General features: G+C 64.5%; 23 protein-coding genes across 49 annotated transcripts in view; 13 read left to right on the forward strand and 10 right to left on the reverse strand.

Annotated features, from left to right (window-relative positions):
* Positions 1 to 1243: 1243 nt before the first annotated feature.
* Positions 1244 to 24630, reverse strand: LOC135317812 (electroneutral sodium bicarbonate exchanger 1-like). Of its 5 annotated transcripts, XM_064474274.1 has the most exons (25): positions 24508 to 24630; positions 18886 to 18967; positions 18323 to 18457; positions 17855 to 17990; positions 17479 to 17639; positions 16359 to 16547; positions 16162 to 16250; positions 15872 to 16029; positions 15410 to 15497; positions 14672 to 14818; positions 14397 to 14488; positions 13779 to 13953; positions 13496 to 13629; positions 12655 to 12900; positions 12445 to 12550; positions 11357 to 11518; positions 11021 to 11134; positions 10495 to 10656; positions 9644 to 9895; positions 8787 to 8855; positions 8076 to 8249; positions 7837 to 7974; positions 7288 to 7385; positions 6676 to 6780; positions 5621 to 6416 (listed from the first exon to the last, which is right to left on the reverse strand). In XM_064474274.1, exons 1-24 carry the CDS (start codon positions 24550 to 24552, stop codon positions 6693 to 6695), a joined length of 3240 nt encoding a protein of 1079 aa, XP_064330344.1. In that variant the 5' UTR covers positions 24553 to 24630; the 3' UTR covers positions 5621 to 6416; positions 6676 to 6692. The 5 variants fall into 5 exon arrangements, with proteins under 5 accessions (XP_064330342.1, XP_064330343.1, XP_064330341.1 ...); XM_064474272.1 differs by lacking the exon at positions 5621 to 6416 and adding an exon at positions 1244 to 1464 and having other exon boundaries at positions 15872 to 16250; XM_064474273.1 differs by lacking the exon at positions 5621 to 6416 and adding an exon at positions 1755 to 1978 and having other exon boundaries at positions 15872 to 16250.
* Positions 24631 to 28915: 4285 nt separating this feature from the next.
* On the reverse strand, positions 28916 to 35276 carry LOC135317837 (uncharacterized). Its single transcript, XM_064474323.1, has 5 exons — positions 34732 to 35276; positions 34241 to 34463; positions 32475 to 32597; positions 30936 to 31468; positions 28916 to 29844 (listed from the first exon to the last, which is right to left on the reverse strand). Exons 2-5 carry the CDS (start codon positions 34287 to 34289, stop codon positions 29680 to 29682), a joined length of 870 nt encoding a protein of 289 aa, XP_064330393.1. The 5' UTR covers positions 34290 to 34463; positions 34732 to 35276; the 3' UTR covers positions 28916 to 29679.
* Positions 33466 to 49541, forward strand: GALNT6 (polypeptide N-acetylgalactosaminyltransferase 6). 2 transcript variants are annotated; one of them, XM_064474322.1, is made up of 11 exons: positions 33466 to 33590; positions 41768 to 42360; positions 43218 to 43390; positions 44369 to 44518; positions 44617 to 44851; positions 46183 to 46300; positions 46408 to 46608; positions 47102 to 47233; positions 47979 to 48080; positions 48201 to 48353; positions 48503 to 49541. In XM_064474322.1, exons 2-11 carry the CDS (start codon positions 41873 to 41875, stop codon positions 48614 to 48616), a joined length of 1866 nt encoding a protein of 621 aa, XP_064330392.1. In that variant the 5' UTR covers positions 33466 to 33590; positions 41768 to 41872; the 3' UTR covers positions 48617 to 49541. The 2 variants fall into 2 exon arrangements, with proteins under 2 accessions (XP_064330392.1, XP_064330390.1); XM_064474320.1 differs by lacking the exon at positions 33466 to 33590 and adding an exon at positions 38678 to 38742.
* A 1043-nt stretch (positions 49542 to 50584) lies between these two features.
* On the forward strand, positions 50585 to 52444 carry CELA1 (chymotrypsin like elastase 1). The gene is made up of 7 exons (XM_064474202.1): positions 50585 to 50624; positions 50717 to 50799; positions 50901 to 51001; positions 51248 to 51373; positions 51465 to 51601; positions 51890 to 52035; positions 52118 to 52444. The coding sequence occupies exons 1-7, from the start codon at positions 50585 to 50587 to the stop codon at positions 52397 to 52399; spliced, it is 915 nt and encodes a 304-aa protein (XP_064330272.1). The 3' UTR covers positions 52400 to 52444.
* A 566-nt stretch (positions 52445 to 53010) lies between these two features.
* Positions 53011 to 58701, forward strand: BIN2 (bridging integrator 2). The gene is made up of 12 exons (XM_064474201.1): positions 53011 to 53206; positions 54344 to 54424; positions 54588 to 54642; positions 54862 to 54956; positions 55134 to 55229; positions 55298 to 55405; positions 55496 to 55581; positions 56612 to 56687; positions 56927 to 57009; positions 57329 to 58091; positions 58247 to 58327; positions 58459 to 58701. Exons 1-12 carry the CDS (start codon positions 53042 to 53044, stop codon positions 58558 to 58560), a joined length of 1791 nt encoding a protein of 596 aa, XP_064330271.1. The 5' UTR covers positions 53011 to 53041; the 3' UTR covers positions 58561 to 58701.
* Positions 58702 to 61646: 2945 nt separating this feature from the next.
* SMAGP (small cell adhesion glycoprotein) lies at positions 61647 to 63601 on the forward strand. The gene is made up of 3 exons (XM_064474204.1): positions 61647 to 61721; positions 61890 to 61964; positions 62061 to 63601. Exons 1-3 carry the CDS (start codon positions 61691 to 61693, stop codon positions 62231 to 62233), a joined length of 279 nt encoding a protein of 92 aa, XP_064330274.1. The 5' UTR covers positions 61647 to 61690; the 3' UTR covers positions 62234 to 63601.
* A 469-nt stretch (positions 63602 to 64070) lies between these two features.
* On the reverse strand, positions 64071 to 68111 carry DAZAP2 (DAZ associated protein 2). Its single transcript, XM_064474203.1, has 4 exons — positions 67972 to 68111; positions 66283 to 66404; positions 65156 to 65398; positions 64071 to 64448 (listed from the first exon to the last, which is right to left on the reverse strand). The coding sequence occupies exons 1-4, from the start codon at positions 67982 to 67984 to the stop codon at positions 64320 to 64322; spliced, it is 507 nt and encodes a 168-aa protein (XP_064330273.1). The 5' UTR covers positions 67985 to 68111; the 3' UTR covers positions 64071 to 64319.
* Positions 68112 to 68612: 501 nt separating this feature from the next.
* On the forward strand, positions 68613 to 97024 carry POU6F1 (POU class 6 homeobox 1). 3 transcript variants are annotated; one of them, XM_064474298.1, is made up of 13 exons: positions 68613 to 69107; positions 69834 to 69902; positions 82368 to 82474; positions 85186 to 85282; positions 86062 to 86260; positions 88084 to 88205; positions 88651 to 88876; positions 89629 to 89864; positions 90256 to 90384; positions 90562 to 90780; positions 93145 to 93283; positions 93608 to 93782; positions 95553 to 97024. In XM_064474298.1, the coding sequence occupies exons 4-13, from the start codon at positions 85229 to 85231 to the stop codon at positions 95896 to 95898; spliced, it is 1845 nt and encodes a 614-aa protein (XP_064330368.1). In that variant the 5' UTR covers positions 68613 to 69107; positions 69834 to 69902; positions 82368 to 82474; positions 85186 to 85228; the 3' UTR covers positions 95899 to 97024. The 3 variants fall into 3 exon arrangements, with proteins under 3 accessions (XP_064330368.1, XP_064330367.1, XP_064330369.1); XM_064474297.1 differs by having other exon boundaries at positions 82368 to 82470; XM_064474299.1 differs by lacking the exons at positions 68613 to 69107; positions 69834 to 69902 and adding an exon at positions 76730 to 76857 and having other exon boundaries at positions 82368 to 82470.
* A 660-nt stretch (positions 97025 to 97684) lies between these two features.
* Positions 97685 to 118486, forward strand: TFCP2 (transcription factor CP2). Of its 2 annotated transcripts, none has more exons than XM_064474206.1 (15): positions 97685 to 98124; positions 104158 to 104309; positions 104910 to 104986; positions 106033 to 106138; positions 106350 to 106456; positions 107143 to 107295; positions 109629 to 109739; positions 110493 to 110581; positions 111088 to 111166; positions 111640 to 111733; positions 112388 to 112478; positions 114710 to 114816; positions 116091 to 116233; positions 116898 to 116949; positions 117083 to 118486. In XM_064474206.1, exons 1-15 carry the CDS (start codon positions 98003 to 98005, stop codon positions 117118 to 117120), a joined length of 1521 nt encoding a protein of 506 aa, XP_064330276.1. In that variant the 5' UTR covers positions 97685 to 98002; the 3' UTR covers positions 117121 to 118486. The 2 variants fall into 2 exon arrangements, with proteins under 2 accessions (XP_064330276.1, XP_064330277.1); XM_064474207.1 differs by having other exon boundaries at positions 111088 to 111136.
* A 1714-nt stretch (positions 118487 to 120200) lies between these two features.
* On the forward strand, positions 120201 to 135484 carry CSRNP2 (cysteine and serine rich nuclear protein 2). Of its 2 annotated transcripts, XM_064474665.1 has the most exons (6): positions 120213 to 120314; positions 127498 to 127579; positions 128489 to 128746; positions 130135 to 130394; positions 131726 to 132022; positions 132262 to 135484. In XM_064474665.1, the coding sequence occupies exons 3-6, from the start codon at positions 128596 to 128598 to the stop codon at positions 133132 to 133134; spliced, it is 1581 nt and encodes a 526-aa protein (XP_064330735.1). In that variant the 5' UTR covers positions 120213 to 120314; positions 127498 to 127579; positions 128489 to 128595; the 3' UTR covers positions 133135 to 135484. The 2 variants fall into 2 exon arrangements, with proteins under 2 accessions (XP_064330734.1, XP_064330735.1); XM_064474664.1 differs by lacking the exon at positions 127498 to 127579 and having other exon boundaries at positions 120201 to 120314.
* A 321-nt stretch (positions 135485 to 135805) lies between these two features.
* LETMD1 (LETM1 domain containing 1) lies at positions 135806 to 143013 on the reverse strand. Its single transcript, XM_064474666.1, has 9 exons — positions 142856 to 143013; positions 141655 to 141806; positions 141384 to 141499; positions 141035 to 141117; positions 139178 to 139364; positions 138963 to 139064; positions 137685 to 137837; positions 137278 to 137374; positions 135806 to 136823 (listed from the first exon to the last, which is right to left on the reverse strand). Exons 1-9 carry the CDS (start codon positions 142972 to 142974, stop codon positions 136753 to 136755), a joined length of 1080 nt encoding a protein of 359 aa, XP_064330736.1. The 5' UTR covers positions 142975 to 143013; the 3' UTR covers positions 135806 to 136752.
* A 137-nt stretch (positions 143014 to 143150) lies between these two features.
* On the forward strand, positions 143151 to 173621 carry SLC11A2 (solute carrier family 11 member 2). Of its 5 annotated transcripts, none has more exons than XM_064474642.1 (17): positions 143151 to 143393; positions 154319 to 154405; positions 155646 to 155785; positions 156512 to 156637; positions 157016 to 157135; positions 158948 to 159054; positions 160738 to 160808; positions 160894 to 160961; positions 161338 to 161493; positions 161894 to 162052; positions 162378 to 162464; positions 164032 to 164151; positions 164375 to 164524; positions 164827 to 164900; positions 165043 to 165196; positions 168848 to 168901; positions 172594 to 173621. In XM_064474642.1, exons 2-17 carry the CDS (start codon positions 154369 to 154371, stop codon positions 172669 to 172671), a joined length of 1701 nt encoding a protein of 566 aa, XP_064330712.1. In that variant the 5' UTR covers positions 143151 to 143393; positions 154319 to 154368; the 3' UTR covers positions 172672 to 173621. The 5 variants fall into 5 exon arrangements, with proteins under 5 accessions (XP_064330712.1, XP_064330707.1, XP_064330709.1 ...); XM_064474637.1 differs by lacking the exon at positions 143151 to 143393 and adding an exon at positions 145591 to 145653; XM_064474639.1 differs by lacking the exon at positions 143151 to 143393 and adding an exon at positions 147346 to 147476.
* A 3929-nt stretch (positions 173622 to 177550) lies between these two features.
* Positions 177551 to 179971, reverse strand: TSFM (Ts translation elongation factor, mitochondrial). 3 transcript variants are annotated; one of them, XM_064474277.1, is made up of 6 exons: positions 179868 to 179971; positions 179628 to 179771; positions 178909 to 179037; positions 178714 to 178836; positions 178551 to 178635; positions 177553 to 178377 (listed from the first exon to the last, which is right to left on the reverse strand). In XM_064474277.1, the coding sequence occupies exons 1-6, from the start codon at positions 179907 to 179909 to the stop codon at positions 177905 to 177907; spliced, it is 996 nt and encodes a 331-aa protein (XP_064330347.1). In that variant the 5' UTR covers positions 179910 to 179971; the 3' UTR covers positions 177553 to 177904. The 3 variants fall into 3 exon arrangements, with proteins under 3 accessions (XP_064330350.1, XP_064330347.1, XP_064330349.1); XM_064474279.1 differs by having other exon boundaries at positions 177555 to 178344; positions 179868 to 179970; XM_064474280.1 differs by lacking the exon at positions 178714 to 178836 and having other exon boundaries at positions 177551 to 178377.
* Positions 179972 to 181126: 1155 nt separating this feature from the next.
* Positions 181127 to 183633, reverse strand: EEF1AKMT3 (EEF1A lysine methyltransferase 3). Its single transcript, XM_064474183.1, is given in 4 exon segments — positions 181127 to 181528; positions 181530 to 181612; positions 182512 to 182623; positions 183346 to 183633. Coding segments are annotated over 4 exon segments (861 nt in total). The 3' UTR covers positions 181127 to 181150.
* Positions 183634 to 187405: 3772 nt separating this feature from the next.
* METTL1 (methyltransferase 1, tRNA methylguanosine) lies at positions 187406 to 190270 on the forward strand. 3 transcript variants are annotated; one of them, XM_064474316.1, is made up of 6 exons: positions 187406 to 187558; positions 188009 to 188139; positions 188634 to 188818; positions 189459 to 189572; positions 189812 to 189913; positions 190026 to 190270. In XM_064474316.1, the coding sequence occupies exons 1-6, from the start codon at positions 187464 to 187466 to the stop codon at positions 190155 to 190157; spliced, it is 759 nt and encodes a 252-aa protein (XP_064330386.1). In that variant the 5' UTR covers positions 187406 to 187463; the 3' UTR covers positions 190158 to 190270. The 3 variants fall into 3 exon arrangements, with proteins under 3 accessions (XP_064330386.1, XP_064330387.1, XP_064330388.1); XM_064474317.1 differs by having other exon boundaries at positions 189501 to 189572; XM_064474318.1 differs by having other exon boundaries at positions 187430 to 187558; positions 188025 to 188139.
* Positions 190271 to 192088: 1818 nt separating this feature from the next.
* On the forward strand, positions 192089 to 199747 carry LOC135317847 (25-hydroxyvitamin D-1 alpha hydroxylase, mitochondrial). Its single transcript, XM_064474344.1, has 9 exons — positions 192089 to 192289; positions 193427 to 193617; positions 196065 to 196261; positions 197141 to 197341; positions 197433 to 197587; positions 198197 to 198363; positions 198990 to 199071; positions 199191 to 199388; positions 199493 to 199747. Exons 1-9 carry the CDS (start codon positions 192212 to 192214, stop codon positions 199604 to 199606), a joined length of 1383 nt encoding a protein of 460 aa, XP_064330414.1. The 5' UTR covers positions 192089 to 192211; the 3' UTR covers positions 199607 to 199747.
* A 1025-nt stretch (positions 199748 to 200772) lies between these two features.
* Positions 200773 to 209153, forward strand: CDK4 (cyclin dependent kinase 4). 2 transcript variants are annotated; one of them, XM_064474199.1, is made up of 8 exons: positions 200773 to 200888; positions 202647 to 202865; positions 203267 to 203402; positions 203476 to 203643; positions 204263 to 204330; positions 206910 to 206960; positions 208282 to 208417; positions 208565 to 209153. In XM_064474199.1, exons 2-8 carry the CDS (start codon positions 202648 to 202650, stop codon positions 208655 to 208657), a joined length of 870 nt encoding a protein of 289 aa, XP_064330269.1. In that variant the 5' UTR covers positions 200773 to 200888; position 202647; the 3' UTR covers positions 208658 to 209153. The 2 variants fall into 2 exon arrangements, with proteins under 2 accessions (XP_064330269.1, XP_064330268.1); XM_064474198.1 differs by having other exon boundaries at positions 200778 to 200888; positions 204221 to 204330.
* Positions 209154 to 209202: 49 nt separating this feature from the next.
* Positions 209203 to 212136, reverse strand: TSPAN31 (tetraspanin 31). 4 transcript variants are annotated; one of them, XM_064474196.1, is made up of 6 exons: positions 211954 to 212136; positions 210838 to 210990; positions 210465 to 210509; positions 210057 to 210206; positions 209837 to 209965; positions 209203 to 209736 (listed from the first exon to the last, which is right to left on the reverse strand). In XM_064474196.1, exons 1-6 carry the CDS (start codon positions 212014 to 212016, stop codon positions 209224 to 209226), a joined length of 1053 nt encoding a protein of 350 aa, XP_064330266.1. In that variant the 5' UTR covers positions 212017 to 212136; the 3' UTR covers positions 209203 to 209223. The 4 variants fall into 4 exon arrangements, with proteins under 4 accessions (XP_064330266.1, XP_064330265.1, XP_064330264.1 ...); XM_064474195.1 differs by having other exon boundaries at positions 209837 to 209962; positions 210465 to 210545; positions 210823 to 210990; positions 211954 to 212135; XM_064474194.1 differs by having other exon boundaries at positions 210465 to 210545; positions 210823 to 210990; positions 211954 to 212134.
* A 2088-nt stretch (positions 212137 to 214224) lies between these two features.
* Positions 214225 to 233567, forward strand: AGAP2 (ArfGAP with GTPase domain, ankyrin repeat and PH domain 2). 3 transcript variants are annotated; one of them, XM_064474187.1, is made up of 19 exons: positions 218844 to 220143; positions 221808 to 221866; positions 221947 to 222034; positions 224326 to 224411; positions 224487 to 224628; positions 224702 to 224836; positions 225285 to 225406; positions 225499 to 225651; positions 226358 to 226444; positions 226527 to 226631; positions 226709 to 226871; positions 226953 to 227072; positions 228031 to 228177; positions 228524 to 228583; positions 228848 to 228999; positions 229077 to 229167; positions 231058 to 231280; positions 231364 to 231619; positions 232938 to 233567. In XM_064474187.1, exons 1-19 carry the CDS (start codon positions 218853 to 218855, stop codon positions 233142 to 233144), a joined length of 3687 nt encoding a protein of 1228 aa, XP_064330257.1. In that variant the 5' UTR covers positions 218844 to 218852; the 3' UTR covers positions 233145 to 233567. The 3 variants fall into 3 exon arrangements, with proteins under 3 accessions (XP_064330259.1, XP_064330257.1, XP_064330258.1); XM_064474189.1 differs by lacking the exons at positions 218844 to 220143; positions 228524 to 228583 and adding an exon at positions 214225 to 215250 and having other exon boundaries at positions 232938 to 233561; XM_064474188.1 differs by lacking the exon at positions 228524 to 228583.
* Positions 233568 to 234136: 569 nt separating this feature from the next.
* Positions 234137 to 239482, reverse strand: LOC135317775 (basic proline-rich protein-like). 3 transcript variants are annotated; one of them, XM_064474193.1, is made up of 4 exons: positions 239125 to 239261; positions 237394 to 237541; positions 236584 to 237245; positions 234137 to 235602 (listed from the first exon to the last, which is right to left on the reverse strand). In XM_064474193.1, the coding sequence occupies exons 3-4, from the start codon at positions 237187 to 237189 to the stop codon at positions 234451 to 234453; spliced, it is 1758 nt and encodes a 585-aa protein (XP_064330263.1). In that variant the 5' UTR covers positions 237190 to 237245; positions 237394 to 237541; positions 239125 to 239261; the 3' UTR covers positions 234137 to 234450. The 3 variants fall into 3 exon arrangements, with proteins under 3 accessions (XP_064330263.1, XP_064330261.1, XP_064330262.1); XM_064474191.1 differs by lacking the exon at positions 237394 to 237541 and having other exon boundaries at positions 239125 to 239482; XM_064474192.1 differs by having other exon boundaries at positions 236584 to 237541.
* A 242-nt stretch (positions 239483 to 239724) lies between these two features.
* LOC135317846 (glycoprotein-N-acetylgalactosamine 3-beta-galactosyltransferase 1-A-like) lies at positions 239725 to 243719 on the reverse strand. 2 transcript variants are annotated; one of them, XM_064474341.1, is made up of 4 exons: positions 243474 to 243719; positions 242759 to 242991; positions 241880 to 242583; positions 239725 to 240767 (listed from the first exon to the last, which is right to left on the reverse strand). In XM_064474341.1, exons 2-4 carry the CDS (start codon positions 242976 to 242978, stop codon positions 240555 to 240557), a joined length of 1137 nt encoding a protein of 378 aa, XP_064330411.1. In that variant the 5' UTR covers positions 242979 to 242991; positions 243474 to 243719; the 3' UTR covers positions 239725 to 240554. The 2 variants fall into 2 exon arrangements, with proteins under 2 accessions (XP_064330411.1, XP_064330413.1); XM_064474343.1 differs by having other exon boundaries at positions 239726 to 240767; positions 241880 to 242544; positions 243474 to 243718.
* A 1760-nt stretch (positions 243720 to 245479) lies between these two features.
* On the reverse strand, positions 245480 to 250831 carry OS9 (OS9 endoplasmic reticulum lectin). The gene is made up of 14 exons (XM_064474276.1): positions 250625 to 250831; positions 249307 to 249483; positions 249151 to 249214; positions 248940 to 249016; positions 248738 to 248836; positions 248462 to 248663; positions 248241 to 248369; positions 247534 to 247622; positions 247375 to 247417; positions 247172 to 247260; positions 246778 to 247041; positions 246358 to 246697; positions 246166 to 246275; positions 245480 to 246046 (listed from the first exon to the last, which is right to left on the reverse strand). The coding sequence occupies exons 1-14, from the start codon at positions 250790 to 250792 to the stop codon at positions 245918 to 245920; spliced, it is 1980 nt and encodes a 659-aa protein (XP_064330346.1). The 5' UTR covers positions 250793 to 250831; the 3' UTR covers positions 245480 to 245917.
* A 1225-nt stretch (positions 250832 to 252056) lies between these two features.
* B4GALNT1 (beta-1,4-N-acetyl-galactosaminyltransferase 1) overlaps positions 252057 to 260306 on the forward strand; it is a 10272-nt gene continuing 2022 nt past the window's right edge. The window contains exons 1-11 of the mRNA XM_064474210.1: positions 252057 to 252217; positions 252760 to 252840; positions 253412 to 253659; positions 254342 to 254515; positions 255213 to 255319; positions 255593 to 255630; positions 255975 to 256155; positions 256970 to 257080; positions 257679 to 257866; positions 258452 to 258592; positions 260029 to 260266. Of these exons, the coding sequence (XP_064330280.1) occupies positions 253454 to 253659; positions 254342 to 254515; positions 255213 to 255319; positions 255593 to 255630; positions 255975 to 256155; positions 256970 to 257080; positions 257679 to 257866; positions 258452 to 258592; positions 260029 to 260266 (1384 nt within the window). The 5' untranslated portion in view covers positions 252057 to 252217; positions 252760 to 252840; positions 253412 to 253453. The remainder of the gene's footprint in view (positions 252218 to 252759; positions 252841 to 253411; positions 253660 to 254341; positions 254516 to 255212; positions 255320 to 255592; positions 255631 to 255974; positions 256156 to 256969; positions 257081 to 257678; positions 257867 to 258451; positions 258593 to 260028; positions 260267 to 260306) is intronic.

Here is a 260306-nt window from a genome sequence, read left to right on the forward strand (position 1 = left end):
AGGTTTTGGCTCCGGGTCCCAGCCTTAGCTGAGCTGCACTAGACTGTATCAGTAACTCCCAACCATTTATACCCTGAATCACCGCTGCCTAAACGTGAGGCTGTAACGTAGCCCTTAAAACAGAGGTTTGGCCCCTAAGCTCTAGGGGTGAGGCTTTGGGGATCTGAAACTTAGGCTTTGAGTCTGAAAGGAGCGGGGTTCTGACAGAAACACATTATCTATTGCATTAATGATTAAAGAATACACTGGTTGTCCCCAGACTTAACGTTCAGTTGCGGGACACAGCAGCATCCACGGCTGGTTCACTTCATCACCCTGGTTACACGCGGGGCTGGCGGGACCCAGCGCTCCGCCTGCCGGCCCCCTTTCTACCCCAGACACCCACGGACGGCTCCTGGTTTTGCCAGGGTTTCCTGCTTCCTTCTGCAGAGGAGAATTACACGGGGCAGGGGGAAAAACCCTCTCAAAGGTGCCTGGAGTTGCTTTAGGAGTAGAAGGAAGAATATCTCTGAAGTGCCCTGGGACACCTTAGTTGGCAGCAGATCCCCTTCCCCCCCGTGCAGGGAGGGGCTGGGTGTTTTTCTCCTCTCTGGTGCCTTAAAGGAGCCCCCGAATCCCCCGTGGGGCCCCTGGAAACGTTTCCCAAAAGGAAGCACATGGCAATCCCTAAGGGGGGGGGGGAGGTGGTGTAAAAAGGTAATAAATAAGGTGCTGGCACATGGTTTTTTCCCATTATTTTATTTTTTCCTCCGTGCTCTGCGCTACTTGTAATTAACAGAGGCATTATTTTTGTGCCGGAGACGCTGAAATACCTGTCCTTTACTGTAGGAGGCTGCGCCGCCTGCGGCCGAGCAAGAGTTAACTCCCGCCCCGCAGCGCCCAGGGCCGTGAGGGGCCGCTCCCGCTTCCCGGGCCCCGCGCGCGGGCGAGAGGCCGGCAGGGGCGGGGCCACAGCCAGGCCAGCTGAGCCCGCCTGGCCAATGGGCTGCTCGTCCCGTACCACGTGCGGCCGGGAGCGGGCCGTGAGGCGGGGCCGCTGGCGCGCGCGGGGCGGTTGCGGCTCGGGGCCTGGCGGCGTCGGGTCGGCGGGCGGTGAGCGGCTGCGTCACGGGCGGGTTGTTCGGGGCCTTCGGTCCCCTCCTTCCCCCCCCTCCTTCCCCCCGCTCCTTCCCCCCCCCCCGCCCGGGTTTCGCGCCCCTCTCAGTGTTTTCCTTTCCGTCGCGTCGTTGTCGCTGCTTCTGTTCCATTGTAGTTATTGACCTGTTCCTCCCTCCGGGCCCGAGCTTTGCCCTTCTGGGTCTCTCCCCGCCCCGCCGGTGGGGGCCGAGCGAGCGGCTGTGTGGGGCCGAGCTGCGCCCGAGCCGCCGCGGAGACGCTCTCGTTTGGCATCGCCGCGTGCTGTCAATAAAGCCGAGGCGGGGAATCCGTGTTATTTATCGCTTCGGATCTTGGTGGGGTTGGTCCCTTTGGGCGAAAAAGAAAAGACCCGGGGTTGATTTCGGGCCCGTTCTGTGCCGCTCCGACCCCATGGATCCGCGCCGTCGCCGCGTGGGCCCCGGCCGGGAAGCGCTGCTGTTGCCTGACGGGCTCTCGCTGGGACTTTTCTCCTCTTGTCGCCCCTTGAATGGGGAAAAGGAGACAGTAAAAGCCTGGCAGGTCTCGCTGTGGCGCTGCCGTGTGTTGTGACGGGTGGGGGGAGCTGGAGGAGTCTCTGGGGCTTTTTTACGGGGGGGTTTTGGGGAAATCCACCTCCCTGGGCAGGAGCAGCTGCCGGGGGAAAGAGGTGAAACGAGGGGCTTGGTTTGGGGTTTTTTATTTATTTATTTTCCTATTTTCTTTCCGTATTTTTTTTTTGTCCGTTCTCCCTGTTTCTATGGAGGAGCTGCTTTTTCGGGCGGCCCCGGGTGTGGGCTGCTTGTCCAGGGGCGGCTCTGCCCACTCACTCCCCCGCTGCACCCATGGGACCCGGCTGGAGGAGCTGCAAATGAGAGGAGGGGAAGTAATGAATCTGCCCTGTAATTACAGCAATATAGCACCATTTTGCAGTTAATGTTATTTTGCAAAAGAGAAGGGAAATGGCATGACATGGCTTACGTGGATTTACCCTTTCCATTGCGGAATCCTCCAGAGTGGCAGAACCAGTGTGGGATATATCCCCAAAGTTCTGTGGCAGCGGGTTTGAAAGGGGGAAACTGTGGTGAGAACTCGAAAAAGTGTTGCTGTACTTGTGACACTGGATACTTTGCTTGATGGAACTGAAAAGGCAAGGGTACGGAATCCAGCCAGAAGGCAGGTGCAGGGAGCACACGCCAATGGGGATTTACAGGGGAGAGTGGATCCGAATTCTCCATCTACAAATCCCGAGTGGGACCCTAATCGTCCGGGAGCCAGGGGAATGCTGACTAGATATCAGGGGTGGATTTTATTTGGTGTCGGACAGGCAATGGCAAAAGCAAGAAATTGGTCAAAATTTTTGAAGTGAGACAAGAATTAAATGAGTCCCCTTCAGCCTTTATGGAAAGACTGAAGGTGGCTGCCAGAAAATGTACCAAGATTTGGGGTGCCAATGGGAATGTCCTCTGACAGAGGGCCACAGTTTGTGGCAGATGTAGTCCAATGGCTTAGTATAATTTTGGATATAAAATGGGACCTATATAACCCCTAGAGACCACAACCAAGCGGGAAAATTGAGAGGATGAATCAAACACTAAAGAGGCAAATAAGTAATATCTGTCCAGAAGTATCTTTAAACTGGCTGCAGGCCTTACCATTGGCTCTCTTGAGAATTAGAATTCAACCAAGAGCCAAAGATGCTGTAAGTCCATATGAGACTTTGGATGGCAAACTTTACCCAATTCCTCTCATCCCAGGGGATATGAAGGCAGCAGGGGAAACATTTAAAAGTGAGTTTGGCTTCTCTAGGAAAAGCTCTTCGAGCTCTCTGGAGATATATTGCGTTGACTGGATCGCTTGCCTTGGATACACCTATACATCAGTACCAGCCGGGTGATCCCGTGTACATCAAGACCTGGAACTCTGAAGCACTGCAGGGGAAGTGGAAAGGACCTTTACAGGTCCTGTTAACAACTGACACCGCAACCAAAGTAGGAGGAGTGGAACCATGGATACCCTACACTCAAGTGAAGAAAGCACCATCATGGAAATTGTCAGTAGGATAAATGTTAATGATTGGGACTGTGGAAACTTCAACAGCAGAGCAAAAGATTAAGATTCCGCAAAAGACAGCAGAAGAGAATCTGATGATAGGACTGATAAAAGAGTTTGCTAATCAGCAGAACATAACTCAAATTACTGCATGTCTCCCAATTCCAAGAGCTGCAGGTGAATCAATTCCATGGGGAATCCTGACAACAGATTTAAGTGGTGTGACTGATAATAGTATCATTGCTGCATATGCATCCCAAATGCAACTCAGGATGTCGAATGTGGTTTAAGTCTGTTAGGAGAGGTAAAGAAAGATGCTCACAACATTCAACTAGATATGCAGGAAGATTGGCTTAGTGAGATATTTAATGATCTGGAATGGAATCTCAGCTCGTGGGTAAGATCTATCATAAGCAGGGTGTTGCTCTTGCTGATCGTAGTTGTGATAATCCTCCTTGTCTATTCTTGCTTAAAGAGGGTTCTAACAGAGGAGCTGGCGATGAATTGAAAGGTCAGTCTTGCACTGGCAAATGGAAAATATGGTCCAAAGAATTTTAATAGGGAACTCCATATTGCACAGAGGTTAACAAGCATTATTGCTCTAGGGTAACTATAGGTGGGATATTGAGTACTAGTTTGTAGTGAAAGTATTGAGAAAATTAATCTCAAAATTTTCAAAGGGGGAGAAATGTAACCAGGGTGATGAAGTGAACCAGCCGTGGATGCTGCTGTGTCCCGCAACTGAACGTTAAGTCTGGGGACAACCAGTGTATTCTTTAATCATTAATGCAATAGATAATGTGTTTCTGTCAGAACCCCGCTCCTTTCAGACTCAAAGCCTAAGTTTCAGATCCCCAAAGCCTCACCCCTAGAGCTTAGGGGCCAAACCTCTGTTTTAAGGGCTACATTACAGCCTCACGTTTAGGCAGCGGTGATTTAGGGTATAAATGGTTGGGAGTTACTGATACAGTCTAGTGCAGCTCAGCTAAGGCTGGGACCCGGAGCCAAAACCTGGCCGGGGTAAGGAGGCAGCCGAAACAAGAACAGCCTGCACGAGGACTAAAGCTTGTTGCTTTAGGGAGTCAGAGAGGCCTCGAGATTCGAAGGACCTAAACAAAGTCACGATGACATTTGGCCTTAAGAAAAGCAGCCGTACAGAGCCACAAAGGTGAGGAACTGCAGAGCAGAGACTCAGCCAGAACAGAGCAGCCCTCACGGGCAGCACGGGCGTCATCTCAGAAGCGAGTTGGCGGGAACACAAGGGTTAAGTAGCGGACACCGGGAGGAAGAGTATGTCCTTCATCCAGAGCCCCCTGAGGAGCAGCCGGAGACACCAGCAGGCGTGGGCAAGTAACCTCTGCCTATCTAGCTGTTATCAGAAAGCTAATGAATGTGCCTGGGAAGCACGTACTTAACGGGCACAAAGAGACCTGCGGGGTGCCCGGTAGGAGGAGGATCCCCCGTGCAGCCGCCCCCCCCCCCCCGCAAATACAGAATGCTGCCTTTTAACTCTGCGCTGGTGTCACCAGGCTCAGTCCTGATTTCAGTGACAATGGGACGGGCTCTGTTCAATAGTGCCCAACAACAGGCCAAGGCAGACGTCCAAGGCAACAGGCACAATTTGGAATATGCGAAGTTCCAACTGAATATGAGCAAAAAACCCTTCCCTGTGCGGGTGCCAGAGCAGGGGCACAGGCTGCCCAGAGGGGCTGTGGAGTCCCTTCCCTGGAGACATTCACACCCCGCCTGGACGCGGTCCTGTGCCTCCTGCTCTGGCTGTGCCTGCTGAAGCAGCAGGTGGGACGGGGTGAGCTCCCAAGAGCCCTGCCAGCCCCCCCCAGCCTGTGATTCTGTGATTCCAGAAGAAGTCCTCTGCTTTTGTCCCTGCTTGTGACATGCTGTTTTCATCCTCACAGAAACATTTTATGTTTATATCAACTATATTTTCTATAACCTCATTCATATTGATTTTCTCTCCCCTTTGCAAGGAGTGACAACCTGCCGTTGGCATCTCAAGTTGGGTCGATGCACGAAAAGGCTCCCGCAGCGGATGGGAGAAGTCGATGGCAGGAGGGGGTGCGGCCCCGTCGCAGCTGGGCACGGGGCACCGCCTGCAGATGCCAAGAGCCTGGAGCCCGTGCTGAGCCCACAGCGAGGCGCAGGGATGCAAGGGCACCTTTTCTTCCAGGTCCTCCTCTCCTCCCAGGCTCCAGAGCCACCCGACCCGACCGCGCGTGCCGGGGGTGACACCACGGCCCAGCAACCCCCCAGACTGCGAAGGGAGCACAACAACCAGCTCTGCTTGACGGCTTCTTCCTGCAAAGCGGCAGGAAGGGAAAGGCAGGAGGGAAAAAGCACCTGCCCGCTTCCCTCCTGGCTCGTCCCTCCCTGTGAGAGAAAAGGCTTTGCAAGGACAGGGGTGCAGAAGAAACCACCCAGAGTCCCCGGGAGGTAAAAGGCAGGGAAGCGGCGGAACAAGGCAGGGGACAGCCCCGGGGCGCAGAGCCCCACGCCTCACCTGCCCGCTCCCACGACCACACGCTGCACTCAAGGCGCTCCATGTTCAGTGCTCCCTTCCATTCAGGTGACAGCCAGGGGACAAGAAGGGGGCATTTCTGCACTTTGCACCTTCCCGGCCGACGGCAGAGCCAAAGCAAAGGCGAGAAATCAAAACAAGAACCAAAGGGGGCGGAACTGGAGCGCAGGCAGCAAATGCTCGTCCTTCGCCTGGGCCCAACTGCTCGGAGGGTCCTTCCGCTGCCCCGCCACGGAGGGCGTCCCTCTCGGCCCAGGGAGAGACGCGGGAGTGAACTCAAGGGAGGAGCCCGAGCCAGAGCACGAACCTTTTCGGGACGAAGAGGCAAGCGCAGAACGCGTCACACCTCACAGAAGGTGTTTGTGTACATTCAGAGTTTATATTTGGAGAAAAGAGAAAGGCGAGGAGGAATTGGAGACTGAAAAAATAGCCCTGAATGAGGGAGCGGTAGCAGCCCCTCGACCACTACAAAACTGCACCAACACACGCACATACACACGGAGGCGTAACAACACCCAGCTCCCACGGACTGTGATGCGCCCCTCAGTTTGCTGCTCTGGGGATACTGAACGCCTGAAGCACACCCAGGGTAACCGACAACATCTGCATGGCTTTAATGGGAATCCTCTGGCTGAAAGGAAGCGGTTTCTCCCTGTGCCTGCATCGGCACATCCCTGAGTCACGTTCTCACTCCTCTCCTTCAGAGTCAACATTCCTAGTCGTGAAAACCGGGCTGGGGGGAAAGAGAAGAAGAGGGAGAGCGTCGTCAGCGCCAGAGCGGCCGGCTGCTGCCGATTCAGCCCCGTGTGTGGCACCAGCCCGGCAGGGAGGAGCTGGTTTGCATGCCACGGCCCCTGCTGCCTGTGCCCAGGGCCGGGCCGCTTGCTCGGCAGTGCTGGCCAGAGCACGGCACAGCCGTAGGCACGCGCCGTCGCCGCAGAGGAGCACGGTCGCCCTCACGGGCCAGCCTTTACCTCTTTCCTCCCCAGAGTCAGAGCGTTTCCCTCTTCATCGTCAGCGCCTTCCACACGGTCGTTTTGGACATCTCGTCTGAGATATTAATCTCCGAAGGATCAGCCCTGCAATAAATATTGCCCAGGGCAACGCGTGATTCTGGGAACTGACGGCACCAAGTGCGTTAGCGTCGGCGAGAGGAACAGGGGGGCTCGGAGGAGCAAAGCTCAGCACAGGCACAGGGGCCTTTGCCGCGGGAGGAGGTTTGGGAGGCGAGCCCGAGAGCTGCAGAGCAACGGCTCCGTGCAACGGCTCTCGCTGCTGTGCAGCCCTGGAGCGGGCTCCTAAGCCACTGCTGCTACAGATCATGCCTGCAGCTCCTCAGCTGGAAGTACGAGGCTCTCCAGCTGCGTAAAGTCACTGACGATGAGGGTGCCCGGGCTCAAACGTGAGCTGTGCAGCCACTCTGCTTGGAGGCAGAGCCCTGCCATCGCCTCCTGCAGCCCTGATTTTCCCCCCAAGCTGACTGCTGGTGCCTAAGGGATGCTCAGGAAAGAGGCAAGTGGAGAAGATTGGGCCAAACCCCTGCAAATCCATCCTGCCAGGGGCCCTGGGCCTCCACGGGGCTTTACCTGTCACTGGGTTGCTGTGGGATATCCAAGCCGCTGGTCCTCCCCAGTTCCAGCTGAATGGAATTTGCAGCAGCAGCTTCCATCATCTTCTGGGACTCCTGGCGTAAAAAGGGACAAATCAATTTCTCCGTCTGTGACCAAAGTGGAGAGAAACACACCAGGCGGTAAAAGCGCTGCATGTGCCCTCTCCTTGGGACCCATGGCAGCTTCAGCTCTTAGTGCAGCAGGGTATCGACCTCCGCTCCAAACATTTTGCAAGGCTTAAAAACACTATTAGCAGCAAATCTTCCCACCGTGAGTATCACCATCATCATCATCTTCCTCACCTTTTTTCCTCAAAGACTACTTTTTAAAATTCTCCCTCACTCAAGTGTTAAGCTCACTGCTAATTCAGGGAAAGACACGCTGAAGCTGTGGGATCCGGGCTATTGGGATCTATTTCTATTGCGTTCTGCTCCTCCCCCAACATTTCAAGACCAGCTGGGACAGAAAGAGGCCATCTCACAGCCCAAGGGAGACGTCCGGCCCCGAGCCCCCAGCAAGCGTTACCTCTTCTTCTTTGGCTTTGATTTTGGCATCGTCCAACTTCTTCTTCTTGCTTTCTGGCATCAGGTCATCCAGAAAGCTGAGCTCTCGCTTGGAGAAGCAGAAATCCATCACTTTGCGCACAAAAACGAGAGCCAACACCTTTGTGAGGAAGAGGGAAGATGCGGTGAGGCCAGAGGCGACGCTACATCTCCCTCCAACGCTGCAAACCTCCCGCTGCCGACACCGGCAGCGGCTCTTACCATCATGGGAAAGATGATGGCGGCACGGGACGCCTTGATGCCCCAGAGCAGGACGAGGCAGATCAGCTGGATGGCGGTGAAGAAATGCACCTTTCGCAAGGGCACGTGCCGCAGGTAGATGAAATCCGGCTGGTGTTTCGCCGGCATCCAGAACAGCTTCAAGCGATCGAAGAACTGCAAAAAGCCAAGGGGGAAAAGTTGCCACCGTGGGACTGCGGAAGGTTTCTGGCCCTGTGGAGACGCGGACGCAGTTCTCAGGGTCTCGCTTGCAAGGAGAGGTCGCGGAGCCCGCTCGCTTCCTCCTGGGAGCAGCCCCCACTTTCCCTTCGCTCCACCCAGCTTGCCCGCCAGAGCTGCCCACCAAATTGCAAGGAGTCCACGTTCTTCTCTCAGCACCATTTCTTGGCCCACCCAATCCCCCGGCAAGGATTTCCACCGGTGGCAGAAACTGCCTTCCCTTGGCACTGAATTCCCCCGCTTCCACCTCACCAAAGCCCGACCTGCCCTAAGCCGTGACACAGAGAGCCCTGACCGTGCCCGCTCCCCCAGCCCTACGCCCCTCCTGGGCCTCCCCCGAGCTGCTGCTCACACAAAACACTTTCAGCGCTTGCTCCCGGAGAGGTGTTTTCCCACGCCACTGCTTTCTGCCCGCTCCTACGGCCGGGAAATACCAGGGAGCAGGCGTGCAGCGCGCTGTAACAGAGCCCCTACCTGAATTCCTCTGAGGGACGACACACCCATGTAGAGGAAGACGCCGTAAAGCACAGGCATTGGGATGAACTGAAAACAAGAATGGAATCCTTCGTTTTGTTCTCCATCACATTTTCACTCTTACCACTCTCTTCTACGGGCACTGCCTGAAGTTGCCCAAAGCTCTGCAGCTCCCAAGGGCTTGGAGGTGGGTCAGATTTTAACCGGGAGAGATTTTGTGTGTGCGAGGGAGCCAACGCTCTGCTTCAGGCTGAACAGACTCTGAGTTCCCTTTTGTCACAATAAGCCTCTTTTCCAGAGAGGTGGGAGGAAAAGAGGTCACTTCACCCGTGCCACCGCGTACCGCGCTCTGTGACGGTAGAAAACCATTTCTACGTGTTCTTGTGGCAACGCGCAAAGGCGCTGGGCCTCCTTTTAGCCTAGAGATGGCATTATTTTGTGGGAGGAACACGCAAGGAAGCCCTCGGGGACCATTTCGGCATGTTTGGCTACTTGGAATGGCTGTTCTGAGGCGCTTGCGGGAGCCAATCGCTACCGAGAAGGTGCTGCCTGTTTGAAAGGGAGCAGAGGTACTGCTCTGAACGCGCCTAATTGTAACCCACAAACACGGGTGGGCCTGAAAGACGCCTGAACATCAAAGCAGTCGTCGTGCTCGCTTGCCTCGAGCACAGCAAACTGGGGCCTGAAGGGCTGGAAAGCGTGACCGAGGCTGGTTCCCACCGCGGGTCAAGCCCCAAGGGCTGGGATTCACCTCCTCCTCTGCTCCACAACTACTCAGGCCTGGGAAGGGGGGACTCTTGTTTTTCAGAACCCCCCAAAACCGCGTGGTTGTTGGGTGTTTTCCATTTTCCTCTTACCTTTAACACAGAAGTGAAGAAGACGGAGCAGCCCATGAGCACAAAGATCATCAAGCCAGTGACTCTCTGCTCTCGTATGCCCAAAAACTTGGGTTGTTCCCCGGGAGCTGAGCAGTCAGACTCTACTTTGAGGCTGTTCACATGGGTGATGGACAGGACGGTGGCAGCCACAAACCAGGGCAGCCCCATCACGGAGCACACCCCGAGCATCACGGCCACCACAAAAAGGTCCAGGTGGTACCCGCATCCTTTCTGCAGGGAGCAAAGCAAGAGGCAGAGTGTCCCACAGCAGAAGAGCAACGACAACGCCGCAAGTCACGCTCCCACCCTACTGAGCTGAAGTCAGCTTCTTGAAAATTTAAAGCAAGGACTGGAAACAAATCAGGATGTAGCCAGTCTCTGCGCAAGCCCCTCGCATGGAAATCTGACAGGGGCTCAGACAAAGCGGATTGCGAGAGGCTGCGTGATATCGACTTCTCACAAAAGAGACATAAAACGACTTTCTCTCTTCATTCACAGAGAAATTGCCACCACTTGCAAAGAAGATGCGACTCTGAGCTATCCCTGGCAGCTTTTCAGAACGATTTCTTCCCCCAGCTGCCGCTGGCATTTTCAAACAAAAGCCCTCCTCTCTCTTGCTCCCGGATTGATTTGCTGCTCCGAAAGATTGCCCACCTCCCCTCCCCTGCCCTTTGCTCCCCGGGTCATCAGTAACCCAGGAGAGCATCCTGCCACGCAGCCCGACCTCGTCCCACACCAACGCCTTCCCAAAGCTTTTGGAATAGGAGCTTCTCCCCACTCCTACAGCCCACAGTGGGCTGGGGACGGGCTCATCTCTTGCAGCCCCTTACCTTCAGCCTGTGCTCCTTCCTGTTGACAATAACAGCCGTGATCTGCTGGTCCATGAAGATCAGGATGGTGCAGAGCAGAGCTGGGATGAGCGCAGCCGGCACCGTCCACCACGGGTTGGGGCCGATGGGGCTGATGAACCACCCGCGGTCATCTCTGGTCGGCTGCGACAAAGCACACGCATGTCACGATCCTCTCCCAGCCCAGCCACCTCACTGCCTTTCAGTTTCCCCTCCAGCCCTGGGGCAGAGCAGCTCCCAGCCCTGGCTTCAAGTCACCCTCTCCCAGGGGGTTCAGCACTGCCAGCGGCCTCTTTGCCAGCACCTACAGCTGCTTCTCCTGCGCGTCTCCAGAGCGGCGGGGCCGTCTTCTCGTTCCCACAAGGAAAGGATGCGCTCGGAGGTGGAAGAGGAGATGCTCACACCACCCGCATCTCCTCCAGACTCAGCCCCGTCCTGCCCTGCCTTGCCACCACCTTGTGGCATCCCCAGGGGCCGCAAACAGCTCCGCGCCAAAACACCCCCTTACCTTGAACACATGGGGCACGTGGAGCTTCGGGGACGGGATCCCAGTCACCAAGTCAATGAGCACCATGATGACGATGGTGAGGAAAACGGCAAAGTCGCTCACTGTGGCCCGTACCTGGGGCAAGAAACCAGAGCTGAAAGGGGCAGGTCGGAAATGCTACAGTGGCTTTGCACTCATGGAGCTGCGTGAGGGACAGCCCAGCTGATGGAGGGCTTGGCCTTCAAGGGCAACGTTTCCCAGCTCGACCAAGCGGTGGCAAATACTGCTGCGTGCTCCACGAGAGCCGTTTGGGGAAAAGAGCGTGGAGACTGCTGCTGGCCACCAGCTTCTACCTACTCTGGTTGGGAAGTAACGGCTGGTTTTGAACTTCTTCAGCAAGCTCGACAGGACAAAGGTGGAGAAGAAGAGGATGCAGCACCAGAAGAGGACATTAGGTGCGTAGGGGCCATCGCGCCCACAGGCAGGTCCTTGAAACTCGCCGTGCAAATACCGACATTCCTGCAGAAACAGAGCGTCAGCACACAAAGGCAGTGCCCGTGCGGCAAGGAAACCTCGGGGAACCGGGGGGTCACTGTGAGGCTCTTGGGCCAAGAGCCACGACCCTGTAACTGCTGCTGCCCACGGAGATTTCTAGGTAACCAGCAGCAGCAGCAGCACCCGAACAAGCGACACATTCAACTGCACAGAGGAGAGCGGAGAGAGGAGCTGTGACGGGACACCACGCCACAGAGCCACGCCACATCCTCCGCTTGAATGGCAGGTAACCACGGCTGGAGGTGACACCGGAGGGGAAGGACGTGCTGGCAGCTCTTGGGGACAGGGCAAGGGAACAGGGCAGGAGGGCTGAGACAGACGCGACAGGAAGGGAGAAGAGGCAAAGCGTCCCTTCCCAGGGCAGGGCTCCCAGGACACGGCCCAGAGGGGACGAAGACGCCCATACGAGCCCCCCACCCTGTGCCTGAGCTCTGCTTCCAGCAACAACAGCCCGAGAGACCGCTCAGACATGCAAATTCATGCCTGCGCCGACAGACACGCTGGGTGAGCAAGCCAGGCCTGCAGGTATTAGGCACCACTTCAGGAAGCCAATGACTCCCTTCCAGCATGAACTCAAGTCCTCCAACTGCTACAAGAATCAAACCACCCACTTAACCTCGCTCCCGGGCAGAAACACTGTCCTGCAACAGGCTTGAGGAGGACAGTTATTTCCCACAGCACTGGGGACCAGGTGGACAGGACAAGGCAGACTCTCCTTCGCAGGACCAAGCAGGTTAAACCCCCCCATCAGACTGAAGCCGTGACTCTTCAGAGCAGCACCAGCACAGCTGGAAGCCCATCAGCACTGGAAGGCCTCTGACTTTTGCACCGTGCAAATGCCCCTGAGCCCGTGGCCGCGGCGCGAGGAAGCAGTGGCTCGGGCCACTTACAGTCACCGTGAGGTTTTCCCAGGCGATGCCGGACACGTTGATCTTGTTGCTCTCCCAGAAGCGCAGGGTTTCGTTGCTGGGACGGGTCGGTGCCTCACACTTACAGCTGGGAGGAGAGAAGCCAAGGCAGGGGTAAGGGAAAGACGACGGAGGCGCAACCCTGAGCTCCTGCCAAGGGGCAGCGGCGTTTCAGGAGGACAAAAAACCCACTAGTAGAGGGTGAGGAGGTCGAGCTGGCTGTGCATGTGCACAGGGTAGGTCTCTCGCAGGTGACTCAGCTTCTCCAGAGCCTCGTAGATGAAGATGATGCAGATGAGGGAGGCAAAGGCTTCTTCGGTGAAGCGGGTGATGTAGCACACCAAAGAGCTGGCGTCGGTGGCCACCAGCACAATGCAGAAGGCGGCAGTCCACAGCCCGATGCACGCCCGCAGACAGAGATAGGAGAGCTTGTACTCCCTGGGAAACCAACAGAACAAGAAGGGTGCAGAGGCCAGCAAGAGGCTCCGAGCCGTGCCTGCCTGCCTTCCTTCGGGGAAAATCGGCAGCGATTCAGGAGCGTGTCAAGGCTGGGGATGGTAAATGCACTTGCCCTGTTCTACTACGGGCGGCCCCAGGGCTGCGGTGCAGGGGGGGGACCCGCAGGAGGAGGCCAATTCTTCCCTTATCACCATTTAGCAATTATCTTGGGTTAACGCCCTGGAAGCTAATGGAGGTCAGGGCCCTGTGGTGGAAGGTGGTGTTCTGCCACATCACCCCAACGCCCCAACACCAACCCCGGCTGGGTTTGCACCCAGTCACCTGCTGCCAGCGAGTTGGGGCTCAATCGAAATGCAATTGCACTAACAGGGCAATAAGGATCCAAGTCATCCCAACCAAAGGGTTGTCCTGGACAATCCCCATTTCACATGAAAAGGTCCTGCTTTTCAATACAATCATCAAAACACAGAAAACAACTTCAATCTAACAACTGCCACCGACAAAACCATCTTTTCTCCATGGCTGCCTTCTTGCGAAGGCTCTCGCAGCAGCCAGCCGCGGCAGCCAGCCTTACTTGCAGAACTTGTAAAGGATCTTCTCGAACACAAGGACGGGTCCGGTGCTCCCGAGGATGGTGAGAGGCTGCCCAGCAAAGAGGGAATACACCACGCCGGTCATGGATGCGCCCAGCAGCGACTCCATGGCACTCTGGCCGGGGAAGAGAGGCAGCCGTGAATACGTAAATCATTAGCGGGGAGGGGGGAAACACCCCCAAACCCAAAGCAAATTCCCCGCAGCAAGGACTTTTGCGAGAGTTTCATCCTCCCCCATGCCACCCAACAGAGAGAGGTGCTCACTATGTGGCCATTGGTCGCCTCCCCCAGCAGCCCCCCAAAGGTGATGACAGGGGACATGCAGGCACAGTAGAGGAAGAGGAAGGACGCCAGACACTGCAGCCTCAGACCATCCCGGAAGTCGCTCCAGAACCACGGGGCCTTTCGCTTCACATCCAGGATCAAACCTCCAAAGAGCCTGGAGGAAGGGAAAAAAAGAGACTCGTTTCCTGGAAGAGCCCATGGAGTTGTCCCTGCTGCAAAAGGACACTCGCAGGCACAGAAGAGCTCTCATGGCTAAGAAGCAGCAGTCGCCTTTACCCATTTTAGACCCAGCAAAAACTGACGCTCACCAAACAATCCCTCCAACAACAAGAGAAAGGAAATAACCCGGGAGCCTACCCTCTCTTCTTGCAACAGGCCCTTGCTTTCCGAAGCAGCAGAGCTCTGCCTGGAGCTATTTACACATCTGCTTCCACCCCAAAGCAAGAAACCTTGTGTGCAGTGATGCTGTGGCTCAGCTCAGCTGCCCACATCTCCCACCTGGCCCCTTCACTAACCCCTAAATCCTGCTGGGCAGGAGCTGCATGCTCAGATTTCAGAGGCAAACAGGAGAAAAACCCAAACTATCACAGCTCCCACCTTCCCGTCCGCTCCAGTTCAGGACCACTGTGTTTCTCCGGCTCGCTGTGAGAAGCACTGTCATCGAGAGCTCCTGGCACCTTCCTTTTTTCCTGTTCAAATGCAAATAAGATAATGAAGAGACGTATTTGTCACCACGGGCTTGTTTCGCTTCTGGTCCAGGTGTGTGACTGGGTCAAACTGGGACCTCGTGACTCGAGGCCCCTCAGCACCATCCCCAGCCGTGCCGCCGTCCTGCCCGGCCCCCTCGCATCCCCCACTGCCACAGCACCCACCTGCGAAGGGACGTTTTTGGGGGGCTCGATTCGGATCGATGGATCCCACTCTCCTGGCGGCAAGACCGTGACCTGATCCAGAAACTCGTCGACGCCGGCCACGAGGTCAGCCCGGTTCTTGGCTTTGTAGGCAACGTCGTGGAAAACCTGCCGAGGGGAGACAACCTGCTGAGAGGAGAACCCATCTCGCACGCCCTAACCAGCGCAATAAGCCCTTGGCTAAATGCACAACAACTTCCCTAGAACCGCAGACCAGTGCGGGTTGGAAGGGACCTTTCGAGGCCATCGAGTCCAACCCCCTGCCGTGAGCAGGGACGTCTCCAACTCCATCACGTTTCCTGCTGGAAACGGCAGGAAATATTCCCCCAAGAGGAAAAACCCGTCCATCGTGGTACTTGGACTCATCTCTTCCACAAGGCCCCGGCCCCCAAGGCACACCATACCCTTTGGCTTAAAGGGGAGACGTTTGGCTGGCCCTGGCAATGCCACCGCTGGGGAGAGCGTGCTGGGGACCCCGGGGAGAAGGACGAGCCACAGGATGCACCCAGTGGGATTTCAGCCTCCAGGGGGTGGTGGCGGGTGCAAATCCACAGGTTTGCTTTGGGGCGCCAGCAAAGGGTGGCTCTCTGGAAAGCTGTGGGCAGCTGGGACAGCAAAGCCTCTTCCTCACTGCCTCGGACACAGCGAAAAGGGAAGGAAGCCCAAAACAACCCGGAGGCATCTCTTATCTCCTCGCACCTCATCCGTCATGAGAGTAGCCATGGACCTGCCGATCTCATGGTACTGATGGGCTTTTCCTTGCGGTCCAAGCAAAACAAACAGGAACCTGGGCAAGAGGAACAAAGTGAGGGAGAAGAACGTGTCCTTGCTCAAAGGGCACCCCAGGGAATGCCCGGGAGCTCCCAGCCCAGAGCACGGCTCGAGACGGGACACAGAGGCTCACCGCCTCCGCCACGCATTTGAAATTCATCACAACCGATGGTGGCAAATTTCAGTTTTGGGCCAACTCTCATTAGAATTGGCCAAGGGCTTTCAAAGATCCAGCAGGGAAGGGAGAAATGAGGGTGAGGAGATGGGAGTGGGAGAAATGTGCTTGCTCCCACTGCCCGCGTTCCCTCGGGACACCAAACTGATGCACGCAACTGGGTGTTGTGTTGTTGGGGGTTTGGAAAAGAAAAGCTTTGTGCTCCTCACGCAGACCTTGTGGGGATGGGAACTTCCGTCATGCCCGAGAGGAGGACAGCCGGGGTCAGGCGGACGAATGCCACGATGGGCTGGCGAAGGAAATCCAGCTCTCCTACAAGCACGTTGGACGCTTCAGCACCGGTGGGAATCTTCTTCATGAAGTGCAGCTCCGCCTGGGCACGACAAGCCATGTTCAGGCCCTTCCCCCAAACCCAAAGCCCACAGCACTCTACAGCACACTCTGCGGCCCCGTTTGCAAGAGCAAATCCGCGCCTAAAGGCGTCAGAAAGCCACAAGCGTCTCACCTTGCTTAAATCCATCGCGCTGCTCTCGTGGCTCACCCCATTTTTAGCTTCCACAGCGGTGGCAGAAGGGTGAGGGGTGAGTGTTTGGGCTGGCAGGAAAAGGAAAGACACTCAGAAAGACGGACAAGGAGCAAGTGCGATGCTTCTCCTTTTGCAGGACAAGTCTCACGGGGCCAAAGCCCGGCAGAAACCCTCACCTGGCTTGTCAAGGAGGTGCGGGTCCGACTGCTTCTTGCTCACATCAGCAAACGAGCGGACGATGGGGAGAAGGTTGTTTCTTTTCTTCTCGTTCTGGTGGTGATGCTTCTTCAGAAGCACTTCTCGAACTTTTGCCCGCACGCCCTCGTCAAACTCGGCGGACTCTTCTTGCTGGCCCAGGATCATATCTGGGGAAGGCAAAGGGAAATCAAGCCGGCAGAGAAGAAACCCCCGCCAAGTCCCGACCCCCGCAGCCCCTGGAGAAGGCTGCGCCACGCAGGATACCCTAAGGAGGGCTCAGCCTTGCTTAGCAAGACATTTTCATACAGTTCAGCCTTTGCAACGAAAGCAAGACTTTTCCTGCGCTAAAAGACACCATCAAAGCGCTTATTCATCCCTCTGCAAAGATAAGTATTTCCCGTTCTAAGCAATGCCACTTTCTGGCCAGACCTGGCCTTTCTGTCTGACTCTGCGCACTTAACCCAATTCTAGGCAATCTAGAGCACGGGCTTTCCCAGAGCTTCCTTGGCCGATCGACTGCAATTTGCCAAGCCCAGGGAGAAACGTGCTAAGAACGGCTCCGGCTCCTGCAGCTCCTGAAAGGGCTGAATGGAGACCTCCCAGTCACAGATCAGTTCTCCAGAGCCGCTTTCTCAGTCAACTTCAGTTACCTTCCCCACAAACAGACACTGCTTGGGCATCTGCCAGGTAAGCCCTGCCTTTAAACCCCTTCAATCCCGGCATGTTAAGAAGGCAAAGGGGAAAAAAAAGAATGTGAGGAAACGGCTTGTAAGAAAGAGTTGATTTAAGGAGGTTCGGCTCCTACGCCGACGCCGTATTTTTAAGAGCAGCCTGTTACGCCCTCACACACACTCCTGTTTGGCTGCAGAATATTCTCTTATCACTTCTGCAACCCCACAAATTGCTCTCAAAAGGATCCCGTATGGGAAGAAAAAGCTGGTGCGACTCTTGCACGCCCAGGCTACATCCAAACCCAACCCATGACTTAAAAACCCAGTGGGGCTTCTGGAAAAGGACCCGCTGCTGGGGCAGGGCTCGATTTGGGAGCGACTGTGGCCGAGCTCGGCCCTTCCCGGAGGGACGTGGCGCCCGCGGTACCTGCAATCTCTTCGATGCTGTTGGCACAAACGTCCAGCAGCACCGTGCCCTTGGTGATGCAGCTCCTCAGCTCAAAGAGGCTGTGCAAGGACAGCGTGGCCACGTAGGGCTTGCTCCAGCGATCGCCGCCGTCTTCCACGTCCTCCTCAAACTTCAGCCACCTGCGGACAGCGGGTGCCATCAGCCCCATTGCAAGAAAACAGCCCCGGCTCTGCAAGGCCTTTCCTAGAGCTACGGGGCAGCAAGAGGAGGCGACTCCTCCCATCGGCACCTGCAGCTGCCAAAGCTCCTTCCGTCCCACAGAGAGGAAAGCGGAGCCCAGGGGTGCCGCCAGCGTGGGGACCCCTCTCCCACCGCGCCCGCAGCAGGCATTTACCTTGCCGTTTCCTTCCACTCAGCACCTTCCCCCTCTTTCACGCAGATCTCATCCAGCTCGGTGAACAAGTCATGGGGTATGTGCTGCTCATCCTCCTCGGTCCCGAGGATGAACTGCACCCGCTGGGATGGGGTGTCTGGGGGCAGAAGACAAAGCCCCGTCCCGTTACCATGCCTCAATACGGCCCGTCACGCTCACATCCAAAGGGCCCATCGGCCTGGCACCAGCTCAGCCAGAAATACTGGGCTGGCCCCTCTCCCCTGCCTCTGCCTGGCCCTGCACACAGCCACGGAGAAGCATCTGCTCCACCTCTGCACAACGACGGGCAGCTCTCCTGCCCCACATTCCCACTTTTAAACCCGGGATCCCTCTAAGGAAGGCGAGCCTAAACCCATTAGGCATTTAACTGCCTTACAAACTTGAGAAAAGTTGGGGAAAAAGAGGGTCTTGCTAAATAACGCCACTTACAGCGGTAGCCCGGCTCCGTCAGGGCAGAGTCCTTCTCCCGTTCCCGTTTCCGATGCTTCTGGCTGTGGGGTCGGTGACGCCGGTGGCTCTGCCTCCCCAGCGGCATCCGCACGCCCACGTACAGGGTCCGGTGGCCTGCGAAAAAGCACCATTGGCAGCACTTTCGGCATCGCAGCAACGGTCGATGCGGCCGGTGCCTCTCGAAGCCACGCTTAAATCCCAGGAGAAGCACCGACTTCTCTGAATTTGATTGTCGCGGGACCTCCTTTTTCCAAGCCTATTTTCCTCAAACTTGGCAGAAACAGAGCAACAAGTGACAGCTCCGGCTCATCAAAGTGCCCTGAAAGTACCAAACCCCTTCTCCACCTCCAGCCTCGGCCGGACAACACGCACACTTGCTCATGAAGCAGCGACAGAAGGTCGCTCTGCTGTTTTAGTGAGAAGCCCGGCACGTCCTGCTGCACGTGACGCGACACCGAGCAAGGCACCTTGTAGGGATTTTGTGCAAGGGGAAAACGCGCTGGGCTGGCGGCCCCTCTAGCAGGGGCTCAGCAGAGCCTCACCTTCCAGCTCCTCCTTCTCATAGTGAATATTGACGACGTTGCTCGTTCTTCCCTGGTCAATGACCGCCTCTTCGTCATGCCTCTGCTCAGCAACGAGAAGGGGAAAGTTGGGGCTGGCTGTGGAGAGCTCCCGTACGGGCCCCCGGCCACCATCCACCCCTGCGCCTGGGCGACTCCACGGGCATCACGCCTCTGCCTGCCTCCTCCTCCTCCAGGCACGGCCCCCGCTTCAAGAAGGGCCGGGAGCTGCTCGAGCAAGGCCAGCGCAGAGCTGCCACGTCAATATGAGGACAAACCCCTTCCCTGTGCGGGTGCCAGAGCAGGGGCACAGGCTGCCCAGAGGGGCTGTGGGGTCCCTTCCCTGGAGACATTCACCCCCCGCCTGGACGCGGCCCTGTGCCCCTGCTCTGGGGGTGCCTGCTCCAGCAGGGGGTGGGACGGGGTGAGCTCCCGAGGGCCCTGCCAGCCCCCACCTGTCAGGGGTTGGAGGATTCTGTAAAAACACAGACTTGTCGCAGGTTTTTCTTATCATACGCAAATAAAACAGCCCATAACCTCACCTATATTGTATACAATGTGAGACTGGAACTATTTACAATAAGGGGAGAGGGCTTAGTGTTTCAGACCAAAAAATCCCAAATCCCCACTGCTTTGTCCTTGTGGGTGCTTTCTTAAAAAAAAAAAAAAAGAAAAAAGGGTGGGGATTTCCAAACTGGCAAAAAAATACCCCAGACTGCACTTTTGCTCACAGCAGTTTCATTCTCCCAGCGTGATACCTGCAGGACTCACTAGATGGCACTTGGCCACAGGACTTGGCTACCAACAACCTCCAAAGGGCCTCAAGAACCTGCAAGGGCAAAAAGCTTCATCTTCAGCTCAACGAGGCTGGGGCTGCCCTTGGGGCAAGCTTGCTTTCCACAGAAAACATCACTTTTCTCCTTGCAAGAACCAAGGACTGAGAGTTAATGCCCTCCTCAGCTGAAATACCAGTGCCGGCACTGCATAAACAGCATTTGTGCCCTAAAAGCCAAAGGAGACCCCCAGGGGCAAACAGAACAAAGTCTTTTTACTTCTCTTTTCCCCTCGCTAGGGAAGGGGATTGCCAGGCTGCCTTCAAAGAAATAAAAACCCAGCCACATCTCACACACTCAAGTCACAGCTGTGGCTTTGAAAGGGCCTCCTGGAAACACTTCATATCTTTTTTCCCCTCTTTAGGCTGCACTTTGGCTTTTAATTGCTACGCGTTTCCTAAATACTAAGGAAGCAGCTCACTGTCCCTGGGTTTCCCCTTCCTTATGTGCATGGGCAGGAACTAATCCAAGAAAGCCAAAATCTGTTTGGCCATGTAAAGAAAACCTCTGCAATGCCTGAACCCCTTTTAGTTTTCATCAGTTCTCAAATTATTCCTTTATTAAAGGCACAAAGGGGAAGTTTTGGGGCTATTGAATTGCTGAGGTTCCTATTTGCAAGCCCATTGTCATCATCACAACCACCAAAAACTGTTCAAACAAACAAATAAAAAATACACTGAGTTTCACACCCAGTTGCTCAATTTCTGAAACTGAACTTTGAAGAAGAGCAAAATACCAAGAAAACCGGGGGAACCAGCAGGGCTGTTGGACAAAATTTAAAAAGCAAGAGCCACACCATGCACTAGGAAACAGCCCCAAAACAACCAAAGCTGTCATTTTCAAGTAAAACTTCAAATGCCGTGCTGGCACACGCTGCCTTTTCTACTAATCATGAGGTTTTAACAATGAAGACTTCTTAAAAACATAGAGAATAAATAGCTTATTATGATTTAAGCTGCAAACGCTGATGTGAAATCTGCTTTTTACCCCCCAAATCAGTGCTTCGACTCCAGAGCATCGCTTGCCGCCGCGCAGCAGCGACGCTCGGCAAAGCGCACACCTCCTGGTCGCCGGTTGATTTGACGAGCAAGAGGGACAAACGCTCCAGTCTGGAAACGAGTTTGCTGCTCCCTGAGTACTCATTTCAGAGCTGACTTGTTGCTGCCTCCCCGCCAGCACCCGGGACTCGCCCACGTTACCCAGCAGCCCAATTATCACGCACCTGTGGCTTTCCCATCCTCCCTCCGATGACAGCCTCTGCCACCCTCCGTCCCTTCGTAGCAACGCATCCTGCTCCCCTCCGGATTTGCCAAAAAACCCCCAGCCTCAACCTCAGAAAAGGCACGGGACAAAAGGGCTTCTTAAAATCACTTTAAATCGCGATCAAAATGAAATCGCCATTTAAATGAAAGCGCAATGGAAATAAATCCGCAGGCTCGAGTGCGTTCTGCGGGTGTCGCAGTGGGATTTGGGAGTCGCAGCTTGCAAACGCCCCAAAGCGGGCGACACAGGGAAAGTCCCCTTCTCTCTCAGAAACCACTTTGCCTCCGTGCCCCGCACAGCGACGCTAAATCTGCCCCCCGCAGCCCTCCCCGGTGCAAAGCATCTCCCCCCGCCCGTCCTGCCGCGCTCCGGGGAAACGCCAAATGGGATTTTGGGGGGAGTTTCCCAACTGTTTGGGGGTGCTTGGCCCCTCGGCAGAGCCCCGGCTGGGCTACCTGTAACTCTTCCAGAAGGGTCATTTTGGAACCCCCAGTTGGGTCCATCCTCACGTTGGTCACCAGGTTGGGGGGAGAACTGAACCTCCTGATCAATCCGGAGGCCAGAGTCCCTCAGGGCAGTGGGGCGAGCCCTTATCAAGAGGAGTTCAGCGGCACCCAGCGCGCACCAACTCCAGAGGCCCAACAAGTGACCACTGATGGCATCAGCCTCTCGGGTAATGATGCAGGCAATTATTTCATCCCCAAGATTCTGCCCGCTTGCAACACTCGGGGCACGGGGAGACACCACTTCTGCTTGGAGCAAAAGCTACCCCAAATAGAGAAATGGGGTGGAAATGCTGCATCCTGCTGGGCCAAGGGCCAAAAGGCATAAGCAGTGTTTGGGTGTATTTAAGAGCACATCCTGCCAAAATACAGGTGAAGTGCGAACCATTGGGAAAATACACATTATGGGACAGCACCGATTTTCATCAAAATTTCCTCCAAAACACCAGGGCATTTCTGGGCGGTCTTGCTTTGGCGTGGCCTCCGTCCCTTTGGTGCTTCCATACGTCCTCGTTAGCCAGACCGAGTCCTAGCATGGTACGGAAATGTCCAGATAAACGACATTTTTTACTCTCCTCGCTTCCTCCTGCTATCTCCAGCTCTACTTTATTTTCCAGGCTGAGCTAATCCATCATTTCCATGCTGCAGATTCATTTGCTCTAATGAACTTCCTCGCCGGCGCCTCTCGGCGCAAAGGTTAACTGCCTGGCTTGCCCTGAAAGGCGACACGGGGTGTAAAATAACACGGCGAAGGAAGGTGACACCGAGGTCTAATCAGTTAAAATCCCATCGTGATCCAAGCTCGGATCCCCGCTGCTTTTTTATTATTTAGTGTTAAAGCTTCTGGAGCAAACATAGGAGGACACGGGACAAGTGGGCAGCCCCGGGTCTGCGGCAAGATGCTCTGAGCATCCCATCGCCCTTCCCCAGCCATCGCAGCAACAGAAATCATGGCACCTTTGCTTGGAGATGTCACCGAAGGAAACGGCCCCACTCAAAACTCACTCGGTCCCAGTTAGGCCACTCGGGGTGGTTATTTGAGGAAATTGCTGGAGGAGTTAAGGATTTAATAGAGCTACAGGGTTGTGGATGCATGGGCTTGGGCTGGGATGGAGCAGGAAGGATTGATGCCTCCAGAAAGCAAATTATCCCATCCCAGAATGGGTACCAGCGCTTGCAGATGCTTCGCCTCCCCTCTCTGTCCACCTCTGCTGCTACCAGGCGCCTGGAACACATCAAGTCGTCGAAACTGGGCTGGGAAAGGGGATGCCAAGCTTTGCATCGCTCGCTTTTGAGTTATGGAGCAGCCAGAGATGTTCCACTTCACTACTTTCTAAGCGAAAAGCTCTGGCTGGCTGCTTCAAAGCTGGTTCTGTTGGGAGGCTGAAAGTAATTATTGCTTGTAAAAATGAAATCAGGAATGACTGGAGAAAAGGAGGAAGGTCTGTTTTGACATGGCTGGAGTGAACCCCTTCGTGTCAGGAGCTCAGTGCATCCTCTCCCCGCATCCACCCCAAGAAAACTTATCCAAATCATTATTTTACTGCAGTTTTTTTGTCCCAGCGAGAGAGAAGGATTGAGTGTCCTGCCTCAGTTTACCTGTCTCTACGTGCAACTCCTGGTTAAGAAAAATCTTTCCCTGGGGAAGCTTTGGTGTAACTGAGGACAAGGAAAAACACAAAGGTTCAGGTCCAGCTTTGAGGCCCCCTGGTGCTGGGGGAGGCCGAAAGCATCATGAGAGCAGGTAAACCTCACATCCCGGCCCCCTCGTCCCATCATACACGAGCAAGACCAGCTACCAGCAGTGGGAGGTAGGATTCATCTCATTCACCCCACCCAAAGTGTAATGAATAACACTGATGCCAGCCATATTATGGGATGAGGGTAACAGTGTCCACGGGGACAAACCAGGGGCTGCTCCGCCGGTAGAGCAGGAGACGCCCTCGTCACCCCCCTCCATCTCTATCCCGCCCGGATGAAGCCACCATCCCCGCGGCCCCCTCCACTGCTCCCGTGGAGGTCAGCACCGTCCCCCCGCAGGGACCCCTCCGGCTCCTGGGCCAGGACTTGAGCTGTGACAGGGACTGGACCCGGCTGCTCCCAACAGGAGGGGACGAGGCTCTGGAGCCCCAAAGTGGGGCTGCGAGGGGGGGATGCAGGGCAGGGCCGAGCGTCACCAGGACGTGACCGTCATCCCTCACTGGGGGAGATGGAAATTCCTTTCACTCTCTCCCTGAGCTGTAATTACAGGGCAGATTAATTACTCCCCCTCCTCTCATTTGCAGCTCCTCCAGCCGGGTCCCATGGGTGCAGCTGGGGGTCAGGCAGACCCTCCCCCGGACAAGGAGGTGCTGAAAGAGGGCAGACCACCCAGCTGCCTCCTGCCTGCACCCCAGCACCAGTCACATCCCTGCAAGCACCTGGTGGGAAAAATAGCTGAGCCCCCCCGGGTGGTGTGGTGCTCTGCAGGGAAAGTGGCCTTTGTCCCCAATCCAGATCACCAGGGGGTCACATCTAGATACGAAAGAGGGGACAAGGGGGGCCCCGCAAGGAGCCCCCCAACAGTATCTCGCAGGTGCCTTCCTCCCCTCCTTGCATCCCTCCTGCACCCACCTTGAGCATGCCTCACCGCCCCCCTTTGCGCCCCCACCCCTACACCTTGCAGATTCCTTGCTGATGCCTTGAACCCCCCCCTTCGGAGGCCTGGCACCCCTTTGCACATCCCCGGCACCCCGTTTTACAGACACCTACCACCCCCCCTTAAACCCCCCACCTTGCAGATGCCCTTCACCCCGCTTTGCACGCCCCTTACAGACCCCCCAGGCACCCTCCCCCTTGCAGATGCCTTGCCTCCCCCGTGCACCCCCACCCAGCTCCCCCTGTGTCCCCCCCCCGCCATCGGAAATGCCGCAGTGAGCAGCCACGGAGCATCCTCCGGCCGCACCGGCGGCGCGGCCCGCCCGGGGGTACCGGGCATCCCCCTCCCCGGGGCCACTGCCCCCCACCTGGTAGCTGAGGATCCCATCGGGCTCGTTGCTGCCGGCGGGCATGGCTGGGCCGGGGGGGGGGCCGGGGTCCCCCCCGGGGCTGGGGCCAGGGGGGCCGCAGCCGGCTGCAGCCCCGGTGCCGCTCACACCGGCTCCACCATCTCCCGGCGCCGGGGCCAAACCCCGCCCAGGGCTGGGAGGCGGCGGCGGGCGGAGGGAGGAGGAGGCAGGGCCGAGGGGGTCGGGGGGGGCAGGGGGCAGCGCCCGGCCAGGCTACTGCGGCCCCGCTTCGGCAGCCCCCCCGGCCCCCGCCAGCATCCTCCCCCTCCGGCCCCCGCCAGCATCCTCCCCCCCGGCCTCCTCCAGCATCATCCTCCCCCCCGGCCTCCTCCAGCATCATCCTCCCCCCCGGCCCCCGCCAGCATCCTCCCCCCCGGCCCCCTCCAGCATCATCCTCCCCCCCGGCCCCCGCCAACATCCTCCCCCCCGGCCCCCTCCAGCATCCTCCCCCTGGCCCCCTCCAGCATCATCCTCTGGCCCCCTCCAGCATCCTCCCCCTGGCCCCCTCCAGCATCCTCCCCCTGACCCCCTCCAGCATTGTCCTCCCCCCCGGCCCCCGCCACCATCCTGCCCCTGGCCCCCTCCAGCATCCTCCTTCCCGGCCCCCGCCAGCATCCTCCCTCCCGGCCCCCTCCAGCATCCTCCCCCTGACCCCCTCCAGCATCATCCTTCCGGCCCCCACCAGCATCCTGCCCCTGGCCCCCTCCAGCATCCTCCCTCCCGGCCCCCTCCAGCATCCTCCCCCCGGCCCCCTCCAGCATCCTCCCCCCGGCCCCCTCCAGCATCCTCCCCCCGGCCCCCTCCAGCATCATCCTCTGGCCCCCTCCAGCATCCTCCCCCTGGCCCCCTCCAGCATCCTCCCCCCGGCCCCCTCCAGCATCATCCTCTGGCCCCCTCCAGCATCCTCCCCCTGGCCCCCTCCAGCATCCTCCCCCCGGCCCCCTCCAGCATCATCCTCTGGCCCCCTCCAGCATCCTCCCCCCGGCCCCCTCCAGCATCCTCCCCCCGGCCCCCTCCAGCATCATCCTCTGGCCCCCTCCAGCATCCTCCCCCTGGCCCCCTCCAGCATCATCCTCCCGGCCCCCTCCAGCATCCTCCCCCTGACCCCCTCCAGCATCATCCTCCCGGCCCCCGCCAGCATCCTCCCCCCGGCCCCCTCCAGCATCCTCCCCCAACCTCCTCTAGCACCCCCCCAGCATCAGCCCTGATCACCCTCCAGCATCAACCCCCAGCAGCACCCTGATCCACCTCTAACATCACTCCCAGCTCCCGCCCCCAGCATCACCCCCTGATCCCCTCCAGCAGCAACCCCCAGCACCACCCTGATCCCCCTGCAGCAGCACCCCCTGATCCCCCCCAGCACCCCTCCTGGCCTCCAGCATCCTCCCACCTCCCTGCCCCCCCCAGGCTGCAGCACCCCCACACTCCAGCTCAGGGCAAACCCAGCCCTCTGCTCCGCCAAAGACCCCATCGCCCCAGCAGGAAACGGTCAGAAATGGGGGGCAGAATGGATGGTTCCCCCTCAGACAGGCATTTTACAGAAGTCCTGGCAAACACCTGAAATGCTGCTGTGCCCCGACTGGTTGAGGGCTCTGGAGAGGCTCAGACACCCCAATTTTGTGTCCTCTACAACCCCAAAACCCTTTAATATTTTCAGGAGAACCCAAGCTCAAAATCCCCCTTCAACCACTCACTCAGGGGACCAGCAGCAAGGCCCGCCCCGCCGCTGCGATCGCCCCCAGGTGCCTGTTTATCCCCGAGAAAGGCCTTTGGCAAAAATCTTAAATGAAAAGTAAATTCCCTTCCCAAAACCACTGGCCCGAGATATCACTGTCAGCTAAAACTCTTCTAAAAACAGTTCTTGAAAATTATTGAATTGCATGAAAACGTACATCCTTTGCTCCAGTTTCAGCCTCCTTGAGCTCATGTCCAAACGCAATGGGATCAAGAAACATTTCCTTTCCATTAATGGGAGACGAAAACAGGGGGTCAGTTATTAATTAACAGAGCTGCTAACGATTTCCCATCCTTGCTGGTGGCACAGATGGGTTCCTGCTGCAGGTGGGGGGGGGCATGATCCCCTTCGCCCTTATTTCCGATGATAATTCCTGAAACAATCAAGAGACTGGGGACAACCGCAGCAGTCAGAGCTTTGCCTTTGAGAAGTATTGTTCTCGCTGCAGAAAATTTACATTTTTCATCACTCTCCCATTAAACCTCCTCCTCCTGCCCCATGGGATCCCCGTTTCTCTCGACTCCTCTGAAAACATGGCCCCAAAAGAGTCCGATATTGGAGTCTGGGGACGTTCGCCCACGGTTGGGTGCGCAGAGCTCGTGCGTGTGTGCACGTGCGCGCGCGCATTGCGGGGACACCCACGCTCCCCCCAGCGCCGGGGCAGCCCCTCCTCCCTCGCCATATCCCAGGCTCCTTAATCAGAAAACTCAACAACTGAACGTTTTCCACCCAAATCTGGTTTTCAGCTGCATTTTCGCTGGCTTGGTTTTCGTCAGGAGCATTATTGCCGGCTCCAGCTTTTTCAAGCCTCGGTTTGAAAACAAGAGCCGAGGGAGGAGGCACGTATTCCTGTGTTTGCCCGCCGCATACGCCCGGCAGTGAGAATTAAAGCAGGTTTAATCCAGTCTTGATTTTCCAATTTCTCCTTACGGGAAACTGCCCTCACCCGGCTCCTGCCTTTTCCGAAACGACACCCACCGGTGAGTCGAACCTGGGCAAAAAACAATAACGTGCCACCCACGCTCTGCAGTTAAGACAGGCACCCTATACTTAAGGTTATTTAGGAAGCAGAGGCACATTCACGCCAATGGAAAGTGCTGGATTAAAAAAGAAGCTCCTGTGTCATTGTGGACCATCTGGCTGGGAAAGGGGTGACTAATTGCACGGTACAAGGCGACATCTAAAAATATAATGAAGCACGTTGAGAAAGGCCAAGCAGTGAAGTTGGTTTGTTGAACTTCTCAACCATTCCGAGTCACCAGGGATGGAGCACGAGGCCAAAATTTCATCCCCAAACACGCCCAGTGTGGTTTTTCCACAGCGTTTTGGGCAATACGGCGCCTCATACAGCGCAGCTGCCTCGGCACAGCCACTCGTGGCAAACAGCGCTGCGCCACGGTTGCTTTGACTCTTGAGAAAAGCCATCTGTGCTTGCGATTTTTAAATTAAATTTACCGGATGTGCTCTCGTAGCAAGAAGAACCGGGCTGGTTTTCTTCCTTCCGGCAAATTCTGGATGGCTGTTACAATTTTATACCACATAAATTTATGGGTTTTCTTGCTCCCGCTCGCTTTCTGATCTGGCGTTTCCAGTAACTCAGCGTGCTGGGGAACAGTATTTTCTTCCAGGCCCTATAGAAGAGCACAAAAGACTATAAAATCATCCCACCACCAAATTAATTTGAGGAGCCACAGGAGGAAACTTGGGGCAGGAGATGCCAGTGCAAAAGCTGCACCGTGACGCTGAGAAAACCCACTCTGACCTTCAGTGAAATAAAGGTCCCGATTCTGCCCAGGGCAGAAAGCAGCTCCAATAGCCACGCGAATGGAGAAACCAAGCTCAAAAGAGCTCTAAAGAAAGAAATTATAGGATTTGCCTTGGAAAACCATTCTCGGAGAAACGGCTTCGCCCCCCGCGAAGCCCGGGATAGCCAGGGACCACAGCGCTGTCAGCCCGGCGCCCTGCCCCGTGCACGTCTCCTCCGAAAGGACAAGATCCTCGGGACACACAGATGGTTGTCATCAGCTCTGCCACAGCCACTGCGAATTCATAAATACGGCTCCATTTCTGGGAAGAGACTTGACTCGTGGCTATTTTCTGTGCTGCTAAAGACGAGGCGTTGGAGCTGGAGGTCACAATTAGTCCCAATCGGTGGAAGTAGCGGAGCATCTGGCTATCGATTTCAAAGCAAGTTGCCTCAAACATGGGACACTAAATCCATTTCAGAAGCAACTTGTAAAACACCAAGGCCTAAGATGAAGATTTAAAAAAAAACAAACAAACAAAGGTCTGTTTGGGGATTTGGAGCTAATCTGTGCTTTGTGCCTCAGTTTCCCCACCTCTGCAGGTGAATTCCTGTGCAAAACACAGGATAACCACTGATGGCGAGAGCTCGGTAACACTCAAACTACAGGTGCTGTTAACGCACGAATAATGCTGGTCGCAGGGGTGACACCCCCCATGCAGTTACTTGCTCCTACCGTTCAGGGCAAGATCAAAACCTTGCCTGAGGGCAAACCACGGCCCAGCGAGGTTCACCCAGGCTCTGGCAAAGAACCAGCCGCAGGACCAGAAGCTGCATCCCCCAGTCACACCCACCCACCCACCACCTCCCAGAGCTTGTTTGTTCAAAAGATATTTTCCCCAAGAGACTAACTAGAAAGACGGGACAATAACACACGTGTCGGGCGCATCCCTGCGCTGGAGGTGCCCCTTTCTGCTCCGCCCCACACTAAACACCACGGGACCCAAGCCGGGAGAGGCGACCCCATGCCGATGGGTGCTGATAAATCTCTTCCCACCTGTGGAGGGATCAATTAAACTCCCATAAACTCACTGAGCTGGAGCTCAGGGGATTATAAGAGGAGGGAGAAGAGCCCTCCATTATGCCCCTCCCGGGAATGCATTTGGAAGGCGCGATCCAGTCCCCATCATCGCGCCACTGAGCCTCTCTCTAAAGGCCAGTTCTGGTTTAGTGACCATGAAACCCTTGCGATTCTCCCCCGCAACCTTCCATGTTCTTGGAAAAAGCCAATGTGACTTTTCAACTATTCATGGAAAATACATTTCTACCCATTTAAAGGTGAATCCTGAAATATTTCCATTTCCCGTTGAGTTACAGCTCCCCTGCTCAGCCCCACACAAGTCCATACCCCAGGACAGAAGCTGCTTCGATATCCACGAAGCTCAACAAGCCAAAACACACCCAGAGCCCTCAACCAGCCCATCAAGCAGTGCTTCAGGGACCGAGTGTGGGAGCACGCTGGATTCCACGGAAGAGGACTGCCACCTGAGCTGGCCCCGGTCAAAGCCAGCGGCAGGATCTCCTGAAGGTCCAGAGCCCGTCACGTTGGCCAAGGTGCAAACATGTGGATTTGTGATTGTGAAGGCAAGTCCTACTTCATATGGGCTAAGATGTGCTTTAAATAGTCCGCTTGGCCCGCCGCGTCCGATGGGAAAATCTCCTGGCAAATGTCGCAAGCCTGAGCGTCCTCGGCGGCAAGGACGGCGCCTTGCCCGAGCGTACCATCCTCCAGCATCCAGCCCGGCGTCCAGGATGTCTGCGAGGAGCGAAGGGGAAAAGCGGTCAGTGGGAACGGCAGAGGCAGCCTCTCTTCTAGCCCCCAGCTGCGTCGCGCCTCCAGCCTGGGGTCTGCCATGCAGAAGCACGGCCTCCGAAAGCAGACACCACGTTTTTGTGCCTGCAGAAAGGCTGGGCTAAGGGCTGCTTCCCTGTGCTGGAGTGTGGGGGAGTTTGAGTCCCCCCTCGCTTCATCCTCACCAAAATCCACTGGAGAATCCTGTCTCCGTATGGCATCCCCCATCACCTAGCACTTATCCTTCAGCAGCTGCAATCACTATCCAAGCCAGAACACGAGAAAAGCGCTTTTGTGAGAAGCAAACTGGAGCGCATTTGTAATTTCCTTTCTGTGCCATTATCATTTAAGTGCTGATAAGGCACATTAGGGCTTTACCAGACAGACACCGCTTCCACATCTTTCTTCTCCTCCTTCTTAAAAGGAAACTAGCTTCTAAATATAGCCCAGGCCGAAAATCAATCACTTTCCCCGTGAATAAGTAGCCATGGCGGTCATGAAAAAAAATTTAAGGGCCTCATTTGGAAGAAGGAATGAAAGGAAATGGGCTTGGCATTATCAGGACCCTCGCCGGTACGGCCAGGGTTTGCGTCGCACCCGTAACACACATGGTGAAGGCTTACCAGGAGGACTGAGGGGCCAGAGTTTAGGATGTCTTTAGAAATCATTCTTTTGCGGGCGTATAAATCAGAGAGAATAAAGGAAATATTTAAAAGCTCATTTAATTTGCAGATTCAAAGGGGGTCCCCCCCGCTGAGACTGAATCGACTGCTTCAAGGGTTCCTCAGTGCCTCAGGAAGGATCACAAGAGGGACTTCTCCCAAAGTGCATCAGGTGCAGCTTGGCAGATCCCAGGGGCTTTTGTCTACCTAATTCCCCTGGGAACCAGAGAATTGGCTGCCTAGAGACATAACCCTAAACCTCCACTCTGCCACAGCTTCCCACATGTTACAGCAGGGCTGATGGAGAGGATGCTGAAGATTCACAGATGCCATTATGCTGGCAGGAGCATGCAAAAGTCACAGACAAAAATCCCCATCAGCCTCACAATTTACCTTCACAGGTCCTCGGATCTCTACTGGCACTTCAGCCTCCGCAGGCAGAGCACCTTCACTGGGAGCATCTTCCCTCCAAAGGGTTTCTGGGGCTTCATAGAGGTCCAGAAGAGTCAGGAAGGAGTCCATGACAATTGGGTGCGGTGCAGCCAGCTCCTGCGGGCTGCAGCAAGCTTTCACTTCTTCCTTGGGGATTTTCACGGTAGGAAGCATCCTACAGGTTTTCAGCCACGTCCCTACATCCACCTTCTCGCTCCTCTCTGCCTTGTTACTGCCAAAAGCTACAGCAAGAGCTGCTCCTCCGGTCCCACCGCCGCAGACGCTGCCGCTGGCGGTGCTTGGCGGGTACTCGCCATCGAAGCCGGGCGCTGTGTCGGCAGCGTGCGGCTGCGCCAGGGGATGAGCAGAGCCCTCCGGGTTGGAGGCAGCGCACGCCGGGGCCTCTGAGCATTTCTGGCGGCTGGCTGGTGGCCCTTCCCCTTCCTCTGTGACCATGTCCTCCGTGCACTGGATCGGCAGCGACACAGGGATATCTTTGAAAGAAAGCAAGCCAGAGCATTCATTCCTGGGACTTTAATGGCATTTCTGTTTTGCCGTCCCATTGCCTCATTCTCCTTTAGTGCTTGCAAAACAATTGGGCGCTACCTCCTTGCTGGCAAAGCTCGCCCGTCCCTATTGCTTGACCACATACAAGGCTGGACCAGCACAGAAAGGGCATCCGAGGACAGCAAGAGAGGGTTGAGAGTCAGAGGAGCATTAGCTACTGTAGGAGACATTGCGACATCGCTGTGTCCCCAAAAGCCGGGCTGATCCCAGTAATGGCTTTGGTTTAGGTCCTGCCTGGAGACGTTTATTTGCAAGCTAGCCGCAGGAAGGACACACAGACGGCGGAGCTGCGGGTAAAGGAGGCGAGCGCAGGGGTGGGGAGCAACATGAGGCTGCTGGTTTCCCAGCACATGGCAGCCATTTGCCCGGGCCAATCCCTCCTGACCACAAAAAACACCCTTTAAGGTCTGGAACAACGTGCAAAACCCTGTGGGAGTGATGTGAGCGCTTGTGGAAGGACAGACAAGTGTATGGACCACGGCGTGGGGACCGGGAGGGAGATTTCTTGGAAGACCAGGCAGGTCGCTGGGGAGGGTGGAAGCACTTCCCCAGGCGGGATCCCGGCTGTGGAGGCTCCGCTGCCACCCCTGCTTCCCAAAACCGCTCTAGGCAATGGGTACCATCTGCCCCACGCTCCCTCCCCTTCTCCCCAGGGGCAAGAGGTGTGAATAAGCAGCAGCACGCCTGCAGCGGCTTAACATGACTCTAAGCAGACACACACACATGTCACTCCACGTTTGATGGAGAAGGCGAAGCCAAAAAAGCCACAACAGCCAGCACGGGTTGCAGAGCACGTTTCTGCCTTAAACCAGCTACACGTTACCCCCCGCTTTCCTCAGCAAACTTCTTGCCGGCATCAGGACAAAGGTTCAAATTCCACTTGCCCGCCTGGATCCGCGGTTTCAGTGCACCCTCCCCGGCCCCGCCGCTTACCGAGGACGGGTCCCTTCCTGGCGGTCAGCTTCTGGAGGAGCTTGCCCTGCTTGACGCACAGGTCCTGCAGCCTGGCGACCTCCTCACAGAGCTGGAGGAATATTTCTTCCATCTCCATCGCACCTAATCAGAAGAAAAGCAAGAGGAGATGACCAGCTGTGTGTTATCCAAAGGCAGCGAGGAGCCGCTGAGGTTACCCTGAGCTGGTGGGATGGGGAGGACTGGGCTCGGTCATGCTGCGGGATCCCTGGAGATCCCACGTGTTCATGTGCGCGGGACTGCAAAGAAAGAAGCACTCCCAGTTCTCTTAAAATTTACACAGAAAAAAACTGAAAAGGGAAGTGATTCTGTCCGGGTCAGGGGATAACTGAACAGCCAAGCTGGGCTTTTCCACCCTCAGCCCACAGCTGCCGCGAGCTCAGCTCCAAACAACCAAAAAGTCCCATTTATTGAAAAATCTACCTGGAAAAATGTTGCATTTCCCATTCACTTAGTACCAAGGGATCTAATTTTTTATGCAGTGGGGTGAGAGCAAACAAACTCCAGACAACAAACCCGAATGGGGAACAACTCCCCTTTCCTGGGATGCTCAGCCCCAGGCTGCCCCCTCTGCTCTCAGAAATACCCCCCAAATGAAAATCCAGCTCATTCCCTCATGGTATGCGTTAACCAAATATTGTTACTACAAAGAAAAACCTCTCTGCATTGTGTTCAACACATTCCTCCTTGCTTTAACAGCTGTATTGTGGATTAGACTTTCCAGTTTCACCATATTGCACCAATTATTACCAGTCTGAAAGATAATAAATAAAACCAAAGCTCGATATAAATCTGCAAGCCATCTGCAAAGTACGTTTTAATGTGAAAGATTCGTGTAATCTCAATTAGCATAAATATGCAAATCGGCTTTGCTTCCTGTCATATTTTCCAGGTTCGCTGCTGCTCAGCGCTGCAAATTTAAGCTCCAGCTCTGTAATCAGGGGCTCGGCTGATCGGTTTGACGGAGCCTCCTCTGACGCGCGGGGCAATGAGGATTCCCCGGTAGGAGCAAAGGGCAGAAATCCCAGCCGGCCAGAAGGAAACGCACCCGGAGCAAGGAAAACTGCAGACAAAATGGTAAGGTTTGCTTCCAGTGCAGGTATTTCTGCACTTCTCACACCACAAACAAGCCATGATGGTAACGGCATCACATTTTCGGCTGTTTGGGTCCCACTGATTCTTAAAAACCAAGGATAAACATTTTGCACCCTCCAAAGCAGCTAACTCCATAGCTAACATATCAAATTAAAAATTAAGAGGATATATTTTGTCTGAGAGTTATATATAACTATGCCAATTAATTATTAAGAAGCGTGTGATTTGAAGCTGTCATTCCCAAGCAAGCCTGTATTGATTTTGTACAATCCCTGCTGGTTTTTTCGGTAGGTAACTGCTTCTTCATTTCCTCCAAATTACTTTTGTGACACTAGGAGGATGGTGCACCAGGAGATTTTAATCTCCTGCGTAACCTCAAAAGCATTTCATGAATGGCAATTCAAGGAAGCAAACCGAGAACACAAAAATCCTGGGGAAATCAGATGCCCAGGGTTTACCGAGTGACTCGGAGGGGCAGGACCTGCCTTCAGCCGTGCTTCTCCCTCAGTGACGGGGAACGGGACTGGTTTAACACAGAGAAAAGCCCGTCCCCCACACCGTCCCCCACGACACAGCCCGGCGCGGACCCCGCGAAGCCAAAAAAGCTCCATTTTCCGCAGAAGCACACTTACTCTGGCGGGGGGCCCTCCTTCTCCCGGCTGGGTGGCCGCGGCGCGACATCGGGCTCGGCGAGTCGCAGCTGAAAAAAGTTCAGCAGCAGCAAACTTTGGGGTAGGGAATTTCCCCTTCAGTTTTTGTGCTCAGAGCGAAACCTCTGCACGGTGGCAAGGCAGGAAACAAAGCAGCAGTGAATTACAGGCAGCCACTGTGCAAACCCAGCGTTTAAATTTAGCTCTGCAAAAAGCACAGGAGACAATTATGAAGGCCACCGGTGGCCTCATGGCGGGTGAGTGTTGGCTCCTCTCTGCGTCGCGCTGCGTGAGGCAGGTGCCTGTTCTCTGACTCAGTTTCCCCTGCCTTTCTCTGGCAACTTGTTAGTGCTTTAACATGGAGGCTGCTGGGTATTTATGCGTCTGCGGTGCCCTGGAGCCCTGCCCAACTTATCCTCTGTAAGGCAGCTAATATTCAAGCTAATATCCCAATAATCCAAATTAATACTCACTCTGCCTCAGGTCAAATCTCCCAAATCCTTCGTACGGTGCAGGAGCCAAGGCAAAATCCTCAGCTGGGTGATTAAAACCCGCCCAGGGCTTGTCCCTCTGGCATCCTGGAGAAGCCGCTGGGGTTTTCCACGTCTCCCTCCTGCGCATCTCGACTGCAGCCTCTCCCGGGGTGCACGGGGGGTTTGGGGGATGCTTGTGCCCTTCCTTGCAAGCCCAGGAATCCCCTGCCGAAGAGCTCGTACCTGTCACATCATCCCTGAAGGGGCTTTGAGCAGCTCTTTCACACCACCAATATCTCACCTGGTTTTTCCGGGGAGTTTTTGTGCTGTTACTAACAGCTGCTCATCCTCAGGCCGAAGCTTCATGAAGATACCACCATCTAGTGTTAAACACGGGTCTTGAGGAGGTGGGAAACGGGGCACTTGCCATTTGGGGCTGCCGCCTTGCTGCACGCCGGGGGGGATCGCAGCCCCGTCCGGGCTTGGGGTGCCGGTGGAGAGCAGCAAGCTGGCGCAATCGGCAGGTCGATGGGAAGATGAAGATTAATAAGGGATGACACAGAGGGATGGGAATAATTAGCAAGTTCCAGCATTGATAGTCTATTTATAGCCACCGGTGTCCTCACAAAAAATATTACCAGTGATTATTGCATCCTGGTAAAACGGAGGGTAAATAAACTCCCAGCTGTGGTGAACCACTGCCCCCGAGCCAGGAAGCTCAGGAGGCTCCGCAGCGCTCATAGAGTAGTTAAAAAATAAGAATAATAACAACAAAGGTGGCACAAACTCAGGGACAAACGTGGGCAGGAAGGGTGCCCGAACCCTGCTGGTGCCTCTCTCCCCAGCAGTCGGGCAGTATAGGACCTATATCTCCTGGCAGCACCCCCAGTTGCAGGCCTTTACTGGTCGCCAGCACACCTGGGGCCACGCCCCTATGGCATCTATATGTCACCCGCGGCTCCTGCCACCTCCAGTGACAGGCCCTTGTAGCCCTTATGGCCTCTATAGGCCCCTGTGACTCCAGCGCCCCCAGCATCAGGCACCCCTAGCCCTTATGGCCTCTATAGACCCTGTGACTCCAGCACCCCCAGCACCAGGCACCCCTAGCCCTTATGGCCTCTACAGGCCCCTGTGGCTCCAGCACCCCCAGCATCAGGCCCCTCTAACCCTTATGGCCTTTACAGGCCCCTGTGGCTCCAGCACCCCCAGCATCAGGCCCCTCTAACCCTTATGGCCTCTATAGGCCCCTGTGGCTCCAGCACCCCCAGCATCAGGCCCCTCTAACCCTTATGGCCTCTACAGGCCCCTGTGGCTCCAGCACCCCCAGCATCAGGCCCCTCTAACCCTTATGGCCTCTATAGGCCCCTGTGGCTCCAGCACCCCCAGCATCAGGCCCCTCTAACCCTTATGGCCTCTATAGGCCCCTGTGGCTTCAGCACCCCCAGCATCAGGCCCCTCTAACCCTTATGGCCTCTATAGGCCCCTGTGGCTCCAGCACCCCCAGCATCAGGCCCCTGTAACCCTTATGGCCTCTACAGGCCCCTGTGGCTCCAGCACCCCCAGCATCAGGCCCCTCTAACCCTTATGGCCTCTATAGGCCCCTGTGGCTCCAGCACCCCCAGCATCAGGCCCCTCTAACCCTTATGGCCTCTATAGGCCCCTGTGGCTTCAGCACCCCCAGCATCAGGCCCCTCTAACCCTTATGGCCTCTATAGGCCCCTGTGGCTTCAGCACCCCCAGCATCAGGCCCCTCTAACCCTTATGGCCTCTATAGGCCCCTGTGGCTCCAGCACCCCCAGCATCAGGCCCCTCTAACCCTTATGGCCTCCATAGGCCCCTGTGGCTCCAGCACCCCCAGCATCAGGCCCCTCTAGCCCTTATGGCCTCTATAGGCCCCTGTGGCTTCAGCACCCCCAGCATCAGGCCCCTCTAACCCTTATGGCCTCTATAGGCCCCTGTGGCTTCAGCACCCCCAGCATCAGGCCCCTCTAACCCTTATGGCCTCCATAGGCCCCTGTGGCTCCAGCACCCCCAGCATCAGGCCCCTCTAGCCCTTATGGCCTCTATAGACCCTGTGGCTTCAGCACCCCCAGCATCAGGCCCCTCTAACCCTTATGGCCTCTATAGGCCCCTGTGGCTCCAGCACCCCCAGCATCAGGCCCCTCTAACCCTTATGGCCTCTATAGGCCCCTGTGGCTCCAGCACCCCCAGCATCAGGCCCCTCTAACCCTTATGGCCTCTATAGGCCCCTGTGGCTCCAGCACCCCCAGCATCAGGCCCCTCTAACCCTTATGGCCTCTATAGGCCCCTGTGGCTCCAGCACCCCCAGCATCAGGCCCCTCTAACCCTTATGGCCTCTATAGGCCCCTGTGGCTCCAGCACCCCCAGCATCAGGCCCCTCTAACCCTTATGGCCTCTATAGGCCCCTGTGGCTCCAGCACCCCCAGCATCAGGCCCCTCTAACCCTTATGGCCTCTATAGGCCCCTGTGGCTCCAGCACCCCCAGCATCAGGCCCCTCTAACCCTTATGGCCTCTATAGGCCCCTGTGGCTTCAGCACCCCCAGCATCAGGGCACTCTAACCCTTATGGCCTCTATAGGCCCCTGTGGCTCCAGCACCCCCAGCATCAGGCCCCTCTAACCCTTATGGCCTCTATAGGCCCCTGTGGCTCCAGCACCCCCAGCATCAGGCCCCTCTAGCCCTTATGGCCTCTACAGGCCCCTGTGGCTCCAGCACCCCCAGCATCAGGCCCCTCTAACCCTTATGGCCTCTATAGGCCCCTGTGGCTCCAGCACCCCCAGCATCAGGCCCCTCTAACCCTTATGGCCTCTATAGGCCCCTGTGGCTCCAGCACCCCCAGCATCAGGCCCCTCTAGCCCTTATGGCCTCTACAGGCCCCTGTGGCTCCAGCACCCCCAGCATCAGGCCCCTCTAACCCTTATGGCCTCTACAGGCCCCTGTGGCTCCAGCACCCCCAGCATCAGGCCCCTCTAACCCTTATGGCCTCTATAGGCCCCTGTGGCTCCAGCACCCCCAGCATCAGGCCCCTCTAACCCTTATGGCCTCTATAGGCCCCTGTGGCTCCAGCACCCCCAGCATCAGGCCCCTCTAACCCTTATGGCCTCTATAGGCCCCTGTGGCTCCAGCACCCCCAGCATCAGGCCCCTCTAGCCCCTACGGCCTCTATAGGCCCCTGTGGCTCCAGCACCCCCAGCATCAGGCCCCTCTAACCCTTATGGCCTCTATAGGCCCCTGTGGCTCCAGCACCCCCAGCATCAGGCCCCTCTAACCCTTATGGCCTCTATAGGCCCCTGTGGCTCCAGCACCCCCAGCATCAGGGCACTCTAACCCTTATGGCCTCTATAGGCCCCTGTGGCTCCAGCACCCCCAGCATCAGGCCCCTCTAACCCTTATGGCCTCTACAGGCCCCTGTGGCTTCAGCACCCCCAGCATCAGGCCCCTCTAGCCCCTATGGCCTCTATAGGCCCCTGTGGCTCCAGCACCCCCAGCATCAGGCCCCTCTAACCCTTATGGCCTCTATAGGCCCCTGTGGCTCCAGCACCCCCAGCATCAGGCCCCTCTAACCCTTATGGCCTCTATAGGCCCCTGTGGCTCCAGCACCCCCAGCATCAGGCCCCTCTAACCCTTATGGCCTCTACAGGCTCCTGTGGCTCCAGCACCCCTAGTGCCAGCCCTTGCGGCCCCTGTAGGTCCCTGCCACCCCCCGCGTCCCCGGCATCAGGCCGCTATAGCCCCCATAGCCCCCACAGCCCCTGCCACTCCCGGCACCCCCGTGCTCAGCCCAACGGCCCCCGCAGACCCCTCCCCGCCGGCACCGCGCTGTCGGGGAGGCCGGCCCGGGCCCAGCGGGCGGCGTTAGGACCGCGGTGGCGCCGCCCCATGCACCTGTGCCTCGGGGCCGGCACGCGGGCCCCGCCCCGCCCCGCCCCGCCCCGCCCCGCCGGGACGGCACCTGCGGCCCCGCGCCCGCCGCCGCCGCCGCGGAGCCGGGTGAGCGGGGGGGGGGGGACGGCGAGGGAGGGGCGAACCGGGGCGGGCAGCGGGCGGGGGGGCACCGCCGGGGGCGGGGGGTACCTGGGCCGGGGGGGGGGGAGGCGCTGCCGGGGGCGGGCGGGGCCAGCCGGCTGCTCTGGTCCCGGTCCCGGTCCCGGTCCCGGTCCCGGTCCCGGTCCCGGTCCCGGTCCCGCCGCAGGGCCGGTGCACTGGGCGTACCCCTGCGGACTGGGGAAGGGACCAGTCTGAAGTCCCCCGAGGAAGGGGTGGCCGGTCCGTGGCCCCCGCCTCCCGGTGAAAGAGTGTCCTGGGGAGACACTCCCCCGGCGAAGGGGGAGCTGGGGGGGTCCCGGTGCGGAGCCCCCCCGCTGAAGGCGGAGTCGGGGGTTCCCAGTGCGGACCCCCCCCTCCATTGCGGCTGACGGGGGAGCCGGGGGGTCCGGTGCGGAGCCCCGTCCGGGGGTGCGGGTGTGGAGCCCCCACGGGTCCACGGAGGGAGTCCCCCCGGGGGAAAGGGGAGCCGGGGGGTCCCGGTGCGGAGCTCCCCCCCCCACCCCCCGGGGGAGGTGCGGGCGGGAGGGGTCCCAGTGCGGGAAGGGGGGACTTGGGTGTCCCGGGACGAAGCCCCTGCAGGGGGAAGGGTCTGGGGTCGCGGGATGGAGCCCCTCTAGGGAACGGGGTCCCGGGAGGGAGCCCCCCGGGGCTGTACGGCGCTGTGCACCGTGGTGGGTGGGATCCTGCCCCCTTTTACCCCCACAGGGCACCCCAGCACCCATCCCCGTGGGGCAGAGCTGCCACACAGCCCTTCTCCGGGGCTCCCGGCCCCCCATCACCGGGAGCGGGTCCGGCACCCCGAGAGCTCGTCCCAGCTGGGGTGAGGCCAGCGGCTCGACGGCGGGAGCCCCATGGACCCCCCTTCAGGCCGAGCAGCGCCTACTTTCTCCTTGCACCCCCTGCCTTCACCCCTTCTTAAAACCAGAGCCCGGCCCCGATGCTCCAGCACGAGGACCCTAATCTCACTGGCCACACCAACCATTTTTCGGCCCCACCAGTAACGACCCCGGCTTTTAGCCCGTCCCAGCGGGCGGCGGGGTCGCGGGGTGGTGCAGGATTGCACCCCGCTGTTGGCTTTTTGCAATCCCAACAGCTTCCGATATCGCAATCACGGCTGCGGCGCGCTGCCACGTGGAGCGCGTGGCCACGTCGACCGCAGCCGCCCTGTTTGCTTGTGGCATTGTGTCGGTGTTGATTTATTTTATTTTCCCTTTCCCTCCCCCCGCCCTCTACCAGGGGGGCATCTCTCGATTTCCACCTCTCTCCCTGCGATTCCTCCCTCCCGTGCCATGGGGGATGCTCCAGCTGCCACCAAATTCCCACCAAAACCCCTTTTCCCCTCTTCCAAACCCGACAGGCTCCACCGGCTAATTTTGGCGTTGGTTTTCCCGGGTACAAGGCGCGCCCCATCCCGACGTGGGATTTTCGGGATGGGCTGGATGGGACGGAGCAGCATCAACCCGTGGGTTTGCAGGGTTGCTAGCGGATAAGCACAAGTGTGCCAGGAGCTCAGGCCACAGCTTGTTGCAAAATTCACCCCAACACTTTTTTGGGGAGGATTTTCGGGGGGTTTATTTTGCTTGTTCACCCATTTTGGGATTGGACTGGGGAGGGGGGCTGGGGTTGGACCCCCCTCAGGAGCTGCAGTGCCGCTGTGGTGCACAAACCTTGCCCACTCCCCGAGTGCCGCCCTGGGGTTTATTAGCATCGCACAGCTAGCGAGTGTGCTTCGTTAGCGTGGTCACAGCAACGTGGCAGGAAAAAGACCCTGGGAGAGATGGGGAGATAGTGAAAATGGTGTTTTCCTCCCCAAAACGGGTTGCTTCTTGGCCGCTCGCCTCCTTGCACAGCAGTGGCTTGCACTGTGCAACGAAAGCATTGGGGCTTAGAGGCACAAGTGAGGTGGGACCATCTTTGCTCAGATACGAGCAGAAAATGAGGTGGATTTATCCTTTTTCCCACATTTTTGCCCTTTTCCCCCCCCCTCCGTGGGGCCAGGTGCCGCCCTGTCCTGCCACGACTCGCGGACGGGCGCCCTTGGCAGTGAAGCGTGGTCCGGCCGCTGGCTTTGATCCCCGCGGCGCTGAAAGCGGTGACCCCGGGGACCGCCTTGTCCCTCCTCCTTATGAGCCAAAGCTTCCTCGCCCTTGAAGTTGCTGGCAGGTGCCCTTCTCTGCTCCGGGGCCACACCATTTCCAAGGCAATAAAAAGAAAAGGGGGAAAAAAAAAAAAAAAAAAAGAAATAAAAGAGGCGGGGGGAGACCTGAAGTGGAGGAGGAGGAGGAGATGCTGGTGAATGGCTCCCACGGAGCTTGTCCATGCTCCGGCAGCAGCGGCTCACAAAGAGCAGCCGCGGGAGGTTTGCTCGTGGTGGGAAAGCTCGGCCGGTCGCGGCGCTTTCACCGGGTCCCGGCAGAGGCTTTGGAGCCGGTGCTGAGCTCTCGGCAGCCGCCGCACCGGGCAGGGCGCCGGACACCGAATCTGCTCTGATACAGCCGAAACCGAAGTGCCGCGGGGTCTTGCGCGTGTTTTCCTTCCGAGCGATGCTGCAGGCAGGAAAAATAGCTGGAAAAAGGCTTTTTCCATGTGGCCAAAAATATTTTGGCAAATTTTGCCGCTTTATTTTAGCTTCATTAGGCTGCTGCCGGCGTGCGCGAGGGGCTGCAGGGGGGCTGCTGCAGCGGCTGGCTTGGCCGTGGGAGAAACTGCTGGGGATGTCCCATGCTGCTTGTGGCTGGACCCAGCACAGCTCACAGCATCTTTTGAACGTCACTTTTTCCTCTTGCTTTATTTTCTGTGTGGATTTATGGGCCGGGGGGGGAAGAGGATTGCAGGGGTCTTACTTGCTCCGTAGCAGGGAATGACCTTTGAATTAGTATATAATTAATATTATATTAATATCAAGGGGATACACCTGAAGTGCATCCAGTCCATTAATTAACCTGCAGGTGTTTCTCCTTCTCCCCAGGTTAATGGAACAGAGCAGATCATCATGAAGCACCCTGAGACCCCACAACCCTGAAACACCCATTGCCGCAGGCAGGACCCTCCGGAAACCACACAGGGGAAAAAAATGAGGCTCTTGCGGAGACGCTACAGCCCCTTGAAGGTGGCTTTGGCTGGCACCATCTTTGTCATCTTCCTCTTCATCCTGCAGAAGGACGTGGGGAACAAGGACCCGAGCGAGGAGCCCTGGTTGAAGAACATTGTCCAGGGGAAGGACCAAGTCCTCGACCTGATGCTGGGGGCGGTCAACAACATCCGAGACTCGATGCCGAAGCTGCAGATCGGAGCTCCGGTTCGGCAGGAGGAACCGCCGCCCAGCGCTCGCTCCTGCCTGCCCGGCGTCTACACGGCGGCGGAGCTTCGGCCGCTGATGGAGAGACCCCCCCAGGACCCCGCCAGCCCCGGAGCCGACGGTAAAGCCTTCAAGAAGGATCAATGGACGCCGGAGGAGACGAAGGAGAAGGAGCAAGGTTACGAGAAGCATTGCTTCAACGCCTTCGCCAGCGACCGCATCTCCCTCCAGCGAGCGCTGGGACCCGACAGCCGCCCACCGGAGTAAGAGCCGTTGCCCAAAGAGCCCCGCGGCTCCGCTTGCTCCCTCGATGGGGAAATTTAAGGGGAGATAAAAGCAGATTCGGGATGGGATGTCACCGAGCATTGGCAGGGGATTGAACGGAGGAAGGGCTGAGAAAAACACTTCCCCCCAACCACCCACCCCCCTTAATTTTTACCCCCTTGAGGTTGGTTTTTAACAGCGATGGGCAAAAGCCAGCAGCGGCTCTTTGTGTCTCCACATACCTGCTCGCGGACGGGTGGCTCCGGCATCTCCCCCTCCTTTCCCTCCCCTCCTTTTATTTCAGCCCGCTCCAGTAATCGGACTTTTTCTTTTCTTAGCCGAGTGGAACAGCCTCAGACCCCGCTGGGGCGGGGGGGCGAAGGAAGTGGCGTAAACTCGAGAGATTTCCTTGCCTACCCTCCAGCCATGAGCTGCCAGATTAAAGCATGGCCCCCCCCCCCCCCCCAGCCCCTGCCAGCTTGGGGAGGGTGGGCTGGGGAAAGCGTGGGGGATATTTTGGGGTGGGAAAAAAAGGCATGAATAGGAGGTAGAAACCCAGCCCTGGTGTGGAAACTGCTGCCCCCCGCGCCAGCAGGCGATTATCCATGCTTAGCAGGTGCAGCGGTGACACTGGGGGGGACACGGGGGCCGGGCGGGAGGCAGGAATGTGTTTCACCCGACTGGCAGTGGGGGGAGAGGTAGAAATCAATTGAAATCAAAGCGGCGACGAGCTGAGAGCCATCGGGGCTGGGAGCCGCTCTCCTGCTGTGGGGTTTGGGGGGATGAGGGGTGTTTTGTTTCTGTCCTTCCCCGCCCAGCCCTGTCTTGCTTAGGCCGCTGCTTTTCTCTCTCGGAGGTGCATCGACCAGAGGTTCAAGCGGTGCCCCCCCCTGCCCACCACCAGCGTCATCATCGTCTTCCATAACGAAGCTTGGTCAACGCTGCTGCGGACGGTGTACAGCGTCCTGCACACCTCCCCGGCCCTCCTGCTGAAGGAGATCATCTTGGTGGACGATGCCAGCACTGATGGTGGGATGCGGGGGCCGCGGTGGGATGCGGGGGCCGGTGGGATGCGGGGGCCGGTGGGATGCAGGGGGAAGCCGAGCATCTTTCCGTCCACGGGAGCAGCGGTTCTGAGCCACTTGGAGGAGAAGTGGCTCATGCCGAGTCTCCGAGCAGCCCAGGATGCACCTGACAGTTCTTCCACTTGTTTTTGCGTCTGCCCGGGAGCGCTGGCGGGGTTTTTCCTTTCTCCGGCACCGCTGTTAACCCAGCCCTGGAGAAAAACTGGGCGTTCCTCCCGCATCCTGCAAACACCTCAACCACCGGCTGGCTTGGCCGCCAGGCTGCAATCCTCATTAGCTACACCCAGAGCAAATTAATGATGTGGTTCAGAGTCGGGGCGCTGGAGAGGAGCGGACTTTGCCATCGCCCCAGAGATAAACACTCCCTTTCTGCCCACGGCGCCTGCACGGGCTCCCAGGGAACCACCTCAGGGCGGTGCAGGGGTTTATTGCCTGTGAGCTTGGCTCCCGCTGCCGTGGGGACATGGGTGAGATGGTGTCTGGACCAGCTTCTGGCTTGGCTGCATCTGCCAAGGAAGGAGGGAAATCCCAGTTTCCCAGGGTGACACCTTGTCTGCTGTCCCTTCCCTCGGTGACAGCTCCTCTGCTCGGTCCCGGCGACGCTTTAGCCACCGGGCATGAGGCCTTCTCACCCCATGGTTCCCTTAATCCCTCTCTGGTGGAGGATTAGATGGGGCGGGGTGGCCGGCTGCTTTGCAAAACCCGCTTTCTTTAGCCAAAAAACCTTCTTGGATTTTGGGGGAAAGGAGGCTCTGTGTCTCCCTGAGCCCGCAGCCGGACCCGAACCCGGGTGCAGGGTCTGAGCGGGTGCTCCTACGTGGGGCAGGGGTGGGATGGGGGCAGCAGGGTGAGCTGCTGGGGCACAGGAACCGGCATCTCCCCTCTCTAGACGGCACCGGTTGCTCTTTTTTCCCTGCCCCAGACTACCTGAAGGACGAGCTGGATCGCTACGTGGAGCAGCTCCAGATCGTGCGAGTCGTGCGGCAGAAGGAGAGGAAAGGGCTGATCACGGCGCGGCTGCTGGGGGCCAGCGTGGCCAGCGGGGAGGTCCTGACCTTCCTGGATGCCCACTGTGAGTACCCACCACCTCCCGGGGGTCCCCGGGGTGCTGGGCGGGGGGGGGCGGTGAAGTTGTCCCGACTCAGTGGCCAACCCTTCCCTGTGTCCCAGGCGAGTGTTTTCACGGCTGGCTGGAGCCCCTCTTATCCCGCATCGCCGAAGAGCCCACGGCCGTTGTAAGCCCCGATATCGCCACCATCGATCTCAACACCTTCGAGTTCTCCAAGCCCAGCCAGAACGGCAAACAGCACAGCCGGGGCAACTTCGACTGGAGCCTGACGTTCGGCTGGGAGGTTGTCCCGCCCCGGGAGAGGCAGCGGAGGAAGGATGAGACCTTCCCCATCAAGTAAGCCATCACAGGGGGGCGGATCTTTATCCACTTCAGAGCTGGTGTGATGGTAGCAAAGGTTGGATGAGCCCTGGGAGCGCCGTGTCTGGACCCAAAGGCTGCAAAATGAACCAGCTGAGTGTGTGAGGTTGCTGCAGGGTGCTTAAGGAGGCATGGCCGGGGGGGCAAAGAGCTGGGTGCCCTGTGCTGGGAAACCGCCCCTTCCTCCAGGTGGTTTCGCTCTTTTTCCAAAAAATCTGAGGTTTTCCCTGTTGATTTTGGTGCCTCTGGGCGGGCGATGCCATCCCTTCCCAGTAGAACTTCCCCTGTGGGGTGCTTGGCTTGCGGGATCTCAGAGGATGCCCAGGCACGGTCAGAGCTGTGGGGCCAGCAGAGGAGAAGCCTCCGCTGCGGTTTGGCAAGCATGGAGCCATAAAGGAACTTCTGCAAAAACACCTTTAATTGCCTCCAGCCACCTCTCCGCTCCTGCAAAGTCTCTCATTAAGGGTTTAATCGCTGACTTGTATCTTCTTGCTTGTGGATACCCAGCTAACGTGGGCACAGGGTGGGCACCTGTGCTGGCACAGCAGCAAGAATATGTCACCTGTGGATTAGATTGCACCAAAACCCCTATTTTTACCTGCTTTTTTTTATGCAGAGAAACCCTCAATGGGTTTTCCTGCTGCACTTCTCTGTCGGTGCCCCACGGTAAGCCGGGTGCTCCCACCGGGAGATACCGGACACCCTGCCTGGCCCTGTCTGCATCCTGTCCCCTGGCCGGCGGCAGGGCTGGCTTTGTGCGGGGGTCACCCGGGAGACGTCCCCGTCCCAATAAAGGTCCCTTTTACCGCGAGCCGGCGGTTTGGCTCCCGGCGGCGTCTCATCTCCGCTCGGCAGGAACGCAGCAGCTCAGCGAATCCCTTTTTTTTTTATTATTTTTCCTGAATAAAAGCAAGTTTCTGTTCCAGCCTCTTCTAAAGATCAGATGGAAAAGATTAGAGAAGCCAGAGGAGTGAATGGGGCGCCGGCCACTGAGCTCTAATCTCCCCCCTTCTTTTCGGCCGTAGGTTTTCAGTAACAATATCCTCCTTTTGCTTTGAGTGGAGAGCTTGTGGCGAGGCCCCTCGGTGTCACGCTGCCACCACCGCCTCCGTCCCCTCCTGGCAGCTGGGTCTGGCCCCTGCACCAAAGCCACCACATCTGGGGCACAGCGGGATGGGGCAGGGAGGTGGGGGGCCACAGCTGCAAAGTGCTCACTGTGACAACCATGATGTCCCCAAAACTCAGGCTTCTGCTTTTTTATTTTTAATTTAACCCTATTTTTCACCCCCCCTTCTCCCTCCCTGTAGGTCCCCGACCTTCGCTGGTGGCCTCTTTGCCATCTCCAGGTCCTACTTCGAGCACATCGGCTCCTACGACGATCAGATGGAGATCTGGGGGGGCGAGAACGTGGAAATGTCCTTCAGGGTAAGGATGGGACGGTGCCATCTTCAAAGGGCATCTTCAGGGATGCTCCTTGTTGGGGGGCACGGCGGGGTTGGACCCCCCACGTCTCAGGAGTTGCCTCCCCGTAGGTCTGGCAGTGCGGGGGGCAAGTCGAGATCATCCCTTGCTCCGTTGTGGGTCACGTCTTCCGCTCCAAGAGCCCCCACACCTTCCCCAAGGGCACCCAGGTCATCTCCAGGAACCAGGTCCGCCTGGCCGAGGTCTGGATGGACGAGTACAAGGAGATCTTCTACAGGAGGAACCAGCAAGCTGCGCAGATGGCCAGAGAGGTACCGGGCGCACCGGCAGGCTCCTAGTTCTCCCAAGGGTTGCTGATCCTTCTGGGAGCTCAAGCCTGAGCAGAGGGAGGAGGTGGGCTCAGCCTGGAGGTGGGAAAGCAAATGCGAGTGGAAAGATGTAGCCCAAAAGCTATTTAAATTTTTTTTTCTATTTGGCCATAACATTTTCCAGTAGAAAAAACATCAATTTCTTTAAATTTTTAATTTTTTTTTTGTTTTTTACAACACCAAAAGGTTGTGTTGTGATGCCAAAATGTCCCAGCCCTCCTGGTGAGCGGCCAGAGCCTGCGGGTACCTGCCAGGGACCAGGGGTGTCTTGCAAGGCCCCGCAACCAGTCCCGGTGCTGGGCAGGCCGTGACAGACGATGACAAAGCCGGGGGGACCCCTCAGCTCTGAGCCCCAGCTCGGGGGGGTGTTTTTTCTTGTTTTTCCCTTGCTGGCTTCGGAGGTTAGGTTAATTTTCTCACGTGACTTTGTCGATAGAAGACGTATGGTGACATTACAGACCGGCGCAAGCTGAGGGAGCAGCTCCACTGCAAGAACTTCACCTGGTACCTCCAGACCATCTACCCGGAGATGTTCGTTCCCGACCTGACTCCGACTTTTTACGGAGCGGTAAGTACAGGGGTGCCCAGAGCATCCCGCTGGGCTCCGTCCTTGGCTAGAAATAGTCCCCAAAAGGTTGGGTTTGGGGGTTTTTGTGTTTAACCCAGCATGCTGGAGGGTTTTGGTGCAGCCGTGTCCGTCACCACGTCTGTCACCGGCTGGCGGGGCCGGTTCGGGCTCTGGCTGACAGCAAAAGAGCTGGAATCTGGCAGAGCTGGTTTGGGGCGAGTTACAGGGTGGGGGACCTGCAGGGACGTGGCATTGGGTTAAATTGGGCAAAAGAGCCGAAAGCTGCCACGAGCACATTGGCACGCGCAGGGCGGACTTGAAAAACCGAGCAGGATGCGGCGTGCTGGCTCCATCCCGAGGGTGGGGCTGCCAAAAGAAGCCCCTTTTTTCCAAGACGGGTGTTGGGGTCTGAGTCCAACCCTCCTCGGCCAAGGCAATGTGAAAGCAGCCGTTGCATGCGGTGAGGGCCAGGCGCTGGCTCCCGGCCGGGTTTTAATTCACCTTTGTTTCCTGAAACCTCATCCCGGGCAGCTCCCGCCTTCGACTCAGTGGGTCGGAGGCATTGGTGTGGGCGTTCCTTACGTCCTGGAAAGGACAAGGGACCCGGACACAGTGCCTAGTACCGGGATTGTGTTTGTACAGCAATAATTAAGTGCCCCGCAAAGCCCAAACCCGAGGCGGGTCCCTACCCCGGCAGCTCAGAGCATAGCTCACCCCCCTGCCCCTTTTTTTTGCCTCCCTGCAGATAAAAAATGAAGGCACCAAGAGCTGCCTGGACGTCGGTGAGAACAACCACGGTGGGAAACCGCTCATCATGTACCCCTGCCATGGCATGGGGGGCAACCAGGTGGGCATCCCTCAACCCCCGGCGTTTCTCCCTCCCACAGTCCCCCCTGTTTTTCCCCTGGGGGTTACTTTCTCGGGGCGCAGCAGCATGATGTCCCCTCTCTGGTCTCACCCCCCCCAGTATTTTGAGTACACGAGCCAGCGGGAGCTGCGGCACAACATCGGGAAGGAGCTGTGCCTGCGGGCGGGCTCGGGCTTGGCCGAGCTGGGTGACTGCCAGTACAGAGGGAAGCCTGGCCGGGTGCCGGCCAGCGAGGAGTGGGACCTGGTGCAGGTGAGGAGACGCATCTCCATCCCGGGAATCACCCGAGGGGATGGCGGCATCATCCCCACCATCATGATGCTTCTCTGCCGCTTCTCAGTCACATCCTTTCTGCATCCCACCGGTATTGCTGAGCTGGTGCCGTCTTTATTTTTTGGCAGGACCGGCTGATTAAAAACCCGGCCTCCGGTACGTGCTTGACGGCACGAGGGAAGCACCCGGCGATGGTTCCCTGCAACCCAGCAGACGCCCACCAGCTCTGGTCCTTCACCTAGGCGGGGAGCAGAGCGGCCTGAGCCCCTGGCCGTCCCCAACCGTGCTCAGGATACCAGAATCCAAAAAAAACTTCCCTTTTTTATTTTTAATTTAAGAAGCAAAAGCCTTAAATATGCTGCATTTCACGGTTGCCTTGAACCCAGTCCCGTGCCTTTGGAGCAGGGAGGCCCGGAGAGCCGAGCTCGGCCGGCGGTACCCCACAGAGCCCAAAACCCGGAGGCGTGGAGGTGCCTGAGGATGCTCTACGGTGCCTGGCTGCTGCTCGTCCTTCCCCTCCCGGCTCCAGCCAGAGACTCTTAAATCCACATCAGGCATTTAAAAAACAAGGACGTGTCGCCCGGTGTGTGAAAGCTGGGTGGGAAACTCCTTCCAGCGAGGAGGAGGATGGTGACTGGCCATGCGGCTCCTCCTGCGGGAGGGTGGGTCGTGGTTTGTCGTGACCCTGTGTGGGCGAGGGAATCCCCCCAAGTGCTGCCAGGATCTGGCCCTCGCCCGCCATGGCACTGCAAGCATCGTGCATCGCTGCTGCGGGGATGGGAGTGCTGCCTGCCTTAGAGATATCGGGCTTGATTTTGGGCGGGGGGGGTGTTAGATTATTTTTTATTATTATTATTATTATTATATGATGATTCCTGGGCGCAATTCTGCTCGTCCTCGTGCTGATCTGGAGGAGGGGTTTTCCCCAGATGGCACAGCTCGAGCGTGCCGCGGCATCCTCCCAGAGAGGCTCTCGCCAGCGCCCGGGTGCAAGATCTCCTCCCTCCCTCCCCTGGTTTTCTTCAAGCCCAACTACTGTAGCTGCCAATTCCGTTGCCACCCCATTGATGGTGGGGAGGAAAAACCCTCCTGGAAGTGGCGTGGGGGTGGGAGAACCTGTCTTTGGATACACAACCTCAAATAAAGAGATGATTTATTTTACTGACATTCTGCCTCTGGCTTCCTCTGAGCTCCCACCCCACCTCTGATTTAATTTCCCTCCCTCTTTTTGGCCTGGAACCTCCCTTTTACAGCCCTAAAGTGGGTTTAAAGCCACTTTTGCAATGAGGTATCACACTTGGCGTGGTTCAAATTTGGGTTAGATTGTCCTTGTGCCGGGGCGGAGGTTTCGCTGCTTTACCTCACTGTGTTCCCTTCTGCACTGATAAAACAAATAAGTGATTATTTGAGACCATTTTACCTGTGAAATCTTGTGTTTTCCTTAGAGATAAGAGCCGAAATGCAGCAGGTGCTTTTTTATTTTTTTTTTTAACTGGGTGGACCAATAATCACCTCTATCACAAATGCTGTTTTCCAGTGGCTGCTCCATCAGTGGAGCAAAAACCTCGATGCCACAGGTTCACCCCCCAGAATAGCCTCCATTTCTTTTTAAAGCAGGGAAAAAAATAAAGCTGTTTTGACCAGAAGTCAGATATTTTTTTTACAAACCATGCTGCTGTTTCATTTAACCTCAAAATAATGCCCCACGGAGGTTGTGTCCGGTCTCTGCTCCAGTGCTGGCTCTCCTGGGGGGTGGGTTTTATTGGAGGGGGTTAAGGTCTTGCCCTGCATTTGCCTCGATTTCCCCATCCCGGGGCGATGCAGGAACCGTTCATGTGTTGGATAAAACTCCCAGAGGCACCCTGGGGATAAGTGTGAGGCGAGAGCCGCAGCTGGGGTATCTGCGGCGCTTGAGGCTGGGGGAAACTCGTGACAGCGTTGCCCGAGATGTGCAGAAAAGGAAGACGCAAGAGCAGGGCAGCATCTCCCGGGGCTTTGGGCCGCCTGCCCGAAGCCGAGGGAGGCCTGGGGGGCACCCAGGGCTTTTCATCCCTGGCTTTTGGGGCCGTGTGTGGTTTGGAAGAGGGACCAAGGCTGCACAGCAGCGCTGCGTCACCTGGTTTTCTTCCCGTTCCCTCCTTCTCCGTCCCATTTAAAGCCGCTGGCGGCGCGGCCCCGCCGCAGACGAAGCCCCGCCGTGGTCCAGGATGATGCTGCAGCGCGTGCTCCTCGCCGCCCTCACCCGCTGCGGTGTGTCCTCCGTGGGAAGCCCGTGGCCTCGTCAGCTAATGACGACCCCCCCCGGTTGCAATTCACACCCCCGCTGTAATTCTCTCCCGCAGGACGCTGCTCCGAGCAGGGTCTCGATGGGGTGCAGCGGGTGGTCGGTGGGACTGAGGCGCCTTTGCACTCCTGGCCCTCCCAGGTGGGTCCTTCCCGGGGTCAGAGAGCAAATCCCTTCGGGGCCTCGTCTCCCCGAGACCATACGGTGAGACCCCCCCACGTCTCGCATCCCCCCCTCCCCAGATCTCCCTCCAGCATTACTCCAGTGGCAGCCGGCATCACACCTGCGGAGGGTCCCTCATCCGGGAAAACTGGGTGATGACGGCAGCCCATTGCGTGGATCGGTGAGTGGGCACAGCGACCCCACCTTCCGCTCATAAAAAAGATGGTTTCCACCAAAAACCTCTTCAAAGAGAAATTTTGAAACCCAGAGAGCAACGGTCCTTTGAGGTCTTTGCTGGTCCTCCTTAATGGGGTTACGTGGACCATCTCTGGGAGCATCTTCTCGCACTGACCCTTTCCATACCAGCTCCCCGTTAAAATAATAATAATTTATGGCCTGATCCTGTGTTTTCTCACCTTCCTGGCAGTAACTTGAAATTCTGTGTCGTGGCTGGCGATCACAACCTCTACGCGAAGGATGGCAGCGAGCAGATCTTCAGCGTGCGCAAGATCATCATCCATCCCTACTGGAACAGCAACAACGTCGCTGGGGGGTAACGCACATGGGGAGGGGGATTTGGGGGGGGGGCAGCGTCGCTGGGAATGGGCGGGGTCCTTGCAACACCCTCTCCCCCGTCTCGCCAGCTACAACATCGCCCTGATCCGCCTGTCCAGCTACGCGACCCTGAACGGCTCTGTGCAGCTGGCGGTCCTGCCCCAGGAGGGGTCTGTCCTGCCCAACTACTACCCCTGCTACATCACGGGCTGGGGTCTCACCCGCAGTGAGTGCCGACAGGTCGTCCTGGCCCTAAATCACCCCAAAAGCATGGGAAATGTGGGGAGCTGAATGATGTTTTTAAGTCCTTTGGGGTCCCGGGAGCATCACACAGGGCTTTGCTCTGGGCGTGGAGGTGCCCAGTGTCGGCTGGGGCCGTGCCAAGGTTGGGGGGGATTTTATGTGGGAAAAGGGGCTCGGTGGCAGCTACGGGCCCTGCGTCGGTGAGGGGGGTTTTGCCGAGTCTCGCAGGTCTTTGCTGGCGCCACGTTAACTGGCGCTTGGTTGCATGCAGCCAACGGGCAGCTCTCCGGCGTCCTGCTGCGGGCGTACCTGCCTGTGGTAGACTACCAGGTCTGCTCCAGCTCCTCCTACTGGGGCTCCACCGTCAAGCCCACCATGGTCTGCGCCGGCGGTGACGGCAAACGATCCGGCTGCCAGGTACATCCCGGCTTTCCCCCGCTCCCGCATCCCACCGCCATCCCCGTTCCTCCCATCTCACCCGGGTTCCTCGGTCCGGCAGGGCGATTCGGGCGGTCCCCTGAACTGTGTGGTGAACGGGCAGTACCAGGTCCACGGCGTCACCAGCTTCGTCTCCAGTCTGGGCTGTAATGTCGAGCACAAACCCACCGTCTTCACCCGCGCCTCTGCCTACATCTCCTGGATGACGAAAGTAAGGCGGCGGCGGGGCTCGCGCGGCCGTGGGCTGAGACCTGGCGCTATCGTTGCACCGATGCGCTGGCTCTATCCCTGCTCAGCTCGACCATTGCTTTGCTTCTCCTTCCAGGTGATGGACAAGAACTGAGCGGTGGCAGAAGAGCCCGGTCGCCGGCCCGGGCGATGGACGTCATCTTCCCGCTGGTGGACGCTTTGCCCCGCGGCCTGGCAAGCCTCTCTCCTCCAGGCCTCAGCATTCTTTTCCCCTCCCGTATTCCAGAGCATCTCTTTGGCCACGTCCCTCCTCTTCCTCGCACCTTAGGAAAGAGCCGTGGGGAAAAGCAACTGGTGCCGCCCTCTCGGGGCAGCCGGAAAGTCCTTGGGCTAATGGGAAAGGGAAAGGGAAATGCAAATGCCCTCCGTGGGCAGCAACGCAGCGCCTTGGGGGTGCGGGGGGGATATGGGGGGATCCAGCCGGAATTTCCCCGTGCTCCTAGCTCCATTTCTCTTCCAAAACCGACCTTCCCTGCAATGAAGGACATTGGACTTGGCGGCTGTTACCGCCTCACCCCACAGCTGCATCCTGGAGGAGCAGACTGTGCCGCAACCCCACTTGGCGTAAAAAGCCAGCACCGAAATCGCACCAAAAGCCAAATTTAAACCCCAAAACCAGATGCTTGTGGAAGAATTAAGAGGCGGGCGCAGGTTCCCCATCATCCATTTGGCCGCTGGGTACACGGGGGAGCCTTTCCGGGGGGCAGTGCAGTGGGGGTGCCCGGGTGCTCGGCGGATGCCGGCAGCCGCCTCGCCTCGAACTTCCTCCGTAGCAAACATCAAACCGCAGCGCGCGGCTGCGAGCAGGAACCCAGCTGCAGCCATGGCAGAGGGCAAGAGCGGGGGAGCCGGGCTCTTCGCCAAGCAGGTCCAGAAACGGTTCAGCCGGGCGCAGGAGAAGGTACGGCACGATGCCCACCCGCGACGCCCAGCCCCAAAACCCCTTATCTTGTTTTACTCTTTAATTTTTTACCACTGTGGCACTGAGGGGGTGGCACAACGGGCACCGCTCGGCACCCATGGGTGCTCAGAGAGTGTTAATTTGGGCGTTTCTGGGTCAACGTCATCATTGCTCCAAGGCCTTGGGCTCGATGACATCTCCCAAAGGCCTCCAAGCTGCTTTGGCAGCTGCCGGGTTCTCTATAAGTGGGATTTTTCCACCCAAAACGCCTTCTGAAGGTTATGGGGGTTCTTGTGCTGATGGCATGGGGTCCCTTGGGCTGGATGGGGGTGAGGGTCCCCAGTGGGACCCCGTGTGGGGGTGGTCCCAGGAACGCTGGCATAGCTTGCGCCGGCCGTGCAGGAAGCGAGGGGGAAGGGCTCCAGAAGCGGCAGGAACGGGGCGATTCTCAGCTGTTTTGGGGTGGTTCAGAGATGTCTCTTTCCCCTTCTCTCCCAAAAAAGCAGGCAGTGACTCCTATTTTGGGGGTGATGCAGAGGTCCCCCACCCCCAAAACCACACACGCTCTTGGGTTTCCGGGCTGGGGCTCGGTGCTAAATTCAGCTCCCCCACAGCTGTATCAGCCCAGGCCAGGCTCCAGCCACTTCCCAGGGAGGGGGGTCTAATATTGCTGGACACCCCAAAGCTCCCTCCCACATGGCCCCGGCCTCGCCACGCTCCTGCAATGGTGGCTCCGGAGGCAGCCTTTGGCCACAGACCATCCTCATCCTCGTCACAGTGTCACCGGGGCCCGGTGTCACTGCACCCAGGGCTTCATCTGCACGGGTAGCCACGTGCGTGGATGCTTCGGGGTACACAGGGCTGCACCTACAGGGTTTTATAGGGTAGGGTGGTAGGTTAGCACCCAAAAAGTCACCGTTTTCCTCTAAAAAATAAAAGCACCAAGGGATGTGCCAAAAATATCAAATCCCCACTCGGCGTTGGCTGTGCCTGATCCTCAGCACCTGAGGGGGATCCTCAGCATCCCCCCGAGGGGGGCTTTCGCCAGGGCTGACCCCCCTCCCTGCGGGAGGCAGAGCCTGGTGGGCAGCGCCGGGCTCGGGGCTGATGGCTTTTCTCCATCTCTCTCCATCCCAGGTTTTGCAGAAATTGGGCAAAACGGTGGAAACCAAAGATGAGCAGTTTGAGCAAAGCGCATACAACTTCCAGCTGCAGCAGGTCGCACCGGGGAGTGGGGAAGGGGGCGGGGGGGGGGACACCCCTGTACCGTCCCATGGCCCCGCTGCTTCCTGGGGTCCCTCCATCCCCGCCGGGCTCGTGGAAATCACCGCAAGCCCTCGGGGACGGCCCTGACCTGTCCCCTCGCCACGTTGCTTTGCAGAACGAAGGCAATAAACTCTACAAAGACCTCAAGGCTTTCCTCGGCGCGGTGAAAGGTACGGCACCCCGTCCCCGTAAACGTGCCGGGGAAACCCTGTGGGGACCACAGGGACCACAGGGATGCAGAGGAGCTGGGAGGGGGTTGAGCATCACTACATTTTCCTACCCCAGATAATAAATAATAAGAATAATAGATAATACTAAAAAACTAATAATTAATGGCTAGTGATAAATAATAATAAATAATATCTCCGCATCCCCCGGCGGGGCCGCAGTGATGCACGAGAGCTCCCGAAAAGTGGCCGAAACGTTGCAGGAGATTTACAGCACCGACTGGGACGGTCATGAGGAGCTGAAAGCCATCGCCAGTGTGAGCCCTTTGACGTGCCCCCGCTGTCCCCAAGGGTCCCTTCGAGCATCAGGGTGGGGGGCCGGCGAGCTGAGCTGGGGGGTTCCCTTGGGATGAGCCTGGCATGTACGGCTGGAGGGGAGGCTGGGGGGAGAAGCCAGGCATTATACCCCCCTCCCCCCTTTTTCTGCCCCGCAGAGCAATGACCTCCTGTGGGACGACTACGAGGCGAAGCTGGCCGACCAGGCCCTGCGGCTGATGGAGAACTACCTGGCTCAGTTTGGGGACTTTAAGGTACCCCCCGTATGCGGTGCTGGGGAGGGCGGGGGGCCGGCTCCTGGCTCACCTTGCCCCCCGCGCAGGAGCGCATCGCCAAGCGAGGCCGTAAGCTGGTGGACTACGACAGCGCCCGGCATCATCTGGAAGCTCTGCAAAGCGCCAAGAAGAAGGACGAGGCAAAAATCGCCAAGGTCGAGCCTCCTGCGGCACCCCCCGCCTGGCGCAGCCCCCCATGCCCTGGCTGTGCCGGCAAAGCCACAGCCCCCCTTCCCTCCCCACAGGCCGAGGAGGAGTTTAATAAAGCCCAAGCGGTGTTTGAAGACCTGAATAGGGACCTTCGGGAGGAGCTGCCCGTTCTGTATGGCAGGTACCGGGGGTGGCGTGGGGCCTGGGGACATCGCAGGGGCTGGGGGACATCATGGGGGCCGGGGGATGTCGCAGGTCTGGGGGACATCAAAGGAGCTGCAGGACATCAAAGGGGCTGGGGGACATTGTGGGGCTGGGGGACATTGCAGGGGCTGGACCACACCACAGGGGCTTGGGAACATCACAGTGCTGGGGAACATTGTGGGGCTGGGGGATGTCACAGGGGCTGGGGGACGTTGTGGGGCTGGGGGATGTCATAGGGGCTGGGGGACATTGTGGGGCTGGGGGATGTCACAGGGGCTGGGGGACGTTGTGGGGCTGGGGGATGTCAGAGGGGCTGGGGGACATCACGGGGGCCAGGGGACGTTGCAGGTCTGGGGGACATTGCAGGGCTTAGGACATGGTGTGGCTGGGGGACATCAAAGGGGTTGGGGGACACTACAGAGGCTGGGGGTGTTGCAGGGGCTGGGGGACATCACGGGGGCTGGGGCAGGTACGTACCCCTGGGAATGATCCTGCCCGGTTGCCGATGGCACCTTCAGCCCCTGTTTGCCAGAGGGGTGGCAAAGGCAGCCCTCCCCCCCCCTGCCCACGACCCCTCCTGGGTCCCCTCGAACAAGCACCGTCTGAGCACGAGGTCCCCAAAAACGGGTCACTGAGCCCCGGGCTGTGGGCGGGGTGCGGGCGCCGGCGGGTGGGTGCAGTTTCCCCCATCATGGTGGCGAAAAAGTGGGGTTTTCTGCCAAAAGGCGGCGGCAGCGGCGGGGTGCCAGCCCCGAGGGACATCAGCCACGGGCGGCTGTGAGAGCCGGGAGGTGGCAGCACCATGGCTGCAGCAGGGCGGCCCCAGGGACAAATGTCCCAGCCCGCTGTGTCCTCACCCCGAGGGTTTATTCACTGTTCCCATCCCCATGGGCACCCTGGAGGGTGGGTGCTCGCTGGCTGGGTGCTCAGCACCCCAAACCCCTGCGGGAGACGGGTCGGCACCCCCCGACACCCCCCCACCTCCCGCCGTGTTTTCCCTCCCGCAGCCGCATCGCCTGCTACGTGACCATCTTCCAGAACATCTCCAACCTCCGCGACGTCTTCTACAAGGAGATGAGCAAGGTGGGGGGCAAGGCAGCACCCCAAAACCCCTCTCCCCTTGCCCCCCCCAGCAGTCTCGCAGCCATCCCCAGGTGCTCCAGCTACACCGACGCCGGACACCCGCCTCGAGTCCTTGCCGCTCTTCTTTTAATTTAATAATTTAGAGCAGCTCCAGGGTGCTCGTGGTGCTGCCGGGTGATGGGTGGCACCGGGGGGACCCCTCTGACGCATTTCTCTCCCCCTCCCCGCTCTCCTCGCAGCTCAACCATGACCTTTACGAGGTGATGAGCAAACTGGACAAGCAGCACTCCAGCAAAGTCTTCATCATTAAAGGTGTCCCCAGGTGAAGGAGGGGGCGAGGTCCGGCGGGGTGGGGGGCTTCAAGTGGTCAAATCCCTCCCCCACACCCAAAAAAAACCGCAGAGGGATGATGCAGCCCCTGTCCCATAGTCCTGGGGTGGGTGAGCGTCTCCCGACGCTGGGTTGAGGGCGCTTTGGTGATGCTGGGTTAATTAATTTGGGTTGTTTGCCTATCGTGCTGGATGGGGAAGCATCACCAGCACGCCAGGGCGGTGACACCGCGGTGCCGTGAGTCCCCAAGGGTGATGCTTGTGGGACGTGCCGGAGACGGTCTTAACCCGCTCTGTCCTCCCCACACACAGCAACCGGCGCTCACTGGTCATCTCCTCGCCGGTGAGCCCCCCGGCCATGTTCCCCTGCCCGGGGAAGGCGCCGGACTGGCAGCCCGTGGTGGAAGCGGAGGCGACGGCGGAGTCCCCCGGGGCGGGCAGCGGTGCCACCGACGCCGTCTCCAACGGGGAGCTGGGTGCGGCCGTCCCGGGTCCGCCACCGGCTTCACCCGCCAGCGGTGGGTCCCTGTCGGAGACGGCGTCGGTCTCCAGCGAGGAGGCCCCCGAGCCCAGCCCCAGCCCCGAAGCTCCATCCGATGCACAGAGAACATCGGTGGCAGCCGTGGAGTCGGGCGCCGACTCCCCTGGCCTCGCCGAAAGCCAGTGTCCGGAGCCAGCGGGAGCTGCCAGCGGGGTGCAAGTGGGGGCCGAGGGCATCGCCACCTCCCTGGCATCGCTGATTTTATCCGAGGCGCTTGCCCAAGCCGCTGGCACCGCGCCACAGGAGCCAGAAAAAGCCACGGCCGGGCTGGAGGTGAGCAAAGCCACGGGGGACCCCCGTCAGCCGGACGGCACGGCCACCAGCAGCGAGGGTCGGGCACATCCCGGGCAGCCGCCGTCCCCAGCCCCGGCCGTCCCCTGCGACGCCCCGGCTCCCGCAGCGGAGGCACCGGCGTGTCCGTCCCCGGGCGACGGGCAGGAGCCGTGCCGGCTCGGCGGTGCCGCGGGCGAGCACAGCGACTCCGAGGAGAGCGTGGAGATGATGGCCATCGAGACAAAGGTGGCCAAAACTCAGGTGAGAAAGTTCTGGCGCCGTGGCGGGGGGATGCCCAGCCTGTTCAGGCACCCAAGCTGTGTTGGGGGGCAGCCGGAGGGGGTGAGGGGTCATGGGGCCGGGGAGGTCCATGGGGCAAATCCAGCCTCGTGCAAATGATGCTCCTCTGCTGGCAGATGGGGCTGGATCTGGCCCTCGACACGGCGTCAAGTGGCTGCACCAGGGACAGCGGTTCCCCCTCTGGCTCCCCAACCGAGGTGGGTGCAGCGGCGCTGGTGGGGGAGGCGCCAGCCTGACCCCCCCCCAGCCAGACTCGGTCCTTCTTGGGTCTGGTTTAATTGAGGTCTCCATCCTACCCGGCTCGGTGGCACCTCTGTGTCTCCCCCAGGAGCAAGGCTGTCCCCGGACACCAGAGCAGGACACGAGCCAAGACCCCCCACCTGCAGCAAACACCCCCCAGGACCCCACCGAGACCCTCACCTCCCTGTGAGCCCAACGCCCGGCGCGGGAAACGGGCATCTTACGGTGCCACCAGCAGAAAGTTGTTTTACCGTAACTGTAACGCGCTTCCCACCCCCCACCCCGTCTGAAATAAAGGCAGAGGGCAGAAGAGGCAAGAGGAGGGTGAAGATGCCAGCGAGGCCCGAATCTCTGTCCAGCAAAAGCCCGTCACTGGCTGGGCTGGGGGGTGCCGGGGGGTCCCTGCCCGCGGGTTTACAGTGGCCAAAGCCAGGTCTGGGAGCGGTTTGTCACCCTGTTCTCCCCCAGCACCCAACGCCGCTGTGACTCAGGAAAAAGGCGTCGAGCCGGTTTCACCGGCTCCTGGAAAATGTGCTGCCTTGCAAAAACAAAACAAAAAAACCCCAAAAACGTCCCCGATTTTACCTCCCTGTGCCGCAAAATCCCCCCATGCCGAAGCGAAGCCCCGTTGCCCATCGCCACCCCGGTGCAAGCGTTTGCGTCGCCGCCCCGACGCCGGGCGATGGGCTGGCTCCCCAGCGAGCGAGGGGTTAATGCGGGAGGTATTTCTGGGTTTTTATCATCGTTGCAGCCAGACTGGAAAGGTGAGGCAGGAAAAGGGCAACGCCTTCGCCTGGGCGAGACTCGGAGCCGCACATGGTGCCGGCAGCCGCTCGCCCCGGCGCAGCGGGCACAGGTAAGAGCTGGGGTGGGGGGGGGTTGGCTCCTGGGGTGACACCCCCCCTCCCCCAATTCACCATTCCCCAGGAGGTTTGGAGGGGTTTGGCTGCACTGGGCATGGTGATTTGCACCGGGGGGCAATGGGGTCGTGCCACGAGGGACACCGAAGTGCGGCTGGTTTGGGGGAGAAGCCGAAACGTCGGCTCTCAGCCGGGTGTTTTCCAGTTGGATTTTAGGCGAGCGGGAAGGGAAAAGGCCTGATCCTGCCACGGCGAGAGCCAGAAAGCAGAAATCCCTGCGGGGAGGCCAAGCGGCTCGCAGGGCAGGGCGGCACATCGCTCCCCGGAGACCCGTCCTGGGGTGACGGAGGAGAAATGGGGGCGCGCAGGCTGCGGGAATGGTTTGCTCATCCCGCCCTCCATCTGCCGGGAATGGGAATGGGAACGGGGCGGGGGGGATGGGGGGCTGCGAAGGCACTGCTGAGCATCCCCGACACCGGGCTGCGCCCGACGGAGCTTGTGAGGAGCAAAGCTGTGGGGCGGGGGGGGTTCGCTGTGGGAACTGCTCTTGAGCAACTTGGCCCGAGAGCAAGAATGAGGAAGATTATGTGGGTTGTTGTTTTTTTTTTTTTACAACCCCTGCGTCGCTTTTAAAAACACATGGCGATCCGTACGGGTCCAGCGTGCTGGGGAAGTGAGTCACCCCCCCTCCGCCAGCCCCCCGGCACTGCCGCCGCGGGCGCCCGGAGGCTCCGACAGCGTGGCGACTGGATCCCGGCCCGGCAAGGTAACCCTGGCGCTGCAAAATATCCCGTGGTTTTCCATGCCACGGAGCACGGGGCTCCTTCCCGGCTGGTTTTGGCAAGCTCCTTCCCGGGATCCTGAGGCCGGAGCGGTGAGGGGGTATCCGTCCCTCCCCCGGGGACGCAACGCGGGGAGCTTTGCTTTCACCACCACTGACATTGTGATGCTGAAGCAAGTCTTTCCCCCGGCTAAAATCTGGTTATAACCTTTGGGGGGGTCCCAGGACTCCATTTTGCAGGTGCTGTGGGCACCGAACTGGCTTGTGCTTCCCACTGGCAATGCCGAGCGCTTCCCAAGAAGCCCTCTCCCCGAGGCGCCCGGCTTGCACCGGCTCCCTTTCCCTCAAGCAGCACCTTTTCCTCTTTTCCCTTAAATCCCAACCTTACTTTTTGGGGGAAATTTCACGCGTTTCTTGCTCCAAAGCCACCCAAGCAGCGGCTGCTGCTCCGTGGGAACGTTGTGGTTGGCTTTGGAAATCGTGTGTAGCTCCCCAACGCCCCGACGTTGCTGCTGGAGGCGCCCAATGAAGTTTAAAGCAAAGCTGGATTTAATGCAAAGCTGAGTTTAAAGCAAAGCTCGGTTTAAAGCAAAACCATGTTTAATTCAAAGCTGGGTTTAAAGCAAAGCTGGGTTTAAAGCGAAACCGTGTTTAATGCAAAGCTGGGTTTAAAGCAAAGCTGGGTTTAATGAGTTGGTGACTCGCCCCAGGCTGAGCTTGAGTCCAGGGGGAAGTTGTCGTGCTCTGGGGGAGCTGCCAGAGACCCGGGGCCCCGGTGCCCAGCCGGTGGGAGAGGAGTCCCACGACCGTCCGTGCGTGCTGCTGGGAAGGGGGGGAACTTTTCCCGTGACTCTCTAAGCCCGAATGTTTGCACTCTGGTAGCGCTCGAAAGTAAAACCTGCTGTTGTAAGGGATGTTTTGCAAACACCCGACAGCGCCGTGAGTCACAGGGGCACCATGGGACAACCAGGGCAGGGCCAAATCCTTAGAAATTCATCCCGCTTTCCAAAATCCGGGAGGTCGCCGGCAGGGTTGGCGTCACCCCGTCCTCGTGAGAGGCATCCCGATGGCACGGCACGGCTGCGCTCCCGGCTCCCTGCTCCGCATCCACGCTCCTGGGGTTAGATTTCCTTTTTTTTAAAAAAAAAAAAAAAAAAAAATTAAATTTTATTTGCTCCTGACATCTAGCGGCGCGCTGCCGCAGAGCCGCTGAGTCACTTGTGCCCGAGCGCCGGAGCCATTGCAGAACAGCTTTTCGGGGTGAGGGGGGGGGTACGAAGGTTGTCCATCCACCTCGGGCAGAGCTGCCGAGGTCGGCTTAGCGGCTGCTGGCCCGGCTGCAGGCGAAACCTTACGGCTGCGGCATCGACCTCAGGACCCCGATCGGAGCATTTGCAAGGATTTACGGGCGATTTGAAGCTCTGGAAGTGTGAGACTGACTTGCAGGGTCGGTGGCTGGGTTTTGGGGCGCCTTCCCGCGAGCCCGGCGTGCCCCAGCCCACTCCTCTCCATCAGCCCGAATAAAAGCTTCGCTTTGCTTAGCGCTGCAGCACCGCCAGCATCCCCCCCTCCCCGCGGCTGTGCCCTTCGGGGTGCTGCGTGTGAATGTATCACCTTTATTCCTCTTTTTTGGGTAGTTCTGAAGGACCCCAGACCTTCGCCTGGACAGAGCCGATGCGATGGAAGGAGATCAGCCCCCTCTGACTGCAGGTGAGCGTCCCAGGACAGCTTTGCCGGGCTGTTCATGCCGTATAATCCTCGGCAAGGCCTTGCACGGGGCCACCGTGTGCCCCGCTCAGCTAAGCCTGGCTCAGAGCCAGGTTGGGACCAACCTTGCTCACCTTCTCCTCTCCCACTTCCCGATGCTCAATGAGGAAGAGCTGACAACCCCTTCCCTGAAGAAGGCTCACACGCCACCTGTCCATGAGGAAGCCAACACCGTGGTCATCGCAGGTAGGGGCTCTCCTCGCCGGATCCACCCCGTTTACCAGCTCGGTACCGACCGCTCGGGGCTAAACCCCGCTCCTCCCTCTGCCTTTCCCCCGGCAGTTGTCATCACGCTGGTGTTCCTCACCCTGCTGACGGTCCTGGTGGTGATCATCGTCTACCTGTACAGAAACAAAGGCAGCTACCTCACCTACGAGCAGCCGGTGGCGGAGACCGACGTGTCGGTGCAGATGGAGGATGCTCCATCCAAAGAGAAAGAAGAGTATTTTATCTAAGCCCCCGGCGCCCGCACACACCTCCCCGCCGCGCTCGGGCCCGAGCTGCCTCAATTCCCTCGAGGTGGGGATCTACAAGCTACTTTTTTTTTTTTTTTCTTAATTTATTAAGCCAACCATGGAAGGAAAAATAAATAGGTGTGTGTCCGAGCTTTGCCCATGGCTGCCCGGAGCAGGCCGAGGGCAGGCGGCGCTTCAGCTCGGCGGAGGAGAGCAGGCACGGCCGCCCGCACCCACCCGACCTCCTCCCTCCGGTGCTTTCTAATACAGCCCAGAGACAAACGCGTGCAGAGTCGCTGTTTTCTTTTCCTTATCTCAGAAAACAATTACGTTATTCTGCTGATGATTTAGGGGAGGGGTCATTCGCGTGGCTCATTCGGAGGCTAAGGTTAAGCGTGCGTGGTAAATAGGCTGATGGATCCTGCAAGTTACAGAAAGCCCCATTGTAGCCATCAAACCCCGGGGGAAGCTCGTCCCGGCCCCGAGAAGCGCCTGACCTCGCAGGGCCCGGGGAAATCAAGAAGCGGAACAGGTTTTGCTTCGTCTGCAGAGGCGGCTCCAGCACCCACACGTAGGCTCAGGCAGGCGGAGACCCGAGTTTTCCTCTACTTTTGCCCCCCGCACACGGAGGGGCCGAGGAGCAGCTCCAGGCACCCCTCGCCCGCCTCGAGGGCGGCTCCTCCTTTAAATCACCCCCCCCCAATCCCCAACCCAAAGAGGAAGTTCGCAAAATAGCAGCAAAGAGGAAATAACTGGAGAAACCCTAAGGCTTGCGATGGGCAGGAGCCAAGGGGTTTTATTTGAGGTCTGATGCAAATCTGCTACTTTATTCAAATTTTCAAAATAGTCTTTATTCTACTTTTTTTTTTTTTAGTATAAAAAAATCCACAAGTTAAGTGCACCACAGTGTATACAGAGAGAGACGTAATGCTGAACTTCCATAACAGTCAGTTGTATGGTTAAACACAACATATACAAGACACAGATTTAGAGTAAACTGAAACCTCAAGATAAAATATATTTGAATCTGATATTTTTCTTCATAAAACAAAACAAAAACCAAAACATTGAGGATCCCTGAAATATTCTTCTTAACCCTAATAAGACTTCATTATACCCAAGTCATTTTTGAAGTATGCGTTCATAAAACAACCCATTAACCAAGCTAATTTGCGTGGTGATTGACAGTTGCTACACACCCTCGTACAGATGGTAACCAGCCTCTCTGTTCGAACCACAGCCTGAAGGAGTTTTGGTGTCAAGACACCAGGTTGAGTTCAAAAAAATAAAACCAAAAGAAAAAAAAAAGAAGTTTGTTTATTAAGCATCGTTCTAAAAGCCTAGTTAGCATCGAATGAAATGTTCAAACATGAGTTGCATTGTGTTTCTGGCACCAAAGCATGGCTTTGATTAGATCTAATGTGCAAAGAAATCCAAGATTACTTGGAGTGTATATAAAAACAACCAAAAACCCCATGATACACGCCAGCTGCATAGCTTCCTGGAGGGAACCGGCGGGCGAATGCGAGCACGGAGTGCTTCGAGGGATCCGTTCTAGAGTGAGGTCAGGAAGAAAGAAGCGCCAAGGTGCCCTCCCCGCTAGCGGGAGGCAAAGCTTGCCTCCGTTTCTATCTACGCCGGGGAAACGTGGGTGGTTTGTGGCTCTGGGTCCGGCGGACCGGCACGACCGCGGAGGGATGGCAGAACCGGACCCGCTCCCTCGCCCACCCCAACGCCAGTGCATCGATGCCCATTAATAAAAGCTCAGCGCTGCGGTATTTTACTCCAGTGAAATGAAAGGAAGAGGCAGGGCCGCTGAGCTCACATTCATTCTGCGAATCAATCCCCCCCCCCATCCCCGTTTTAACAGAGGCACCGCCATCATTAACAGGGTTTCTTGTTTGACTTGAAAGCGCCTCGCAGGGCCGGGCACCAAACCAGGAAGACACCTCACTGCTGTGTGTCTAATCTGCGACTTCAGGTTAATATGGACTAAAGCAGTTACATCGTGAGAAGTGCTGACAGTATGTGATGTCTTTCCTTACACAAATGTAGCCCCCCCCTCTCCCCCCTTCCCCTTCCTTCTTCACCAGATAGTGTAGCCGCCATCTGAGCCTCCCAGGAAGAAGTTTCCCTTCCGTTGCGTCACCAAGACGTTGGCTCCCTGCATTACGGCCAGCTGGGCGGCGTTGGGGGGACAGCCAGGAGGAGGGGGCTGGAAGACAAGAGAAAGGAGAGGCGGGAGGATGGCCGAGGTCGGCGCTGCCACGGGAGCTGGGGCAAAGCCACCGTGGGCTGCGGGGACCCCGAAACCTCCCCGTCGACATCCCTGTCACTTGGTGCCAAGCAAAGACCGAGGGGCAGAGGCCAGGAGCTGACGGGGAACGCTCGGTTCCTCGCCCATGCCCTCCCTTTCCGGCGCCCGCAGCCCATGCGCCGACCCCGGCTCTTCGCCCACACAGGGGAGCCTGTGAGCTGTGGAACAAGATCTTTGCACGGCCGCGAGCCATGGGTGGAAAGTCCAGGGGAGCAGGAACCTCCCACAGCTCCACCGTAACCCGGCAAGAGGCCAGGTCTGCGTCTGGGCCAGGGAAAGTCAGGTCGGCAAGCAGCCCTAGCGGCTCGCCTCCCCGCAAAGCGCACGACGTCACGGCCCCCAGGCCAAATTCGGGCTAGCGCTGGCCACGCGATGCTTTTGCCGTGAGCCAGAACCACCTGCAAGCCTACGTGGCTCCTGAGCCCCAGGCTGGCCAGAGACAGCAAACCCTCAGCACGAAAGCAGGAGCCTACTCTTCTCCCGAATGACGGAGTGGGTAAGAAATATGTTTTCCTCAGAAAACAAAGGACATTTTCTCCCCCACTACCACCTGCGAACCTCTAACGCTGAAGCACGCGGGGTTTTGAGGATACATTTATACTTACAGGGATGCTGGCTGTTCCACCAGCCCCAAACCTCGCTCCAGCATCAAAGCCACCTTCAACGAGGACTGTCGAGCCCGGAGGATACACCGGTCCCACGGGGTAATAGGCCATCGGGACCGACGAGCCGATCGGACCCACGGCCACGGACTGGGCCATGGGCAGGAAGACGGAAGCGCCCGGATACGCCGCGGACATTGTAGGTACGGTGGCAGCCCCCAGAGGTACGAAGCTGGGACGGTAAAGCTGGTGGGGGGAAAAGAGCCACGCAGGCAAGTTTAGAGACTTGTTATTGCCCAGACCCAGGGGTTTATTCAGCCTCGCTGACAAAGCGTAAGCCCCAACGAGGCTTTTGCCCTCCTGCTTGCACAAGGGACAAGGAGCGGCTGGAGTCCCTTGGGTTGTTCAGCTGGAGCAGAGGGGGCCGAGGGCAGCCTCATGGCCTCTGCAGCTCCCTCCCAAGGGCAGGAGGAGGGGCAGGGCTGGTCTCTGCTCTCTGGTGACCAACGCCAGGCCCCGAGGGAACGGCAGGGAGATGTGCCAGGGGAGGGTTAGGCTGGGCATTAGGAGAAGGTCCTTCCCCCCGAGGGTGGTGGAGCCCTGGCACAGGCTCCCCAGGGAGGCATCGCGGCACCAGCCTGGCGATGTTCCAGAAGCGCTTGGCCAAGGCCCCCAGAGACACGGTGTGAATTTGGGGTGTCCTGTGAAGGGACGATGGTCCTTGCGGGTCCCTTCCAGCTCAGGGCATTCTGTGATCTATGAACCCCCTTCCCTGAGCGTTTACTTTGGGGTACAGCAAAAGGACATTTTTCCCACTGCTGGAGGCAGTTTTCCCCCACTGCCGGCAAGAATCCAACCAACAGAGATTATTGTAGATGTGTTTTACAGCTACAGGCCCGCTAAATTTGTCATCTTAACTCAACAGGAAGCTTTGAACTCTTTGAGTGGATGATTCAGATCTCGCAAAAGAGAAGCCGGGGACTGACCTCTGCCCGGCAATAAGAGCAGCACGCAAGTCCTCCAGGCAAAAAAATAGTATTGCGGCTACAAACTTATCCAGAGATTTATTTTTTTTCTTTTGGGAGGAGCCCGAGAAGAAAAGAAAGCCTTCGGAGAAGCGTCCTGCCTACCTCGGAATAAGCAGGAGGCGCGTCTGTGTAGGGCGGCGGCTGCGGAAGGGGCATCGTCTGTGGGTACACGGCGGGGTTGGCGGGGGTCTGGACGGGGTAGGACGGCTGGGTGGGGTATTGTCCTGCGAGAAACAGGAGAATTCAGCCCGAGGCAGAAACGAAGCCGGACGTGACACCGCCGAGTTTGTTTTTTTGGAAAGCCCCGTTTCTTAATCATCACGTGAGCAGAAGGGGAGTATCAGCTCTAGGAGCGCCTGTGCGGGACTGCGCGGGTGGTTGTTGTCCCCCCCCTGCCCCCGCCGACACCCGGCCGTCCCCTCCTTCGGCAGTTCAGTCCACGGCCAAAACAAAACCGAGAGTTAAAATATCCTTGTGCCGGAACTGGGAGCAGCGAGGAGGCAGGAAGCCCGGCAAAGAGAAACAAAAAATAATAACAATCATAATAAAGCAAATTATCTGCGGCCCTGGCCCTGGCCCAGGCTTGCCAAAACCGAGCCCGACCCACGGCAGACCCGACGCGGCCCCTGGCCCGGGCCCTTCGCGGCTGCGGCGGGGAGAGGCGAGGGGGTCTTGGGGTGACTCCTTGCCCGCGTCCCCCCGGCGCGGCGGCGGCCGGAGGGGGCCGATCCCCGGCCGGGCTGGGAGGAAATCGCCCCCGCGCCAACAAAGGTTTAACGGGCTCCAAATTCAGCCCCTTCCTCCGGGATGGGGAGAGGCTGCTGGGAGCCCCCAGCCCCCCCCAACCCCCTGATGCTGGGACAGAGCCCACTGGGCCCCCCGTGGGAGCCCCCCACCTTTCTCCCCCACCCGGGTCTTTTGGAGGGGGTCTCAGCCCCTCCGGCTGCCGCCAACGCTGTCCCCTGGGGGGGCCCTGATCCAGTCTCCCCTAAACGCAAGGGGGTCCCCCCGCCCATAACAAAGTGGTCTCGCGCACTCCACCGCCCCCCCCCGCCGTGGGCTCTCCCCCAAGGGGTCCCCGGTGTCACCCCGGGACCCCCCACCCCCACCCCCCCGCTGGCAGCGGGGTCTCCCTCACCCAACAGCCCCCCCCGCGGTGCGGGGGCTCCCCCCACGCCCCACCGGCACCCCATTACATCACCGGGGGGGAGGGCGTCCCCCATGACATCACCCAGGAGGTCTCCTTGCACCCTGCCATGGAAAGGGGTCCCTTCTGACGTCACCCAGGAATCCCCTTACGTCAGCGGAGGGGTCTTCTCCCCCACCTTCGCGCCTCCCCCGTCTAATGGGGTCCCTCTTACGTCACGCGTGGGGGGTCCCTTTCACTCCAACTCCCCCCCCCGCACCTAACGGGGTCCCCCTTACGTCACGCGGGGGATCCCCGACGCCAGCGGGGGGTGTCTCCCCTACTGCAGCTCGGCCCCCCGCGTGGTGTGCGGACCCCTTACGTCACGCGTGCCCCCCCTACGTCACGGAGGGTGTCCGTCCCGGCCCCCCCCGGCGCTCGGCACTCGCAGGGTTAAGGCCGGGCCGAGGCGCGCGGCGCCATGGCGACCCGCGCGCCCGCCCCCCCGCCCCGCTCCCATTGGCCGCGCGGCCCCAGCCCGCTCGCGCGGTCACGCGCTGCGGCGCCGCCCTTAAAGGCGCCGCGTCCCGGTTCGGCGCTGCCCGGGAGGGGGGGGTGGGGAGGGGGGGAGCGGTGACAGGGTGGGGGCGCGCCCCGGTCCTTGCCTTTGCCGTTCATGGCGGCGGCGGCGGCGGCGGGGCGGGGCGGGGCTGGCTCCGGCGGCGGCGGCGGGTCCCGCTCTGCCCGCGCCGCGCGCTTCCTCCTCGGTGTCACCGCGGCGCTGCGGGGGGCGGGGCGGGGGGCGGGGCCGGGGCAGGAAGCGGGAGTCATCGCGCAGGCTCGCGCCGTGGCGTCATCGCGCGCGGGGCGGGGCCGCGCGTTCTTAAAGGGGCCGCGGGAGTAGGGGGCTTCAGGTAGATCCTGAGGAAGGGGGTGACGGGCAGGGCCTAGCGGGGAGGGGGAGGTGGGGTCTCTCAGGGCTTGAGGCAGGGTGGGGGGGGCCTTAAGCAAGGCCCGGGTGGGAGTGCTAGGTAGGCCCCAGGGTGAGTGGGCTCCCTAAGCTGGGCCTAGACAGGGTCTGGAGTATTGCGGAGGCCTAAGGATTGGGGGGGTGGGGTGGTTAAGTAGGGTCTGGGGGGGACACCTCTAGGTAGGCTCCAGGGTGAAGGGGGCCGCTAAGTGGGGCCTAGAGACGGCCTGGAGCATTGGGGGGGCCGTCAGTAAGGCCTGGGTGGGACCTCTAGGTAGGCTCCAGGGTGAAAGGGGCCCCTAAGTGGGGCCTAGACAGGGCCTGGAGTAGTGGGGGGGCCTTAAGCAGGGCCTGGGGGGGTGGGACATGTCCTGGCTAGGGCCTAGTGTAGTGGAGGGGTCCCCAGGCAGGCCCCAGCGGTGAATGAGCATCTGAGTAGGGCTGGGGAGGGGATGAGGGTCCTAGGCAGAGCCTGGACTAGTGGCTAGACCTGAGAGGGGCCCTTAGGCAGGGCTTAAGGTGAGGGAGGGGGTCCTGGGCAGGGCTTTGGGGTGGGGGGTTGTCCCCATGCAGGCCCCAGCATAGAGGGGGGACCATAAGCAGGATCTGGGGGTGGGGGTGCCCCTCAAGGCCCATAGCTGAGGCAGGGGTCCCCCAGCAGGACCCATCCCAGCTGCCTGCCCTGCCAGGCAAGAGCCGTCCCAGGGCCTGGGACAGCACTGGGGAAGCTGGTGCGCAAGGGAGCTCCCGGCTCTCTCCCTGCCTCCTCCTGAATTGCACCCAGTGAAGGAAGCCGCCTCCAAGTTCATGCATAAAAGATCAACTGAAGTGGTTGGTAACCTCCAAATATTGTTAAGCTTAATTAAGCCTTAAGGACTGTGTGAAGCAGCAGCAGGCAGAGCTGCTCGTTAGCGCAGCGACTGTGCTAACAGTTGGCGACTGCAGCTTCGGCTCCAGGTTATGTTGGTTCTTCTAAACCATGTCCTTGTGGTTATTGGTACAAGCCCCAAGACCGTCCTGGGGCCCTCCACAGGATCCTGTTCTCTGCCTCCCTGCAGCAGGGAGCCCCCTGAGACCCTCCTTTTGGGGGGCAACATCCTGCCATGGGACCTGTTGGCTTCAGCGTGGTCTCCCCCAACACGTGGGGCACGTGAAGAGCTGGGCCCTTTCTGAGGTGCCCGTGGTTTCCCCTTCCTGCCCAAAGTGTAGCCAAAACGCTGCCAAGCACCTGAAGATGCAGTCAGGCATGTATTCTCGGCTTGTTCTGTGCTTCTGTTCCCCTTCATCCAGCAAGGGCACAGGAGAGACATCAGTGGATTTATGGAAATAAAACATCTCTTTGATTCAAGCACTTTTTTGCCTCGTATTTAGGGCCACGTTTGGAAGAGTGGGCAGTCCCTGCTCTCGATACCAGCCCAGTTCAACAAAGCTCTGGCGTCTACCTCGGCTTAAAACCATCATGGGGTTAAAGGAGGAGAGTGAGGTTTCTCGTGATAATCTTTAATGAATTTGGGATGAGTTACAGGGCCTAAATGCTGTTATAAAAATGTGTTGCAGGTGTCACTGCTGAAGATCGATCCGCCAGCAGAAGGTGCAGGTGGAGGCGTGGAGCTGTGCACAGAGAAGGTATGACGCAATCCAGTAGTTCTACATGTAAAGCCTTGTTTCAAAAAATAACATATAAGGACGGCAGTGAAAGGACCGCAATAAAGATACACCCTTAAAGTGTAAAACCCTCTTTTTTTGTAATTTTGATGGACTGACTTGCTGCATTTTGGCCAGTTTGAGGGCACAACTCTGGTTTTCGAGCTATTTTTCAGGCGTCTCAGTCAACAATATCATTGTTCTCTTCCCTATTTAAGTGAACTTCTCATGAATAATGTACCGGCTGCCTGATGAATATGCACGCTGGCTGGTGTGCCTGGGAGGGCTGCATCAATAATTCATGCCTAGAAAATGTTCTTCACCTTGCAACTGTACAGGAACTGTAAAAAAAAAAAAAAATATATTTACCCTCAAAAGTGGGAGAGGAGATGGCTTGAAATCTGCCCACGGAAACGTGGAGCGAGGTGGGTCGTAGTTAAGCACTGTGAAGGTGAGAATATCCCCAGGAAGGGAGAAGGAGGGTGATTTCTGAGGAACTGAGCGCTGGTGTCTTCACAAACCCAACCCTGCGAAGGCCCAGAGCCTGCTGGAACAGCTTAGGGTAAAGCCTGTTCAGCAGCTCCTGGCTTCAGACCTTGATTTATTCTAAGAAACGTGCCTTTTCCCACTCTTCTGCTATCACTACACAGAAAACTCCCTTGCAAAGGAAGAGTGGAATTGCTTTGCACGGGAAAAGCGAGGAGAAAGCTTTCCATTCAGTGGAGCCAGGCTCTTCAGCGGCACCTGCCTTCAAATCCCTTGGGATTGTTTTTATTTGTATTTTTATCGCTGATTACCTCCTTTAAGGGCTTCTCAGGACTCCAAGGGGCGGGGCGGGGGGGAACCAACCCTCCAGTAAACATCAAAAGCTCTGAAAAGATTAGCTCATGGGTTGTCTCGCACCGTGTGTGCAGCCCTGAAATGGAAACCTGGAAAAGTCGAGGCGGTGTCTGGATGCCTGGCCGCGCGCCAGCGGACTTTGCTTCCCACGCTGGGCGCTTCTGAAAGGCAAAGGGGACGGGTCTGCAAAGAGCCTGACGCGCCGCCGGCGCTGCGCCGATAACGCGCGAGCCAGATAAAAGCCTAAATGGCCGAGTCTGCGTTTTTGGGTGAGCGAAGGGCCCACGCTGAAAGTCCTTGTTTACACAGCACGGGGTTATTTAAGCCTGATTAGAAGCAGAGCTGGCCGCGATAATACCCGTTGTTTGCTACTTAAGGTAGCAAAAATGAGGTGGGAGCAAAAAATAAAGTGGCAGTAAAACTCAGCTGGTATCGGTGGCCTTACAAGCAGGTACGTGTTCGTGAAACTTTACTCATGCGAGTAATGGAAGCGAGAGGTACTCTGAGGCAGAGAGCGCCCTATGGGTGTAGGGCTATAATTAATTACATAAAAATAATGAATAAGCAGTTGTTAATTACTGGATCATATCTTCCACCTAGGGAAAATGCCCCCCTTCCTTCTCCCGCCGCTGAAATCGAGGGGGTCCCACGCTTGGCGTTGTCGGGACCGGATTTCACCCGACGCTACAAAGCGGCCTGAAGAATCCGATGGAAATTTTAAAGCCCGTTTTCCAGCTTTAAGGGGAAGCGAGGCAGAGGCCGCATCGATCGTGGCACCAACAAAGCTGCGTTAAGCCCCCCTGCGGTCTTTAAAAAGCACATGCTTAAGTTCAGGTTCAGGGACGTTTGTGGGCAATGGGAGTCGCTTTGCAGCGTGGAAGACAAGATAAACTCCTGGCTCGCTTTTTCCTGCACTTTGAGTCATTTAAGTTCTTGGAACAACTGGAGTTAGCTGGTTTGTGGCATATATGTTCCTTGCAGGGCTGGAAAGCTTTTCTGTAGCAAATCAGATGTGCCAGAAACCGCAAGGTCAGGTGCAAACTCTCCTCTGACCCGTTCCTGCCTGTGATTAGAGCAGCCAAGTCAGCGAAAGAAGCACGGGCAAGAAGGCTGCAATCTTAATTTGGTCACCTACCAAGAGTTCTCGTCGGCAGAGCAAGCTCTGGAACAAAGGACACATTCTTGCCGTCGCTGGGTTAGTTTTCCCGGATATTCCTGTCAAAGAGTTAATTAAAATCCCACCCCCCCCACCCCCCAAATGAGCTATTTTCCTGAAGAGAAAAAAAAAAAAAAGCTTTTCAGCGCTCAAAATGAATTCCTCTTCAAGAAAAATTAATAATGCGCCCTGCACCCTTTTCCCCATATGCGTTATATTAACCAATATGCCAATGTATGTAAATGAGCCTGAAATGCAACTCGATGGAAGTATTTAAATATTCATAATCACGGTACGGCATATGCAAACCAGGCTCTCGGCAGGATTGCGCTGCAGTCTCAAATAACAGCCGTGCTCGGGCGAAAGATGCCTTAACGTAGCTAATTCGATTATTAGCGACAGCGCGGTCAGCGCTGGCTGCGGGGTTGTTAATACTCGCGCCTCGGCGTTAACCTCTGCCAGGCGTTAAGCGCTCGCTTAATTCCCGTTGAATCCGAGCGTAGGCTGCGGCGGTAGGTGCTAATCGGCGCTAATATTATCATATTAAGTCGGTACTAAGAGGCTAGGCCGGCCTAAGTGACGCTAATTCCCGAAGCGTTTCTGCGCGCGCAGGAGGGGGCGTGGGATGGGCTTCGCCTCGGAAGAGCCGCGCGTGGCGTTGGCGCCTGTGTAACGGGGCTGCCTGTTAGGTCCGCGCTAACGTGCGCGTTCGCTCGGGGGGGATCGGGGGAGCCCGCTGCGAATCGCTTACGACGGGCTCCAAAAAAGGTGTGTTACGAGGCAAGGATTTAAATTATCCCCTTAGCTTTTTCTGCAGGGAGAGACAGATGGTCTAATTCTTTCCGGCTAATAGGGACGGGAAAGAAGTAAAAATGATTTGGCTTTATCAAGCCGCGCTCGTTTTCGAGAGGTGCCAATAACTGCGATGTTATGTTGGAGTTTTTGTCCCTTCTTTATTTTTTTCCCCCCTCCTTTTTTCCTGCCAGCAGATAAGGAGGAAGTTACAAATTTAAAATTGTAAAAGACACAGAATGCAAGATAATAATATACTCCGCTTCCTTTCTTTTTAATGATTCCAAACAAGCTATAATTGGTCCATAAGTTGGCTTGAAAAGCCGCAGAATCGCACCTGCGCTTCTAATGAGCTTTGCAATTACAGCAATAGTTTTCTTCTTCCTTTTAATTACGTAGCGACGGGGTTAAAGTTGCACCTGAGTTCCCTTTACGGCGCCTATTTCCTCGCTCCTTCACCCAGTCTGCAAAAACCCCAAGTCCCTCCGAGCCGGTGGACGCGTCCCCGGGACCAGGACTAGCTCCCGGGCGGCGGTGCCTCGCCCAAGGGCGCACCATCGTGCCTCGGAATTAAAATTACTGGTAGGATTCAGAGAGCCTCCGGTAGCGTTTTTCCCTCTCGGAGACACCCAGAAGCAAATCGCGGCCTCGCCCCCTGAGCTCTCGCTGCCTGTTTATTGCTTCGCCCCCGGAGCAGCCCTGCAGCCTCCCGCCTTTAGGCTCGACCTTGGCACGGGCGGTGAGCGGGCACGCGCTGGGGGCAGCCGCCGCGATCCCCGTTATCGCGCCGTGACGGATCCCGCCTCGTCCCTGCGGGAGGGTGCTGCTGCGGACGAGGTGGGTGCCAGAGGCTACGTGCATCCTTCTTTTTGGGACTCCACGGGTGTCCCGAGGTCCTGTAGGTGCGGGTCAGGGAGCTGGTTTAAATAAACCTCGTTTTCAGAGCAGCTCTAAGCGTGGGGTCCGAAGCCCACCCCGGACTGTTGTGAGCCCGGGGGAGGGCAGGAGCGCCTGGCATCCCTTGCCCTGGGACGTGCGGCCGCGGAGGGTCGGCCGCGACCCCGCCGCAGCCCGGTGCGGGGAGCGGGATGCCGGCCAGCGCGCCGAGCTCAGCCCCCTGCATATTATGCTGGGAGGCTGGATCTGGAGCTAATGCTATGCCGGGAAGATGGAGCGTCTTGAATTATTACTGTGGCTTCCCCGGGCGAAGGCAGGCGCTGCTCCCGCCCAGGCCCCTGCCTCCAGCTCCCACTTTAAAGCCTCAGGAAGGTTTTTGGGGTGGTTTGATTACTTAAACCAAAGCCCCGAGCCCTGGCAGGCAGCGGGTTCGGCACCCGGGCTCTATCCCAAGCCGCGGCCTTGAAGGAAAGCGTTTAATGGGGGGTGGGGGGTGCAGGGGAACAAATTAAATCCTTTGTGCTGCCCCGGGGTGCTTCACGTTAATGTGATGATTAATATATTAATTTATGATGATGAAATGCTGTATTAGGGTTTTGATGAGCCGGCTCGGAGCTGGGGTCAGGAGGGCTGCTCCGGGCGTGATCTTGTGGGGTGGTGCAGAGCTGGGGGCTCCCCCCAGCACCCACCCTGGGAAATCGGGGACGTGGCTGCTTGGGGTGACCCCAAAGCTGGGGGCTTGCTGCTGGGAGTGGGGCTGGGGAAGGGGGTTCTGGGTTTTGGGAGAAGCAGGGATTTAACCAGGCTGGGGTTTGGGGGAGTCTGGGATTTCAGGGTCTGGGCTTTGGGGGAGTTGGGGGTGGGAGGCTGCAGGTTTTGGGGTCTCCCGGCACTTCAGGGTCTGAGTTTTAGGGGAGTCTGGGATTGGGCGCATCCGTGTTCTGGGGGATCTGAATCTTGGGGGGGTCTGGGATTTGGGGGGCTCTGGCTTTTGGAGGGGGGCAGTGATTTGGGCTCCAGTGTTTGGGTTTTGGGAGCTTCTGGGTTTCTGGGACAGGACTGAGAACGTCTGGGATTTTGGCTCTGAGTTTGGGGGAGTTCTAGGTTGGGGGGGGCTCTGGGTTTGGGGGTGCTCTGGATTTGAGATGCCCTGGGTTGGGAGGTCCCCAGGGTGGGAGGTGCTCCTGTTATAGGGGATGTCTCTGGGCTGGAGTGACTCTGGGGGACCTCCAGGCTTGGGGTGCTCTTTTTTGGGGGAGTTTGGGATTTGGGGGGCCTTTGATTGGGGGGAGGTGTCTGGTTTTGGGGAGTCCCAAGCTGTGGAGCTCTGACTTGGGGGTCTCTGGGTTTGGGGCCTGGGGGTTGGAGGAAGCTCTCATTTTCAGGTTTGGGGAGCTTTGGCTTTGGGGGTCTTGGAGTTGGAGGGAGCTCTGGCTTTAGGGTCTGGGGGCTCTTTGAGGTCTGGGGGGGCTCTGGTTTGGGTGTCTCAGCGCTGGGGCCTGGAGGAAGGTCTAGTTTGGGGGTCTTGGGGCTGGAGGGGGCTCTGATTCGGGGGTCTTAGGGCTGGGGGCTCTGGCTTTACCATCTGGGGGGTCTCTGATTTGGGTGTCTCAGCGCTGGGGGGTTCTGGTTTGGGGATCTTGGGGCTGGGGGAGGTCTCTGGTTCAGTGGTCTCAGGGCTGGGGGGGTCTTAGGGCTGGTGGCTCAGGCTTTGGGGTCTGGGGGGGTCTCTGGGCTTGGGGCTCTGGCTCTGGGGTCTGGGTTGTCTCTTGTTCATGGGCTTGGGGCTCTGGGGTCTCAGGGTTGGGGGGAGTCTGCGGGTTGTGGGCTCTGGGGGGTCTCTGGTTTGGGGGTCTCAGGGCTGCAGTGTCTTTGGACTTTGGTGTCTGGGGGGTCACTGGTGGGTGTCAGGGCTCTGGGCGGGTCTCTGGTCTGAGGGTCTCTGGTCTGAGGGTCTCAGGGCTGAGGTCTCGGGGCTGGGGGGGCTCTTGGAGCTCTGGGGTGCCTCTGGTCTGGGGGTCTCGGGGCTGGGGGGGCTCTGGGGTGCCTCTGGTCCGGGCGTTTTGGGGCTGGGGGCTCAGGGGTGCCTCTTGTCCGGGAGTCTCGGGGCTGGGGGGGTTGTTGGAGCTCTGGGGTGCCTCTGGTCCGGGAGTCTCGGGGCTGGGGGGTTGTTGGAGCTCTGGGGTGCCTCTGGTCTGGGCGTTTTGGGGCTGGGGGCTCAGGGGTGTCTCTGGTCCGGGGGTCTCGGGGCTGGGGGGGCTCTTGAGGCTCAGGGGTGCCTCTGGTCCGGGGGTCTCGGGGCTGGGGGGGCTCTTGAGGCTCAGGGGTGCCTCTGGTCCGGGGGTCTCGGGGCTGGGGGGGCTCTTGAGGCTCAGGGGTGCCTCTGGTCCGGGGGTCTCGGGGCTGGGGGGGCCCTGGGGTGCCTCTGATCCAGGGGTCTCAGGGCTGGGGGGGCTCTTGGGGCTCAGGGGTGCCTCTGGTCCGGGGGTCTCGGGGCTGGGGGGGCCCTGGGGTGCCTCTGATCCAGGGGTCTCAGGGCTGGGGGGGCTCTTGGGGCTCAGGGGTGTCTCTGGTCCGGGGGTCTCGGGGCTGGGGGGGCCCTGGGGTGCCTCTGGTCCGGGGGTCTCGGGGCTGGGGGGGCTCTTGGGGCTCAGGGGTGCCTCTGGTCCGGGGGTCTTGGGGCTGGGGGGGCTCTTGGAGCTCTGGGGTGCCTCTGGTCCGGGGGTCTCGGGGCTGGGGGGGCTCTTGGGGCTCAGGGGTGCCTCTGCTCCGGGGGCCCCGGGGCGGGGGGGCTGCGGGCCGGGGGGCCCCCCTGCGCCCCCGGCGGCGGCGGGCAGCGCGGCAGCCCCGCGGATGCGGCAAAGGCCTGCGCATAAATTATGTTCATGACGCAGCAGCTAAAAAATGCCCCCGGAGGAGGGGAAAAAAAAAACCCACAGCCCAAACCCGCTCAACCCCAGCGGGAAAAAAAAAAACCCACCCCAGAACCCCCCCGCCCCGTCGCCCCCACCCCAATTCCTCCCCCGGCCCCCCGCGGGGTCCCCCCGCTCGGGCACGGGGGTCCCGGGGCCGCTCCCCGCCTCCCGCCGCCGCCCCCCCCCGCCTCCCTCCCCTTTGTGCCGCCGCCGCTGTGAGATGAATTTTTAATTATTCCCCGGCAGAGGGGGAAGGCGCGGAGCGGCGCGGAGCGGCGCGGAGCCCCCCGCAGCCCCCCGCAGCCCCCCGCGGCGAGCGCCCGGCGCCGGCGGCGCGGTGAGTGCGGGGCCGGAGCGGGGCCGGGGCGGGCGGGGGGCGGCGGGCCCCGCCGCGGTGAATATGCAATGCCGTAATTAGCATAATTTATATATTTATGATAAAGAGCGATATGGGGCGGGGGGGGGGGAACCGGCGCGGAGGGGAGAACGGTGGAGAGCGGGGTGCAGCGCTGGGGGGGGGCGCCGGGATTTGGGGGGGACGGCTGGATTTGGGGGGGGGAAGGCGGGTTGGGGGGGGGACCGGGATTTTTGGGGAAGGAAAGGCAGGTTTGGGGGGGCACAAGGATTTTTGGGGGGGCACCGGGATTTTTGGGGAAGGAAAGGCAGGTTTGGGGGGGCACCGGGATTTTTGGGGGGAAAAGCAGGTTTGGGGGGGGAACGGGGTTTTGGGGAAGGAAAGGCAGGTTTGGGGGGGCACAAGGATTTTGGGGGGGGAAGGCAGGTTTGGGGGGGCACAAGGATTTTTGGGGAAGGAAAGGCAGGTTTGGGGGGCACCGGGATTTTTGGGGAAGGAAAGGCAGGTTTGGGGGGGCACCGGGATTTTTGGGGAAGGAAAGGCAGGTTTGGGGGGGCACAAGGATTTTTTTGGGGGAAAGGCAGGTTTGGGGGGGCACCGGGAATTTGGGAAAGGAAAGGCAGGTTTAGGGGGGCACAAGGCTTTTTTGGGGGGAAGGCAGGTTTGGGGGGGCACCGGGAATTGTTTGGGGGGGCACAGGGATTTTTTGGGGGAAGGCAGTTTTGGGGGGGTCACAAGGATTTTTTTGGGGAAAGGCAGGTTTGGGGGGGCACAGGGATTTTTGGGGGGAAAGGCAGGTTTGGGGGGGCACAAAGATTTTTTGGGGGGAAGGCAGGTTTGGGGGGGGCACAGGGATTTTGGGGAAGGAAAGGCAGGTTTGGGGGGGGCACCGGGATTTTGGGGGGGTAAAAGCAGGTTTGGGGAGTACAGTGGGATTTTGGGGGATTGCGTGGATTTGGGGGGGGTGTTAAAAGCAGGTTTGGGGAGGCACCAGGATTATTTGGGGGAAAGGCAGGTTGGGGGGGCACCAGGATTATTTTGGGGGGATGCCTGGATTTTCTGGGGGGAAAGGCAAGTCGGTAGGGTTGGGGGGGCATGGGGATTGTGGGGGTGGGACTTGGAGCGGGGTCACTGGGTTTGGGGTGTGGGAAATTGGAGAGAATTGGGGACAGACACAGACTAAGAGTGGGGGGTGTGTGCAGATGGGGGGCAGTGGAATGGGCGGGTTAGGATTAGGGGATGCCAGGGGAGACCACGGCTAGGTGGGGGTCCCTGGGGGGACCCCGGAGCTGGGGGTGCCCAGGAAAGGGGGAAAGAGTGGGCTGGTGAACCCCAGGGCAGGGAAAGGGGGTGATTGCCCTGGGGAGGGCTCGGAGGGGGGGGTGGGGAGCAGGAGAAATTGGGAGCTGCAGGAGATGGGATTTGGGGTGCAGGAGAGGAGAAACAGGGTTGGGGCTCAACAGTGCTGGGGGGGCAGGACAGGGGGCCAGTGTTGGGGTCCTGCCGGGGCAGGGCAAAGGGACCCCCAGGGTGGGAGATGGGGGAGAGGCCCCAAACCTTGGGGTGCAGGTGCCAGGCAGGGAGCTGGGTGTCCAGGCACCCCAGGGGGTGAGCAGAGCTCCGGGGGCGTGGATGGAGAGTAGGGCTGGGAGGGTATAAGTGCATTTTGGGGTGCTCCAGCATAGTGCGGGGTGGAACATGGGGTGCTGTGGGGGGGTTGCGCACTCCTGCAGGGGGTTCGCTGCCCTGGGGGCAGCTCCCACGGGCACCCCGAGCCCCTCAGTTTGCACTTCGGGGTGGGGGGACCTTCCCTGGGGACTGCAGAGCCCCGGCTGGCAGAGATCCGACAGCGCAGGGGGTTGGGGGGGACTGCACGGGGTACGGTGGATCCCATCCGTCCCGGGAGGGGGGCAAGAAATGTGATGGGGGGGCTGCATTCGCTCCTTCCCCGCGGAGGGGAGGAGAGGGGCCGTCCCCCCCCACGCTTAGACCCGTCCCCAGCACCTGCAGCCGCCGCCACCTCAGGGTCAGGGTTGGTCTTCAGCTGATGAACCCCGCTTTAAAAGGGGTGATGAGGGGCAGAGCGCTGCCCCCCACGTTGCGTTTCATGGGACCGTAGGCTCAGTGCAGGGGTCCTGCGCCCCCCAAACTGCCCGTGATGTCTCTCTGAGATGTCCTGGTCCCTCAAGGGGGTTCCAGTCCCGGGGGGAGGGGGCGGACAGAGAGTGAGAGATGCTCTGGGCGCTGTTCTGGGGGAGACAGATGGGAGCTCCGAGTGCAGCGGCTTGGGAGATCCGAAATCTGCTCCTGGTTTTGCCATGTTCCTCTGGCATGACCTTGGGAGGTGAACTTAATCCCGTCATCTCCTCCGTCTCTGTGTAGTGGGAATAAAAATATTTTCCCGTCTCTCTGGAGAAAGGAGCAGATTCCTGGGAAGTCACCGTAAGCTGATCCGGCGCTTCCCCGTGCCCGGCACCGCACGGCAGCCGGCAGGACGAGCCAGCCAGGGTCTGCACTGCAAACAGGCAGCGAAGAGGGGAACCCCGTCACCCTTGGCATGACCACACAGGCAGGAGGGTTTATTGGGGGTCAGGCTTTTGCCCCCCAAAACCCCGTGAAGGTGGGAAGAAAAGCAAAAACGAAGAGATTCAAGCCAGGCCGCGCAGGCTGGTGGTAGCAGAGCGGGACGCAGCACGCCGGCCTGCCACGCGTCTTCCCATGCGTGAAAAAACACGCCATGGCCGGGAGAAAAATGTTTAATGCTGCAAAGAGGATTTTGCAAATAACGGAGTTAAACCGCCAAACTGGCAGGAAAGCCCAGTCAACTGGTTTCAGGTTTTCCTCCTTTTTTCAAGCTGGTTTTGGGACCCTCTGCCGGGCATTTCCTCACCCTTGCCCAGGCAGCGGACGCTCTGATGAAGCGATTAAAGGATCGCCCCTATTTCTGCTCGGGATCGGGGCGTTGGAGCGAGCTGCGCTTGCACCAGGGCTCGTCCCTGGCAGCTTTATGCAGGCTGGGGCCAAATCGATGCTGACCAACCTCCCCATCCCCTGCTCCCAGGCCGCTTGCATCTCTCGGGTGAGATAATCCAGGCTGGGAAGTGCCCGCTACGTGTCAGCAGCTCCATTTTCTCCACCGGTGCAAATTCCCGAGCCGGCTGCTGCCCCGGCAGGCTCCCCGTGGCCACGCGTCAGGCTCAACGTACCCCCTCGGTTTGCTTGATAGACTTTATGGCGACCCCGCGCTGCGCCTTTTCGCTGGCGTTGGAAGGTGAGTTGGGCCGCGAGCTGAGTTTTCCTGGCCTCTCCTTTGGGATTTGGCTGCCCCAACCCTGGCACAGGGTTTTCCAGGCATGAAGTTGACCCAACGCCGTGGCTGAGGATCGCTGGGGAGCTGCCGTGTCTCCTCCAAAAGCCTCCCTGTGGAAAAAAAAACCTCTGTCCTAAAAAACATTTCACCATCCTGCCAGTATGGATGCTGCCAGCTTTCCCTTACAGCCCCAACCTTCAGGAGTTTTAGAGCTGGCTGTAAAACCGTGCTTAGCAAGGCTCTACATCGGCTGCCTGCCGTCCTGTGCCCGGACCTGGAGCCCAACCGTGGTACGAGCTGGGGGCTTTGGTGCAGGGCCAAAAGAACGGGGGAAAATGGGGTGGAAATCAGATTTACATCGTTTTGCTGCTTAGCGGAAAGGTTTTGATTGGGAGGTTGGGGCTGGCCGGTTCGGCTCCGCTTCCACCAGAAGAAAATGCCCGGTTTTGTTTCTCCTCCCGGCTCGCGGAGGGTGAGCCCGGGTGCGGGGACGCTGGCCAGGCAGCCCTGGGACTGTCACAGGTGGGTGGCTTTGAGGTCTGCTGGCAGCGCCGCGCCGCATCGCGTCCCCTGCCTCAGTTTCCCCATCAGTAAACGCTGTAAAGTCTCAAAAGCGATGAAGTTTAGAAGGGCAAAAAGGCGTTTTAAGAGGGAAAGCTGATTTGTGAGGAAGGAAAAAAACCTTGCAAACTGCTCGGGCGCGCTTCGGTCCGGGTCTGCACCACTGTGACACCTCAAGTGTGCGTTGAGAAATAATTTGTGCTGATGGCGGCGTTTCCAGCCTGGATCTTTCTGCTCCGAACGCGGTGAAAAATACCCGGCGAGCCCGCGCCGCGGGCGCTCGTGGCGCTTCATTTCCCGCGGCCCGCGCCCGTCCCCCTTTGCGTCGGCGATGGCTTTGCCGGGAGGCGTCGGGGCGCCCGTGCCTCTTGCCCCGTTGGGGTGCGAGCGCGCGAACCCGCCTCGGGGCGGGAACCGGTGTCGTAGCGCCGGCTTTTAGGGCTCGTCAGACTCCTCGGCCTGGGAGCGGCGTGTCCGTCCGAAGGAATTAATCCCGGATAACGACAGCGGGTAATTAGCGAGCCGTAGCCGTGTCCAGAATGTCTTCTGCGCGGAGCAGGTTTAATTAACCTCTCAGGGTTTCTCACCTGTGGCAAGTTTGTTCAAACTTAGATTTCCACCCACTTGGGATCCAAGTGGCTACATCTCTGATTCATCAACACTTGTAATTAACATGGCAATTATATTCACGGTGAGACTCGGAGCGTCTTAAATTATCCTTCTCCCCCCCCCCCCTTTCTTTTTTTCTTTTTAAAATATTATTATTATTATTTTGTGCATTTCATTTCCTTGCCGCCATCTGTTGCGAAATGGCTGTCTTCTTGCTGCGTGCACTTAACACCACCATCTGGACAAATTATTTGTCCCATTAATTGCATTAAAAAAAAAAAAAATAAAAAAGTGTGAAGAAACGAAATGAAATGGTAGTGCCGACCCGCCGAACGTCTGCTAAAGGAGAAGCAGCCCACTCCGAAATCCGAAGCACGCCACCAAACCGCATCGAGCCTGACATTATGAAATGTCTGTTTAATCGTCTGCCACACTAATTGGTCTCTTTGCACGGCACCGAGAAGAAAAAAAACCACCCTCTCTCTCCTCTTCTCTCCGCGTTATTTGAGTCTTCCCCCACGGGACAGGCCTGAGCAGATCCGCGGCTCGCACGGAGATAATTCATCCGTCGGAGCAGGGATATTATTGCCCTCTTCAGCCTTTGGCTGCTCCGGTCGCGCTAGAATAAATCTGCGGTTCTGAGAGGGGCTCTGTAACTCGGACCGGGATGGATGGGGATGGGTGGCGGCGAGGGCTGGTGTTTGCGGCGGCGCCTGGTGCTCCTTACATCAGCAAACTCCGAGGCTCCGAGCAAAGCCAACGCGGGCGGTAACTTTTCGGTGCCGCAGGCTTTAGGGGCAGCTGGCCGCTTCGGCTCGAGTTCCCAAAGCTCCTTCGGCAGCCGTGGGCAGCAAAAGGGAGAATTAAGCTGTGAGGATGGGGATGCTTTTGAGGCGTCCCCTCTCGCCAGGAGCCTGGCGCACGGGACCCTGTTGCCCCTCAACGCCCTCGGGCGGCGCAGGAGCAGGCAGAGCTCGGCACCGAGACAGCTCTGGTTTTTCTTTCCCTACAGCGTAAGCCCGGAGCGCCGAAGGCCAGCAGCCCGTCCCGAGGAGCAGGACGCAGCAGCCAGCCCCGTCTCCTGCCGGGAGGGTCCTTTCACCCCAGAGCAAACAGTGAGTGAGTACCCGGGGCTGCCGCCGCTCCCCACGCTGCCCCGGAGATCCCCGCAGCCTCAGCCATCCCACAGGATTTCGGCTCCGGGCTCCCCGCACAGCGGCCCGGGGCTCCCCGCCCGCTCCGGGCTCTGCTCCCCAGTGGCTCCACGGGTGGGTTTGGGTTTTGGACGTGCCCCGGCTGTGCGGGAAGGGGCTCCCCACAGACCGAGCAGCCCCCCCGGCCGCCCCTTCCCTCCCGACCGCAGCCGCTGTGCCCTCGCCTGCCGGTTTGGGATGCCAGTTTGGGGCAGCCTGCCCCCTCTAATGCAGATCCCTGTGTGACAGGCAGGAGGGATCCCTGGGGCAGCGACGGTGGCGGGGAGGCAACGGGACAAAGCTTTCCCACCTCTTCCCGGCTCAGGTGTAGGAAGAAGCTGCCACAGGAGCTGGGGGGTTGCTCCTCCTTAGCAAAGCCCCGAGGGCTGCTGTGCTTGTGCCGGGATCCGTCGGGGCCAGCGTGGTCCGGTGATGCAGAGGGCAGATAAAATGATCTATAGCGGCTACGTGGAGCAAGTGGGTCGCACCCTGTGGGGTGAATTCAGCAGGACGTAGGGTCAGAGCCCCCTCTGTGCCCCCAACAACCCTTCCTGTTGCCAGCTGCTCTCCAGAGAAGTTCAGGAAGCTCCTCTGGAGCGTTTTGCTTCCCCTGCTCGCTCGTCTTGCGGCGGGACGCTTTGCTCCTTTGTCTTTCTGGGTGCCTGCGCTGCCTGCCCCTTGCCGGCAGCACAGCTATCCCTCGCTCCGGCTTCCTCGCCGCGTGCCCGGCTCCGGCTGCTGGAGAGCTCATTAACTTTTAATAATGCCAGCTGCCTGCGAAAGCCACTTGCTCGCCCCTTGCTCCGTTCTCTGTTGCACTAGAATAAATTGTTAATTAAAGTGTGCACCGGCATCCCAAGGTGTTTGTCTGCTCTGAAGCTAAGGCCAAGTTTAAAAATTCACAGCAGCTACTGGAGATCAGTCACCGGCTGCTCTAAAAGTCCTGGCTGACTCTGGCAGCGGGGCTGGTTCTGGGTCCTGTGTCAGCTTTTGGGCTGAGCCTGGCAGGGCCAAGGATGGGGGAGAGCCGCGCTGCGCTGGTGAAGCAAATAGCCCGTCTCTGCCGGGACCCCAAGCGTCACTTCGCTGCAGATAATAAATAACAAGTGGGGGGCACAAAAGCCAGCCTAAGGGAATTAGATGCTCAGCCCCTGTTGCGTTTCAAATGAGAGTTTGGATCTTAATTCAATTTAGGCCCCTTTGGATCAACAGGATCCGAATGACTTTGTTTACTAATTGCATACAAATGCCGGCTCCGGCTCAGGATATGCTCAGTGGCCTCAGCAGGAGCCTGGTGGCTTCTGAGGCACACAGAAACGATAAAGGTCTGGTAAAACAGCACCGAGAGGCGTTAGCTGGATCCTGGACGGGCTGCCGGGCCAGGCCACCGCAGCGCAGCGGAGCAGAGCGGCAGGGGATGCCCGCACCGCGCCGGATTCCCTGGGAGAAGTAAAAACCGCTGCATGAAATGAGCTAACACGAGTTCGGGGCTGAAATTCCCTTTGGGGTGAGTTGTGAGCCCGGGGAGGCTCCGTCCGAGCTCTGCCTCCGTTTCACACGCTCGGATTTGCGGAGCTTGCTGAGGGCTGAGCTGGCCGCTCCGTGTGACGCCAGCACCCCTCCTGGGGGCAGAGGAAGGATCGGGCCCGGGGCAGCGGCGGTCGGCACCAGGCTGGAGGTGGGCAGGCGCTGCCCAGCGTTCTGGGACAGCTCGGGCAGGGAGAGCTGGGGTCTGGCTGCGCCTACCAGCGCCAGCGTGCCCCCAGGCTCCCGAGCCGTTACACAAACGAGGACACCGTCGCACACGCATCGAGTAATTCTGAATGTCATCCGGGCTGGCTGGTTAAATGCATCCCTGAGACGTTCCTAATAAAAAATTCATAAGCCTCTTATAAAGGCAATTATGCTTCTGCAAGGCAGCGAGGGGACAATACGTGACCAAAAGAGTTAATGAAGGAAAAGGAAGAGTTGCCTTCCAACAGGTGGGCCGAGCCCCTTCCCTCCGCCGACGACTCGTTTCACCGGCATAATGAAGTATCCCCATCAATTTAGGTCCCCTCAGGAAAGAGCAAATGGACTCCCCTACTCCTTGTGGCCAGCGGCAGGGGCTTGGGAGAGCCGCTGAGTGTCACGTGGAGACTTCGGGGACCTGCTCTGGCTTCAGAGAGGGAGCACGGGCAGTTTTACCTGGGCTTTGCCTGGTTTTTTAGGGCTTTCACAGCAGGCCGTAGGACTGGCATCCTCGTCTCCCAGAGCGGAGAGGGGGGGAAAGGCTTGGCCCTTGGAATAACCCTTCCCTTGCTCCGCTGCCTGTATATTTGATGCTCACCCAATAAATTACACTACCCCACATCCGTGACCTCTTTGCCAAGAGGGTGGGAGGTACTGAGACACCAAAGCCTCCCCGGGGAGGAGCGTGCGTCCCCTGGGTGCGGGGCAGGAGGGCATTAGCAAGCTCTGCGCTTTCCCATATCACAGCCGGGGCCAGCACAGAGCGGGAGAGGTGGGTGATGGAGCCAGAGGGGAGCGGGGAGGCGGTGGGAGAGGTTTGCTCCGCACCCCGGGTGGAGCCAGCGCGTGACCCCCCGAGCCACTCGCCGGGTCGGTGACGCACCCTCCCGTGTCCCCCACTTGCAGCATGTGGAAGGTCTGAGCCCTCTCCCACCTTCGCCGGGACACCATGGACACCGAAGCCGTGCAGCCCCAGGAGGCTTCGCTGACGGTCAACGAGCAGGTATGGGAATCGGCGGCTCCGTCCCCGCTGCACCCCTTCACACCCCACGCAACCGGGAGGGCCAAGGAGGGGGAAGCTGGGGTTCAGCGACAGCCTGAGCCCCACTGCGCGGGGTGAAAACCCACCTTGCGCCTGCCCCACACTCACAGCCAGCCTGCTTGCCCCCACGCTGGGGCACGCAGACGGTCAGCTGCACCTTTTGGAGCCTGGCTGCCTCATCTCGGGGGTTTTTTAATGATGATGAGGAGGCGCGAGGTCCTCGTCCCGGCAGCCCGGCGAAGCTGCGGCAGCTGTTCGCAAGGGGTCTTTGCTCCAAGGCTCGGCTGCCTGCAGCCGCGGGAGAGCTGGAGGAGGAGCAGGGATCTCTGCTCGTCACTCCCTGTGTGTCCCCAAGTAACGTCACATGGGGGAAATTGTCTCGTGACTCAAAGGGCTCGCCTGACCCCGGGTCGGAGCCACAGGGCTCTGCAGGGTCAGCGCTCGCTCTGGAGCTGCGGGTACGGCACTGCCGGGGGTGCTGCGGCCCCCAACGGCCGTGTTTTACCTGCTGAAGGCGTCATTCGCCAGCGCACGCAGAGCTGGGGTTATCAGAGCCCAGAAGCTGCTGATTAACTGAAGCAGCAAGGCGCTGGAGGGGCTGCGACGGCCCCGTCCGTCCCTCCCCGAGGGGATGGCGTGGGCTCCGCTTGCTTTGAGGGTCATCCTAAGCCCTGCCCCGTGGGACACGGCCGTGGGCTCGGGTGCCTGGAGCTGATGGGCATTTTGGGGTGCGTTTGCAGGTTATTGTCATGTCCAGCCATGAAACCATCCGAGTGCTGGAGGTCGGCGTGGACACCCCGCTCCCGGCCGAGGAGGACCGGAAAGCCTTGGAGATGCCACCAGGGGAGGTAGCGCGGGGCTCCCCGGGAGAGACCGGCCACCCGGGCAGAGAGGACGTCCCACCCAGCACCCAGAGCTCATGCAGCGGGGAGGCAGCCGGTAAGATGCTTTCCCTCCTCCAGGGCTCATTCCCTGGGCTGCCCCTGCTCCATCCATCCCCGCAAGCGAAGCTGGGCTCTGGACCGCTGGGTCGGAGCCGGGAGGACGAGCTGCGCCCGCCGGTGCAGGCAGACTCACGCCCTGCTCTGCAGCATCCCCATCCCCGGCTGAGGAGTTAGCAAAACCAATTCCTTCTCCGGGAGCTGACGGGGAAGAGCATCCGGCACTGAGGATAGCCCTCAAACATGCGCTTAAAATAGAGAGGACGTTTGTTGACGAGGTGTTTTGCCGGGGCGCTCGGTTTCCCTGCAGCCGCGTAGAGCAGGGGCTTGGGTTTCCTCTGCCCCTCGCCCCGGGGCGCTGAGCTTGCTGCGGGTACATCACTTCTCGCGTGGGGACGCAGCTCTGGAAATAAGCCTTCGGGGAGATCCCGCTTTATTCCTCGCTGCTTTTTGGCCAGGACCCCCATCCTCCTGCAGATCCATCCTGAATCCGCCCGCAAGCGCTCCTGCCCCGTCCCGTCTCCTGCCGCTCTCGTGCTTTACTTATTAATAGGATTTTTCTCTGGTCGTCACCTCCGTGCTGTATTCGGAGCACAACCAGACCCCCATGCTTTTTCCAAAAGAAAACGGGCAGGATTGTAGCTTGTGTGAGGCCGGTGGGTAAGAGGAGGTGGGTAAGAGGTGCCCCCCCGCGCTGGGGGATGCTCCGGTCCTGCTGTCGCGGCTGGAGGGGAGGAGAAGCATGGCAGGCTGCGCAAAACCCACCGCACCTGGCAGCGTCGCCGCCCCGTAGCACGGTCTTGGAGATTTGGGAAGCGCTGGGTGTTGTCTGGGCTCGGTTTTGGTAGGAAATTTAATTTAGAAAATTAAAAAAAAAAGGCTTTTTTAAAGCTTTTTTAAATCCTGCAGACCTGTAGTTATTTCTGGGCGAGAAACCAAACCTGAGAAACATCTGGCTCGTAGCTGAGAAAAGTATTTATTTGGTAAAACTTTTTTTCTGCCAAAGGAAAAGGCAGGAAAAGGGTGTTTTTCTTCTTACAAAAATAGAAGAGGATTAAGTGGATTTTGTACTCGAGGGTTGCCATTATTAGAACTGGAGCAGAATAAATACAAGAGGTTGCTCAAAAAACAAGTAGGTCTTTTGCCAGTAATAAATAAGGATTAGGAGCAAGGTTTCTTTTTACTCGGATGTTCACGATAACTAAGAAATATGAATATATTCTGTGAGTTCGGGCAGAGGGTTGAAGGGCACCAGCCGAAGCTCAGCCCGCAGGGGACCCCGCTCTGCCGGCCGCTGGCCGGGCGGTCCCGGCCCCTTCCCTTTCCAGCCCCCCGTTCCCTGGTGAGCGGATCAGGGGCTGACACCGCTTTCGTTGCTGAGGAAAATACCTCCTGCCGCATCCGACAGCCGGAGAGCGGCGCGCACAGCCCAGCAAACCGCTCACACGCGACCGCTCCTTTTTATCCCCTTAACCCCTCTATTTCCTGTGCTTATTCCTCCCCAAGTGACCCCAACCTCTCCCTCCTTCGCCTCCTCCCCAAAACATCCCGTAAGAAGCCTCCAAATGTCCCTCCCCATGTCCCTGGGCAGTGACCCCGCCTTGGGGGACCCGGAGCGCCGCTCCTGAGGGTGCCCCGCGCCGGGTTTCACGCTGGGTCCGTGGGGCTGCGTCTCCCCCGGGACACCCGTGGGAGGGTGTTCATTCCCTGGGTGTGCGTAATTTGGGTGCCCCCCACCCTCGCCCCCATCCTTTACGCAGACGAGCTGCTCTCGCTCAACCGGCAGCATCTCTCCAACCCGTCTCCTCTGCCCTTCCCCAGGCAAAGCCAAACCGGCGGCCGGAGCATCCCCCAGCACCGTCCCCTCCGTCGGCACCTTCAGCCACGCCACGAGCCAGCAGCCGCAGACGTTGGCCCCGCTGGCCGTGCAAGCCACCCCGCAGGTAACTACCCCGCAGCCGCGGAGCGGGACGGGAGAGGGCCGGGGTGGAGCGGGGGGACACAGCGGGGGCCCCTGGGGAAGCGTCCGCTTGCTGTAGGCAAACCCCAAGGGCAGAGACGACCGCTCGTGGCGCGGAGTGTAGGACCTACACCCCGAACCAAGGCGGTTTCCCTCTGCTTGGCGCCCTCACCAAGGGCCTTGTGCCACCGAGGTGCTGCCAGAGGCGCGTCGGGTGGTTTCGCGAGGGCGGGGGGGGATCCCCCCGCCCCGTCTCCCCACGGAGAGGGGGCTCCGCGGAGCTGGGAACCCAGCTGCTGAGATGGGAGGGACCCCGGGCCGCCCGGCCGCCGGGTCTGCGCGCCCCTTTACAAAGACTTATGCTCCGCTGATGCTATCTGCAGTGGCGTTGATTTTTGTTCTTTTTTAAATCTTGTTTACTTTTGCAGGTCTTGACTCAGGAAAACTTAGCAACAGTTGTGACAGGAGTAATGGTTCCAGCAGGGACAGTTACTCAACCTCTTCTTATCCCCATCAGTATTGCAGGTCAAGTGGCAGGTCAGCAGGGGCTGGCTGTGTGGACATTTCCTACAGCAACGGTCGCTGCCCTTCCCGGATTGACGGCTGCTTCTCCTACAGGGGGAATTTTCAAACCACCTATAGCCAATTTGCAAGGTAACCGGCGCTCGTCTGCTTTGCAGCCTCCTTAATTCGTCCTCCCCCAGCTCGTGCCGAATCCACGCCGTCCTCTCCAGGAGGCGTCCGAAACGGCGTTTAGTTTGGGGGACTCGTTTGCGGCTCCCCGAGTACAAAAGGTGCCAGGAGCGTGGTGGGAGAAGGGGAGGGCAGGATGAGGACGGCGGCAGGGAGGAAGGCAGCGCACAGGGGTGGGATGTGAGGTCCGGGTTAGCTCTGGGCCTCTGGGTACGGCACCCCGTTGCAGCGGGTGTGTTTCTGTCGGTGGGGACACCTGCGGGCACGAGAGCGGGGGGTCAGTGCCCCTCCGGCAGTGCCCGGGGCAGGGTTGTGCCCGTCCCTGTTAGAGGGAGTCATCTCCTCTCGAGCTCCCGCGAGAGAAGGAGCCTGTCCCAGGAGCGATTCGTACACGGTACGAATCCCACCGTCTCGGTGGGCCCCCGAAGGTGCCCCTCACCCTCTGTGCCGGCAGCAGCACCTGGGTTGAGTTAGACCCAGCGCTCCAGCCGGGCAGGACGAGTCCCGCTGTGGCGGAGGGGTTCGGCTCCGGTTCACGGGAGCTGGGGGGACCTTTCGCTCCAATAACACGAGCATGCGGAGATGAATCACCTGGCGCTTTGGTTCCCTTTGGGAAGGGACAGGGAGAAGTGGGGCGGACACCGAGCTCAGGGCCTCGCCGGCGTCCCTGTCTCCCCCCCGGCTCACGCTCTCTCCGTCTCTTTGCTTTGCAGCCGCCGCCGTACTGAACACAGCCATCCAAGCGCCGGTGCAGCCTGCCCAGCCGCTGCAGGCTGCCGTCCAGCCCCGGCCCCCCCTCCAGCCCCCCGGCATCTTCCCCACTACGCCCGGCCAGCCCCCCATCCTGCCACAGCCCGCCGCAGCGCCCACGCCGCCCGTGGCCAAGCCGTTAGAGACGCAGACCCAGATCACCGTCCAACCTGCCGGATTTGCCTTTAACCCTGGCATAGTAAGGAGCCTGGCAGCCCGCGGCGTGGAGCCGGGCGAGATCGGCACCCGCTCGCCTTTAACCGGCGCCTTACGTGGCCGCGGAGCCGCGAGAAGTCGTGCTTCCCCAGGGACGAAGCGCTCTGATTCAGCCGTCATCTCCCGGGGGATGACGCACGATCCTGGCCTCAGTTTCCCCATCCCTGGCGAACGACGAGCGACCGAGCGGGCAGCTTTGCTTTAAGCAAAATCTAAAGGATGGATTTAAGGACGTCCAGGGGCCGCATCCCATCACGGCGGCGAGGCGGGAGTCACGCTGCCATGGGAGCGGGGGTGGCCGGCCGCGCGCGGGGGGACGCGGTGGCCTGGGGTGCCTCCCGCGTCTCTGACCCCCGGCTTTCGGTTCTCCGCAGATCAGCGCGGCTTCTCTCGGGGGCCAAACCCAGCTCCTGGGCTCCTTGGCAGCCGCCCCTGTGATCGCAAACACCATCTCCAGCGTGCAGGGCATCACAGGCCAGATCCTGACCAACGCCCAGGGCCAGGTACCGCTGGGGAGGGACCTGCTTTGGCAAACCCACCCCCGCCACCGGCTGCCCCCCGCCCCGCCGTTGTTTCTCCTGGAGAAGGAGGAGACGGACGCAGCCGGTGTCCCCACGCCGGGGAAGGGTGTTTGCAGGGTGCAGCCCCCACCCAGCCCTGGCTCTCCTCCCTTCACCCAGGTGATCGGGACCCTGCCGTGGGTGGTGAACCCCCCCGGGATGGCGGCAGCCAGCCCTGCCCCGGCCGCTCTGCCGGCCCAGAACCTGCAGGTACAGACAGTGACGCCCCAGCTGCTGCTCAATGCCCAGGGCCAGGTCATCGCCACGCTGGCCGGCAGCGCCATCCAGGCGGCCGCCATCAAGAAAACCGGCACCCCCGACCCCCCCGCCAAGAACGAGGTGAGCGGCGGGCACGGGGCTGACGGCTGCGTGGCCAGAGGGCTGGCAGCGTCCCCGGCTGCGTGGCTTTGGGAGCACGTGAGCGGCGGGGACCCGGCTCGTGGCTCTGGCACCCGGCCACGTTGTTTGGGAGCCTCTGAGCACCTTTGGGACCCAAAGACACGGTGTTGGGACCCGGCCACGTTGCTTTGGGGGCACATGAGCACCTTTGGGACCCAAAGACACGGTGTTGGGACCCGGCCACGTTGCTTTGGGAGCACATGAGCACCTTTGGGACCCAAAGACACGGTGTTGGGACCCGGCCACGTTGCTTTGGGAGCCTCTGAGCATCTTTGGGACCCAAAGACACGGTGTTGGGACCCGGCCACATTGCTTTGGGGGCCTCTGAGCACCTTTGGGACCCAAAGACACGGTGTTGGGACCCGGCCACGTTGCTTTGGGGGCACATGAGCACCTTTGGGACCCAAAGACATGGTGTTGGGACCCGGCCATGTTGCTTTGGGGGCACATGAGCACCTTTGGGACCCAAAGACACGGTGTTGGGACCCGGCCACGTTGTTTGGGAGCACATGAGCACCTTTGGGACCCAAAGACATGGTGTTGGGACCCGGCCACGTTGCTTTGGGGGCACATGAGCACCTTTGGGACCCAAAGACATGGTGTTGGGACCCGGCCACGTTGTTTGGGAGCACATGAGCACCTTTGGGACCCAAAGACATGGTGTTGGGACCCGGCCACGTTGCTTTGGGAGCCTCTGAGCATCTTTGGGACCCAAAGACACGGTGTTGGGACCCGGCCACATTGCTTTGGGGGCCTCTGAGCACCTTTGGGACCCAAAGACACGGTGTTGGGACCCGGCCACGTTGCTTTGGGAGCACATGAGCACCTTTGGGACCCAAAGACATGGTGTGGGGACCCGGCCACGTTGTTTGGGAGCACATGAGCATCTTTGGGACCCAAAGACATGGTGTTGGGACCCGGCCACGTTGTTTGGGAGCACATGAGCACCTTTGGGACCCAAAGACATGGTGTTGGGACCCGGCCACGTTGCTTTGGGGGCACATGAGCACCTTTGGGACCCAAAGACATGGTGTTGGGACCCGGCCGCGTTGCTTTGGGGGCACATGAGCACCTTTGGGACCCAAAGACACGGTGTTGGGACCCGGCCACGTTGCTTTGGGGGCACATGAGCACCTTTGGGACCCAAAGACACGGTGTTGGGACCCGGCCGCGTTGCTTTGGGGGCACATGAGCACCTTTGGGACCCAAAGACATGGTGTTGGGACCCGGCCACGTTGCTTTGGGGGCACATGAGCACCTTTGGGACCCAAAGACACGGTGTTGGGACCCGGCCGCGTTGCTTTGGGGGCACATGAGCACCTTTGGGACCCAAAGACATGGTGTTGGGACCCGGCCACGTTGCTTTGGGGGCACATGAGCACCTTTGGGACCCAAAGACACGGTGTTGGGACCCGGCCACGTTGCTTTGGGGGCACATGAGCACCTTTGGGACCCAAAGATGTGGTGTTGGGACCCGGCCACGTTGCTTTGGGGGCACATGAGCACCTTTGGGACCCAAAGACATGGTGTTGGGACCCGGCCACGTTGCTTTGGGGGCACATGAGCACCTTTGGGACCCAAAGATGTGGTGTTGGGACCCGGCCACGTTGCTTTGGGGGCACATGAGCACCTTTGGGACCCAAAGACACGGTGTTGGGACCCGGCCACGTTGCTTTGGGGGCACATGAGCACCTTTGGGACCCAAAGACATGGTGTTGGGACCCGGCCACGTTGCTTTGGGGGCACATGAGCACCTTTGGGACCCAAAGACACGGTGTTGGGACCCGGCCACGTTGCTTTGGGGGCACATGAGCACCTTTGGGACCCAAAGACATGGTGTTGGGACCCGGCCACGTTGCTTTGGGGGCACATGAGCACCTTTGGGACCCAGGTGTGTGGCGCTGGGACCTGGCCACGTTGCTTTGGGAGCCCATGAGCATCTTTGGGACGTCACCCCGTGGGGCATCCTGCTTTCTGTGGCCACCAGATTTCTCTGCTGGGATGGGGAAGACCAAGCCTCACCGTGGCGTGAGCAGAGGTGCTCGTTGCCCCCAAACCTACGTGGCGGGACACCCCAAACCCAGTACAGAGCTGTCACGTCCCCATTCCCAGCATGGAGTGGGTGGTTTCCAGTGTCACCTCTCTGTCCCAGCCTGTCTCACCTCCACCATGAGCAAAAGCAACGCTGTGGCCGCTCTCCTGCCATGGCGCGGATGGGGCCGGTGGGCAGGGAGCAGCCTGCCCGTGGCGTTGGAAGAGGGGGAGCCCCTGCTCTGGGGGTGCTGACCCTGCCCTCTGCCCCAGGTGCAGCCCATCCAGCCGGCCCCGGCTCTCACCCAGCCGGCCGTGGTGATGGCAAACCCTGCCCCAGTGGCAAAGGCTTCCTCCGCGCCCGTCCCCATCACCTGCTCGGAGACCCCCACCGTCAGCCAGCTGGTCTCCAGTGAGTCCCTGGGGGGATACTGGGGGGGTGCCGGGGACTGGGATCCCCTAGGAAGAGGTTTACCGGGGTCTGGGATCCCCTGGGACGGGGAGAGGATGCTGGGGGGGACGCTGGGGGGATGCTGGGGACTGGGATCCCCTGGGAAGAGGGATACTGGGGTCTGGGATGGGGGAAGGATGCTGCGCACCTGCACCCTGCATCCGTGGGCGTGACCGCCAGCACCCGGCCTTCGTTCGGGCACCTAACGAAGTGATGCTCATTAGTGGGGGGGGGAGGCGGCTCTGTGGCCGTTTCACGGCAGCCCCCGCGTCCCTCCGCCGGCAGAGCCCTCGGCTCCCAACAGCAGCGCGGAGGAGGACGGGATCAACCTGGAGGAGATCCGGGAATTCGCCAAGAACTTCAAGATCCGGCGCTTGTCCCTCGGCCTGACGCAGACGCAGGTGGGACAGGCCCTGACGGCCACCGAGGGACCCGCCTACAGCCAGTCGGCCATCTGCAGGTACGGGGCCGCGGCCTCGGGGCGCTGCAGAGCCCTGCTGGGGCGCGCAGCCGCGGCGCCGGAGGGCAACCGGGAGAGGAAGCTTGGAGAAAGGGAGGAGGATTGGAAAAGAGGAGGGAAACTGGAGAAAAGGAAAGTGGAGAAAAGGAGGGAAATTGGAGAAAAGGAAAGTGGAGAAAAGGAGGGAAATTGGAGAAAATGAGGGAAATTGGAGAAAAGGAGGGAAATTGGAGAAAGGGAGAGTGGAGAAAAGGAGGGAAATTGGAGAAAGGGAGAGTGGAGAAAAGGAGGGAAATTGGAGAAAAGGAAATTGGAGAAAAGGAGGGAAATTGGAGAAAATGAGGGAAATTGGAGAAAAGGAGGGAAATTGGAGAAAGGGAGAGTGGAGAAAAGGAGGGAAATTGGAGAAAAGGAAAGTGGAGAAAAGGAGGGAAATTGGAGAAAATGAGGGAAATTGGAGAAAAGGAGGGAAATTGGAGAAAGGGAAGTGGAGAAAAGGAGGGAAATTGGAGAAAAGGAAATTGGAGAAAAGGAAATTGGAGAAAAGGAGGGAAATTGGAGAAAAGGGAAGTGGAGAAAAGGAGGGAAATGGGAGAAAAGGGAAGTGGAGAAAAGGAGGGAAATTGGAGAAAAGGAAATTGGAGAAAAGGAGGGAAATTGGAGAAAAGGAAATTGGAGAAAAGGGAAGTGGAGAAAAGGAGGGAAATGGGAGAAAAGGGAAGTGGAGAAAAGGAGGGAAATTGGAGAAAATGAGGGAAATTGGAGAAAAGGAGGGAAATTGGAGAAAGGGAGAGTGGAGAAAAGGAGGGAAATTGGAGAAAAGGAAATTGGAGAAAAGGAAATTGGAGAAAAGGAGGGAAATTGGAGAAAAGGAAATTGGAGAAAAGGAGGGAAATTGGAGAAAATGAGGGAAATTGGAGAAAAGGAGGGAAATTGGAGAAAAGGAGGGAAATTGGAGAAAAGGGAAGTGGAGAAAAGGAGGGAAATTGGAGAAAAGGAAATTGGAGAAAAGGAGGGAAATTGGAGAAAAGGAAAGTGGAGAAAAGGAGGGAAATTGGAGAAAATGAGGGAAATTAGAGAAAAGGAGGGAAATTGGAGAAAGGGAGAGTGGAGAAAAGGAGGGAAATTGGAGAAAAGGGAAGTGGAGAAAAGGAAATTGGAGAAAAGGAGGGAAATTGGAGAAAAGGAGGGAAATTGGAGAAAAGGAAATTGGAGAAAGGGAGGGAAATTGGAGAAAGAGAAAGGGAAGTCAGAGAAAAGGAGTGAAATGAGAGAAAAGGAAGAAAAATAGAGAAAGAGGGGAATTGGAGAAAGGGAGGGGAATAGGACAAAGAGAGGAAAGTTGGAGGGAAGGGGAGGAAAGGAAAGTTGGAGAAAGGGGAAAATGGAGAAAAAGGAAAAGGGAAAGGAAAATTAGAGGGAAAGGAGGGAAGTGGGGAAAAAAGGAAAATCTGAGAAAGGGAGGAAAATCAGAGGGGAAGCGTGAGAAAAGGAGAACTGGAGAAAGGGAGGAGAATTGGGAAAAGGGGGAAAACGGGAGAGAAGGAAGATGAGGGAAAGGGAGGAAGACTGGAGAAGAGGAGGAAAGGGGAGGGAAGGAGGGCGGGTGGGGTCGCTGCCCGTGGGGCTCCTCACCGCGGCGCTGCTCCCCGCTGTGGTCTCGCCCGCCAAAGGCAGCGGTGCCCCGGCCCCGTCACGGCGTGTGTCCCCCCATGGTGTCCCCCCCCAATCCTCGCCACGTCCCCGAGGTCTTCCCGGTGCCCGCCGCAGGTTCGAGAAGCTGGACATCACCCCCAAGAGCGCCCAGAAGCTCAAACCGGTGCTGGAGAAGTGGTTGAGCGAAGCCGAGCTCCGTAACCAAGAGGGGCAACAAAACCTGATGGAGTTCGTGGGGGGGGAGCCCTCCAAAAAGCGGAAGCGCCGTACCTCCTTCACCCCCCAAGCCATCGAGGCTCTCAACGCCTACTTCGAGAAGAACGCCTTGCCCACCGGCCAGGAGATCACCGAGATCGCCAAGGAGCTCAACTACGACCGCGAAGTCGTCCGCGTCTGGTTCTGCAACCGCCGGCAGACCCTCAAAAACACCAGTAAACTCAACGTCTTTCAGATCCCCTAAATGGGGGACGGGGACGGGGACGTGTCCCCCCACCCCCACCCCATTGTCCCCCCCCCGACCTCCTGCCATCAGCACTTTCACCACCGACTCTGTCCCCCCTGGCCCCGCGGTGGGTGCTGGGGTCTCCACCGCCCCACCGTGCCCATAGGTGTGTCCGTGTGTCCGTCTGTCCCCTCTTCCTCCACATCACACATGACCTAAGCGTGTTCACGGCGGCTGTCACGCCTGCCTCGTGCCTCCTGCCTGTAACGTTGCGTGGTGACGGACCCCCTGCCTGCACACACCGCCCGTCCCGTCCCCCCAAGTGTGTGACCCCCCCAAGAAAAAGGAGTGATTTTTGGGTTTTGGCCGTTTTCCTGTGTTTCCGAGGTAGCGTCACGGCTTGCTAGGGGTGAGCCCCAGTTTAATTTCAACCCCCCTTTGATTTTGGCGGTCCCCCGCCTCGTGCCCGCCGGTGTGAGGGGCTTCTGGGTGCGAAACCCATCCCCCCCAGCCATGGGGACATCACCGTGGGTGGGGACTTCACTGGGCTCCCCACCATCGTCCCCAGAGGGTTTTGGGGAGGGGACACGAGCCCCATAATGGAGGCAGTGCCCCCTCCCCGCCTCCCCCCACCCCAACGTGGGGGCCAAGCGGGTTGGGGGCTCCATCCGTCGCCCCCCCCTCTTGCCTGGAGAGTGCTGGGGAGAGGCGATGGCTGGAGGGGGGAGGCTGGGGGGACGGGGAGGGGAGGCCGGTGGCCCCGCCAGGGCACACGGCAGACTGATGCACTTGATGTAGTGGTGTGAAATAAACAGTATTTTTCTTTTTTCTTTTCCTTTCCCCTTTTTGCCGGACTGGGGGGGAAGGAAGAGCGGGGTGTGTGTGGGGGTCCCTACTCAACCCACCTAGTCCCAGACCCTGCGGGCTGCGGAACGAAGGCTGCTCTTGGCACCCTGCTGTGGCTTCCCGTGCCACCAGCACCTGGGTTTTCGGGGAAGCGGCTCCGAGGATGGAGCTGGGCCGGCGTCGTTCCCTCCATCCCCGCTGCAGCCCCGGGAGGGGCTGAGACCCGCGCAACTCAGCGCACGCATGATCCGGGGCCGGGACTCGAACCCGCCACCCTCCGGGAGGGACTGCGCGGACCCGAGCGCCCCGCCCCCCGGCCAATCCCCGCGCGGCTGGCCGGGCGCGAAGCTCTCCATTGGCTGCCTCCCGCCGCGCGTCACCCGGCGGCGCGCGGCTGCCATTGGCTGAGCGCGGCGGCGGGGCGGGGCCGCCTCCCCTCTGGCGGCGGGGGCGGGGGGTCCGGGGCGCCGCCGCCTCCATCTTGCGGGGGCCGCGGCCCGGGGCGGGAGCGGCGGGGCCGGGCCGGGGGGCTCCGCGGCGGGGCTGGGGGGTGCAGCCCTCGGGGAGCGGCTCTGGGGGTAGCGCCGAGCCTCGGGGGCAGCCCCGTGACGGGGGGTGGCCTTTGAGGGGGGCCAGGACGGCCCCTTGGGGACTCGGCAGGGCCTGGGGTGTCCCCGCGGGGGGCGGACCCTTGCGGGGGTGTAGGGCCTGGGGGTGCAGCCCCTCGGGGGGTTGTAGGGCCTGGGGGGGGTCCCTGGGGGTGCAGCCCCTTCGGGGAGAGCAGTAGGGCTTGGGGTCCCCTGGGGGTGCAGCCCTTTTGGAGGGGTGTAGTGCCTGGGGGGGTTCCCACGGGTGTAGCCCCTCGGGGGTGGGGTGTAGGGCCTGGGGGTGCAGCCCCTTGGGAGGGGGGGGCTCAGGGGTGTGGGGGCCCCTGGGGATCTCTGTAGGCTTTGGGGTGTTCAGGGTGGCCCTGTGGAAGGGGTTCCAAAGGGCAGGCGGTGGGTGGCTGTGGGTTGGGGGTTGAGCCCCATGCAGTGGGTCTCAGGGGGGTCCCCAAGTTAGCCATCTCAGGAGAGGGCCCCGCAAGGGGCAGTGGGGGGCTCGGCACCCCCAGGAGAAGGGGGGAGCGCAGCTGAGCCCCCCTGGGGAGCGAGCTTACCTCTCCGCTGAGAGGGGTGACGCACCGGGGCGCCCGCCGAGGAGCCCCCCGCTGCCCTCCTCCACGGGGGACGCGGCCCCCTCGCCCGGGGCTCGCGCCCCGTGCCTGTGGGTGAGGATGGCCTGGGCTCTGAAGCTGCCGCTGGCGGACGAGGTGATCGAGTCCGGGCTGGTGCAGGACTTCGACGCCAGCCTGTCGGGTATCGGCCAGGAGCTGGGCGCTGGGGCCTACAGCATGAGGTAGGTGGGCAGCTCCGGCCGCTCCGGCCACCTTACAGGGTCCATCCCGCACCGGGGAGAGGGGCTGGCCGTCCCGGGGGGCTCGGGGTGGGCTGAGGAGCCCCAAAATGCACCTAAAGATGGGGGACGGTTCAGGAGGGAGATGGGCGCTCGGCTCCGACACCGGGCCGTGGCCGCTTGAAGTCGGGATGGAGCCGCGGTTGCAAAGAGCCCATCGGCCGCTGGGCAGCCGTTTCGGGGAGTGGATGCGCTCGAGGTCGTGGGGCTGAGCAGCCCCTGCGCTGCTCTCAGTCTTTGGCCTCCTGATGTCCTCAAACTGCAGCTAAATCATCTCCCATGCTTCTCCTCCGCTGCTGGTTAGAAGAGCCTGTGGCTGGTTGCTTTGGTTTTATGCAGCATAACATAACAGCCCCAAGAGCAGCACTTTGCCATAATCAGTTGCCCTCCTGGAGGATCACTGGCATTTTTTTGGGGGGCAGACCAGCTCTGTCGTCCTGACTGAGCTAAACCAGGAGCACCGTTGAGGAGCAGGACCCGCGCAGGGTCAAATGCCCTGTCCATGAGTGCGGTGGTCGGGATCGGGACCTTGTAGCGTCGGATGCTCAACCCATATTGCACGAGTACGTGGCCCGTGTTCCGGAGACTGGTCACAGCTTGCTTCGCTGCTCTGCCCTCCGGACCCCAGCTCTGGCGTCCAGCCGCTCGGCCGAGCCTCCATTTGAGACCCGGTAACACCTCGTATCTGGCTGCGTGGGTTCTAACGGGGACGCGCAGCCTGCGGGTGAGGTGCTGGTGTGGACGGGGTCTGCCGAGCCGGACTGCGAGCGGCCCCGCGCTTCCCCGCTGCCGTCCTCGATGAATTAGCTCCGTCGTGGGCCGGTGCGGGCGCAGCGAGTTCTGCGAGAGAGCTGCCTTGGTGTAATTTGAGGGGAGAGCTTTGCTAGTTCAAAAGTGACTTCTGTTCCACTCGTTTTCATCCTGGGATCCCCCTCGGCTGGGAGCGAGGAGGGAGGACGATGTGGATCCCTCCCTGCGGACCCAAGGCGGGAGCTGGGCAAAGAGAGGCCTGGAGGTTGGGGCTGAGGTGAAGCCGTCCGGGAGGAGGATGCCAGAAGAGGACGCCTTCATGCGAGTCTGGGGCGTTCTGAGGGGGCTGCAATTGGAAACGGCAAAGTCAGAATTAAAAATGACCCGTCGGGTGATTGCTTACGGTACAACGGGCTGGAAAGTAGCTTCCCGCCCGCCGCCCCTTTGCAGGGGAAGCGGAGGAGCAGCTCTTCTCATCCAGCCTCCGTCTCTCCTTCCTTCCAGGGATGAGGAAAGCCAGTGCTTTCCCAAGGTTATCCCTGACCGCTGTTAGGATCTGTCACAGCCTTTGGGGTTTGTTTAACTGAAGTGCTTGGGGAAAAAACAGTCCCAAAGGTGTGTGAGCTCGGGGGGAGCTCAGGGGGGGCGCGTCCATCGCCTCTCCCGGCAGTAGCGACGCTGAGTGCTGTGACCGGTGGCTTTTCGGAGGAGAGATTCCTCCTTCGTTACCTTTGATGGGGAGGGAGGGAATGAGTTTCCAGTTTAACATGTGCGGGGCAGGTCCAGCTTTGCTCTGGGAGGTGGGTCATGAAGCTTTGAAGCTCCTTCTCCTCCCTTTCCCCGCTTTTTGGGTGAGGGGTCCTGTGCACAAACGCTCCCCTCGCAGGGCGAGCAAAGGCGTCGTGGGTGATCTTGATGTATAGAGTTGCCTCCGTCAAGCTAAAACCCGTTGGCCATGCATCAAAAGTTTTAATTGCGTGAGGAAACCTTCACTTAGCTCACAGCCTCGAAGCGTTTACACCCTTTGCCTGGCCCAGCCGGGCGCCGGTTTTCAGCGCCAGAGGTTTGAGCGGAGGTTTCCCGAGGCCGCGGCTCTGCGCGTCGCCGTGCCGCGCACCGACCCGGCTGCAAAGCTTTTCCACGCCGGTATTACCGGTGCCAAAGGGGCTTTGAGCTGCGTGTCAGCGACGCGGTGGCTGCGCCGCTGCTCTGAGCCCGACCTGCTGCCGAGCTGCGCTCTGCGGGGCTCGCTCGGCCGTCTGAAACCCGACTCTCTTTTTCGGAGACTTTTCTTGACCTACGGCGCCCGTAAATAGAGCGTGTGCCCCCGTAGGTGAGCGCGCCGACCTTCCTGTCCTGACATCTGACATTTTCTCTCAGTGTCGCGGGAAGGGGGGGGAAAGGTTTCAACAGGCACCTCGGATTTTGAGCGTGTTTGTGCCTTTTCTGTGCTTGCCTTGGGGGGGTTTTCCTCTTTCATCCCTTCTCCCTATGGAAGAGGCACGTTACTACCTTGGGAGCGAGCGCTGGTAGGTGGCGGCGGGAGGTTGTCGCGTGGCTGGAAGCTTCTTCTCGTTTGAGTTGCACGGTGGGATTGTGCGTTGCATTTGCTGACGAACCTGAATTCTTGGTGTTACTGTTTTTCCCTGGAATTGGGTTTTTTAGGAGAGCAGAGGTGGCTTTGGAGGCGATAATCGGGCACTGGCTGACTGCCTCCATCCGCAGAGTTTCTCTGTGATTATTCTTTTCCCCCTCTTTTCCAGGAGATTCCCTCCCACCCCAGAGCCAGACGCCTTAAGTGAAGTGTCTTCCCCCAAAAGCATGTTCAGTTGTACAGTGAAATGTTTTTTTTTTAAAGGGAGGTGTGTTCCCAGGAGTTGCAGGAACTCGTCCAGGTGCCTTTGGAGTCGGCAGGACCACGCACGGGTTTGTCTAAAGAAAAGCCCGCTGATGGCTGCTCGGTTTGGCCGCGCTGGGGCTGCTCGTGGGACGTCGGTACCTGAAGGACTCGCAGCTCCCCAAAACAACCGCTCTTGAACCTGGCGATTTGGTGGGAGACTAACAGGAGGCCAAATAACAAATTCACGGCCCTCTGTGCCGCCGTGAATCGCCTCGCAGGTCGCGGCTGCGGCGTTTTGCTGCCTTTGCAGGTGGCTGAGGTTGTCCCTCACCCGGAGGCACCGTGAAGACGCCAGGCCAGGAGCTGCCGAGCTTTCCCTTGCTGTTTTATAACCACGTCATCTCTATAAATATTTCTCTTTTTTTTTATTGCACCCTGCGATGCGTAAAGCTGACCCTCTTCCCTGGGCCCTATAGCGGCGTGTGAGCAACCAGAGGTCCCAGCTGAGGGGCTCTCGGCAAAACCCGCGGCCGCTGCGATGGCGAAGGATCGCTCCCTGCAGGCAGGGGTGTCGTGGCAACGCTCTAGCGCTGGATTTGGGGAGGTTTGGCGGGGATGGCTCGGCCGCTCCTCTCGGCAGGCCTCCGAGCGGTGTTAGTGGCCGCGTGGAGCTTCCTGGAGCCCTGAGAAGCAGGCTGTGATATTGCAGCAGCCGGCTGTGCTGCGTGATGTGGATCCCGCATCGCGTGGGGGCTCCGCGCGAGCGAAAGCGGGGGCGATGGCAGCGTGCCGGCGCTCCACGCGGGGAGGTCGCAGTCGAGCTTTGCTCTTCCTCACCCAGGCTGTTTTTATGTGAGGCAAAGCGAAAGAAAGAGCAAAAACCGGGGTCTCCCGAGGCCACGGAAGTGGGGCTGAAGCATTGCTGTGTCAAAGCCCGCGAGGAAAACAAGCGCTCGTGCGTGCAGGAGAAGCGCATCCTGCATTCCTCCGGCTGCCGGGTGAATTTGTGCAGGGCGTAGCCTTTAAATGAATTTTCCTGTCCATCTGGGTGCAGCAGGTTAGCACTGGTATTCCCCGTCCTCGTGCCTTCTTACAGGGCTCGGTAACATCCGTGCTTCGTCCTGCCTCGGCAGCCTGCTTGGGCGAGACGTCCTTCTGCGGGAGGAAACGCCGTTCCTCTGCGAGCGAGATGGAGCTGCAGGGAGGTTCATCCTCCGGGTCGTGTCGTTTGCCTAACTGTACCCACGCCTTGATGCCTCATCGGTGCTGAGACCAGGGCGTCTGCACGGCTCCGTAATGTCTGATAAGTTGGGATGTGGGCAGGGAAGGGCCCTCCTGCTCGGGTTTGGGCAGCAGCGGTGGGTGTCACTTGCACAGCGCTGGAAGAAGGGTGGATATTTGGCCTCTGGAGACCAAAGGGTTAAAGCCCTGTTAGGGTGGGAGCTGGTATTTGGCCAGATAAGTCCAGTTTTTCCTTGGGAAAGGTTTTTAATGTTCAACTAAAGGATAAAACAAGCTGATTTAACTCCTTCCTTACGCTTGCAGCCCAAAGCTGTAACAGGAGGGGCAGACGACCTGACTCTTCATCGGCGCTTAGCGCTTCACTCCTGCCCTTCGAAGGGACCTGAGCGGCTCTGCCCCGCGCCGCGTTTCACCTGGGGCGGTGGGATGGTGCTGGGTGGCCCTGGCAGCCGATCCTCGGCTCTGCGGTCGTGTCTGTGCTCAAACGCGTCTGCCCAGGCTCTGCTTTTCCTCCGGGCTCTGCTCCTGTGGGTGGGTGGGAGGATGTTCTGGTTTATGCACAACAGAGTAATTGCTCTTGGCCATTGTTATGGCTCGAAACAACTGCTGGGAGTCCGCTTCTGAAACAATTTCTATTAAATACGCGTCCGTATGCTCTGGGGTATCGCTGATGGTTTTTAAAGTAACATTATTCAGCAAGTTCTTGTTGCCACGTGGCCTTTTTGAGTATGGAAGTGTCCGTGTTTGCAGGGGAGCAGAGGCAGCGAGCTTTTTGCCTAGTTGCAATGACCTGGAGACATCCTTCTCTTGGGAAACGTTGGTAGCACGGGGCTCGAACGCCCTGGCTTTTCCGAGCCAACGCCAAGAGCGGCGTGACAGCATCCAGAGGATGAGCGCGAGCTCGTGCCAGCTGGAGCAGCTCCGTGCTGCTCCGTGGCATGGTGCAGAGCTCCCACATAACTCATCTCCTACAACCGGATAGCCAGGAGGGTGCTTGGCCTGCTGCAGGGTAATGGTTCGTGGTGAAGCCGTCCCGCTGGCTCCCCAGGGCGGTTCCTCCTGTCATTAAACATAGGCTGGGCAGGAGCTGTGGTGGCTTTCGGTAAAAGCCCGACCCGTAAGGGAGAAACCAGGTGCCTGCGGTTGCCTCAGAAGCCCAGGTCTGGTTTCTCCCATGTCCCGTGGCGTGGGGACGCGCGGCGCGGGCTGTGCCGCCGGCGACATGCAGCGTCTTCTGACCTCCGCGGGCTTCCCAAGCTCTTGGTTTGGGTCAGGGCTGGCTGGTTGTGTGGTGGCACAAAGGGTTCTTGGGTCTGGGGGCTTGTCGATGGGTTTGGGGAAAGCTGGGGGGCGCCTCCTGCTGCCTTCGTGCCAGAAGGGCTCTTCCTGTGTCGGGGCCCGCAGGATCTGCTCCACCGAGACGCTCGTGTGTGTCGTGTGGTTACGGCTGCAGGAGGGAGGGTTTGGTGCTCTGACCATGCGTCCCCCTGGTCCGATGTGCCCCGAGGTCTCTGCCTCCGCGCTGGCTGACACCCCTGTTCGCTGGGGGGCTTCTCTAAGCGCAGAGGAGGCGACGGTGAAAAAATTGGCGACCTTGACCTGAGCAAGGCTTCAGGTTCCTGCCAAGCCTCTCCTGGAGGGTAAAGGAGCTCCTGGCCGCTCTGCTTGGAGCAGGGGGAAGGGTATGGGGCTGCTTTGCTGGCGGAGGTGAGCGGGCTGGGACCACGAGGAAGAGGACGGGCGTTTCTCGGCGCGACACGGACGCCATCCTGCGTGCGTCTGTCTCTGCAGCAGCTCTGCGCTGATGCGCAAGCAGCGCAGGAGTTGTGCCGTCGGAGGAGCCGGGCTTCGGTCTGACACGCAAACTCTTGTCTCAGCTTTGAAGCAAGAAATGTGTGGGGTTTGGGTGGACAGGGAGGCTAATTTGAGAAAAGCTTTAGCAAGAGCAGGTGTCAGGTCGTCTTCTCAGACTACTCAGTCTGCTTTAATGCTCCTTTGCAGTTCTGCAGAGAGATGTCGGGGTATGTGGGTTTTTTAACTAAAAAAAGCTCAGAGCTCTCCCTAGGAGGAGGAACCAAATACCAGATGCATCATTTCTCTGGAGCTGGAGCTGAAATGAATCTGTCTGACAAATCTCTTTGCAGCGACGTCCTTGCCCTCCCCATCTTCAAGCAGGAAGAATCGAGTTTGCCTCCTGAAAACGAGAACAAAATTCTGCCTTTCCAGTACGTGCTGTGTGCCGCCACGTCCCCCGCCGTCAAGCTCCACGACGAAACACTCACCTATCTCAACCAAGGTGAGAGAAGCCCCCTGCCCTCCGCGGGCTGTGCGCCCCTCGGGTAAACACCCTGCAAAATAAAACTCTGCCTTTGGGAATGGAAAGGACCTCAGTGGTAAACCCCAGATTGCTCCATCTCTTTCGCCCTGCTGCCTGCCCTCTGGTTACGGTGGTGAATCGCCTGTAGGATTTAACCTAACTAAAATCTGCGCGCCGTAAGGTGGTTAACTGGTGTTAACCGGGGTGCTCTGCGGCGGGTGCGTTTTACAGGTTCAGGGTGTACCCGCTGCTTTCAAGTAGAACTGGAAGATCAGGGTTGGCGACCGATGTCAGATGAAGCTTGTGTAATCCATTTTTCCCCTGTTCTTGGTCTTGGGTTAATAAGGGTAATTCCTGGAAAGTACTGCTGCAGGAAGGGGAGGATTATCTGTTCCTGGAGGGGGGGTTAGAGCCGAGGCTCTAATGGCTCATGCTCATACGACGCCCCACTGAAATGTGACGAGAAGATCCAGTGGCACATCTAGTGTGGCAGAAGAGATGTCAAAACGCCAGAGGAGGGGCGGCGGCCAAGGTCCATCCCCGACTAACCGCGAGGTGCCCCGCTCGTCTTTCCCTCAGGGCAGTCCTATGAAATCCGGATGCTGGACAACAGGAAAATCGGGGAGCTGCCGGAGATAAATGGGAAACTGGTAAAGGTAAGCGGAGAGTGTGGGTGGCGCGTCCGGCTGGAGCCATCCCCTGCCGCAGGCAGCGGCGAGCGAGGTCTCAGCCTGCGTTCCTGCAGCGGCCTCTGACAGCGTGTGTGGGACAGCACTGGCTTGGCTGGCTGTTGTTTTCCCTTTCCCCTTCTCCCACCTCGTCACAGAATCACAGAATCGTTAAGGTTGAAAAAGACCTCTTGGATCATCAAGTTCAACCCCAGCCCAACACCCCCAGGTCTCCTAAACCATGTCCCCAGGGGCCACGGCTACACGTTGTTTGAACCCCCCCAGGGACGGGGACTCCCCCACCTCTCTGGGCAGCCTGTGCCAGGGCCTGACCGCTCTGGCAGGGAAGGCATTTCCCTCATCTCCAACCTAAACCTCCCCTGACGCAGCTTGAGGCCGTTCCCTCTCGCCCTGTCACCAGTAACTTGGGAGCAGAGACCAACCCCCCCCTCACTCCAGCCCCTCTCAGGCAGCTGCAGAGAGCGAGAAGGGCTCCCCTCAGCCTGGAGCATTGCCTGGGGTTGGTGTGACCCAAGGGCAGGACCCAGCACTGGGCCTTGTTAAACCTCACACAGCTGAGCTCGGCCCATGGATCCAGCCTGTCCTGGTCCCTCTGCAGAGCCTTCCTGCCCTCGAGCAGATCGACACCCCCACCCAGCTCGGTGTCATCTGCAAACGCCCTGAGGGCGCACTCGATCCGCTCGCCCAGATCATTGGTGAAGCCATTAAACACGACTGGCCCCAGCACCGAGCCCTGGGGAACCCCGCTTGTCGAGACAGCCTGGCTGGTGGCGCCCAACCCGCCTCGTGGGCCCTGGGGTCAAGCCAAGAGGCAGTTGCTGATCACTTAGAGTTCGGGAAGGATAAGCTGCCACCTTCACGCTTCTGTCCCACGTGTCCTCCTGGGCTTTCTTTTCTTGGTTTGGCCTCCCCACCAGCCTCCAGGCCCCTCTGTAACCGGGAGATGTCTTGTAGCTTGAAGGCTCTCAGGTTCCCTGGGGCAGCTCCAGGCACTGATTGTTTCTCCCCTCTAGAGCATATTCCGGGTGGTGTTTCATGACCGGCGGCTGCAGTACACGGAGCATCAGCAGCTGGAGGGCTGGCGGTGGAACAGGCCTGGGGACAGGATACTGGACATAGGTGAGTCCCCGTGGCAGCACCCAGGCTGGGGCTGGAGCAGGTGTGGGTGCCTGAAGCGCCTCCGGCCGGGCTCCCGGTCCCTTGACTTCAAGGGACAAAGTGCTGTCACGATTCTGCACTTTGGGAGACGTGGTTGGTTCTTCCGTATGTTCCCCGTGAATCTCTTCCCCCTACTGCAATCGCAGCGTGTTCCCCACATGTGCCCCTGCAGATATCCCGATGTCCGTGGGCATCATTGACCCTAGAGCAAACCCAACCCAGCTCAATACAGTGGAGTTTCTATGGGATCCTTCCAAGAGGACTTCGGTGTTTATCCAGGTAAAAGAGGAGAAGTGAGGAAACTCCTGTTGCAGGGGCCTAGGGGAAAAAAATAAGAGCTTTCCAAGGGGGAAAGAGATGCCTTTTTGGCTCAGAGCAGTGAAATAGCAGCCGGATGCCACAGTGGTGGAAGGATGTCAGCTAAAATACACCCTACCTCCTGCCCTAAGCAACGCAAGGGAGCAGCAGTTCACGCACTAGCGAGGCACAGGCGCAGTTGACCACCAATAAGTTGTTTTACACATTTCTGCGGTCGTTTAGGTCCCGCTGCTTTTGTGATTCAGGTCTCCGCCTTGCTTAGAGGCTTTTGCGCATCTCGCCAGCCTCTTGGAAGTCTGGCGCGCCCACCTAGAATCACAGGCCGCAGCGTGTGGAGGCTGGTGCAGCCGAACCCTCTGCCCTGCTGATCCGAACCCTCTGCCCTGCTGATCCGGGGCTTCCTTGTTAACGTTAAGAGGTTGCAAAACGTGCTTAAAGAATGTGGCTCTGCCTCGGCTGCAGCATCCCCTTAACTCCTTAATGCAGGGGGTCCTTGGCGCGGTCCCATCCCACCTCTGTATTTCGCCCTTCTCACCGGGCCGCCCTTCACGCGAGCGCTGTCCTGGCTCCCGCGAGGGGAATGGGAAGGCTGTGGTCAGTCAAACACGGCGGAATTACTAACCGCAGGACGCCTTGCCTTCCCCCAGGTCCACTGTATCAGCACGGAGTTCACCATGCGGAAGCATGGAGGCGAGAAGGGGGTACCCTTTCGGGTCCAGATAGACACGTTTAAGGAGAACGAGAACGGGGAGTACACGGAGCACCTGCACTCTGCCAGCTGCCAGATCAAGGTCTTCAAGGTACCTCGGCCCGTTGGTGTCCTTTCCCCGCTAGGAAACAAACTGGGAGTCGGTCCCAATTCACACTGCAGCCCCAGTGAACGTCTCGGGTGCAGGACTGTGGCCAGGCTTGTCTGCGAAAGGGCCTCTCTTCCTGCGTTGCCGTTCTCTCCCTGGTTCCACTGTCGATCGAGTCTGGGTGCCGATGAGGCTACAGAACGAGTAGGCCAAGAGCAACGCACAGGGAGAACTTGAAACCTCCCACCTTTAGTCTTGAGTCTTATCAGCCTGGGAGATCCTCCAAGGAGCTTCGGCGTCTGCCTAAACTCCTCACTTCATTACCTGCATCTGAGGGTCCGTCCGCATCCAGCCTCTCCGGCGGCGCAGGCGTCTGGTCCCTGTTGGAAATTGTTTGCAGAAAAAGCCACGACCTGGCGGTGGCAGCCACGGCACCGCGATGGCGTGGGTGGCCGAGAAGGGGCGCGCGCGCAGCAGCGCCCAGGTGTTGTCCCGCGGGGGCGGCTGCGCAGGGAAGAAGCGGGGGCACGCCGTGCCCGCGCTGTCTGGTACACTGAGGTTGCCTCCGTTACCCCATCGTCCCAGCAACGCCACGCGATATCTTTGCCGGGGCTTCTCTGTCCTCCTCCCTTCGGGGGGCACTTGGCACGCGGCGGGGTCGGTCGCGTGGCCGGGGCGCCTGCGCCGCTTTGCGGTTGTGCGGTGAAGCTGCCGCGTGATATCGGGCAGCGTGTCCCGCTGCCGCTTGGCATCTTTCCCCTTCTCTCTCTTCTCTTTTGCCTGTTTGGGTTATAGCGTTTCAAGGCAAGGGGTGTGATTTGTTAGGGTTTGTTTGAGCTCTGGCTGGTATCTCGATGCAAACAGTCTAAGCGGATGGCTGCGGAGTCGGGAGGGGACAAGGCTGGTCGCAAACAAGACCTGGAGGGTAGTGAGAGCGCAAGGTGCCTGCCACTGTGTTTCTAATGAGCTTCAGCTCTTCGGGCCAGGGGCTGGGGTGGGTGTTTTTTGGCTCTGTTGACCTTGAGCCGGGAAGAGCCAAAGCAGCGAAGCTGTGGCTTCAGGGTACGGTCGCCCTGCAGAGGGGGATGGTCTCTGATGGTCTCAGCCTTCCCTCCCGCTCGGCTGATGCAGCCGCTCCCTGGGTTGGGGTGCTGCTTGGGCAGCAGGCTCAACGCCGGGTGCTGGTGTTGCCCTGTGCCTGTGCGAGACCCATTCGCCGTGGGGTGCCCTTTGTCTCTGGGTTAACGTGATTGAGGCTCCTGCCCTGCTCTTCCTGTCTCCCCTCTGCCCCTCAAAAGCTGGGAGCATTTCGGTGCTTTCAAAACAGCTGCTGAGGGCGCCTTACCCACGCTCGTCGGCGCCTGGAGCGCAGATCCCTTCTAGCTGCCAGAAGCAGCAGCGCTGACCGCGGGAAGATAAGAGCAACCATTAGACTGTCATGGCAGGAACTGGCTGGCCAAGCCACAGCCAAGCAGCTCCGCCTCGCCTCACTCGGAGCGTGGCGGTGCCACGTTCGGGTCTCTGTTTTGCTGTCCAGAGAAGAAATTTGGAGCGGGAAGGCTGTGGTACTGTATTTGCAGTCCTAAAGCTTCCGCGCCGGTGCTATGGATGCCGCTGATCCAGGCGGGAGGCGTCTGCATGTCGGCAGGCAGCTGTGTTGGCTCACCAAGGCCAAATTCCTTTCCCTTGGGAGTGCTGGCGGGGGAGCCAAGGCAGAGCCCGTGCACAGCCAAGTTTTAGGGGAAATTCTTTAGGCTTCTGCCCAGGAGAGCACCGGGATAGCTTTGGTGGTTATAATGGCGCTGTCTTACTTGCTGCTTTCCCCAGGGCTTTGAGCATTTGATAAAGCAGCAAGTAAAATCATCTTAATCTTGCATATGAGAAAGCGCACGGGTTTTCAAGGTCGTGGCAAAGGCAAGGACATAACTGAGCGCTCTCGTGTCTGGTGCGGTTTGTGCCGCTGAAATGCCGCCTCTCGAAGCGGGTGGTGAGGGTGCAGAAGGCGCAGCTCAGATACTTGACACCAGAAACTGGCCTTTGTCCCCTTAGAGCCAACAAGTTTCTTCTGAAAAATATTTCACCTCCTTGTGCGGATGTTCCGGGCCCCGTTTTAGGGGCGTGGGTAGATGAGGATATTGGGGTTGTTACCAAAGTGATATTGTCACCGTAGTTAATTCTCTGTGCAGACAGTCCCAGCCGCTTCCTTTTCCCTCTGTAAAGCAACAAGTGGGTGAGTAGAAGGATGAGTTACTTTTTCTGGTCCTTGCATTTCTTGCACATCTCTCCAGCTGCCGCCCTGCCACACTGCTGCTCTAACAGGAGTATCTCCCTTCCAGCCCAAAGGAGCCGATCGGAAGCAGAAGACGGACAGGGAGAAGATGGAGAAGCGAACACCTCATGAGAAAGAGAAATACCAGCCCTCCTACGAAACTACGATACTCACAGAGGTGGGGTGCTCTTTCATGGAGCGACTGGTGTCATTGTTTTAACGAAACCCGTTAAAGAGTCAGTGTTCTGCTGTGAAACGTTGGGCCAGGTTGTTTATAGCTGCAAGACAAAAGCAAGACGAGTTTTATAGGCAAAGATGTTTCTCACTAGACCTGAAAAAGGGCCCTAGTGCCTGGAAACGTGATGGTTTTTCCCCACTGTAATAGATCGTCTAATAAAAGATTTTTACCTCTCCCTGCAAGCTTCGCTTTGCCTCTGTGGCACCTGCGCACCGAGGTCGTGAGCGGGCAGAAAAACCCTGTCGTTTCCTCCCTGTGCTAGTGGAAAGTGTTGGTCTATTAAAAATCAGTCGTCTGAAGGGTCGGTGCTGAACAGCCCAGGGGAGGGAGCCCTCGCCCTGCGCCGGGTGAATCTGGGGACGGTCCTCCGTGCCCGACTCGGGCCGGACCCGCAGCGCGGCTGGCGGGCGCCGTGCGTGTCAGCCCAGTGCCAGAGCGGCGGTTTAGATCCCGGCTCTCCCTGTGTTTCAATTTTGTGACTTTTGGCCTTTGGAGATTAAGAATCGCTAAATCTGAGCTTTGTGACCAGCTGCAGTGAATTGCCGTGGCTTCTTTTAATCCCCTACTTCATTCTTGAATTCTGTTTCGGCAGCGGCCGCCGGTCAGCAAATAGCCGTTAACCCGTGCTGACCAGAGCAGATGCGCGCGCTCGTTCGCAGCGACGCCGTGACTCTTCTGGATTTTCCTTTCTAGTGTTCTCCCTGGCCGGAGATAACGTACGTCAATAACGCGCCATCCCCTGGCTTCAACAGCTCCCACAGCAGTTTTTCCATTGGCGAAGGGTAAGTCTGGAGGCGAGGCTGGCTGGCTACCGGTTTCTGCCCTGCACGAGAGACTGGCGTGTCTGAGCTGGCAGCCGGCACAAGGAGGGGCCTGGTCCCGAGGTGTGCGGCGGGGTGAAGCAGCCCAAGAGGCTGTGCCAGTGGGGGAAAGACAAATCAAAGCCCGTGACGCTGAGCGCTGTTACCTCTTGTGGCCTCAGCAAAGCTCGGCTCTTGCCTGAGGGAGCCCGTGTGCGTTCGAGCAGCGGTTCAGCTTCCAGCCCGCTTCACTCTGCCTTTCCCCGTCGTGTTAATGCTCCAACGGAGGCCGTTTGCTCTTGCAAAGCGTCGCACTGCGGCGACGACGGTGTTGCCGTGGCCACGCAGCTGTCCGTCCCCGTGTTTCGGTGCTCTGGGCTGTGGGATTTGGAGGGTGGTGGTTGCTGCCTGCCGCGATCCCGCGCCGGAAGGGGAAGAGCGGCGCTGACCTCGTGTTCTGCTCTGTCTGGCTCTTCTCCCCAACCTAGCAATGGCTCTCCGAACCATCAGCCCGAGCCACCCCCTCCGATCGCAGATGTAAGTCACACCTCAGAGCTTATGCTTGTGGTAAGGATGGTGCACAGGTCAGAAAACGGGATTTGGGGACGGAGCGGGGGTGCGTTCGTGGGTGGCTGTAGCTTGCTGGGGAAGAGGCTGCCCTAGTTTAACGTCTGTGGGGAGTTATAACTTCTTTTTTACTCCAGTTGCAAAAAGAGGTGATGGGGTGAAAAACGTCCGCTACAGTGATGCGGAGCTGTGAGCAAGCTTTGTGTAGCTCGCTGTGACCTTCGCTTACTGCCTTGATCTCCACTGTGCTTTCCCCTGTGCTTCCTTCCTCTTTCTCTGTCCCTCTGAAGCCTTTTTAAATCAAAACCCATCCGGGCTGCAGCCTTTCTTGCACGTGTGCTGCCAGCCTGGCTCGCATGGGTCTCGATTTAAGACTGCGATTACAAACGCTGGCTGAGCTGACCTGCGCTCGTTCCTCAGCGGAAGCGCCTCCGCATCACCTCTGAGGCGATGACCCTTCTCCTCTGTTGCAGAACCTCTTGCCCACCAGCACGCCCCAGGAGGCCCAGCAGTGGCTGCACCGAAACCGCTTCTCCACTTTTTCTCGGCTTTTCAGAAACTTCTCAGGTAGGTTGCGACGTCGTCCCTACCCGCATCCGTGTCCCTCCTCTGTGCCAAGGCTGCCTCTTGCTCCTGAGGCCGTCTTCGTGTTACCATTGGGAATATAAATGTTTTTAAAAATCTCGTATTTTGTGTAACACAATAAAACGTGGCTCCCCGAAAGCCGTGTTCTTCTTTTCTCACCTCGCTCTCAACTGGCACAGCAGTGGGGGCTGGGGTGGTTTCCCTTCCGAGAGCTCGCAGCACCCTCTGGTCTTAAAACAAGCTGAGAAATGCTGCTCTGGGGGAAAGCACTGTGTGTAAAGAAACGCTTCGCATTTATTTTTCCTCTCCTTCCCTGGTGATACGGCCTCCCTTATCCAGGGTCAGCGAGGCGCCGGGCAGCCGCCTGTAAATGATAATGCGGGACAGAGGCTTGTACCGAAACACGCTCTTGCAAAACCAGTCTGGAAAGAAAATCTTGCGAGCGTCCTTCTGGGGGAAGCAGGGGGAGGTCGTTAGCGAGGAGGCAGAAGCAGTTTGGGAATGGGGTTAGCTTTGCGAGCGGGAGGAGGGGGAGCTGGCACAGCGGTGGTGCCCGGAGCCCCCCCACTCCCCCCATCCTGGATGTTTTGGGCTGGATTGTGTGACTTTTTCTCCTTTTGATTTTTAAAACTGTAGGTGCAGACTTACTGAAGCTGACCAGAGAAGATGTTATCCAGATCTGCGGCCCTGCAGATGGCATCAGGCTCTTCAACGCGTTGAAAGGACGGTATGTTGTTTGCTTAAAAGCTGACTGTAGGCGGTAGGTAAATTGTATTTGGTTTAGCCCGATTGCTTGGCTCTTTCTATGGGAGAGAAGAGAGTTTCATTAACCTTCCTGAACCTCTTTCAGTCAAATTTGATAACTTAGCCAGCACGGTAACCGCTCCAGAGACAATCTGGGGAAGAAAATCCATGTGGGAGAGAAGTGTTAGAAGCGACCTTACTCTTTGAGAGTCAGAGAACGAAGCCACAAGCCAGAAAGTCCCACCGATACTCTGCTTGTTTCCTCCGTCCTCCAAACCGCCTCTCAGCGGAATTACCTTCCCAGAAAGGGAATAGTCCTTTGCCCCTTTCCCTGAGGAAGCAGGGACTGGTGTTTTACTGACCTCCTGTCTGAGCTGGAGCGTTTCAGAAGGCGCCGCTGCAGCCGGAGGGGCACAGGGTGGGCAGCGTCCTGCAGGGGGGGTCCGGGGAGGCATCAGTGCGGGTCTCCGATAATGCACGGGTGGGAGCGATCTGGGGGTTAATGTACTGCCTCCGACAGCGGGGAAACGGGGTCGCGCTGTGCTGGGGAGAAGGGCGCGAAGGACGGGAGATGCTGCCGGCTTTTCACAGAATCACGGAATCCCAGGTGGGAAGGGACCTCAGGGATCATCTAGTCCAACCTCTCTAGGAAGAGCGCAGTCTAGATAAGACGGCCCAGTACCCTGCCCAGACAGCTCTTGAAGGTGCCCAACGAGGCCGAGTCAGCCACTTCCCTGGGGAGATTACTCCAATGGTGACTGTCCTCACTGTGAAACACTTCCCTCTCGTGTCCAATCGGCATCTCCCCAAGAGCAACTTGTGTCCATCCCCCTTGTCCTCTCCATGGGACTCCGTGTGAAAAGGGAGTCTCCGTCTTCTCTGTAGCTGCCCCTTAAGTGCTGGTACATGGGGATGAGATCCCCTCTGAGCTTCCTTTTCTCAAGGCTGAACAAACCCAGCTCTCCCAGCCTATCCTTGTATGGCAGCTGCCCAGTCCTGTGATCATCCTGGTGGCCCTTCTCTGGGCCCCTTCCAGCCTGGCCACATCCTTTTTGTACAGCGGGGACCAGAACTGCACACAGAGTTCCAGGTGTGGCCTGACCAGCGCTGAGCAGAGCGGGATAATGACTTCTTTCTCTCTGCTGGCGATGCCCTTTTTGATGCAGCCCAGCATCCCGTTGGCCTTCTTGGCCGCAGCAGCCACTGTTCCCTCATGTTGAGGCTCCCGTCCACCAGGACCCCCAGGGCCCTTTCCACAGAGCTGCCCTCCAGCCAGGTGGATCCCAGCCTGTGCTGCACTCCCGGATTGTGTTTTCCCAGGTGCATGATCTTACACTCCTCCTTGCTGAACTTCATAAGGTTCCTGCTGGCCCACTCTTCCAGCCTACCCAGACCTCCCTGCAGAGCAGCTCTCCCTTCTGGAGCGTCTACTTCCCCACTCAACTTGGTGTCATCCGCAAACTTCATCAGGCTACACTGGATCCCGTTATCCAGATCACTCAGGAAGATATTGAATAACATTGGGCCCAATATCGATCCCTGGGGGGCCCCACTAGTGGCAGGTCACCACTTGGAAAAGGAGCTATTTACCAGCACCCTTTGGGTGCGGCCTGTCAGCCAGGTCCCCACCCACTGCACAGACCCCTTGTCTGGGCCTTAACGCTTTAATTTCTCCGGGAGGAGACTGGGGGGGACCATATCAAACGCCTTGGAGAAGTCCAGGCAGACAATGTCCACCGCCTGCCCCATGTCAACCAGGCAAGACACTTTGTCATAGAAGGCCACCAGGTTTGTCAAGCACGATCTGCCTTTAGCGAAGCCGTGTTGGCTTTTCCCAATCACGTGCTTCATTTGGCTTGTGACGGCCCTCAAGTCAACTGCAGAATGAGACTCTGAAGGGGAAGGAGCCTGTGTGGTACCAGCAGAGCTCGGTCTGAACCATGACTGCTCCGTCCTTGGGAGTGAGCCGTCCGATTTAGCTGCTCAGTAGCCAGCTGGCACCGTGTCCCCATGCTGGCTTCGTCCCTTCTCGCAAAAACCTTTGTTGCATCAGCAAGGAGGGGACAGCCACGATGGTTTTGCTTTGAGATGAGTTTGTCGATCTCCTCTTTTCCTTTTGAGGATAGAGGGGAGGGAAAAGCGCTGGTGAAGTGTCGAGACCTGGACGTGTCCTTGAGCAAGTCCGATGGCGTTCACTCGCTGCTCTGTCTGCAGGATGGTGCGGCCCAGACTGACCATCTACGTGTGTCAGGAGTCCCAGCAGCTGAGGGACCTCCAGCAGAAACACGAGGACGGCGACACAGTAACCAGTACTTTTTTTGGTAAGGGCTTCGAAGCCCGGCTGGGGGCACACGGGCTTGGGTTGCCGCTGACAGGGTGAGAGGGAAAATCACAGCCGGGGGGTTCAGCAAACAGAAATGGGGTGGGGGCCGTTTCCAGCCCTGCCGCTGCTGCCCACGGGCGCTCAGCACCAGTTGCCTCTGGGCCCCTCATCCCCACGCCGCTGCCCTGTGGGTTTTGGGCTGGCGAAAGGCCCCTCTCGCAGCCACTCGTGTTACCGGAGCCCGCGCAGCAGCTCGGAGAGGGTCTGTGGCTTTCATTTTCGGCTGCTGTCGTTCTTACCTCTTTGCTGCCAGGAGGCAGCGAGCTCGCGGGCGAGCTCACCTGCGACCTCACCCAGGCTCGTACGCAGGCCGGGGGGTCCTGCACGCCCCCCTTCGCCAAGGGCGCCAGAAGATGGCGGCGAACCCTTTTCCCTGCCCTGGTCCTACCCGGCTGGTTTTTCTCCTTGCCCACCAAATGGGTGGCTGCAGAATCCGCCGGCACGTTGCCTGCTCTGAGCTGACAAATGATAGCTCCTGTGAGAATCCAGCATTGCCCAGACAACAATGAGTGACCTACATTTGTGGAGCAGCCAGGCGCTGGTTTATCCACCTCCGTGACTGGAGCGGCAAGCGCAAAAGCAAACAGCTCCTCCTTTCCTTGCCCTGCTCCGATTCGGATCCTCTCGCTTCCCCCCAGGACCTGCCTCGTGGGAGTGGAGGAACAAGGGGGGGCTCTGGGGAGGTGCTGGGGCGGTGTTTCCATCCTGCTGGGATTGAAAACCGCCAGGAATGGTACACAACGCTGCTCGGCAGGTGCTAGTCGAAACAGAAGCTTTTTGGGGCAAGGACTGCATAAGTAAATAGAGAGCAAACGCTGCAGGACGTTGATGACAGCCGAGTTACTGCGGCGCCGATGCTTCTGTAGCTCAGGGCACGCCGCAGCGGCGTAGCAAGAGCAGGCACCGGAGACGCGCTGCAGTCGCGTGTAGATTTAGCAGCTTGAGCTTGAAAAGACGACAGCCGCGCGAGTCGGGCGCGGCAGGGCGGGTGTTTAACCTGCTGGAAAGCAACTCTCGGTAGGTGAGCCGCGCGCGGTCCCTCCCCAGCGGAGCTGTGACGCTCCCGGGCAGAGCGCGGCCTGTTTGCGGCGCTCCTGGAAGCACCCGCTCCCTGGGTCGGCGGCGTGGCGGTGGCTGAAGCCTCTCTGCACCCACGGTGTAGACGTCGGGGCTGCGCTGGGCGCCGAGCTGTAACAGCGCCTCTCCTCGCAGTGTACCATGCGATTTATCTGGAGGAGCTGACGGCGGTGGAGCTGACAGAAAAGCTGGCCCAGCTCTTCAGCATCTCTTCCCAACAGATCAGCCAGATTTACAAGCAGGGTCCGACGGGGATACACGTGCTGATCAGCGATGAGGTAACAGCCCCTGGGTGCTCCTTATTTTCGATCTCTTGCGCTGGGTTGCTTCAGCCGGTTCGTGTCTGTGCTCTGAGCTCCGCTGTGGGGGTTGCGCAGGACCCCGGGGAACGGGTCCCCCGGGCAGGTCTTGAGGAAGGGCCCCGCTCGGTCGCCTCCGGTTTCCAAAGGGTCGGAGCTAATCGCTGAAGCCTGCAGAGCCAAGGATGCTGGCGCCTGGGGTCGCTGCCCTGCTGCTGGGATGCCTCACTTAAACCCGTGAGGTTTACCAGGCGTGGATGGCTCTCCCTGAGGTAGTCCAGCCTGCCTGCACACCCTCCTTCGTGCCTGGCTGCCTCTAGCTTTGCTGTAAAAACAGGGAGGGGAGTGGCTGCAGGAGGACTTCAGACCTGCATCCCAGAATCCGATGGTTTCTCTCTCAGCTGGCTGGTTCGGGCCTTCGGTTCTGGAGAGCTGGAGGAAGGAATAAATATTTATGGCTGGTGCCTTTCCTACCTCGCAGAGCACTAAGCTCCTGCCTGAGCAGCTTCTAGACCTTTCAGTACTCGAAATCTATGCCCGCCGCCGAATGGCAGAAGGCAAAGCCTTTGCTCAGGGCTGTGAAGCGCTTCGGCCGTGTTTAAACGCAGCCTCAGACTAAGCTGGCTTTTGTGGCTCCTTTCAGATGATACAGAACTTCCAAGACGAATCCTGTTTCGTTCTGGACACCATGAAAGGTGCGTTAACGCCCGGGCTCCGTCTTGTATTTCCCTTCCGTACTTCTTGGGGAGCTCTTGTGTCGGATCCGCTCAAAACCCAGCGGATTCCTTTGCTGTTGCGGGCGGCTCACGAGCTTTGCTTCTTTTGCAGCTGAAACCAATGATAGCTACCACATCATCTTAAAATAGGAGGGGACGGCGTGCGGAACACCCGCGATCCTCTCGTCGCGCACGAAGACCCTTCACTTCCAGCACAAGGACACGAGCAGAGATCTGCAAACTCCTGGGCACCCCCTGGAAAGACCCCGAGCTGTTGGTTACTCGGGTTTCTTTCTCGCGGGGCACCTCCTTGCTCTGACGGCATCTAAACAGCCCTTGATGGTAACGTGCTGCTTAATCGCTGGAGCTCCGAGGCTTGAAGTCACCGGCTCTGGCGTAGCTCTCGGTAGAAACTTGCCATTGGGACCCAAGACCTGCGTGAGGGCGTTTTTGGTGGCGGGCGTGCTCTGCTTTTTGAGAGGCTCCTGTGACGCTCGCAGACTGGCAAGAGAACGTGAATTAAACCGGCCCAACAAAGCCAACCGGCCCTCGGGCACGTGCTGAGCTGAGCAGGTCTCAAATACGCTACGTACTGTGCTGATGGAGTGGTAGGCTAGGGCCGGGAGGGATTTTCTTAAAAAGATTTTTGTTAAGCTTTCATTTAATATTACAACGCATCTGTTAGACAAAGGTGGTGACTTTGTTTCTCTCCACCCACCCTGAAAGCGGCGTTGGCTCTGTGTGTGTGCGGGTGTGGTTGTGGTGCCGTCCTTCCCCCCTCCCTGCGAGCGCGAGGTCGTCAGGAACTTTATTATACAGATTTAGTTGTATAAAGCTGGAGCAACACGTGGAGTGAAGCAGAGCTGGATAAAGAAATAGCTAACTAGCGTGGTCTGTGGGATTCTTTTCTGCATGTTTTAGGGAAGAAAAAAAAGATGTAGCTATCTCTGCTGAAAATATTGAGCGATGTCTGCCTGCTGCCTCCTCTTCTGCCCCTGCATCGCCCCGCCCAGCCTCCGTAGCCGCCCCAGCGCCGGTGTTAGACCTGTGTGCACCGAGGAGGAGGTGGACGGCAAGTTCAAAGGGTTTTTGAAAGCCCTCGGACTTGATGGTGACAAAAGCGCTTCTGTGCAGGTATCCAAGACAGCAGTGAAGTCTCCGAGGCGAAGGATCTGCCCTGCCCTGCAGGTGGTAGATCCTATTCCCTGTCCATAAGATCCCCCGGTACAGATGCCCGGGGTAACGCCTGCCTCGAAGCATCAGCACTACCCAAGGGTGTTCTGAGCCAAAAAATAGGGGTAAAATTACAGTGTAAAGCAGGGCTCTTAATTTTAAATAAGGCTGCGACAAGCTCCAGCCCCAGGCAGGTGCTGAGGTCCTGGCTCAGGCCGGGGAGGGCCCGGGGCGGGAGTGAAGGCACCAGCGGATGCGACAATCGCGACAGCCACATCCCTGCTGCTAAAATACCGGCTGCTCTTCTGTGTTTGTAAGCCATAAACGATTCTCTTCCCACCTTTCTCGGCCCCTGTCTTCTTCTTGGCGACGCAATCGAGATAGGTAGCACAAATCAGAACAGGTTCAATCAAACCAAGCTCCTGTGGCCGCTGCTTGTGTCTCCGGCCTGGTGCGAAGGGCCCGGTAGCGGCCCCATCTCCCTCCGTCGCGTTACGCTGCTCAGTGCACGCTCGCTCCGGCGCCGGAGGCAGGACGTAGGTCGGCAGCCCCCCAAAACCATTGTTCAGGGCAGCGGCAGCTCCCCCTCGCCCCCGAAATTGCCTCTCAGCTGCATCCAGGGCTTGGGTAGCGTCAGGGTTGGCGAGGAACCGGAGGAGCCAGAGGCTGATCCTGGGAACGGCTCCGAGACAGCTCGCTTCCCTACCCCTGTGGCAGGGATGTGAGCACGCCCTGAACCTCTGCGGGTCCTGCCCTGAGCCGCCAAAGCCGCATAAATCAGTCAAGATGCCAAGAAAAGGCATTAAAAAAAAATTGAATGATTTTGCTCGCTTCTCGCTGTGACTGCTGGGGAGCGGCTGGGCTGCGAGCTCCGCAGCCGGGGGTGCTCGTCTTCAGCCTTTTTGTCCGTGTTTTGGTACCTCCGGGGACTGGGAAGATGCATATTTTAATGCTGGGTTTTTTTCCACTGGTACACAAGGAGCGCGACGGACCCTGGACGGTAGCGACGCGGGCTCGGCGAACTTGTGGCGGTGTTGCTGGGTGCCCGTGGCTCATTTTAATCCGTCGGACGAGGAAAATGCCGGCACAGTGATTTGTCGGATGTGGTGGTTCCAGAAGGAGAACGAAAGACCCCAGATGGTCGGGATGGCAACGGGCCAGTCCTTCCTCCGGGCCCGGTGGCAACACGGGGGGAGACGAAGGGGTCGGTGTGGGGGGAGCAAAGAGGGTTTTTAATCCTATAACTTGACCTGCTTGTTAGTTAATTACTCGGCTAATCCGTAACGCGGGGGGAAGCGCTGCGGCCGCTCGCTGAGCCTCTCCTGGGGAGGAGCATGTTGGGGGGCTGCCGGGGTGAGTGTGGGGTCTCACGAAGTGGGGGGACCTCCACAGGGCTGCTGAGGTGAGGGTAATGGGGTCTCACAAAGCCAGGGACCCCCGTGGGCCTGCTGGGGTCTCAAAAAAGCGGTGGGACCCTGAGGTGGGTGGAGGGGGTCTCACAAAGCAGGCGGGACCCCCTGGAGAGGCTCCCTCTCCTTGGGGCCCCTTCACCCTTGCGAGGGGAGCCGGGGGCGGCATGGGGGGCTGGCGGCCTTTGGGGGGTGTCAGCTGGCTGCCCCCAGGCCAGGAGGGCTGAGGCCAGGCCGTGACGCCCTGGCTGCAGCTGCTCCTCAGGTGCTAAAATAAGGCACTTTTGGCCTTTTCCTGCAGTTTCCACGCCTGATAATCCCATGTCTAGACCCCTCTGCTGGGTGCATTTGCCACCCCCTCCCCTCCAGCTGGGCCTGGAGCCCCCCCAGACCCCCCTTTAGGTTTGGGGGCTCCCCCCGTGTGTCCCTCCTTGGGGTCTATGCGTGGTCCCGCCCGGGGGGGGGGGGCGTGAAGCCCCCGAGACCCCTCCCCCGCTCACTTCCGCACTACATTTCCCGTCGTGCCCCGCGGCCGCCCCCGGCCGGACTCGCTTTCCCAGCGTGCCCCGCGGCGCGGGCGCGCCCCTCACGTGACGCGAGGGGAGGCTAGCGGCGCGCGGTCACGTGACGCGGGGTATATAGGGGCGGCGCCCGCCGCCGGCCCCATTGTTGTCGGCGAGCGGCGGCGGGGCGGGTCCGCGCGCCCCCAGCCCCAGCGCGCGCCCGGGAGCCGCCCCCGCCCCGCCCCGCCCGGGGCACCCGGTGAGTGGGGGGGGAAATGGGGGGGGGTCCTGCCTCGGTGCCCCTCCCCCGCCCCGGCTGGCGGGGGGGCTGTGGGGGCGGGGGGGTCACTCCTCCTGCGGCTGGGGGCCTGGGGGGGAGGGGGCTATAGGGGATGGGAGAGCTATAAGGGATGTGGGGGGGCCTTACAGCTGAGGGGAGCTATAGGGGATGGGAGAGCTATAAGGGATGTGGGGGGGCCTTACAGCTGAGGGGAGCTATAAGGGATGTGGGGGGGCCTTACAGCTGGGGGGAGCTATAGGGGATGGGGGAGCTATAAGGGATGTGGGGGGGCCTTACAGCTGAGGGGAGCTATAAGGGATGTGGGGGGGCCTTACAGCTGGGGGGAGCTATAGGGGATGGGGGAGCTATAAGGGATGTGGGGGGGCCTTACAGCTGAGGGGAGCTATAAGGGATGTGGGGGGGCCTTACAGCTGGGGGGAGCTATAGGGGATGGGGGAGCTATAAGGGATGTGGGGGGGCCTTACAGCTGGGGGGAGCTATAGGGGATGGGGGGGGGCCTTACAGCTGAGGGGAGCTATAGGGGATGGGAGAGCTATAAGGGATGTGGGGGGGCCTTACAGCTGGGGGGAGCTATAGGGGATGGGGGAGCTATAAGGGATGTGGGGGGGCCTTACAGCTGAGGGGAGCTATAAGGGATGTGGGGGGGCCTTACAGCTGGGGGGAGCTATAGGGGATGGGGGAGCTATAAGGGATGTGGGGGGGCCTTACAGCTGGGGGGAGCTATAGGGGATGGGGGAGCTATAAGGGATGTGGGGGGGCCTTACAGCTGAGGGGAGCTATAGGGGATGGGGGGGCCATACAGCTGGGGGGATCTATAGGGGATGGGGGAGCTATAAGGGATGTGGGGGGGCCTTACAGCTGGGGGGAGCTATAGGGGATGGGGGAGCTATAAGGGATATGGGGGGAGCCTTACAGCTGAGGGGAGCTATAGGGGATGGGGGGGGGCTTACAGCTGGAGGCCTATAGGGGGTGAGGGCCCCTTACAGCTGGGGGGGCTATAGGGGATGGGGATGACATTACAGCTGCAAGGAGCTGTAGGGGATGGGGGGGCTATAGAGGATGGGGATCCTTACAGCTGGGGGTTCTATAGGGGATGGGGGTCAGGCTTACAGCTGCAAGGAGCTATAGGGGATGGGGAGCCTTACAGCTGTGGACCCTATAGGGGATGCAGGAGCCTATAGGGAGTGTGGGGGGGCCTTTTCTAGCTGGGGAGCCTCTAGGGGTACTGGGGCCTTTTTTGGCTGGGGGAGGGGGGACTATAGAGGTTGCTGGAGCCCACAGGGGATGTGGGCCCCCTTTCCAGTTGGAGAACCTATAGAGGATATGGGGGATCCTTATAGCTGAGGGCCTATAGGGGATGGGGGGGGCCTTTTCTAGCTGGGGAGCCTCTAGGGGTATTGGGGCCTTTTTTGGCTGGGGGAGGGGGGACTATAGAGGTTGCTGGAGCCCACAGGGGATGTGGGCCCCCTTTCCAGTTGGAGAACCTATAGAGGATATGGGGGATCCTTATAGCTGAGGGCCTATAGGGGATGGGGGGGGCCTTTTTCCAGCTAGGGGTCTGTAAACAATGCGGGGGGCCTATAGGAGATGGGGGGGCCTATAGGGGATAGGGGGGACCCTTACAGCTGCAGGCCTATAGGGGCTGTAAGGAGCCTTCACTAGAGCCCTATAGAGGGTGTAGGGGGGCCTTTGTGGCCGAGGCTCTGCCCTCTCCTGTGTTTTGGGGGGCCTCTAAGGGCTGGGGGGGACTCCTATATTGGGGGGGCTATAGGGGATGTGGGGGGCTCCTGTGGCTGTGGGTCTCCCCTCTCCCGTGCCTGGGGGGGCTGTGAGGGCTACAGGGGGGTCCTACGGAGGATGTGGGGAGCCCTCGTAGCTGCTTTGCTCTCTAGGGACCTATAGCAGATGTGTGGGGGCCGTGCGGGGGTGGGGCCATTATTGGGGGGGTCCCCAAGAAGCGCCGTGGCGTCGGGGCCCCCATGGGGTGGTGAGACGGAGCCGCCGCTGACCGGGGAAGGAGCTGTCGCGGGGGTCCTGGGCTGGTGTCCCTGAAGGCGGGGGGTGTCGTTGTGAGGGGGGTCCCCCTGTCGCAGGCGGGGGGAGAGGGTTGGGGTGATCCCCCCCCTCTTGCTGGGGGGCGGCAGGACCTCCCCAGCCCGCGGCGGAGGTGGTTTCCCCTCGCCATCACCCCAAGCCCCCTCTCCTTGGGGTGCCGTGGTGGGAGCGGAGCCCACCCCGGTGGGCTGGGGGCCCTGAGCTTGAGGGCTCCCAGGGGTCTCGGGGGGTCCCTGGTCCCCTCGTGCTGGCCTTGGCCACTGTTGGGAGGGAGCCCGGAGCCAGCACACGGAGCTCCTGCCCCGCTCGGCCCGGCGGGGAGAGCGTCCCGGGGCGGGGGGTCCCCTCGGCAGCCCCGCACTCACCCCGCGAATGGCTGCGCCGGTGGGGCGACCGCAGCCATGGCCTCCTGCTGCCCTGCCCTCGCCTTCGGGGCCTCCCTCGCCTTCAGGGCCTCCCTCGGCCTCGTCTTCAGGGCCTCCCTCAGCCTCGTCTTCAGGGTCTCCCTCACCTTTGGGGCCTCCCTCGGCCTTGTCTTCATGGCCTCCATCAGCCTCACCTTCAGGGTCTCCTTCAGCCTTGCCTTTGGGCATCCCTTGCCTTCAGGGCCTCCCCTGGCGTCGCCTTTTGAATATTCCTCACCTTTAGGGTCTCCCTCGGCCTCGCCTTTGGGGCCTCCCTCGCCTTTGGGGCCTCCCTCGCCTTTGGGGTCTGTGGATCGCGGTGTCCGTGGAGCCGCCGTGCGCGGTGGCTGGACCCGCCTTTCTGACTCGATTCTGGTGACGGGCAAAGGCGCCGGGGTGGGGGGGGAGGAATTTTGGGACCGGCCTCCCCCGGGGAGGTCGGGCGGCAGCGGTGGAAGATGCTCCCGCCGCCCCCAGCGCACCGAGGCGAGCCGGGGCTCCACGACAAGCCGGACCCATCGCCACGATTGCGATGCCGGTTGCGTAAGCGCAGGCTCCAGCGCCGGCCGCGCTCGAGCCGTGGGAGCCGTAGCCTAGATTTATTCGTTAGCCGCGTTCGTTAGCGGCAGCGCGGAAGAGGAGACCAAATCCTTTGCCGTTTGTCATCAAAACCCAAAGCGGCCGCCCGCCGAAGTGCCGCGGGGGCGCGAGGACCGACCCGGGCTGGGCTCGGATCGCCGGCGTGCCGACCGGCCGCGGCATCTCCGAAACACAGCCCGGCAAATCCGTCACCCTCCCGGCTGCGGAGGCCAGCGGCCGAGTCCTTCGGGAAAACCTCCGACGACCCATTTGTAAACGAGCCGGACCGGCTCGGCCCTTCGCGGTGGCCAAGCGGCCGCCCCGGCGGGGCGGAAATTACTGAATCTTGTTTCCAGGCTCCTCAATACGAGTTTTTGCCCCGATTCCTGCCCCGGGATAACGCCTGGACTTGAGGCGCGGGGAGCGGCGCGCTCCGCGCCGGAGTCGCCTCCGGATCCGAACGTTTTTGCCGGCTCCTGGTTTAATTCGGCAGGGATTTTTCGAGCGTGAGCTTAATTTTTTGCCCCCTCAGAGGTGGGTTTACGTGTTCTGCCGCGTGCTGGAGCGTGCCAGGCCCTTCCCAAGCGGCGCCGGACCTAAACCGAAGCCCTCGTGCGGCCCCGGGTGTGCCGTGCCGCGGGGGCTCCCTGTCCCCGGCCGTCCTTGAGGAGGTGAGCTGCTTTATTTGCTCTTCGGAGGAAGCACGGAGCGCGGGTTCAGGTTCCCTCGGCGATAAACGCCTCTTTCCCCGTCCCCAGCAGGGTCAAGGCTTTGCCACACGGCCCGGGGGGGGCTTCGGGGCGACGGTGGGAGCCGTTTTCTGCTTCCCGGGGAGCGCCGGAGGGTGTTTTATCCCCCTTTATCCAAAGCTGCGGTGGCTTGTTGGGGCCAGCCGCGAGCGGGGGGTGCTCGGCGCGTTCCCCGCCGGCGTCGCGGCCTGATGCTCTGCAGCGATGCTGCCGTGTCATCCCGGCAACGCTAATCCTGCTGCATAACCGGTATCGAGGGAGCGAGCCGAGCCGGGGGGCCGCTGCCGGAGGGGAAGCCCCTTTTCGGGTGGGTTTCACCCCGGGGGTGAGACATTTTCTTGTTGAAATCGCTGCCGAGAGCTGTCCTTATCTTGGGGGGGGGGGTGGGGAACACGAAATCACAGCCTGGCTCCTTCCAGCCGCCGGCTCTGCCTTCCCAGGAGATGCCGAGCGCTGCAACGGAATAAAATGGGCTCCTTTGGTTATTCCTTGATTATATTTTTCTGGGTTTACCCTGCGTGCCGTCATCCGGTCCTAAACGCACGCGTTATCGACACGGACGGGGTCGGGATGCTTCCGCGATGCCCGGCAGGCTCCTGCTTACCCCGGGGGTCTCTCCCTGTAGATATATATATATTTATTTGCTCCCTTCTTGCATGTCGTTCCCGCCCACTCCTCGTCCGGCTGCTGAAATAACCCCGCATCCCTGTGTTTGACGCCTCCGATACCCCCAAACCCCGGGAGGCCTCGTCTGGATCCACTTTTGGCTCTTGCTTTTTAGGGGAAACTTATTTGACCCGGCCTCCCCCCAAAAGTCGATGCTGGAGGGATGCGATTAAAGCGGTTTGTAGAGGGGAGCGAACCCGAGGAGGAAACCTTGAGCATCTCCCGCGTTACTGGGTCCCGGAGCCCTCGATCCGTGTGTGATTTTTGGGAGTCGTCACGAAATCCGTTGGGTGCCCAGAGGGTCCCCGCCTGGTAATTAATAATTACTCTGAATATCTGGAAATAAAACCGCTCATCGCTCTGGAATTGCTGTTTCGGTCTCCGCCCGGACAAGCTGCGATGGAGGAGCAGCCCGGCAGCGCGGCCGACGTGGATCGAGGATCGTCAGAGGCGATGCCGGAGTCGCGGGAGGCAAAACGAAACCCAGGAGCGGGACCGGGACCGCGGGCGGCCGGCCCGTCGGCGCCAGCGAACCAGCTTTGGGCACCGCGGAGCATCGCTCCCCCAGGGACGCTCCCGTCCTTCCTCCTCTCCCGAACGCTGGGAACCGGGAGCGCGGGGCTTTTTGCCGTACGACAGCGTTAATTCCGCGGGATGATCCGGGCCTCTTCGTCAGCCTCGGCTGAGCTTTGAGCCGGCGGGTTTTCCCCGATGGGATCTCGGAGCCCTGCGGCTGAACCGGCCCTGTCTCCCGAGGCTCTCTGCGGCCGCGATCGCGCGAGGCCCGACCCGCTCCTGAGCCGCTCCCCGCTCACAAAGGCGATTCCAGCAACGGCTGACGTGGAAAAAATCAATATTTTCAGTCGAGCTCCTTTCGGTGGGTTCAATGGCAGAAGGAAGGGGAACGGGGGGCGCGCCGCTCCTTCCTCGCAGTATTGGAGTCAAGTTTTTGCCTTCCCTGACCCAAATCCCCGCCTTGGGGATTTACCGCCATTTAAAAACTGAAGAAAACCTGCAAACAAGTTTGTTTTCATTTTTTCCCCGCCACCGTTAGTAGATTTAGGATATTATTTTTTTCCCTGGCTGTGTCTTTGGCTCAGGAGGGAGGCGGAGAGGCTTCTGCCGCGGGACGAGCGTCGCTGCCGTACGGAGCGCGCCGGCGCTTTGCCCCCTCTCTCCTTAAACCTTCGCTGAAGCCAGACCCCGACCTCGGGGCCAAAAACCTGCCGCAGAGCCCAGTCCGAGCTGAGGCCGAAGGTCTCCCGTCCTCCCTCAGCGAGGCTCCAGGGCGCGCAGCCCCCCCACTCCGTGCTGGGCCTCGGGGGGCTTCGGAGCTGCCAGGCTCGCCTCTGCGCCCTGGCTCTTTTCAAAAGTGGATTTTTTTATTTAAAAAAGAAAAGTAATTGAAGCTAATAAATGAATTACACTGGCCGTGGCATTGCACAGGGGCAGCTGCTGCCGCGCCGACGGAGGAGGAGGAGGAGGAGGAGGAGGAGGAGGAGGCCCGCGTGGGTAGGGGAGCTGCTTCTGTGGAGAAATGAGGTGAAAGCTTCATTTTCCGCTGCCGCGTGCCTTGCAGCGGCTGCGCAAGCCCGACCTCGGCCCCAGCCGCCCCTCGGGGCAGCACCCCCGGGGTGGGGGCCCTCCTTGCCGGCTTCGGCTGCTTCTCCCCCAGCTCCGGGGCGGTTTCGACCCCTGTTTAAGAAACACAATTAACGGGGACTGTAGAATCGTCATCGAGTCCAGCATCCCCCGACGGATCCATCTGGGGAAGGGTCCGGTCTCCGTCCCCCGCCGGGGTTCGATGGCGGGGGCGTCCACCCGGACGCTGTCGCTGGTTCTCGTCACCGTAAGCGCCCAAGGGAGAGGGTTTTTAGGTGATATCCTGAAGATTTGCTTCAGAGGGAATGGGAGAAATGGCAGAGACTCTCCTCGTTAATTATCTCCTTCCTAAAACAAGGCCGACGAAGGCGGCAGCCCAGCCCGGATCATCAGAGACCCCCAGAGCGGGGGGGGGCTTGGCTGAGCCCCCGGGACGAGCGTCACCACGCGGGCAGCACCCGCCGGAGCCCGGCCGGGGACCGGGGACGTCCTGGACAGGCGGACGGGGCCGTTTAGGGGCGACGGAGGTGGTGACGCGAGGCGGGGGCGCTGGGGGCGCGGTGCCGGGCTGAGCGGGGCGGCGATGCTCGAGCGGATGTTTTCTGCTTTTCCCCTCGGATCGTGTGCGGGATCGGTGGCTTTAAATCAGCTCCTTAACTGGGCTGACACGCTGGTCCAACAGCTGCTTTTCTCCCCCCTGCTTTAGCAATGGATTTAAGCAATTTGCCCACAAAAAAAAATACCCTAAAAAGCTGTATTTAAACCCAAGATGTGGCACCCATGAGCCGGGCAGTCCCACCCGCGCGGGGGCTTCGCCACGGCCCTGGTGCCGCTGCAGCTTTGGCACCGACACGTCCTTTTTGGGGGGAGGAGAAGGGCACCAGCGTTTCTTTTTTGGCTCTGAAGACGCTGGAGGCGATGCGGAGCCCGTCCCCGAGCTTCGTCCGGGTGCGGGCAGTGCCTCCCGCTGCCTGTTTGCCCCCGAATCGCATCCAAAGACCCTCTGATCCCCCCTCCCCGCCCCCGAGGCTGCCGCGTCCCAGGGTTCCGCAGGGATGCCGTTGCCTGACATGCTTTTTTTCGAAGGCGGTTGTTCCGTTGCCATGAGAACGGCGGTCGGGGAGCGGAGGGAATACAAAGCGGAGAGGAGAGGAGATGGCACGACCGGGTGGGTGCTGGGCTCCCCGGGCGGGGGGGAACCGGGCGTCCCGGGAGGCTTCTCGCTCCAGCCCGGCCCCTGGGATGGGGACGGGGACGGGGGTGATGCCCTGGGCTCGGTTCAAAAGCAAAAGCCTCTGGTGTTGCGGTGACCTGAAAGCTTCGGGAGGCCGAGGCGCGATGCTCGCTGCCCTTCCCACCGGATACAGCTCCCAAAAATTCCTCGCCCAAGCCGGAGCCGAGCGTTTCCCAGCTTCCCATGGGCAAGCTGCCTGTTTTGGAGCGCGTAGGCATTAACGAGGAGGCAGGAAAATGCTGGAGGTTCTCCCAGCAAAACCCTACGAGGGCTTTTTTCCTCCCTACGGCTTGGACGGAGCCGCCAGTCCGGCGTCGGCAATGGGCGGATAACCCCCGGCACGTCCACGATCGTTTGAATCTGTAGGTTTTTTGAGGGAGGGAGTTAGCGGGAGCACCAAGCCGCCGGCGAAGGTTATCTCGCGGGCGAAGCGCGCGGCGGTCGGCCGTGCCGGGGCGGCGCGAGCTCCTTCCGTGACAGAACCGGCGTCTCCTTTTGCTCGGGGTCAGTTCAGTTACGATTCGGTTTAGAACAGAAGAGTGTGGTTGGAAGGGGGCTGCAGCCGTCGCCCCGCCCGATCCCTCCAGGGCTGCCCAAAAACTAAAGGATATCTTTAAATAAGATTAGATAACCGTGCGCAGCTCCCTCCTGCGGCCCAGACGTGGGGAGGAACCGCGACTGCGGTTCTCCGAGGCGCACCTCAGGGATCAGAGGCTTTATCCGGGGTGGGGAGGGCAGGAGTGGGGAGAAGCTGCTCTTAAGAGTCCAGGAAACCTTTCCTGGTTATCCCAAGCGATGCTGGCTTATCCGAAATGCCGTTCCGCTTTCCTGCCTTCTCCGCAGGGACGCGGTGACCCCGCCGGCAGCTCCGGGGCCGGTGCCGCGGAGCTGGTGGCGAAGAGCCCCCCCCCGCTTGCCGCCCGCCGGCTCTCCATGCGAACCGCGGCCAAATGGATGCGATCGCGAGCGCCGGCCTCAAGAGGAAGTTTGAGGATGCGGACGTGGGCTCGCCGGGCTCCAACTCGGACGACGAGATCTCCAACAGCGACAGCGCCGATAGCTGCGACAGCGTCAACCCCTCCAGCTCCACCGGCTTCATACGTGAGTGGTTGGGGACGGTCGCCGTCCGTGCTGCCGCCCTCCGAGCGCCTCTGCCGTCGAGCGCGAGGGGCCTGGGTGCGGGGCTGGCCCCGCTCTGCCCTCCTTCATCCCTTATAACGCGTTTGGGGTGATGAGCGGAGACCTGGTTGCCGGTCCCACGAGCACAGATCGTGCCAGACCCTGAGGAAATTAATAGAATCATTAAACTTGGAAAAGCCCTCTCGGATTGTCAAGTCCAACCCCCAACCCAACACCCCCAGGTCTCCTAAACCGTGTCCCCAAGGGCCACGTCTGCACGTCCTTTGAACCCCCCCAGGGACGGGGACTCCCCCACCTCTCTGGGCAGCCTGTGCCAGGGCCTGACCCCTCTGGCAGGGAAGGCATTTCCCTCATCTCCAACCCAAACCTCCCCTGGCGCAGCCTGAGGCCGTTCCCTCTCGTCCTGTCACTGGTGACCTGGGAGCAGAGACCAGCCCCCCCCTCACTCCAGCCCCTCTCAGGGGGCTGCAGAGAGCGAGAAGGGCTCCCCTCAGCCCCCTCTTCTCCAGGCTAAACCCCCCCAGCTCCCCCAGCCGCCCCCCAGCACACTTGTGCTCCAGACCCTGCCCCAGCCCCGCTGCCCTTCTCTGGACACGCTCCAGCCCCTCCAGGCCCTTCTTGTCCCGAGGGGCCCAAACCTGAGCCCAGCACTCGAGGTGGGGCCTCCCCAGGGCCGAGCACAGGGGCCCCATCCCTGCCCGGCTCCTGCTGGCCACACCAGTGCTGACACAAGCCCGGGGGCTGGTGGCCTCCTTGGCCACCCGGGCACTGCTGGCTCATGCCCAGCCGGCTGTCAGCCAGCACCCCCAGGGCCTTCTCCGCCGGGCAAAGAGCAGAGCGGGAGGAGAACCTCTCTCGCCCTGCTGCCCACACGCCTTTTCATGCATCCTTGGGTACCATTGGCCTTCCTGGCCCCACGGGCCCGGTGCTGGCTCAGGGTCACCTTCTTGTCCCCCAGCACCCCCAGGGCCTCTCAGCAGAGCCGCTCCCCAGCAGTTCAGCCCCCAGCCTGTGCCGGTGCGGGGGGTTCTTCCTCCCCCGGGGCAGGACCCTGCACTTGCTTTTGTGATCTTCTGGCGACCTACTGGGATCTTCTGGCGACTGAAGGGGGTGACGATGGTGTAGGGCTGTGGGGTCGATGGGGTTGGTCTAGGTGCCATCGGAGGTAAGAGCGCAGCCGCCCCCCGACGCGGCCATCACCCAAAGCCAGCTCAGGGCCACCAGCACGAGCTCAACCCGCTCCGGGGAGCAGAGGGGCCGCTCTCTGGCGGGGTGGGAGGTCTTCGTGGGACTCCCAGGGGGGGTTTTTTTTGCTCCTAACAGCCCCTCCCTGGCTTCCCGCCCCGCAGCCACCTCCATCCTGAAGCGGCAGAAGCAGCTTCGCAGGAAGAATGTCCGCTTCGACCAAGTGACCGTCTACTACTTCGCCCGCCGCCAGGGCTTCACCAGCGTCCCCAGCCAGGGCGGCAGCTCCCTGGGCATGGCCCAACGCCACAACTCCGTCCGCCGCTACACGCTCTGCGAGTTCGCCCAGGAGCAGGAGGTGAATCACCGGGAGATCCTCCGGGAGCACCTCAAGGAAGAGAAACTCCACGCCAAGAAAATGAAGGTATTGCCGGGGAAGCGGGGTGTCGCTGGTGAAACCCGGCGGTGCCGTAGCCGGGAAGCACCTCCCTGAGCTCTGGTGGAGCTCGAGCGTAAGCCAGGTCGGAGGAGGGAGGTGCAGGCTGCCATTTCACGTCGGCCGGGGATGGATTTATCGCCGCTAAACTCTTCCTTTTGATTTCTTTTACCTCTTTTTTTTGTGTCGATGCTGCACCCACAGATGGGGTCAGCATCAACCTGTGCTGGGCTCGGAGCTGTCGGCCGAACCTCGCCAGGTCTGTGCTGGTAGAAATTCCAGCCTGGGGGGAGGCAGCGGGGCCACGTGGGGGCAGGATCAGCATCTCGGGGCGGCTCTGCCTGTTTCCCGCCCCGTCCTGGGGCTGCAGCCCCGGGCATTGCCCGGAGGCTGGGCTCTGCTCGGTGGGATGCTCCTGCAGGGCCTGCGATCCGCCTCCCGCTGCCGTGACAGCCCGCTTCGGGCAAAGGGGTGCCAATCCAGCCTGCCGCCTCTTTCTTTTCTTTATTTTTAAATTTATTTATTTATTTTAAAATATAGGCTTTTCCACCAGTTCTTCAGGAGGCCGCAGACCCCCTCCATCTGCTGCCTCCCCGTGTGCCGGCTTTCAGAGAGCTGGGGGCCCCCATTTACCCTCAGTGCCGAGATCTGGGGACATTTCAGTGCGCGGTGGCACTCATCCCGGTGCCGGCACGCTCTCCTTGGGTGCCGCCTGCTCCCGGAGGGGCTGGGCTGCAGCTCCAGCGTGTTTTGGGGACACTCCCCCCAAATTTGGGGAGATGTGGGGATATTGCCATGCGTGGGGAGGCTGAAGGCCCAGTGCAGGGAGGCGAAGGCACGTTGCAGGATCTGGCGCTGGCCCCTCCGTTGCTTTTAAACCTTATTTTCCCCAGGGACGAGGGGCGGGGGATGCTCTGCAGCTCTGCTGCCGCCGCTCCCCCAGGACCCTGGTATTTTCAGCAGCAGCGACCTCCTTTTATCTCGCTATTTGCAGGGCACCGTATCAGAAGGAAGATGGAAAAGGGATTCTCTGCTCTGAATTCCTTTATTAGTTAATTTTTTCCCTGCTGCCTTCTCCTATAAACTGCCACGAGCCCGCCTGCAGCGTGGCTGGGGGGGAAGCGCCTGGGGATGGCTCAGCTCGCCACGCAGGACCATGCATGGGGCTGGGGGGGGGCCAGGGAAGGCTCTGAGCCGGGGGGTGGGTGTTCGGTAGGGGACCAGGAGCTGGACAGACGGACGGACGTCCTCCGTCTGCCTCATCGCCAGGGTTCGGCGTCCCCCCGGGGGGGCACTGACTCTGCCCCGCCGCCCCACAGCTCACCAAGAACGGCACGGTGGAGTCGGAGGAGGCGGAGGGCCTGACGCTGGAGGATGTATCGGATGATGACATCGACGTGGAGAACGTGGAGGTGGACGACTACTTCTTCCTGCAGCCGCTGCCCACCAAACGCCGCCGGGCTCTGCTGCGAGCCTCCGGCGTTCACCGCATCGACGCCGAGGAGAAGCAGGAGCTGCGGGCCATCCGCCTGTCCCGGGAGGAGTGCGGCTGCGACTGCCGCCTCTACTGCGACCCGGAGGCCTGTGCCTGCAGCCAGGCGGGGATTAAATGCCAGGTGAGTCGGGGAAGGGGGTGCCGGCAGCGAAACCGCGTTGCCGGGGCTCGTCCCGGTGCCGGCACACTCTCCTTGGGTGCCAGCTGCTCCCGGAGGGGCCGGGGTGCAGCTCCAGCGTGTTTTGGGGACGCTCCCCCAGCGCCAAATTCCCGACGTCAGGCAGCGCTGGGATGGATCTTAGGCTCCGGGGAGGGACCCTTTGGGATCCCGGCGCTGCCACGTCTCCGTCTCCCTGCCAGGTGGATCGCATGTCCTTCCCCTGCGGCTGCTCCCGCGACGGTTGCGGTAACATGGCCGGTCGGATCGAATTCAACCCCATCCGGGTGCGGACTCACTACCTCCACACCATCATGAAGCTGGAGCTGGAGAACAAGCGCCAGGGCGGGCGGCCATCGGCGCCGGAGGAGGAGGCAGCCGCCGCTCACGGCGCCGCCGGCGACTGGCTGGGGCCGCAGCCGCCCGAAACGCAGGACTTCCAGGAGTTCATGGCGGAGAACGAGACGGCCGTCATGCACCTGCAAACGGCGGAGGAGTTGGAGAGGCTGAAGGCTGAGGAAGACTCCAGCAGTGGCTCCGGCGTGGAGAGCTTGGGCGTTTGTATCCTGGAGGAGCCCCTGGCCGTGCCGGAGGGTTTGTGCCCGGGTCTGGCCGCCCCCATCCTCATCCAAGCCCAGTTACCTCCGGGCTCGTCCGTCCTCTGCTTCGCCGACGGCTCGGAGCAGGCGGCCTCGGCGGCGGGCGACCAGCCCTACTTGAACGATGGGTCCGTGGTCTACTACCAGGTGGAGCAGAGGCCGGTGCTGGGCGCCAAGGGCGAGAGCGGCCCGGCGGAGCCGCCGGCACCGTCCTGCCCGGGCGAGAAGGACCTCGGCGTCCTCCCCGTCCCCGTGGTGACTTGCGGCCGAGCCGCCGCTGCTCCGAGCAAGGGGGAAGCATCCAAACCGCCCCCCTCGTCCCCGGAGGCCGCGCCGTCCTCCGAGGGCTGCCGAGCGGCGGCCGCTCCCCGCCGCCCGCGCTCCCCGTCCCCCGGGCCACCGGAGCAAGCCCCGGAGCGGGCGCACGAGCCGCCCTCCGCCGAGGAGCGCTCGCTGGGGCCCGTCCTGCCCGTGTGAGCAGCCCCGTCCCCCCCCTCGGCGCTCGTTTATTTATTGACAATAATATTTTATGGACCGGCAGCGGCCACTGGTGGTTATTTAATTGGGGGGGTGGGGGGGGAGAGTGCAGGGGCTGCTTTGTACAGAGGGTTTTAAACGGCGTCCCCTCGCCCGCTGCCAGGAGCCTTTCGCTTGTCCCGGCAGAGACAGGTTTCGCGGCTCGGCCGATGCCGGCGGCCGCTCGGTTGCCATCCGCGGGCCAGGACGCGCCGGACCTGGAGCCTCCTGCTTCCCATGGCAGCTCCTTGCCGCCCTCCTCCCCCCGAGCTGCCCCACCGCAGCCCCTGCCCTCCCGGCTGCCGGGAGCTCTCCCCGCTTGTTTTTTCCCCATTTTTTCCCTTCTTTTTTTTCCCCCTTTCTGAACGTTTCCTGGGTCGTGTCACAACCCAGCGCCTCCCAGTGCTGCTCCAGCCCCTTCCCTTGGGCCACCGGCCGCCGCGAGGGGCCAGGACGAGTCGGGAAGGGCCCGGAGCCAGTGGGGAGGCTCTAATTGCACAAGAAGGGACCAAGACCACGGCCCACAAACTCTCTTGGAAAGTTCAGGGAGGGTTTTAACCACCTGGATTTGAAGAGTTTGGTCCCCTCGCGGCTGCGGCACGGCTGTGATGGCGAACCGTGTCTGTCCGTCTGTCCCCGTGCTCGGTGCTGGCCTCGAGGAACGGTCAAGGCAACCGGCTGCTGCGTCCCCCAGCCGGGCAGTAAAAGCACTTTCCCCGTCTCAGCCACCCCCAAGCACCGGGACGGGGCCCCCCTTTTGCCTCCCGACGAAACCGGCCCTGCTGAGGGTCTCCGCGCTGCGTCTCGAGGGGGAGGCGCAGGGGGGGGGCCCCTCTCCCCGCTCCCCTTCCCTCTCCCCAGCGGCTTTAACCTCTGCCCTCGCTCCGGCCTTATCCCGGCCGAGGGGCAGCGTCTCCCCGCCGTCCCCCGCCATTTACCGACTCTGGCTGAGCAAATCCAGACTTTTTTTAAGGGGAGACTCAGGTGGGGAGTGAAGAGCCCCCACCCCCGATGCCCACGCGCTGCCGCTGCGGGACGGTTCAATCCAACACAGCCCCGCGGCTGCTGCTCCTTGGGAAACAACCCCGGAGCTCGCGGGGGACACGGCTCCCAAGGGAAACGTCCCGCTGGAGAGCAGGGGTATCGGGGGAGGGGGAAAACTGGGGTCTGACACAGTCCTTTAATTGTTTTGGGGGGAGGTTGGTTGCGGTTTAAGGCTCTCTTGTGCTCCCGGCGGTCGCCGGGAGGTGCCGAAAGGTGGTTAAAGGGGTTTAAAACCCCTCTGCTGCTCTTGCCGCCTCGGCGAGCGGGTCCAACCGAGCCTTAAGCCTGGCGAAGCGGCTCTTCCCCACCCTCCCCTCTCCCCGTGCCGGGAGCGACCCCCGGGGACGCCGTCCCCTTCTCCCGGGGCAGAGGCCGCTCGGAGCGCGTTACCCGCCCGTCCCTGCCCTCGGCCGGCTCACAAGGGCTAAATTCGGGAGGAGCAAAGCCTTACCCCGCGTTGGGCGCTTCGCCGGCGGCGCCCCCCGTGCTGGTGCCGGTTTGCCCGTGGCGGGGGGGAGGAAGGTTTATTTTTCCAGCTCCCGCACGAAACGGGGCAACTCCGCGCTATAAAAACGGAGCAAATGGTGACACTTGAATGGGTTAAAGTCTTTATTTTTCTCCTTTTTCTGTTGTTTTCAACGGACTCTGCGCTCCCTCCCCAGCTCCGTGTCCCGGCCGCCAGGACCCGCTCGGCTCCTTGGGCGAGCCCGGCGGCGCCGCTAACCCACAGAATGAATCCTAAGACGCCGGTTAGGATGGGTGCTTTCACACTAGGCAAAGAACTAATAGGATTTATTCTATTTTTACAAAGATAACTATGCTGTTAATAGTGCAATGGACGCGCGTTTCTGCCTTTTACTATTATTTCGTTTGTCGGTTTGGTTCACACGCGCTCACTGACACCGACGCTGGGTCCGCGCTGGCTCCTGCTCCACTCGTCGCCGTGTAAGAACCCAACCCCCGTCTCCCCTGGTGCTGCCGCGGGAGCCGCGTGGCTGCCGCCCCGCCGAAAGCCAGGCGCCCCCGGCTCCTCGGCCTAGCTCAGCAGTGACTCTACGCCTCCTAAAGCTCCCCGTCTCACACACTGTCTGCAGGTGGCTTGTTGGGTTTCAATTTTTTTTTTTCCCAGTGTGAATCCAAAGCTTGTCCTCCGCAGATTTTATTATTTTTTTTTTTAAATTCCGGCCTTTTCCGTTCTTTTCATGGTGATAATGCTGTATTTAAAGAGACTATTTAAGTGTAAAAATAAAAGAAATGCTCAAACTTGCACGGCGAGTTGCATCTTAAAGGGGGTTAAACCCGCCCCGGTGGATTCCTCTTGGTGGGGGGGGGGATCTCGAATTCCTGCAAGAACCACGAGGGCGGGCGGGAGGAGAAGGGTTTTCTCCTCCAAGAGGTGAGGGAGGCGCTCGGGGCAGGCCTGGTGCGCGGGTGGGCGATTTCTACCCCTCCTTTATACCTGAATAACGCTTAAAAAAGGCAGTTTCCCGGGAGCCAGTGCGCCCCGTCGGCGCCGGTGGTGGGACGCGGGGCGTTTCACGGCGCAGGAGGCAGGCGGGGGCCTCCAGAGAGACGCTTGAGTCGCTCACTCGCTTTCGCCTTTAATAAAACACTTAAAGCCCATTTGAATTCACTCCACAGCCGGACATTTCTCATGCAGTGACGGGTGAGGCGAGACACGGTGGGCTTTAACCCCCCACCGCAGCGGGGAGCTGCCGCTGGAGCCCCCGAAGCCGCCCCTGCCAAGCAGCAAGCGCAGGGCTAAGATCTAATTAGGCAGAACTCGTCGGAGGCAGCCCGCGGCCTCGGCTGAAGGCGGCAGCGCAGTTCGGCGCCGCCTTTCCGACCCCGTTTGTGTCGGCAGCGGTGTTCCCAGCCCCGGCCATCGCCCTCCATCAGCCAGCGCCGGCGGCGAGGGCTGCCTGGGCGAGGGGCCGTGACCGGGAGGCAGCCGCAGCCCAACAAAAGCACAGGAACCCGCCCGAGGCTCCCGGTAAGGTCGTGTGGGGATTTGGGGTCTTTGCTTGACCCCTCAGGGAGGTTTGTACACTTAAGACCGCTCGGTGAAGTAAAGAAACTAAGTAAAACCCTCTGTGCGAGGCACAGAGCAGCAAAACCCAAGCTGAACAGAGCGCGCTACTACGAGATACTCAGGGAAGTGTCCACAGGCAGCAGAGACGCTCCTTCTCCCATCCCGTGGTCAAAGTGACGCAGTTTAAGAGCTGTAACAGCGAAGCCGCCTCCCTCGGACGCCGACGGAGGGAAGGCAGGGACGGGGCTCAGCCCCGTGGCATCGCCAGCCCGCTCCGACGGCACGGAGGGGGAAGAGAAGAGCCGGCGCCGGCGCAAACCTCCGGTGCCGGAGGGAGGGAATCGCGGTCTTTGCCCGCGGCGGCATCGGGGCCCCTCTCGCCGACTCTGGGCCGTGGTTTCACATCACCAAAAAGACGGGTCTTATTTTTGCGGCACCAGGCTGGGAATCGCCAAGTCGGCGCGCGGTGCCGGGGTGAGGGTGCGCAGCCGGCGCCTCGGCCGTCACTCCTTGGCCCTGGCGTAGTTGAGGGACAGCAGGACCATGCTGTTCGCCAGGAGGGAAGCTTCGGAAGCTGAAAAAAAATACAAGAGGGGGATCAGAGCGGCCCAACCGCTCCAGACGTGCTCGTCCCGCGCGGCACCAGGGGCTGCAGGGCTCCCCCTCGCCCCCGGCCCCTCTCTCCGGGGGCTTTTTGCTCTGCTTTGGGTCCCCCGCTTCCCTCCTGCTGCCATTTTGCTCCCCCGGGCGCTGCCATGGGCTCAAATCTGCCTCCACGAGGTCTCTGCGGGACAGGGACACCCAGGCGCTGGGTATTCCACACGGGCACAGCCCTGGGGAGAGCCAGCCCGCTCCGCCGCATCCCTCCTCCCAGCGACGAGGCCCCGGGGGATCGACGGGACAGCCCAGCGGGGAATAAAGCCACCATTTACCCCCAGAGCCGACGCTCCCTGTGCCCAGAGGCGCTCCAGAGGCTCCCAGGTCCCCCCCGTGCCACCCGGCAGGAGCTGCCCCTCGGCCGCCATTACCTTGCAGCTTGCAGGAGAGCCCCAGCCACTGCTCCAGCCACGCTCTGCACTCGGCCATGCCGAGGTGAGTGGAGTTCAGGCCGCGGAGGTAACAAGCCTGCGGAGCAAGGGGAGAGGAAAAAAAATACAGACAAGTTGAGGGACGGGCACTCGGGTCACACGAAAGGCCGGGATCGTGCCGGGATCCTTCCTTGGCGTGACACACGGCTGGGCAACAGTGAACCGTGCCCCGCTGGGGTCCCGGCCCGGAAAATGCCTTCCCGAAGGAGAGCGGCCACCATCTGCCTCGCGGCGGGTCTGGAGGAGCGTGCTGTGCCCCGACACAGCTCTGCTAACGACGGGGAGGGCCGGGACGACGCAAGCCCAGGGTCGGGCGGCCGGCGCGGGGGCGGAAGAGGCGTCCTCACCGCTTTCAGCTCCTCCTCGGACAGCTGGCCCAAGCCCAGGCGCAGCATGGCGCGGTCCAGCTGCCGGATCTCCAAGACGTGGCTCCGCAGGCGATACCGCAGGAAAAAGGCCGGCAAGTGGGTGGTGAGAAACAGGACCTGGCTGAGGGCTTTCTGCGAGGGAAATCAAGGGCAGGGTCACCAGTGAGGGCATCCAACCCTTCCAAAAATGGGTGTCCGACCCATTTAGGCACAACATAACCCAGATGAAGCCTCCCGTTCCTGACACACCCCCTATTTTGTTCCCCTTTAATTATCTGGCTGATTGTCCTGCCCACACTGAAACCCCGAGCAGCCCCCGGCGGGTCCGGTTACACCCAGCTCGGCTGCCCGGCCCAGCGAGCGGAGCAGGGAGCGCGTATCTAGAGACACGAGCCCTGTCCTGGGCCAGACGTGGGTGTCGGGGCGAGTTCAGGTGCGTGGGATGGCTCAGATGTGGCCGATGGCCCCACCAAGCCAGGGACCTACAGCGAGGGCGGGCAGTCTCGTTTTGGGCTGTTTTCATGGAATCACAGCAGGGCTGGGGTCGGGAGGGACCTTCACGGGTCACCCCGTCCAACCCCCGGCGCGAGCAGGGACATCTCCCACCAGAGCGGGTTGCCCCGAGCCCCGGCCAGCCTGACCTTGAACGTGGCCAGGGATGGGGCACCCACCACCCCCCAGGCAGCCTCTGCCAGGGTCTCACCGCCCTCAGCGTAAAATATTTTATCCTTAGATCCAGTATGAATCTCCCCTCTTTTAGTTTAAAACTGTCACCCCTTGTCCTGTCGCTGCAGGCCCTGCTAAAAACTGTCCCATCTTTCTTATAACCCCCTTTGAGCACTGGGAGGCCGCAATAAGGTCTCCCCGCAGCCTCCCCTTCCCCAGCTGCACAGCCCCAGCTCTCCCAGCCCGGCCTCGCAGCAGAGGGGCTCCAGCCCCCGGAGCATTTCTGTGCCCCCCTGGCCCCGCTCCAGCAGCCCCGTGTCTGTCCCGTGCTGAGGAGCCCCGAGCTGGAGGCGGCGCTGCAGGGGGGTCTCACAGAGCAGGGCAGGGGGGCAGGACCCCCTCCCTCGCCCGGCTGCCCGCGCTGCTGGGGATGCAGCCCCGGGCACGGCTGGGGGTCGGGGCTGCGAGCGCACAACTGGACTGGCTTTAAGCACAACACCCTGTTTGGGGCACAACCGAGCGGCCGGGCACCTCGTCGCTCCTCGGCAAGAGCCAGGTCTGAGCTGCCGGCAGGAGAAAAGCCGCACTCACCACGTGAGACACTTTGAGCTTGTTCAGACCCAGCGGAGATCCCGAAAACAAACTTCTCACAGCGTAGAGTTCGGCCACGCGCGGCTGGGAACCTCGCTGCACCTGAAAGAGCCACAGCGTGCGTTGCCGACACCTCCCACGGGCGTTCCTCACCACCAGGCAGGGCCAAGGCGGCAGCGGCAGCACGGGCGATGCCGGCCGCGGCGCTGACGTACCTCGGCGCAGAGCTCCTGCAGGCGTTTTTGGAGCTGTGGCTCGGGCAGGGAACGCGCTGCCAGGGCTAAACTCTCCACCACATCTGGATACGAGTCCCTCCGGATGGCATCGTAGGCGTCCAGGAACTCAACCTGCTGGTTGGGGGTCCAGAAGTAGCGGATCAGGAGCTGGCGTGGGAAGAAATACCTTGGAGAGAAAAGGAGACGGGGTGTCAGGGAGGAAACGCACAGGCACGAGCCCCGGCAGTCGGATTTTGTGCAGCAGGAAAGAGGCGCAAGCAGCGCCCTGTGCCAGGGCAGCACATTTGGCCCCCGGGAGCTGCGGACGTTCGCTCCTCCGAAGGGGCAAGGTTGGGAATCATAGATTATTTAGGCTGGAAAAGGACTCTCAGATCATCAAGTTAACCCAGCCCTGCCAGGCCCACCATTAAACCATGTCCCCAAGGGCCACATCTACATGGCTTTTTGAAGCCCCCCCAGGATGGTGACTCCCCCACCTCTCGGGGCAGCCTGTGCCAGGGCCTGACAACCCTTTTGGGGAAGAAGTTTTCTATAATCTCCAACCTAAACCTCCCCTGACGCAGCTTGAGGCCGTTCCCTCTCGTCCCATCACTGGTGACTTAGGAGCAGAGACCGACCCCCCCCTCACTCCAGCCCCTCTCAGGCAGCTGCAGAGAGCGAGAAGGGCTCCCCTCAGCCCCCCCTTCTCCAGGCTAAACCCCCCCAGCCCCCTCAGCCGCCCCCCAGCACACTTGTGCTCCAGACCCTGCCCCAGCCCCGCTGCCCTTCTCTGGACACGCTCCAGCCCCTCAAGGTCCTTCTTGTCCTGAGGGGCCCAAACCTGAGCCCAGCATTCGAGGTGGGGCCTCCCCAGGGCCGAGCACAGGGGCCCCATCCCTGCCCAGCTCCTGCTGGCGACACAGACCAACCCTCCCACCCAACTCGGTGTCATCAGCAAACTGACTGCGGACGCGCTCAATCCCCTCGCCCAGACCGTTGGCAAAAGTATTAAACAGAGCCGGCCCCAACACCGAGCCCTGGGGAACAGCACTCGGGGCCGACAGGGTTTAACTCCGCTCGCCGCCGCTCTGCGGGCCCTGGCTCTTTACCCCGCAAAGCGCACGCCCGTCCCAGCCACGAGCAGCTGGTTTCTCCAGGAGAATGTTGTGGGAAACGGTGTCAAAGGCTTAACGAAGTCCAGGTGGACCCATCCACAGTCCTTCCCTCCTCCGCTACGTGGGTGACCTTGTCACAGAAGGAGATTTGCTCCTCCAAAGGCCATGGCGAGCTCAGGAAGGAGCGCTCCGGGCGACCGGATCGCTGCTGTGCCCGGCTGGAGCTTCTCCGCTACAGCTGAGGCTCGACACAACACCGAGATCTCCACCCTGCACCATTTTAGGCAGCGGGGCTCTCACCCACCCGCAGGTCATGAAAGCCAGGGAGCAGAATTGAAAAATCCAGGGGTTTAGCCTGGATTTAGCTCTGGCGGCAGGACAGCTGGCAGGGAGAGGGGTGCTCGTGGGACTACGGCGACAGCTGGGAGGGAATCCTGCAGGGAGGTTTCCTTGGCCAAGCACGCACAGGGCTGTTCCCTGCGTGCCGGGGATTACTTCTCCGCGTTAGAAGCCGGGAGCCGGGCGGGTTGCTGGCAGGCAGGAGCCGGGATTGCGAAACATTCGCTGGGCTCATCAGGTTACTGGTATTTTTTATTACAGTGAGAGGTGGAGGGAGGAAGGGAGACCGCCTGGCTGGATTTAGAAGTCTAAAAAAAAAACCCCAGTTCCACGAAATTTAAAATATCAGCATCAAGGAGCCCAAAGATCGGGGCCCGGCGCTCACCGCGACGCCCATACTCACATCAGCACAATGACCAAGAAGTTGGCGAAGGGTGGGATGGCGATAACTCCGATGGGAATGGCCTTGATCACGTCCCTGCGAAACTGCCTCCGAAATTAGAAGCAAGAATCAGGATCTGACGCCAAACTCACAAAATTCCCTCCAAATTAACAGCTTCGGCCCCGGCCACAGCTTCCAAACCCTGTTTTTAGGCAGCGAACGTGCCTCACCCAGAGGAATTGGACCTCCCCGACCCCCAGCCAAAGCCCTGGGCACTAAATGGAGCGCCTTTTTGCTCCCCGGCGGCAGCGGGGAGGCAGAACCGGGCGCTGCGGCACCGAAATGTGTCCCGAGCGCGGCCGTGCCGTACCTGCCGCAGCCTCTCCATCTCCCGGTAGGGAAGCTGCTGAACGCTCAGCCTCTGATGGGACATTTTCAATTTGATTTTTCTTATTTCTTTTACTTCCAGGAAGAGCGCTTGGATTCCTGCCAAGACAGAGAGCACCTTCAGGTCCCCGATTCCCCGGCAAACGCCGCTGGTGATGCGGTTTTTAGTCCCAGGATGGGAACAGGCAGCACGTTTCCAGCTGCCTCCATCCTCCCAGGAGAAGCAGAGACATCCCCTCCGCCCTGGGACCCACCTTTCGTGAAAGTTGCGTAGAGCACATAGAAACGGGGGAAGGTCCTTTCCAAAAACTTCTCGTACCTCCCGTTGATGCGCTTTGCTTTTGATACCAGGGCGGCAAGGACAGACCTGGAGCCGGCCTTCGTGGAGAGGCAGCAGAGCGGGGACCTGCAGCGGGGCACCCCCACCCCCGAACAGAACATCCTGAGCTGGAAAGGACCCGCAGGGACCACCGAGCCCAGCTCCCATCCCTGCACAGGACACCCCAAATTCACACCGTGTCTCTGAGGGCCTTGGCCAAGCGCTTCTGGAACATCGCCAGGCTGGTGCCGCGATGCCTCCCTGGGGAGCCTGTGCCAGGGCCCCACCACCCTCGGGGGGAAGGACCTTCTCCTAATACCCAGCCTAACCCTCCCCTGGCACATCTCCCTGCCATTCCCTCGGGGCCTGGCGTTGGGCACCAGAGAGCAGAGACCAGCCCTGCCCCTCCTCCTGCCCTCGGGAGGGGGCTGCAGAGCCCATGAGGCTGCCCTCGGCCCCCTCTGCTCCAGCTGAACAAACCCAGGGACTCCAGCCGCTCCTCGTACGGTTTCCCCTCTAAACCCTTCCCCAGCCCAGTGGCCCCCTCGGGACACTCTCCAGTAGCTTTGTACCCTCAATGCCCTGTGGCGCCCAACACTGTCCACAGCGCTCGAGGTGAGGCCACACCAGTCCCTGTTTTTCATTCCTGTCGCTGTTTTGTGCAAAAGGCTCTGAGGGAAGCGGAGTTTGGCCTGGAGGGAGGGGGGATGCCGGGTCCTGGGACTCCCGAAGCCCCCCCAGAGGGGACGGGGTGCTGGGACCCCACCCCGCCCTGCAAGGGCTGCTCCAGCAAGCCCCAGGCAGCCACTCCACATGGAGCTGGGGGCCAGGGGCTGGGCGGGGGGACAGCGTGAGGTGGGGGTCAGGACCAGGGGCCGGGAGTGGGGGATGGGGGCGCACCGGTGCTGAGGGGGGCCGTGCTTGGCGCTGGAGGAAGGAGGGTACGACACCACGGTGAGGGGCGAGCAGTACGGAGGGGGGTTGCCGGGGGGAGGACGAGGCCAGGTTTGGGGGGGGTCGGGGCTGTGGCGAGGGAGGGGGGCCCGGGGGTGGGGGGCCACGGCGGGGGCCTGGCGGGGTCACGGCCGGGGTGGGGGGCGTTGGCGGGTACCGGGGGCGGACAGGACCCCGCTCACCTCGGCGCCCTCCGGGCGAGGCGCGGCTCCGGCAGCCCCCGGGGGCGGCTCAGGCCGGCGGCGGGGCCGGGACCGAGGCGCCAGAGCCCCCCGCGGCAGCCGGCCATGGACAGCGCCATCTTGGCGGGTCACCGCGCGGGGCCAAAGGGCGAAGGTCACGGTGGGGGGAAAGGGAGAGCGAGCGCGCGGATCCGAGCGCTGATTGGCTGACGTGACGGCGGGCGGAAGTGCTGGGCGCCGGTCGCGTGACCAAAGGCGGAAGTGGGCCCTCCGGGCCGGCGGCACCGACACTCACACCCCCACACACCCCCCCCGCCCCGTTACGAGGGCCCTGGGCCCGCCGTGGGGGCTGGGCACCCCCGGACTCACCACACACACACCCCCTCGGGGGTTCCCCCGCTCCAGCGCTGTTCTAAGGCCGCGGAGCAGCGCTGGGGGCGCCTGGGTGGGCCGAGGCCTTGTCTCGGGCCCGACCCCCGCTCCGGGCCCGCGGGTCCCCGCGGCGGCGGCGGGCGCGGAGCCGGTGGGTGCTGGTGAGGTGAGCCGGGGCTGAAACCCCTTCCCTGCCCTTGGAGCGCCGGGGCTGTGGGGACACGGATAATCCCCGTGGGGTAAATCATGCACGGGTGAACCCCCTGCACCGGCACAGGCTGGGGCGACCGGCCGGGGAGCGGCTGTGCCGAGAGCGTCCTGGGGGTGCTGGGGGGCAGCAAGGTGACCCCGAGCCAGCACTGCACTCTTGGGGCCGAGGGGACCAGCGGTTTCCTGGGGTGCATGGAAAGGCGTGTGGCCAGCAGGGCGAGGGAGGTTCTCCTCCTCCTCTGCTCTGCCCCAGTGAGGCCACATCTGGAGTGCTGTGTCCAGCTTTGGGCCCCCCAGTTTAACAACGATGTGGAACTGTGTGAGCAAGGCCAGCGCAGAGCTGCCAAGATGCTCAGGGGCTGGAGCATCTCCCTTGGGAGGAAAGGCTGAGAGAGCAGGGTCTGTTCAGCCGAAGAAGAGGAGGCTGAGGGGTGAACCCATCAGTGCCTATAAATATCTGAAGGGCGGGTGTCAGGAGGATGGGGCCGGGCTCTTTTCAGCAGTGCCCAGCGACAGGCCAAGGGGCCACGGGCACAAGCTGGAACACGGGAAGTTCCACCTCAATATGAGGACAAACCCCTTCCCTGTGCGGGTGCCAGAGCAGGGGCACAGGCTGCCCAGAGGGGCTGTGGGGTCCCTTCCCTGGAGACATTCACCCCCCGCCTGGACGCGGCCCTGTGCCCCTGCTCTGGGGGTGCCTGCTCACGCAGGGGTGGGACAGGGAGAGCTTCCGAGGGCCCTGCCAGCCCCCACCAGGCTGGGATCCCAGTGAAACCCCTTCCCTAGCCCTTCAAGGGGTGCCCCTGCCTGTGTTGGGGCTGTGAGTCACCCTTGGCTGCTGCTGCCCAGCCCTGGGCGCAACGAGGGGGGATTAAACCCCTGCTGTGGGTCCTCAGCGAGGGGCAGTGGGGCAGCAGAGGGGCCATGGTCCCCCCTGGAGCCCCACAATCCCAACCCCGGGTGGCTCCCCCGGCTCTGCTTTGACTTCCTTGGCCCGCAGCCAGGTCCAGGCACCAGAGCTATGCAGGATGCCTCTGTCCATCCCAACCTGCATCTGTCTGTCCCACCCTACGCATTGAGCCACCGAACCAGTTCCAGAGCTGCCCCCGGGTCATTCCATATGGGTCACATTTGCTTTCTCCACTCTAAGCACCGCAAGAAACGGTGCCAAAGGCCTTTGGGGAAAAAACCGCTGCTTCTCCCCCTGCCCGTGAGGTCCATCATCTCCTCTCCCCGAGGCATCCCAAAAAACAGGTGCTATGTGGCCTCTTCCCAGGTCTCTGGCAGCTCCTCCGTCTTCCATGAATCCCTGGGGATGCTCTTCCTGGCCAAGCCCCTCTCCTCCCTCTGGCCAAGCCCCAGCGCCCCCCGCTCCCCTCCAGCAGCCCGGCGAAGCTGGAGTGCGTGGTGCTGGTCACGCACGCCTGGGTCTTTGCCCTCCTGCCTGGTGAGTCTCGGAGTGTTGCACATTCAGCTGTTGCTTATCAGAAAAAGGCACCGGGGGCCCTTTTAACAGAGGAAAAAGGAAACAAAAAAGGACAAACCCAGGGTTATCGCTGTGCCTCGGCAGGTTTTGGACCAGTGGGGATGGCTGATAATAGATTGTATTGATCCAAGCTGGGAAGGGATCGCGTCTTATCAGCGCTGCACGTACCTGCGGCTGGAAAATGCCCAGTAAGTGCCACTTTGGGCTCTAATCTTTCAAATAACTCCGGTGGAGCAGAGTCCAGGCCGTCTTGTGTGTTAATTACCAGAGCACATCTGATGCCCGAACCAAGCGGCCTTTTAATTAAACCTCCAGTGTTGATAATGTGCCCCGGGCAGCGCATAACCCACCTTTCCCCCCAAGCCCAGCGCCGCCGCTCGCCACGGGGCCGAGCCTCCTCATCAAAGCCTTCGCCTGTCCTATTCACCCCCCTTAACTCAGCGGTTTTTAATAGTTCTTTAATAAATGATAACGTTGAAGTAGATGCGGTTGTTTTCGGGAGACTTTGAATTGTCTCCCGAGCTCCCCTTGGGGAACTCTGCACCAGCGGCTCAGCGTGGGCGCTGCGGGTGGAGGAGAGAGGGAGGGGAGCTGGCGGGGAAGGGTGGGGACACCTCTTAAATAGGGAGAGGAACGCTGAGCGGGCTCCAGAAACCACCGAGTGACAGAAGGGGTGACACCATGCTGAAGAAGTACACCCTCAAGCAGAGCTCGCCGGGCTGCGAATTGGGTGAGTGCCGCAAACACCGATCCCAGCGAGCTCGTCATCCTCGCAGGGTGCTCTTGGTGATGGGAAGCATCGCCCTCATCCCAAAATACCCCGGGATTCCATAGAATCACAGAACGGTTTGGGTGGGAAGGGACCTTCAGAGGCCATCGAGTCCAGCCCCCTGCCCTGAGCAGGGACATCCCCAGCTCGACCAGGTCGCTCAGAGCCCCGGCCAGCCTGGCCTTGGATGTCCCCAGGGATGGGGCACCGACCCCCGCTCTGGGCAACCTGGGCCAGCGCTTCGCCACCCTCAGAGTAAAAAATGTCTTCCTTCTATCCAGTCTAAATCCCCCCTCCTTCAGTTTAAACCATCCCCCCTTGTCCTGCCACAGCAGGCCTTGCCAAAGAGGCCGCCCCCACCCTTCCCACAGTCCCCCTTTGAGCACTGGGAGGCAGCAATAAGGTCTCCCCACAGCCTCCCCTTCCCCAGCTGCACAACCCCAGCTCTCCCAGCCCGGCCTCGCAGCAGGGGGGCTCCAGCCCCCGGAGCATTTCTGTGCCCCCCTGGCCCCGCTCCAGCAGCCCCGTGTCTGTCCCGTGCTGAGGAGCCCCGAGCTGGAGGCGGCGCTGCAGGGGGGTCTCACAGAGCGGGGCAGAGGGGCAGGACCCCCTCCCTCGCCCTGCTGCCCACGCTGCTGGGGATGCAGCCCCGGGCACGGCTGGGGGTCGGGGCTGCGAGCGCACGTTGCCGGCTCATGTCCAGCTTTCACCCCCCAGCACCCCCGAGTCCCTCTCCGCAGGGCTGCTCCCCATCCCCCAGCCTGTGTGGATACCGGGGGAATTTGAGGAATAACATAATTTTTGCAGCTTCAGGCCAAAAGCTGTTGGTAACCCACCACCTCCTGCGAGGTCTCTCGTACCCGTCGGCGCTCTCGGCGCGGCTGGGCAGCACACCGGTGCGGTGCGGGCGCCGTGTTCGCGTTCCCATGCGGGAACGACACTGCGGTTTGGTTTTAATTCCCCTCTCCGATGCCCGCGCTGCCAGGTCAGCGGTGAGGTTAAACCCCCAACAGCGGAGTTTCCCTGTTTCCTGGATTTCTCCTCTTCATTTTGCCAGGATTCGGTCATTTCAGCAACATCCCATGATTATTTTTTTGTGTTTAAGCGATGAGGAACGCGGGTTGCAAAACCTCCCCGGAGTATTCTTTGTGAGATACAGAAATAATTAACACGTGTTTGCAGCTGTTTGCTGGTGGCTAAAAATCTAGAAATCTGGGGTTTTGCCATGAAAAGCGCCCTGAGGTCGGCGAGGTGCTGCCGGAGCTGGCTGGCTCCCCGCGGATCCGTGTTTTGGGGTGGAATAAGCTGCTGGCGGAGAAACATGGGGCCCCCACGCCGGGGGCCAAGGCCTGCATTGGGCCCGTGTCCCCCCATGCCGGGGGCCGAGGCCTGCACCGGGCCCATGTCCCCCCACGGTGGGGGTCCGCGTCCCCCCATGCCGGGGGCCTGTGACCCCCACGCCAGGGGCAGAGGCCTGCACTGGGCCCCTGTCCCCCCATGCCGGGGGCTGAGGTGTGCACCGGGCCCGTGTCCCCCCACACCGGCGGCCCGTGTCCCCCCACGCCGGGGGCTGAGGTGTGCACCGGGCCCGTGTCCCCCCACGGCGGGGGCCTGTCCGCAGCTCCGGGGCCGGTGTCCCCCGGCTCCATGACCCGTGTCGCGTGTCCCCGGTCGCGCCAAGCGGCGTCACGGCGCGGGCTGGGAGAGCGGGGCTCGGCGGGCGGCGGCGGCGCAGGCCTCGGCCGGGGCATGAGGCGGCGGCGGCGGCGGGGGCGGCCGGGGCGGTGAGCCCAGTGGACTGGGGGGGACCCTGGGGACGGGGGGTGGCGGGGGGATCCCCCTGGGTGAGCCGGGGGGGGTCCCCTGGGTGCGCTGGGGGCGGGGGGGGGGATCGCTCGCGTGATGGCTGGGTGTGCGGGGGGGGGGATCCCTCTCTCGGGTGATCCTTGGGGGGTCCCTTTTGTGTTGTGGGGGGGATTCCCCCCACTGAGTGACCCCTGGGGTCCCCTGATTGTGCTGGGGAGGGGTGCTCCATCGCGTGATGCCTGGGGGGTCCCCTGGGTGTGTGTGTGTGTAGAGGGGATCCCTCGTGTGATCCCTGGGTGGGGGGGATCCCTCTCAGGTGATCCCTGGGGGGTTCCTTTTGTGTCCTGGGGGGGATCCCCCCTTTGAGTGATTGCTGGGGGTCCCCTAAGTGTGCGGGGAGGGAGATCCTCCCTCGCGTGATCCCTGGGGGGGGTCCGCTGGGGGTGTGGGTGTGTGTGGGAATCCCTCGTGTGATCCTTGGGTGTGCTGGAGGGGGATCCCTCTCAGGTGATGCCGGGGGGGTCCCTTTTGTGTCCTGGGGGAGATCCCCCCAAAATGAGTGGTCTCTGGAGGGGGGAGCCTCCCTCAAGTGGTCCCTGGGTGTGCTGGGAGTGGGGGAAATCCCCCTCTCAGGTGATTCCTGATTCTTCAGGGATCCCTGGGGGGGATCCCCCCATTCAGTGATCCCTGGGGGTCCCCTAAGTGTGCTTGGGTGGAATCCTCCCTTGGAGGATCCCTGGGGGATCCCCTGGGTGTGCTGGGGGGGATCCCCCTCTCAGGTCATCCCTGATGCTTGGGGCGTTCCTTTGGTGTGTTGGGGGAGGATCCCCCCATTGAGTGATCCCTGAGTGTGTTGCATGGGGAGATCCCCCTCTCAGGTGATTTCTGATCCCTGGGGGGTTCCTTTCATGTGCTGGGGGGGATCCCCCTGTTGAGTGATCCCTGGGGGTCCCCTAAGTGTGTGGGGAGGGGGATCCTCCCTCATGTGATCCCTGGGTGTGCTGGAGGGGAGATCCCCCTCTCAGGTGATCCCTGATCCTTCAGGGGTCCCTTTTGTGTCCTGGGGGGGGATCCCCTGGTAGAGTGATCCCTGGGGGTCCCCTAAGTGTGCTGCAGGGGGAGATCCCCCCATTGAGTGATCCCAGGGTGTGCTGCAGGAGGAGATCCCCCTCTCAGGTGGTTCCTGATCCCTGGGAGCTCCCCCCTTGAGCGATTCCTGGGGGTCCGCTTTCATCTGCTGCGGGGGATCCTCCCTGGGGTGATCCCTAAGTGTGCTGGGGGCAGGGGGGATCCTCCCTGGGGGACCCTGAGCATGCTGCAGGATCCCCGGGGTCAGTTCTGCAAGGGGGTGCCATGGAGCCCCCCGTACCCCAGGCGCTACCCCCCCACCCATCGCTGGGGCTCAGGGACCCCCATGGGTGCTCGGTGACTGCAGGGCGTCCCCCAGCCCTGGGGGCTCCCTGAGCACACCGTGGGCAGCCGGCACGTGGGGTGCCCCCGAGCCCCATCCTCGCCTTCCTCCCCAAGGGCTGGATCACGTTAATCCTCTGGCACGGTCCCCTCCCCGCGGCCTTTGGGGTGAAAACGTCCCCGGTCGCCCCAGCCTCCCCCGAGAGCTCGACGCTGTTTGTATGTGAACTTCATAGCGGGGTTTGGGGGTGCGATGAGACAACGGCTCTTAGAAACCTTGGGGCTCGCTCGGCAGCCGCCCCGCGGGGCTCTGCCCGCCGGGCCGAGCCACCCAGGGCACGCATTTCATGTCCTGTTGTCGCTGCGGAGCCGCAGCAGAGCGTCCCTGGGGTCCAGACTCCGGCGCCCGCCGTGGGTTATTGCGATGGGGAGGACGAGGCCGGCCGGTGGCGACGGCTCCCGGTGCGGTTTTGCCGGCCGTGTGATGCCATGCCGAGCTCGGCCAAGGTCAGCGTGACCGTGGCAGGGATTCACACCCCAGGCTCCGCCTCGCCCTTGGAGATGCCGCTCCTGAGCAAAGTCCACGCGTGACTACAAGCGAGAGCTTTCCTCGGAGGAGGGGTATGATTTCTCCTGCGCAGCTTGTTAAAACGGGCAGGGGGAACCGTCAAACGAGCTCTCGAGCCCAGGGGTTTGTTGGGAGAGCGGGGCGCTGCGTCGGCGATGAGGTAACGGCTCCGTGGTTGATGTGGGACGAGGCTTGGGGCACCCAGGGTGATGCGATGACCCCCAGTCCCGCTGCTCACCCGAGTGGGTGAAGCTCGGCCTTGCTGCTCAGCTCTATTTTCCCCACTTTACAGCACTTGTTAACCAAAGTTTCCACAGTCTCAGGCACTGTGGAAATGGTTTTTGAGGGCGCTTTTAATCCCCAGGCCTCGTGGCGGCTGCTGGAATAGAGCTTTTCAATCAGTTCGATTTATTATGTGTCGTGAAGGTCCTTGATGCACGTCACCCCCCCTTCCCATGCTTACAAAAAGCAGAGGAGAAGAGTGGGGAGCGGCTGCAGGGGCTGGCTCCTACATCCAGGAGCCTTCGGACCAAGCAGGCTCGGGCAGAGAGCTGCTGCTTAGAGAAGCACTGAGGTTGGAAAAGGCAAGTCCAACCCCCAACCCAACACCCCCAGGCCTCCTAAACCATGTCCCCAAGGGCCATGTCTGCATGGTTTTTGAGCCCCCCCAGGGATGGTGACTCCCCCACCTCTCCGGGCAGCCTGTGCCAGTGCTGGACAACCCTTTTGGGGAAGATATTTTCCCTCATATCCAACCTAAACCTCCCCTGATGCAGCTTGAGGCCGTTTCCTCTCATCCCGTCACTGGTGACCTGGGAGCAGAGACCAGCCCCCCCCTCACTCCAGCCCCTCTCAGGCAGCTGCAGAGAGCGAGAAGGGCTCCCCTCAGCCCCGTCTTGTCCAGGCTAAACCCCCCCAGCCCCCCCAGCCGCCCCCCATCACGCTTCTGCTCCTTCCTTCCAGGTTGTTGTTTCCCAGGTGTTGTTCTCCTTCCGTGGAAGTAAACACCCGCCTGGTGTCCTTCTGGCAGAGCGGGCTCGGGTGAGCGGGGCGGGCTCGTCCCCCCGCGCCTCGGCTCGGTGCCCTCCTGCATCCAGGGCATCTCCCGGGCGCAGCACCGGGTACGTGATTAGCAGGGAATGAGCTCGTCTGACCCATTTGGGCCACAGAAATGCTCCGGGGGCCGGAGCCCCTCTGCTGCGAGGCCGGGCTGGGAGAGCTGGGGTTGTGCAGCTGGGGAAGGGGAGGCTGCGGGGAGACCTTATTGCGGCCTCCCAGTGCTCAAAGGGGGGCTGTGGGAAGGGTGGGGGCGGCCTCTTTGGCAAGGCCTGCTGTGGCAGGACAAGGGGGGGATGGTTTAAACTGAAGGAGGGGGGATTTAGACTGGATAGAACTAAGAAATTTTTTACACTGAGGGTGGCGAAGCGCTGGCCCAGCTTGCCCAGAGCGGGGGTCGGTGCCCCATCCCTGGAGAGAATCAAGGCCAGGCTGGCCGGGGCTCTGAGCGACCTGGTCAAGTTGGGGATGTCCCTGCTCAGGGCAGGGGGCTGGACTCGATGGCCTCTGAAGGTCCCTTCCCACCCAAACCGTTCTGTGATTCGGTGATGTAGGAGCCGGCCGGGTGACCTGCCTCAGCACGGGGACCTCTGCCATGGGAGCGAAGCCCCGGCACAGCCCGCGTTTACCGCCTCTGCCCATCGGCAGGAGCGTGGGCGCTGGAGCGGGCAGGAATCCCGCAGGGCCAAGCCCACGGTGCTGCTGCCCCGGGGAGACTCTCCGCCATGTCAGGGTGGAGAAAAAGGTTTTCCAGGGCCAGGACGTGGCGGTGCCGGTGCCGGCAGAGCGGCATGGGCGTCGGGAAAGCAGGCAGTGGGTGAGCTGGGTGTGCAAGGATCAGCCCTGCAGGGACGGCGAGCGGTTGTCCGGGTCGTCTGCTCCGGCGTTGGTAGGAGTGTTGTGCTCAGGGCTGCCCATGCGTGACTTGTATGATGTGAGCCAGGAGGGACAGCGTCAGGGTCGCGGCGTGACCGTGTCAAGGGCTGCCCGGTGCCATGCGATGCCGGCATACAATCGAAATACCGCGCTGAGACGGCGGCCCCAAAAACCGCTCTAAAAGAGTTAATGCTGGCAGCGTGAAGCAGCCGGGGCCAGAGCCTGACATCAAATGCAGAAACCTCAATCGCAGGAACCGCTCCCAGCGTGAGACAAGACTTGTCTAACCAACCCCCACGTCTCGTCTCCGCGTCGAGGATGAGCGAGCCGCCGGCTCCTCGGCTTCGCTGTCAAGAAGAAAAGGCCCGTTGGACCGAGGCTCGGCGCTCCGTCGGCGAAAAGGGAGGGTGCAGATGGAAGAATGATCCGTTGTTTGCTCTGCGGGTATTGAAGGTCCAGACAAGAGCGCTACTGTCTTTGCTTGCTTGATGAGAGCAACCTCATGATCTTCTCTTGGCTTTTTGTCTTATTCCAAGGCATATTCCTCCCGGGAAGGCGGCTGCCTTGCCTGAGTGGGAATACGGTGTATAAGGTCGAAGCCATTGCTACGGTGAGTGTTTTACCTCCCGGCGGCAGAACGTGGCCCGGCGAGCCCACGCCTGGTGGTGAGGAATTGCTTGAAGACATCCACAGAGGTTACAGTCAAAGGGGTGATAAACCCCAGCCTTTTTTTTCCTCCTCCAGTTTCTTTACCCTCTAATTTCCTCCGCGTTGGGAGCAGCGGCGGGGTGCCACTAGAGCCGTGCTTTTAGAAAAACACCGAGGCCTGGAGTCAGTGTGGGCAAAACACATCCCGCCGATGTGTTTTCACCGCCTTTCTCTCGACGGCTCCCCGGCTCCCAGCTGGGCTGGAAGCGTGCGGAATATTCGCATCCGCTGACAGTCGGTGGCTGCTTTTATTGGAGCTCCGTGGGAGAAGGATCTGCGGGCAGCGTTTCCAACCCGGCACGCGTGGGCAAGCCTTCCCTGCGTCGGGTCGTGAATGAGGGCGTCACGAGCTCGGCAACTGCCGGCGGAGATAGGGGAACCAATTTCGCTCCCGCCCAAGCTGGGATGTGTTTTGCAAGGAGATATTTAGGTCGGTCTCGCGCCGTAACGAGCATTCGCCATGTGATCTTCTTCCTCTTCGCCTTCATGGAGCGTTTTGCGGGACTCGCTGCTGGCGTCAGCGCTGTTCCTCCTGACGGAAATAGGTTTTGGGGAGAAGATGGCTTATTGCTAAACTTTAGCTTTTTTTTCTTTAATGGAAGCTCTTAGGGCTGTGCTTTAAAAAGGAGCCTGTAAAGGAAGAAAACAGTGTAAGCGCGTGCAAAGATAAAAGCCTTTGCTCCAGCGCCGAGGTTGTCCCCGTCCAAGCGGGAGCTGCTGGAGGGAGAAGCCTCCGGCGTCGTCGCTGCGGAGGCTGGAGAGGTGGTGCTTGTCCTCTCCGCGGGCCGAGCTGGCAGGAGGTATTTACTCACCGTTTCTCCCCACAGCGTGTAGCTAAAAGCTGGAGGGGGCAGGGGCTGTCCCCGCCGTGTTTAAGACCACGGTGTCACAGCTCTCTGCGGTGGCTTCTGGCATCTCGCTTCCTCCCAAGCGGTGCTTGAGGAGCCGCGGCAGGGCAGCCCCGCCGTCTCCGGGCGAGCAGCTCGCAGACCGGAGCCGCTTTCTGCCGCTCCCGATGGGGCTGGGACAGCTGGTGGCTTTAGCACCGGGTTTCTGCTCTGCGGGAGAGGCAGAGCTGGCTGGCGTGCGGCCGGGTGGGAGCAGCAAAGAAAAGCGGGGTGGGAGATCTTTCGGTTTGGTGAGACCCGAGCGCCTCGCTCCGCACCGGCACGGGTGAATTCTCCTACGTGCTCGTCCGCAAAGCGGTGGAATAAGCGAAGCCCCTCCGAGCGCGGGGCCGCCGCAGGTTCGCTGGCGGGCACGAGCGGCGCGTTGCGCGGAGTCGAGAGCTCCTGGAGCACGGAGCGTGCTTCATGCGTCTCGTCACCGCTTTAAAACCTTGAGTGCATTTGGATGGATAAATAACAACTGTAGCTCTGCCTACAAGAACCGGGATCGCTCCAGCCCTGCGTGGAGTAACCCTCTCTGGTTACAAACCACCGTTGGAGCGGGTTATGGAGCGGGGGGATTAATCTTTGGAAATCTAAAATGGGTTCAAATCGCGTAAAATGAATTCCTGGCTAATGTTTTCCCTTTAGGTCTTCACTCAGTCGATATCGCCTTGTTATAAGGAGCTCTCCCATTAATACACAGGAGGCTTTGAGGGAGATTAAGTGCTTTACATACCAGCCGTGTATATCGTTGGTACTTTGACTCGTCCTTGAGGGGCTTGGGCCGGGGTTGACATTTTAAAGCCCGGAGGACGCCAGCTTCGTCCCGAGTCCCTCACCAGATCCCGGTGCCTTTCTGCGTGGTTTAGATTTCAAAATACACCATGAGGAAAGAATTACATCATGCCCTTAAAGGAAACTTCAGATGCCCTGTACAGGGCGCAGTGTAGATGTAAGAATTGTGCCTGGAAGGGGAGGGATGGTGTGTAATTTTTACACATCAAGGAAATTCCACTCTTGTTTCCTCCGCTGGCGTTTCACAACAGGCACCGTCCTCATCCTGGCCGCTGGCAATCGCTTCTCTTGTGCCGGTTTGCCCGGTCAGTCCACTCACCCCTTCTTTGTGTTGTTGCAACAGGAGGGTCCCGGGCAAAACCCTCCTCTCCTGGCCCTGCAAGGTTCTTCCAAGCTGGAAAAGGGCCGGGGAAGTAAATCCGTCCCTGCCGGAGGTCGGGTGGTCAGCTGTCAGCTCTCCTGGAGGGTTCTATTCTCCTTCCTAACAGCTTTTCCCCCCCTCCCCTCTCCTTTGCAGCCAGTGTGACCAACCTAAACCAGTTACCAGGCCACTGGAAGAGTTCCACCATGGGGAACTCTGACACGGACCGGAAGGCATCCTACGGTAAGGCTGGCTTTGTGGCACAGCAGATTTGCTCTCTCATACATCGACCTTTAACTTCATGAATTCCTTCATCCCGCAAAAACCACCCCAAGGCTTCGGCATGCCCATTTACCGCCTCGTGCTTTTGAGGTGACTCCAGCAGGAGATTTACAGTTCCCGGGGCTCATTCAGCCTTGCTTAACCCGGCGAACAGGCCTGTCTCGTGCAGACCGATCCCTCGCCTGCCCGCACACACAGGGGTAGCTCTAAACCCATTATGTAAACGGGTCTGGTGGCAGGGCAGGCAGCCCTGCCAGGTATCTGGAAGGCAGGGAAAAAGGAGGAGCAATCAACTTCAGTTTACTCTGATGATGCAACAGGGAACTGTAAAAGAGCTGGCCTTGTGTTTAGTCCTCCTCCTACAAAGGCTGGGTGCTGGGGCCGCGTGCTGCTTTTCACCTCCTAGAGCGAAAATGCCACGTAGAGAGAGAAAAAGTGAGTGTCGGGAGTTCGGGAGAAGGGGCTTTTTGCTGCAGGTGGGCAGGGGAGGAACGGGTGGGACCTTAACGCGTGTGAACACGTAATCTGGGGGAATGTGCCTTTTCGGTGCTGGAGTGACCCGGCAGACCTTCCTCACGCGTTAAATTTAGAAACTGTCCTGAAAATCCACCAAGGCTGGCCCTCCTGCCTGCCCCTCCTGCTGCAGGAGAAGGGAGGGTGGGCAGGCAGCCTCCTGACCGCCCCTGGCATCGGGCAAGTGCTGCGCTGTGCGTGCCCCGCACGGGAACGGCATTCCGCAGGGCAGCGGGGTCCTTCCAGGACGAAACCGCTCGCAGCCGGCCGGGAGACTCTGGGGCAACGCTCTCCGTAACGGCACAGAAATAGCCACGGGTTTCTCACGGGTCCGGCTCGTTCGGTCCCAGTTAATCATTACAGTAACGCCGTTGCATCGCACGGTGTCCCGTGATGGCTGTTTTTGAATTAATCTGAATAAATAAGGTGGCAGCGAGCTGGCCTCCTCTCACTGTGGGGGAGAGGGAGGGTTCAGGCGAGGCACCGCGGCCTCCCAGGGTGGGTTTGCAGCCGGGCATATTATTTTCATTTAATTATCTCTTAATGACCTAACTCGCGTTAGCTGTGAGGGCAGAACTTTCCCATTTCGCTCTGCCTGCGGGTCTTGCCAGGCCTCTGCCGGGTTCCTCTGTGTTTCCAAGGATCCTCACTCACTCCTTCCTTTCCTGCTTCTCTTCTGCCCCTCCAGAAGATGCCTCTGGGGAGCACGGGGAGGTCGTCAGCACCATCTCCAGCAGCATGAACCCGCTGCAGCCGCCGGACGGCTCCTCGGAGGAACCTTTTACCACCTACTTCGACAACAAGATCCCGATTCCCGACGATGAAACAGTGAGTGCGGCCGGGCCCTCCTCCGCTCGCTCCGGTGGGAAAATCCAACCGGAAAAATCTGCGAGCGCTTGGTACCCGCGTGAGCGATTGCCTTGGGCGCCGGTTCCCCGTCTTGCCTAGACGGGGAAGCGTGGCCAGGCTGCTGGACCGGGATCTGGGGGAGAGGAGGGTGCGGGATCTCCCGCCTGCTGGGGAGTTAATGATTCATCCCTCCGGATTCGCCTTGGAGCAGCCAAAGAGCAGAGAAATGGTTTGTTTGTAGCCCCAGGGGAAGGGACCTTGGTTCTTTGTTCCCTTATCAAGGAAGGAGCAGGGGTGATCGCCGGCCTTTGTACCAGCGTTGTCCCCTTTGCAGGGGGGTTTGGGTGCCCTCTTTGCTTTTGATTAAGCAGCAAGGCAGGATTTTCAGCTGCAGGCACAGGAGGATTCATCCCCCACCACCAAGAGTACGTCCTTGACTCTCCCAGAGTCTGGTCCTAGACTCTTTAGATTAGGACCAGAGATTGCTGGAGAGTTTAGGACTGGATTAAAGAACGGACCAATCTTACCAGCGCTGCTTTCTGTTGTGGCAGTGAGGAAATTAAACTCAAACCCTGGCTGTCTCTCATCATTTTATTAAGCCCGACAGCTGGGGTGGTTCGTGGGGGTGAGGCGGCCCCTGTATTGGGAGAGGGCTCCGCCGCAGGGCTGCCTTCTGACGTCTCCATCCTCTCTCCCCTTCCAAAGCACTCGTGCTTTAGTTTCCGCAAGCTCTGGGCTTTCACCGGGCCGGGCTTTCTGATGAGCATCGCCTACCTGGACCCGGGCAACATCGAGTCGGATTTGCAGTCCGGGGCTGTCGCAGGATTTAAGGTCAGTGCAGAAACGTACACCTTAAGCGCTGTAAACTGTGCAAACCACGTTCCCACCTGCATTGTAGGGCAGGAGTACTGATAATGCTGTGGTTGCTGCGGAGCTGAAAACACTCCAGAGAAGGGGAAGGGGAGAGTGAGGCGCGCTCGTATGCCCTCTGCAGCAGTGGCTCCTGGCTTTATATGCATATGGAGCCTTCCTGCGCCAGCTTGGGGTGCATAAAGAGCCTCCGAATATCAATAACATGTATTTTAAAAGGCCCGTGGTTCCTAAAGGTGCGCGCGGGGCACAGGCGTCCCAGGGGACCCGGGGCCTTGTTTGCGGCTGTCGTTTCTTGCTGCCCCAGCGCACCCACTCCTGCCTTCGTCTCTCCCTCAGCTGCTCTGGGTCCTGATGCTGGCGACGATCATCGGGCTGCTCCTGCAGCGCCTGGCCGCGAGGCTGGGGGTGGTGACGGGGCTGCACCTCGCCGAAGTGTGCAACCGGCAGTACCAGAAGGTGGGTGACCTGGGTGTACGGACAGCCCGGGGCGCGGGGGGCTGGGGAGCACCTCTGCAGGTACCTGGGGGCTCTGGCCGACGGCAGGCTGAACGCGAGCCCCCAGCGAGCCCTGGCAGCCCAGGGGGCCAGACGTGCCCTGGGGGGCACCGAGCCCCGCATCGCAGCCGGGCGAGGGGGGGGATTGTCCCGCTCTGCCCCGCGCTGGGGCGGCCTCACATCGAGCGCTGTGGGCAGCGTTGGGCGCCGCAGGACATTGAGGGTATAAAGCTACTGGAGAGTGTCCCGAGGGGGCCACGGGGCTGGGGAAGGGTTTAGAGGGGAAACCGTACGAGGGGCGGCTGGAGTCCCTGGGTTTGTTCAGCTGGAGCAGAGGAGGCCGAGGGCAGCCTCATGGCGCTCTGCAGCCCCCTCCCGAGGGCAGGAGGAGGGGCAGGGCTGGTCTCTGCTCTCTGGTGACCAACGCCAGGCCCCGAGGGAACGGCAGGGAGATGTGCCAGGGGAGGGTGAGGCTGGGCATTAGGAGAAGGTCCTTCCCCCAGAGGGTGGTGGAGCCCTGGCACAGGCTCCCCAGGAGGCATCACGGCACCAGCCTGGCGATGTTCCAGAAGCCCTTGGACACGGCCCTCAGAGACACGGTGTGAATTTGGGGTGTCCTGTGCAGGGCCGGGAGCTGGGCTCGATGGTCCCTGCGGGTCCCTCCCAGCTCAGGGCATTCTGTGACCTCCCGGTCCTCGGTGGTGTGGAGGGGCCCTTCAGGTGGTCCCGTGGGCCTGGGTCGGTGTCATGCTCTCACATGGGGCTGGCAGATCTCCTGGGACTCACAAGGAGCTGCTGCTGCCTGTTCAGGGCCAAATCCTCCTCAGGAGAGTGTCTTTTGGGTGCTAAAATACATTTTCATCGCCACACCTTGCTTTACTGGCCAAGAAGCTGGGGGAGGTGACGTTGGGTTCTGCTGGTTTGGCTCACAGCTGGAAGCAAGGCAGATTTAGAGGAAGATTTTAATTGTAGCCCTAACATAGCCCCAGCAAAGGCCTCGGTTAAGAAGGTGGGTTGTTCGGGAAGCAGTGGGAGACGCCTCGGGTCCTGTTGGTGTCTTCCCCATCTCGGAAAGAGGAGAGCACGAGGAGGGGCGAAGGTCCTGGCGTTTGCCAGCGAACTGCAGGCAGCGTCAGGAGTCAAACCCGGGATTTCGGCTGTTCTGTTTGGGCGGCCGCCTGCCGGAGGGGAAGCGCGGGTCGCTGAAAGGGGCTCGGGGAATCGTGAGGAGAGAAACGGCCCTTTCGAACAAGGCCGTTCCGTGGCCGACAGATTTCCCTGCTTAGGGAATCCTCACGGCGTGTGTAAGAACGGGCTCTGCGCCTCGTTCCGCTGAGGAGGAGCGAGGCTGTCCTTCGGCCTCTGGGGAGGGCGGTGACGCCCCCAGCTCTGCGCACTCTGGTGTTTCTCCTCCGACACCTGAGGCTTCGCCATTGCTCTGACGCCGTGAAATAGCTTCCCGCGTTGGCTGCCAGCGCCTCGGTACACAGAGACGTCCGGTTTCGCTCTCGCAACGAGCGGAGTCTATTGGGACGAGTAATTTAGATTATATAAGCGACCCGGGAACCTCCTCCAGCGATTGCCACAGGTAACCTGGATTTCTGCCTGGGCCAGCCCTAAAGTAGCAATCATCGTGTTTTCCACACCACGGCGTGGCGAGGCAGGGCAAAGAGGCCATTCCTGAACGCTCCATCGCGCTCCATTTAGGAAATTAAAAGGTGAAGAATTTTTTCCCCCACTTTTTAATGGTTTTGGATATTTCTTTACCTCCAGGTTCCTCGGATTATCCTGTGGCTGATGGTGGAACTCGCTATCATCGGATCTGATATGCAAGAAGTCATTGGCTCGGCGATCGCTATTAACCTCCTGTCTGTGGGGAAGTAAGTCGGGTTTGTCATCAGAGGGCAGCAGGAAATGAGCGCTCCCTGCTAGGATTAAGAAATTGCCACTGTGTGTGCCAAAAAAAGACTTTTCTTTCCTATAAATCATCCAAAATCATCTCTTCTGAGAGGGTGATTCATCTGCGCCGTGCTAGCGCTCCGAGATGAGCCAGCCTTTGGTGCCTCGCTCTCTTTTATTTTGGCTATAGGGAGAGCTGCGGTTCTGGCTTTTATTTTAGCTGTGACTGACTCATGCCAAAATTGGGCTGCAGCTTCCCTGGCAAATTTTATCTTCCTGATAAAGGACTACCAGAATCACAGGCTCATTGGGAGCCACAAAGCTGCTCAGGGGCTGGAGCATCTCCCTTGGGAGGAAAGGCTGAGAGAGCAGGGTCTGTTCAGCCGCAGAAGAGGAGGCTGAGGGGGGATCCCATCAGTACCTATAAATATCTGAAGGGCGGTGTCAGGGGGCTGGGGCCGGGCTCTTTCCAGCGGTGCCCAGCGACAGGCCAAGGGGCAACGGGCACAAGCTGGAACACGGGAAGTTCCCCCTGAACATGAGGACAAACCCCTTCCCTGTGCGGGTGCCAGAGCAGGGGCACAGGCTGCCCAGAGGGGCTGTGGGGTCCCTTCCCTGGAGACATTCACCCCCCGCCTGGACGCGGCCCTGTGCCCCTGCTCTGGGGGTGCCTGCTCACGCAGGGGGTGGGACGGGGTGAGCTCCCGAGGGCCCTGCCAGCCCCCACCACGCTGGGGCTGGGGGATTCTGATTAAGGTTTGAAAAGACTTCGAGGATCATCAAGTCCAACCCCAACCCAACACCCCCAGGCCTCCTAAACCATGTCCCCAAGGGCCATATTTCCATGGTGTTTGAACCCCTCCAGGGTTGGTGACTCCCCCACCTCTCTGGGCAGCTCGTTCCAATCCCTGGCTGCTCTTAAAGAGGGCCCTCTTCAGCCAGGGAGGTTGGAAATGCAAACCACAGAATCACGGAATCCCAGGTGGAAGGGACCTCAGGGATCATCTAGCCCAACCTCTCTAGGAAGAGCGCAGTCTAGACAAGATGGCCCAGCACCCTGCCCAGACAACTCTTGAAGGTGCCCAACGAGGCCGAGTCAGCCACTTCCCTGGGGAGATTACTCCAACGGTGACTGTCCTCACTGTGAAACACTTCCCTCTCGTGTCCAATCGGCATCTCCCCAAGAGCAACTTGTGTCCATCCCCCTTGTTCTCTCCATGGGACTCCGTGTGAAAAGGGAGTCTCCATCTTCTTTGTCGCTGCCCCTTAAGTGCTGGTACGTGGTGATGAGATCCCCTCTGAGCCTCCTTTTCTCAAGGCTGAACAGACCTAACGAACGTAACGGGAGGCTACAACTCTGTACCAAGTAGCTCTTCAAGTCTCGCCCACTCCTGTCATTGCCAGCGCGGACGTGGGCTTTGCTCTCGAGGTTCGGGGAGGGCGCTCTTGTCTGAGCTGTTTGTGCAGAAAACAAACCCACGGGCCCTTGCCCCGTGCAGCCAAACGTCTCGTCAGACCGCAAACCAACCCCTGGACGGTGCGGTTCCGTCCCCAAACAAGCGCCCAAAATAAAAAGAGGTTTTGGACCCTGAGGCGTTGGTGTGGCCGGGGACGAGGTCGGGGTGCTTTGTCATCTGATCTCCGCTCGTGCCCGTCTCTCGCAGGGTCCCGCTGTGGGGCGGGGTGCTCATCACCATCGCCGACACGTTCGTGTTTCTCTTCCTGGACAAATACGGTAATTTCTCCTCCTGAATTCCCAAAGTAAATCGGAGATTCAGCTTTTCTCAGTTTGCTGATGGTATTTTTTTTTCATCTCACAGGCTTGCGAAAACTGGAAGCGTTCTTTGGTTTTCTGATCACCATCATGGCTCTGACGTTTGGATACGAGGTACCTTCGCCCCCGTGTTTCCACGGGAGCTGCCCGGTGGCGCCTTCCCTCTCCCCCTGCCAGCACCAAAACGGGGGGGGAGGACACTTCAAATTACGGATGTTTGAAGCTGGGCCTGCGTTTCCCACGCGTGGCCGTCGCCCGGCCTGCGGCGCGGGCTGTGCTGCCGGCCGCCTCTCCGACGTGGAGGCGGGCGGCAGCGCTCAGCGCAGCGTCCCCGCCTTTATGAAACAGCCGACGATGGCGCGTTGTGGCTTTGCTTTTTACCAAAGCAGCCACGTTTTGGCTTTCGAGTATGTCCAGAGGGGCGGCGAAGGCAGGTGCGCGATGCGCGCCACGCTGCAAACACCCGTGTTTCTTTTGTCTCTGTGCCCAGTATATCACAGTAAAACCCAACCAGGAGAAGCTGCTGACGGGGCTCTTCGTCCCGTACTGCCAGAACTGCGGCACAACGCAGCTGGAGCAAGCCGTGGGGATCGTGGGCGCCGTTATCATGCCGCACAACATGTACCTGCACTCTGCCTTGGTCAAGGTAAGCGGCTGCGCTGCTTGACGTGTCCGGGGCTGGCGCTGCGAGGCCTGGGGCGCTCGCGGCCTCGGGGAGTCTGCTTTAAGCGTTGATTTCGGGGGGGGACGGAGCAAACCCCTCGACGGAGTCCCTGGCACAGGGAAAGCCGCGGGAGCTGCGGGACACGTGGTTACCTGCCGATGTGGGACTAGCGGTGGTCTCTTGGCCAGCACAGCCACGCTGGCAAAACCGGCTCTTGTTTGTCCTGCAAATGTCGTGGTTTGCTTTTTCTTCCCGCTGGTGTGTTTTCTTCCCGTCCAGTGACGTGCGTCCCGCTGTCTGACGCGGTATCATTACAGATACAACTAATGTAACAACAAATCCCTGTTTCTCACGCCTGCTCTTGTCACCGTCTCCTTTTCAGTCCCGGCAAGTGAACCGTGCGAACAAGAAGGAAATCCGAGAAGCTAATAAGTATTTCTTCATCGAGTCCTGCATCGCCCTCTTTGTCTCCTTCATCATTAACATCTTCGTTGTGACCGTCTTCGCGGAGGCTTTCTTTGAAAAGACGAACGCGGATGTGGTGAGTTGGGGCCGGGACGTGGCTGGGGACTGGCTGACGCCGAACCTGGGGCCGTCTGGGGACCCTAACGGGGACCGTGTGAGCAGGGGGGCAGCTCCGAGCCTCACCCGTGCCCCTGCGTTAAAGCAAACCCCGTGTATTCTGTGTGTAAAGCGGGGGGAAAAAGAAAGGGCTGCCGATTATTTCCATTTAAACCAGTCTGAAGAGGCACCCAGCACCTTGGGACCTCCAGCACCCGCTGCTCCTCGCATGCAGCCTTTTCTGCTCACCCTCGCTTCTCTCCCACTGAGCAAAGCCAACCCCCTGCCCCTTCCTGCCGTTGCAGAGCAATGTCTGTATGAACGCCAGCAGCCCGCACTCCACGCTCTTCCCAAACAACAACAACACGCTGGAAGTGGATATCTACAAAGGGGTGAGTGGCCCGCAGGGCGGGATGGCCTCGGCTGCGGCAGCCTGGCGTCCTCGCCTGGCAGCAGCTGCTTCTCTTGGGGACACAGGGAGCGTCGAAGGCCGGGACCTGTAAAAGGATCACTGAGACCAGAGCTGGGGGAGACCCCTGGGGATCCTTGAGCCCAGCCCTTCCATAGAAGCGTAGTCATTAAGGCTAGAAAAGCCCTCTCGGATTGTCAAGTCCAACCCCCAGCCCAACACCCCCAGGTCTCCTAAACCATGTCCCCAGGGGCCACGGCTACACGGTGTTTGAAGCCCCCCAGGGACGGTGACTCCCCCACCTCTCTGGCAGCCTGTGCCAGGGCCTGACCCCTCTGGCAGGGAAGGCATTTCCCTCATCTCCAACCTAAACCTCCCCTGGCGCAGCTTGAGGCCGTTCCCTCTCGCCCTGTCACTGGTGACTTGGGAGCAGAGACCGACCCCCCCCTCACTCCAGCCCCTCTCAGGCAGCTGCAGAGAGCGAGAAGGGCTCCCCTCAGCCCCGTCTTGTCCAGGCTAAACCCCCCCAGCCCCCTCAGCCACCCCCCAGCACACTTGTGCTCCAGACCCTGCCCCAGCCCCGCTGCCCTTCTCTGGACACGCTCCAGCCCCTCAAGGCCCTTCTTGTCCCGAGGGGCCCAAACCTGAGCCCAGCATTCGAGGTGGGGCCTCCCCAGGGCCGAGCACAGGGGCCCCATCCCTGCCCGGCCCCTGCTGGCCACACCAGGGCTGACACAAGCCCAGGGGCTGGTGGCCTCCTTGGCCACCCGGGCACTGCTGGCTCATGCCCAGCCGGCTGTCAGCCAGCACCCCCAGGGCCTTCTCCGCCAGGCACTTCCCAGCCCCTCTGCCCCAGGCCTGGGGCGCTGCCTGGGGTTGGTGTGACCCAAGGGCAGGACCCGGCACTGGGCCTTGTTAAACCTCACACAGCTGAGCTCGGCCCATGGATCCAGCCTGCCCAGGTCCCTCTGCAGCACCTTCCTGCCCTCGAGCAGATCAACACTCCCGCCCAGCTCGGTGTCATCTGCAAACGCCCTGAGGGCGCCCTCGATCCCCTCCCCCAGATCACTGATAAAGCCATTAAACACGACTGGCCCCAGCGCCGAGCCCGGGGGACCCCGCTCGTGACCAGCTGCCGGCTGGATGTAGCTCCGTCGCCGCAGCTCTCGGGGCTCGGCCGCCCGGCTTCGTACCCAGCAGAGTCCACCTGCCGAAGCAAAATTCTCTCTCCCTTTGCAATCGCGCTGCGTCCAGCCTGACCCCGCAGGCTCCCCGCCTCTCCGTTCCCCTCTTTTATTAGCTTGGCTGCGCCAAAGTTTTCCCTTGCATCCATCCTGAATCTGCTTTGTTAAAACCGCAGCCCGTGAGGTGGGGCCTTATGTGCTGCCGACGTGGGGAACGCTTTCCGCTCTCCTACGAACGGATTATTCCTTCTCTTCCAACTCAGCCCCCATGGTTAATCTGGTCTCAGGGGAATTCGCCTGCCCTTTCGCGTTCCCGCTCTCAGGTGTGGGACTGAACTGACGGGAGGCTGCAAATCTCTCCTCCAGGGCGTCGTTCTGGGGTGTTACTTCGGCCCCGCTGCTCTCTATATCTGGGCGATCGGGATCCTCGCTGCCGGCCAGAGCTCAACCATGACGGGGACGTACTCGGGGCAGTTCGTCATGGAGGTAATTAGGGGCTGCCTGCATCCCCGGTCTCTCTAGCCCCGAGCCTTTAAACCTCCTATTGATGATTCCCCTCCCTTGGACACGCAGCTCTTGCTGGAAGCTCCATAAATCTCCCTGACGCACCTTTCCACGAGCTTTTAACCCGGCTCGGAGCCCCCCCTTCCTGCTCCGGTGAAGTCTCCTCACTGTTCCACCCAGCAGCTGCTCTGGTGTTTTTCCACAGGGCTTCCTGAACCTGCGCTGGTCCCGTTTCGCCCGGGTGCTGCTGACCCGCTCCATCGCCATCACCCCCACCCTCTTCGTCTCCATCTTTCAGGACGTCGAACACCTCACTGGCATGAACGACTTCTTAAATGTTCTTATGAGCCTGCAGGTGAGCAGCGGCGCCCGGCTTGGGGGTCAGCGGGGAATAGTTCAGCTTCTGGTGCCCGAGCAGGAGCAGCTGAGCAGTGAGTTACTGTCAGGAGACGCTGATCTGCCGGGGGGAGGTGGAGAGGATCGGCCGGGCTCTGAAATGGCTTCCTTCTTCCAGCCAGGGGAAATCCCTTCGACTCACTTTACAATAGCTTTGGGGAAATGCTGTCAGATATGAGCAAACCTTTGATGTTTGTCTGCGCTGAGATAATCGGAACAATTTCCACTCTTTATTCTCCCGTATTTTCTCGCTTGTTCCAGCTTCCGTTCGCTCTGATCCCTGTCCTGACGTTCACCAGCCTGCCCAGCGTCATGAACGATTTTGCCAACGGACTGTAAGTACGAAGGGGATCGCCTCCGTTGCTCACCTCAGGCACGCGTTTCCCTCCTCTCCTCACCTCGGGACCCACAGAACCTCCCCCAGGCGCAAGAGTGGCCCCTCCGCCTCACCCCGTTTTGCTCTGGTTTTGCTCGCAGGTTCTGGAAGATCGGTGGTGGCCTCCTGATCCTCCTGATCTGCAGCATTAACATGTACTTCGTGGTGACCTACGTCATGTCCCTGAACCACGTGGCTTTGTACGTCGGGGCTGGGATTCTCAGCGTGGTCTACCTGTCCTTCGTGGCGTACTTGGTAAGCCCGGCTCAAGCTGAGGCCCCTTCTAGGCAGGATAAGCCGTATTTTCTCACCATTATATTAATATTGTCACATTTTGAAGGCGTTGAAGTAGGCCGCAGGGTCAGAACGGATGGGGAAGTTGAGGCTTTTGCGGCCAGATTTGCTTTGAGAACATGTCCTGTGCTGCGCCTGCTAATCCACGCGGCCTTTCCCCTGGTGTTTTGACCATCTCTGTAACAATTCACCTGCTCGCTTTTCCCAGAAAGGCCTCGACTTCATGTCGCAGCAGGTGGAAGGTTGGCAGAGACTTGGGAATAACGCGCAGTTCCTCTCCATGTGTCTGCGTGTGGCCAGAGGTGTAAAATCATAGAATTATCACAGAATCACAGCAGGGCTGGGGTCGGGAGGGACCTTCACGGGTCACCCCGTCCAACCCCCGGCGCGAGCAGGGACATCTCCCACCAGAGCGGGTTGCCCCGAGCCCCGGCCAGCCTGACCTTGAACATGGCCAGGGATGGGGCACCCACCACCCCCCAGGCAGCCTCTGCCAGGGTCTCACCGCCCTCAGCGTAAAACATTTTATCCTTAGATCCAGTATGAATCTCCCCTCTTTTAGTTTAAAACCGTCACCCCTTGTCCTGTCGCTGCAGGCCCTGCTAAAAACTGTCCCATCTTTCTTATAACCCCCTTTGAGCACTGGGAGGCCGCAATAAGGTCTCCCCGCAGCCTCCCCTTCCCCAGCTGCACAACCCCAGCTCTCCCAGCCCGGCCTCGCAGCAGGGGGGCTCCAGCCCCCGGAGCATTTCTGTGCCCCCCTGGCCCCGCTCCAGCAGCCCCGTGTCTGTCCCGTGCTGAGGAGCCCCGAGCTGGAGGCGGCGCTGCAGGGGGGTCTCACAGAGCGGGGCAGGGGGGCAGGACCCCCTCCCTCGCCCGGCTGCCCGCGCTGCTGGGGATGCAGCCCAGGGCACGGCTGGGGGTCGGGGCTGCGAGCGCACATTGCAGGCTCGTGTCCAGCTTTTCGCTCCCCCCAAGCCCTCCCCGGCAGGGCTGCTCCCCACCCCTCCGCCCCCAGCACGTGTCTGTGTTTGGGGCTGCCCCGACCCAGCTGCAGGACCTTGCCCTTGGCCTTGTTGAACTTCCCGAAGGCGCAGGGCCCCCAGCCCAGCACAGTCCCCCTGGATGGATGCCCAGAGGAGAGAGGAAAGCGGGAGAAAGGAGGATTGGGTCAGAGATCACCGGGGCAAACTGGATCCTCACGAATCTAACGAAGGGCCATGGACCTGGGGCAGGGTCTGGAGCACAAGTGTGCTGGGGGGCGGCTGAGGGGGCTGGGGGGGTTTAGCCTGGAGAAGGGGGGGCTGAGGGGAGCCCTTCTCGCTCTCTGCAGCTGCCTGAGAGGGGCTGGAGTGAGGGGGGGGCTGGTCTCTGCTCCCAAGTCACCAGTGACAGGGCGAGAGGGAACGGCCTCAGGCTGCGTCAGGGGAGGTTTAGGTTGGAGATGAGGGAAATGCCTTCCCTGCCAGAGGGGTCAGGCCCTGGCACAGGCTGCCCTGAGAGGTGGGGGAGTCACCGTCCCTGGGGGGGTTCAAAGGACGTGCAGACGTGGCCCTTGGGGACACGGTTTAGGAGACCTGGGGGTGTTGGGTTGGGGTTGGACTTGATGATCCGAGAGGTCTTTTTCAACCTTAACGATTCTGTGATTCTAAACCCACGGGCCCCGATGGGATGCACCCGCGGGTGCTGAGGGAGCTGGCGGAGGGATTCTGGCCGAGCCCCTGTGCATCATCTTTGAAAGGCCGTGGGGGACAGGAGAGGTGCCCGAGGGCTGGAGGACAGCAAATGTCACTCCAGTCCTGAAAAAGGGCAGGAAGGAGGAGCTGGGGAACTCTAGGCCAGGCAGCCTCACCTCCGTCCCTGGAGAGGGGATGGAGCACTTCATCCTGGAGGTCATCTCCAGGCACGCAGGGGACAAGAAGGTTATCGGGAAGAGTCAGCATGGATGCACCAAGGGAAGCTCATGCCTGACCAACCCGACAGCCTTCTCTGATGGCGTGACTGGCTGGGTGGACGACGGGAGAGCAGTGGGTGTTGTCAGTCTTGACTTGAGTAAGGCATTCGACAGCGTCTCCCACAGCATCCTCACAGGCAAGCTAAGGCAGTGGGGGTTGGAGGAGGGGACAGTGAGGTGGCCAGAGCCCTGGCTCAACAACAGAGCTCAGAGGGTCGTGATCAGTGGGGCAGGGTCTGGCTGGAGGCCCGTAGCCAGCGGGGATGCCCAGGGCTCTGCGCTGGGGCCAGCCCTGGTCACTCTATTCACCAGTGCCCGGCCGGAGGGACCGAGCGTCCCCCCAGCAGGTTCGCTGAGGATCCCGCGCGGGGAGGGGCGGCCGGTGCGGCGCAGGCGGTGCTGGCACCCAGCGGGAGCTGGCCGGGCCGGGAGCTGGGCCCAGGGGCACCTCCGGGAATGCAACAAGCGCGAGGTGCCGCCCTGGGGAGGAACAACCCCCCGCACCGGCACAGGCTGGGGCGACCGGCCGGGGGGCGGCTGTGCCGAGAGGGTGCTGGGGGTGCTGGGGGGCAGCGAGGTGACCCCGAGCCAGCACCGCGCCCTTGGGGCTGAGGGGGCAGGCGGTGTCCCGGGGGGCATGGAAAGGCGTGTGACCAGCAGGGCGAGGGAGGTTCTCCTCCCCCTCTGCTCTGCCCCAGTGAGGCCACACCTGGGGGGCTGCGGCCAGTTCTGGGCCCCCCAGGTCAAGAAGGGCCGGGAGCTGCTCGAGCAAGGCCAGCGCTGAGCTGCCAAGGGGATCAGGGGCTGGAGCATCTCCCTTGGGAGGAAAGGCTGAGAGACCTGGGTCTGTTCAGCCGCAGAAGAGGAGGCTGAGGGGGGATCCCATCAGTACCTATAAATATCTGAAGGGCGGGTGTCAGGGGGATGGGGCCGGGCTCTTTTCAGCGGTGCCCAGCAACAGGCCAAGGGGCAACGGGCACAAGCTGGAACACGGGAAGTTCCCCCTGAACATGAGGACAAACCCCTTCCCTGTGCGGGTGCCAGAGCAGGGGCACAGGCTGCCCAGAGAGGCTGTGGGGTCCCTTCCCTGGAGACATTCACCCCCCGCCTGGACGCGGCCCTGTGCCCCTGCTCTGGCTGTGCCTGCTCACGCAGGGGGTGGGACAGGGAGAGCTCCCGAGGGCCCTGCCAGCCCCCACCACGCTGGGGCTGGGGGATCCCATCCCTCTGTGGTACCACCCGCACCCCTCAGCTTGGTGCCACCCACCACGTGCTGCGGGTGTGCTCGATCCCGCTCTTTGCATCCTTGGCAAAGACGTTACATAATAGATAATAATAAATAATAGTAAATAATAAAAACCAGATGATAATATATAATAATAAGCGGTCCCAGGACGGACCCTGAGGGGCCCCGCTCGTCCCCAGTCTCCCCCCAACCATTGAGTGCTGACCGCCGTGACCGGCCGGCCGGTTCCCTGCCCGCAGAGCACCCACCCTTCCGCCCCTCCACCGCTTGTTTGCCCCTTAACCCCCACCCACACTACTCCAAACGACAACTTATCCACCCCCAAACGCTCCACAACGCTTTAACCGGGCGGTTCCGGGTGTGTGGGCCGCTGAGCCGCGTTTCTGACCGGCGGCGCCTCGTCTCGTTGCAGAGCTGGCTGTGCCTCATCGCCCTGGGAGCCTCCTTCCTGGCCTGCGGCAGCACGGTAAGCGTCACCAGGACCCTGCTCACCGAGGAGCCGCCTTCCCCCCCCGCCAAGTAGGCGCGGCGTCCGTCCGCAGCGAGTAGCCATCAGAGCCAGTGCGTTTCTATGGTTTACTGTGTGAACGTAGACAGACGTATGTGCGGTTTGCACAGGGCTTCCGCGCGGAGGGAAGGAGAGAAAAAGCGCGGAAAAAGAAATAATCAGATGTACGTATCGGGAAATGCTGCCGAAATACTTTAAAGCTGGGTGTTTTCTTTGCTGAACGCCTCGAATGGCGCGTGCGAGGAGCGCCGCGGCCCTCGTGCCACCCCGGAGCCGCCTCTTCTCCCGGGCGCGAAGGGGTCGCGCGCGCAGGGGTGGCCGCGGCACGCTGCCGGCCGGCCCCTCCTCCCGCTGGCCCTTCCCTCCCGCCTCTTTTTGGGGAGGTTTTTGGGGTTGTTTTGGTTTTGTTTTTTTTTATTGCACTAAGATTGGCAAATCCCCTCGTCCCTCAGCGTTTTAATTCATGGAGCGGAAACACTGAAGCTCCAGGTTGCTGCTGCTGCGCTGAACTGGAGAATCTAGAAAATATAAGCTAAAATAATCCAAAACCGCCCCTTTTGGGGTTGTTGGAAGGTCGCTCCCGCCAGGCTGAGCGCGACACTACGGCCAGAGTCTACCTCTGCGGTCAGATCGCGGCTGCCGTTCGCCATCTGACTGGATGAATACTTTAATTTTTTTTATTCCCCGCTTGAAAAACACTTGGAATTCCGAGTGGGGCCGAAGGTCGTGCGCGGCTTCCGCCAGGACGGGGCCGACGGACGGACGGACGGACGGGGACCCTCCGCGTTAGCGCTAGCGTTTATTTATTGAACTCGCCCGGCCACGGGATCGCGGCGGTCAGCAACGGAAACGAGCCGTAACGTTGATGGTTATTTGTGGTTTCGTGGGTTTATTCCCTCTGTGCGAGCGCCTGACGGAAAGACTCTGGAGTTTGCAAAAATCCCCGGTTTCTGGCTCAAAATGTCACATTGCAGAGGACTCGGGGGGGCGGGGGGGAACACGTCGTACCGCAATTTCAGGTTTTTATTTAAATCGGGTGCCAGAAGGTGTAAAACGGGGCGGGGGGGGGATGGGGGGGGTGTATTTTGGGAGGTTTCACGTCTGCGGCCACCTGGAAGCCGGGGCTGGCGGCGCCGCGAGGAGGGGGTTTAGGCACCGAAGTGCTGCGTTTTTGGGGATCAACGGCCGAGGACGGGTCGTTTGGTTGTCGCAAAGAGCCTCCGCTTGGAGGCGGGCTTGGGACGGGGCTCTGCCGCCGGCGCCGCGCAGCCTCCCGCCCCCGGCGCGGCGAGCGCGGCTTTAGTTCGGAGAGGTTCGGGTCGGTCGGGGCCGCCCGGCGCGGGGTCGCGCCCCGGCCTTCGCACTCAGCGAGGCTTTCTGAGGAAAGGCACCGCCTTCCTCGGCGCGTCCCGTGCGCCCGCCGGTCCCGGGCGGGGAGTCGCTCGCTGAAGTGAAAGCCCCGCGGCGCTCAAGGCCTCGCGCGGGCTTCGCGCTGTGGTTGGAACGCTTCGAGCTCTCGGCGGTGTTTCAGCCGTCGCTGCCCGAGGGGGGGGGAGGAATTTCACGGCGCCGATGCCGCGTTTCTTAGCGAGGCGGGTGACGAAGCTCAAAGCGCAGCACAAAAACTCCGTTTTAATTACGGGCAGGCTCGTTATCGCCATTCCCACCCTTCACCAAACCACCTCGGTCCCCCCTCAAAGCATTAAAGCACGACGTGTTCCTGGTTTTCAGATTAGTTCCAAAGTTTCCAGCGGGATTTACCACCCCCCCCGCCCCGTATTGTGACCCTCGCAGGTTTTACACCTATTCCCCCGCGCAAAAAGCCGCCGCGTGTGTCGGGAGCGGGATGCGGGGGGCCTGCGGCCCCGCTCCCCGCCGGCTCCCGGTGCCCCGGGGCTCGCGGGCGTCGCAGGAGACCCTTCCCGCTGCTCCACCGAAGCGCCGCCGTTCGGGCGGCTGCTCTGCGGCGGAGCCTCCGCACCCGGTTCTCATCCCGCTCCTCTTAAAACTGATTTTATCCCCCACCCCCCCACCCCCCCGTATCTGCCTTTGTTGTACAAACCACCTTTGCGATTAAAAGACAGATACTTTTACAACTTGGCTTCTCGGCTCTGTTTATTTTCCGGGGGTGGGGGGTCGCTCCGGGTCGCTAGCGATGCCCAGCCGCCGAGGAGCCCCTCGGCCCACCCAGCCCCCGCCGCCGGCTCCCGGCCTCCCCCTGAGCGCGCGGCGGCACCCGCCGAGGCAGCCAAGCGCGGGGGCCTTTGCCCTTCCCCATGCCTCGGCCAGGCCGTCGGCGGCACCGAAACCCAAACGCCCCCCTCGTCCCTCTAGCGGGAGCTAAGCCCGAGCTTAGGCACGGACCTGTTGGTTTAAACCAGAGCTAAGCGAGGCTCAGCCGCTGCGTTCGGGGCACGGGAGGTCAGAGGGACAAGCAAATTCTCTCGCGTGGGCTAAAAACCTCCGGGGAAAACGCCGGCGGTGCCGGAAATTGCCGGCTCCGGGGCTGCCCCCGCCCCGGTGAGCCCCCCGCTCCCCGGGGAAGGAGCCGGGTGCCTTGTGCCTGTCTGTCTCTCTTTTTTTTGGGGTGTTTTTCTCCGTATTTGGTGAATGGGTGAGCCTGCCACCCTGCTCCGCGAGAGCGGGAGCCCGCGGGGTCATTCCTCCCCGGTAAGCCTCGCTCGGTTAAACCCTCGCGCCCGCCTGGGGTTGCAGTGGGGCGTCAGCTGGTCCCCGGGAGGAGGCGCCCGCCCCGTGTCCTCTCCATTAACCCACCCGTGTCACCGGCCGGGTCTAATTAAGGCTTGGCCACGCCCGAAATGGGATTCAGATGGCGGAGGAGATTGGCTTAAGTTGGCGGCGGGGGAGCTCCGCGGGGCGGCGATGGCGGAGCAGCTGGCGCCGGGGCAAGTCCCGCCTGCGCGATAATGCCTCGTTCACAAGGGCGTGGCGTGAGGCGGGGCTGTGAGTGGGGGCGGGGCCCGGCCCGGTCACGCCCGGCCTCGCCCCACGGCTCCCACCCTCGCCGGGGCCGGGCGGGGGCTGTTCGGTGCTGCCCCCCCGCAGCAGGAGCTCCCAGCGGCTGGCTTTAACTGAAAAGCCTCTTAAGCTGAGCTTTAACTGAGGCACAAGTCTCTGCTTGGGGCGCCTTGTTCCCCTCGGGCTCTCTTAAACCCTGCTCAACTCAGGGTTCATTAAACTATGCTCGAGTTTTGTTAAACCAGACCCAAGTTTTGTTAAACCCGGCTCAACTCAGGGTTCATTAAACTATGCTCGAGTTTTGTTAAACCAGACCCAAGTTTTGTTAAACCCGGCTCAACTCAGGGTTCATTAAACCCTGCTCAACTTTGGCTCTGTTCTACCCGGCTCAACTTGGGCTTTATTAAACCCTGCCTAGCTCAGGGTTTGTTTAACCCTGCCCAACTTGAGATTTGTTAAACTGGGCTTAACTCAAGCTTTGTTAAACCGTGCTCAACTCAGGGCTCTCTGAACCCTGCTCAACTCAGGGCTCGCTGAACCCTGCTCAACTTGAGGTTTGTTAAACCCTGCTCAACTTTGGCTTCATTAAACTGGGCCTTACTCAGGCTTTGTTAAACCCTGCACAACTTGGGCTGTTCCCAGCTCTAACTCTCATCCCTCACCTCTTCCAGCGCCACCTGGGCTTCGCCGCTCGCCCTGAGCTCTTCCTCCTCAACAACGTCGACGCGGACACGCTCGTCACCAGATGATCCCGGGCGCTGCCGTCATAAGGATAGAACCGGTTTTAACAGAAGCCCTTCTTGTGCTGCAGAAATACTCCCCTCCATCACCCGAGCTTAGCCCAGGACCAGGCGCGTGGCTGGGGCTGCAACCGGGGCCGGGGTCGGACCGTCCCAGCGCAGCGACGAGAGCTGCGGCTGTGGGGGAGGGCTCGGCTCTGAACCACGACGTCGCCGGACTTGGGGGGCTCGGTTTTAGGTACCGCAGAAGGCTTTTCCCTCTTTTCCCCCTCCCCAACATTCAATCTGATCTGGGAAGGGATTCGTTGGACTTTTCCCGCTTTCGATTCCGGCCTCCCCCGCCCGGCCGGCAGAGTCGCTGTGACCGAATCCAGGGGTTTTCCTCCTCATTTGGGGGAAATTCTGAGCTTGGGCAGGGTTTAATTCCTGGTGATTTCATAGCGGGGACGCGCTTCAATCAGGAAGAACGAGAGAAACCCCAGTGAGACACCACCGACAAACACGGCGCCTTGGCCGGCGCGGCCCTCGCACGGCCCGGCGGTGAACGATGGCCGCTTCGGCCCTAAAGCCCGGCTTATCCCCCCGCCTCGGCTGCCGACCCCCCGCTCAGGGCAGCCCCCGCTGCTCCCTCCCCCACGGCGATGCGGGACCCGGGGGAGAAAAGCCGCTCAGTTCACAATTCCGGTTGGCCTCCCCGGCTTTGTAAAGCCGAGCGGGGTTTTGCACCCGCAGGATGGATGGTTTTTTTTCCCCAACATTTCAAGAAGTTTCGGGTGCTGCTGGGATCCCCGGAGCTCCAAACCGATCCCCAGGTGGAGTCTAAGGTCAGCAGGATCCAACGCTCCTCTCTGCTTTCCCTTCGGTTGATTCGTTTTGAGCCAAAGCTGGAGGCCGGGTCTAAATGTCGCACCTGGCCTTTAATTATAGCCTCTGATTTAATTAAATCTTTCCCCAATGAAGCCTTTCTTTTGTCTCTCTCCACTTGGCACCACAGTTATCCAATGCCCTGACTCCGCCGCGGCACATGAAAACCACGGCAGAGCCAGGCTTTTCCGGGAAAAGACTTGATTTAACCTTTTTTGTTCAGCTTTCAGCCCATTTTAGAGCTAAACCCGCTGCTCCCGCTCCCTTTTCCCAGAGGAATTCATGATATTCCCCATTTTTTCCCCACCCAACCACGCCGTTGGCTCCCGGCAGCGCGGCCGCCGTGGTTAAGGTACGTGAATTGGTGACGCGGGGTTGGGGGGGGGGGGTGAGGCCTAAACGCCCCTCGGCCGTGGGGCCGCCGCCAGCCCGGCTCTGGGGGGGACGGGGAGCCGCGGGATTTCGTGTTCCGCAGTCGCGTTTGGGGGGATTCGCTTTGAAAGAAAATGGCGCTTAATTCAATTCGCAGCCCCGGGCAGAAGCTAAGCCAGGCTTAGCTAAGCCAGGCTTAACTAAGCCAGGGTCTATCTGCACCTTGTTGAAGCAACGGCCCCCAAAGGTCACCCAAAGCTGCCCCAGTTCTGGGGCATCACGGGTTTGGGAGGGGGGGGATCAGGGTCCTCCTGGGGGGCAGAGGGTCCGTGTGTCCTCCCCACCAAGGAGGGACCCGCGGGGGCCATCCCTGTGTCCCTGCTCCCCCCCCCCATCTCCCCACGAGGGTCTAACGGGGGGGGGAGGCTGGGCCCGCTGCCCCCTCCTGCCCCACAGCTCCCCCTGACCCCCGTCACTCCCCCCGCCCCACCACTGCCCTGCAGCCCCTGGCCCCGCCCCATTCATGGCTCCGCCCCTCCCACCCCTCAGACCCTGCCCTCACCCCTCCCCACGCATCAGTGGCGTCACACAAGGGGCAGCCAATGGGGAAGGAGAATGGGGTGGGAGGGGCTCGACCCACCCAGATGTTGGGGGTCGTTCCCAGTGTGCCCCCGGCCATCGTCCAGTGCCCTCCCAGTGCCCCCCCCAGTGCCCCCCCAGTCCCCTCCCAGTGCCCCCAGTGCCTCCCCAGTCCCCTCCCAGTGCCCCCCCAGTGCCCCAGTCCCCTCCCAGTGCCCTCCCAGTGCCCCCGGTCCCCTCCCAGTGCCCTCCCAGTGCCCCACTGGGCCGCTCCCAGTCCAGTGCGGAGCCCCACGGGCCCAACCCTGCCCAAGGCCCTGGCACCAGGGGCTTCTCCCACCTGATGGCCTGGGCTAAGCCCTGCTTAACTGAGCTAGGCTTTACCAAGCCCTGCTTAATTCTCTGCCAAGCTTTGCCAAGCCCTGCTTAACTCTCTGCTAAGCTTGGCCAAGCCCTTAACGCTCCACCAAGCTTTGCCAAGCCCTGCTTAACTGAGCTAAGCTTGGCCAAGCCCTGCTTAACTGGGCTAAACTTTGCCAAGCCCTACTTAACTCTCCCCTAAGCTTTGCCAAGCCCTACTTAACTCTCCCCTAAGCTTTGCCAAGCCCTGCTTAACACTCTGCTAAGCCCAGGCAGCTCCTCGCTGCGGCGCGGCTAAGCCGGCCTTGCCCAGTCTAGCCCTGGGCGCCGTCCCGCCGGCGAGCTTCGCGGCTCGAGTTCAGCAGAATTTAAGCCAAGCCTAAGGTGTGGCTGCAAATCCTGGGGGGATCCTGGGGTGTCTCGCGGGGGCAGCGGCAGGACGGGGGTCGGGTCGGCCGAGCCGAGCCGTGGTGGGGACGCGGCTCCGGGAGAGGGGTTGGAGCGGGGGAGGAGCAGCCGTGTGGATCCGTCCTGCTGAGCGCGGCCAAGGGCACCCCACGGGCACCCCACGGGCACCCCACGGGCACCCCGAGGCCGCCCCGCGCACCCTGGTCCCTGTCGGCGTGTCCCCCCCGCCCCCGCTCCGGGCTCTCCCCGGGGATTTCGGGGCGCTCCCTTGGCACCTGGTGCTCTTGGGGGGCGGGGGGGGGGGTGCGCCCTTGCTCCCAGCCGGGCTGGGGGCTCCGAGCCCTTCCCCCCCCCCTCGGGGACCCTTTACGACCCCACGACCCTCAGCTTCCCCTCCTTTAGTTCAACGTAAAACCCCCAAAACTGGCATCCCCACCCCCATCCCCCGGCTGCTCACCCGGGTGGGGGTGAAATGGGGGGATTTGGGGGTGAAATTGGGGTGGAATGATGGGATTTTGGGGGGAATTTGGGGGTGAAATAGGAGGAATTTTGGTGAAAGTTGGTGTATTTGGGGGTGAAATGGGGAATTTGGGGTGAAATGGGGGGATTTGGGGGTAAAATGGGAGGAATTTGGGGTGAAATGGGGGGATTTGGGGGTAAAATGGGAGGAATTTGGGGTGAAATGGGGGTTTGGGCATGAAATCGGAGGAATTTGGGGTGAAATTGCATGGATTTGAGGGCAAAATTGGGCATGAAATGGGAGGAATTTGGGTGATACTGGGTGGATTTGGGGGTGAAATGGGGGGCTCGATGACATCACCCCCGGGGATCTTCCTCCGCATCAACCCCAAGTCGCTGGTTTTTAAGGCAGAAAATGGGAACCCCCCCAACGGCCCCAAAACAGGAGCACTGGGGATACTGGGAGCACTGGAGGGTCCCACTGCGGCACCCCATCGATGGGGGGGGGGGGGGGGGGGGCGGGAGCGGCGGGTTGCGGGGCAGGTGACGAGGCCGTGGGGCGGAGCTTCCGTAGGCACGCCCCGCCCCCGAGGCCCCGCCCCCTTCCGGGATGGGCGTACCCCGCCCCGCCCCCTCCCGCGGCGCCCGGAATGTTTGCGAGGTAAACACGGCCCGGGCCCGCCCCCCCGCCCCGCCCGGCCAATCCCCGCGCCGCGGCCCCGCCCCCGCCCGCCCAATCAGCGCCCGGCGGCCGTTTCAAGGCCCCCCCTCCCCCCTCCGTAACAACATAACAAAGCGCCGGACGCGGCCGCCCCTCCCCCCGCCACGCCCCCACCCGCCCCGCGGGGGGGCCTGGAAACCGCCGCAGCCCCGTTTCCTCCGGCGGGCGCGTGCGGGGCGGCGTAACCCCCCCTCCCCCTCCCGGTGCGACCCCCCCCGCCCCCCTCCCCTCCCCCCCCGGGCTCGACGGCGGCCGGAGGCGGCAGGTACCGGGGGGGGGGGGGGGGAAGGGGGGGCCGAGCCCCCGGCGGCGGCGCGGGGCGGGTCGGGGGTGGGGGCGGAGCCCCCGGGGGGGGGGGGAGGGGAAGGGAGCGGGACTCCCCGGGCGGGGCCCCGCCGCGATGCGCGCGTCCCCCTCAGTCACCCCCCCCTTATTGCCGCCCCCCCCCCCCCCCCCCAGCGTCACCCCCCATTGCCGCCCCCCTGCCCCTCCCCCACCCCCGCCATCCCGGGAGCCGCGGGGGGAGGGGCTGCCCGGGGGGAGGGGCTCTGCCGGGGACGCGCCCCCCCCCCCCCCCCCCCCCCCGGTGCGGGGGTCGCTCGGGACCGGCGGCCGCGGCCCGGTTCAAGTAATCCAGGATAGGCTGTTCCAGCCCGGCCTGTTCCCGGTTACTTGTCCCGGGAGGCGGCCGGAGACGACGGGGAGGGGGGACACCTGCGGGTGTGGGAGTGCCGGGGGCTGTGCTGGGGGCGGGATCGGCCCCTGAAGCATCACCCAAGGGTGTGACCCGCCCCCCCAGGGGTGGGACACCCCCAGCATCTCCCCCCCGCTTGGGGGGGTGGGGGGGGGGCTCCGGGTGCAGCCCCGCCCCCCGCCCAATATTTTGGGGCCTTTTGTACTGATTTTGTCATTAAAGCAAGCCAAGAGCAAAGCAGCGGCTCCGGGGGAGGGCGGGGGGGGGGAAGTGCAAGAGGAGGGGGGGAGGGTGCTGGGGGGAGGGGCAGGGCACCCCTGCCCGGGGGGGACCCCGGACCCCTCTCCCCACCCCTTCCCCACCCCACACAGCACCGGGGCTGGATCCTCCACGTTTTTATTGTACCACATTTCACCCGCCCCCCCCACCCCGTGACACCAGGGGGCTCGGGGTTCCCACACACACCCTCCCCCCCCCCCGACCCAGGGCTGTGGGGCTGGCCCTGACCCACAGCTTTGGGGCTGAGCTGGATCTGAGCCTGGCCCAGAACTGTGGGGCTGAGCTGGACTTGGGGATGTGGGGCTAGGCCTGACCTTGGGCTGCAGGGATGAACCTGACCCAGGCCTGTGGGGTTCAGCTGGGTGTGGGGCTGATCTGGATCTGTGAGGTAGATCTTGATCCAGAGGTGTAGGGTTGAGCTGGATCTGGGGCTGATCCTGACCCAGGGCCGTGGGGCCGGGCTGGTGCCATGGGGCTGGCTGTGGGGCTGGGCTGGCCGTGGGGCTCTAGCCGGCGGTGCCGGGCCCTTCCTCGCCACAGCTGAAGCGCAGGAAGCCGCGCACGGCCAGCGCCCCCCGCGCCTGCAGGAACTGCCCCACGGTGAGGCTGGGCTCCAGCAGGAACCTCTGGGCCAGCAGCCGTGTCTCTTCCTCCTCCTCCTCCTCCCCCTGGGTCCCACTGTGGGGCAGCTCCTCGGGGGTGCCCAGGCTGGTAGGCGCCAGCCCCACAACGTGCTGTGCCACTTTCCGCCCCACCTCCTCCAGCTCAGTCTCGGGGGGCCGCGGCTGGGCCACTCCACAGCCCACCAGTGCCCCATAGGTGCCCATGGCCACCGGGCCCTCCCCCACCGGCAGCCCCCCATGGGCGTAGGCCGCGATGTACCCGTCCTCCTCCGGCACCCGCAGCCAGGCCGCGCGCCGCAGCACCACGTTTTCACCCAGTTTCCCTGAAAATTGCGGTCCAGCCTTGGTGGGGGGCGCTGATGGGGAAGGGGGGGGTGTCCTACCCCTGACCCCAGCCCCCTTCCCAGCCACATTCTCATCCCCAAGGAAAGGGTGGAGCTCCGGTCACCACCTGGGGGGCTTCTCAACCCCCCCAGGGGCTCCCTGCCCCCCCCCCCCCGGACAGGTTTTGGGGGCCCCCATCACTCACCGATGGCCACGGCGAAGCGGTCGCTGAGCAGAGCCCCGCCAGGCTCCGTCCGGAGCTGTGCCAGCTCCTCCGCCTCCAGCAGGTGCTGGGAGAAAACAGGGAGGAGGACTGTGAGTTTTTGGGGTGCCCCTGGTCACCCCGCCCTCCCCGGGCTCCCCCTCACCGTGGCGCAGGGCCCGGGGGGCGCAGGGGCGGCGCGGCAGTGAGCCATGGCGCCCAGCGCTGCCGCTTCCACCAGCTGCTGGAATTCGGCGTTTCTGGCCACGAAATCCGTCTCGCAGTTCACCTGGGCAGGGAGGGGAGGGGGTGGTGAGGCTGGGGGGAGGTCCCCGTTCCCCCACCCCCCAGTGTCACTCACCTCCACCATGGTGGCCGCCGGCCCCCCCCGCAGGAGCCCCACCAGCCCAGCAGGCGTGCGGCGGCCCCGGACCTGCCCGGCCTTGCTCCAGCCCCGGCGCTGCGCCTCCTCCTGCAGCCATGCCTCGGCCTGCGGCACGGGGGGGTCGGGGGGAGCAGAGCTCCCCCCCCAGCCCCCCCCGGGGTGTCGTGACCCCAAGTCACCCCCCCCAAATCCCCCCATTCTCCTCCCTCCCAGGTCCTCATGTTCCCCCCCCCCCACCTCAGCTTCGTCCCCCCCCGTGCACCCCCCCATTGCTGTCCCCCAGCTCCCATCCCCCCCTTGGCTCCCTTAGTCCCCGCCCCTCCCCTCAGGTACCCCCGAGGTTGCCCCCAGGTCCCCGCCCCTCCCGCGACCCCCCCAGGTCCCCTTCCGCCCCATGTCCCCGGCTCACCCCTGGGTCTCCCTCCACCCTCCGGTTTCCCGCCCCCTCTCCGGTTGTCCCCGCCCCGAAGGGACCGCCGCCCAGGTGCCATCCCCCCGCATTCCCCGCGCCTCCCCCAGGCCTCCTCCTGCCCCCCAGACCCCGTCCCGCCACCCCAGCTTCCCCCAAGGCTGCCCCCGGGACCCCCCCCCAGGTCCCATCCCACCCCCGTTCCCCGCCCCCCAGCAGGTCCCCCCGACCGTCCACCCCAAGGTTGTCCCCGGGACCCCCCCCGTGGCCTCCCGGTGTCCCCCACCTGCCGCAGGTCCCCCCCGCAGCGCAGCAGCCCCTCCCGGCATTGCACGAAGGACAGCCCCGTCCGCCGCCGCAGCTCCAGCAGCGCCTCCTTGTCCGCCGCCAGCGCCGGGGGGGCGGGGCGGAAGAACCGGGCCGGGGGGGCCTGCGGGGGAGGGGCGTGAGCCGGCGCCGGGACCCCCGCCCCCACCGGGGGCTTCCCGCTCGGGGGAGGAGGGGGGGCCCCGGCGCCGCCGCTCACCACCCGCGCCGCGCCGGCCGCCCTCAGCGCCGCCCGCTGCATTCCTGGCTCTGCCCGCCGCGGCGCGCCTCGATGACGTCAATGGGCAGCGGCCGCGCGCGTGCGCCTGAGCGAGGCTCGGCCCCCCCATGGCGCCGATTGGCCGCCGGAGCGGATGAGGCGAACGTCACTCCGGGCGCGACGGCGCCGCGCCATTGGCTGGGGGAGGGGGCGGGACCCCCGGGCTGCCAGAGGCCCCCCCCCGCCGCCCGGCTGCGCCCCCCCGCGCCTCACGGTGCCCCCCCCAGCGCTGCCCAGGAACCGCCCCCCACCCGGAGCCCCCCAGGGCCTTCACAAAGAGCCCCAAACACTTAACAACGCTCCCCCTCCCCACCCAGCCTTTACCAGATCCTCATGGAGACCCCCCGGCACTGCCAGCCCCGCCCCACCTTATAGAGACCCCCCCAGCCTTTACCACCACCCCCGGGTCCCCAGAGAGACCCCCCCAAACCCTGACACAGCCCCCCTTGCCTTGACCAGCCCCCCCCAAACCCTTTGAGACACCTCCCCCAGACCCTCATGGAGCCCCCCCCCGCCCTCATAGAGAGCCCCAGACCCTGACAGAGCAACCCAGCCTTTACCAGCCCCCCCCCAGCCCTGGCCAGGCCTCCCCCCGCTTATAGAGCTCCCCCAGGCCTCTCATAGAGAACCCCAGACCCTGATAGAGCCCACCCACCCCCGGGCCTTTCCAGGCCCCCCCAGGCCCTTACAGAGCCCCCTCAGCAATGACCACGCCCCCAGCCCTCACAGAGAACCCCAGACCCTTATAGACCCCTCCAACAGTGACCAGCCCAGCCCTCACAAAGAACCTCAGACCCTTACAGAACCCCCCCAGCCTTTACCAGCCCACCCCAGGCCCTTCTAGAGCCCCCCGTCTGGTCAGGGCCCCCCCACCACCACGAGAACCCTAGACCCTTACAGAGAACCCCCCAGGCCCTTCGTACAGCCCTCCCCATCCTTCACCAGTCACCCCCCGGACCTATCTAGGCCCCCCCGCCCCCGAGAACCTCAAACCCTCATAGCCGCCCCAGCATCACCAGCCCCCCCAGACCCTCCCCCTCCAGCCCTCATAGATCCCCCAGGGCTCTCATAGAGAACCCCAAACCCTTACAGAGCCCCCCCAGCCTTTACCACCCCCCCCAGGACCCACACAGAAACCCTCCTCCCCAGCACCCAGCCCCCCTGACCCCAAACGCCCCCCCAAATCAGACACAGCTGGGTGAGCCCAGGGTCCTGGCGACCATTTAATTCCCCTGAGGGGACCCCCAGCCTGGGAACACCGAGCCAAGGGGTGCCCCCCCCTCCTCAGTAGGGTCCCCCCCACCCCTGGGGGTCAGCCCATAGATCTCGATCTCATGCTCAGGCTCCCGCTGCAACAGCTGGACATGGAAATAGGGGGGCAACATCTGTCGGAAGAAGCGTCGGGTGGGGCCGCCGTCGCCCCCCCGGGCGCGGGCGCAGAGCAGGGCGAGAGCGCGGGGGCCGCAGAGGTGCCGCAAGGTGCCCAGGAGTGGGGGCAGCGCGGGGGGGGCGTACACAATGTCGGAGCCCAGGATCACCCCGAAATCGCGGGGGAAGGCGGCCTCGTCCCGGCCCCAGCGCAGGGCTCGCACCCGCGGCCGCGGCCCCCCCCGCGAAGTTCAGCTCCACGTTCTCGCGGATTTGGTCCAGTGCCGCCGGCTGGTCCGTGATGGTGACGTCCCCTCCTGAAATGGGGGGACCCGGGGTGGGGCTCAGCGGGGAGGGGCACAACCCCTGTATCCCCCCCAGACCCCCTCCATCGCCCCAAAAGTCCTCCACCCACACACATACCCCCAAAGCCCCTCCACCCCCCTTGTACCCCTCCACCCCCCCAAAACTCCTCCACACACCCCCTGTACCCCCTCCACACCCCCTGTACCCCCCAGACCCCCTCCATTGCCCCAAAAGTCCTCCACCCACACACATACCCCCAAAGCCCCTCCACCCCCCTTGTACCCCCCCGGCCCCCTCCACCCCCCCAAAAACTCCTCCACCCCTCCACACACCCCCAGACCCCCTCCACCCCCCCTTGTAACCCCATCCCCCAAAGCTCCTCCACCCCTCCACACACCCCCAGACCCCCACCACACCCCCTGTACCCCCCTAGCCCCCCTCCACACACCCCGTACCCCTCCAAATCCCCACAGACCCCTTCCACACCCCCTGTATCCCCCAGTCCCTCCAAAATCCCCTCCCCCACCCCCTAAACTCCTGGTATCCCCCAGACCCCCTCTTGCCCCCCAAAGCCCCCCACATCCCCTCAAAACTCAACCCCCCCACACCCTGTATGTCCACACACCCACAAATCCCCTGTACCCCCAGACCCCCTCCACACACCCCCAACACTCCGTGTACCCCCACAAACCCCCCACATCCCCCTAGAGCCCCCCTACACCCCCATACCCTTGCAGACACACCCCCCCCGCAATAGACCCCAGGGGCCCCCACCCCAGTCACCCGTGCCACCCTTCCAGTTCCATACTGGGCAGGGGAATTGGGAGGGGAGCTCAGAGGGGGGCCGGTGCCCCCTGCGGCCCCGGGGTGCCCCCCTCCGGCCCCGGGGTGCCCCCCCGCGCCCCCGCACCCAGCAGCGCCGCCGCGATGCCCACGATGCCGGTGCCGGCGCCCAGCTCGATCACGGTGCGGCCGCGGAAATCGAAGCGCTGCTGCTCCAGGTACCGGCACAGGGACAGGGCCTGGGGGGGCACGGGGGGGGCTGGGGGCGGTCGGGGGGACAGTCGTGTCCCCCCCCCAAGCGCTGCTGCTCCAGGTACCGGCACAGGGACAGGGCCTGGGGGGGCACGGGGGGGGCTGGGGGCGGTCGGGGGGACAGTCGTGTCCCCCCCCCAAGCGCTGCTGCTCCAGGTACCGGCACAGGGACAGGGCCTGGGGGGGCACGGGGGGGGCTGGGGGCGGTCGGGGGGACAGTCGTGTCCCCCCCCCAAGCGCTGCTGCTCCAGGTCCCGGCACGGGGCGGGCCTGAGCTGGGGGGGGGGGGGGGGGCACCGGGGGGGGCGTGGGGACAGTCCCCCCCGCCCGGGGCGACTGCTCAGCCCAGACCCGCCCAGTGGGTGGTCCTTAGGGATCCCCCACCCCCCCAGGGGCCTCCCAGTCCCCCCTAGTGCCCCCCCCCAGTGTTCCCAGGGCTCTCCCCCACCCCCAAGATCCCCGAGAACTCCCCCTCCCCCAGTGCTCCCCCAATCGCCGTGAGCACCTCCGGGACCCCCCATTCCCTCGGGGTACCCCCCGGTACCCCCCAGTCCCCGGGACCCACCGGCGCCCCCCGGAACCCTCCATTCCCTCCGGGTGCCCCCCATCACCCGGTGCCCCCCAGCCACCGGGAGCCCCCGGCTCCCCCCCGGGACCCCCCGTTCTCCCGGGTCTCTCCCATCAGTCGGCGCCCCCCGCCCCCACGCACCGCCTCCCAGACGCAGGCGGCCGCCCCCAGGCGCGGCCCGTGGTGCTGCGCGATGCGCACGACGCGCCCGCAGAGCCGGTACCGGCGCCGCACCGGGAACGCGTCGGCGAAGAGCGCGGGGTCGCGGGGGAACACGGAGCACAGCGCTCCGGCGCCGGGCCCCGCCGCTTCCGCTTCCGCCCCCTCTTCCTCTTCCCCTTCCCCTACCTCTTCCCCTTCCCCTTCCCCTTCCCCTGCCGCCCCCTCCCGCCGCTCCCCGGTCCCCACGTGGCAGGCGGGCGCCGCCATCTTGGCCGGGGCGGGCGGGGCCGAGCCGCGCACCCGCTCGTGATTGGTCAGAGCGGAGAACGCCCCGCCCCATCCTCCCCGTGAGGGCGGGGTCTGGAGCTCCTCCCACGGCGCCTGGCTGGTGTCCGGCCCGGGGTCCCCTCTCCTCTCCCAGTGTCCCCTGACCCCCTCCCAGTGTCCCCAGGCCACTCCCGCGTCTCCCCTGCCCCATCCCCGGTGTCCCCTGTCCCGTCCCAGTGTTCCCAAGCTGGTTCCCAGTATCCCCTGACCCCATCCCAGTGTCCCCAGGCCACTCCCCCGTGTCACCTACCCTATCCCCAGTGTCCCATGTCTCCTCCCAGTATCCCCAGACGGGTGCCTCAGTGTCCCCTGCCCCATCTCTGCTGTCCCCTGTCACCTCCCAGTGTCCCTGACCCCATCCCAGTGTCCCCTGTCCCCTCCCAGGGCCCCCAGGTGGGTCCCCTGGTGTCTCGTGCCCTGTCCCGGTGTCCCCTGACCCATCTCTGTTGTCCCCTGCCACATCCCAGTGCCCCCAGGCTGGTTCCCAGTGTCCCCTGCCCCATCCCAGTAACCCCTTTCTGCTTCCTGGTGTCCCCCAGTGGATCCCCAGTGTCCCCTACCCCCTCCTGGGGTCCCCTGCTCCACATAGCCAGCGGGGATGCCCAGGGCTCTGCGCTGGGGCCAGCCCTGGTCACTCTATTCACCAGTGCCCGGCCGGAGGGACCGAGCGTCCCCCCAGCAGGTTCGCTGAGGATCCCGCGCGGGGAGGGGCGGCCGGTGCGGCGCAGGCGGTGCTGGCACCCAGCGGGAGCTGGCCGGGCCGGGAGCTGGGCCCAGGGGCACCTCCGGGAATGCAACAAGCGCGAGGTGCCGCCCTGGGGAGGAACAACCCCCCGCACCGGCACAGGCTGGGGCGACCGGCCGGGGGGCGGCTGTGCCGAGAGGGTGCTGGGGGTGCTGGGGGGCAGCGAGGTGACCCCGAGCCAGCACCGCGCCCTTGGGGCTGAGGGGGCAGGCGGTGTCCCGGGGGGCATGGAAAGGCGTGTGGCCAGCAGGGCGAGGGAGGTTCTCCTCCCCCTCTGCTCTGCCCCAGTGAGGCCACACCTGGGGGGCTGCGGCCAGTTCTGGGCCCCCCAGGTCAAGAAGGGCAGGGAGCTGCTCGAGCAAGGCCAGCGCTGAGCTGCCAAGATGCTCAGGGGCTGGAGCATCTCCCTTGGGAGGAAAGGCTGAGAGAGCAGGGTCTGTTCAGCCGCAGAAGAGGAGGCTGAGGGGGGACCCCATCAGTACCTATAAATATCTGAAGGGCGGGTGTCAGGGGGATGGGGCCGGGCTCTTTCCAGCGGTGCCCAGCGACAGGCCAAGGGGCCACGGGCACAAGCTGGAACACGGGAAGTTCCCCCTGAACATGAGGACAAACCCCTTCCCTGTGCGGGTGCCAGAGCAGGGGCACAGGCTGCCCAGAGAGGCTGTGGGGTCCCTTCCCTGGAGACATTCACCCCCCGCCTGGACGCGGCCCTGTGCCCCTGCTCTGGGGGTGCCTGCTCCAGCAGGGGTGGGACGGGGTGAGCTCCCGAGGGCCCTGCCAGCCCCCGCCACGCTGGGGCTGGGGGAGCCCAGTGTCCCCTGCCCCGTCCCAGTGTCCCCAGGCCATCCCCAGTCCTGTCGTGGTGTTTCCAGCCCTTTCCTGCCCGCGGTGTCACCCTGCTCCCAGCCAGCCCAGCCCATCCCAACCCCAGCCCAGCCAGAGCCCGCCCAGCCCCACCCCAGTCCAGCCCCGTCCCGTGGCTTCATTGCGCTCACACTGGTGCCACCCTCGGTCCCCCCCTGCTCCTGTCCCTGTCCCACCAACACTAGTGTCACCACAGCCCTGGCCACTGGGAGGGGCCTGGATCCAGCCCTGTGTCCACAGCCCAGGTGTCCCTGTCCCCATGTCCCTGATCCCAGTGTCCGCTGTCATGGTAGCCTTGACCATGGAGTCCTTGTCCCGATATCCGTGTCCCCATGTCCCTCACCCAGTTGTCATTGGGCCTGGTGTCCCTGGCCATGGTGACCTTGTCCTTGTGTCCCTGACTCTGGTGTCCCTGGTCATGGTGGCCTTGGCCGTGGTGTCCCTGTCCCCATGTCCCTGTCCCCATGTCCCTCACCCAGTTTTCCTTGGGCCCAGTGTCCCTGACCGTGGTGTCCCTGTCCCCATGTCCCTGATCTCAGTGTCCCCAGTCATGGTGGCCTTGACCGTGGTGTCCCTGTTCTTGTGTCCTCGTGTCCCTGGTCATGGTGTCCCTCACCCAGTTGTCCTTGGGCCCGGAGTCCCCATCCTGGTGTCCCCGTCCTGGTGACCCTGTCCCGCTGTCCCCGTCCCACCATCCTGCCCTCAGCCACGGTGGCCCAGCACCGGGAGAGCCCCCCCCCCATGCCAGGCCCCCCCCGGCACAGTCCGCCCCCCCGGTGCCGCCATCTGAGCCAGGACAACCCGGATAAACAGTAACTGGGGGGGGAGGGGCGTGTGTGACCCCCCCTGGGGGGTCCCTCAGGGGTAATGAACAACCTGCCCTGGGCCACCCCCCCGGGTCCCCCTGGGCCCCCCCGGGCCCTGCGTCACCGCCCGCGTCACCGGGTTAATGCTCGTGGCCGTGGCAGGGGCCGGTGCCCAGGGGGGTCGGGGGGGGGGGTCGGGGCACCCTGGGCGGGGGGGATGGGGGGGGGACCCTTGTTCCCTGCCCCCCCCCCGGGTGCAGCCCCATGACTTCCCGCCCTGAGTCACCCGCAGGCGCTGTTCCTGGAAGGACGGACGGACGGGACGGACGGATGGATCCAGCCCCGTGTTGCTCAACCCCCCCCGGCCCCCTCACCCCCCCCGGGGCCTTCTCAGAAATCGCCCCCGGCTTCGCCGCAGCCCGAATTCCCCAACCGCCCCCATGCCGGGAAGGGCCTGGGACTGGGGGCACTGGGAAGGACTGGAAGGGACTGGGACGGCTGGTGGGGCTGGGGGAACAGGGAGGCAATGGGGGCACTGGGTCAGTGCCAGGTCCCGGCAGCACTGGGAACACTGGGGCGGCACTGGGAGGCACTGGGGGGCACTGGGAACACTGGGCCTGGCTCTGGGAGGGGCCGGGGGGCACTGGGGTGGGCACTGGGGGGCACTGGGCAGCACTGGGGAGGCACTGGGAACACTGGGCCTGGCTCTGCGAGGGGCTGGGGGGCACTGGGGGGCACTGGGGAGCCCTGGGCCTGGCTCTGGAAGGGGCTGGGGGGCACTGGGGGGCACTGGGGCACTGGGGGGCACTTGGCCTGGCTCTGGGAGGGGCTGGGGGGCGCTGGGGGGGCACCGGGGGGGCACTGGGCCTGGCTCTGGAAGGGGCTGGGGGGCACTGGGGCACTGGGGGGCACTTGGCCTGGCTCTGGGAGGGGCTGGGGGGCGCTGGGGGGGCACCGGGGGGGCACTGGGCCTGGCTCTAGGAGGGGCTGGGGGGGCACCGGGGGGGCACTGGGGGGGGCACCGGGGGGGCACTGGGGGGCACTGGGGGGGGCACCGGGGGGGCACCGGGGGGGCACTGGGGGGCACCGGGGGGGCACTGGAGGAGCACCGGGGGGGCACCGGGGGGGCACTGGGGGGGCACCGGGGGGGCACCGGCGGGGGCACTGGGAACACTGGCCCTGGCTCTGGGAGGGGCTGCGGGACACGGGGGGGGGCTGGGCTCACTGGTCAGACTGCGAAGGCGCGGGAAGGGGGCGGAGCCCGGACAGGCCCCGCCCCTGCCGGCAGGTGCGGCCGTGACGTCTCTCGGCGGCGCCGCGCGGTGACGTCTGTTCCCCGCGCCCGCCGCGCCGCTATGGAGGAGGAGGAGGAGGCGGCGGCGGCGCCGCAGAAGCGGTTTTACCGGCAGCGGGCTCACGCGAACCCGCTGGCCGACCACACCTTGCGCTAGTGAGTGCAGGGCGGGCCGCGACCCCCGCGGGACCCCCGCGGGCACCAGGGCCCCGCCGGGCCCCCCCCGCTCGCTCCCGGTGCCACCGGGAACGCCCCCCCCCGGTGCATCCGACAGCCCCGGGAATTCCCCCGTGCGTGTCCCCACGCCCCGGTAGCCCCCACGCGTATCCCCCCCCGCCCGTGCTCCCTTCCCCCTCCCTGTACCCCTTGCCCCGAGGGCCCCTACACATTCCCCCCACCGACCCGGTAAACCCCTCACCCCACGCGTGCCCTCCCCCGGCCCGGTGCCCCCCACGCGTGTCCCCGCCCCCGTGTTACCCTGCCCCGTGTCCCCCCACACGTCGCCCCCCGCCCACGCGTGCCCTCCCCTGCTCCGGTAACCCCGCCACGTTTCCCCCTTCGCCGGCCCGGTACCCCCCCGCCCCACGCGTGCCGCCTGCCCCGCAGCCCCCCTCGCCCGCAGGACATGGACTGGGCCTCGCTCTTCCCCGCGTTCTTCCCGCCCGCCGCCCCCCCCGGCCGGGCCCCCCCCCGCGTGGAGTTCGCTGACGTGGGCTGCGGCTACGGGGGGCTCTTGGGTGAGGGGGGGGCGCGGGGGGAGGGGGTAACGGGGGGGCCTGGGGGGCTCTTGGAGGGGGGAACAGGAGGATGGAGAATGGGGGAGCACCGGGGGACTGTTGGGTGGGTGGGGGGGCTGGGTGAGGGGGGGCAACGGGGCTGCTGTGGGGGGTGGGGGGCTCACGGGAGGAGGGGGGGCCTGGGTAAGGGGGGGGTAATGGGGGGCTTTTGGGTGGGGGGGAACAGGGGGGCTGGGGGCGGTGACACATGGTGGGGAACGGGGGGGCACCGGGGCGGGGGGAAAGGCTGTCCTGGGGGGAGGGGGGCATGAGAATGGGGGGGCTGGGAGCATGGGGGAGGGTCGCTGGGGGCATGGGGAGGCACGGGGAGGGGGGGAATAGGCGGGGCTGGGCGAAGGGGGGTGCTGGGGAGCACTGGGGGGGGGGGGAACGGGAGGGGCAGGGGGGGTGTGGTGGTGGGTGCGGGGTGCTCAGCCCCCGCCCCCGCCCCGCAGTGGAGCTGTCGCCGCTGTTCCCGCACACGCTGATGCTGGGGCTGGAGCTGCGGGCCAAGGTGGCCGCCTTCGCCGGGGCGCGGCTGCGGGCGCTGCGGGCGGCTCGGCCCGGCGCCTTCGGCAACGCCGCCTGCCTGCGCGGCAACGCCATGAAGCACCTGCCCCACTTCTTCCGCAAGGGCCAGGTGGGGACCCCCCAAACACTCCCCCCGGGACCCCCTGAGCACCCCTCCCAGGGTCCCCACAAACACCCCCAAAACACCCCACCACCCGGGACCCCCCGAGCACCTCCCCGGGATCCCCAGAAACACCCCCTTGGGATCCCCCAAACACCCCCCCAGGATCCCCACAAACACGCCCAAAACACCCCCCGGGACCCCCGAACACCCCCCTTAGGATCCCCACAAACACCCCCAAAACAACCCCCACAGATCACCACAAAGACCCCCAAAACACCCCCTGCGACCCCCCCCAAGCACCCCCCGGCACCCCTCAAACACCCCCAAAACACCCGCCCCTTGGGACCCCCTGAAACACCCCCTCCAGGACCCCCAAAAGCACCCCATCTGGGATCCTCCCCCCCAACACTCTCTGGACCCCACCCCCCGAAAAACCCTGAGACCCCCTCAATCTCCCCCCAGTCTCCCCCAAAACTCCCAGGAACCCCCCAAGACGCCCTGAAACACCCCCCAGGGCCCCCCTAAAGCCCCCCAGGACCCCCGTACCCCACCCCAGGACCCCGTTCCCCCTCCCCAGCACTGAGCGGGGCAGGGGGTGTCGGTCCCACGTGGGGTCCTGACCCCCGCCCCCCACATTTCCCCCCAGCTCACCAAGATGTTCTTCCTCTTCCCCGACCCCCACTTCAAGCGCACGAAGCACAAATGGCGGATCATCAGCCCGGCGCTGCTGGCCGAGTACGGCTACGTGCTGCGCCCGGGGGTGAGTGTGGGGGTCCCGGCGCCCCCCAGCACCCCCCTGGGGCCCCCCAAAACTCCCCTGCGCCCCCCAACGCCCCCCTGGGGCCCCCCAAGTTCTCCACCCCGGGGATGGCCCGGGCCGTACCAGCTCCCCGTGGGGGGCGTGGAGTGGGGGGGATGGGGTTGGGGGGGGCTGTTGGGGTGTGGGGGGTGGGTTTTGGGGACCCCTCCCACCTCGGTGATGTCGGAGCCCCCCCCCAGGGGCTGGTGTACACGGTGACGGACGTGGCGGAGCTGCACGAGTGGATGGCGAAGCATTTCGGGGAGCACCCGCTCTTCGAGGAGGTGCCGCTGGCAGAGCTGGTGAGTGGGGGGGGGGGGGGGGGGGATGGACACCACCCCCCCCCAACTGGGACGCAACCGGGACCCGCTGGGACCCACTGGGACCCACCGGAGCCCTGCCCTCCCCCCCCAGGCCGCCGACCCCATCGTGGCCCGCCTGGGCACGGCCACCGAGGAGGGCCGCAAGGCGCAGCGCGGCGGCCGCCCCGTCTTTCCCGCCGTCTTCCGCCGCCGCCCAGACCCCCCCGTGGGGGGGGACACGTGAGGGGACACGAGTGGGGCCGGCCTCGGACCCCCCCACCCCCGGGGGGGGCCCACCGTGCCCCTTCTCCCTCCCAGCCCCCCCGCTTTTGGAATAAAGCCACCAGCATGTCCCCAGTATCGCCCCCTCCCTCGTCACCACGGGCCCCCCACCCGGGGCTGACCCCCCCCCCCCAGGCACCCCACGGGGGGGTGGGAATTGCCCCCCCCCCGGGGTAATTTGAGGGGGTGGGAATTGCCTCCCCCCCCCCCCGGGGGTAATTTAGGGGGGGAGGGAGGCGTTTCCTGCCTCAGTTTCCCCGTGGGGAGAGGAAACCCCCGGGGGAGAGGGGGGATGGGGGCCCCCAGTTCTCCCAGTTCCCCCCCCCCACGGGTGGGGGTTTCCACCAGCCCTGCCCGGTGCTTCCGGTGTTGCAAACTGGTAATTCCCGGGAATCGGGGGGGGGAAGGGGGGCACCCCTGTGTCACCCCCGCGGGGGGGGCGGGGGGGCTAGCCCTGCCCCCCCAGGCTACCCGTGGGCCTGTGGGCACTGGTTGAACTGGGAGGCGGGGCAGGGGTTGTGTCTGCCCCCAGTGTCCCCGTGGGGGGGCCCGGCCCAGCCCCGCCCCCCCCCCCCCCCCAGTTCAGGGGTGCTGGGAACCAGTGTGGGAGTGGGGGGTGCACAGGGAGTGTCCGTGGGTGTCGGGGGGAGGGGTGTGTGCACATGGGGGGGGCACTCTGGGTGTCTGTGGGTGTTGGGTGGGGGCGCACTGGGGGTGTCAGGGGGGCACTAGGGGTGTCTGTGGGTGGGGGTGCACACGGGGGGAGGGGCACACGGGGTGTCTGTGGGTGGCTGGGGGTGCACACGGGGGGAGGGGCACACGGGGTGTCTGTGGGTGGGTGGGGGTGCACACGGGGGGAGGGGCACACAGGGTGTCCGTGGGTGGGTGGGGGTGCACACGGGGGGAGGGGCACACAGGGTGGCTGGGGGTGGGTGGGGGTGCACACGGGGGGGCTGTGGGTGGGTGGGGGTGCACACGGGGGGGCTGTGGGTGGGTGGGGGAGGGGCACACGGGGGGCTGTGGGTGGGTGGGGGTGCACACGGGGGGAGGGGCACACGGGGTGTCTGGGGGTGGGTGGGGGAGGGGCACACGGGGGGGCGGTGGGTGGGGGTGGGGCACACAGGGTGGCTGTGGGTGGGTGGGGGAGGGGCACACGGGGGGGCTGTGGGTGGGTGGGGGAGGGGCACACGGGGGGGCTGTGGGTGGCTGGGGGTGCACACGGGGGGGCTGTGGGTGGGTGGGGGAGGGGCACACGGGGGGCTGTGGGTGGGGGTGGGGCACACGGGGTGGCTGTGGGTGGGGGAGGGGCACACGGGGGGGCTGTGGGTGGGTGGGGGTGCACACGGGGTGTCTGGGGGTGGGTGGGGGAGGGGCACACGGGGGGGCTGTGGGTGGGTGGGGAGGGGCACACGGGGTGTCTGGGGGTGGTGGGGGAGGGGCACACGGGGTGTCTGGGGGTGGGTGGGGGAGGGGCACACGGGGGGGCTGTGGGTGGGTGGGGGTGGGGCACACGGGGGGGCTGGGGGTGGGTGGGGGGGGGCACACGGGGGGGCTGTGGGTGCATGCGTGTGCATGAGGGGACACACATGACACAGACGGTCCCACCCGTGGCTGCGCCCACGCCCCGCCCCCCCGCGCGTGACCGCCGCGGCCCCACCCACGCCCTCATTGGCCCCGGGAAACTCGTTATGCAAATCTCCCCGTGGGGGGGCGGGGTTTGTTGACAAGGGGCGTGGCTCGGGCCGAAGGGGGCGGGGCGCGCCCAGCTCCACGTGGGCCCTTATAAAGCCCCGGCCGAGGCCACCGGCTCAGTCGAGGCGCGGCCCCGCGACCCCCACGCGTGTCCCCCCCCCGTGTGTCCCCCCCCCCCGTGACCCCCCCCGCGCCCCGCCATGCCGCAGAGCCTGCGCCTGCCCGCCCGCGCCGCCCTGCTCTCCCGCTGCCTGCCCGAGCTGGGGGGTCCCCCGGCGCCCCCCGCCCCCTGCCGCCGCCCGCCGCCCCCGGGGCCTGGCCGAGATGCCGGGGCCGCCCCCCGCCGCCTTCCTCTACGAGCTGCTCTGCCGCGGGGGGCTGCGGCGGCTGCACGAGCTGCAGGTAACGGGGCGGGGGGCGGCCCCGGGGGGGGCCGGGGGTCCCTTCCCCCGAGGGGACCCCGCTCCCGCCGCTCCGGGGCTCGGCGGGGACAGGGGGTGCGGGAAGGGTCCTGGGACCCAGACCCACCGCCCCGGGGCTCGGCAGGGATGGGGGGGACCCCTTTCCCACCGTCCCGGTGCTGGAGGGGACCCCAGACCCCCCCACCTTGGGCTCGGCCGGGACAGCAGGACCTTGGTCCATCAGCCCCGGGGCTTGAGGGAAGCAGGGGGGACCCTGTTCCCCCCACCCTGGGACATGGAGGGGGGGACCCTGGTCTTGCTGCCCTGTGGCTTGGCGGGGACAGGGGCAACCCCAATCTCGGTCCCTGGGGCTTGGAGGGGATGGGGTGAACCCCAGTCCCACCACCTTGGCTCTTGCAGGGGACAGGGGGGAGCCCGGTCTCACCGCCCTGGGGCTTGGAGGAGATGGGAGGACCCCAATTTCAATCCCTGGGGTCCAGAGGGGACAGGGGGAGCCTGATCTCAATCCCTGAAGCTTGGAGGGGATGGGGGGGGACCCTAATCTCAATCTCCTCCGGGGTTTGGAGGGGACGGGGGGACCTGACCCCAATCCCTGGGCCTCAGAGGGGACAACGGGACCCCAACCCCAACCCCTGGGGCTCGGCAGGGACAAGGGGACTCCATTCCCATGGCCCTGGGGCTCAGAAGGGACAACGGGACCCCAGCCCCAACCCCTGGGGCTTGGCAGGGACAAGGGGACCCCATTCCCACGGCCCTGGGGCTCAGAGGGGACAAGGGGACCCTGACCCCAGCCCCTGGGGCTCGGCGGCGCTGGGGACCAGCCCTGGGCTCTCACCGAGCAGCAGCTGCTAATGGTTAACCCCTCGCCGGGCGCAGGGTGCCCTGGCTGGGCTCCCGGGACGGGTGGGCGGCAGCACCCAGGACGGGTCCCTGGGGCCATCCACGGGTGGGTGCAGCAGGGCTGGGAGCACTGGGGGCACTGGGACCCCCCTGCCAAGGCCAGCCCTCTCTTACCCAGCATCTCCCCGAGGCTCCGGGCCCTTTCCCAGTGCCATCCCGGTATCACCTCGATGCCACCCTGGTGCCCGGCCGGTGCCATGTCCCCACGTCCCCGCAGGTGGAGGGCCGTGCCCGCTACGGGCCGGTGTGGAAGGCGAGCTTCGGGCCCATCCTGACGGTGCACGTGGCAGAGGCCGGGCTGATCGAGCAGGTGCTGCGGCAGGAGGGCGACTTCCCCGTCCGCTCCCATCTCTCCTCCTGGAAGGATTATCGGGTCTGCCGCGGGCACGCCTGTGGGCTGCTCACTGCGTGAGTGGGGCTGGGGGCTGCCCACGGCGGGCTGGGGGCTGTTCGTGGGGTCAGGGGGCTCTGTCTGGGGGGCTGGGGGCTGCTCGTGGGGTCAGGGCCCTGTGCCCAGGGGTCAGGGAGCTGTGCCTGGGGGTCTGGGGACTCTGCTCAGTGGTTGGGGGGCTGTGCCTGGGGGTCTGGGGGCTGCCCAGGGGGTCAGGGAGCTGTGCCTGGGAGTCTGGGGGCTGCTCGTGGGGTCGGGGAGGTGTGCCTGGGGGTCAGGGAGGTGTGCCTGGGGGTCTGGGGGCTGCTCGTGGGGTCGGGGAGGTGTGCCTGGGGGTCAGGGAGGTGTGCCTGGGGGTCTGGGGGCTGCTTGTGGGGTCTGGGGGCTGCCTGGGGGTCTGGGGGATGCTCATGGGGTCTGGGGGCTCTGCCCAGGGGTCTGGGAGCTCTGCACAGGGGCTGCACATGGGGTCTGGGGGATGCCCACAGGGGTCTGGGGGTTGCTTGAGTGGTCCGGGGGCTGCACATGGGGTTCAGGGAGCTGTGCCTGGGGGTCTGGGGGCTGCTTGTGGGGTTCAGGGGTTGTGCATGAGGTCTGGGGGCTCCACAGAAGGGGCTGGGGCTGTGTATGGGGGCAGGGGCCTGCATGGAGGGGTTCGGGGCCTGCACGTGGGGCCTGGGGGCTGCGCAGGGGCCTGGGGGCTGCGTGTGGGGGTCTGAGCACAGGGCCGGGGGGTCTGGGGGCTGCACAGGGGGTCTGGGGGCTGTGTGTGGGATGGGGGGGGCTGTACACGGCGCCACGGGGCTGTGCGTGGGGCTGGGGGCTTCCCCTGCCCCGTGGGGCTCCCAGGGGTGCTGGGGGGCTTCCCCTGCCCTGTGGGGCTCCGAGGGGTGCTGGGGGGTCCCCCAGCCCCGGGGGTCCCCCGGCCCCGGCCCCCCAGCCCCCGCGCCCGTTCCAGGAAGGGCGTCCCGCGGGGCCGGGGCGGGCGTGGGAAGGGCCCGGCGAGCCCGGGGTGACTCAGGCGTGATTCAGGGCCCCCCCCGGCCCCGCCGCTGCCCCCCCGAGCCGCTCCCGGCCCCCCCAGCCCCCCTCCCCGGCACCCCAAGCAGGATGTGAGTAACTGCTGGGGAGCCACGGCCCCTGCGTGGGCACGGGGCGAGGGCGTGGGGAGACCGGAGCCCCCCGATTCCCATACTCAGCCCCCCAACCCTGTGCTCTGCCCCCTGGCTCCATGCACGGCCCCCCCCATCCTTGCTTACAGCCCCCCGAGCCCATGTGCAGCCCCCCCAAACTCCGGCCCACCCCCCGGCACTGTGTGGACCCCCCAACCCCACGCAGGGCCCCCCCAGACCCCATGCACAGCCTCCCAACCCCAAGCTCCTGCACGCCCCTCCCAGTGCTATGTGCACCCCCCGACCCCATGCAGGGACCCCCTGACCCCATGCGCAGCCCCCTGACCCTGGCAGAGCCCCCCCGATCTTGCTTGCAGCCCCCCGGGCTCCTGCACATCCCTCCGGTGCTATGTGAACCCCCAGACTCCGTGCAGAGCCCCCCAGATCCCACGTGCAGCCCCCCAGCTCCGTGCAGAGACCCCACAGACCCCATGTGCATCCCCCCGACTCTGTGCTGAGCCCCCCAGCTCCATGTGCAGCCCCCAGACCCTGCGAACAGCCCCCCCACCCCGTGAACAGCCCCCCCGACCCTGTGTAGAGCCCCCAACCCCATGCAGAGCCCCCCAGCTCCATGTGCAGCCCCCCGACCCTGTGCAGAGCCCCCCCCCCAGCTCCATGTGCAGCCCCCCGACCCTGTGCAGAGCCCCCCCCCAGCTCCATGTGGAGCCCCCCAGCTCCATGTGCAGCCCCCCGACCCTGTGCAGAGCCCCCCCCCCAGCTCCACGTGGAGCCCCCCAGCTCCATGCGCAGCCCCCCCCAGCCCCATGCCGAGCCCCACAGCTCCATGCGCAGCCCCCTGACCCTGTGCAGAGCCCCCCCCCCAGCTCCATGTGCAGCCCCCCGACCCTGTGCAGAGCCCCCCAGCTCCATGTGCAGCCCCCCCAGCCCCATGCCGAGCCCCACAGCTCCATGCGCAGCCCCCCGACCCTGTGCAGAGCCCCCCAGCTCCATGTGCAGCCCCCCCAGCCCCATGCCGAGCCCCCCAGCTCCATGCGCAGCCCCCCGACCCTGTGCAGAGCCCCCCAGCTCCATGTGCAGCCCCCCCCAGCCCCATGCCGAGCCCCACAGCTCCATGCGCAGCCCCCCCGCGTGCCCGTGGGCACCCACCCGTGGGCACGGGGGGGGGACGTGCACAGGCCTGTTGGTGCGGGCGGGTGCCCACGCTCGCACCTGGGCTGCAGCAGCCGCTTCCTCTGGGGGGGGCCCCGTCCCCCCGTGTCCCCCACACGTGTCCCTCCCGTCACGCGTGTGTGTGTGTCCCCCCCCCGTCACACGTGTCCCCCGCCCCACAGGGAGGGCGAGGAGTGGCAGGGGCTGCGCAGGCTGCTGGGGCGGCTGCTGCTGCGGCCGCGGGCGGCCGAGGGCTACGCGGGGCCGGTGGCCGGGGTGGTGGGCGACCTGCTGCGGCGGCTGCAGCGCCAGCGCGACCGGCACCCCCAGCACCTCGTCCCCGACGTCGCCGCCGAGTTCTACAAGTTCGGCTTGGAAGGTGACGCGTGGGGGGGCGCGGGAGGGGGGCAGCGGGCGTGTCCTCCAGGACCTGCTGTGTCCCCACATCCCTGTGCTTCCCGGGTCCCCCCGTGACTTCTGTGTGTCCCCCGGGGCTCCCCGCGTCCCCCCCAAGGTCTCCCATGTCCCCCGGGGCTCCCTGCATCCCCCAGGACCTGCTGTGACCCCCCCAGGGCTTTTCCGTGTCCCCCCCCCAGGGTCCCCCTGGCAATCCCTGTCCCCAGGGCTCCCTTTGTCCCCCAGTGTCCCCAAGGACTCATGTCCCTGCCCCACGGCTGCCCATGTTCCCTGAGGTCCTCCATGTCCCCAAGGTACCCCCGTGTCCCCACCGTGTCCCCACCATGTCCCCAAGGACCCCAGTGTCCCCCAGGGCTCCCCATGGTGCTCCTCATGCTCCCCCGGGTTCTCCCTGTCCCCAGGGGCTCCCCTTGTCCCCACCATGTCCTCCAGAGCTCCCCATGTTCCCCATGGGGCTCCCCGTGGTGCTCCCCATGTCCCCAAGGGCTCCCCATGTCCCCACCACATCCCCGAGGACCCCAGTGTCCCCCAGGGCTCCCCATGGTGCTCCTCATGCTCCCCCTGGGTCCTCCCTGTCCCCAAGGGCTCCCCTTGTCCCCACCATGTCCCCAAGGGCTCCCCATGTCCCCCAAGGTGCTCCTCATGGTCCCCGGGGTCCCCCGTGGTGCTCCCTGTGTCCCCATAGTCCCCATGTCCCCCCATGTCCCCACCACGTCCCCGAGGACCCCAGTGTCTCCCACTCCCAGGGCTCCCCATGGTGCTCCTCATGCTGCCCCGGCTCCTCCCCGTCCCCAGAGCCCCCCGCGTCCCCTGGCTCACCCCCTTCCCACCCCCCCGCCAGGCATCTCGTCCATCCTCTTCGCCTCCCGCCTGGGCTGCCTGGAGCAGGAGGTGCCGCGGGAGACGGAGACCTTCATCCGCTCCATCAACACCATGTTCGTCACGACGCTGCTCACCATGGCCATGCCCAAGGCCCTGCACCGCCTCTTCCCCAAGCCCTGGCGGACCTTCTGCGAGGCCTGGGACTACATGTTCGCCTTCGGTGAGGGGCCGCGGCGGGGGCGTGGGGGCGGCCGGCGGCCCCTCGGCCGTGCTGACGCTCACGGAGAGGGGGGGGGCTTCGTCCGCTCCAGCCAAGGGTCACATCGACCGGCGCGTGGCCGAGGCGGCCGAGCGGGGCGACGCGGCGGCGAAGGCGTGTCTCACCGACCACCTGGCCCGGGAGAAGGTCCCCATGAAGGTCATCCATGGCAACGTCACCGAGCTGCTGCTGGCCGGGGTGGACACGGTGAGGAGGGCACTGGGGAGGGGTCCCCATCTCAGGAGGGATCCCCATCTCCGTGGGGTCCCTGTCCCCATCTCATGAGGTGTCCCTGTCTCCATGGGGTCCCCGTCACGTCCCCATCTCCGTGGGGAGGTGTCCCCATCTCGGTGGGGTCCCTGTCTCCATCTCAGGAGGTGTCCCCATCTCCGTGGGTCCCTGTCCCCATCTCAGGAGGTGTCCCTGTCTCCATGGGGTCCCTGTCGTGTCCCCATCTCCATGGGGTCCCCATCTCCATGGGGTCCCCATCTCCGTGGGTCCCTATCTCCATCTCAGGAGGTGTCCCTGTCTCCATGGGGTCCCCGTTGTGTCCCCATCTCCGTGGGGAGGTGTCCCCGTCTCGGTGGGGTCCCTGTCTCCATCTCGGGAGGGATCCCCATCTCCGTGGGTCCCTGTCCCCATCTCAGGAGGTGTCCCTGTCTCCATGGGGTCTCCGTCGTGTCCCCATCTCCGTGGGGAGGCATCCCCGTCTCGGTGGGGTCCCTGTCTTGCTGGGGTCTCCATCTCCATGGAGTCCCCGTCTCGGGAGGTGTCCCTGTGTCGGTGGGGTCCCGCTGACACCCCCCGCCCCCGCAGATCTCCAGCACCCTGTCGTGGAGCCTGTACGAGCTGGCGCGGCACCCCGGGGTGCAGGCGGCGCTGCACCGGGAGCTGGCGGCGGCGCTGGGCCCCGGCTGCGGCCCCTCGGCCACCGCGCTCGGCAGGGTCCCCCTGCTGAGGGCCGTGGTGAAGGAGACCCTGAGGTGGGGCTGGGGCCGCGGAGGAGGATGGGAGGGGGAGGGGGATGAGGATGAGGATGGGGACAGGAGAGGGATGCGGATTGGGACAAGGATAGGGATGAAGGTGATGGGCATGGGAATGGCGGTGGGGATGAAGAGAGGGATGAAGATGGGGACGGGACAGGGATGGGGACGGGGATGAAGGTGGGCACAGGAGTGGTGATGGGGATGAAGATGGGACAAAGATGGGGATGAGGATGAAGGTGGGGACAAGGACAGGGATGAAGATGAGCATGGGACCCATGGTGAGGGTGAAGATAGGGATGTGACAGGGATGGGGATGAGGATGGGGACGAGAACAGGGATGAAGATGAGTGTGGGAATGGTGGTGGGGATGAAGATGAAGCTGGATGGGAACAAAGACAGGGATGAAGATGAAGATGGGGACAAGGGCAGGGATGAAGATGGGGATGAGGATGGGGATGGTGGTGGGGATGAAGCCGGGGGTCTGGGATGGGGACAAGAATGGAGATGAGGATGAGGATGGGGACGGGCATGAGAACGGGGCTGGGGATGAAGATGAAGATGGTGGCAGGGATGGGACTGGGATGCAGATGGGGTGGCCGGGTGACCCCCCCCCATCCGCGCAGGCTGTACCCCGTCATCCCCGCCAACGCCCGCGTCGTCCCCGACCGCGACATCCGCGTGGGCGACTACGTGGTGCCGCGCCAGGTGAGCCGGGGCCGGGACCACCCCCACCCCCCCCAACCCGCCATCCCCAGCGGGTGGGACCCCCCGCCCCGCTCACCCCCCCGCCCCCCCACGCCTGTCCGTGTCCGTCTGTCCCGCAGACCCTCATCACCCTCTGCCACTACGCCACGTCCCGCGACGGCCGCCTCTTCCCGGCTCCCGACTCCTTCCGCCCCGAGCGCTGGCTGGGCCGCGACGCCGCCCGGCACCCCTTCGCCTCGCTGCCCTTCGGCGCCGGCAAACGCAGCTGCGTCGGCCGCCGCCTCGCCGAGCTGGAGATCCACCAGGCGCTGGCGCAGGTCCGAGCCTTCCCGGCCCCAAATCTCCCCAAATTGTCCCCAATTTTGTGTCGTGTCCCCCCCCGCCTCACCCAACGCCCCCGTCCCTCTCCGTGTCCCGGCAGATCCTGCTGCGCTTCGAGGTGCGGCCGGAGCCCGGCGGCGGGCGCGTGCGCCCCATGACCCGCACCCTGCTCGTCCCCGAGGCCACCATCAACCTCCAGTTCCTCAGCCGGTGAGGCGGGACCCGGGGGCGGCGACCTTGACCCCGGCGGCGACCTTGACCCCGGCGGCGACCCCTTCGCGCCCCCGGGCGCTATTTATGGCTCCGCTGTGTTATTTAATGATTTATTTATTGGCTAATAAACGGGTTTTTGGGGGGTCTTGGTGCTGGGGTGCTCCCTTCCCCCCCCACCCCGCCCCCCACTGGATTTTGGGGGTGACTCAGCGCCCACCCCCACGCCCCCTGGGGCGCTGTGGGGTGCCGGTGGGTGGGTGCCTGCCCCAACGTGCCGGCGGCACCCATGGGTGACGTGGCCCCGCAGCCGCCGGGCGGCTCCGGCGCAGCCCTGGGTGGGGGCAGAGCGCGCCCCCACCCCACCCCGCCCTGGGGCGGGGGGGCACCGTGGGGGAGGGGCGGGGGTCCCATGCCAGGGTGATGCCATGGGCTCGTCCCCACTTCCCCCCACCAGGCTCCCCCCCTCCCGCGGCTGTGTCACCCCCCCCCCATCCCCATGACCCTGTGTCACCCCCCCCCCCACCCCGTGACCCAACCGTCCCCCCCACAGCCTCTCGGGGGGGGGGGGGGGCGTTGGGGGTCCGGCTCTGCCCCACGTCGGCCACGGGAGGGTTAATGCGGGTGGTGCCACCCACGGGGGAGGGTGGGGGGGGGTCGGTGTCCCACGTGGGGACAGGCTGACGTCAGCGCCGGGGGACTCTGGACCCTCGTGGGGCCCCTGAGGCAGCCGAGTGTGGTGACACCGGCTCGGGGGGGGGGGGCACCCGTGGGACCCCGCACCCCGCGGGGGGGGGGGGGGGGCGGCCCCTCCCCGTGGGCACCAACCCCCCCCCCGTGTTCCCGCTGCTGCCGTGGGGCCGTTTCAGCACCACGGACAGAGACGGGGGGTCCCGGGACCCCCCCCCGTGTCCCCCCCCCCACGGCCCGTGTCCGTGTCCCCCCACCCCACCGAGGGGGGGCAGCAGCAGGGTCACAGGGGGTGGGGGGGGTGGGGGTGCCCCGGACCGGGGGGTGCTGGGGGGGGGGGAGGGGCGCCGGGGTCCCGCCTCTCACACGCGTGTCTTGCCCCTCCCCCCAACCCCCCCCGCCTGTCGCTCCCGCCGTGGCCGCCAGGGGCGCCGCGGGTTCGAGACCGGCCGGGGGCGCTCCCCTCCCCCCCCTTCCCGGTGGGACCCAGACGTCCGAGTCCCGCCCCTCCCCCCGGCCCTTCCGGCCGGCCCGTCTCGCTGGTTCCGGTCCTCCAGCCCCGCCCCCCGCCGCCGAGTCCCGCGCGCCGCCGCCCGGTGAGTCCCGGGGCCCCCCCCCGCGCACGTGCACACCCCCCCCCCCGCGCGAGCCCCGGACGCGCGGGCGCCCCTCCCCCCCTTCGCATGCCCCGCCCTCCCGGGGTGTCCCTGCCCCCTCCCGCGCGTGGCAGTGGGGGGAGGGGGCGGTCCCGGGGGTCGCGGGGGGGGAGGGGCAGTGCGCGGGGATTGGGGGGCGGGGGGGCGGGGCTGAGCGGGGGGGGCGGGTCAGGGGGTGCCGGCTGGGGCGGGGGGGGGGCTGGTCTGGGGGTCACAGGGGCGCTGGGACTGGGGGGTGCTGGGGGTCCATCCACGGGGTGCGGGGGTCTCGCCGTGGGGTGCCGGGGGTCCCACCGCGGGGTGCCAGAGGGGGTCCCACCGTGGGTTGGTGGGGGGTGCCGGGGGGTCCCGTCGCAGGGTGCCGGGGGGTGCGGGGGTCCCGCCGCGGGGTGCCGGGAGGTGCCAGGAGGTCCCGCCGCAGGGTGCCGGGCGGTGCGGGGGTCCCACCGCAGGGTGCCGGGGGGTCCCGCCGCGGGGTGCCGGGCGGTGCGGGGGTCCCACCGCAGGGTGCCGGGGGGTCCCGCCGCGGGGTGCCGGGAGGTGCCGGGGGGTCCCACCGCAGGGTGCTGGGGGGTCCCGCCTGGGGGTGCCGGGGGGGTCCCACCGCGGGGTGCCGGGGGGTGCCGGGGGGTCCTGCCGCAGGGTGCCGGGGGGTCCCGCCGCGGGGTCCCGCCGCGGGGTGCGGGGGTCCCACCGCGGGGTGCGGGGGTCCCACCGCAGGGTGCCGGGGGGTCCCGCCGCGGGGTGCCGGGAGGTGCCGGGGGGTCCCACCACGGGGTGCCGGGGGGGTCCCGCCGCGGGGTGCCGGGAGGTGCCGGGAGGTCCCGGTGCGGGGTGCGGGGTCCCGCCGCGGGGTGCCGGGGGGTCCCGCCTGGGGGTGCGGGGGTCCCGCCGCGGGGTGCCGGGGGGTCCCGCCGCGGGGTGCGATGGTCCCGCCGCGGGGTGCGGGGTTCCCGCCGCGGGGTGCCGGGGGGTCGTGCCGCGGGGTGCTGGGGGGGTCCCGCCGCGGGGTGCTGGGGGGGTCCCGCCGCGGGGTGCCGGGGGGTGCCGGGGGGTCCCGCCGCGGGGTGCCGGGGGGTCCCGCCGCGGGGTGCCGGGGGGTCCTGCCGCGGGGTGCCGCGGGGTGCGGGGTCCCGCCGCGGGGTGCCGGGGGGTCCCGCCGCGGGGTGCCGGGGGGTCCCACCGCAGGGTGCCGGGGGGTCCCGCCGCGGGGTGCGGGGGGGGTCCCGCCGCGGGGTGCCGGGGGGTCCCGCCGCGGGGTGCGGGGGGGTCCCGCCGCGGGGTGCGGGGTCCCGCCGCGGGGTGCGGGGTCCCGCCGCGGGGTGCGGGGTCCCGCCGCGGGGTGCGGGGGTCCCGCCGCGGGGTGCGGGGTCCCGCCGCGGGGTGCGGGGGTCCCGCCGCGGGGTGCCGGGAGGTGCCGGGGGGTCCCGCCGCGGGGTGCCGGGAGGTGCCGGGGGGTCCCGCCGCGGGGTGCGGGGTCCCGCCGCGGGGTGCGGGGGTCCCGCCGCGGGGTGCCGGGAGGTGCCGGGGGGTCCCGGTGCGGGGTGCGGGGTCCCGCCGCGGGGTGCCGCGGGGTGCCGGGGGGTCCCGCCGCGGGGTGCGGGGTCCCGCCGCGGGGTGCCGGGAGGTGCCGGGGGGTCCCGCCGCGGGGTGCGGGGTCCCGCCGCGGGCGGGGCTGACGGCGGCGCGGCGCGGCAGGATGGCGCAGCAGGGGCGGGCGCAGTACGAGCCGGTGGCCGAGATCGGCGTGGGCGCCTACGGCACCGTGTACAAGGCGCGGGACCTGCAGAGCGGCAAGTTCGTCGCCCTGAAGAACGTGCGGGTGCAGACGACGGAGAACGGGCTCCCGCTCAGCACCGTCCGCGAGGTGGCCCTGCTCAAGCGCCTCGAGCACTTCGACCACCCCAACATCGTCCGGTGAGCCCCACGGCGCTGCCCCACGGCGCTGCCCCACGGCGCTGCCCCACGGCGCTGCCCCGGGGAGGCCGCCGGCTCTTGCGGGTTAAAGGGTTCCGTGGCCTCTCCTGACCCACGGGCTTGTCCTGAGGCTGTGGGGTGGGGGACAGGGGACAGGCCACCTCCTGCCCCACAGCCGTGGGTCGGGGGGGGGGACAGGAGCCATCTCCCGCCTGTTGGCTTCATCCCGCGGTCCTGCCCCACAGCTACGAGGTGGGGGAACGGGACAGGCACCGCCCGCCCAGCCATGGGGCGGGGGAGACCATCTCCCGCCCTGTGTGGGGCACAGGGAGCGGCGGGGGGGGGGCGGTCCGTCACCCCACTGACCCCCCCCGACGCCGTGCCCCCCGCCACGCCCCCAGGCTGATGGACGTCTGCGCCACGGCGCGGACCGAGCGCGAGACCAAGGTGACGCTGGTCTTCGAGCACGTGGACCAGGACCTCAAGACCTACCTGGACAAGGCTCCCGCGCCCGGGCTGCCCCTCGACACCATCAAGGTGGGTGATGGGAGCTGGGTGGGGGGCTGCCGCGGGGGGCTGGGGGGCTGACGCCGCCGCTGTCGCCCCCCAGGACCTGATGCGTCAGTTCCTCCGCGGGCTCGACTTCCTGCACTCGAACTGCATCGTGCACCGGGACCTCAAGCCCGAGAACATCCTGGTGACCAGCAGCGGCCAGGTCAAGCTGGCCGACTTCGGCCTGGCCCGTATCTACAGCTGCCAGATGGCCCTGACCCCCGTGGTGCGTGCTTGGGGGGCGGCGGGTCCCGCGGGCCGTGGGGCGGGGCAGCGGGAGCTGTGGGGCCCGGGTAGGGTCAGAGCTGGGCGGTTGTGGATCCTGGTGGCCACGGGTTGGGTTGGCCACGAACCCATGGAGGTGTGGGTCCCAGGTGGGCTCAGATGTGGGTTGCCATGGGTTTGGGGGCTGTGGGTCAGGTTGCCCGTGAGCCCAAGGAACTGTGGGTCCTGGGTGGCCCAAGAGTTGGGTGGCCCAAGAGTTGGGTGGCCATAGGGCCAGGTGGTTTGTGGGGCTGGTGGCCCTGGGCGTCCTGGTGGCCACGAACCCAGGGAGCTGTGGGTCCCAGGTAGCCGCAGATGTGGGTTGCCATGGGGCTGGTGGCCACGGGCCAGGTTACCCGTGAGCCCAAGGAGCTGTGGGTCCCAGGTAGGGTCAGATGCAGGTGTTTGTGGGGCTGGGGGCCAACGGGTCACGTTGCCCGTGAGCCCAGGGAGCCGTGGGTCGCAGCGGGCTCGGCCGTGGGGCGCCGTGGGGCGGGTGGCCCCGCCGTGGGGCGGCTGAGCGGAGCGGGGCCGCGCAGGTGGTGACGCTGTGGTACCGGGCGCCCGAGGTGCTGCTGCAGGCGGCCTACGCGACTCCCGTGGACATGTGGAGCGTGGGCTGCATCTTCGCCGAGATGTTCCGGAGGAAGTGAGGGGCGCGGGGACGCACGGACACGGGGGGGACGCACGGACACAGGGGGGACGCACGGACACGGGGGGGACACACGGACACGGGGGGGACGCACGGACACGGGGGGGACACACGGACACGGGGGGGGGACGCACGGACACGGGGAGGGGACGCACGGACACGGGGGGGGGACGCACGGACACGGGGAGGGGATGCACGGACACGGGGGGGGGACGCACGGACACGGGGAGGGGGGACGCACGGACACGGGGGGGGACGCACGGACACGGGGGGGACACACGGACACGGGGGGGACGCACGGACACGGGGGGGGACGCACGGACACGGGGAGGGGAGGGACGGACACAGGGGGGACGCACGGACACGGGGAGGGGAGGGACGGACACAGGGGGGACGCACGGACACGGGGGGGGACGCACGGACACGGGGGGGACACACGGACACGGGGAGGGGACGCACGGACACGGGGAGGGGGGACGCACGGACACGGGGAGGGGGGACGCACGGACACGGGGAGGGGACGCACGGACACGGGGAGGGACGCACGGACACGGGGAGGGGACGCACGGACACGGGGAGGGGACGCACGGACACGGGGAGGGACGCACGGACACGGGGGGACGCACGGACACGGGGAGGGACGCACGGACACGGGGGGGGACGCACGGACACGGGGGGGACACATGGACACGGGGGGGGACGCACGGACACGGGGGGGGAGGGACGCACGGACACGGGGAGGGGAGGGACGGACACAGGGGGGACGCACGGACACGGGGGGGACACACGGACACGGGGGGGACGCACGGACACGGGGGGGACGCACGGACACGGGGGGGACACACGGACATGGGGGGGGATGCACGGACACGGGGGGGACGCACGGACACGGGGGGGGACGCACAGACGCGGGGGGAGGGACGCACGGACACGGGGGGGAGGGGGATGCACGGACACGGGGGGGGACGCACAGACGCGGGGGGAGGGACGCACGGACACGGGGGGGGGAGGGACGGACACAGGGGGGACGCACGGACACGGGGGGACACGCACGGACACGGGGGGACACGCACGGACACGGGGGGACACGCACGGACACGGGGAGGGGAGGGACGCACGGACACGGGGAGGGGGACGCACGGACACGGGGAGGGGAGGGACGCACGGACACGGGGAGGGGGACGCACGGACACGGGGAGGGGGACGCACGGACACGGGGGGGGACGCACGGACATGGGGAGGGGGGACGCACGGACACGGGATGGGGGGACGCACGGACACGGGATGGGGGGATGCACGGACACGGGGGGGGACGCACGGACACGGGGAGGAGGGACGCACGGACATGGGGAGGGGGGACGCACGGACACGGGATGGGGGGACGCACGGACACGGGATGGGGGGATGCACGGACACGGGGGGGGACGCACGGACACGGGGAGGAGGGACGCACGGACATGGGGAGGGGGGACGCACGGACACGGGATGGGGGGACGCACGGACACGGGATGGGGGGATGCACGGACACGGGGGGGGACGCACGGACACGGGGAGGGGGGACGCACGGACACGGGGAGGAGGGACGCACGGACACGGGGAGGGGGGACGCACGGACACGGGGGGGAGGGACACGCACGGACATGGAGGGGGGACGCACGGACACGGTGGGGACACGCACGGACACAGGGGGAGGGACGCACGGACATGGAGGGGGGACGCACGGACACGGGGAGGGGGGACGCACGGACACGGGGGAGGGACGCACGGACACGGGGGAGGGGATGCACGGACACGGGGGAGGGGATGCACGGACACGGGGGAGGGACGCACGGACGCGGGGAGGGGGGACGCACGGACACGGGGGGGGACGCACGGACACGGGGAGGGGGGACGCACGGACATGGGGAGGAGGGACGCACGGACACGGGGGGGAGGGACACGCACGGACACGGGGAGGGGGGACGCACGGACACGGGGAGGGGGGACGCACGGACACGGGGAGGGACGCACGGACACGGGGGGGAGGGGGACACGCACGGACACGGGGGGGAGGGACGCACGGACACGGGGGGGAGGGGGACACGCACGGACACGGGGAGGGGGGACGCACGGACACGGGGAGGGGATGCACGGACACGGGGAGGGACGCACGGACACGGGGGGGAGGGGGACACGCACGGACACGGGGGGGAGGGACGCACGGACACGGGGGGGAGGGGGACACGCACGGACACGGGGGGGAGGGACGCACGGACACGGGGGGGAGGGGGACACGCACGGACACGGGGGGGAGGGACGCACGGACGCACGGACACGGGGGGAGTGGGGATAGACACATGGACATGGTGGGGGAACGCATGGACACACAGACAATGGGGGAGGATGGGGGAGACACACGGACGCTGGGGGGGACACATTGGGGTGGCAGTGGGGACATGGAGACTGGGGGGTGGGGGGCACTCGGGGGGGTGTGTGTGTCAGGCTGCCCCCCACCCGGGGGTGCTGGCAGCTGGGGGGGTGGCGGGGGTGTCCCTGTGCCCCCCCAGTGACCTCCCCGTGCCCCCCATCCCCCCCAGGCCACTCTTCTGCGGGAACTCGGAGGCCGACCAGCTGGGCAAGATTTTCGAGTGAGTTTTTTGGGGGGCCCTGGGGGGGGGGGGGGATTGTTCTGGGGGAGCTGGGGGTTGTGGGGGTCCCTGGAGGGGGGTAGCTTTTTGGGGGGCCCCAAGGAGGGAGGTGGGGGGCTGGGACAGGGCTGGGGAAGGGGCTCAAGGTGGGATGTTGGGGGTGTTTTGGGGGAGCTGGGGTTCAGCGGGGGGGGGCTTGTTGGGGGGGGAGTCTGGGAGGGGGGACAGGGCTGGGGGGTCTCAAGGTGGGATGTGAGGGCTGGGGGGTGATTTATGGGGGGGAAGCTGGGGGGGTGAGGGGGCAGGGCTGGGGGGCCCCAAGGTGGGATGTGGGGGCTGGGGGGTGCTTTGGGGAGGGGGGGAGCTGGGGGGGTGAGGGGGCAGGGCTGGGGGGTCTCAAGGTGGGATGTGAGGGCTGGGGGGTGGTTTATGGGGGGGAGCTGGGGGGTGAGGGGGCAGGGCTGGGGGGTCCCAAGGTGGGATGTGGGGGCTGGGGGGTGCTTGGGGGGGGGGGGGGGGTGAGGGGGCAGGGCTGGGGGGTCCCAAGGTGGGATGTGAGGGCTGGGGGGTGCTTTGGGGGGGGGGGGGGTGAGGGGGCAGGGCTGGGGGGCCCCAAGGTGGGATGTGAGGGCTGGGGGAGTGCTTTGGGGGGGGGGGGGGAGGGGGTGAGGGGGCAGGGCTGGGGGGCCCCAAGGTGGGATGTGAGGGCTGGGGGAGTGCTTTGGGGGGGGGGGGGGGGGGGGAGGGGGTGAGGGGGCAGGGCTGGGGGGCCCCAAGGTGGGATGTGGGGGCTGGGGGGTGCTTTGGGGGGGGGGGGAGGGGGCAGGGCTGGGGGGCCCCAAGGTGGGATGTGAGGGCTGGGGGGTGCTTTGGGGGGGGGGGGGGAGGGGGCAGGGCTGGGGGGCCCCAAGGTGGATGTGAGGGCTGGGGGGGTGCTTTGGGGGGGGGGGGAGGGGGTGAGGGGGCAGGGCTGGGGGGCCCCAAGGTGGGATGTGGGGGCTGGGGGGTGCTTTGGGGGGGGGGAGGGGGCAGGGCTGGGGGGCCCCAAGGTGGGATGTGGGGGCTGGGGGGAAGCTGGGGGGGTGAGGGGGCAGGGCTGGGGGGCCCCAAGGTGGGATGTGGGGGCTGGGGGGTGCTTTGGGGGGGGGTGGGGGGAAGCTGGGGGGGGTGGGGGCAGGGCTGGGGGGTGAGGGGGCAGGGCTGGGGGGCCCCAAGGTGGGATGTGGGGGCTGGGGAAGGAAGGGGTGATTCGGGGGAGCTGAGATGGGGCTGGGACCAGGGCCCCCCCAGCCCTCACCCCGTGCCCCCCCCGCCCCCCCAGCGTGATCGGGCTCCCCGTGGAGGACGAGTGGCCCCTGGACGTGGCGCTGCCCCGCTGCGCCTTCCGCGCCCGCCCCCCCCAGCCCGTGGAGGGCTTCGTCCCCGAGATGGAGCCGCTGGGCACCCAACTGCTGCTGGTCAGACGGGGGGCACTGGGACCCCCCCCCCCATGAGCTCTGCAGCCCCTTTGGGTGCGCAGTGAGGGGTGGGGGCAATGATGACCCCCCCCACCCCCAGGGTCCCTGACGCCGCCCCCCCCCCCCGTCTGTCTGTCCGTCCCCCAGGAAATGCTGACCTTCAACCCCTACAAGCGGATCTCGGCCTACGACGCCCTGCGGCACCTCTACCTCCAGGACCGGGGGGCGGGCGAGGGGTAGCGGCTGCCCTGGGGGAGCCCCCCACTGTGCCCCCCCTCCCCCCACAGATATGGACACAGGGGACAGAGCCGTTCCCAGCCCCGGGGGCGTGGGAGGGGCTCACACGGGGGGGGGGGGGGATGTCTTTGCTCCTGCCAAGTGCCTGGGACCCCCCCCCCTTGCACGAGGAGAGCTGGAGCAGCCCCTTGTGCAAGTCAGGTGCTGGAAGGAGGGGCCCCCCCCCATCCTCGTGCAAGAAGGATGTGGGCCCCCCTTCACCACCCTCATGCGAGGTGACCCCCCCCCCCAATCCTCGTGCGAGGGGGTGACAGCCCCCCCCATCCTCGTGCGAGCCGCGTGCAAGGGACAGTGATGCCCCCTGCACTGGTGCTCCGCTCGCACAGGGGGGATGGGGGAGACATGGGGACCCCCCCCGCAAGGGGGTTATTTTGGGGGGTGCAGGGACGGGCCCCCACATCTCTGTTAATAAAGGGGCGCAGACGGCGCCCTGCCCCCCCCCCGCCTCTCGTGCGTCACGGGGGGGACACGGAGGGGGACACGTGTGACACGGGGGAGTCACAGGGTGTTTATTTGAACTGGGACACGGTGACACCCCGGGGGGGGGGGGGGCGTGTGTGTGGCACCCCCCACCCCTCCCCCAACAACATGGCGGGGGGGGGGCTGGAGGTGGGGGGACACACGCCGGTGGGGGCGGGGCTGGGTGCTGCTCGTCTCTTCCCAGTGTATAAATAACCAATACGCACCAGTTTGGGCAGGGGTTGGACTGGGATGGGGGGGGGGGGGGCTCCTGGCACCCCAGCCCCAGCCCTCCCCCCTCCCCCCAGGGCTGCCACCGGCCACCCCCTGCCCTGGGGGGACACGCACATGCTGGGGGGGGGGCTGCCACGTGCCCGAGGCTTCATGCGGCCGGGGGGGGGGGGGCGGCCAATCGGCAGCAGGGAGACGTGGGGGGGGCTGGGGTGGGGGTCCCACAGCCCCCAGCAGGGACGTGGCCCCCCCCCGGCTATAGGAAGGCGCTGGGGTTGGCCCGGGGGTCTTTCTGGTTGCGGTAGCGCATGGCCAGCCCACACGCCCAGGACCTGCAAGAGAGGGGGGGGGGCACGGTGGATGGGGGGAGCTGTAGTGACCCCCCCCAAAAGTGTGTGTGACCCCTCCGCCCCCCCCCCAAGTCCCCGTTACCTCCGTGAAGCTGAAGAAGAGCCCGACCCCCCCCAAAATCTTCAGGGCTTCGTCCGAGTGCTGGAGCATCTTCTCGCCGCAGGTCAGGCACTTGGCGCGGGGGTCTTTGCCCAGGAGGGTCTTGCACTTCTTGAAGTGGGAGAAGAGGTTGGGTGAGCGGCCGGGGGCGGCGGTGGGGGGAGGCAGAGGGGTTTCGGGGACCCCCCACCCCAGGACTCACAGCGGGACAGGCGCGGAAGTCGGCCTGGAAGGCGCGGGCGGCGGCGGGGTCGGCGCTGCGGTTCAGCAGCCCGCAGCAGTCCAGCCGCTGCTCCAGCTCCGCCTTCGTCTCGTTGCTCAGGATGGACCAGGCCGAGCTGAAAAGCCCCTCCTGGTCCGGGGGGGGGGGGAACCAGGCGGGGACCCCCCCCCAGAATTAACTGCAGGTCATCAGGTGAAGCCGCTCACCCCCCCGCCCCGTGTCCCCCACACCACCCCCGTGGGGACGCCCCTGGCATTTGGGATCTTCAGGGAGGTAGTGGGGATGTGGGGGGGGCGCCCCCCCCGCTCCCTGTGGCCCCCCTCGGGCTATGGGGGGGTTTGGGGGTGCGGGTGGCCCCCCCGGGGTGGGGGGGGGGGCAGGACTGACCTGGCGGCTCCTGTCGATGGCGAGGCAGGAGCAGGAGACGCCGAACTGGAAGACGAAGACGAGGCCCAGGATGATCATGTACTGGGGGGGCAGAGTCAAGGGGGGGGCGCGGGGGGTGGTGGGCACACACGGGGGGGGCACAGAGGTGCCCCCCCACCTCCAAACGTCACCCCAGCTCCAGATGTCACCCCGCTGCCCACGGAGGGGACAGGAAGCGGAGGCTGAAGCTCCTCTTGTCACTGATGGTGGCATTTCCAGGACCCCCCACCCCACCCCCCAAAAAGGGGTCCGCAGCCCCCCCCGGGGGGGGGGGGGGCGGGGGCGCCCAGTGTGTCCCCCCTCCCACATCGAAGGATACAAAGAAGAGCATGACCTGGTGGTGGTGGACGGCCCCCACCAGCCCCACGATGGCGATGAGGAGGAGGAAGACGCCGACGGCGATGACGCCGCCGATGAGGTGGATGCTGGAGACGATGCCGAAGCCCTTGCCCCAGGCGGCCACCCCGATCAGCAGCAGCCCCACCAGCTGCGGGGGGGGGGGGGGCACATCACTTGGGGACCCCCACAGACCCCCCTTCGGGGTGGGTGGGGGCATCCTGCTCTCCCCCTGCCTCAGTTTCCCCCCGTTGGGTGTCACTGCTGGAAGAACTGGGCTTATGGGAGGCTCCAGTCCCATCCCGCCCCCCAGGCACAGTGGGTGCTGGGGAGCGGGGGGGTCCCCAGTGTCCTCCCCAAGAGGGCTGTGGGTGTCCTCCACCAGTGCTGTCACCCCCCCCATGTCCCCGAGGTTGGGGTGACACCCCCCAGGGTCAGCAGGGGGGGATGGGGCAGCCCAAGAGCCCCAGGACCATTTTGGGGTGGGACCAGGGGAAGGTCCCCAAGGCCGGGGGGGAGGGTCTGGGGGGGCCATTGCGGGGGGGGGGGCATCCCTGGAGGGGGGAACACAGGGGGGATAACCCAATGTCCCCAAAGCCATGGAGGAGGGGACAAGGACAGACAGACAGGCCAGGCAAGGGGGTGCTGTCCCCAAGGCCCGGGGGGGGGGGCACAGCCCGAGGTCCCCGGGGTCACCGGGGGGGGAGGGGGAACGACACAGGCCAACCCCCCCACCCGCAGATCAGAGGGGCTGAGGGCAGCTGGGACCCCCTGAGCCCCCCAGACCCCCTTCGACCACCCCCGTGTCCCCCCCCAGGCCAGCTGGGGTCCGGGGGGGACGCACACGAGGCCGGAGCTGACACAGGGACATTGGGGGGGCGACCTTTGACCCCACTCGGGGGTCCCGAGCACCCCCTGCCCCACACCAGGGCCCCCCACCCCCACCCCTCAGGGGGAGCAACAGCGTTTCCCCTCAGGCTGGGGTCCCAGCAGCAAGAGCCCACCCACAACGGAAAGGACCCCAACCCCCCCGGGTGGGGTCAGGCACAGCCCCCAGCCCCACCCCGGGGGGTTCCCCCCGCAGGCCCCGCGCCCCACCTCCGGCCCCGCTCACCACATAGACCACGTTGAGGGCGCAGAGAGCGTTGCGGGAGCAGGCGAAGCCGCCACACACCATGATGGGGGGCTCTGAGGGGTCCGGGGGGGCTCCACCGCCCCGCCCGCTCCGGCCCCTTTAAATCCCGGCCCCGCGCCCAGCACCGCCCCGCGCCTGCGCGCCCTGCGCTCCGCCCCCCCGCGCCTGCGCGCCGCCTCAACCCACCCCGCCCGCGCATGCGCCTGGGGAAGAACGGGCGGAAGTGCTCTCCCTGATGGAGGCGCATGCGCGCGGCGGGCCCTGAGGCCGGGGGCGGGGTGATTACCCGGATGGCGGAGGCGGGTGTGCGCCCCTATAGCTCCCCCCGCGGGTCCCTATAGCCCCCCCCCAAACCCCATAGCCCCCTCCCGGTCCCCCTGTTCCTCCGAGGTCCCCCGTGACCTCCCATAACCCCCAGGTCCTCACGGCTCCCCAAGGACCCCTATAGCCCCTCCGGTTCCCTACAGATCCCCACATTCCCTATGGGCCCCTGGGACCCCCCAACCCCTCCCCGGGTCCCCGCGATCAGCCCCCCCCGAGCCCCATGGCTCCCCAAGGACCTCTGCAGCCCTCCAGTTCCCATAGGCCCCCCATACTGCCCCAGGCACCCTGTAGTCCCCTATACCTCCCCCCCGGTCCCACAGACCTCCTATAGCCCCTCTAGGCCACCCCCATGGCCCCCCATACCCCTACACCGCCCCATGGCCCCTTGTAGCTCCCAGGTGGCGCTGGGACCCCCCAGAACTTCTCCACGATAGCTCCCCCGCTAAGATCCCCTATAGCTCCCCAGGACCCCCTGGGTCCCCCCAGGCCCCTCCAGACCCCCAGGGGACCCCCCCCCAGTCCTCCCAGGTCCCTCATGACCTCCCGTGGCCCCCCCATGTCCCATATGCCCCTATAGCCCACCCTCCAGGTCCCACAGATCTCCTATAGCCCCCTGGCTTCCCAGACCCCTGTTCCCCCCCAGGCTGACCCATGGCCCCCCCTCCACTCCCCCAGGCACCCCTATGCCCCCCCCATAGCCCCCAGGTGACTCTGCCCCACCTCCCAGTTCTCCAGTGGCCACCAGGGTCCCCTGTAGCCCCCCCGGGTGTCCCGTAGCCCCCCGAGTCCCCCCCAGGGTCCCCCACAAACCCCTGAATTCCCCCCCCTTAGGCTGCCCCGTGCTCTTTGTCACCCCCCCAGCACCCATAGGTCGCCATGCCCCCCCCATACCGCCCCCAGACTCCCCCATAACCTCCCTTTCTCCTTCCCACAGCCCCCCAGCACCCCAAGACCCCCCTGGTCCACCCCAGATGGGGTGCAGGGTGGGCTGGGGGGGGGCATTTCCCAACCCCCCACCCCAGTCCCTGGGAAGGCCTTGGAGGGGTCCTTAAATATTGCATGCCCCGGTGATAAGGGGGAGCTCCGGGGGGGTCCCCGGAGGTTTTGGGGTGCAAAACACCCAAGGGGGGACTGGCAAACCCCTGCACGGGCACGGGGGGGGCACCGTAAAATCTGAGGGGGGGGGTGTCCCCCAAATTGCCCCTTGGCCGGGCTCAGCCGTGCTGAGGTGGGGGCGGCCGGTGTTTGGGGGGGGGCAGCGGGGCAGTGCAAGGGGGGGCCCTGGGCACCCAGTGGTCTGTCCGTCTGTCAATCCACCACCCTGTCCGTCCAACCAGTTACCTACCCATCCGCCCGCCCAGCTGTCCGCGCGTCCAGCCGTCCGTCCGGCCTTCCTAACACCCGTCTGCCTGCGCGTCCGTCTGTCCGTCTGCCCACCCGCACGTTTGTCTGTCTGTCTGCCCAGGCCCCTTCGCTCCAGCCGTCTGTCCTCTGCTGCTCCCAGATTCCCACGCCTGCACCTGTCTGTCTGTCCTTCGTACCCCCCATCCTTCTGTCCATCCTCTGCTTCTCCACCCGTCCCTCCATCCAGGGCTCCGTCCCTCCGTCCAGAGCTCTGTCCCTCTGTCTGTCCACCCCACCTCTCCCCGTCCTGCCTCTCTCAAGGGAGGATGGAGCTGGGGGGACACAGAGGGGTGGGGGGAGGGAGTCCCCATCGCGCCTCCAGCCCCCCCAGGTCCCCGCCCGGGGTCTCTGGCCCTCTGTGACCATCCCCTGCGCCCCCCGTCACTGCTGACCCCTCCCAGTAACGTCCCCGGGGACCCCGTGTCCCACCAGCCCTGCCCCCGCTGGCCCCCAGCCCCAGCTCCCCCCCCCCCGAGCATCCCCCCGTGACCCTGCCCAGGGACCCCCCCAGCGTGCCCCCCCCTTCCCCGACACCCCGTACCGTGGGCTCCAGCCCCGAATCCCACCCGGCCCTCGGCTACCAGCCCCCACCCGACGCCGCTGGGGACCCGTGGGTGGGGGGACACACACACGGCGGGGTGGGGGGTCACACGTGGCGTGGCTTTGTCGCTGTATACGTGACCCTAGCGTGTCTGTGTCACCGCACGCGTGTCCCTGGCGTGTCCGTGTGGCTGTATGCGTGTCCCTGGCGTGTCTTTGTCACTGCACACATGTCCCTAGCGTGTCTGCGTGGCTGCACGCGTGTCCCTAGCGTGTCCGTGCCACCGCACGCATGTCATTAGCGTGTCCATGTGGCTGCACGCGTGTCACCAGCGTGTCTGGGGCTGCACAAGCCCCCCGTGGGCACAGGTCTCAGTGCCCCAGTGTGTCCCCAGCCACACGCGTGTCCCCAACCAGCGCCCACCCGTGGGCGCGTGTCCCCCCCCGTGCCGCCGTCCCCGCCGTGTCCCCAGCCCGTCCCGCCCGTCTCCCCGCCGCGTCCCCACTCGGTCGCGGGGCTGCCGGAGGCGGCGGGCGCGGGCGTGCCGTGCCGGGCCGTGCCGCCCGACGGGCTCCGGCGTGTCCCGACGCGTGTCCCGACGCGCCGAACGGGGCCGGGCACCGCCACGCCGCCCCGGTGCTCTTTGGGTTCCCAGGCCCAGCCCTGCGCCCGCCGGCGGGTGCCAGCCCCCACCGGGGTGACGCCGGCCCCACCGGGGTGACGCCAGCCAGGAAGCGCGGCCCAACGCGGCAGCGGAGCCGGATGAACCGAGGGGGAGACGATGCCAAGCGGGGCCGAGCCATGACCCCGGGCAGGCGGCGGGAGCCCGGCAGCACCTAAGGGTGCCATGAGCCCCCCCCGGCAGCAGGTGCTGGCCGCCATCCGGGCCGAGGTGAAACGCCACGAAGGGGCCAAGAAACACGTGAATAAGTTGATTCGGTTGGTGGAGACGGTGCCGGATCCGCGGCTCCGGGCCAGCCTCACCGCGTCCCTCTGCGTGGTGCAAGGTACCGGTGGGGCGGGGGGGGGCGGGGAGGGGGACGGACGGACGGACAGACGGGTGGACGGACGGGCCGGTGGAGGGACGGATGGGCAAGTGGAAGAACGGATGGATGGATGGAGGGATGGAGGGATGCTTGGATGGATGGGCAGATGGATGGACGGGCTGGTGGAGGGACGGATGGACGGACGGATGGACGGACAGATGGCTGGAGGGGTAGATGGATGGACGGATGGACAGCTGATGGCTGGAGGGATGGATGGATGGACAGACGGACAGCTGGTGGATGGAGGGATGGTTGGATGGGTGGGCAGACGGTCAGATGGCCGATGGATGGAGGGACGGATGGATGGTTGGATGGACGGACAGCTGATGGCTGGAGGGATGGCTGGATGAACAGGCGGATGGAGGGAGGGATGGACGGACAGACAGACAGGATGGCGTTGGTCCTCCCTGAGCAGCGCCCTGCACCCGGTGCCGGTACCCACGGCTGCTCCGGAGCCGCCCGTCCCACCTCGGGGGGTCCCCAAGCCCCCCCCCCACCCCTTCCAGCGGGGCCGCCCCCAAACCGTGGGGTGCCAGCGCCCGGCACCCCCGGTGCGGCCGAGGCCCGATCCTGCGCGGTGCCGTGCCGGGGCCTGCCTGGGCCCAGCGGCACCGTGTGTGTGTGCGTGTCCCCACCATGGGGACCCATCCGGGGACACGGGGGGGGGGGCGCGGGGCCCCGCCGCGGGGGGGGTGTTGGGGGGCACCAGCCCCCCTTTGCCGCAGCTGCGCCGTCGGGGTGGTTTTCCGGTGCAACAGCCCCGGTGCTGCGGTTGGTGACGTGCGCCGTTTCCTCACCTCCAGCAGTCGCCGAGGGGGGGGCCCCCACTGCCGGAGGGGAGGGGGGGAGCACTTTTGGGGGCCCCCCCGAGTTTTTATGGGGGGCTGTTTCTCTCCCCGCCCCCCCCATGGTCCCCCCGGTGGGTGTCCGGTGGGGTGGCATCACCAGGAGCGCGGGTGCTGGTGCCCCCCCCCCCATCCTGCTGCTGAACCCCCGCATCCCTGCGTGCCCCCCCCCCGGCACTGGCATCTCCCCAGCACGGTTGCCATGGCGACGGGAAGCAGGGGGATGCCTTGTTGCTAAGCGCCCGCAAAGTGGTACCCACTGCCCACATTGGGGGGGTGGGCACAGGATGCCCCCCCCACCCCCAACCAGCTCCCGCCTGGGGGGCTCTACCCGCTGTGCCCCCACCCCAGGGGTGCGCCCCCCCTCCCCAGCCCCCCAACTCTGGGGGGAGCACTTGTGGGGCAGCAGGGCCTGGTGACATGGGATGGGGTCGCGGCTGTCCCGGAGAGGGTCAGACCCGCCATGACCCCGTGTGCCCCCCGCCATAGCGTGGGATGTGGTGTCACAACAGCCACCCCTGAGTGATGGGGGGCTACTGGGGGGGACTGGGCTGTACTGGGGGGGGCCAGCACTGGCACCGTGGTGGGTGCTGAGAGGGGCCAGAGCCCCCCAGCCCGGCCCAGGGAGAGGGTCTGACCCGGGGCAGCGTGTCACCCCCAGGGTCATGGGGCTGGGGGGACGAGGGGGGGCCCAGAGGGGGCCCCCCATCGCTGGGGGAGGCTGGGGGGGGGCCACGCTGCCGTGGCTCGCCGTGGGCCGTGGGCGGGTTGCTGGGACGACGCGCCCGGCTCCGTCACGAGCACCCAAGACGTGCCAGCTCCCCGGGGACCCAGCGCTGGGGGGGACACACGTGGCCCCCCCAGCCCCATGGGCTACCTGTGACCCCCCCCAGCCCCACGCCCCCCTGTCCTGCGGGGGGGACAGGCCTGGGTCCCCCTGTCTTGGCCAGCGGGGTGCCAGCACCCACCTCCCGGGCACCCTTGGGTGGGCACAGAGGGGTGGGGGGTCCTGAGCAGGCACTGCATCCCCATGTCTGTCCCCAAGCTCTGCGTCCGTCCCTTGGCACCGCGTCCGTCCCCACGTCCCGTGCCTGTCCCAATGTCTGTCCCCAGGGCCCCACGTCCCCCCCAGCACCCCCTGCCCATCCCCAGGGCCCCACTTCCCCCCCAGCACCCCCCGGCCATCCCCGTGTCCCCCCCGGCCGTGCAGCGGGGACGTGTCGGGGGGCAGCGTGCACGGCCAGGGGGTCACACCGGCGGGGGGGGGGACACAGGCCGTGCGTGGCGGTGACGGCCTGGCCTGGCCGGGTGTCGCTGGTGGGTGTCACGGTGGGTGTCGCTGGTGGGTGCCGCGGCTGGTCCCCCATCGCCAGCCCCGCCGTTGCCGTGGCAACGGGATGCGGAGGATTTCTGCGCCGCTGCTAAAAATGCCGGAAAACAGGCGGCGGGGCCTGTCCCGTGTCACGGCCCCCCCCCGGCCCCCCCCAGCCCCCCCTCCCCCCCGGCCCCCCCCGGCCCCCCCCAGCCCCCCCTCCCCCCCGGCCCCCCGCAGCCCCCCCCGCTGCCCGAGGGGAGGGGAGGGAGGGGGAGCGGGGGGTGCAGGGCGCTGGGAGAGGCAGAGGGAGGGAGGGATGGAGGGACGGAGGGACAGAAGGACGGAGGGACGGAGGGAGAGAAGGACGGAGGGACAGAGGGCTGGAGGCCGGGGGGGCACGGTGACGGGGTGGGGGGGCGGAGAGGGGGCGAGGGGCCATGGGGCGGTGCAGGCAGGTGCCGGGGGGTGGGGGTGAGGCGGGGGGGGGGGCAGGGTGCCATCGGGGGGTGCAGGCGGGGGCGGGGGGGGCGGGGGGCTCCCGGGAGCGCTCGCGCGTGCCCGGTAGCGGCGGGGCCGCCGCCCGCCCCCGCCCCCGGCCCGGCCCCGGGAGCGGCGCATGGCGGAGCGCGGCGGCCCCGGCCCCCCCCGGCCGCGCAGGGCCCCCCCCGCCGGGCCCCGGCGCCCCCCGGCCCCCCCCGCCGCCAAGGACGAGCCCGTCGGGGCGCTGCCGTGAGCCCCGGTCCCGGGGGGTCCCGGGCATGGCCCCCCCCGCCCCATAACCCCCCCCGCCTCCATCACCCCGCGCCCCGTAACCCCCACCCCCCCCGACCCTCCCGACCCCCCCGACCCCCCTGCACCCCCCAATCCCCAAAGCCTACTCAGCCCCCCACAACCCCCCTCCCCATAACCCCGTTCCCCCCACTCCCCGCCTCATACCCCCCCTCCCACCCCATAACCCCCGAACCCTATACCCCCCCCCGTTCCACCTCCCCCCATCCCTCCACCTCCCCCCCCCAGCGCTGGGGGGGAGCCCCCCACGATGCCCCCCGGTCGCTAACCCCGAGGTGGGGAGGAAGGGGAGGGGGGGGGTGAGTGTGGGGGGGGGGCGGCCCGATCCCGGCGGGGGGGGTGGGGGGGGTGGGGTGGTGGATTTGGGAAGGGGGGGGGGCGGCGGCGGTGCCAACCCCTCCGGGGGCGGGCGAGCGGGGAAGGCTTCGGGGAGGCAGGGCCGGGGGTGGGGACCGCGCCGAGCATCCTCCCGGCACCGGCGGACGCGGAGCCGGCGAGGGGAGGAAAAAAAGGGGGGGGGGACACACGACACGGGGAGGGAGCGGGCGGGGGGGCTTTGCCTGCCTGCCCGGCTCCGGGGGGTGGGGGGGGTGGGGTTTGCCCTGCCCGCACCCATGAGCAGGACCACCGGCCTCCAGCGCCGGACCACCTACCTCATCTCCCTCACCCTGGTCAAGCTCGAGTCGGTGGCAGCCCCAGGGGAGCCGGAGCAGGCGGGGGGGGGCGGCGATGGAGCCCCCCACCCCGGGCAGGCGGCGGATGCTGCCCGCACCGAAGACCCCGGCGGTGGCGGCGGCGGCGGCGGCAAAACCAAGAGGCCCGAGCGGCTTTTCCAACGCCAGGACGCTCTCTGGATAAGTACCGCCGGCTCCGGCCCCACCGACGCCCCGGTGCCCCCCGGCAGCCCCCGCACCCCCAGTCCCGGCCAGGCACCCGCGGGAGAAGGTTCGGTCGCCCCCCGGTTGGCCGAACCCCGCGGCGGGCATGGCGCCAACCGCACCCGCTCACCCGCCTCGACGCCTGCCGCCGGCCCGCCCGCCGTGCCCCCCAAACCTGACCCGGCCTTGTTGCCCCCCGCCGTCCCCCCCAAACCCGACCCGGCCTTGTTACCCCCACCCCCCGCCGTGCCCCCAAAACCCGACCCGGCCTCGTTGCCCCCACCCCCGGCCGTACCCCCTAAACCCGACCCGGCGTTGCTGCCCCCCGCCGTGCCCCCCAAACCCGATGCCCTCGCCCGGGGGGCCAAGGGCACCTTGGAGGCACCGGGGGAGCGGGATCGGGCACCCCAGGAGTGCCCCCACCCCTCGGCACCCACCCGGCGCCCGCTGCTGGGCCAAGCAAGCTGGGGTTACCCCGAGGCTGCCCCGGAGGGGGGCAAACCCCCGTCCCACCCGGCACCCGGCGCATCCTCGCCGCACCCGGCCGCCGGCGCCCGCCGGTTACGCCTGGCCGGCACCAAACCCTTCAAGACGGTGACCACCAGCGGTGCCAAGGTGGGCTCCGACACCAAGACGGGCAAAAGCACCCACAAAACCGCCGGCAGCCGCCTCTCCTGGCCCGAGGGCGAGGGCAAGGGGCGCCCCAAACCGGGGGGCAAAGCGGGTGCCGAGGGGGGCCCCCGGCCGCCGGCGCGGGCTCGGCTCTCGCCCCGCAAGGGCAAAAGCAAGACCCTGGATAACAGCGATTTGCACCCGGGACCGGGGGGTTTGGCGCCGGCGCCTGCTCCCCCCGTCACCGAAACGGGCTTGAAACGGGGGCGCGAGGGCGGCCGAGCCTCCACCCGCGACCGCAAGATGCTCAAGTTCATCAGCGGGATCTTTGCCAAGAGCCCGGCGGCCACCCCCACCCACCCCGCGCCCCCCTGGGCCCTGCTCAGCACCGACCTGGGCAGGGGCGCCTCCCCCAGTGAGTACCGGGCTGGGGGGGGGGAGCAGGGGGGCAGCGCGGGTGCTGGGGGTCCGTCGTGCCGTGCCTCAGTTTCCCCGGCGTCCCTCGGTGGGTGCCGTGTCGGCTGTGCCGGGGGGTGTTGGGCCGTGCCTCAGTTTCCCCGTGGCTGCCCGGGGTGGGGGGGGCTGTGTGGGTGGCCTGGGAAGGGGAGGGGGGGGCTCCCGGGCGCCTGGGTCCCCTTGTTGGCCGTGCTCGTGTGGGGCTGTGACCTGTGTGGGGCAGAAGGACCCACCTGGGCCCCACGGCTGCTGGGGGGTGTCGGGGGGTGCCGGGGCACGTGGCGGGGCTGGTTGGGGACTTGTGACCCACCAGGCAGGGCCACACCCCCCCCCCCCCCACACCAAGCGGGGGGACCCCCTAGGGTCCCGTGGGGTAGCCGGCGTGGGGGTCCTGGGGCACTGGCCGTGGCAGGGGCTCCCGTGCCTCAGGTTCCCCACCAGGGCCAGCTCCATAGGGCTCAGGGGCCAACCCCTCACCCATTTTTCCATCCCGGTGTCCGTCTTTCCGTCCGCTCCTCCATCCATTGCCATCCGTGCGTCACACGTCCACCCGTCCTTCTGCCCCACTCACCCCACATCCGCCTCTCCGGCCACCCCATAGCCGCCCTGTGCCTGTCCATCTGTCCCTCCGGCTGCCCTGCTCCCACCCCCAACGCCCCCGGTGCCGTGGGGCGCGTGGGCAGAGCCTGCCGGGGACCCGGGGGTGGCAGCGGGGACACCCGTGGGTGGCAGCTTGGTGACGACGCACGGGGTGACAGGCAGCGGCGTTAACCCCTCACTCGCTGCGCACGGGGGGGGCTGTCCTGCGCGTGGCACGGGAGAAACTGAGGCACAGGATGAGGGGGACCCTCTGCCTCCCCCCGCCTCAGTTTCCCCCTCTCATGGTGCAGGAGGTGAGGTGCCGCGGTGCCCGTGGGGGGCTGGGGGGGGCCGGGCAGGGGGGTGCGGGGAGCAGGCAAAGCCCTTGTGCCGCGCCGCGTGCTTGTGCCGTGCCACGTCCTCGTGCCCCGAACACGCTGGTGCCTGCCATGTCGTCGTGCCTCGCGTCCGTCACACCCTCGTGCCTGTCGTGGGCCACGCCACCTCCGCGTGCCGTGTCGTGTCCTCGTGCCACGCCGCCTCCTCGTGCCCTGCCAGGCCCTGGTGCTCGTCGTGTCCCCGAGCCACGCCACGTCCTCGTGCCACGCTGCATCCTCCTGCCTGCCATGTTGTCACGCGCCACGTCCATCATGTCCTCATGCCTGTCGTGTGCCGCGTCACGTCGTCGTGCCAGGCCGTGTCTCGGGGCCCATCATGTCACCTCCTCGTGCCCATCATGTCCCCATGCAGCGACCTCCTGCCGTGCTGCACCACGTGTCCACCACGTCCTCGTGCCCACGGCCACGTCCCCGTCCCGGCCACGTCCCCGTCCCTGCCACGTCGCGTCTCCGCGTCCCTCCCGCCGCCCCCGCTGGGCTCGGTGCGGTGCCGTTGCTTGGTGATGGCTCGTGGCCGCCCACACAGGATGCTGCCGGCGGCGCTGCTGCAGGGCTGGGGGCGGCCGTGCCCCCCCCCTCCCCTTTCTGGGGTGCCAGGGGGTGCGGGGGCTGCCCGGGCACCGTCTCACCCCTCTTCTCCCCACAGAGGCCTTGGTGAACAGCCAGGAATGGACCCTGGGCCGCTCCGTCCCCGAGATCCGCCTGGTGGGTAGCGTGTCCCCGTGTCCCCGCCCTGTGTCCTCCCGTCCTCGGCCGCCCTGACACCCCCTCTGCCCCCTTCCCAGGGCGTCCTGGGCAGCAGCAAGAGCGGGAAGTCGGCACTTGTCCACCGCTTCCTCACTGGCTCCTACGTGGGCCTGGAGCCCACTGAGAGTGAGTGGCCACGGCGTTGGCATGGCCATGGGGTTGGGCGTGGCCATGGGGTTGGGCATGGCCATAGGGTTGGGCATGGCCATGGGGTTGGGCATGGCTGTAGGGTTGGGCATGGCCATAGGGTTGGGCATGGCCATGGCGTTGGGCATGGCCGTAGGGTTGGGCATGGCCGTAGGGTTGGGCATGGCCGTAGGGTTGGGCATGGCTGTAGGGTTGGGCATGGCCGTAGGGTTGGGCATGGCCATAGGGTTGGGCATGGCCATAGGGTTGGGCATGGCCGTAGGGTTGGGCATGGCCGTAGGGTTGGGCATGGCCGTAGGGTTGGGCATGGCTGTAGGGTTGGGCATGGCCATGGGGTTGGGCATGGCTGTAGGGTTGGGCATGGCCATAGGGTTGGGCATGGCTGTAGGGTTGGGCATGGCCGTAGGGTTGGGCATGGCCATAGGGTTGGGCATGGCTGTAGGGTTGGGCATGGCCATAGGGTTGGGCATGGCCATGGGGTTGGGCATGGCTGTAGGGTTGGGCATGGCCATAGGGTTGGGCATGGCTGTAGGGTTGGGCATGGCCGTAGGGTTGGGCATGGCCATAGGGTTGGGCATGGCTGTAGGGTTGGGCATGGCCGTAGGGTTGGGCGTGGCCATAGGGTTGGGCATGGCCGTAGGGTTGGGCATGGCTGTAGGGTTGGGCATGGCCGTAGGGTTGGGCATGGCCGTAGGGTTGGGCATGGCTGTAGGGTTGGGCATGGCCGTAGGGTTGGGCATGGCTGTAGGGTTGGGCATGGCCGTAGGGTTGGGCATGGCTGTAGGGTTGGGCATGGCCATAGGGTTGGGCATGGCTGTAGGGTTGGGCATGGCCGTAGGGTTGGGCATGGCCGTAGGGTTGGGCATGGCTGTAGGGTTGGGCATGGCCGTAGGGTTGGGCATGGCCGTAGGGTTGGGCATGGCCATAGGGTTGGGCATGGCTGTAGGGTTGGGCGTGGCCATGGCGTTGGGCATGGCCGTAGGGTTGGGCATGGCCGTAGGGTTGGGCATGGCCGTAGGGTTGGGCATGGCTGTAGGGTTGGACATGGCCGTAGGGTTGGGCATGGCCATAGGGTTGGGCATGGCCATAGGGTTGGGCATGGCTGTAGGGTTGGGCATGGCCATAGGGTTGGGCATGGCCATAGGGTTGGGCATGGCTGTAGGGTTGGGCATGGCTGTAGGGTTGGGCATGGCCGTAGGGTTGGGCATGGCCGTAGGGTTGGGCATGGCCGTAGGGTTGGGCATGGCCATAGGGTTGGGCATGGCTGTAGGGTTGGGCATGGCCGTAGGGTTGGGCATGGCCATAGGGTTGGGCATGGCTGTAGGGTTGGGCATGGCCGTAGGGTTGGGCATGGCCGTAGGGTTGGGCATGGCCGTAGGGTTGGGCATGGCCGTAGGGTTGGGCATGGCTGTAGGGTTGGGCATGGCTGTAGGGTTGGGCATGGCCGTAGGGTTGGGCATGGCCGTAGGGTTGGGCATGGCCATAGGGTTGGACATGGCCGTAGGGTTGGGCATGGCCGTAGGGTTGGGCATGGCCGTAGGGTTGGGCATGGCCGTAGGGTTGGGCATGGCCGTGGGGTTGGGCATGGCTGTACGGTTGGGCATGGCCGTAGGGTTGGGCATGGCCGTAGGGTTGGGCATGGCCGTAGGGTTGGGCATGGCCCTAGGGTTGGGCATGTCCATCGGGTTGGACATGGCCATAGGGTTGGGCATGGCCGTAGGGTTGAGCGTGGCCGTAGGGTTGGGCATGGCTGTAGGGTTGGGCATGTCCATCGGGTTGGACATGGCCATAGGGTTGGGCATGGCCATAGGGTTGGGCGTGGCCATAGAGTTGAGCGTGGCTGTAGATTTGGGCATGGCCACGGTGTTGGGCATGGCTGTAGGGTTGGGCGTGGCCATAGGGTTGGGTGTGGCTGTAGAGTTGGGCATGGCCACGGTGTTGGGCATGGCTGTAGGGTTGGGCGTGGTGGTAGGGTTATGCATGGCTATAGGGTTGGGTATGGCCATGGGACAGGTGGGGCCATGGTGCTGGTCATGGTCAAGGCCATGGGGACAGACAAGGCCATGGTGCTGGGTGTAGCTGTGGGGGTGGTCAAAGAAATGGGGACAGGCAAGGACATGGGGACAGGTAAGGTCACGGCCATGGGACCAAGGTCATGGTGCTGGCGTGGCATGTCCAAGGTCAAGGTGCTGTTCGCAGCCAGGGGGTGCCCAAGGCCGCAGGTCCAGGCGCAGCCACAGGGCTCCCCCCTCTCCTCCCTCCGGCTCCAGGTGGTCAGTTCAAGCGCGAGGTGATGGTTGATGGCCAGAGCCACCTCCTGCTCATCCGGGAGGAAGGAGGTACCCCCGACGCCAAGGTATGTGGGGGCTGGAGGACGGGGGGGCCACGCCGGCCAGCGCCGAGCCCTGACCCCCGTCCGCGTTCCCCCCAGTTTGCCAGCTGGGCAGACGCCGTCATCTTCGTCTTCAGCCTGGAGAACGAGAGCAGCTTTGAGGAGGTGACGCAGCTGCACGCGCTGCTCAGCGGCTACCGGGGTGCCAGCGAGGTGGCCCTGGCGCTGGTGGGCACCCAGGGTGAGCTGGGGACGTGGGACTGCCCCCACGGGGACGGGGACAGCCCCCGCCTCACTCCCCTGCTCCCCCCCAGACAAGATCAGCTCCTCCAACCCGCGTGTGATCGAGGACGCCCGGGCCCAGGCGCTCTGCGGGGACATGAAGAGGTGCCTCTACTACGAGACCTGCGCCACGTACGGCCTCAACGTCGACCGGGTCTTCACTGAGGGTGGGTGTCCCGGGGCGCTCGGCCCCGCCGGCAGGCGCGGTGCAGCCGGGGGGCACGTGCTGGTGGCGGGCTGGGGGCCGTGGCTGGGGGCTGGGGTGGCCTGGGGGCTGGTGACCAGGTAGGACGGACTGTGGCCAGTGTGGGATGGGGACCATAGCTGGGGTGGGATGGGGACGGTGGCCAGTGGCTGGGGGCTGGTGACCACATAGGCCGGGGCTGCGGCCAGTGTCCAGGGTGGCACAGGAGTCATGGGGGGACCGTGGCCAATGTCTGGGGTGGGCTGGGGACCACGGCTGGTGGCTGAGGTGGGATGGAGACCGTGGCCAGCTGAGATGGGGACAGCGGCCGGGGTGGGCCGGGAGCCATGTCCGGGTGGGGTGGGGACAGTGGCCAGGCGGGTCGGGGGTCTCGGGGGCACGGCCCGCCTGACGCAAGGCTCTCGGCGCAGTCGCCCAGAAGGTGGTGGCGCTGAAGAAGCAGCAGCAGCTCATGGCATCCTGCAAGTCTCTGCCCAGCACCCCCAGCCACTCGGCCGCATCCACCCCCGTCGGGGGCGTCCACCCCGGCCAGGTACCCCCGGCTCGCCCCCCCACAGCCGGGCGCTGCCCCTCACCCGCCCCTCCGGCCTCGGGGTGTCAGGGCTGATCCCGTGTCCCACCCAGGCCAGCAACGGTGGCCACACCAGTGACTACTCGTCCTCGCTGCCATCCACCCCCAACGTCAGCCACCGGGAGCTGCGGAGCGAGACCCCGGCCCCCCTGGGCACCCCCAGCTCCCTGCACCGCGGGGCCAAGCGCCGCACCAGCCTCTTCGCCGTGAGTGCGCCGGGACCCCCGCTGTGGCACAGGGGGGCACGTGGCACCCGGGGTGTCCCCCCAGCAGGGTGGTGGTGGCACAGGGGGGCACGTGGCACCCGGGGTGTCCCCCCGGCAGGGTGGTGGTGGCACAGGGGGGCACGTGGCACCCGGGGTGTCCCCCCGGCAGGGTGGTGGTGGCACAGGGGGGCACGTGGCACCCGGGGTGTCCCCCCGGCAGGGTGGTGGTGGCACAGGGGGGCACGTGGCACCCGGGGTGTCCCCCCGGCAGGGTGGTGGTGGCACAGGGGGGCACGTGGCACCCGGGGTCTCCCCCCGGCAGGGTGGTGGTGGCACAGGGGGGCACGTGGCACCCGGGGTGTCCCCCTGGCAGGGTGGTGGTGGCACAGGGGGGCACGTGGCACCCGGGGTGTCCCCCCGGCAGGGTGGTGGTGGCACAGGGGGACACGTGGCACCCAGGGTCTCCCCCCGGCAGGGTGGTGGTGGCACAGGGGGGCACGTGGCACCCGGGGTGTCCCCCGGCAGGGTGGTGGTGGTGGGGGACACAGATGGCACCCTGGGTGTCCCTGTCACGGGGCCGTGGTGGTGGGGTACAGGAGGGCCCCCAGGGCGTCCCCACGGTGGGGCCGCAGCGACTGGGGACGCGGCACCCCGGGTGCCCCCAGCAGCGCCGTGCGCCCCACCGACGCCGCCCCGGTCCCCGCAGACGCGCCGCGGCAGCGACTCGGAGAAGCGGAGCCTGGACAGCCGGGGCGAGGCGGCGGGCAGCGGCCGCGCCATCCCCATCAAGCAGGTTGGCGGGGCGGGGGCGGCGGGGCGCGACAAGGTCCCCAGCCGCCCCCTCCCTGCCCCCCTCACCGCCCCTTCGCCCCCAGAGCTTCCTGCTGAAGCGCAGCGGCAACTCCCTCAACAAGGAGTGGAAGAAGAAGTACGTGACCTTGTCCAGCAACGGGCTCCTCTTCTACCACCCCAGCATCAACGTGAGTGTCGCCGTCCCCAGCCCTGTCCCCGCGGCGGCGGGAGCCCCGGTCTCAGCCCCCGCCCGTCCCCGCGGCAGGACTACATCCACAGCACCCACGGGAAGGAGATGGACCTTCTCCGTACCACGGTCAAGGTGCCCGGCAAGCGCCCGCCCCGCGCCATCTCCGCCTGCGGCCCCTCCGCCAGCATCAACGGGCTGGTGAAGGACGTGGGCGGCGGGGCGGCGCCCGAGGGCGGCGGTGAGTACCGGGGCGGTGCCGGCGGCAGTGGGGCGAGGGTCTGCGGGGACGCCCGCGTCACTGGTCCTTCCCCACGCACAGCCAGCACCTCCCCCGTGGGGCTCAGCCTCCCGCCGGAGCCGGGGATGAAGAGCGCGGGCAAGGCTGAGCGGTCCCTGCAGCGCTGCGCCTCCGCCTCCAGCGCCAAGCTCTCCGGCTCCGGTGAGCGTCCGTCCCCGTGTCCGTCCCCTCTCCCGCTCGTCGGCCTGGCCACCTCCCCGGGACGGGGCCAGGGACCTTCCCGGCGCGGCCCCCCCCTGAGCCCGGTGGTCCCTGGCGAGCCTGGGCACCCCTGGTGAGCCTGGGGACTCGGTGGCCCTTGGTGGCCCTGGTGAGCCCAGTGACGCTGGTGACCGCATGGTTCTGGAGACCCTGGTGGCTCCAATGGCCATGCTGACCCCAGTGAGCCCAGTGACCGGGTGGTTCTGGTGACCCTGGTGGCTCCAATGGTCCCAGTGATCCTGGTGAGACCAGTGGCTCCTGTGACCCCGGTGGTCCTCGTGGCCCCAGTGCACCCAGTGGCTCTGGTGGACTCTGGTGGAGCTATGCTGGTGGCTCCAATGGCCATGCTGACCCCAGTGAGCCCAGTAACCTGGATGGTTTTGGTGACCCTGGTGGCTCCAGTGGTCCTGGTGACACTCATGATCCTGGTGAGACCGGTGGACTTGGTGGCCCTGGTGGTCCCAGTGAGCCCAGTGCCCCTTGTGACCCTGGTGGTCTCACTGGCCCTGGTGAGCCTGGTGAGCCTGGTGGCTCCCAAGGCCCCGGTGACCCTTGTGATCCTGGTGAGACTGGTGGACTTGGTGGCCCTTGGTGGCCCTGGTGAGCCTGGTGAGCCTGGTGGCTCCCAAGGCCCCGGTGACCCTTGTGATCCTGGTGAGACTGGTGGACTTGGTGGCCCTGGTGACCCCAGTGAACCCAGTGGCCCTGGCGAGGCTGGTGACCCTAGTGAGCCCAGCAGCTCCGGTGGCTTTGGCCACCCTGGTGGCTCCAACGGCCCTGGTCACCCCAGTGATCCCAGTGAGCCCGGTTCCCCTTGTGACCCCGGTGACCCCGGTGAGCGCGGCGGCCCTGGCAGGCTGGGTGGCCCCAGCACCCCAGCGGGCGGGTCTCCCAGCAGATGGCCCTCCCGCCTTCGAGGCCGTGTCCAGCCCCAGCAGCTCGGGCAAAGACCCGCCGCCGTCGCCCATGATCGACAGGAAGAAGCACCGGCGGAAGAAGCTGATGACGCCGTCCAAGACGGAGGGCTCGGCCGGGCAGGCGGAAGGTGAGGGCCGCGGGGACGGTGCCCTGAGCCCCGGCCGCTCACGGACGGTGGCCACGGAGCCGCGGGGACGACCCCGCCGCACCCCACGGGGACGATGCCCCAGGACGCCCCAGGGCTCTGGCAATGGAGGATCTGGGCCTGATCCTGCCCCCTCCCCCCAGCCCCTCTTGCCACGCTCAGCCGCCGCTGCCCTGCCCACGCGTCCCACCCCCCTCTGCTCTGCCACCGCCTGCCGCCCCCCTGCACCCCGGCGCCATCCCCGACCCCCCGGGGCTTTGCGGGCTCCTCTCGTGACTCTCTCTCCCCCTTTCCTCTCTCTGCTCTCGCTGCCCCGGACCCTCCGCAGCCAAGCGCAAAATGTGGAAATTAAAAAGCTTTGGTAGTTTAAGAAATATTTATAAAACAGGTAACGTGGGGCGCGGGGCGCGGCCTGCTCCGCTCATGCATGTGCCCGTGTCCCATCCTCGCCCGCCGCCGCCGCATCCCCTGCCGGGCGCAGATGGGGGTCCCCGGGGCGGGGGCACGCGATGCCCGGGGTTGGGGTGCGTTGGGGTGGGGGGGGATGTCGGGGGCAGCCCAGCACACCCCCCCCCCCCCACCCTCGCACGGCCCCCCCCGCCCTCGCCGTGCCATCCAGCCCCCCCGTCCCACCGGGTCTCTGGTCCCGCAGAGGAGGAGAACTTCGAGTTCATCATCGTGTCCAGCACGGGCCAGACGTGGCACTTCGAGGCGGGCAGCTTCGAGGAGCGCGACGCCTGGGTGCAGGCCATCGAGAGCCAGATCCTGGCCAGCCTGCAGTGCTGCGAGAGCAGCAAGAACAAGGTAGGGCCCCGCGGGCGGCCGGGGAGGGGGCCGGCCCCACCGCCCCCCCTCACCGCCGCCTTGCCCGTCTCGCCCAGGCTCGCATGGACAGCCAGAGCGAAGCCGTGGCCATCCAGGCCATCCGCAACGCCCGGGGCAACTCGCTCTGCGTGGACTGCGGGGCGCCCAGTGAGTGTCCTGGGGGGCGGCCGGCGGGGGGGCGCTGGCGATGTGGGGCCACAGCCGGGGGCGGCTGCCGGCCATGGGGGACCGTTGGTTGCACGGGGCCGCGGGCCATGGGGGCCTACTGGCCGTGGGGGACCACGAGTTACGTGGGGCTGTGGGTGCTGTGGGGCCACGAGACACGCGGAGCCATCGGTTACGTGCTGGCACGGGCCATGTGGAGCCGTGGGCTGTGTGGGGCCAGCAGCTGCATGGTGCCATGAGCCATGTGGGGCCATGGGGTGCCGTGGGTCACACGGTGCCATGGGCCGTGATGCTGTGGGTCACATGGTGCCATGGGCCGTGCAGGGCCATGGGGTGCCGTGGGTCACACGGTGCCATGGGCCGTGATGCTGTGGGTCACACGGTGCCGTGGGCCGTGCAGGGCCATGGGGTGCCGTGGGTCACACAGTGCCATGGGCCATGATGCTGTGGGTCACATGGTGCCATGGGCCGTGCAGGGCCATGGGGTGCAGTGGGTCACACGGTGCCACGGGCCATGGGTGCTGTGGGTCACACAGTGCCGTGGGCCGTGCAGGGCCGTGAGGTGCTGTGGGTCACACAGTGCCATGGGCCGTGAGGTGCTGTGGGTCACACAGTGCCATGGGCCATGGGTGCTGTGGGTCACACGGTGCCGTGGGCCATGTAGGGCCATGAGGTGCTGTGGGTCACACAGTGCCACGGGCCGTGGGTGCTGTGGGTCACACGGTGCCGTGGGCCATGCAGGGCCATGGGGTGCCATGGGTCACACAGTGCCATGGGCCGTGGGTGCTGTGGGTCACACAATGCCGTGGGCCATGCGGGGCCATGGGGTGCCGTGGGTCACACAGTGCCATGGGCCATGATGCTGTGGGTCACACAATGCCGTGGGCCATGCAGGGCCATGGGGTGCCGTGGGTCACACAGTGCCATGGGCCGTGGGTGCTGTGGGTCACACAATGCCGTAGGCCATGCAGGGCCATGGGGTGCCATGGGTCACACAGTGCCACGGGCCGTGGGTGCTGTGGGTCACACAATGCCGTGGGCCATGCAGGGCCATGGGGTGCCATGGGTCACACAGTGCCACGGGCCGTGGGTGCTGTGGGTCACACAATGCCGTGGGCCATGCAGGGCCATGGGGTGCCATGGGTCACACAGTGCCACGGGCCGTGATGCTGTGGGTCACATGGTGCCATGGGCCGTGCAGGGCCATGGGGTGCCGTGGGTCACACGGTGCCATGGGCCGTGATGCTGTGGGTCACACGGTGCCGTGGGCCGTGCAGGGCCATGGGGTGCCGTGGGTCACACAGTGCCATGGGCCGTGGGTGCTGTGGGTCACACAATGCTGTGGGCCATGCGGGGCCATGAGGTGCTGTGGGTCACACAGTGCCATGGGCCATGGAGGGCCATGGGGTGCCGTGGGTCACAAAGCGCCACGGGCCGTGGGTGCTGTGGGTCACATGATGCCGTGGGTCACACGGTGGCATGGGTCAGATGGTGCCGTGGGTCACACGGTGCTATGGGTCACACGGTGCCATGGGTCACACGATGCTGTGGGTCACACAGTGGCATGGGTCACACGGTGCCGTGGGTCACATGGTGCCGTGGGTCACACGGTGGCATGGGTAACATGATGCCATGGGTCAGACGGTGCCCTGGGTCACACGATGCCGTGGGTCACACAGTGGCATGGGTCACACGACGCCGTGGGTCACACGGTGCCATGCTCCATGGGGTGCCACAAGCCAAGGGGTGCCCTGGCTCGTGCGGTGCCCACGGGCTGCCCTGGGCCGTGCTGTGGGTCACACAGCACCACTGGCCACCCAGTGCCCCTGCGCGGTGCCGATGGTCTCTGTGCATCCCCCCCTCCCCGCCCAGACCCCACCTGGGCCAGCCTGAACCTGGGGGCCTTGATCTGCATCGAGTGCTCGGGGATCCACCGCAACCTGGGCACCCACCTGTCCCGCGTGCGCTCCCTCGACCTGGACGACTGGCCGCGGGAGCTGACGCTGGTGCTGACGTCCATCGGCAACGCCACCGCCAACAGCATCTGGGAGAAGAACCCGCAGGGCCGCTGCAAGCCCACCCCCGAGTCGTCCCGGTGCGTGTCCCCCCGCCCGCCGCCTCGCCGCCGCGCCGCCGCCCCGGTGCCCCGCGGCCCCCTGATGCCGCCCGTCTCCCCAGGGAGGAGCGGGAGTCGTGGATCCGGGCCAAGTACGAGCAGCGGCTGTTCCTGGCGCCGCTGCCGGCGTCCGAGGCGCCGCTGGGGGAGCAGCTCTTCCGCGCGGTGCAGGAGAAGGACCTGGAGACGGTGCTGCTGCTCCTGGCCCACAGCAGGAAGGAGCAGCTCAACGTCGGCACCGGTGACAAGGACCGGCGCACGGCGCTGCACGTGGCCTGCGACACGGCCCTGGTGGTCATCACCCAGCTGCTGGTGTGGGTACGTTCGGGCGGGGGGGTGTGTGTGGCATGGCGTGGGGTGGCTGTGGGGCGCATGGAATGGTCATGGGGGGACCATGACATTGGTGGGGGGGGGTATAGCGTGGTTGTGGGGACCGTGGGGTGGCTGTAGGGGATGTGGGGTGGCCATGGAAACTGTGGGGGTGACTATGAGGACCATGGTGTGGCTGTGGGGGATGTGGGGTGGCCATGGGGACTGTGGGGTGGCTGTGGGGATGTGGGGTGGCCATGGGGACTGTGGGGTGGCCATGGGGACTGTGGGGTGGCTGTGGGGACGTGGGGTGGTCATGGGGACTGTGGGGTGGCTGTGGGGGATGTGGGGTGGCTATGGGGACTGTCAGGTGGCTGTGGGGACCGTGGGGTGGCCGTGGGGGATGTGGGGTGGCCGTGGGGGACATGGGGTGGCCGTGGGGGACATGGGGTGGCCGTGGGGGATGTGGGGTGGCTGTGGGGGATGTGGGGTGGCCATGGGGACTGTGGGGTGGCTGTGGGGACGTGGGGTGGTCATGGGGACTGTGGGGTGGCTGTGGGGGACATGGGGTGGCTATGGGGACTGTCAGGTGGCTGTGGGGACCGTGGGGTGGCCGTGGGGGATGTGGGGTGGCTGTGGGGACCGTGGGGTGGCTGTGGGGGGCATGGGGTGGTCATGGGGACCGTGGGGTGGCTGTGGGGGATGTGGGGTGGCTGTGGGGGACATGGGGTGGCCGTGGGGGACGTGGGGTGGCCGTGGGGGATGTGGGGTGGCTGTGGGGGACATGGGGTGGCCGTGGGGGACATGGGGTGGCCGTGGGGGATGTGGGGTGGCTGTGGGGGGCATGGGGTGGTCATGGGGACTGTGGGGCGGCTGTGGGGGATGTGGGGTGGCTGTGGGGGACATGGGGTGGCCGTGGGGGACATGGGGTGGCCGTGGGGGATGTGGGGTGGCTGTGGGGGACATGGGGTGGCCGTGGGGGATGTGGGGTGGCTGTGGGGGACATGGGGTGGCCGTGGGGGACATGGGGTGGCCGTGGGGGATGTGGGGTGGCCGTGGGGAATGTGGGGTGGCCGTGGGGGACATGGGGTGGCCGTGGGGTCCATGGGGTAGCCGCGGGGGGACACGCCATGACCAAGACACCCACGGGATGGCCACGGGGGACTCCCACCACGCCAAGCGCGACGTGGGGTGGCCACGGGGCAACGTGCCACGACCACGGGCGGGTGGGTGGGTGGGTGGGGGGAACACGACACGCGCCCCAGCCGCGGCGGGGCGAGGCCGGTCGGCGGGGGGCCGGGGCGGGGGGCTGACGCTGTGCCCGCAGTACGGCGCGGACGTTCGGGCGCGCGACGGCCAGGGCCGCACGGCGCTGTTCTACGCCCGCCGCGCCGGCAGCCGGGAGTGCGCCGACATCCTGCTGCAGCACGGCTGCCCCGGCGAGGGTCCCGGCGGCCCGGCCACCCCCGGGCTGCGCCGCAAGGGCAGCTGCGCCAGCGTGGGGCCCTGCGAGCCCCGGACGGCCCTGGTATAGCCGGCGAGGGGCCCGGTGCCCGCTCGGCATCCCCCCGGACTGCGGGAGCCCGCGGGCCCCGGCTCGGCCCCGCCGCCGCCCCACGGTTTGTATTTTTGATGCTCTATTTATTATTCGGCCCCGCTTTGGGGGGTCTCTTCTGGTCCGGTCCCCGCCGCCGGGGCTCGTGGTGGCGGCGGCGCTGCCGCCCGCGCGCCTGGGTCCCCCTCCCGGTGCCTCGTGCCCCGGCGTGGGGTGGGCGCCGCACCCGCCAGGGTCAGGGCGCTGGGGGTCCCAGCCTGGCGCTGCGGCTGGTGACAGCCCTGCCCACCTCACCCCCACTCATGCCGGCCCTGCCTGTGCCACGTCCCCTCCCCTGGGGTCACCCCCCCTCCCCTGGGGTCACCCCCCCTCCCCTGGGGTCACCCCCCACCCCGGGGTCACCCCCCACCCCGGGGTCAACCCCCCCTCCCCTGGGGTCACCCCCCACCCCGGGGTCACCCCCCCTCCCCTGGGGTCACCCACCCACCCCCGGGGTCACCCCCCTTCCCTGGGGTCACCCACCCACCCCCGGGGTCACCCCCCTTCCCTGGGGTCACCCCCCCTCCCCTGGGGTCACCCCCCTTCCTCGGGGTCACCCCCCACCCCTGGGGTCACCCCCCTTCCCTGGGGTCACCCCCGCCCAGCTCCATGGCACCACGCTCACGTCACCCCATCGTGCCCCCCTCCCTGTGCCCCCCCCGGCCATGCCACTCCCTCCTCATGTCACCCCCCCCCGGCCATGCCGCCCCCTCTTCCCCCCTCCCAGCCATGCCCCCCTCCCCGTGGCCCCCCCGGCCGTGCCACCCCCACCCCTGGCACAGCCCCCCCGGCTCCGTGGCAGGAGCAGAGCGGCCACCCCCCTCCTTTTCTACAACAACCTTTTGTACACCCCCTCCCCCCACCGTGGCCTGACCCCCCCCTCCCCGTTCCCCGCCCCCCCCCCCCCCAATTTTCTTGGCGTCCCCTTGGGAACCTCTTTAATTTATTGCTTCATTTAGCGTTAGGATAGAGCCAGCCCCCCGCCGCGGTGCCGCGGCGCCGGCGGGGGGAACCGCCAGCGGGACCCCCGCCACCCCTCCCGCTGGCTGTGGGCCTTGGGGCGGGGCGGGGGGGCCGCCCCGTCCCCCACCCGGGGACCCCCCCCCGCCATGAATGTAGGGGTACCCCTTGCTGTGACGCCCCCCACGCGCCCCGGCAGCGCCGGCGGGGCTGAGCTGGGGCCCCCCCGGGGTTGGGGGGCTGCGGGGGGGTGGGGGGTGGGGGGGCCGGGCCGTGTACAGCGTTTTCATCGCTCGGGTTGTAACTGTAAGTACGTAACAATGTCCGATTTGGCGCTGTGACCGCGGCGGCTCCTCTCGGTGTCGCGGCACGGGGAGGGGGCGGCCGGGGCGCGAAGGTCGGGGGTCCGGCCACGGGCCCGTGGCGCGGCTGGAGGGGTTGTGCCGTGGGGCCGTGGCGCAGCGTTGGCTGGGGCCTGGCACAGTGCCGCGCTGTGCCGTGGGGCTGTGCCGGTGGAGCCCTGCCATGGGGCCGGAGCTGCGGGGCCCTGCCGGTGGAGCCCTGCCATGGGGCTGGAGCTGCGGGGCCCTGCCGGTGGAGCCCTGCCATGGGGCCGGAGCCGCGGGGCCCTGCCGGTGGAGCCCTGCCATGGGGCTGGAGCTGCGGGGCCCTGCCGGTGGAGCCGTGCCATGGGGCCGGAGCTGCGGGGCCCTGCCGGTGGAGCCCTGCCATGGGGCCGGAGCTGCGGGGCCCTGCCGGTGGAGCCCTGCCATGGGGCCGGAGCCGCGGGGCCCTGCCGGTGGAGCCGTGCCATGGGGCCGGAGCTGCGGGGCCCTGCCGGTGGAGCCCTGCCATGGGGCCGGAGCTGCGGGGCCCTGCCGGTGGAGCCGTGCCATGGGGCCGGAGCCGCGGGGCCCTGCCGGTGGAGCCCTGCCATGGGGCCGGAGCCGCGGGGCCCTGCCGGTGGAGCCCTGCCATGGGGCCGGAGCTGCGGGGCCCTGCCGGTGGAGCCCTGCCATGGGGCCGGAGCCGCAGGGCCATGCCGGTGGAGCCCTGCCATGGGGCCGGAGCCGCGGGGCCGTGCCGGTGGAGCCGTGCCATGGGGCCGGAGCTGCGGGGCCCTGCCGGTGGAGCCCTGCCATGGGGCCGGAGCCGCCGGCCGCGTGCCAGGGCTCGGGGCTGGAGAGCCACGCTGCGGGGCCACGCGCCGGCACCCCGGGGTGCCGCAGCGGGGCAGGGGCCGGGGGCTCATGGCTGCCGGGGGGGTGCCAGGGAGGTGGCGTTGGGGGCCGGGGGGGGCGCCGGGGGGCGCCGGGGGCCGGTAGCGGGGCCGGTAGCCGTAGGGGCGCAGGCGGTGGGTCAGGTACTCCAGCGCGTACATCTGCTCCCCGCTCACGTAGTGGAAGGACACCGACAGGTCCGAGCAGCAGGCAGCGGCCTGTGGGGCGGGGTCAGGGGGCGGGGCCCGCGTGGGTGGGGCGTCTGTGGGTGGGGCCTCGAGGGAGGGGTCGGGGTGGGGCCCGCGTGGGTGGGGCGTCTGTGGGTGGGGCCTCGAGGGAGGGGCGCAAATGAAGTGGGTGGGGCTGCGAGGGAGTGGGGCGGAGCAAGTGGGGAGGGAGGGCTGGGGTGGGTGGGGGGCTCCTATGCTAATGTGATGGGTGGGGCTTGGAAGGGTGGGGCAAGGCAGTGGGTGGTGCCTGGCTTCTGGGGAGGAGGGGCTGATCAGGAGTGGGCAGGTGAGGCAGCAGTGGGTGGTGCTTAATTGGTAGGTGGGGCTGGGATGCAAATGGGGTGGGTGTGGCTTAGATGGGTAGTGCCCGTGGGTGGGGTTTTAACGGATGGGCGGGGCATAGATAAGTGGGTGGGGCCGGTAGTGCCTGTGGCATGTGCACAGCAATGCTGGGGGGGCGGGGGGTCCCACGGGTGGGGGTCAGGGCACGGAGGGGGTTGGAGGAACATGGTGGGGGGCGTCAGGGCAGGGAGGGGGGGCTGGGGGGACACGGGTGGGGGTTGGGGCGGGGAAGGGGCTGGGGGGACACGGGTGGGGGTCGCGGTGGGGAAGGGGCTGGGGGACACGGGTGGGGGTCGGGGTGGGGAAGGGGCTGGGGGGACACGGGTGGGGGGTCGGGGCGGGGAAGGGGCTGGGGGACACGGGTGGGGGTCGGGGCGGGGAAGGGTCTGGGGGGACACGGGTGGGGGTCGGGGCGGGGAAGGGGCTGGGGGGACACGGGTGGGGGTCGGGGTGGGGAAGGGGCGGGGGGACATGGGTGGGGCTCAGGGACACGAGGTGGCTCAGGGACGCTGGGGACCGGGGGTCGGTGGATGCAGAGGGCAGCTGGGGGATGCCGGGATCACCCGGGTGGGGGACCTGGCGGCCGCAGGGCGGGGGGTCTCGGTACGGGTGGGGGTCCTCACTCACCCATTGCACGGGGTAGTAGGAATACTGCGGGTAGAAGCGGTCGCGGGGCAGCGGCTCGGTGAGGTGGGTCTCGGGGGGGAAGGGGTGGAAGGTCTCTCGGCCCCGCGTGTCCCGCGAGTCGCCCGCCTGCACCCCCAGCCGCTCCAGGCACCGGCCCAGCGCCACGTCCTCCACGGGGCTGGTGTGGGTGCAGGCGCGGGAGGCGAAGGCGGCCACCAAGCGCCGCAGGGCCCCCTTGCTGAGCACGTAGCCCGCCCCGCCGCTCATGTAGCCCTGCCCGACGAAGGGCTTGAAGCGCTTGCCGAAGTAGACGGGGCGCTCGGGGGGGTGGCCGGCCAGCAGCCAGCGCAGGTTGGCCACCACCACGAAGGTGTCGTCGTCCGCCTTGAGGAACCAGTCGGCCTGGCCCAGGTGGTGCCGGTGGACGTACTGGAAGGCGCGGATGGTCTTCCAGTAGAGCTGGTGGCGGCCCTCGCCGACGGGCAGCCCCACGGCGGGGAAGCGCCCGTCCGGCTCCGAGCTCATGAAGAGGGCCACGTTGCAGTGGCGCGCCCAGGTGTCGCGCACGTGCCGGGCCTTGCTCTCCAGGGTGCGGGGGCCCGTCATCACCCAGCACAGGATGCGCACCCGCTCGTACAGCGCCCGCGCCTCGCTGCTGTTCGCTGGGCGGCGGGGGGGTGGTGGGGAGGCGGCGGGACGACCCGCGGCCCCCACACACCCCCCCCCACACACACACAGGGCAGGGGGAGCGGGGGAACTGTCCCCACCTCAGAGCTCCCTCCACCGCCCACCCTGCCCCGTCCCGGTCACCTGCCGTGAGTCCGTCACCCTCCTCACGGGCTCAGAGCGCCCAGCACCACCGGCCAGGCGGGCCCGTCCTTGTCCCCGCCTCGGCGCTCCCACCACCGGCCGCAGGGTCCCACACTCCCACCGGCTCAGCGCTCCGGACCCCATCACACTGTCCCATCACCACCAGCTCAGAGCTCCCAGCAGCACCCACAGCTCCCAGCTGCGCCCACAGCTCCCGCCAGCGCCCACAGCCCCCACCAGCGCCCACAGCTCCCAGCTGCGCCCACAGCTCCCGCCAGCGCCCACAGCTCCCAGCTGCGCCCACAGCCCCCACCAGCGCCCACTGCTCCCACCACCGCCCACAGCTCCCACCAGCGCCCACAGCTCCCAGCTGCGCCCACAGCTCCCGCCAGCGCCCACAGCCCCCACCAGCGCCCACTGCTCCCACCACCGCCCACAGCTCCCACCAGCGCCCACAGCTCCCAGCTGCGCCCACAGCCCCCACCAGCGCCCACAGCTCCCAGCTGCGCCCACAGCTCCCGCCAGCGCCCACAGCTCCCACCAGCGCCCACTGCTCCCAGCTGCGCCCACAGCCCCCACCAGCGCCCACTGCTCCCACCACCGCCCACAGCTCCCACCAGCGCCCACAGCTCCCAGCTGCGCCCACAGCCCCCGCCAGCGCCCACAGCTCCCACCAGCACCCACTGCTCCCACCAGCACCCACTGCTCCCACCACCACCCACAGCCCCCCACCACACCCACAGCTCCCACCAGCGCCCACAGCTCCCACCAGCACCCACTGCTCCCACCACCGCCCACAGCCCCCACCACCACCCACAGCCCCCACCAGCGCCCACAGCTCCCACCACCTCCCACAGCTCCCACCACCGCCCACAGCTCCCACCACCGCCCACAGCCCCCACCAGCGCTCACAGCTCCCACCAGCACCCACTGCTCCCACCACCACCCACAGCCCCCACCACCACTGAGTTCCCACCACCACCCACAGCCCCCACCACCGCCCACAGCTCCCACCACCGCCCACAGCTCCCACCACCGCCCACAGCTCCCACCAGCACCCACAGCCCCCACCAGCACTAAGTTCCCACCACCGCCCACAGCCCCCACCACCACCCACAGCTCCCACCAGCACCCACAGCCCCCACCACCACCCACAGCCCCCACCAGCGCCCACAGCCCCCACCAGCGCCCACAGCCCCCACCACCACCCACAGCCCCCACCACCGCCCACAGCCCCCACCACCGCCCACAGCTCCCACCAGCACCCACAGCCCCCACCAGCACCCACAGCCCCCACCAGCACCCACAGCCCCCACCACCACCCACAGCCCCCACCACCACCCACAGCTCCCACCAGCGCCCACAGCCCCCACCACCACCCACTGCTCCCACCACCACCCACAGCCCCCACCAGCACTGAGTTCCCACCACCACCCACAGCTCCCACCAGCACCCACAGCCCCCACCACCACCCACAGCTCCCACCAGCACCCACAGCCCCCACCAGCGCCCACAGCCCCCACCAGCGCCCACAGCCCCCACCCCGTCCCTTCCCAGTCCCTCCCCCGCCCCGTTCCCGGGGCCCCACGCAACGGTTCCCCCTCCCTTCCCTCCCCTGCCCTGCAGGGACCCGGGGCGGGTGTGTCCGTGTGTCTGGCAGTCCGTCCGTGCTTCCGGGACCGCTCCCTCCCCCCGCCCGGGTGTCTCCCGTGGGGCCGCCCCGGGGCTCACCTGTGGGCTGGGGGAGGCTGCGCAGGTGGGCGCTGCCGGGGGCTGCGGGGGGGCCCGGGGGGGCCCAGGGCCGCTCCAGGCCCTGCAGGAGGCTGCTCCCCAAGGCCAGCCCCACGGCGAAGCCCAGGGGGAACCAGGGCACGGGGGGGCAGCGGCCCCCCATGGCCCCTCTGCGACGTCCCGGGCGGCTGAGGGGAGATGGGGCCGGGGCCGGGAGGGGTCGGTCACCCCAGAGGGGGCTGGATCCACCACCCCCCCCCCCCCGCCATGGGGGTCTGATGTGGGGGTCCCACCACCCACAGACACTCTCCCCCCCCAAATCAACTGACCCCCACCCCACCCCCCTCCGCAGTGGGACCCTGCCCACGGCTCTGCCCCCACCCAAGCCGCCAGCTCTGGGTCCTGCTGACGACCCCCCCCCCCCCCAATCCCTCCCTGTCCCCTTCAGTGGGTCCCCTTGGTCCCCCCCCGTGTCCCGCTGTGTCCCCCCCAAAACCACCAGCCCCCCCACCCCTTTGAGAGCTCCCAGTTCCTCCCAACTCCACGGCCCCTCCCAGTCCCCCCCAAATCCACGAGCCCCCTGCCCTGCCATGACCCCCCCACTATCCCATGCCCCCCCACCCCTCACCGGATCAGGGACATCCAATTCCAGCAAATCTCATTATCAGCCACTAATTAGGGCCACGCGGGGGGAAGGGGGACATGGGGGGGGGGCAGGAGCCCGGGGGGGGCCCCAGGGCATTGGGGGTCCCTGAAGCAGTAATGGGGCGATACGTGGGGGGCTTCCCGCCCCGCCGGGACCCCGTCCCCTCGCCCCGGTGCCCGATCCGGTACCTGCCGTGGCTGCGCTCGCCCATCCCGCCCAGCACCTCCTGGGGAGGGCCTGATCCTGCCCAGCCCCAGGGCGGGGGCAGCTCCAGCCCGGCCCCCCCCCCCCCAACAGCTGACACCCCGCTCCAGGGCCAACACCCAAAGGTGGGGCCAGCTTCACCCCCCCCCACCCCAAAACGTGGGGGTCCCTCTCTCGGGTCGTGGCGGTGGCACCATGTGGCAGGGCCTCGGTGGCACCATGTGGCACCGACACACCCGGACAAGGAACCGGCTCCTCCGTCCCGGGCAAAGGGCGTCATCGGGGGGGGGCTGAGCCCGGGGGGGGTAACGGCAGCACCCATGGGTCCCCCCCAGCCCCAGGACCCCCAGCCCCTTCCCCGGGGCCACACCAGGAGGGGGCCACGTCCATGTCGGGGGGGTGCCCCCTTCACCCCTGGGCAGCACCCACACCAGCCCCCTCACTCTGCTGTGGGGGGGGGGGTGTGTGGGGTGGGCACCATCCCCACGCGCTGCCGTGACCCCCACCCCAGCCCCCTGTGGCCACCAACACCCCAGCGATGGCCACTGAGAGCGGCTGTCCTGGTGGGGGGGGGTCTGAGCTAGGGCAGGGTGGCGTTGGGGGCCCGGGGGGTGGCGTTGGGGGCCGGGGAGGTGGCGTTGGGGGCCGGGGGGGCGCCGGGGGGCGCCGGGGGCCGGTAGCGGGGCCGGTAGCCGTAGGGGCGCAGGCGGTGGGTCAGGTACTCCAGCGCGTACATCTGCTCCCCGCTCACGTAGTGGAAGGACACCGACAGGTCCGAGCAGCACTGGGGACCCTGGGACGGAGATGGGGGGGGGGGCTGGGGGATGCGGGGAGGGGCACCGGGCACCCAATGCCCCCCCCCACCATTGGTACCACAGGGCAGGAGGGAGGGTGGGAGCTGGAGGCTGCCCCCCCACTCCTGAGCCCAACACCGTGGCCTCTGGGCGGGTGTCTCTAAGTGTGGTGGGGTACGCTGGGGGCAGCTCCCCCCCCCCAGCCTGCCCCCCTCCCCGGGCCTCACGGTGACCCCCCCAGGGGTGCCTCGTGCCGGTGCCAGCCCCGCTGATGCTCTTAAGTCCGGCTCAGCACAGCCGGAGCGGGGTCACCCCCCCCAACCCCCCCCGGGAAACACGGCCGGGTGCCAGGGTGGGGGTGGGGAGAGGGGAGCCGAGCCTGTGGGTGGGGGTCGTGGGAGGGGTCACCGTGATGTGCGGGGGTACCGTCACCACAGGCATGGCTGGGGACAGAGCGACCACACTTTGGGGGGGACGCTATGGCCTGGGAGGGGGTCACCATGGCCACGCATTGGGGGACACCATGGCCGCGGCTGGGGATGCCATGAACACACGTGGGGGGGGGTCCCACGGCTGTGCATGGGGGTACCACGGGGAAGGATAAGGGGACCACGGTGGTGGCTGGGGGACCTTGACCATGAGTTTTGGGGACACCCCCAAAACCGGGATCGCGGCCACTGTGGGTCTGCGTGGGGGGGGACACCACGGCCACACAGGGGACACCGCGAGCGTGCGTGGGGGCGGGGGGCACGATGGCCATGGACGGGGGGCACGCGATGGCCCTGCTGGGGGACCACGGCCGTGCATCGGGGGGGGTGCCACGGCCAAGACGGGGGGGGGGGGGCGGGAACCACGGCCCTGCGTGGGGTCCTGCTGCCACGCATGTGGGATGAGGGCTGTGCCCGGGGGGACCGCGGCCGCGTGCGGGGGGTGGGATACGGCCACGCGTGGAGCCCCGTGGCCGTGTGTGTGGGGACACTGTGGCCGTGCGAGGGGGGGTGGCGGCCACGCGGGGAGAACCGTGGCCACGAGTGGGGAGCCCGTAGCCGCACCGGGCGTGCGGGACAACAGCGGGACATCCACGGCTGGGCGAGCGGGAGGCGCCAAGTACCTCCACGACGGGGTAGTAGCAGTAGCTCCGGTACCAGAAGCTCTGGGAGAACTTTTCGGTGAGGTGGGTCTCGGGGGGGAAGGGGTGGAAGGTCTCTCGGCCCCGCGTGTCCCGCGAGTCGCCCGCCTGCACCCCCAGCCGCTCCAGGCACCGGCCCAGCGCCACGTCCTCCACGGGGCTGGTGTGGGTGCAGGCGCGGGAGGCGAAGGCGGCCACCAAGCGCCGCAGGGCCCCCTTGCTGAGCACGTAGCCCGCCCCGCCGCTCATGTAGCCCTGCCCGACGAAGGGCTTGAAGCGCTTGCCGAAGTAGACGGGGCGCTCGGGGGGGTGGCCGGCCAGCAGCCAGCGCAGGTTGGCCACCACCACGAAGGTGTCGTCGTCCGCCTTGAGGAACCAGTCGGCCTGGCCCAGGTGGTGCCGGTGGACGTACTGGAAGGCGCGGATGGTCTTCCAGTAGAGCTGGTGGCGGCCCTCGCCGACGGGCAGCCCCACGGCGGGGAAGCGCCCGTCCGGCTCCGAGCTCATGAAGAGGGCCACGTTGCAGTGGCGCGCCCAGGTGTCGCGCACGTGCCGGGCCTTGCTCTCCAGGGTGCGGGGGCCCGTCATCACCCAGCACAGGATGCGCACCCGCTCGTACAGCGCCCGCGCCTCCCCGGCGTCCTCGCCTGCCGCCGCCGCGTCCGTCACCGCGGGGATCAGCCCGTCTGTCCCACGGGGCAGGGGGGTGGCCCTCAGCCCCCCCCCCCCCCCCCAACAATTGGTGCAGCCGGCGGGGGGTGTTAAGCCCACCACGTCCCCCCGCCCCACCCCATCGCACCAGAGCTCCCACCAAACCACCCGTGGTCCGGCTCGGCGCCCCCCCGCCATGGCGTCACCCACCTGCAGAGCCTGGGGGGGCCATGCCGTAGAGCGCTGGGGACTGGGACGCGCCAGGGGGGTGGTCGCCCACCCGGGGGTCCTGCCTGGCGTGGGGCACGGGCCGGGGGGGCTCGGGCCAGGGTAGCAGGACGCCGTGGAGGAGGAGGAAGGTGGCGGTGAAGCCCACGAAGACACCCCCGTGGAAGGGCAGCCACGCGCCCTTGGGGCCCAGCAGCAGCATGGCGGGACGTGGCCTGGGCACGGGTGGGGGGTCAGGGTGGGGGGGTCGGGGTGGGGACCCCCCCGTGATGTCCCCATCTGTCACAGTTTGATCTGCGACTGTCGTTGGCTGGGGAAGCCCCAGGGCAAAATCCACGGGGGGGGGGGGACAGGACCCACGGTGGGGGTACGCACAGGACTCACGGGGGGGGGGACACAAACAGCACCTGTGGGGGCTGGGGGCTGTGACACCCCACACCGCCCCCCCCCGGGTCCACGGGGTATCTGCGAGGCACAGGGGGGTGACACGGACCCCTGTTATGAGCTGGGGGGGGGGGGCAGCCCCATGCCTTCCCGGACGCCTGGCTTCCCCGCACCCCGATGGGGGGGGTCTCCCTCGATGGGGGGGCACCGGGGGCAAAGGGGAGGGGGGAGCGGTGAAAGGGGGACACGAGGGTCCACGGAGGGGGTGTCCCGGGGGGGGTTCCCGGGATCGGGCTCCCGGCTGCGCCCTCACCTGCGAGCGGGGGTCGGGGGACCCGGTGGGTGCGGGGGGCTCCCGCTCTCCCCAGAGGTCCCTGGGGTGGTCCGGGGGGGGGGTCGGGTCTCTGGGGGGGGGGTCCCGTCCCTGCCGTTACATTGCACCGAGGTTCAGCAGCGCGTCCCGCCCCCCCGCTCCCATTGGCCAACCCCAGGCGAGCCCCCGCCCCACCCTGCTTCTGATTGGCTGCCGCCTACCCCCGACCCCTCCCCCCGCAGCCCGAAGTCGGGGCTGGGGGGGGGGGAAACGGTCCTGCCCCGGCCACGGGGGGGGGGGGGGGGCTGGGGGCGCGGGGGGGCGGGGCTGGGGGCGCGGGGGGGCGGGGCTGGGGGCGCGGGGGGGGGGCAGGGCTGGGGGCGCGGGGGGGCGGGGCTGGGGGCGCGGGGGGGGGCAGGGCTGGGGGCGCGGGGGGGGCGGGGCTGGGGGCGCGGGGGGGGCAGGGCTGGGGGCGCGGGGGGGGCGGGGCTGGGGGCGCGGGGGGGCAGAAGGACCGCGGGGGGGGCGGGGCTGGGGGCGCGGGGGGGCAGAAGGAGGGCGGGGGGGCAGGGCTGGGGGCGCGGGGGGGCAGAAGGAGGGCGGGGGGGCAGGGCTGGGGGCGCGGGGGGGCAGAAGGAGCGCGGGGGGGCAGGGCTGGGGCGCGGGGGGGGCAGAAGGAGCGCGGGGGGGCGGGGCTGGGGGCGCGGGGGGGGCAGAAGGAGCGCGGGGGGGGCGGGGCTGGGGGCGCGGGGGGGCAGAAGGAGCGCGGGGGGGGCGGGGCTGGGGGCGCGGGGGGGCAGAAGGAGCGCGGGGGGGGCGGGGCTGGGGGCGCGGGGGGGCAGAAGGAGCGCGGGGGGGCAGGGCTGGGGGCGCGGGGGGGCAGAAGGAGCGCGGGGGGGGCGGGGCTGGGGGCGCGGGGGGGCAGAAGGAGGGCGGGGGGGCGGGGCTGGGGGCGCGGGGGGGCAGAAGGAGCGCGGGGGGGGCAGGGCTGGGGGCGCGGGGGGGCAGAAGGAGGGCGGGGGGGCAGGGCTGGGGGCGCGGGGGGGGCAGAAGGAGCGCGGGGGGGGCAGAAGGGGCGCGGGGGGGTCAGAAGGAGCGCGGGGGGGGGCAGAAGGGGCGCGGGGGGGGCAGAAGGGGCGCGGGGGGGCAGAAGGAGGGCGGGGGGGCAGAAGGGGCGCGGGGGGGGCAGAAGGGGCGCGGGGGGGTCAGAAGGAGCGCGGGGGGGGGCAGAAGGGGCGCGGGGGGGGCAGGGCTGGGGGCGCGGGGGGGGCAGAAGGAGCGCGGGGGGGGCAGGGCTGGGGGCGCGGGGGGGGCAGAAGGAGCGCGGGGGGGGGCAGAAGGGGCGCGGGGGGGTCAGAAGGAGCGCGGGGGGGGGCAGAAGGGGCGCGGGGGGGCAGGGCTGGGGGCGCGGGGGGGGGCAGAAGGGGCGCGGGGGGGTCAGAAGGAGCGCGGGGGGGGGCAGAAGGGGCGCGGGGGGGGCAGAAGGAGCGCGGGGGGGGCAGAAGGAGCGCGGGGGGGGGCAGAAGGGGCGCGGGGGGGTCAGAAGGGGCGCGGGGGGGGGCAGAAGGGGCGCGGGGGGGGCAGAAGGAGCGCGGGGGGGGCAGAAGGGGCGCGGGGGGGGGCAGAAGGGGCGCGGGGGGGCAGAAGGAGGGCGGGGGGGGCAGAAGGAGCGCGGGGGGGCAGAAGGGGCGCGGGGGGGGCAGAAGGGGCGCGGGGGGGCAGAAGGAGGGCGGGGGGGGCAGAAGGAGGGCGGGGGGGGCAGAAGGAGCGCGGGGGGGGGGCAGAAGGGGCGCGGGGGGGGGGCAGAAGGGGCGCAGGGGGGGTCAGAAGGAGCGCGGGGGGGGGCAGAAGGGGCGCGGGGGGGGGGCAGAAGGGGCGCGGGGGGGGCAGAAGGGGCGCGGGGGGGTCAGAAGGGGCGCGGGGGGGCAGAAGGGGCGCGGGGGGGGGCAGAAGGGGCGCAGGGGGGGGCAGAAGGGGCGCGGGGGGGCCACACGCCGCAGCCGGGGTGGGGGGTGACCACAGTTTATTGATAAAAAGGCCGGGGGGGGGGCGGGGGGGGGGGGCAGGGGCAGAGGCCGAATGACCTCATTACATCTCATTATGAGAGAGCTCCCCTCGGGGGGGGCGCGGGGGGGGGCACAAATGGCTCCAGTGGTGACAACTGGATCCCCCCCCAGCCCCCCAAATCACAGTCCCCTCCCCCCTCCCCCCCAAATCACACTCCCACTCCCCAACCCACTCACACACCTACCCCCCCCCCCCCCCAATCACCCCCCCCAGTGCATCCACGTCACAAACGCGACCCCCCTCAGGGCAGGGCCCCCCCCTTCCCATGGGGGACACAGAGACATCCCCCCCCCTCCCCAAACAGTCCAAGCTCCCCCCTTTGGGGGTGGGGGGCACCAACGCCCCTCCCAGCCCCACGGCGATGGGGGGGAGGGGTGTCAGAAATCGGGGTCCTCGGAGTCGCCGGGGGGCTGGGGCTCCTCGTGGCCCCCCCACACGAAGCGGTAGTTGTCCTCCAGCGCCTGCTGCCGCCGCCGCTCCTTCTGCACCTCCTCCGTGCCCTGGATCTGGGGGGGGACGACGCGTGCTGGGGGAGGGGGGGGATACACAGCCCCCCCAAGCGGCCGCAGCCCCCGGGGGGGCCCCCGCCCCCCCCCCCCCGTGCCTCAGTTTCCCCCGCGCTCACCAGGATGTTGAGGAAAATCTCCTTGAGGTTCTTGGTGTCCTCCTCCGACAGCCAGTGCGCCTCGTCCTCGTCGCCCCCCCCCGTCGTCACGATCTTGATCTCGATTTTCCCTGGGAGGGGGAGGACGGGGGTGGGGTGGGAGTGATTTGGGGGGGGCGGGCACCCCCCCGGCCCCCCCCCCCCCAAGCCTACCTTCGGCCCGCAGCCCCTCCTTGGCCAGCAGCTCCCGCACCTCGCTCTCGATGTGGTGGAGCTGGGGGTTGTCGTGAGCCATCTCCCGCCGGGGGGGGTCGCGCTGCTGGGCGCTGCCGGGCCCGATCCTGCTCACCCGCACCCGCACCCGCCCGTCGGCCGGGGGGCCGGGGCTGGCCTTCCTCACGGCTCCTTCCTCTTCCTCCTTCTCCCCGCCGGGGGCAGGGCCACCCCCGTCCAGCTTGTCCATGAGGCGGTTGAGGGTGGAGGCCAACGACTTGGAGGCCTGGTTACGGTCAAACTCCCCCTTCAGCCCCTCCGTCTCCAGCTCGTCCTCCACCTGTGGGTGATGGGGGGGGTCACGGGGGGGTCCCAGGGGGTCCCCAGCCCCGTCGGGGGGGCCCCAGCATGGTGACCCACCTCGTTGATGATGTTGTCAAACTCTTTCTCCATCTCGGTCTTCACCTCCTCCTTCAGCTGGGCCATCTGCTCGCGGGGCAGCAGAACGGCCTCCAGCTCCTTCTCGAAGCCACCCAGGAGGTCCCCGTCTTCCTCCTCATCCTCTTCTTCCTCCTCTGGTCGCTCCCTCTCACCCGCTGGGGGCTCCTCAGGAACCGGGGGGTCTGGGGGAGCCTTCGCCGCTGCCGCCTCCTCCTCCTCCTCCTCGCTCACCTTCTCCTTGGCCTGGAGGCAGAGGGAAGGTTCTCGTAAACATCCCTTGGTGCCGATGGGGAAACTGAGGCACGGAGCAGGCGCCCGAGGGGCCCGTCCCCGCCACGGGTGGGCCTGGGGGCAGGACGCGGGTGTCACCCACCTTCCTGGTGCTCTCCTTCAGCTCCTCGATGAACTGGAGCAGGTCCCCAGGGCTCCTGATCACTTTGAAATGGATTTTTTTCCGCATATCTACAAGGTGATCACCAAGAACAGACTGGTGGGAAGGATGGGGGCGGTGGGGGGACACAGCACGCGCGGGGGGAGGCGGAGCGGCCACCGCCGGCCACCCTCCTGGGGACTCACCAGCCACGCGGCCACCGGCCGCCTTTGGGGACGGCTCCTCCGCCTGCGGGACGGAGACAAGGTGATGGAGCAGGAGCTTGAAACCGCTCCCGAGGTGGCACCCCTCCCCTGAGGTGGCACCCCTCCCCTCCGGCGGCCCCGAGGACGCTGGGGACTCACCCCGGCGCGGTCCTGCTGGCCACTGGCCTTCCCGGTGACTTGGCGCACCCGCTCCCAAAAAGCCACATCGCTGGCCGGGTCCGGCTCGGCTGCAGGGCACAGGCGCGGCTGGCACCGGGCGGCTCCGAGCCGCGCTGCACCGCGGGGGCGAGGAGGGGACAGGACAAGGAGGGGACACGGGCTGCAGTGTCACTGTGGTGGCAACGAGGGGACACGGGCTGTACCGTCCCAGCGGGGACGAGGAGGGGACACGGGCTGCAGTGTCACTGTGGCGGCAATGAGGGGACACGGGCTGTACTGTCCCAGCGGGGACGAGGAGGGGACACGGGCTGCAGTGTCACTGTGGTGGCAACGAGGGGACACGGGCTGTACCGTCCCAGCGGGGACGAGGAGGGGACACGGGCTGCAGTGTCACTGTGGCGGCAATGAGGGGACACGGGCTGTACCGTCCCAGCGGGGACGAGGAGGGGACACGGGCTGCAGTGTCACTGTGGCGGCAATGAGGGGACACGGGCTGTACTGTCCCAGCGGGGACGAGGAGGGGACACGGGCTGCAGTGTCACTGTGGCGGCAATGAGGGGACATGAGGGGACACAGGCTGACCCATCCCCGCAGGGATGGGGAGGGGACAGGACGAGGAGGGGACATGGGCTGTACTGTCACTGCAGGGGCAAGGAGGGGACAGGATGAGGGGGCATGGACCGTACCGTCCCCGTGGGCTGCCGGCACGCCCTCGGGGGGCTGCGCGGGGGTCTCGGCCTCCCTCTCACTCCACAGCTTCGTGTCCAACGTCTTGAGCTCCTCCGAGATCTCCTCCACCTTCCGCTTGGTGTCAGCTGGAGGGACGGAGGGGACGCACGTCAACCCCGCACCGGGGTCCCGCCGCCCGCCGGGGCTGGGGGACGCCTGCCCCCATCCCGATACTCACAGACTTGGGCGCGGACGTACTCGACGTACTGCGCCGGGCTGAGCGCCGGCTGGCACAGGATGGGCTGCGGCGCGGCGCCGGCCGGCGGCCGCAGGAAGGGGTGGTGGCAGATGCGCGTGGTGTGGACGGTCAGGACGTAGGAGCAGGACTGGGGCTCGTCCACCCGGGCGATGTAGTCGCCGGCCCCTTCCTCGCACAGGAACTGGGGCGAGAGGCATCAGCCGCTGCCACCACGGGGCCGCGAGCGCCGCCGCGCCGCCCCCTCCGTGGCCTTACCCGGACTTCGGCTTCCCTGGCTCGGCCGGTGAGGTCGCACTGGGAGCCGTTCACATAGCTCTGGCTGTGGTACCGCTTTAGCCGGTGCTGTTTGGAGGCCTGGAGGGGGGAGGGCAGGGTGGAGACCAGGAAGCCCGGGGATTCCCCGCTGCCTCGTAAGAGGGCTGGACAGCATTGTCCTCGGGGAGGGAGGAGCCCAAACCTTGGCCGTCTCATCGTCCCAGTCAAACGCCGACTGGTAGTAGCCGAGGAAGAGGACGTCTCCTTTGATCTCTGACTCTGCAGTGAGAGGTGAGAGGTAAGGGTGGTGCGGGGAGTGCCCGAGGAGGTGGGGGGACATCGAGGGGGACACTGGCGGGGACCTGGCCGTTCCCGCCCTGCCCGCCACGCCGTGCCACCATCCCCACCAGCACCTTCCACGTGGTACTGCTGGATGTGCTTCCCGTAGCAGAACTCGTACGTCCACCAGTCCTTGGTCTGGAAAAGATGGGGAAAAAACACGGGATGGGGACAGAGGCCAGGGGTGACCCTCCCTCCCCACCCCTCCAACCCCACCCGCCAGGCCCCACCTTGACGAGGCACGGGGCAGCTCCCATGGGGCGCAGGAGCTCGGCGACGCCGGAGCCGTTGTAGAGCTGCGCCTCCTCCTCGGGATCAGGCTGACGCCGGACGGCGGCGGGAGGCAGCCGACACTCGTAGCGTTGCTTGAACTTGGATGCCACCGTCACCACGTCCTCCGCCTGGCGCTGGGGACACGTGGCGGAGGTTTGGGAACGGGGGGAGCACACCTGGGACCTGTCAGGGTCCCAGAGAACCAGGCAGGGGACCCAGAAGTCCAGCTGGGTGGGCCACATCCCAGGATGGGGCCCGTTGCTGCTTCCCACCCCCCCGGGGACATAGGGGCAATCCGCACCCCCTGTGCCTCAGTTTCCCCCGCTGCGGGTGAGCCTGGCCTGGCAGAGGGGTCTGACATGGGGACAGGGCAGGGGGACAGACCTCTCGCTGCCATCCCCGCTCCCAAAGCGCTGTCAGGGGGCTGCGGGCTGGCCCCCCCCCCCCCCCCTTCGGGGGCTCCTGCCAAGTCACATGCTGCGGGATGGGGATGGTGGCTGGGGACATGCGGCGGCAGCTGCCGCGGGCAGGCGTGTCCTGTGTCCCCCCCGCTGCCAAATCTGGGGAGCCAAGGGGCGGGGGAGCAGCTCCCCACCCTTCGTCCCCCAGGGAAGGTGACGCCCGGCTGGTGCTGGGGCCTGTGGTTGCTGGGAGGCGAGAGAGGTACAGACCGCCCTGCTCCCTGCCCCAGTCCAGTCCCAGTGCTCCTAGTAGGACCCCCGGGCAGGCCCGGTGACCGCTCCCAGTGCTGGCACCCCCCAGTAGGGACCTGGCCCGGTCACGGCCCCTTTCCTTCCCGAGTCCCCGTCGTCCCCCAGGCCCAGTGACCCCCCGAGCTGGTGCCCCCGGCCCCCGGCCCCGGCCCCAGCATGGTACAACCCCAGGTCGGAGCCCCCAGCCCCGTCAGGGTCCCGGACCGGCGCCCCCAGCCCCGGTACGGCGCCCCAGGCCCCGTTAGGGCCCCGGTACGGTGCCCCAGCCCCCAGCCCCATCACGGCGCCCCCAGCCCCGTCAGGACCCAAGACCAGCACCCCCAGCCCCAGCCCGGCGCCCCCAGCCCCGTCAGGACCCTGGACCAGCACCCCCAGCCCCAGCCCGGCGGCCCCAGCCCCGTCAGGGCCCCGGCGCGGCGCCCCTAGCCCCAATAAAGGGCCCCCAGCCCCGTCAGGACCCCGGTGCAGCTCCCCCGCCCCGGCCTCACCCCCGGCCCACATCCCCCCGAGCCCGGCAGGCCCCTCGGCCCCCGGCCCGGCGCCCGGCCCCGCCGCGGCCCACCTGCCCGGCCAGCACGGGCTCAGCGAGGATCTCCAGGCCGTACTTGAGCTCGCTCAGCTCCTGCAGGTTGAGGGCAGCGCGGGCCCCCCGCAGCGGCCGCCCCGGGCCCAGCACCGCCAGCACCACCAGCAGCGCCGGCCCCGGGCCCGGGCCCCGACGCGCCGCCATCTTCCCCCCGCCGCCCGCCGCTTCCGCCCGCCGCCTCCTCGCGCCCGCCCCACCCGCCAGCGCTCCGCGTCGCGGTTGGGCCGCCCGCCTGCCCGTCAGCGGTTGGCGCGCCTTCTATTGGTCGGAGCTTGGCGATGACGCCGCCGGGCTTGAGGCCGCGGTGGGAGGGAGGCGGCGCCTCCCGGCGGGGGAGGTGATTGGGCTGAGTCAGCACAGGCGGTAGCCAATCGCGAGGCGGGGCGCAGCCGGCCCCGGTGACGCAACGTCGGGCTCTTAAAGAAGCAGGGCGGCGGCTCCCCATTGGCTGAGCGGGATGCAGGCGATCGCGGCGGCCTGATTGGTGGAGGGAGACAGAGCATCGCGGGTGGGGGGGGGGCGGAATCACGTGATTACCGGAGCCGGGGGGGGCCGGTCCCCGTCCCGGCCCCGCTCCAGGGTGAGGCCCCGAGCGCGTGCACGCGTTGGTTCCCCCCCCCGTACTCCCCCCCCACCCGCCAGAGCCCCGCCCTGGGCGTGGATCCGAGCGGGGTCGCAGCCGGGGACCCCCCGAACCCCTCCTCCCCGTGTCCCAGCACCCCGTGGTGGCCTTCTCTCGGGACCCCCCGGCACCGCCAGCCCCCCCCAAACCTCCCCCGAGGACCACCCAAAATACTCCCAGCCCCCCAAAATCCCACCAGCCTCCCCAAACCTACCCTCAGACCCCACAGAATCCCCCCCAACCGGCCCAAATCTCCCCAGGCCCCCCTTCCCGATCATCCCCCCAGCACACTCCAGACCCCCAAATCTCCCCCCAGGCCCCCCAAACCTCCCCTCAGGCCCCCCAAAATACCCCCAGCCCCCCGTAACCTACCCTCAGACCCCCGAAAGTCCCCCCAGCCCACCTAAACCTACACTCTGATCCCCCAAAATCCCCCCAAACCTCCCCCCAGCCTCCTCAAAATCCCCTCAGCCCCGCCCAGGACCCCCTAAAATCCCCCCAGACCCCCTAGAATACCCCCAGACCCTCCAGCCACCCCTCCCCCCCAGCTCTCAGCCCCCCGCCCCCCCCCCGGCGGAGGCAGCCCAGGCCCGCCCCCCCGCGCCCCCCCGGCCCCCCCCGGCTCAATGGGCCCCTTGTCCGTCCCACGCGTGGGCACAAAGCCCGGCCTGTGGCGGCCGCGCCGGGGGGGGGGGGGGCCCGCGGGGGGGACCCCTAATTCCTCCCCCCCTCCCCCGGGCAGGCCCGAGCCCCGCCAGCCCCGATGCGACGGTGACAGCGGCGGCCGCCCCCTCCCCGCTCCGCGCGCCCCCCCCCCGCCCCTCCCGGGGCTGCGGCGGTGCCGTTCCCGGCCGGGGCCGCCGGGGGCGCCCTGACCCCCCCGCCCCCCCCCCGCTGCCGGTGCCGGTGCGCGGCCGCGGAGCGCCGGGACCCGCCGGCGGAGCCAGGTAGGGCCGGAGCCCTCCGGCGCTCCCTGTCCTTGTCGCGACATGTCGCGGGGGGGGGATGGTCCCTGCCACTGCCCCGCGGCCCCGACACCGCCCCCCACCATCCCCGCGTCCCCCGGCATCCCCCAAGGCCGCCGCCCCCTCCGGAGACCCCATCCCCCCCGGCCTCCCCAGCCCCACCGGACACCCCCCCCACCCCCCACGACTCCCGTCCCCCCCGCCAACATCCCCCAGGCCCCTCCCTGCCCCCCCCAACACCCCACCCCGCAGCCCCGCTGCACCCCGGATCCACCCACCCCCGACCCCGCCTTGCCCGACCCCGCAGCCCCATTTCCTGACACCCCCCCCAATCCTGCCCCCCCCCTTTAACCCCCGTCCTTGGACGAAGCCGGGGGGCGGGGGTCCCCCGCTGCAGCCGCGTCCCTGGGGGGGGTTGGGGGGAGGGGGGCGCCTGGACGCCTGGGTCCCCTCAGCGCAGGGTGGGGCTGGGGGTGCGCTGGTGTGTGTCCCCCCCGCCCCTGACGCTGCCCCCGTGTCCCCAGGCCGGTGTCGTGGGGGGGCAGAGCCATGAGCGTGGGCTGAGACCCCCACCCCGACCCCACGGGACCCCCGCCCGCCCCGAGGTGAGGGCATTGATTTGCACTGGTTTACATTGGTTTGCACTGGGCACTGGTTTGTGCTGGGGGCACTGGGCTGCACTGGGAGGCACTGGTTTGGGGGGGCACTGGTTTGTGCTGGAGGCACTGGGCTGCACTGGGAGGCACTGGTTTGGGGGGGCACTGGTTTGTGCTGGAGGCACTGGGCTGCACTGGGAGGCACTGGTTTGGGGGGGCACTGGTTTGTGCTGGGGGCACTGGGCTGCACTGGGAGGCACTGGTTTGGGGAGGGGCACTGGTTTGTGCTGGGGGCACTGGGCTGCACTGGGAGGCACTGGTTTGGGGGGGCACTGGTTTGTGCTGGGGCACTGGGGGCACTGGGCTGCACTGGGAGGCACTGGTTTGGGGGGGGGGGGCACTGGGCTGCACTTGTTTGTACCGGGATTGGGGGGGGTCGGGGGTGATGGGCGCTCGGGGGATGCGGGGGGGTGGGGGGGTGCCGAGGGTCGGGAGGTGGCGGGGACCGGGGGTGAAAGAGGTCGGGGATGCTGGGGGTCGGGGGGTACCAGGGGTCAGGGGTGACGGGGGTCTCCCGCAGCCCCGCCCACAGCCCCGCCCGCCGGCCCCGCCCGCGCCCAGGATGCGGGGGGCGCAGAAGCCCCTCTGCCTGCTGCTGGTGGCCACGGCCTCGCTGGCCGCCCTCTACCTCCACCTCTGGGCGCCCAAGGGGCCCCCCAGCATCGACCTGCGGCGCCCCCCTCCCGAGCGCCTCCTGCCCCCCCCGCTGCCCCCCCCCGCCCGCTCCTACCCCCACGTCCCCTTCCGCCTCAAGGAGGAGGTCATGGAGTAAGGACCTGCGCCGGCCCTGGGGCACCCAGGGGTGGAGTCACCCGTGGGTGGGGCTGGGGATCCCAGGGGTTGGGGGACACCGGTCGGGTGGGGGCACCTATGGGTGGGGGCTGGGACTCCTACGGGTGGGGGACACCCATGGGTGGGGGCACCAGTGGGTGGGTGCTGGGACTCCCAGGGGTGGGGGGCACCCATGGGTGGGGGCTGGGACTCCCAGAGGTGGGGGGCACCCAGGGGTGGGGTTTGGGGCAACTGTGGGATGGGGGGGCACCAATGGGTGGGGGCCACGGACGGGGTGGGGGCTGGGAGTCCCAGGGATGAGGGGACCTCAGGGTGGGGGCCCCACCCGTGGGGGGGGACCTCAGGGTGGGGGTTGGGGGACCCATGGGTGGGGGCACCTCAGAGTAAGGTCATCCGGAGTGGGGGCACCTCAGCGTGGGGGATGGGGCAGCTGTGGGGTAGGGGCACCCATGATTGGGGGCTGGGACTCCAAGGGCTGGGGGACCCAAGGGTGGGGAGTCCAGGGCTCAGGGGAACGGGGGCACCCCGGAGCGGGGTGCTGGGGCACGCAGGGGGGGGCGTCACACTGGGGAGGGGCTGACGGGCGGTGGCTGGGTGTGGCCGGGCGCGGGCCCTGCCCGTGGGTGCGGAGCGGGCGTGGTGACGGCGGGCGGGGCAGGCTGCTGCCCAGGAACGGCTGCTCGTGCGAGGCGGAGCCGGGGCTGGCGCTGCCCCTCCAGCGGCAGCTCTTCGGGCAGGGCCCCGGCGTCGACTTCGCCAGCGCCTTCGCCCCCGGCGAGCGGCCCCGCCTGCAGCGCCAGCGCGAGCGCGAGTACCACAGCTACCGCCTGCGGTGAGCCGGGCGGGGCAGGGCGGGGCCCTCTGGGGTCGGGGCGGGGCAGGGTGGGACCCCTTGGGGGCAGGGCGGGACCCTCTGGGGTCAGGGCGGGGCAGGGTGGGACCCCTTGGGGGCAGGGCGGGACCCTCTGGGGTCAGGGCGGGGCAGGGTGGGACCCCTTGGGGGCAGGGCGGGACCCTCTGGGGTCAGGGCGGGGCAGGGTGGGACCCCTTGGGGGCAGGGCGGGACCCTCTGGGAGCAGGGTAGGGCAGGGTGGGACCCCTTGGGGGCAGGGTGGGACCCTCGGGTCAGGGCAGGGCAGGGCAGGGGAGGGCGGGACCCCCCCGGGGTCAGGGTGGGACCTCTGGGGTCAGGGCGGGGCAGGACGGGACTCCTTGGGATCAGGGTGGGGCAGGGCGGGTCAAGGCAGGACAGGGCGGGGCAGGGTGGGACCTCCTGGGGTTGGTGTGGGTCCCCCAGGGTCAGGGTGGGACCCTCTGGGGCTCAGGGTGGGGTAAGGATGGGACCCCCCGGGGATCAGTGTGGGACCCCCCCGGGGATCAGGGTGGGGCAGGGTGGGTGGGTGGGCCCCCCCTGCTCTCACTGTGGGAGACGGTGGTGCCCCTGGAGCAGGGCGGGGTGGCGTGGGGCAGGGCAGCGTGGGGCAGGGCTGTGTGGGGCGGGGCAGCCCCCGCTGAGCGCCCCCCCGCAGGGTGCAGTCCCCCGCCGACCGGCTGCTCATCGTCCGGGCCAACTCCCCCCTCGAGTACCCGGCCCAGGGCGTGGAGGTGCGGCCGCTGCAGACCGTCCTGGTGCCCGGTGAGGGGCGTGGGGGCCACGGGGGGGCGGGGGGGGGCACGGGGGGAGCACAGGGGTTGGGGGTACAGCAGCACTGGGGGGCACAGGGCCAAGGGGGGTGAGCACATAGAGGGGGGCACAGGGAGGGATGTGGGGCACGGGGGGGGCACTGGGGAGGCCTGGGGCTGGGGGGGGGTACGATGGGTGGGGGGCAGGGGGTGACACCCCCCCTCGGGGGGGCGTTGGGTGGGTGTCCCCGACCCTGCTCACCTCCCCGTGTCTGTGGCCCCGCAGGGCTCAGCCTGCAGGCAACGGGCAGGAAAACCTACCAGGTGAGGGCAGGGCGTGGTCAGGGTGTGGTTCTGTGTCGGCAGGGCGTGATTGGGTGTGGGCAGGGCATGGGCGGGGCATGATCCGGCATGGGCGGGGCGTGGTCCGGGTGTGGTCCGGGCATGGTCCTGTGCGGACAGGGTGTGGTCCGGGCGTGGTCCCGTGTGGGCAGGGTGTGGTCTGGGCATGGTCCTGTGTGGGCAGGGCGTGGGCAGGGTGTGGTCCTGTATGGGAAGGGCGTGGTCCGGCCATGGTCCTGCCTGGGTGCAGCAGCCCCCCAGGGGCCAGGGATGCCCTGGTGCATCCCAGGCGTGGCCCCCCCCAGCCTCCCTCAATCTCTCCCCAGGTGAACCTGACGGCCACCATGGGGACGCTGGCGGTGGCGGGCGTGGTGGAGGGCGTGGAGCTGCGGGGGGAGGGGCAGCCCCTCCTCTCGCTGGCCGCCGCCCGCCTCGACCACCTCAACCGCCAGCTGCAGTTCGTCACCTACACCAACACCCTCTTCCACCCCGACACCGCCGACATCGGTGGGTGCTGCGGGGCAGGGGGTGCCCTGGGGCCCACGGGTGGGGCCTGGAGGGGTGACATGGGTGGGGCCTGGATGGGTGCTGGCCCCACAGGTGGGTTCTGGATGGATGCTGGCCCCACAGGTGCCATGGGTGGGGCCTGGATGGGTGCCGTGGGTGGGTGCTGGATGGGTGCCTACCCCATGGGTGCCATGGGTGGGACCTAGATGTGTGCTGACCCCACGGGTGGGGCCTGGATGGGTGCCGTGGGTGGGTGCTGGGTGGGTGCCTACCCCATGGGTGCCATGGGTGGGACCTAGATGTGTGCTGACCCCACGGGTGGGGCCTGGATGGGTGCCGTGGGTGGGTGCTGGATGGGTGCCTACCCCATGGGTGCCATGGGTGGGACCTAGATGTGTGCTGACCCCATGGGTGGGGCCTGGATGGGTGCCGTGGGTGGGTGCTGGATGGGTGCCTACCCCATGGGTGCCATGGGTGGGACCTAGATGTGTGCTGACCCCACGGGTAGGGCCTGGATGGGTGCCGTGGGTGGGTGCTGGGTGGGTGCCTACCCCATGGGTGCCATGGGTGGGACCTAGATGTGTGCTGACCCCACGGGTGGGGCCTGGATGGATGCTGTGGGTGGGTGCCTACCCCATGGGTGCCATGGGTGGGACCGGAGTGGGTGCTTCCAGGGGCGCAGAGGCGGCAGCACAGCCGGGCGCAGCGTGGGGGTGGCCGGGTGACGCGGTGTCCCCGCGGCGGCGCCCTGGGGGTGCAGGACACCCGTGCGGGCGGGTGCCCCCCGGCCACCCAGCGCCCCTTGGCCTTCCAGTGCAGTTCTCCACGGACGGGCACACCGCCGCCTTCGCCATCCGCATCCGGCACCCGCCCACCCCCCGCCTCTATGGGCCGCCCCCCACCGCGGACGACGACGGCGAGGGAGGTGAGCCCCGTGGCCCCTCCCCTGCGCCCCAGCACCAGCCCTCCCGGTGTTGGGGTGCCCCAGTCCTCCCAGTGTTGGGTGCCCAGCCCTCCCAGTGTGGGTGCCCAGCCCTCCCAGTGTGGGTGCCCAGCCCTCCTGGTGTTGGGGTGTCCCAGCCCTCCCAGTGTTGGGTGCCAGAGTCCTCCCAGTGTGGGTGCCCAGCCCTCCCGGTGTTGGGTGCCAGAGTCCTCCCAGTGTGCATGCCCAGCCCTCCCAGTGTGGGTGCCCAGCCCTCCCGGTGTTGGGTGCCAGAGTCCTCCCAGTGTGCGTGCCCAGCCCTCCCAGTGTGGGTGCCCAGCCCTCCTGGTGTTGGGGTGTCCCAGCCCTCTTGGTGTTGGGTGCCAGAGTCCTCCCAGTGTGGGTGCCCAGCCCTCCCAGTGTGGGTGCCCAGCCCTCCTGGTGTTGGGGTGTCCCAACCCTCCCAGTGTTGGGTGCCAGAGTCCTCCCAGTGTGGGTGCCCAGCTCTCCCAGTGTGTGGGGAGGAGCTCCCTCCTCCCAGTGTTGGGGTCCCCCAGTGCCCCCAGTTCAGGTGCCCAGCCCCCCGTGCCGCCCCCCGCAGGGTACAACATCTCGGCGCTGGTGACCATCGCCACCAAGACCTTCCTGCGCTACGACAAGCTGCGGGGGCTCATCGCCAGCGTGCGCCGCTTCTACCCCTCCGTCACCATCGTGGTGGCCGACGACAGCCAGCACCCCGAGCCCCTGCAGGGCCCCCACCTCGAGCACTACCTCATGCCCTTCGGCAAGGTGGGGGGCTGGGGAGGGGTTGGGGGGGCAGGGTTGGTCCGGGGGATGAGGGGGGGCTGGGGGGTTGAGGGGCAGCGGGGAGGGGGGGACATGGTGGGGCTGGCAGGGCCATGGGGCCGTGGGACCCTGGGGAGGGGGAACATGTGGGGGTGTCTGGCAGGACAGTGTGACACTGGGGAGGGGAGACACGCGGGTAGCAGAGGTGTGGGTCCCCAGGGAGGGGGGATGTGGGGGGTCCTGGCAGGGCCGTGGGACCCCAGGGAGGTGGGACACAGGGTGGGGGGTCTGGCAGGGCGGTGGGACACTGGGGAGGGGAGACACGGGGGTAGCAGAGGTGTGGGTCCCCAGGGAGGGGGGATGTGGGGGGTCCTGGCAGGGCCGTGGGACCCCAGGGAGGTGGGACACAGGGTGGGGGGGTCCGGCAGGGCGGTGGCACCCCAAGAAGGGGGGACATGGCAGGACTCTGGCAGGGCCACGGGGCTTGGAGGGGCAGCTGTGGGGCGGCCGTGGGGCTCAGAGGGAGCAGCCATGGGATAGCCGTGGGGCGGCCGTGGGGCGGCGGGCACTGACGGCAGGGCGCCGCAGGGCTGGTTCGCCGGGAGGAACCTGGCGGTCTCGCAGGTGACCACCAAGTACGTGCTGTGGGTGGACGATGACTTCATCTTCACCCCCCGCACCCGCCTGGAGAAGCTGGTGGACGTGCTCGAGAGAACCAGCCTGGACCTGGTGCGGGCTCGGGGGGCACCCAGGGGTGCGAGGGGGTCACCCCGGGGCGATGGGGGTCACCCGGGGTGAGGGGGGGCACCCAAGGCCGAGGGGGGCACTGGTGGGGTGCCGGTGCCCAGTAGGTCCCCCATGTTTTGGCAGTGCTGTGGGTGGGTGGCACCACGCTGGGGTGGGCCTGGGGTGCTGGGGGGGGTGGGTGGGTACGGCGAGGTGGGGTCCCAGGGGCTGCCAGTGCCCAGTGCCACAAGCGGGTGATGCTGGGGGTGCTGGGGGTCCTGGGGCTGTCAGGGTGCTCAGTGCCGCAGGTGGGTGATCCCGGGGGTCCTGGGGCTGTTGGGGTGCCCGGTGCCGCAGGCGGGTGATCCCGGGGGTCCTGGGGGTCCCGGGGCTGTCGGGGTGCCCGGTGCCGCAGGTGGGTGATCCCGGGGGTCCTGGGGGTCCCGGGGCTGTCAGGGTGCCTGGTGCCGCAGGCAGGTGGTCCCGGGGGTCCTGGGGCTGTCGGGGTGCTCAGTGCCCCATGTGGGTGATCCCAGGGGTCCCGGGGGTGCCGGGGCTGTCAGGGTGCCCGGTGCCGCAGGCGGGTGATCCCGGGGGTCCCGGAGGTGCTGGGGCTGTCGGGGTGCCCGGTGCCGCAGGCGGGTGATCCCGGGGGTGCCGGGGCTGTCGGGGTGCCCGGTGCCACAGGCGGGTGATCCCGGGGGTCCCGGGGGTGCCGGGGCTGTCGGGGTGCCCGGTGCCGCAGGTGGGTGATCCCGGGGGTCCCGGGGGTGCCGGGGCTGTCGGGGTGCCCGGTGCCACAGGCGGGTGATCCCGGGGGTCCCGGGGGTGCCGGGGCTGTCGGGGTGTCCGGTGCTGCAGTCGGGTGATCCTGGGGGTCCCGGGGGTGCCGGGGCTGTTGGGGTGCCCGGTGCCGCAGGCGGGTGATCCCGGGGGTGCCGGGGGTGCCGGGGCTGTCAGGGTGCTCAGTGCCGCAGGTGGGTGATCCCGGGGGTCCCGGGGGTGCCGGGGCTGTCGGGGTGCTCAGTGCCGCAGGTGGGTGATCCCGGGGGTCCCGGGGGTGCCGGGGCTGTCGGGGTGTCCGGTGCCGCAGGCGGGTGATCCCGGGGGTCCCGGGGGTGCCGGGGTGCCCGGTGCCACAGGCGGGTGATCCCGGGGGTGCCGGGGCTGTCGGGGTGTCCGGTGCCGCAGGCGGGTGATCCCGGGGGTCCCGGGGGTGCCGGGGCTGTCGGGGTGCTCAGTGCCGCAGGTGGGTGATCCCGGGGGTCCTGGGGGTGCCGGGGCTGTCGGGGTGCCCGGTGCCGCAGGTGGGTGATCCCGGGGGTCCCGGGGGTGCCGGGGCTGTCGGGGTGCCCGGTGCCGCAGGCGGGTGATCCCGGGGGTCCCGGGGGTGCCGGGGCTGTCGGGGTGCCGCTGCCAGCGCCCGCTGCGCCCCGCAGGTGGGGGGCGCGGTGCGGGAGATCACGGGCTACACCACGACGTACCGGCAGCGGCTGAGCGTGCGGGGGGGCGGCGCGGGGGGCGACTGCCTGCGGACCCGGCCCGGCTTCCACCACCGCCTCGCCGGCTTCCCCGCCTGCGTCGTCACCGATGGCGTCGTCAACTTCTTCCTGGCCCGAACCGACAAGGTCCGGCAGGTCGGCTTCGACCCCCGCCTGCGCCGGGTCGCCCACCTCGGTGAGGGGGGGGGGGCGGGAGGGAACCGGGGGGGTTCCCG

The sequence above is a fragment of the Phalacrocorax carbo genome, chromosome 27 (genome assembly GCF_963921805.1).
Source record: "Phalacrocorax carbo chromosome 27, bPhaCar2.1, whole genome shotgun sequence".
Lineage (NCBI taxonomy): Eukaryota > Metazoa > Chordata > Aves > Suliformes > Phalacrocoracidae > Phalacrocorax > Phalacrocorax carbo.

Excerpts from the sequence above, each read along its gene's own strand:
- LOC135317846 (XM_064474341.1), bottom strand. The coding sequence starts at position 242,978 with ATGCTGCTGCTGGGCCCCAAGGGCGCGTGGCTGCCCTTCCACGGGGGT. Across the intron at positions 242,584-242,758 it reads GGCCCCCCCAGGCTCTGCAG|ACGGGCTGATCCCCGCGGTG; the intron begins GTGGGTGACGCC and ends CCCGTGGGACAG. Across the intron at positions 240,768-241,879 it reads GCTACTACCCCGTCGTGGAG|GGTCCCCAGTGCTGCTCGGA; the intron begins GTACTTGGCGCC and ends TCTCCGTCCCAG.
- METTL1 (XM_064474316.1), top strand. The coding sequence starts at position 187,464 with ATGGAGGAGGAGGAGGAGGCGGCGGCGGCGCCGCAGAAGCGGTTTTAC. Across the intron at positions 187,559-188,008 it reads GCCGACCACACCTTGCGCTA|CCCCCCTCGCCCGCAGGACA; the intron begins GTGAGTGCAGGG and ends CCTGCCCCGCAG. Across the intron at positions 189,914-190,025 it reads AGGTGCCGCTGGCAGAGCTG|GCCGCCGACCCCATCGTGGC; the intron begins GTGAGTGGGGGG and ends CTCCCCCCCCAG.
- BIN2 (XM_064474201.1), top strand. The coding sequence starts at position 53,042 with ATGCCGGCAGCCGCCTCGCCTCGAACTTCCTCCGTAGCAAACATCAAA. Across the intron at positions 53,207-54,343 it reads TCAGCCGGGCGCAGGAGAAG|GTTTTGCAGAAATTGGGCAA; the intron begins GTACGGCACGAT and ends TCTCCATCCCAG. Across the intron at positions 55,582-56,611 it reads CTGCCCGTTCTGTATGGCAG|CCGCATCGCCTGCTACGTGA; the intron begins GTACCGGGGGTG and ends TCCCTCCCGCAG.
- AGAP2 (XM_064474187.1), top strand. The coding sequence starts at position 218,853 with ATGAGCAGGACCACCGGCCTCCAGCGCCGGACCACCTACCTCATCTCC. Across the intron at positions 228,584-228,847 it reads AAGAAATATTTATAAAACAG|AGGAGGAGAACTTCGAGTTC; the intron begins GTAACGTGGGGC and ends CTGGTCCCGCAG. Across the intron at positions 229,168-231,057 it reads CGTGGACTGCGGGGCGCCCA|ACCCCACCTGGGCCAGCCTG; the intron begins GTGAGTGTCCTG and ends CTCCCCGCCCAG.
- SMAGP (XM_064474204.1), top strand. The coding sequence starts at position 61,691 with ATGGAAGGAGATCAGCCCCCTCTGACTGCAG. Across the intron at positions 61,722-61,889 it reads TCAGCCCCCTCTGACTGCAG|AGCTGACAACCCCTTCCCTG; the intron begins GTGAGCGTCCCA and ends TCAATGAGGAAG. Across the intron at positions 61,965-62,060 it reads CAACACCGTGGTCATCGCAG|TTGTCATCACGCTGGTGTTC; the intron begins GTAGGGGCTCTC and ends TTCCCCCGGCAG.
- DAZAP2 (XM_064474203.1), bottom strand. Across the intron at positions 65,399-66,282 it reads CGCCTCCTGCTTATTCCGAG|CTTTACCGTCCCAGCTTCGT; the intron begins GTAGGCAGGACG and ends TCCCCCCACCAG. Across the intron at positions 64,449-65,155 it reads GTGGAACAGCCAGCATCCCT|CCCCCTCCTCCTGGCTGTCC; the intron begins GTAAGTATAAAT and ends CTTGTCTTCCAG.
- SLC11A2 (XM_064474637.1), top strand. The coding sequence starts at position 145,605 with ATGCTGAAGAAGTACACCCTCAAGCAGAGCTCGCCGGGCTGCGAATTG. Across the intron at positions 164,525-164,826 it reads ATGTTCTTATGAGCCTGCAG|CTTCCGTTCGCTCTGATCCC; the intron begins GTGAGCAGCGGC and ends CGCTTGTTCCAG. Across the intron at positions 165,197-168,847 it reads TGTCCTTCGTGGCGTACTTG|AGCTGGCTGTGCCTCATCGC; the intron begins GTAAGCCCGGCT and ends GTCTCGTTGCAG.
- POU6F1 (XM_064474298.1), top strand. The coding sequence starts at position 85,229 with ATGGACACCGAAGCCGTGCAGCCCCAGGAGGCTTCGCTGACGGTCAAC. Across the intron at positions 89,865-90,255 it reads TTGCCTTTAACCCTGGCATA|ATCAGCGCGGCTTCTCTCGG; the intron begins GTAAGGAGCCTG and ends GGTTCTCCGCAG. Across the intron at positions 90,781-93,144 it reads ACCCCCCCGCCAAGAACGAG|GTGCAGCCCATCCAGCCGGC; the intron begins GTGAGCGGCGGG and ends CCTCTGCCCCAG.
- CELA1 (XM_064474202.1), top strand. The coding sequence starts at position 50,585 with ATGCTGCAGCGCGTGCTCCTCGCCGCCCTCACCCGCTGCG. Across the intron at positions 50,625-50,716 it reads CGCCGCCCTCACCCGCTGCG|GACGCTGCTCCGAGCAGGGT; the intron begins GTGTGTCCTCCG and ends TCTCTCCCGCAG. Across the intron at positions 50,800-50,900 it reads TGCACTCCTGGCCCTCCCAG|ATCTCCCTCCAGCATTACTC; the intron begins GTGGGTCCTTCC and ends CCCCCTCCCCAG.
- CSRNP2 (XM_064474664.1), top strand. The coding sequence starts at position 128,596 with ATGGATGCGATCGCGAGCGCCGGCCTCAAGAGGAAGTTTGAGGATGCG. Across the intron at positions 130,395-131,725 it reads TCCACGCCAAGAAAATGAAG|CTCACCAAGAACGGCACGGT; the intron begins GTATTGCCGGGG and ends GCCGCCCCACAG. Across the intron at positions 132,023-132,261 it reads AGGCGGGGATTAAATGCCAG|GTGGATCGCATGTCCTTCCC; the intron begins GTGAGTCGGGGA and ends TCTCCCTGCCAG.
- OS9 (XM_064474276.1), bottom strand. The coding sequence starts at position 250,792 with ATGGCGGCGCGTCGGGGCCCGGGCCCGGGGCCGGCGCTGCTGGTGGTG. Across the intron at positions 249,017-249,150 it reads CCAGCAGTACCACGTGGAAG|AGTCAGAGATCAAAGGAGAC; the intron begins GTGCTGGTGGGG and ends CTCTCACTGCAG. Across the intron at positions 247,042-247,171 it reads TGAAGGAGAGCACCAGGAAG|GCCAAGGAGAAGGTGAGCGA; the intron begins GTGGGTGACACC and ends CTCTGCCTCCAG.
- TFCP2 (XM_064474206.1), top strand. The coding sequence starts at position 98,003 with ATGGCCTGGGCTCTGAAGCTGCCGCTGGCGGACGAGGTGATCGAGTCC. Across the intron at positions 109,740-110,492 it reads AAACTACGATACTCACAGAG|TGTTCTCCCTGGCCGGAGAT; the intron begins GTGGGGTGCTCT and ends TTTCCTTTCTAG. Across the intron at positions 110,582-111,087 it reads AGTTTTTCCATTGGCGAAGG|CAATGGCTCTCCGAACCATC; the intron begins GTAAGTCTGGAG and ends TCCCCAACCTAG.
- GALNT6 (XM_064474322.1), top strand. The coding sequence starts at position 41,873 with ATGAGGCTCTTGCGGAGACGCTACAGCCCCTTGAAGGTGGCTTTGGCT. Across the intron at positions 42,361-43,217 it reads CCCGACAGCCGCCCACCGGA|GTGCATCGACCAGAGGTTCA; the intron begins GTAAGAGCCGTT and ends TCTCTCTCGGAG. Across the intron at positions 47,234-47,978 it reads CTCCGACTTTTTACGGAGCG|ATAAAAAATGAAGGCACCAA; the intron begins GTAAGTACAGGG and ends GCCTCCCTGCAG.
- CDK4 (XM_064474198.1), top strand. The coding sequence starts at position 202,648 with ATGGCGCAGCAGGGGCGGGCGCAGTACGAGCCGGTGGCCGAGATCGGC. Across the intron at positions 203,403-203,475 it reads TGCCCCTCGACACCATCAAG|GACCTGATGCGTCAGTTCCT; the intron begins GTGGGTGATGGG and ends GTCGCCCCCCAG. Across the intron at positions 206,961-208,281 it reads CAGCTGGGCAAGATTTTCGA|CGTGATCGGGCTCCCCGTGG; the intron begins GTGAGTTTTTTG and ends CCGCCCCCCCAG.
- LOC135317847 (XM_064474344.1), top strand. The coding sequence starts at position 192,212 with ATGCCGGGGCCGCCCCCCGCCGCCTTCCTCTACGAGCTGCTCTGCCGC. Across the intron at positions 197,342-197,432 it reads GGACTACATGTTCGCCTTCG|CCAAGGGTCACATCGACCGG; the intron begins GTGAGGGGCCGC and ends CGTCCGCTCCAG. Across the intron at positions 198,364-198,989 it reads GTGGTGAAGGAGACCCTGAG|GCTGTACCCCGTCATCCCCG; the intron begins GTGGGGCTGGGG and ends CCATCCGCGCAG.
- TSFM (XM_064474277.1), bottom strand. The coding sequence starts at position 179,909 with ATGCAGCGGGCGGCGCTGAGGGCGGCCGGCGCGGCGCGGGTG. Across the intron at positions 178,636-178,713 it reads CCCCCGGGCCCTGCGCCACG|CACCTGCTGGAGGCGGAGGA; the intron begins GTGAGGGGGAGC and ends GTTTTCTCCCAG. Across the intron at positions 178,378-178,550 it reads CCGCTTCGCCGTGGCCATCG|CGCCCCCCACCAAGGCTGGA; the intron begins GTGAGTGATGGG and ends CTTCCCCATCAG.
- LOC135317812 (XM_064474272.1), bottom strand. The coding sequence starts at position 24,552 with ATGCCCGCCGGCAGCAACGAGCCCGATGGGATCCTCAGCTACCAG. Across the intron at positions 17,640-17,854 it reads GAGTGGAAGGAAACGGCAAG|GTGGCTGAAGTTTGAGGAGG; the intron begins GTAAATGCCTGC and ends CGCTGTCCGCAG. Across the intron at positions 8,856-9,643 it reads TCTTCACTTCTGTGTTAAAG|TTCATCCCAATGCCTGTGCT; the intron begins GTAAGAGGAAAA and ends TCTTGTTTTCAG.
- LOC135317775 (XM_064474191.1), bottom strand. The coding sequence starts at position 239,287 with ATGGGGGGCCGCTGCCCCCCCGTGCCCTGGTTCCCCCTGGGCTTCGCC. Across the intron at positions 237,246-239,124 it reads CAGCCTCCCCCAGCCCACAG|CGAACAGCAGCGAGGCGCGG; the intron begins GTGAGCCCCGGG and ends CCCGCCGCCCAG. Across the intron at positions 235,603-236,583 it reads CCTACTACCCCGTGCAATGG|GCCGCTGCCTGCTGCTCGGA; the intron begins GTGAGTGAGGAC and ends CCCGCCCCACAG.
- TSPAN31 (XM_064474194.1), bottom strand. The coding sequence starts at position 212,016 with ATGGTGTGTGGCGGCTTCGCCTGCTCCCGCAACGCTCTCTGCGCCCTC. Across the intron at positions 209,966-210,056 it reads ACTTCCGCGCCTGTCCCGCT|AAGTGCAAGACCCTCCTGGG; the intron begins GTGAGTCCTGGG and ends TCCCACTTCAAG. Across the intron at positions 209,737-209,836 it reads TCTTCTTCAGCTTCACGGAG|GTCCTGGGCGTGTGGGCTGG; the intron begins GTAACGGGGACT and ends CCTCTCTTGCAG.
- LETMD1 (XM_064474666.1), bottom strand. The coding sequence starts at position 142,974 with ATGGCGCTGTCCATGGCCGGCTGCCGCGGGGGGCTCTGGCGCCTCGGT. Across the intron at positions 139,365-141,034 it reads TTCTTGGTCATTGTGCTGAT|GTATTTCTTCCCACGCCAGC; the intron begins GTGAGTATGGGC and ends TTTCTCTCCAAG. Across the intron at positions 139,065-139,177 it reads TGCAGGAGCTCTGCGCCGAG|GTGCAGCGAGGTTCCCAGCC; the intron begins GTACGTCAGCGC and ends TGGCTCTTTCAG.
- LOC135317837 (XM_064474323.1), bottom strand. The coding sequence starts at position 34,289 with ATGTCGCGCCGCGGCCACCCAGCCGGGAGAAGGAGGGCCCCCCGCCAG. Across the intron at positions 32,598-34,240 it reads AAGGAGGGCCCCCCGCCAGA|GTGCGATGGAGATGGAAGAA; the intron begins GTAAGTGTGCTT and ends TCTTCTGATTAG. Across the intron at positions 29,845-30,935 it reads AGATCCGAGGACCTGTGAAG|ACATCCTGGACGCCGGGCTG; the intron begins GTAAATTGTGAG and ends CGCTCCTCGCAG.